This window comes from Colius striatus, chromosome Z (assembly GCF_028858725.1).
Source record: "Colius striatus isolate bColStr4 chromosome Z, bColStr4.1.hap1, whole genome shotgun sequence".
Taxonomy (NCBI): domain Eukaryota; kingdom Metazoa; phylum Chordata; class Aves; order Coliiformes; family Coliidae; genus Colius; species Colius striatus.
Window position 1 is genome coordinate 40,751,985 of NC_084790.1, and position 288,358 is coordinate 41,040,342.

The 288,358-nt window shown below is 38.5% G+C and overlaps 1 protein-coding gene across 3 annotated transcripts; it reads left to right on the forward strand.

The window, feature by feature from the left end:
* The first annotated feature begins 24,814 nt into the window (after window positions 1-24,814).
* Window positions 24,815-142,886, forward strand: PARP8 (poly(ADP-ribose) polymerase family member 8). Of its 3 annotated transcripts, XM_062017820.1 has the most exons (26): window positions 24,815-24,935; window positions 25,725-25,779; window positions 78,215-78,252; window positions 83,504-83,593; window positions 84,780-84,850; window positions 87,835-87,912; window positions 91,717-91,811; window positions 98,545-98,605; window positions 99,662-99,752; window positions 103,844-103,910; window positions 105,951-106,076; window positions 107,926-108,490; window positions 110,683-110,736; window positions 110,838-110,933; window positions 124,664-124,756; window positions 130,139-130,264; window positions 131,262-131,327; window positions 132,667-132,734; window positions 133,086-133,134; window positions 133,923-134,035; window positions 134,200-134,272; window positions 136,190-136,259; window positions 138,101-138,177; window positions 139,123-139,192; window positions 141,827-141,911; window positions 142,536-142,886. In XM_062017820.1, exons 1-26 carry the CDS (start codon window positions 24,845-24,847, stop codon window positions 142,636-142,638), a joined length of 2,571 nt encoding a protein of 856 aa, XP_061873804.1. In that variant the 5' UTR covers window positions 24,815-24,844; the 3' UTR covers window positions 142,639-142,886. The 3 variants fall into 3 exon arrangements, with proteins under 3 accessions (XP_061873804.1, XP_061873806.1, XP_061873807.1); XM_062017822.1 differs by lacking the exon at window positions 124,664-124,756; XM_062017823.1 differs by lacking the exons at window positions 139,123-139,192; window positions 141,827-141,911; window positions 142,536-142,886 and adding an exon at window positions 137,110-137,165 and having other exon boundaries at window positions 138,101-138,173.
* Window positions 142,887-288,358: the final 145,472 nt, after the last annotated feature.

The following is a 288,358-nucleotide window of genomic DNA, read 5'->3' on the forward strand; positions in this document are numbered from 1 at the left end:
TTTCAGCTCTGTGGTGGGAAGCAGAAAAAGGCCTGACAGAAGGGGAAAGGGCCAGGCTCAAGCCCTGAGATGTTCAGTGCACTCCCAGTAACTCCAACACCTCTGAGTTCAAATGTCAAAATAAGCATTTCCTCACAGGTCACAAAGCAAAGGACAAATGCTGTTCAAAAGGCAAGTGGTGCCCTCCCCACATGAAGCCTGTCATATCCTGCCTGGTACCTTTGTGAACTGGGTCTGGAGGGCACCAGCAGGTCTTGCCTGGCCCTCCATCAGCCTGCCTATGCCCCTATTTCCACTCAGACCAGGGGACTAGTCCCTGCCTGAGTTATGTTTTCAGTGTGCCCATCTCAGTTCCTTCCTGCAGGATAGAAGTTAGGCCTCCATTGCAAGCTGTCTGCATGCAGTCTGGGCTCCTCTCACTGACAGGGTTGCTCAGAGGCCCTCCAGGCTGCTGATGGCTACTGTGACCTAATATCTGCCTTTATCAGGTACATCTTTATTTCTCATTTTGAGAAGGCCTGGGCAGATGGGTATTTCTGTGGCTTAGCCCATGAAGAGGCAGAAGTGTGAGACTGGCCAAGGCACTCAAAGCAGGCAACAATGCCATTTGTGTGCTAGACCTCACTCTCATTGCCACATAAGCATTTCTTCTACTGACAGTTTTAACTAATGACAGACCTTAGAGCAAAGACCAAGAAAAGGTCCTTCTGAAGTTATATCCCTTTAATGTTTCAGTCAGCCCCTGAAACTCAGTGAACAGGGATTCTCAGTAGTGGCAGGATGGCCTCACTAGTGAGGTGCTGCAGGCTGCTCAGGACATTCCTCTGGGCAAGGGGACACCTCACCAAGGGGACTGCAGACAGCAGACAGCTGATTAACTCACAGGACTCACTGCAGGGCTCTTCCTTGGCTGTCCTGTACAGAACTAGTGTTAGGAGACTGGCTGTTTCTTTGCAGTGCTAAAATAAACACCCTGAAACATAGAGGTACATGCACAGATTGCATGCAGTCTGTCTGGGGAAGCTGAGTATCTCAGTCCCATCAAAATGAGCATGTGATGTACAGAGCTAGCCATTTTGGGAGATGCCTGTGGCACCTCATGGCATTTGGGTCTCTCCAAGGTAAAGTGCCAGCTAAATGCTGTTTTCAGGCTGAGTAGATAATTCCTCTCTAAACGCCTGCATGAAAGACGTCTCATTCCTATATCTACCCCAGGTTCATACTAACTGTCATTTGATTGCTACATACCTCCTAAGGGTTACATTTTCTCTAAAGGACTCACATAATAATCTATTCAAAAAAAGTAATCTTTCATGCCTCAAGACAGGCAAACTCTTTTGTTACTGTCATTGTGAATCTCCTCAAAACCAAAGTGCTTTTACATAGTTCAGTCTTTAAGTGTCCTCTTTTAGTCTCAGTCAAGAAAGTGTAGATAACAGTCCAGAATTTTAGTATTTCATTTAGTGTTTTATCTAAAGAAAAAAGGCCAAGGAGGAATATGGTAGCTTTTATTTCTTTTATTTTTATGTTGTTTTCTGAAGTAGAGCAGTGAATTCTTGCTAACCACATGTAACCAAATGAAGTAAAATCGTCTTACCTGTAATTTTAATGTTTTCGCAATTCTTGAAGCAAAAATACATCTATATGTTCATTCTTTCTCATCCACTACTCTTAAGCCTCAGTAAGAACTGCTCATGTTGGACAATAATCAGCATTTGACTGAATTTTTATGCATGCAATTTGTTGTCAGTTTGTGTCTCTTTAGGGCCTGGCAATTATTTTTTAAAGTAGTCTCTTCTAGTTGCAGTGTGCCTTTCAAAACTTACTCTTCCTTCCTGAGGCTTCTTGGTAAAACGCAGAAGAAGGTATAGTGGCGGAAGTATTATAAACTAAAGCAGATGGCATTTCAGTTTTGGAGAATATAATGAAGCTTGCACATTATGGTAATTGCTCCATAACTCAAGGCATTTCTTGCACTATGTTGAAAATCAACTAGACTTTTCTAGGAGGAAGGATTTTTACAGAATTTAAGAAGGTATCAATAAAATTGCATACAAATAAAAAGAATTATTCCAAACTGGGAAAACCCAGAGAGGTCAATAAATTCTCTAATGTAAGAGCTTTGGCTGACTTATGCTTTTGAAGACATCTAGTCCTTTCTGATGACCATTTTTAAAATTCTGATGTAACACAGAGAGAGTAAGTAATTCCAAGTACTGAAACATCAAGGTACAGAGAAGAACTCTGAACTCACTCATCTACATCCCCATAATCACTTTCTTTGGGAACTGGCAAGAACATGATTAAATCAGTTTTGGCCAGTTCAACATGGCCATTTGAGAATAGATTTCTCCACCATTGAAAGTTAAATAAACATTATTATGGCAAAAATTTAATTGTCTTTTCAAATAAAAGAGTAAGAATAATTTGAGTTATTTTTTTAATAGTTTCAAGACCATTCTGTATCACCAGAGAAAAGTGCTTATAGTTCATTTTGGAGAAGGAGTAATGCATGTGCTACTGTGACAGAGTACATAATGCTAGTAAACTAATTACCATAATCAGATGTATTTTTAGGGTTGAACAGAATGATATTAGATCTGAGATTCCAATTTCTGGAACAAGCATCAGAGAACATTCATATAATTAGAAACTAAATTAGTGTCTTCAGTGTAAAACAATAGACAGACAAGATGTCCCTTGCTTGTTTTTCAAGTCTTTTTATGCTTTTACTAGTCTTTGAACTGTCTTATCCCTTCCTCTCACATTTCTTCTGTCAAAACATTCTTGGATTATAACTCTGCCATGATATATATTTAAAACCTATTCATTTTTTTTAATTTATTCTTTAAGATTGTGTTACAAAACTGTATGCAACATATAGTATCAGCCATATATAAAATACATGAACAGTTGCCAGTAATAAATCTTTCACGTGCTTCAAAATTGGATAAAGTGTTTGTATCCAATTTAGCCTGTCCTAAAGCAGTATTATGCAGAAGAAGTTATTACTACCCAGTACAGCACAGTCTGTATATATGGATGGCTGTTTTTTAAAAACAAGATGATAGTTTAAAACAAACTCTTTTCTACTTGGTTTTGCTTAAGCTACAAATGGTCACGTTTCTTCAAATGCCCAGGAGTGATTTTTTGCTTCCTCAAAACAGAAAGTAGCACCATGTAGTAATGATCTAATTCAGAAATAAGAAATCTTTCACCCATATAAGAAATAAAACTGGTATTAAGAGGGTATGTACATGATGGGAGGAGGAGTTGGATACTTACCACAAGTACTTATATACACTGAGATATTTAACCATATTATTTTTTTAAAGTGAATATACCAATGAAATAATCAAATAACTTGCAAGGTTAAACTAGAACATCAAAGTTAAACTATGACGACAAAAGCAAGTCAGACCCCATCTGGTCCTCCATATAGTGTCTCTAGGAGCTTTCTTAACCCCAAAGCACTGACTTTGTAGAAAAAAAGTGTATTTATCAATTCTTTCTGCAACCATTCCTCCAGTGTGTTTTGTAGCAGCTCGGAAATCATGCAATCACATTGTCAGTGCCTTTTGTTTTGCTGCATATTTCAGCTGTATGAATGTCATGCCTTTTGAAGAAAATCTGTCTTTGCTTTTTGTTTTCCCCACTTCTCTGATACTGAAGGAAATCTCTTTGCACATGACATTTAAACCTTCTGTACAACTGCGTGTAGAACTCACAGCCTAGCAGACAAGAGGAACAGTGAAGGGTGTAAGAAACTGAAGGCAGTCGCAGGCAGAAACAGTTTTTGTTCAGTCTGGGGACACCTCCTGGCCACATCAGAGGTAAAATTTCTGGTTACCTCATGACACTTGCAAGCAGTTGGATGATGAAAATGAGTTTTAGAACACATGCATGCACTTTAGTAGGACAGGCAGCTTTTGTTCAGCTATTGAGAGTGCAGCTGAGGCTGTGTAGCAGTGATCAGCACAGTGATGAGAAAACAAGGGGAATGTTTCTTGGAATAAATCATCTAGAACACAGTTGCTGCTGTGAAAACACTGGTGGTTTATCCAAAAAAAAAAAAAAAAGGAGCCAACTTTTAAATTGAACCATCCACCTTTGCTGTCCACGTGGCTGATGTACCTAGCTCATTTCCTTTCTTGTTCACCTATTGTGTTTAACCCCCTCATATTTCCCAAAACCCTCAATGCTACCCATCTCCCAGAAGACCCCAAAACAAACAAAATAACACCAGTTAACTTGACAAATAGTCCCAGAACCCAAAGCATCTGCACAGCCAAAAGGCAACTTTTAGCTTTCAAAAATACTGACAGTACAGGACCTCAGATGTCTAGCTGAATAAGACATATTGCACACTTCTGTTCTCACTTAGATGTCTATTATTCACTGTGATCTCAGAAACAGATAACAAGGTGGGATAGCAAATCCTATCACTTAAATTCTCTTTACATTTTGTGGTATTAAGTTATAAAGCATAGAACTGCTTTCCTCACAATTATTTCTGGATGTAAATCAAAAAGTCCATGCACATAATATTTAAAGAAAGCCATAAAAGGCCACATAAAATACTCTATTCTTTGGACTCAGTCAGAGAATGCCCTGTTTTTAACCAGTACAAAACATTTCATGATAACCTGGATAAATTGACTAAAAACTAAAGCTGAATACAAAGAATGAAAACAAGTATATAGGGCTCCATACTCATTCTTCTTGGAGAATTATAAATGCTACATTACCTTCTTAAAATGTAATACAGCCATAAGACAATACATAATTTAAAATGTGAAAGAATTTAATGGATCATATGCTACAAAAGGAAATGAGTTTCTGAACTTCTGATCAGATGCTTGTATGGAGAGAAGCTATGCCTTTTTTTTCTTGCAATATTTTTTATGAATTATATTCCTCACAAGTGGTGTTTAAAATAATTTATTGGGTAGTATAACCACTCCTCCATGGATAGGGGGAAGAAGTGATGGATGATGTCAACAAGGATAGTTTCTATTGTTCACATAGTAAGGAAGCTTACCTCATCAAAAATGCTGGTGCCTGTTTAAGTAGAACAACCATATTTGTTACTCGAGGCTGCAGAAGGGCAGTTGCTTCACTTGGGGCTCCATGCCCTTGTAAACTAGGATTCACAGATCTGTCCCCCGATTATCTGGAAAACAGTTTTGAGATTGTGGTTTACATTATCACAGTGAGCATTCCTTCCTTGTTCGTGTTCTTATACAATTGGCAACCTCTCCCTTTCCAAATCCAAGCTACCCTTGTCACCTCTGCAGTAAAGAAGTAACTGAGGTAATCTAAAACTCCACTTTGTGATGAGTTACTGTATCCTTCTCACATCAAATGTTTCATGCTGAAACTGGCATTTTTAGGACCCCCGATGTGAAGTGACATATCCTATACTTAGAGTCATAGAATAGTAGGGGTTGGAAAGGACCTCTAGAGATCATCCAGTCCAACTCCTCTGCTAAAGTACATTTACCTAGATCAGGTCACACAGGATCACATGCAGGTATGTTTTGAAAACCTCCAGAGAAGGAGACTCCACTACCTCCATGGGCAGCCTGTGCCAGGACTCACTCACTCTCACACTAAGGAATGTTTTTCCTTATGTTTAAGTGGAACTTTCTGTGTTCCAGCTTGTGTAAATTACCCCTTGTCCTATCACTAAAGACAAAAGGAAAAAAATGCCACCCCATCCTCTTGACATATACATTTGAAATACTTGTGTTAATTCCCCCCTTAGTCTTCTCTTTTCTAGGCTGAACAGTCCCAGGTCCCATAGCCTTTCCTCATAAGGAAGATGCTCCAGTCCCTTGATCATCTTGATGTCCCTGCACTGGACTCTCTCCAGAAGTTCTCTGTCCCTCTTGAGCTGGGGAGCCCAGAACTGGACACAGGACTCTAGATGAGGCCTCACCAGGGCAGAGTAGAGGGGGAGAAGAACCTCCCTTGACCTGCTGGCCACACTCTTTTTAATACACCCCGGGATGCCATTGGCCTTCTTGGCCACAAGGGCACATTGCTGGCTCATGGTTACTTTATTATTCACCAGAAGACTCAGGTCTCTCTCTGCAGAGCTGCTCTCAAGTAAATCAATCCCCAGCCTGTGCTGTTGCATGGGGTTGTTCCTCCCAGGTGCAGACTCTGCACTTGTCCTTGGTGAACCTCATGAGGTTCCTCTCTGCCTAACTCTCAAGCTGGTTGAGATCCTGCTGAATGGCAGCACAGCCTTCTGGGGAATCAGCCAGTCCTCCCAGCTTGCTGTCATTGGACAACTTGCTGAGAGAACACTCCATCCCTTCATCCAGGTCATTGATGAAGATGTTGAACAAGACTGGCCCCAGAACTGATCCCTGTGGATCTCCATTGGCCACAGGCCTCCAACTCGACTCTGTGCCATTGATCACCACCCTCTGGTCTCTGTCATCCAGCCAGCTCTCGTTCCACTTCACTGTCCACTCATCCAAGCCACACTGCCTGATCTTTCTGATGAGGATGTTGTGGAAGACAGTGTCAAAAGCCTTGCTTAAGTCAAGGTAGATGACATCCGCTGCTCTCCTCTCATCTAGCCAGCCGGTTATGCACTCATAGAAGGATACCAGGTTGGTGAAATAGGATTTCCCCTTGGTTAATCCATGTTGACTCTCCCATTAACCATCAGGTGTTTAGAGATGACATCCAAGGTGAGCTGTTCCACCACCTTTCCAGGAATGGAGGTGAGGCTGACCAGCTTGTAGTTTCCCAAGTCCTCTTTCTTGATCTTTTGGAAGACTGGAGTAACATTGTCCTTCCTCCAGCCCTCAGGCACCTCACCTGTGCTGCACAATCATTCAAAAATGATGGAGAGTGGCTTACCAATAACATCAGCCAGCTCTCTCAGCACTCATGGGTGCATCCTGTCAGGACTCACAGATTTATAGGTGTCCAGCTTGCCCAACAGGTCTCTAACCCTATCCTCATCCACCAAGGTCTTCCATCCTCCAGACTGTCTCACTATCCTCGAGGTGCTGGGCTTCATGAGGGCTGGCTTTGCCTGTAAAGATGGAAGTAAGGAAGACATTCAGTTGTTCCACCTTCTTTGTCTCCTCCATCACCAGGGCACCCTCCTCATTCAGCAGTGGGCTCACATTCTCCCTAATCTTCCTTTTACTATTGGTGTACTTGAAGAAGCCCTTTATTTTCCTTTACTTCCTTTGCAGGTCTAATTCCAAAAGGGCTTTAGCCTTCCTGATTTCATCCCTACATTCTCTGGCAACATTGTTATACTCTTCCCCAGCAACCAGGCCTCTTTTCCATCCTCCATAGACTTTTGAGTCACTCCAGGAGATCCTTGTTCATCCACACAGGCTGTCTTCTCTCTACCTTTACACTGACTCCTGGATGGTGGCTAATGCTCTATGGGGATGGCTACAGCAATGGAAGAAGACCAACTGGCAGCGCAAGGGTAAACCCATCTGGGCTGCTGCATTATGGCAAGACATTGCTGCTCGGGTGGAAAATATGACTCTGAAGGTACGTCATGTAGATGCTCATGTGCCAAAAAGCCGTGCCAATGAAGAACAATGGAATAACCAACAGGTAGATAAAGCTGCTAAAATTGAACTAGCTCAGGTAGATCTAGACTGGGAGCGTAAAGGTGAGCTATTTATAGCTCGATGGGCCCATGAAACATCAGGACATCTGGGAAGAGATGCAACATATAGATGGGCTCGTGATCGAGGGGTGGACTTGACCATGGAAGCCATCACACAGGTCACCCATGAATGTGAAACATGTGCCGCAATCAAGCGAGCCACACGAATCAAGTCTCCCTGGAACAGAGGCCGATGGCTGGGTTTTCAGTATGGTGAGGCCTGGCAAATTGACTATGTTGGACCACTACCACAAACACACCAAGGCAAGCGGTATATACTCACCATGGTGGAAGCAACTACTGGTTGGTTGGAAACATACTCTGTAAACCACGCCACTGCCCAAAATACTGTCTTGGGTCTTGAAAGGCAAGTTTTGTGGCGACACGGCACTCCAGAAAGAATTGAATCAGATAATGGAACTCATTTTCGAAATAATCTCATAAACTCCTGGGCAAAGAAACATGGCATTGAGTGGATATACCACATCCCCTATCACCCACAAGCCTCTGGAAAGATTGAGAGATATAATGGGTTACTAAAGACCATGTTGAGAGCACTGGGCAATGGGGCATGGAAGCAGTGGGATAAAAATTTAGCAGAAGCCACTTGGCTGGTTAACAGTAGAGGTTCAACTAACCGTCCTGGTCCTGCCCAAACAAAACCACTACATACTGTGGGAGGAGATAAGGTCCCCGTAGTGCACCCAGGGAAATGGCTGGGGAAGGCAGTATGGGTTGCACCTCCCATGGGAAAAGGCAAACCCATTCGTGGGATTGTCTTTGCTCAAGGGCCTGGGTGTACTTGGTGGGTGATGAGAAAGGATGGGGAAACTCGATGTGTACCTCAAGGAGACTTAACCTTGGGGGAAAAATAACCTGTTATGTGAGTTATCTGTTGTAGATGAACTTTGCAAGAAAAACCGGACAAGTGGACAAACCAAGCCGGTGCTGGTGCCCAACACTGAACATACTGTTTCCCCTGGCCTGGATATTCATCTTGATGGATGAGACAGAAGTTATGACCTGCTCCAGTGAACATCTACAGAGGATGAAAGATATAAGAATGTTGTTTGTTTGTTTGATGCAAGATGCAAGAGGGAATACAAGAATGATGTTTGTCTGTTGAAGAGTGGGGGTACTGGTTAATGAGAGTATATAAGAATGTATATGGGTTGTTAAGATGGTTTGTCTGAGCATGACATAAATGGTATGGAATAAGGGGTGGAGACTGTAGTGGGTCTGGGACGGTAGTGATTTTCCACAGCAGCTCCTGCAGTGCTGTGCTTACTGTTGATATCAATATTATGACTACCGCTTGCACAACATCGGGGCTGTCCCTCCAGCATTCCTTCCCCCACCTTCACCAATAGCTGTGGGTGGGCATGATCTTGGGAGGGACTATGGCCAGGACAGCTGACCCAGGCTGACCAAGGAGATATTCCATACCATATGACGTCAGCTCAGTAATATAAACTGGGGGAAAGGAGCAGGAAGGGGAGGCGAGATTCATTTCTGGCCTTCCCAAAGCAACCGCTACGCGTACTGAAGCCCTGCTTCTCGGGAGGTGGCCGGACATCGCTGCTGATGGGAAGTACAGAGTAACAGCTTTATCTGCTTCTGCTTTGCTTCCCGCGCGCGCGGCTTTGCTGCTTATTTATTAAACTGCTTTTATCTCAACCCACGAGATTCTCATCTTATTTTCTCCCCTTCCCTGGCTTGCTGAGGAGGTGGGGGATAAAGCGGTGTGGTGGGCACCTGGCATCCAGCCAGGCTCAAACTACCACAACAGTTCTCCTGAAGTCCAGGGTTGCAATCGTGTTTGGTATCCTGCTTCTTTTACACAGGATCTTGGAACTCCACTGTCTCATGGTCACTGCAGCCAAGGCTGCCTCTAGCCTTCACATGCCCAGCCAGGTCTTATTTATTTGTTAGCACAAGGTCCAGCAGCACATCCCTCCTTGTTTGCTCCTCAACCACTTGTGACAAGAAGTTGTCATCAACATTCCCCAGGAACCTCCTGGACTGCATGTGCTTGCCTGGGTGGCTCTGCCAGCAAATACCAAGATAGTTGAAGTCCCCCATGAGCACCTTCCACTTGAAGATTTATGTTTTAGACTGAAAGATTTATGTTCTTGCCAGTGCAAGGAGTAAGTAGACTACTTGAGTGTAATCCATGTATACAACATCAGGTTTGAACTTGGGAAACTTCTCAGAATAGCTACAACCTATTTGTTGCTGCCCTACCCCCTCTCTTGAATCAGCCTGTTGCTTAACTTATAGTTTTGTAATAAGCCACTTCAAGAGCTGATATTGTTGAAAATTGCCTTTTATATGTTCCTGATTTTTTGTTTCATTTTTGCTCCTCATGAGCTCCCTGTGGGTTTGCACATGCTCCAATGCTGGTCTAGAAAAGAGACTTAAAACACACAGGCAAAGGTAGAAGGTAATTGGACTGTGGAACTTGAACTTAATCTGTTAAATCTGACCATCATTTTGGGGGAGGAGTACGGGAGAGCAAGGAAGAAACTACCTTGGACAGTATGTTGCAGTGACTGCTGTTTACATTCACATATACATTAATATTCAAAGTTTAGTCTGTTGCTTGTTGTTGGGGTTTTTTTCCCTAATATCTTTCTATCCTCTTTTCTGTTTGTTTCCCTGCTTGCGTATATGTCTAATTCATTGAGCATAGTTTGACCCTTTGAGAAACATGTCCATAGAGAACACTAATGTCTATGTCAATCAAATATTTTTCTGAGAGTTAAGGATTTCCAAACTCCAGAAATGCTCAGACTATACCACATTTTCCTGAACATTCCTCTTACTCATTCCTTTTTCCTTCCTAGGAGGGAATCAGAATGATATATGAAAAATGAATTATTTATTATGGTTAATTGTATGGATAGATATTTTTATTTCCCATCAGAACATATTCTTTTCCTTCATTGAGTTACATGGCTTGTTAATTCACTCCAGATTTGAGAAAGCTGAATAGAGTTCCCTCCTTTTCAGGAGATAGATCTTATTCTTCTAAACAGTGTGCCATAAATTACCAGCTCTCAGGTGAGTGCTGTTGCACTGTGCTTGTAAAGCTGTTTCTTTTTGTATAAACTAGAAGTACATTGAGCAAGGGCCTGGAATCCTCCCGAGTGTCTGTTCAAACAACAGAGTTGAAGGTTCATTACTTCTCTGTTCCAATAAAGGCAGGACAAAACCAAACCTGGCTTCTGCCAAGTATTCTAGCTAGGAGCTGGAGGAATTTTCTAGAGTTGGATGATCTACTGTGGTAAGCTGCTTCACCTTCTATAAAATACTTCAATAATTGTTGAGAGGCCAAGATGTGAAACATTGACATGAGGTCTCCTCAGGCCTTGTAAACTGCAGAATAAAAGGATGTTCCTTCATAGTTCAGTTTTATGACTTCTTGTTTTTCCTTAAATGACTGTCCCAAAATGAAACTTTTTGTTTCAGGCTGAAAAGATCAATTTTGTGTTAAATTGACCAGAATTTCTCTCTTTAATCTCAATCAAACAAACAAACGAACCAACAAACAAGAATAAGATCAGCTTTATATAAACTAGATTTTTCATTTTCATTGATTTAAAGTCCGAGGTGAAAGGACCTCAACATGCTGAACACCTCTGCCTCACCATTTCTATGAACATATCACTTTTTCATTATTTAAACATCTTTATTTGATTAGCTATCAAGTACTGCATTGCTTGAAAACTTTCCACTCTAATAGTTTTATTCATTTTAATACTTTATGATATGTGTTGGAATTATGATACATACTATTGTGTCCTTCTTGACCATGTAAACAGATGAAAATAATTTTCATGCTCTAAAGTGAATACTACTATTGATACAGAATTATCATGGCCACATGCCAACATATCATCCTAACAATAAGAAATCCTGTCGAATATTTTTTAAAACAAGCATGTATAAGGGGTGGGACTATATCCAAATTGTAAGAGATTTGCCTCCATGAATAATTTTTTATACTATTTACCCAGCTCTGCTCTTGTAATTGAGTTTACTCAAATGTGTAAATCAGTGCTGAGTATTTTAAGAGTCTATCCAACTGTATTTCTCTTTTAGCATTCTCTTGTCAATATGAAATATTGTGCCAAGAGCTATATCTCTGTACTGTACAGAATTTGGATAATTATCATAGAATCACAGAATCATAGAATGGTAGGGGTTGGAAAGGACCTTAAGAGGTCATCTAGTACAACTCCCCTGCAGACGCAGGTTCACCTACACCAGGTCACATAGGAACATGTCCAAGTACGTCTTGAAGACCTCCAAGGAAGGAGACTCCTCTGGGCAGCCTGTGCCACTGCTCCGTCACCCTCACAGTGAAATAGTTTTTTCTTATGTTTAAGTGGAACTTTTTGTGTTTCAGCTTCATCCCATTACCGTTTGTCCTTTTGCTAGCTACAATAGACAAAAGGGATCTCCCAACCTCCTCACACCCACACTTTAGATATTTGTAAATAAGATCTCCCTTCAGTCTCCTCTTTTCTAAACGGCCCCAGTGTGGAGAAAAAATGAGGGAGTATGGACATGGATCCCGGGGTATAATGTTAGGTCCGATGGGGCAAGGCAATCTGAGTTCTAGTTATATGAATTTAATGCACAATCAAGACCAGAGTCAGAGCCATGGTTAAAGCAGTTGCTGTCGCATAGTCAGCGCAGACAGCAGGCCGCTTTCTGCTCCTTCAAGGTCGGGCTGTTTTCAGCTAACGAGCTAACAGCTCAAGGTGGAAAACAACTACGGGGGAAAAACAAGATGGGAAAATGGAGGGAGCTTGCTTATCGCAGAAACCGCAAGTAGGATGAACACAAGAATGTAATCTATTAGCTGCTGTTGCTGAGCTAGCTTTGAAGCTGCTGTGTATATAAGTTAGAGCCTGCTCTCAGTAAAGAAGAAGATTTCTGCTACCACTCACATTGAGTAGGACTGATTTCTTCCCACCCAGCTGAGAATCGGACCCTGGGTTGATCGCCGCATGAAGTAGGCTTGGAGCTGGTTTTTCAGGCTTCGAGTCTGGGTTTTTCAGGCTTTGAGTCTGGGTGTTTCAGGCTTCGAGCCTGGGTTTTTCAGACTTAGAGTCTGGTTAATTTTTCAGGCTTTGAGCCTGGTTTCAGGCTTCGAGCCTGGTTTGCAGACTTCGAGTCTGGTTTTTTCAGGCCAAGAGCCGAAAACTTCGCGGCACTCCAGTTCCCGCAGTCTTTCCTTGTATGAAATATGCCTCAGTCCCCTGATCATCTTAATGGCCCTGTGCTGAACTCTCTCCAGAAGTTCTCTGTCCCTCTTGAGCTGAGGAGCCCAGAACTGGACACAGGACTCCAGATGAGGCCTCATCAGGGCAGAGTAGAGCAGGAGAAGAACCTCCCTTGACCTGCTGGCCACACTCTTCTTGATGCATCCCAGGATGCCATTGGCCTTCTTGGCCACAAGGGCACATTGCTGGCTCGTGTTCAATTTATTATCAACCAGGACTCCCAGCTCTCTCTCTGCAGAGCTGCTCTTCAGCAGTTCGACCCCCAGCCTGTACTGGTGCATGGGGTTGTTCCTTCCCAGATGCAGGACTCTGCACTTGTCCTTGTTGAACCTCATGAAGTTCCTCTCTGCTCAACTGTCAAGATGGTCGAGATCCCACTGAATGGCAGCACAGCCTTCGGGGGAATCAGCCAGTCCTCCCAGTTTGCTGTCATCAGACAACTTGCTGAGAGTTCATTCTGGCCCCTCATCCAGGTCATTGATGAAGATGTTGAACAAGACTGGCCCCAGAACTGATCCCTGTGGATCTCCATTGGCCACAGGCCTCCAACTTGATTCTGAGCCATTGATCACCACCCTCTGGGCTCTGTCATTCAGCCAGCTCTCGATCTACTTCATCATCCACTCATCCCAGCCACACTGCCTCAACTTTCTGATGAGGAAGTTGTGGGAGACAGTGTCAAAAGCCTTGCTGAAGTCAGGGTAGATGACATCCACTGTTCTCCCCTCATTCAGCAAGCTGGTTATGCCCTCATAGAAGGCTATCAGGTTGGTCAAACAGGATTCCCCCTTGGTGAATCCATATTGACTCCCTTTGATTACCATCTTTTCCTTCATATGTTCAGTGGTAACATTCAGGATGAGTTGTTCCATCACCTTTCCAGGGATGGAGGTGAGGCTGACCAGCCTGTAGTTTCCTGGGTCGTCCTTCCTGCCCCTTTGGAAGACTGGAGTGACATTGGCCTTTCTCCAGTCCTCAGGCACCTCACCTGTCCTCCATGATTGTTCAAAAATGATGGAGAGAGGCTTAGCAATCACAACAGCCAGCTCCCTCAGCACTCTTGGATGCATCCCATCAGGAGCCATTGACTTATGAGCCTTAAGCTTGGCTAACAAATCTTTAACCTCTTCCTCTTCCACCCAGAGCAAGTCCTCTTCCGTCCTGGCCATCCTGTTATCCTTGCTGGACTGGGCTTCCCAAGGGCCGGCGTTGGCCATAAAGACTGAAGCAAAGAAGGCATTCAGTACTTTGGCCTTCTCTGCATCCTCAGACACCAGAGCACCCTCAGTGTTTAGCAGCGGGCCCACATTCCCCTCACCATCCTTCTGCTGCTGATGTACTTGAAAAATGCCTTATTGCTGACCTTATCATCCCTGGCTAAATTTAATTCTAGAAGGGCTCTAGCCTTCCTGGTTGCACCCCTGCATGCCCTGGCAATGTTCCTATACTCTTCCCAAGAAGCCAGCCCCTGTTTCCTCCTCTCATAGGTGGCTGCTTTGTGCCTGAGTTGTCCCAGCAGATCCTTGCTCACTCATGGAGACCTCCTACCCCCTTTTCCTCCTTCCTTGAGCATTGGGACACGCTGATCCTGGGCTTGCAGGAAGTGGTGCTTGAAGATTGATCAGCTCTCATTGGCACTTCTGTCTTCTAGAATCATATCCCATGAGATCTGTCCAAGTAGATCTTTGAAGAGGCCAAAATCAGTTTGCCTGAAATCCAGGGTCACAGTCCTGCTTTGTGTCCTGCCTCTTCCACACACGATCTTGAACTCTACCATCTCATGGTTGCTGCAGCCAATGTTGCCTCCAAGCATCACATCCCTAACCAGACTCTCCTTATTCGTTAGTACCAGGTCCAGCAGCACACCCCTCCTCGTCGGTTCCTTGATCATCTGCTACAGGAAGTTGTCATCAACAATCTGTAGGAACCTCCTGGACTGCGTGTGCTTGGCTGAGTGGCTTTCACAGCAAATATCGGGGTGGTTGAAGTCCCCCATGAGGACCAGGGACTGTGATCGTGAGGCAGCTCTCAGCTATTCATAGAAGGCCTCATCCACATCCTCCTCCTGATCAGGTGGCCTGTAGCAAACTCCTACAACAATATCACCTGCCTTGCCCTGGCCATTAATTTTTACCCATAAGCACTCTACTCTCTCCTCATCCCCACCCAGGCACACTTCGGTACACATTAATTGCTCTCTCACATAGAGAGCAACTCCACCTCCTTGCCTTCTCATTCTGTCTGTCCTGAACAATCCATAGCCCTCCATGGCTGTGCTCCAGTCATGGCAGCTGTCCCACCACGTCTCTGTGACCGCAATGAGGTCGTAGCCCTGCATCCGCACCCACATCTCCAGTTCCTCCTGCTTATTCCCCAGGCTGTGTGCATTGGTGTAGAGGCAGCGCAGGGGCTTACTCAGACACACAGGTTTCCCTGGATGAGTGTAGGTTTCCCTAGATGAGTGTAAGAGGTTCCTCTCCAGTTTGGCTCTTTCTCAGGGTGGTCGGCCTTCTGCATCTTAGCCCAGTGTGCAGATGTAGGACACTTATCATTGCCCACTTATCATAGCATCCCCTGTCCTGCCCTGTTTCCCAGATAGAGGGGACAGCTTGTTCTATTTTGCTTCTCCCCCCACCCCTCAATTATGTAAGAAGATAAAAAAATTATCTAGGAGGGTAAAAAAAAAAATAATAAAAAAATAAAAATAGCATTTATAGTATACAACTGGCTATAGCTGCATATGAAAGAATCACCAAGACACAAGAACTAAGGTAAATCTCCTTATGTAACTTCTTATCACTGCTTTGCACACCAAAACCTCATACAGCACCTCTATAAAACTGTCATTATGCCACAATGATGGACATATTAATAATTGATCTCAGGGAATGGCAGATGTATAAAGAAAAGTTTGCTGAAATATTATCAAGAGATTATTTTATGGGAAATTTCTTTTCAACTGTGAAATATTTTGAAAGATTTATGTGTTCACCTCATGGTTTTCACAATTTCAAAAGAAAAAAAAAAGAAAGCATCAAATGCAATAAAATGCAATATAAAAACATAAAATAACTGAAGTTTATATCTAGGAAGCAGTAATAATGACATAGTTTCAATTGTGGCTGCTTTTCACCGACCAAGGATAGTTTTATAACTGAGTTATTCTACTTACACAAGTATATACTTTATGCTGTGAATGTTAGAAGAAATGGGTCTCATACTATGGAAGCTTAATAAAAACACACTGTAACCCTTGTGAAACAACCTTATTAGTCATAAGACAACTCATCTACATTTTATAGTATATTTAATTAGTGTTTATGTGTGTTAGATGGAACAAGATAAATACAAAGTTCAACAAAAACAGATGAGGCTCTAACAGGAATTGTAAAATGGACTTCACTGCTGGCAGCCTAGATCGCATTTCAGAGGAATATAAAAGCAGAGTTGAGGAAGAAGAGGAAAAAGGTCACATAAACCGTGACACTTTTTTTTTTTATTTGCTGCATACAAACTTAGGGGTTTTAAAAGTCAAAGTATGGATGTGACACAACTAAGAACTGTGTTAAAAAAAATAATTGATCATTTAATTTTAATTCATAACATGTCTTGCTTGTATCAGTGGGACTACTCATGCTGAATGCTTAGATGTAATTTGCAAAAGCAAGGTCTTAATTATTGATTATTCCTACCCATAGACTTTTTTTTTAATAAGAAGCAAGAATACTGACATGACCTCCTTTAAAAAAAAAAAAGTGAAATACTCAAATTTCTTCTCTTCCAAGTAAAAGCAATCTTACTGCTCTTCTCATTATTTCTGAACTTTTTTCATTAACTCCTCTACGTTTTTTTCCCCTTTCCTCCATTCCGTTGCCACCATCCCATTGTAAATTTACCTTAGACAGATCTTTTTGTTGTAAATACTGCATGCTTTCTTTTGCATTTGGTATATATGTCCTTGAGGGTTGTCAGGTTTTGTTTCATTTCTTCTGTTTCACCATTTTCTATCTTGTAGACAGCAGTCTCATCACTGGATATCTGAAGCTAGTCATCTACTGAAAAGACTTCTGAAGGTAGCACATGGTTTTAAAAGGAAAGACATCTACTTGATATGTGGTAAGCATGATTTTACACAAAGCGCGGCAAATACACACACAAAAAAAGACTGGATCTGGTTCTCCAAATACTTTGGTTGTTTCGATTTATAACTTTACACTCTTTTTGACAAAGTATGTTTGGGATATAGCACAGACTACAGACTTTTATGAGTTCAGATTATGGTATTAGCTGAAGAGTGACTTCTGCATTCTGGATACTCACAATGTACTTAAGAATTAAGGTAAAAGGGAAACCAGGAAACAGGCTGACTTTGTGGTAATCATGAACATGGCTTGCAAACAAGTTATCCAGATAACTACCAAAAGATATATTCCACTGGATGAATACTATACACATTTGACTGTGTTTCATAACATCTAAAGAAATAAGCAAAAAGCCACTCAATGTACACCCTTGTGTAAGTTTAATGTTAAACACATTGTTTATAAATAATGTTAAATACATTACTTATAAATTCCTATAAGGTTACATATCTGTTTTACCAGATGAGAAACAACTGTAAATGACGGCCTATAAACAGTTAAAAAAGCCAAAATCTTTTTTCTTAACCAATAAGGGCACTGGAGAGGAGACTGGGAAAATGACAAAGGGACACCCATATGGAGTCTGAAATTTAGGCTGTTGTATCCAAAAGCTTGGGATGCCTTTGGTAAGAGCCAGATGAGACACTTGCATACGTTCATTAATTATTTTAAATGTCACTTTCTTTTATGTTTAGTTCCTTAAGATTAAAGAGTGCCCTGGTTTAAGAAGGCTGACTGAACATTGTAGTAACCGCCAGTTCCAATCTTCTAAAGGGAACAAATGCAGCCACCTAAATCTAATTACATCTGTGAGATTAAATATATTTGCCTGTGCGACAATAGCTAAGCAAACACTAGATAAGTTTACCTGGATACAGGAAGAGTTGTAGTTCCAGCAGCATGAAACTCTGCATGTGCTAATTTTCCTTCTTTTTCAGATTCTCATCTGCAAGTTTGGTCTGAGACCAAAACACTACCATACAACTTTCAGTATAAATGAGACATAGTCCACTGACAGAATTAGTCTTCAGTTCATAAGAATGAATCTTGCAAAGCTCTGAGTCCTCCCCATCCTATCAATTTCAACTAAACTGAAAGTATTTGACAAATCTTTTTAATTTGGGTTTTCAAATTCTTTGTTAGGTTCAGGCACTGGTTGGCTGCAGTGTAGGTTGTTACAGCAGAAAACACCAATACCTGATAACAGATGGTGACACAATGAATTCTATCTGCTGTTGCAGAAAATAGAATAAACAAAGTATTTTTAGCAAAGTAAATATTTTACAGTTTGGATACTTTCTGGCATGGCTATTTGCAATTAAGAAATTGCAATCTAGACATAGACAATGGAAGAGTTTTGTTTAAAGATTTTTGAACTGTGTATTTGCTCAGCAATTGAGAAATTTGCCAGGTGGCAAGTTTAAGCTGTGGTAAATAACACTAGTAATACTATGGATTTCAGAAATAGCCTGGGTACCCTTGAGCCCCTTGCTAAATATTATTGTCTGGGACTAAATGTGAATTGAGAAAAGCCGTGCTTACCTGCTTTCCGCAAGCTATAAGTGTGGCTGTCACGAGCATGGCTAAGCCAACTAGGTCCCCTGAGCAGTGAATGGGACCAGCAAAGCTCTTCAGAAGGGGATTTAGAATAGCTGTAATGGAAGCATAGACAAGTAATGAATGGAGACGAAATTCTCCCCCACCTGCGCTTAGGTGCTTATCCGCACCCCTGAGATAAGTGCCTCAGACTGATTGGGAAGCCATTTGTTATGCTCAGGAAGGACCTTCAGCATTGGTCACTGTTTGACCTTAGGGTTTAATTCTGAGAAGAGACAGTAAGCATTAACTTCATGTCAGCCTATGAGTATACACTCAAAACTCTCAACTTCTTGAGAAATATTCTAGCTCCTAGGCTGAAGAGTAATTGAGATGGAGGTCTCAATACTTCCCTTACACAGTTGCCACTGTGCTGTCCCAAATGTCCACAAATTCATGGAAATAATAGGGATGCTGGGAAGGGGCAACTCACTTCAGAAGCTGTCGGGAAAAAAGGGTTCTCCTGAATTTGTTTGTGACTGACATCAGAAAGTCATGGATAAAAGGTTTAGAAATATTCCTGCTTACCTCTTAGAAAACTAATTTCTTCCTTGATCCACTCATGAAGTGAGCTGCTGAAAGTGAGGTGGAACAGAATGGAATGGATGGGATAGAACAGAAAAAGAAATTGAAAGGAGGGAATAATGAGATTCACTAGGAGAAGAAAATAAGATTTTAATAGTATAAGAGTTAGTAAGAAAGGAAACAGGAATAGGGAAAAGGAGGCTAATGGCCAGACTGAAAGATAAAATTAGTGAAGGAGGAAAAACAAGAACAAATTAAAACCATCATTAGAAAGTGTAATGCTAATAAATTTTGGTGACATTTGGGACTCTGATTGCAGGATTTATTGAACAGTGCTTGGAGGATTTATCATGCCAGCAAACACATATTAAGCTATTGCAGGCCTCAGTAACATCTGGAAGGCTGAGTACTTGGCCTTTAATGGAAAGTTAAAAGTCACTGTCACAGAAGTTCATACATCTGTGTGTAGCACATGTAGCACATCATTAGATTTGTTTGAGAAGACTATTGTTGCTGTTTAATGCAGAAAAATATCTTTGGAAATTTCAACACTAAATTGTAAAACAAAAGCCTTGGCCCTCTGGTACATCACTTCCTCTTTTTTCCTCCATTGCTAATCTGGAAAAAAGGCAAATGAAGTATGTATTGTTAAAATATGTTAGATGAAGGTGTTTCCACCTCCTAGGCTACATGAGATGGCTTAAAATAATTTTGAAAGACTGACAGAGGACTGGAGAGCTAATAGCTTAAGCTATTGTTACATACTGTAACCTAAGTCATTACTTCAGTTACTACACAAAAATATTTAATCTTTTATTATGAATTATGCAGTATTTTAAGCCATGTATTTAATTCAACTTGTTATTTAAAAAAAACCCAAAAAACAAAAAACAAAGGCTTTTTATCAATGGACTAGTGCTAACTCATGATAGAGTTTAGTGTTTTTTTCACTTCAAGTCATCACAGACTTTCACTGATAACCCAAAGAAGGCAATGTATTTATAACCCGACCATGATTTGAGTGACTTTCTATTCTCTTTTGGACTGTTTTAGATAAGGATTACGGCTAAAGTAGAAATTATCACTTGGATGGATGACTGAGAGCAATGGTATAGAAGATGACATGGTATCCACCTAAAACTGGAATGGGCTTAAAGAAAATGAACAATAAACTCAAGAGTATTTACTTGAACGTTACATCAGAATATTAGATTGTAACTGCTAATAATAAAAGTTCTACTGAAAATAATACTAAAGCTAATAATATTTTTATGCTTTATGATGGAAACAACTGTTGTTCCTACATCTCTCACAATTTAGTGCCTCTGTTTTCAGACTCTAATGCCAGAGTGTCATTTAGAAATGACTGTCATTTTGAGGAAGCTTACTGGAACATATCTTTGTGTTTTATGCTGTTAAGAGTGAAACGGTATGGTATTGATCCTTTGAACATGCCACCTCTCAGGGCTCACTCTCTACAGCCATCAATGAGATGTGCTGTATTGGTGATTGGCAAATAGTCCTTGAAATTGGAGAAAAGGCAGGGGTCTAGTTTTGTTTTGTACTAGCGTTTCGTCTGGAGCATACAGAAGTGGAGACAGGTTTTAGTTATTGTATGGGAGGGTTGACAGCAATACTGTGTTTTGGAGAGTTTTGATTCTCTTCCTTATCTCTGCCCTTTTGCATATTCTCCCTTATTAGAAATATTGGACAGATGCCATATTGCATTGTCTGAAGTTCTGTACATTCTCTACAGTGGCATGTCTGCATAATTTTATTTAAAAAAACCCAAAAACTTCTGATAATGATATGTAATAGGAACATGTTTAGAAAAATATGTAAAGAAGATACTTTGGGACAGAACAGGGTGTCCTAGTGCTTACTGAAACATTTCCAGCAGCCTTACTGATAGGTGGAAAGGCTTTTTTTTCTAGCATAGAATGAAAAATATTCTGCTTAGTCTAAAGGAGGCAGAACCCATCTATGAACAGAAATTGACTGACCTGTACATTTCCTCAATAACTTTCTCAGTCACTGCTCACACATTACTGAAACACATTTACTGTGTTATTTCTCTGTCATTAGACAATTTTCTCCATTACGTTTTTAGCCAATTTTATCACATAAATTTCATAATCATGTGGCTCCACAGATTTCAAGTTCTCAGGAATACAAACATAGAAGTTAGTCACGTTTCTTTTTTATTTAATTGGGTAGTCAGTTCAGTACAATCTGAGTTGAGCTGAACTTGAGACAAAACTGGGAAAGATATGAGTCAATTTTCAAGACTGAAGAAGCAATTGGAAAGTGATACATTGAATTCCATTCATCCGAGACCATTACATCCAAGACCAACTGTCCTAGCATTCATGAAACCTCTTGTAGAGCTCCTCAGAAGGTTCCTTCAAGCGGGTGGTTGTAGTGAGTCTGGGGTGACGGTGATTTTCCACAGCAGCTCTTGCAGTGCTGTGCTTACTGTTGATATCAATATTATGACTACCGCTCGCACAGCATCAGGGCTGTCCCTCCAGCATTCCTTCCCCCACCTTCACCAATAGCTGTGGGTGGGCACGATCCTGTGAGTGACCATGGCCAGGACAGCTGACCCAGGCTGACCAAGGGTTATGGTATGGAGATATTCCATACTAAATGACATCAGCTCGGCAATATAAACTGGGGAAGAGGAGCAGGAAGGGGGGGCAAGGTTCATTTTTGGCCTTCCAAAAGCAACCGTTGTGCCTACTGAAGCCCTGCTTCTCGGGAGGTGGCCGGACATCGCTGCTGATGGGAAGTACAGAGTAACAGCTTTATCCGCTTTTGCTTTGCTGCTCGCATGTGGCTTTGCTGTTTCTTTATTAAACTGCTTTTATCTCAATGCACGAGACTCTAATCTCATTTTCTCCCCTCCCTGGCTTGCTGAGGATGAGGGGTGACAGAGCAGTGTGGTGGGCACCTGGCATCCAGCCAGTGTCAAATCACGACAGTGGTATAGCATTATAGGGATTACAGCACACATACTGTTGCAGTAACACTTGCGGTACCTGGATGTCAGCAGCTTGTCGGTCTTTACAAATTTAGGGTTCAGCTCTAAAGATTCACCTTGATTTTCCAATATTTCTATCTCATTTTTTGTAATCTGGCTTTTCCTCACTGAAATCAGCCATTCCTGCTGTTAACAGTACAAGAGCCATCAGGTCAATCAAGGGCCAAAATGGCTACAAATCTAGAAATGTAAGAGCCACTTACAATAAGGAACAGTGAATGGAATAAATGATCAATCATATTTCCAGACTTTGTGTTCTATTCAGTTGATGCTGTGAAACCTGACAACAACCATATTAGCTTTCTGGAAGACAGTAATATTTCTTTGTGGATGACTTTTCAGTTCCCTGTTACCAAGCCTACGAAAACAGTCTGAGACTTATGAAGTGTATTGGGTCTGAGGTGAGAAGAAGCCTGTGGTCAGAGCAACGTGAGAGCTAAATTGACACCATAAATATCCTGTAGCTACGTAAACAACACCCTTCCCTTCCCCATTCATGTGGTGGGTAAAACAGAAACCTTTTTCTATAAGGATCAAAACCCTACCAGAATAAATCAACTTCTGATTACATATTCTAACTATGAGGAAGGGTAAGGCAGGAAAACATGGCTGCTGATGTCCTGGCTTGAATAGCTAGAAGAAAACTAGAAAACCATTGTTCATTGACCAAGCTGCCAAAACTTGACAGAATAATGGTACCTTACTACATAATATTGTATATTTGACTATTTCTTGGGAAAGTCTTGCTGCAGTAGATGTGAATTTAGTGAGCAGCACCAGAAAATCGTCTGGAAATATCCCTTCAAAGAGAAATTACTTTCTTAGAGGCAGAGTTTTACCACGATAGACTTCTTGTTCTCTTTAAACACTACCTGCTTTTCTTCAATTTTTTTCTTCTGTTCTCTCCTTCAGTCACAAAATCTTATCAAGATAAAAATAACTACAGAACCTTTTTATCCTTATCAATTTCCCCTAAAGAACAGATATGAAAAGGATTTTGATTGTCCAGTGTTTGAAATCAACAGTCCACGATTATACAGATCTGCTGAATGAAAATCCAATAAAATGTATGAGGTCAATACTAAGTAATCCATGGGAGCTATTTAGAGTTGGGTGAATACCTAAAATATAAATTTTGTTACTATCCTTTCGGTTTGGGGGTTTTTGGGCGTTTAATGAAATGTTTCCAGTACATTCACACACGTTTTGATTATTTACTTTGTACATTGATGAAAAAATTGCTTTTGCAGACTTGACCATTCTTTCCGAGTTTTTTCACGCATACTACTTGCATTGCGTTAGTGCCCAAAGCCTCTGGTCTGGCTTAGTGCCCATTGCAAGAAGCTGCGCCGAGATCGTGGGTACTCTCCCAAAAACTTTATTTTGCGAGACGGCTATGTTGGACTCTGAGTGAAGCGCAGCGTAAGTGAAAACCAGAGACCGGCTATAAACCCGATAACTCTCCCTTTATATCGTTTCCATAAGCAGACACCCCCGCGGAAACGCCAGAGGCAGAGGCAGGCCGGAACTGACACTCCGCGTCAGCTGGGCTAACAACTTCTCCTGCCCGCGGCCGGGCCAAGCGGAGCTCCGCTCGTGCTATTGGGCCGGGATCAGGGCCAAGGAGAGCAGCGGGTGACGCGGCTGCGGGTTGCAGCGGCGGTGCGAGCGGCGCGGCACCGCGGGGCCCGGGAAGGTTGCCGGGAGACGGCGTCCCCCTCACACAACGGGCGAGCGGGCCGCGCTCCTGCGCCGCGGGCCGCGCTCCTGCGCCTCTGCCCGGCGAAGCGCACGTCTGCCTCGAGGCCCGTCGCCATCCCTGCGCACGCCTCCTGCCCGGAGCCGGCCCGGGAGCCAGCCCGGGAGCCGCCCCGCCCCTCGCATCACTTGCTATTTGCATTTCTCCGCGGCCGGGGGGAGGAGGCGAGGGTTGGCGCCTTCTGGGCCGCCCGCACGGCTCTGTGCATCCGCCTCTTCCTTCCCCCGCGCCGCCTCCGCCGGGGGAACCGGCAGGGGCCGTACGTGCCTGACCGGGAGCGAGGGGAGGGTCTGCGGCTCGGCGTCGCTGCAGCAGCGCCGGCCCCGCCAGGGACCGGGTGCGGGCGCGGCCGCCGCCGGCTCTCGGCGCTGCTGCTGGCGCGAGGGGCAGGGATGTGAGCGGCTGCGGCGGCTTAGCTTCCCTCTCCAATTCCTCTCCAACCCCCCCCCCCCCAAAAAAAAAAAAAAAAAGAAAAAAAGACAAACCAGACAACTAAACCCAAAAAACCCAGAGGGCGTGGGGGGTGAGGGGGGATCCCGTGTCGCCGCCGCCACCCTCTGCTGGATCCATTGTGAGGAAATTCGCTGCCATTCGCCGGCAGCGGCGGCACATCTGGGCGGGCACATCTGGGCATGCAACATCGGCTCCCGCCGCAAGCCTTCTCCGTCCTCCAGCCGGGCGAGCAGATAGCTCCGGACCGCCGGAGAGACTCCTGCTCGCCAGCCCCAGGGTCCATCTTCTGGACTGAATATTAAAAACTGGCAGCGCGGGGGGGGTGGGGTGGGGTGGAAATAAAGGCTGCTCTTTTTTTCCCCTGGGATTTATTTCATGGGGATGTGTTCAAGACAAGAGAGGATTCAGAAGGATATTGACGTTGTGATCCAAAAGTGCAAGGCGGAGAAGGACTGCCTGTTTGCAGGTGAGTTTTTCCCGGGCGTCAGGTTGGCTGCCGCTGCCGCCCGCCGCCTGCCCCAGGCTCCGCTCCTGCCGCGTCGCTCTGCCCGCGCTATGTCTGTGCCCTTCGCCGCTGTTCCGGGGAGCGGGGGACATCGACGAGCCGCCGTGTGCTTGCCCTCAGCCCCCTCTTCCTCTCCTTCCGAGGGCATGTGAGGGCAGATTAGACCAGGTGCCGGCTGGGAAAGCAGGCGCAGCGGGGGCGGGAGAGTGGGGATCCCGAGTCAGGAAGTGTGCAGTGGCCGCCGGCAAAACCGGCGGGGGTAGGCGAGTGTATGTGCCTGTGTGTGCCTGTGTGTGCCCTGCGCTGCCCGGCGCAGCCCACAGCAGCTCCGGCGGGCGGTCGTGCTCTTGCCGTGCTCCTGCCATCCTCGGTGCCTGATGTTGTCACCGGCCGCCCGCAGGACCGGGGCACAACCGTCGGTAGTGCCCCTTTGCGTGCGAAAAACTGGCCCCCCCCGGGACTTATCGGCCTCCTTGGCAGTTGCCGGTGCGGTGCCGGCCGCGGTGAGCCGCAGGATCACGGCTGGTGGCTGCCTGTTGCCGTTTCTGACAATGGAAATCCCTGCCGTTGCCATAGCACCGTGCACTTGTTGCGAGGGGCTGAGGGGTGAGATGCTGCATTTCCTCTGATTCACCCCGACCCCCCTCTCCACCCACCACCGTGCCGGCAGCCGAATGCTAATCTGTAAAACCTCGGCTTTTTCAGCCAAGGTAAAGACAAGTTGTAATAACGCAGCTCTTTGTCTTTCAGATTTCAAGTACTCAGACTCCACCTTTACCTTCACCTATACTGGAGGCTCCAAAAGGTACTTCATTTTTCACAGTAATGACCCCCTTAATTTCCTGCTGGTTCACTGTTTCTTGTAGTAGGTCAATACCTTGGCAGGCTTTTTTTTTTTTTTTGTTTCCTTTCCTTTCCTTTTGTGAGGGTGATCGATAAATCACCTGCCTTCGTGCAAAGGTAAACTGAGGAGGAAGTGGTGAGGAAGGTGATCAGGAAGGTAATACTAGTTGTTGGAGGCTCCCTTCCTCTGAGTGCTGCTTTGTGAAGCTTCACTGTTTCTCCTTTTTTAAAATTTATGAGGATATGTAGAATTTTGGTTGTACATAAACTGAAGAGGAGCAAAGGGAAGGCAACAACATATGATACAAAGTTAATTCATGTTAAAAAACTGGGAAAAGTTAAAATTTCTAAAATTAAATAGGCCAAATTTCACATCAACATCTTACTCTCTTGCATGATAGCCATATTTAGTCCATGATAGCTGCAAGACTGTCTGCAATTGACCAAATCAGATTCTTGAGACATTAAGTGAAACGTCAGTAGAGCTTATTAGGCAAAAAAAAATGTTTTTTATTGAAAGCTAGTTTAAATATAATTTCAAAGTGCTTTTGTTGACAGACTGGATTCTGCACGTACACATTTTTTAATTTATATTTCAGCATTTGTTGTGTTTATCTGTTTTCAAAAGGAAATATATGTAAAAGCTTGAACATACATCCTTTTCGTTTCCCTCATAGCTACCTTTTACTTACTAAGGCGTTAATAGTATATACTATGCCATCCATGTAGCTGAATTTTATTAGAATGGGAAAGAAGTCTTGGGTTTTTTTGTTTTGTGGGGTTGTGTTTTTTTGTTTTCCTTAGTTCATCTGGCTATCTTTGGCAATCGTTGTTCTTTCCTGGGACACATCAGGTTAAAGTACTATCTTATTTCAGTGTAGGCAGCACTCCCACAGCAGTGGGTTCTGCTCTGTGCATGCTTTGGGGCCTGGCTTCAGGACCGGGCTTCCAGATGGTCACCAGGCTGTGAGACTGCTCAGAAAAATGCTTTCCCACCTCACTACCTTGCCTTATCCTACTAAAGGAAAAGACAACTTATGGAATTTTCTGTGGAATAGTTCACTCAGTTGTTTTGGTCTTGTTTTAAAAGGCCTTTAATTTTTAAAGGCTTGACACAGTAAAAAATACTTAACAGAAATGTTGTTTATCGTGTTGTTTATCGTAAAACAGTTGATTCTGAAAGTTACTTTGCACTATTTTCTGTCCCAAACACTGTAGCAATAAACCAGGAAGTAAAACCTATTGTTTCTATTTTCCAAACTGAATAAAGCAAAAGCCTAAGAGTGTAACTAATGGCAAACAAATGGGTTTATAAACGTTGAAACAAAATGCTGTCACTTAATTTGTTCTGGAAACTGTTGACTGGAAGCTAATCTCTAAACCTTGATGAGTCAAACTGAGATGAGAAACAAACGTTTTGCTTACCAAAAGTGGTTGAAGTGCTTTGTTACTTAGAGCGTACTCAAATTTCACTTTCCTTTTGATATTTTAAAGACATATTAAAAGTGTCTTTTGAGATAAAGGTTTCATGTTCTCTGCTTGTTTGTACCGTGATTTAGAAAGATGTTTCACAGTAGTGTACAATGGTGCAATCAGTGGCAGGTTTGTGGTAGTAAGCTTTCTGGTAAAGTACATGAAATGAAACCCGAAAGCTTTGACTATTAAGGGACAAACTTCAGTCAGAGAAGGTCAGAGAAGGTGCTGGCTGAGCAGCAGCTGTTCTGCACTGTGTGCAGTATTCAGCCAAGTGCCCAGTACGGGATCATCTGCAGTGACTTGTATGTGGTAACAGTTTAAGGGAAGATAAGACTATTTAATTATCTTTATTTTGCATTTGGTGATGATTTTTTTCTTACTGCCATTTTTGCGGCTGTGGACTTCCTGGGTGGTGACCCCATTTTTTTTTACTATTGCATTCAGAATTGTCCCTAAATAACAAAACCTTTATTCACTTGTTATTGTAGACTTGAGTGTCAGCCAACAAGCCTTATCCATTTACTTCAGATATTCAGCTGTATGACTTTGTTTTGTGAACTGACAGGAGCATAGGCTTGAGTAATGGGCAAAGGGGTAGATGTTCACTGGGTAGATGTCCTAATCGAGAAACAGATTGTAGGAGAATGATGAGTAAGAGAAGAAATGGTGTGTAAGGTCTGTTACAGTACTTCAGCACTCATTAGCCAAGCTTGGAAATTAATCATTTTCGTGCTTTATTTCCTTGAGATGTTCCTTTAGGTCAATGTGTAGTAGTTTCTTTTAACCATAGTGGTTAGTTACAACAGCAGAAACCCTTGAAAGATGGCAATATGTTTTCTGTTTGAGAAGGAGGATTCTTTGTCTTGAATTAAGGCAGGTGACTTAATAATAACAAACACTAGGACTTTTCCTCTGTGTACTGTATAGTTGTCTCTAGTGCCCATTAAGTCATATCAGTGACCTTAGTTCATAAGCTCAGAGCCAAATTCTCAGTAAATCACTGCACCAGTACTATGAAGACCTAAGATTTACTTGTGTTTACTCATTAAACAGTAAAGATTACTTGTGTGAGATTTTTCTTCTTGACACCAGCTTCTCTGACTTTATCTGATTTTTCTCTGTTGCCTGGATTGATTTCTCAGCCTTTTACTTACATTGGTACTATTTAAAATATTGAGGTGATACATAACCATGCTGCAGATCAATCCAAATAGGTAAGCCTGATCTGGAGCACCTTTATTATGGCTTCAGTGGAGTTAACTTGTATTCTCATGGTAAAGTGATGAAGTAAACCCTGAGGCCATTACTTACCTTTCAGTCAAGTACACAGGTTCCATAAAAAACAACTGAGAACTACTATTTTTTTTTTACATTTTATATAGAACTGTTCCAACACTTGACCTTTAAGTAATATTAAGCTATTATATTGTGTAAATAATCCATGTGTAAATGATAACTGGATGGCCATAAACAAGCTTCATGAGAATGTGCATGTGCATCGTTTTTCTTGAAAGGTTAGAAGGGAAAATCTCTAAGTACAAGCATACTTGTATTGTGCAAATTATCATAAATAATCCTTTACCTATGTAATCTAGTTAAGATTCCCTGTACCTTTTTTTTTTTTTCTTCTTCTTTTTAAATGCACTATGTTCACACTTCAGTATTGTTAAGAGTTGTTTGACACTGCAGAGATGCTTCCTGGTTTGAGAATGTTTTAAATAGGAATTTAGTAGTGAAGCACATCTTTGGGCATTATGTGGACACCAAATATGGGGCAGATAGTTTATCAGTGTAATAATTTTAATTTTATTTTTGTTAGAAAGCAGTATGTAGGGTGACAGATTTCTTGTAAAGAGAGGTGTTCATCTGGGTGCTGTGACTGTGCAAGATTTACTCATTGTTTAACCACATCTAGCAGAATATCAGAAATGAATGGATTTTTTTATGCTTTTTACTTCATGATCTAAAGAAATGATATTCAGGTGTGAACATGTCAGGTTCTCTCTCTTTTTTTTTTTTTTTTTAAAAAGAATCTTTTATTTCCTTTTTCCTGTTTTCTGCCTCTGTGTGAAGCATTGCTTCTACAGAAACAGAGCAAACTGAACAGAACTGCTGATCTACCATCTTTCAAATAAAAATGCATGATGCCCTGAAGTTGTTTTCACTTTGTCAGTTGACATGGTTTACATAGAAGCAGTGCTTGATTGTCCTGAAAAAAAGATGTTTCCTTTTTTAGTGTTCTTCTCATCCCCCATTTTTTTTTCTGCTGAAGCTAAACAAGGACATCATATCAATTCTGAAATACCTCTTTATTCAAATATGTACTTCACTCTCATTGGCAGTGAGCTACAATGATAATAAGACTGTGCATGAGAACAGATCTAATACTGCAGCATATTGTAAAGAATCTAGGTAAGACCCGAAGGAATTGAACATACAGATTAATTTTGTCAGCAAAATTGACATCTCCAGTTTGCACAGTGGACTTGTGTCCTGCTTCCCCTTCTTTGGCACAATGATTGTAACAATGGCAGTTAAGAAGAAGCAAGGAGAGTTGAATTTTGGTCTGAAGTAATTGTTTATTTTTGCTTAAAATAATATCAGATTTTTAGCTTAGGCTCTTTTGTTTTTGAACATTTGACTTTTTGTTCTATACAAGAGGCTATACATAGTACTTAATGGTATTAGAAACTCCCCTGTAAACTGATGAATTAATCGCTACCTCACTGTAGCTGTGTAATGTTTCACATGTGGGGAGATATGCCACTGAAGCAGCAACTAAATTGCTTGTGATTTTGCATCAGTAGAGCCTGAAATCACTATATGAAGTCTTAGCACATTATGTACACCAAGTATTTCAATCATTTGATAAACAGACAAAGATAACTTTTTTGTGGTGTGCCCCCTTGCTACTTAATGTGAATTTAATAAAATTGCCTACATGAGAGATTCTGTTTGGTGAATAATTTTGAAATTTTGGTAACTGGAAACTCCAATAATGCTGAAAGTCTTGAGTCCAAAAAGGAAAAGAAGCTCTGAAGAAAAGTGGGTTTGGGCTAAGTACTTTGTGTTTTTATTTTCAAATTTATGCTCAATCTATATGTACTCTAGAAAAAAAAGATGAGAGAGAATCTGCGCAGAAGCTACGTGCAGTTTAGTTTCTGAAGTGAATTGACTTGCACTGAAAGGGTTGTCAAGCATTGGAACAAGCTGCCTGGGGAAGTGGTTGAGTCACCATCCCTGGAGAGATTCAAAAGATCTGTAGATATGGTACTCAGAGACATGGTTTAGTGGTGGATGCGGCAGTGCTGGATTGACAGTTGGACTCAGTGATCTTAAAGGTCAATTAATTCTTTGATTATGTGAAAAACATTTTTTTTAATTGAAACATAAAATTGTATCCATCAGAAAATATGAAAATGGAACACTTTTCTGAATATATTTTTTTTTCTTTCCCTTCCAAAATTATCTAGCTTAAGACCAGCATTTTTTGGATAGATTAGATTTAACCTAGTTTATCTGTCTCATGTCATTGTATAGCAGTGTGTTTAAAGGCTAGGCAAGGTTTGGGCAGAGAAGGTTGTTCTTTTCCGAAGCATGGTAGCTTACACAAGATGAAAGTATCCATGAAAGTATGACTTAAGAAGTTGATTTTTGAGGAACTAGTTCCTCTCAGTAGTTTTAATTTATCTTGAATCAGATTTATACAGAGCTTAGGAAAGGCTGATGCCAGTACAGTTCATCTTCAGTTACTGATCACTGTGCTTAACTTTGTGTTCCAGTTATTAAATACATAATCACATTCCTAAAATAGTAAGAAAAGAGTAAAAAGTAGTACACAGCTTGTACTTAACTATCTATTTATTACTGTTTCAAAATACCTGGAAGATTGTAGGTTGTCTTTCAGTTTTTGCTAGGATGGCACTATTTGCTGGGAGAGAGATCTGTGGTATGAGACAGGAATATAGTTCAGGTACAGCATGGCAGACATTTCTTCATTAAAGATTCTATAGAAAAAGTAAAGTTGAAAAGAGCCTTGGGTATTTTTTAAAAAAAAGTTTTGTGTCAGTTATTAATTAAGTTTCAGTTTTAAAATCTCACTTGAAGACAAGCATTTTCCATTCTATAAATTCCTTTGAGTGTACCTATTCTGACTTTATACTACCTTCTAATACTGGCAGCGTGTAGTACATACATGAAATGAGCCCATACCTTCCTACAGATAGTTTTTTGATAGATACTACAAGAAATTCGGTAGGTCTGATTTAACAAACAATCTTAAAAGAGATCTAGTAGAACGCTACAGTAAAAAAGTCATTAAGCGCAATGTTGAGGGTTTATGATAATCAAAATCAACACTATTCTACTCACAGTCTTATTGAGATTGCCTTTTTTGATGTTTTCGTGTCCTTCTTGCCTTACTGTTAGAAAATCAATGCTGTCCAAAATGAACACAATTCTCATAATTGTGTTTTGTAAAATCCACATACTTCAAGTAGAGTATGGTCTTGTCAAGATCTCTTATGGGTCTGGTGAAGTGAGTGGCTATCCTCTTTCAACTGCATACTGTACTTAGAACAATACTTCCAAATTGTGAACCTTTCAGTGTGAAAAATGTGTGCTTAGACGCTTAAATGAATGGCCCAATTCTCAGAAGTGCTGAATTCCTACACAATGTAGTGGTCTCAATATTACTGTGCATTGCTTAGCACTTGTAAAAAATGTCTTTACACAGGTGTTTTTGTGGTACAAATATACACACTGTTGTTTGAATGCTTCACCAGCACCAAATTGTGAGGAGTACTTGAATGACTTTACAGAAAATGTTTTCAGTAACTTGTTTTTCTACTTTCGTCATATATTTTAACATGTTAAGTACCTAAAAATAGATCTGTAGGCTGTCATTGTTGAAGTATTAATGTGATAAGACAAATAAATTTGAAAGCAGAGTTTACTCTGACAAAATTACTTTAGATCGCTTTTTTCTGTATTGGGACTAATACCATTTCTGGCCTTACCTGTTAGTCTCTAATAATTTCCCATATCTTTCGTCGCTCATAAATAAAGAGCCAAGGATACCTGTTGGCATATTTTTTTTTCCATGGATTACTTACTGTGCAGAGTGTGAATTCTCACTTGAGTCAGACTGTAATCACTCAGAGCCAAAATACTTATTTTAATAAGATCCAGTACCTAGAGGGACAGTAAATTTCAAACTGCTGGGTTTTATAATTGTAACTTTAGTTACAATTAAAACTAAGAAAGGGATGAGATGCGAGTAAATCTAGAAAAACTCCAATGTATAATTCTATCTTGGCATTAAATAAATCCTACTTTAGAAGACAGCTCTTAAGAATTAATATCCCCTTTGCTACAGGAAGGGGAAGATTTTTGTAGATGTCTCATTGAGCTGGTCTCATCTGAGAAGAGACTCCTTTTAACAGGGTAGAATTGACTCATCAAGATAAGCTTACTATCCTGTACAGAGCACTTGCTAGAATAGCTCACTGAAAGAAGAGGGACTAAACAAGCTGCAGAAATAACATGTCCCTCCCCTGATAGCTTTCTGCATGCTCACACAAGATTGCATCCAGACTATTTCTGTGGGAGAAGGAGCTTTGCCTAAGGACTGGGAACAACAGATGCTTTTATGAGTCAGACTTCTCCTGGGAGGACCCATTATCTCCAGGAAGCTTTATGTCCCACACTGTGCTATCCTAGTGCAAGGGCTCAACAGCATCATACATGCTGTCAGCATGATATAATCCCATGAGAGTAAGTCATGGTCCTGCACATGGTCGTATAAAGTAACAGGCAGAAAACAGTTGTGGGTAAAGGTCAGAGAGCAAGCATCTTTTCATAGTCTGCTTGAAAGGCAGAGGACCTGTGTGAGCCTTGTAGAAGGCTTTGATTTCTCTTGGCTGGTGTAGAAGATAATGTTGTGTCTTGGCAATTTGGATTTAGCTAAATAACTTCTTCTGACTTCTGTGGTGCTCAACAGGAGCTTGTTGGGAGCAAAGAATCTGAAGGTAAAGAGAAAGCTCAAAGAAACTAGCAAACCCTCCAGACATCTCTTTCCAGCCCTGAGGCATTGATCAGAAATAAAAGGGAAAACAGCACGTCTCCTTTGTAATGAAATGTACTGTTTGCTAAATGAGAGTGCAAAAATGGTGATATACCATTTGTAGAAAGCAGTATCTAATTAAAAGAATTGGTTCCTTTCCAACTGCACAACGTTCTGCATTCCATCTTATACAGGTTGCCATCTTGAAATTTTGTTACTTTAAATGAATTTTCCATTTTATGTTTATAGATGATAACTTTTCATATTTTAAGAGCAAAGCCAGAAGGCAAGAGTACTTTGCACTGTTCGACTGTCATGTTTCTACCTAGTAAGGTGTTTGTGACAAACACCTTGTTTTGCTCTGAAGTAGAAAAAATAGCCTATGTGTTGGACGTGGTATTCCAGGTCATTAGCTTTTCTGCAAATGTTAGAATATTTTATTATAGGCTTTTGGGTTTTGGTTGAGTTTTTGGTTTGGTTTTTTTTTTGGGGGGGGGTTGTTTTGTGGTATCATTTTTATGGTATCTTTTTGTGGTATCATTCTTGTTATTCTTCTTCCTTCATGTTGACAAATTTTTCTTTGATTGGGAATTCTCACACTGTTAATATTGATGCATTCAGGAAAATACAAAAATAATTAAAAATCTCTTCTGTCACATTGAGATCTGGGGTTGATAAAGGTGTTAAAACCAGGAAACGCTGCACTGTCGTAAAAGTATGTGCTAATAGTCAACTGCTCGAAATCAACTATAGCTGTATAAAAATCTGGAGTAATTCTACTGATGTGATGAGGCTTACTGGAGTTCACAGTGATGCTGCTGAATTTTTTATTTGGCTCTGACTATTCCTAATGAATGGCAATCCAAATGATATTTTTCACTGGGTGGAGCTGTGTTTATGAAGACTAAAAGTTCTATTTTCTACCTTTTTTTGCAAGGTATTTTCATTTTCGAATACTTTACTGCTAGTGGAAGAACTGCCTTTTATCCAAGGCAAAAAACTTTCTTTCATGCATTCTTACCAAGTCACTGGTGTTGCAGAGGGCACAGACAGAAAACCAGTTGTCAAAAACAGGCTTTTCTTCCTCTGTCTTTTCAGACTTAGTATCTGAAATCCTCATTGTCACAGAGTCTTGTTGTAAGAACTTAATTTGCCGGGCCGTATGAAACACCTTTTATCTGTCACACATTCAGAAACACTATGAAATCTTAAGCTGAGTCCCAAAATGGTTTCAGAACTTTTTGTAGAAATAAACATTAGTGGAAACAGAAATAGTGATTTCTTTATGAGGACTATTCTGTGAACACACCTAAAAGGATCATATTGACTTTGGTCAGATGAAAAGTGTGTGTAATCTGTTCATTTCAGTATACATTTCTGCAAAATAGTAAAAACATTTTAAAAAAAAGTGTTTCAGACTGAAAAATGTAACCTACAAGTATTAAAACATATTTGGTTAGTGCCTCACTGTGGCAGTTATGGACACTATCAACAGCCTTCTGTTAGAGATATGGAATTACATAAAGTAGTCTACTGATTTAATACAGCTCTATGAATAGGACATGAAATCTTTAACACATAGTTGTGCCCCTAATGGAGTTAGAGCTGAAAACTGAGCTTATTAATTCTTTTATTTTAAGAAGGGATAATGTTAGAGAATTATTTTGGTCTAGATATTTTCATACTATAGAACAGGATTTGTTAGACGTGACATAAAATTTCAGGTTGATTTGTTGAAGAAGGACTCACGTTTTAGCAGTAGATGACAGGAACAGTGAAATTGGAGATGTTTAAGTGTCAGGAGGAACTGTTCCCTGCACGAATCTCTTTGGGCACATACCAGTTTTGTTAAGTCAGGCCCACAGAAGTTTTAAATCAGTTTAGTATTGGTCCCTAGAGTACGAAAGAAGGAGTTACAGTGATACTGGGATTGGGGTGGTGGAGTTTTGTTCCTTGGAGGTGTTCAAGACCTGCCTGGACACATTCCTATGCGACTTGATCTAGGTTGACCTGCTTCTGCAAGGGAATTGGACTAGATGATCTCTAAAGGTGCCTTCCAACCCCTACCATTCTAAGATTCTATTATAACCCCACCAAAGATGCAAGCTCTCTTGCCTTTAGCAGACCTATGTGCATGTAGTTTTTTTGGGTTGGTTTTTTTTTTTTTTTTGCAAATATCTGCATAACACAAGAACAGCATTGTCTACAGTCTTGCTTTATACATGTTCTCTTGGCTAGTTTTAGCTGTTGATAGAATTTTTTACAGCAAACTTCATCACTGAAGTAAAATTGCACAGGATTAGCAGCCACTAGTTTCTTTCTTCTTGCTGGGTAATCGTAGGGCATTTACAGTTCCATGTTTTGTCTGTTACATTTTATTTGTTCATTTTGGTATTCTTAGTTAAAAAGACAAATTGTGAGAAACTCTAGTATTTATTTGATTTTAGCTATATATAGTAAATTAAAAGAAATGCATTTTTCTTGTGAACCACACTATAGGGAATAGATCATGCAATGTAACATTATTATCATATTCCCAATGAATTTAAATTGACAAATTGACAAAGAATTAAGTAGTCATGCCAATGTGTAGCACTGAGGACCTATCTGTAATTATATTCACCTTGTTAAGCAAGTTGAAATAGAGGAAAGCTAAATATAAATGCAATATGTTATCTTCATTGACTTGTAATAGAATAGTGTAATATATGCATTATTTGTTACATACAAAAGTGAAATTACACATTATTTTGCATTTTAGGTGACAGATAAGGACAAGTTTCATGGAAGGTAGTAAAATAAGGTTAATTATGTTCTTTGGGAGTCTAGTATTGAAGAAGTGCAGAGGTGACAACCAAAACAAGGCAGAGCTGCCTGAAGTGATAGAGACTTGAGAAGTTTTCCCATGTAGCAAAGAGGGTTTCTCAGCAGTGTGCTGCTCATGTCTCAGGTTTGCTTGTGGTGGAGCCCCATGAACAAACGCACTAGCCAACGTACCCCTGTGGTCTCTTTTCATTTTGAGTGCTAGAGTGAGCTTGAGTCTGGAGCCTCTCTGTGTGCAATGTAGATGTTCCTACAAGATCCCTTTGGCACAAGAAAGGTTCTGTCCCACATAAAATCTGACCTCTGTAATCTGCAGAAGTTAAGAGAAGGTTTCATACCAACCCTGGCTGTGCTATTTCCATTTCAGCTGTGCCACTGGAGAGTTTAGTCTCCTTACAATTGTTTCTAACATTCCTTCCCAACTTTTTATTTTCCACACTTCTTCTGGCCTTTTGTTTTCCAGAGGTGCTCTGCGTACTGATGGATTAAAAACTGGTATCTGGTGTGTTTATGTTGTTGAAGCAGACAGACCTGAAATAGTTAGTATTAAGCAACTGTACCACACAGGTTAACAACACAGTGCAGATACAGATCATGTATCTCTGAGTTCTCTTTAGGTTATGTATTTATATCCTGAAATGCTGCTTTTGGGTCTCCGGAAGTTTCAGCAGAATAACAACGGGTGCTCAGGCTGTTAATCTGAGCAATCAAATGTTCATTGCTGTTTGTTATTCTGGTTTTGATATTTTAATATGTGGGTGGCTAGAAAACAAACACTGCTGAAATAATGGCAGCCGTAGCCAGAGCTGTTTGCTGATTTAGATTTTAAAATATTTTTTAGCTGGAATGGTTCTGAAATTTCTGTTGTATCTAAGCAGGACTGAACAGAGATGTTTAGAAATAGCATGAGTGTCAGATCTTTCACTGTAGATGATGCACAGGTGTAAGAGTGCATTTTAGCTTGAATAAAAGTTGTATGCTCTGATGCATTACAGAAAGTAGTTTTAAACAGAACTTCAAAGCAATTTTAAGAAAAAAAAGTTGCTTTATATGGTTTCACATTCTTCCTTTTACAGGCTACTTATTTTTTTAAAAAAACACTCTATTGGCCTTTGGGAGCCTCGTTGCAGTAACTACCTTTTAATTCTGATCCTTTAAATATAGGAAGCTCTCTGTTGTTTCAGTCACTAACTGCACGTTTCATTAGGTGCACAGTGCTTGCTTTTAATTGTCATGCTGAACTTCCAGGGTGTTCAGTACTTGCTGTGGAGATGATGACAATGTTCTCCTTGTGTATTTGCCCAATATTATAACTGAGAGCAACTGTTCCCCCTCTATGATGCTGTTTGAAGTTTTCCTGGTTGGCTTCCACTTTGATTTGTAACAATGTTAAGTCCAAATAACTCATCTTGTTGCAAACCTGTTGGGGAAGTTTCTATAGTGCAAGCGGGACCCCTGGGGTATGTCTGTTTTTTAAGGGTCAGGCTTGAAAACTAGGTTTGCCTGTTGTGCAGATCATGAGCCGCACAAGCACAGGATGGATGTGTGGAAGGATGCCCTCAGCACACAAGACATGTACAGCTTAGAAAATCTGTTGGGATGGGTGCCAGTAGGTATGGCTGGAGCAGGCCGTGGGCTGCACCCTCCACAACTGTGTCAATAAATAGAGGGTGAAATTCCTGTGCATACACTTTCCTTGAAGGCTGCTTTTCCATACCTAAGTTGATTAGCACTGGGATCTATACCTGAGGGGACTATCTTTGATGAAAGACTATCTATGGCTGCTTTGATGAGAGGGGTTTCGGAGCAGAACAGAGAGCTGTTGCAGGTGGAGAGGCCCCATGACCTGGTGTGCTTTTGTGGGCTTTTGCTGACAGGTTACCACACTCCTCTCATGTCACAAGGGTGACTCATGTGGAGTGAGGTGGTGGAGACCTTGTGTTGCTAGCAAAAAGCTCATTGGGCAAATGCAAGCTCAATTATCTGTTGAATTTGGGGAAAAAAAAGATGGATTGAGGGTCTTTCTCACTGCCCAGAGGGCTTGGAGTCCTTCAAGTTAAGCATAAAAAAAAATCCTCCTGGAGAGGAGCTAAGCAGAGACTATCACTTTTCCATTGCTAATTTTAGATACTGTTCTAGCATGCTCAAAGCTGTGGCATATGCAGCCTCTCCAGACCATATCCAAGGCAAGTATGCACATTGATTTTAGACAAGAAATGTTAGCTTTTTCTTTAGCATTGTGTTCTTTCTTCTTCCTCAGAGGTTTTATAGCTCTGAACACATCTGAGCTCTCCATAATCAGAACTTTTTTCCCCCTCCCTTTCCATTTTTCTGTGATTCAAATCTATGTGCATTGTTTTAAATGTGCACGCAAATGACCTTTGCCGCTTGGTTTCCTGGTAAGTTGCCACAACAGACTGGAGTGTGGCAGGTTCTGCCCCATTGCTCAGGGGAGTGTTAAGCTGTGACAGAACGCAGCAGAACCTTGTCACAGGAAGTGGTTCACTGTTTCTTTTTTGTTGCTGCTGCTGCTGTTGCATGAAGGGCTACAGAAGAGAGAAATCTGGAGGGAGTAGTGAAAAGAAAGAGCACGCTTTGGCATTCAGCTCTGAGTTACATCAGTGCAAAGGGAAGTCTGGCCGTATAGTAAGGAGGTGTGTGTTAAACAGTGAAGACTGAACAAGATGTTTTTTGTTTTCATCTACTTTCACCTACAGTTTAAAAGACAGTAAGCACAATGTAAATATCAGTTTTCTCATTATTTGTTTACCTCTGTATTTTTTCTCAGAGTGTTAATAATTTATTTTTAATGATAATGAATAATTCTGGCAGGATGCTAAACCCAGGTGTGTTACATACCACTGTAGTGGTAGTTCCTTCAGAGATACAATGTCATGCTTTGTTTTATTTTAAAGGGCTGAGGATGACCAATATCACACTTTATTCTAATATTTTGTAATAAAATTATTTTTTTAAAAAAATATCTGACTGACATGCATTCAAGGCTCAAGGTAGGTAAAACAGTTGAGCTATTCCACTCCTTCTACTTTTAATTTCTTTGTTGGAAGCTGCCCATAGCTCTGCAGTGGCAGTGTGTTGTTTGGGACATTAGCAGCTGCTGAGTGAGAATCCTTTGCAGCTCTCAGACTTCCCTGATTCTATTGTCTGATGATTAACTGTATAATCTCTGCTGAGAAATCCTTGAATTGTGAGCTGCAGTGGTGTTGGGACTTTCCTAGTAGATTACTTTTATTTTAAAGTCAATTAGTCAGAACTGCTGAAGTTTTTATTGTACTAGGTAGGTTTCAGGAGATGATCACATAAACATTTTCATTTTGCTGCTGATAGGTTTCATTTGACTGAAATTAAACACATAAAAGGTTTCTAGACTTAGCCTTTTCCTCTCTATAAACTGATGAGATGACATAAGCCTAACTAAAGAAAAAGTGAAGTTTAATTTCCTGTATAGGTTCATATTTTACCTTTATAATTCCATTTATTTTACTTAGGGATTATTGGAGTAATTGAGGCAAATAGGTAATGTTTGGCTAAATTTCATTTTTTAAAAATTCTATTTATAGTTTGAATTGCTTTGATATGTTTTGCTATCTTAATTGTAGCTGCAGTCATCTGCATAAAATTGAAGCAACGATACTAGTTTTATTTATGTTTGAAGAACTTAACCCTATGTATTTGCCTAGCCATCTCTCCAGCTAAAAACCTTCCTTGTTTTTTTATATAATGTATATTTGTTTACAGAGGCTTCAAGTAGTCCTCGATTCTTTTGGTAGTACTGTTTTTATTAATGCTGAGTATCTCACATGGTCAATTGCATGGTCAGCCACATTTTGAGAGAAAATAACTGATCAGGGGACTACCCATTAATTAAACTTGTGAGGAATTCTACTTTATCTGAGTTTTCCATCAGGACCTTGCAATATGTGACATGCTGTGTTTATGTTCCTGATACAAGCACATATTTGTGTGGATAATGGGAAGTTAGGTCACTGAACTTTCAGCTTTCATTATTTCTTAATCAGCTACTTCACAGTTACACTAGTAAAATGGCAAATGGCCCTGCACAGGTCTTGAGAAACAGAGCAGTAAAAACATTCCTCTTTTAGAATAAAGTCTAAGAGGACTTTATTTTCTGTTGCAAGTAAAGATGGATCACCATGTCAAGAAAGTGCTAGTTACCAGTAGAAAAGGAAGTAGAGTGTGTCAGAAAAACACTTGTTGGCATTTTGAACCATTCCCCAAGTATCTGTTGAATGAAATTTATTTATGTCTTACAGCACCTGTCTCGCAAGGACATTCTGGCCTGTGTCAGGTTTGCTGTTCATTGAAGCTTCTGGAGCAGGGATGCAGCTCACAGTGGCACTGGCAGGCTGCCAAGCAGAGCCTGTGCAAAGGGAGTATCCTGGTGTAGCTGGTAGGAACAGCTCCGGGGCTTGTGTCAGGACATGCACTCTCAGGGAATTTAGGTACTTGCCTTCTATCTGCAGTCATGAGGTATTTACACTAGCCCTTCCTGTTCCAGAATATTGCTAAATGTTTTATGGCAGTGGCGCCCTTTCCTTTTGTAGCAGAGAATCCTGTTCTAGTTCCAGGGATTGAGAGATTGAGACACTCAACTGCGGGACTCCAGAGCACATCCAGCCCCTACAATTAAGCTACTCTGGCCTGAAAAAAGTTCTTAAAAGTTTGTTTAAAATTTGCATAGTCCTGTGTCATTTGTCTGTGGTGGTTTCTAAAAGTTGATCTTGGGATCCCTAAATCCTTTTGTATGCCTGTGACTAATTGTGCAAGACTGCTTGGACACCAGCAGTTTGGATGCAGGCTCCGGAGCGGAAATCTAGGTGCTTAGCGGACATGGCTAGTTAGGAACAAAGATGTCAAAAGACTTTTTAATGAGCACTCAGTCGTGTGTCTCCTGGGTCAGTTAATGAGTTCCTTTTGTGAAGTGAAACTCAGCTGATGTTGGTTGACATAGCTTCATGTATTTTTCAAGGGAATTTTGCTCTAAATCCATCTTTTAATACAAAGCAGTACTGAGAGAATTGCCTCGTAGTTTTTTGAGTAAAATGACAGTTGCAGCTCCAATGTACCATCTATGTGAGATCTGGGTGCCACTGAATTGTGAAGGATACATAAAGACTAGAATATATTATATATAGAATATATAGAATATATCTAGAATATATTTTATTAGAAAAAATAAAACAGCTTATATTTTTTGCTAGTAAATTCTGTGTATTCTGGTTCCCAAATAAATATATCTTATTCTGACAACAGCTCAAGCTGCCTTGATACAACATGATTTATAACTAGTTTCTGCTCTTGTGTGTTCTCAGATGGTATTTTCTAAAAAGATTAGAGATAATGGAAGAGAAGGTCTAGATTAGATAAATCTTTCACAGATGGGTATTGCTTAGATGAAACAATGTAATCTAATAATGAGTTTATGAACCCAAGCATCTGTGCTGTATGAAGGCAAAAACTTGCACTCAGATACTTGAAATCATGTTTGTTATTCAATAGCATAGGGGAAGATGATACAGAGTTGCATCAGTATGGACATCTGTGGATCTCAATGATGAGAAATGTCATGTCACTTGCTTTGGTGCATGTCTAACAACACAGGGAATGCTGTTGTTGTGTCATTATGTAATCTACAAATGCAAAGGTTTAGTGACATCAAGATGTGTCACTGGCTTCGTTGGAGTGCTTTAGGGCATTGCAGGGAAGATACTCTTTCACTGCCCTGTGCCCAGCTTCACGTCTTCCAGTAACTTTGAGGGTTGAAAATCCAACTTGAGACCACAGCTCAGCCTAGATGAACAAAACCAGTCCTCAGTCAGGTGTGCTGGGTTTGCCTTATCCCATCAGAGCCAGAAATGCTGTGAAGAAAAGGGTGTGGAGACAGTGGTGGAAAAACTGGAGGAGAATGGAGAGCTGAAGTTGGCTGGTTACTGACAGAAAAGGCAAAGGGAGTGATACACATGTACTTCAGAAGGGGTAATGGAAAGACAGGCGACAGAGCTTGAGTTGGAGAGAAGACCACCAATAACGGTATGTGAGAAAAGATCGTGACTAGAGGAAAAAAAAAACCCTCTTGAGAAAAAAGAGGACAAAAAAGACTACAAAAAAAAAGGTAAAAATCTTAGTGTGTAGTTGTGTATGAATTCAGAGCAGCTGCGCAGAGTAAGGCAGGTTTCATCAGTATGTGTTATCCATATTGACAGATAACTGAAACATTGCCTCTTGTCTTGCCAATCATCAAATTCTTAATGTAGAGCAAGAGTCCTCCACGTCTTGCAACAATCTATATGTATTTGTCATACGGGTTTATAAACATTGTCTTTATTAGTCTCATTCTCAGAAATGACCCATTTTAGATTTTACTTTTTTTAAAAAAGAAGACTCAGGGTATATAATCTGCTAAGGAAACTGCCTGCAAAACACTACTGTCTGATAAAATCATAGGACATTTTAAATAGTGGCCATACTGTGTACCATGATGACATTTCAAATTTAGCTTTAAATTAATTTGTGTTCCTATAAGTACAACTGCAAACTGATATTCCAATCATTAGATCTAACTCCTGGCTGAACTAGCATTTTTGGTTCAGGCAAAGAAATTAATTGCAGAATGGCTTTAGGATATATATACCCTAGGTTTCTTATTAAAATACTTCTTGGCTGCAGCCTGAAAATTAAATACTTGCATGTAAATGCATATAAATACATGCATAATGATGAGGGAGTTTGTAATATCTATCTAATTGTCAATAGGATTTAAAATATGGATTGCAATCCTAATTCACAGAAATTTAGTTGTGGAAAGAGGTTACAGTGAAGGCTGCTTAGGTAACGATTCAGAGAGAAGTATGCAAAAGTATGTGGTTAGGTAGAGTTACCAAAAGGAGCTGCAATGAGGTATGGGTCTGTTGCAGGTATTGTTATGTATATTATGAAAGCTGCTGTTTTGGCATTCCAAGAGTAAAAACCTGAAACAAGACTAAACATCATTGAAAAAGCAATGAATGTCCCTGATGCTTTTCAAAGTTCCTTTGAAACTGGAGACATAACAGTCTTGAGGGGACCTGCATGAGTTAAAATGGAGAAGAGATATAAAAGAAATAGATCCATATATATTTGAATATTTATGGAAATAATTGAATTTGGAAGCATTCATACTGCTACAAGAAATCCATGTTCACAGCACATACTGTCCTGAGCTGCCTCCTAACACTATAGGTGTTGCACAGGAAGCAGTGAGGCAGCTTAGCCTGCTCACTCTTCTCAATGGTAGTCATTCAGGGCAGCTGACCCAGCTCTATTCCCTCTCAAATTCTTGCCCACCCCCAGGCTGCTCACTGGGAATGTAGCATGAAGAGCAGAAAAGGCCTTCATGCTATACAAGCATTGCTTAGCAATAACTGAAATACCCCAGTGTTATTAACACTGTTGTGTTCACAGCACCACACAAGCTACTATGACAAAAACTGACTCTATCGTAGACAAATTCAGTACAGTACTGTACATGCAAGAAATACCTAACACATAAACTAAGAGGATGTGAGTCAGTCTGCAGACACTAACATTTATGGGAGTTCTTTCCTTTACAGGAACAAGGAGATAAGTTGTTAATTATTTCACAGGTCAGCAAGCCCCTTTCTCCCCTTACTAATGACATTTATGTTGTGAACAAGTTCCTTTGAAATCCATAAAGTTGGATTGAGTTACAACCAGTAAAAAAAGAGGAGAAACTCATTCTCTTTCAATCTTCTTGTAATTTTCCTTTCCCGTAACTTAGACTGTAGATCACTTTGATTCTAAATTGTAACAGTTCTTACCTCCCTGGATTTGCATGAAATCCATAAAATGTTTTAAAGTGTAATTAAAGTGTGTTAAACAAATACTTGATCTGTTCCTAAGATTGCTTTAATTTATGTACCTCATGTTTCATATAGGTGTGGCTACTAAATCTGCATGAAAGAAAAGGCTTTCATGAAATGAGACACCAGAAACACTTTTCTGGTTTCTGGGAAATTGTCAGGTCAGGACAGCATTCTGTATTTTACTCTTGAGAGGATTTATTTACCTGTACAAAACCTATTTTCCTCCACTGATTTATTTTAAAATAAACTTTTGAGCACTTCTATTCAACAGACATGGGAAAAAATATGTCCGAGGGATAATCTGATTTTAATTCAGCTCTTCCCTTTTAATTTAGTAGCAATGAGAACTCAAGAGATACTTGGTGGATCGGAAAGAAAGATGAATGACATTTTTATGCTGTCATGTATTTAGTCCATCCGTAGTGAAAGACTAAAATGAAAATATATGGTTCCATTAATTCTTTTTTACTATTCACTTTTCTTAAAGACAAGAAGAGTGTCTGATATGCATCCTTAGAACAGCACAGGGCTGCAGGTTAGAGCCAGTCATTGGTGTATTCTCTAGAGGAAGTGGTGGGAATGTTAGCCTCCTGGCTCCTATTATTTGAAGAGTTTCCCATCTTCTGAAAGAGTAAGATTTATGTAAACGGCTGCAGCCAATGCTATTTCTTAATGACATCCCTTCCAAGTGTTTCATTAAGATCAGCTGCTGAAACTGTTATTGCTCAAGTCTGAAGGTACTCATACTTGCTGCCAGAGCAGGAGCTCTATGTTTCTGCCATGCAAATCTGCAGTGTCTGGAAGGTGGGATATACTTGTCGCACTCCTAGTCTACTCTTTTCTGGCTTGCATAGGAAGCACAGATATCTGACCAAATACTTTCTGTACTGAAGTTTAAAGTCTCCTAATCTTGCTCCCATTTAAATATGGGCTCTGATCCTGCTGTAAATGTGGCCTCTGTCTGCCTGTAGCTATATATACATTGCAATGTCTGTGGATATGTAACGTCTATAGATACCTGACTTCTTTTTCTACGGAACCAGAGGCTCTTCTGTACATCTCACTTTGTGTGAATTGTTTCTTGTGCTGTGCTGCCTTCTTAAAAGGCATTTTGTATTGTGAATGTTGTTTTCATGTGTTAGAAACTTTTTCTGAGGCAAAGATTCTCACTTATCCTAAAGATGTTTAGAGTGTGAATTCTGCTGATCTCCGCTAGCAAAGTGAGGTCTTCTCAGGTGATCATATTGTCCGTGGTTTTCATACACAGGTCTGCCTGGTCACCCATGGTGTTTTTGAAATGCACCACTGTCTGAACAGCGTCTAGTACATCTCCCTAGCTAGATCCTAGTCTTTCAGAGAACTGAAGCAGTGTTTTGGGCAATGCACCTTATATCAATAGAGGCATTTTAGAAACAAGTCAGGCTTATTTGACTCTTGACTTGTGTGTGTCCTTCTCCTAGAGTGAAGTAGGGGGCACAGCAATGAGAGAAGGGTAAACCAGGACAGGGAATTGGATGCAAGGACGCAACAAGCAAAGCTGTTGAACTGCTTTTATCTCTACCCTCTCCTGCACAGTGGGACATGGAATTTGGAATTTGAATTGTGTCACTCTAGCCTCCACATTTCTTTGGGTTTTGTAGGGGCTATTACTTTTGTGTTTTTTTTTTTTTTAATCCACATGTTTGCTGAGCATGGGCACTCTGTTGTAACCCCTCCAGGCTTGGGACTGAGTAGCTTACAGGTCCCAGTGCTGCTGCTGCTGCCTGAGGCTCTGCACTGCTCTTTAACATTTGTTTCCAGAGCTTCACCTCTGGAGTGGCTTTACAAGTACATGTCAATTGAGAAATAAAGGAAACAAATAGAAGGGTAGGTTCAACGTGGGTTTATTGCCTCAATTTTGCATAAATTAGCCCATTGTATACAGAGCTGACTGGCTTATTTCTTTGCTGCTCTGAGACATTGTATGGTTTTGGGTCTGGCTCTCCTTTGTTGGCTCTGATCTGTGTAAACCACCTTCCTGGAGCCCAGGCTGACTTCCAAACTTGAGGCTTGTCTGCCTGCCAGGAAAGCCCTACCTCTCAACCTGCCTTTGGCTTCACACTTACTAGCTTGTAATTACTGTGGTGTGGTTTTTTTCCCCTGACAAATTGGTAGTTGTTATTACTCTTCTTTTACCAGAAGGAGCATAGTTCAATATGCTGTGAGGATGAAAGCAGTTCTTAGGCATAAAAATAGAGGCAAAACAGAATGGTAAAACAGAATTGATATGGCTTATATCTGTAGATTCACTCACAACACTACAGTGTTTCAAATTTTGCTTGTGCCATCTCTTTCTGTACATACATTTTTTTTTATCTCTAAAAATATGGCCTTAAGATGCCCAATGCAGCCACTGTGGGATTTTCTCCTTTTTTCCTTTTCCCTTTTTCTTTTTTTTTTCCCTTCTGCTTCTTCGTCTGCTTCTTCCTCTTCTGCTTCTTCTGCTTCTTTTTTCCCCTTGAATCTTTCTCTCCTGCATGTTGCCTTCTCTTTGCTGTCTTGAGTTTCTTTGTGGAGGCTTGAAACTTGGGGAGTGGTGGTGGGTGGTTGCACCTGGTATTATGTGCCGTTTATGTCCTCTAGCTGCAGCTGATGATGTCCTACACAGCAAACCTTGCACAGAGTTGTTTTTTACCTTGCCCCCCCCGAACGGTTCGGGGGGCAGGCAGTGGGGGTTTCAGTTAGTCTGTTCCCGATAGCTTCTGCCGTTTGTCCCTCCTCAGGACAGGAGGGGTCCGCACCCATCCTTCCTGCAAGTCCTTGGGGTAACACACACACACGGCAGCCCTGCACGGGCTGCTCCAACACACATTTATTCCACAGGCTGCAGCTCCTCTCTGCCTCTCGTGTGGGGCTGCTCTGCGGCCTGCAGGCTCTCCAACACGGCCTGGGCCATGGCCGTCTCCCCACACAGTCCCTCGCCCGTCCGGGCTCACTCACATGGAGCTGCTGGTAACTCTCAGTCCTGCCATGGATCTCCATAGGTTGCAGGGGCACAGCTTGCATTCTCGCCACGGCTTGCAGAGGAGTCTCTGGTCTATCGCTTCTCCTTCCTTCCTCCTTCTCTGTCTGAAGGGCCCGCGTGGTCGCCTCCATCTTGTATCACTCTTACACCTCCTGCCAGCACTCCCTAAATAAGTGATCACAGAGGTGCCAGATTGGCCCAGCCGGGCCAGAGGTGGGTCTGAACCCAGGAGCCGGGGGAGAGTCCACAAACTCTTTACTGGGTCTTCACTGCAACCCGCTCCCCATGTTACTAAGCCAAAGGCTGCTCCTTGCTAAACCAGAACATTCCACCCCTCGCCTCTGCGAATCACTTATTCAAGAAAACATAAGGGAATCTGAACCACCTTCACAAATCAACACACAGTAACTAAGATCAAACAGAATCAAACACTTCCCCGTGAAAATAAATGATATACACATAACACAATAAATACACATAAATCAAAATCTACCCCTAGACACAAGGTAGCCTCACCTAGTCGTCTGTTTTGTCCTTTACCACTCCCAATTCACCATCCTTATCACAGATCCCAATATCCAGCAGCTCGAGCCCCACGTTGGGCGCCAAAAATGTCGTGGTTTTGCCCAGCCGGGAACAAAGAGCCACGAGGGTGCTCGCTCACTCCTCCCCTCCCGGTGGAGTGGGAAGGGGAACCAGAGAAAAAGGGGGAACACCCGCGTAGGTTGAAATAAGAGCGGTTTAATAGAACAACAATAAGAAGAAACAAGTTCAGAGGGGAAAAAGAACAGTTTTAACAGTAAATGAGGGTATATACAAATGGAATGGCGCGTGCCGAGGCTGCTCACCACCCGGGACCCGGCGCGACCCCCCCTCCGACCGGCAGCCCCGCCTGTGCTCCCGAAGCCCCGCCCCCGACTAGCTCCCTGCCTCTAGGTACTGGGCATGATGTCAGTATGGTATCGAATACCTGTTGGCCAGCCCAGGTCAGCTGCCCATGCTGTGCCCCTTCCTACTTCCTCATCAAAGTTAACTCTATCCTAGCCCAAACCAGGACAACATTTTAGCCCTTGGCTCTTCAATGATTTACAAGAATTTACAAGGGTTTACACTGACACATATGCTTGTGATCACAGTAGTTATTTTCTCAGCAGCTTTCACATTCCTTGGTACACCTGAAAGCTTTTCATTTAAGTGTTGGAATTAGATAGTGAAAATGTGTTCAAAACCAAAGTGGTCGCTCAACTGTACAGCTTTCCAGATTGGAGAATTTAAGGCAGATGATACAAATTCAAGATGGAAATGAGTGAAATATTTAGGAGAATATGAGTGCAGAGGCTGTGCAGTTCCATGGTTCAGATCCTTGTAAGTAATCCAGCCTAGCTGCAGACTGCTGCCCAAAGATGGATTTTTTATTGCTTCCTGGTAAAATGGGATCTGTGGCTGTGTTAATATCCCGTCCTTTACACCAGTGAGTTTATTTGTTAGAGATTATGGCTGCACAGTCATTAGATGCAGGAGAAGGGCGTGATGAAATGGGTTGCTGGGTCTTAAGAGTGCTGAAAGCTGTCAGAGGAGGAGAGAGAATGGGATGTTTCTTCTTGGTGGCAGCCCAATGTTTAGGTTGAATTAAACACGTACAAAGCTGCTGTCTCTGGGATCTAATATTTAGTTAACTCTCGGGTCTTTCAGTACCACTGTAACTCACTGTCCTTTTTTGCCCTTATCTTCCCTGTCAGTCAGAACATTTCACTCTCCCTTAGTTTAAGATCATTTTGCGTCATCCCTTGTATTTATACATTTGTTGTTTCAGACATAGTTGTATGCCATACACATTCTGATAGAGAAAGACATAAGCATCTTGCCTTGTTCCCCTGTGGTCTGGTTTAGCTGAAATCTTTTCCAGCTAAGCAGAATAAATGAAATACTACCATGAACAAGAAGCTGTGGTCTTCAGTTGCAAAGCTCTAATTTAGAATTCTCTTTCTTTGAACCGTATATACTTGTCGAAAGTGCAGTTAATAAATATTTATTACTACTACATCTACTAACACAATAAGGTAGAGCCCACAACAAGAAAGCATGCACCTTCTGTTGTTCAGGTCTTCTGATGCCAAGAAGAGGTGATGCATGCTGTAACATTTACTCCTTTAGGCGCACGTTTTTATGCAGAGAGTACGTTGAGACAATCTCTCACTGTCTTGCTGCGGCGTCAGGAGCGCACATATCTTTGCTGCACACAGACCAGTTAAGGATTCAGGAACAGTTATGCTCCCACTGGGCTCTGCTTATATGTGACAGGATGAGAACTATCTATCAGAAAATTTCTTAGCCCTAATATTAGTCACTGTAGGGCAGCAATGATGGTATTATAACTTCCAATTATCTATCTCCTGCAGCAGGTAATTGTGATAACAAGGCAGCCATGTCCTTTCACTTGAAGATAAAAGAACTGGGAATGGAGTGGGCATGTCTTTGACATGCTTTAGCATTTGCCTACCTAATAATATCACTGAGAAGGAGATGGACTTTCTGAAGATTATGTATTCTGATGAAAGGCCTGGTGGAAGCTTTGAATATAAATTTGAATAGATTCTGTAGCACTGAATCCAAACCATTTATCTCATGATAATCCACTTCATAGATGTATAAATTTCCATTTAAGTAAATTAATATTGTTGAGAGATGGTTTCAAACACCTTTCTTTTTGCTATTACAAACTTTTCCCATTTCCAACCTAACTGTAGGCAGTGAATCAGCAGTCATCCACTTGTTCTTACACAAACGTTTTCCTTTACATTAAATTGTTACTCCTTCAGAATCAAACCACACTGAGCTTTGGAGGTTTTTTGGCCTACCAGTTTGTATCCTTCTGCCTTATCATTCCATTTGGGAAAGAGCTGTGAATAACCTGGGACCATGATTCAGGTTTCTGATTTCAGGCTGTAAAATAAACTCTCATCTTTGTCTTTGAGCTTCAGCTTATTCTTTTAGGTGGAGTGTGTTCAAACAGTAGTAAATGTTTGTTAACCAAACCTTTAAAAAATATATATGATTAAAAGAAGGAGATTTTTAAATTACAGGTTTGTAACTGAAGGCCATAGCTTCTCGTTCGTGACTGCATTTCATATATTCTACTCATCTGGAAAAGATTTAATCCATTTCAAAAGTGGTAGCCATTAACCTGGTGTCTCATAAGGAAATGCTTGCATTTTCTCTTGAACCATCTGTTCTTAGTATAATAATGTAAATGAAGGAACTCTGTGTTCCCAAGTATTGTCTAACAGTCTTATTTGTTGGACTTGGCTGATCTATTGTAACAATTTATTTACAATACAGTTTGATAAGTTGTAGGTTCACATATAATAGAGGTGGAAGGAAAAGCCTGTGAAGAAGTTTCTCAGTATTTTAACTTAACTGTACCTTAAAATGTTTATTAGCAGAACCCAGTGCATCTGGAAAATCTAACTTAGTGATTAAGGAGATGACTGTCCTATATATATAAAAATTGGAAATACTAGGATAAAACAAAAACAAGTGAAAATATAGATGAATATTTTGTAATTCAGTTAGTTGGTTTTCTGACCTTGGTGTAAAGTCTTAATATGTGGCATATAGACATAGATTAAAAATGGCTGTAGCAGTACTTTCATTTCCACTGAGGTTAAAAAAGTAAAAAGCTACATCTCCATTTTTGTTTATTTTTCATTGGTGTGTATTTTCTACTTACACTTGATAAAGCTATACTTGGATCCTTATTTTTACAGGTTACCAACTTCTACTTTGCGTATGAAAGAACTGGTATAAGCTGGTTCTGTGTGCTTCACAAGGCTGTATGAGCTGCAGACCAGGCCCTCAGCCTGGAACCATTTTACATCTGTATGTCTTTGTGAAGGAACATGCCTTCATTGATCAGTGCATGTCTTCAGATTTTGTGGGGATTATTGACCTGGACACAGAGGTAGTCCACCTAGCTTTAGGTAGTCACCTGGAATTGATGCTTCTGTTCCAATTGGTTTAATTTATATGGAGAGTATGTTATTCAATATAACCCTCTAACTTTTTTGAATTAGTACAGCATTTTATTATTTCTTGCATTTACTGTCTCATATTTTTGACTTCTTGCTTTGGTCATTTTTTCTGAGACTATGTGAAAGGTGTAATCATAAAATCATAGAATGGTAACCAGGTTGGAAGGGACTTTTAGAGATCATCAAGTCCAACTCCCCTGCAGACCTAGATCAGGTCTCATAGGAATGTGTCCAGGTGGGTCTTGAAGATCTCCAAGGAAGGAGACTCCAAATCCTCCCTGGGCAGCCTGTTCCACTGCTCCGTCACCCTCACAGTAAAATAGATTTTTCTTATATTTAAAGGGAACTTTTTGTGTTCCAGCTTCATCCCATTACCCCTTGACCTGTTGGAAGATACAATAGAAAAAAGGGATACCCCAACCTCCTGACACCCACCATTTAGATATTTGTAAATATTAACAAGATCCCCCTCAGTCTCCTCTTTTTTAGTCTATGAATGATAAACTGTTTTTCTCCATGCATTCTGTCTTCAGCTGCTGTTTTTCCTCTGGAGAAAAAAAATACATTTCCCATTCTCTCTGCATTTTAGAGAAAGCAAAGAGTTACAAATCTCTCTTTTTGTGTAAGCCTTTCAGATTCCTGTATTATATTGATAGGTGCCCATCTCTTTGATATCTGTGACTATTCATTGAAGTGGGACCATTTAGCCCAGTATGCCATATTAAGCAATGCAATGTTGTAGCTTTTGTTTCAGTTTCATGTTGTTGAACATGAATTTAGCATTCTTGACACAGTATATTCTTTTGTTTGGGTTGTGTCAATAATATATTTCCGTATGTAGAAAGATTTATCAGGAAAAGAATTTTAATAATGCATGGAAAAGTTGGGGGTTCTGACAATAAATGGACTTCAAAGTAACCGAAACAATAATTTAGCTAGGATTCATTTTAATGTATTTGTAAGAAGGCAAAATGTGAAACAGTTTTATGGAACTCTGGGAGGATCATATCAAATGGCCTTAATAGCTTTGCACTAATATTATAACTTAGTTATTATGGCAACAGTGGAATTTTGGGTTTATGTTTTATTTCCTTACTTGAGCAATGTAGCCTATGTGGCAAGCTTCAGGGGAATAATATACCTTCTACACCCTCAGGTTATGGAGAGTTTCCTGTGCTTGCACTAGCATTATTATTTTTTTAGTATTATTTATTGCCACTGACACTTAGATAAGAATTGCTAATTCTGTGTCCTAATATGAATGGAGTAAAGAGGGAGAATATTAATTTAATACAGAAGTCTGTGTATTCTCTCATGAGGCTTATGCATCTCATCTCCTTTAGTGCTTTTGAGTAAGTACTCTGTAATACTTGGAAGTATAGCCCAGGGAGGATTTTAATTGTGAAGTGCAGTTTTCAGCAGAAGTTTGTTTTTCTCTCCCACTGAGAGGCAGAAAAGTCCCTGGTGGAAGTGGTGCTGAGATAAGTTTTAGAAGGACTGAATAAACTCAGGATATGGAGCTGCGCTAGGCCTCCCTGACAGCTTATGTCAAAGTTGCTTTGCCATACACCTTGTTTCTCAGTCATCAATTTCAACTAAAGACTTAGTAAGAACTGATCCTTGTTGCATTAGTTTTTATTGTACAGAAATATTCAGTGAAAGCGATTACACTTCTTTGACTGTTTAGTCTTCCCTGTTATTAGTTACCCTGGTAAGGATTTGTCAGTGGTTATCTACAGGAGTCTGAAAATGTAACCTTAGTGCCTCCTACCAGAGCATACAATCTCACTGCTAAGTTTTATATGTGTGTCACCATCAGGTCACTCATCCTAGAAGGATGGAAGATAGCTGGAAGGTCTTGGTTAGTCATCTGTTTAACAAATAAATGTCTACATGAAAGTCAGGAAAGCTGCAGGGTCTTATGTATTTGCAAAGTCCTGCTATGGACGTTCCCTCCCTGTTTACATGCTAGATCTCATATCTAAATACAGTTTTGCTGCCTATTTTTGTGTTTCTGTAGTATGAAACCTTCTTCGAATAAGATTGCAGCTTTCCTTGGATAGGTACTCTTGTAATATATACCTGTACTAAGCACAGGGAGTCCCAACCTTACCTGAGTTAATGTTGTACAAGTAATTGAGCTGTTCCTAATTAAACTCAATTGAAATGATTTTCAGTACTAAATTGTGTAATTATGAAAGTTCTCAGCTTAGATACTGGTCTAATATTATTTCTTGCCTTCCTTACTGTGTTATTGGCGGGGAAATTGCAAAGCAAATGAATATTGCTGTTCCTGGTGACCCCATGGGAGTTGTTCGTGCACCTTTTGTCCAGGATGCACTAAGGCAATATATTATTTCAGTTAGAATTTACCGTTTTGATTGAAAACTAATATGTAAGAACTATGTGCTTCTCATAGAATATTTTGGTTTAGTAGAGACATGGTTTTCAGTGGTTAAGTAAATAAAGAGGAATTTTTAAACCCTTTACATTTAGCATAATGAAATATAGCCCTTTCAGAGCTCTATGCAGACCAAAAGAGAAGTGGATATGAAGAGACGGTGAGAAAATAGAATGCATAGTAAAATTGGGGAGGAGAGAATCTGGTAAAGAAATCAGGAAGAAAGACCTCTTAAGGGAGAGAGGGAATGGAGGTTTTGACCATCTCATTATGTTAGAATGAAATTAAGCTTCTCAGTGTATCAGTAAGTGATGAAAAGAGAAACCAAAAGTTCTTCCTTCAGTAATTTTAAAGCAATGAAATTTGAAGTGCAGGGATCCTTAGCCAAAAGTCATTTAAATAATTGTAAACATATTGTAAACATAAACTATTTTAAAAATCCCTTGGAATTCTTAGCTTTCTACAAAATCTGTTGGATTCTCTTTTCAGAGGTAGCAATGCTTTCCTAGCCTTACTCAGTATTTGAAATGTAGAGTTTATAAACTGTCAAATTAATGCCACCAGCTTTTATTGTATGCTGAAAACATAGTAACATATGTATTTTAAAATTAAAAATAGTCTTGAATTTATTGTCGCTTGGAAGTTTTTTACAGGGTAGTGAGGCAAGTTGACATGGCATATGAAGAGCACTTTGTCAGGCTTCTCGGTACCGAGAATTAAATTAGTTTGGCATTTGGAAAATAAGTGCTGTTCTGTCTGCTGACTGAGGGTGGCAGAGGCCTTGGGCTGCCTGGGCAGAGCTCAGCTGGAATTCTTCTCACTGAACTATGTGTTGCACTTCCTCTAAACAAACTGCTTTATACTGAAGGAGAGGGGAAAGTTGGATTTTTTTCTTATAATCTTAAAAATAATCTACAAGGACTGTGTACTATGTTTGCCATTTACTTTCTTGTATTTTTATTCCAATGCCTTTTCTTTCCTTTCCGTTTCTCTTATTGATCACTGAGAAATACGTATCAGCAAAGATATTTCTGCCAGGGTTGTGGCCTCATAATATCCAAATGAAGTGCCAAGGGTGAAAAGTTTATCTCTCAACAAAAGGAGGTAACAAGTTATCACTGCAAGTACAAGATTGTCATCTAGATTGGTTTGAAATTTAGGGAAAGGGAAATAAACCTTTCTCTATTCTTGTGTTAGGGTATAGAACATGGATTAATTAAAAACCAAACCTCTGAGACAAGAATTTGCAGACCTTTCATATTTTGTCTGAGGGTTCTGTTCTCACCTGCACTTAAAGACGGTGAAGTATAATACAATACCTTGAAAGACTGATCAATCTTTAAGCCCCATGAGGACAAATCTTGTGTTCTTCAGTGATACATTGCTATGGAGGTTCTCAACACAGGAGAGATTTTGTAAGCCTGCAAATGTGTTAGATGACTTATGACTACTCATGACTAACATGAAATCTGAATCCTGAGTGAAGATGTTGTCCTTGGAGAGTGGTCCAGTGAAAACTTGAGCTCTCTGAAGTTCTACTGATCTTCCAAAAACAGTTCTCTCTTCTTTGGCAGATCTTCTGCATTCTATACCCTAGACTCAGAAAGATATGTATGAGCCACATTTATAAATGTAGACTTATGTAATTACTGTACTCTATTGTGCCTACATCCCTAATCCTGGGAAGATACATCAAGGGTAGTTTCTTCACTGAGGTCAATGTAGAATGGTAACTCATACTAGATTTTTGTGGCTTAACACCTGCATTTGTCAAGATTTCAGAAGTGAAGAGGTTCACCAAGAGAAATAACCATCCATATATATGTCAGCTGTCAGCACTTTGGCTGTGTCAGCAGTTTCAAGAAAATCATGCTTGAGTTGGAAATTCAGTGAACAGAAAACCTTTGGGCCTCTTCTGACACACAGTTTTGCAGTTTGGGAGCACTCATGCTTTTGATATTTCTCTCTTTGTTTATTGATCATATCCTTAAAATCTTAGTGAATGTATTTGGTGTTACCCATCTTTGGGTTTATGGTCAATAAAAAGTGCCTGGGTTATTCTCATGTTGGGAAATCTGGGAAATAAATCTGTAGATATGTATTTGGTACTGACTTGATAGATGAGTATGAGAAGGCATCTTCAGCTCTGCTGTCACATTAGCAGCTGCTAGGTTAAGGAGTTCATACACACAGGAGACAGATGATTCTGCCTGTATCTTTAGGGTTGCTCATGCAAATGATCTCTGAAACCACAACTCTTTTGGGTATACCTGTGATTGCTTATGAATGTTTTTGTCTCTGCCTGAAAATACCTGTTCTCTCCCTTTGTGTGAGAAAAACCTTGATTCTTTCCACTTATAATTGTAAAGTCAAAGACAATTTTCAAGACTGCACTATATCAATGGAGATCTCTGAACCATGTCAAATATTTGTTATTGAACAGGTTTAACCAGACACCAACATTCTCAATGTTTTTAAGGGAGTATGGACCTGGAGCTGTGTAATGTTTAAACCTGAATAAATAAATAAGCTTATCTAGCAAATAAGAAAAGAGCACGGGAAGGAATTCCTGAGTTGTTACGGATGACTCTAAACTAATCACATTTACAACACAGCAAAGCATTAGAGAAAATTGTCTCAAAGTAACAGAGGCATGTCTGAACATAAATGAGTATATTCATATTTCACTGAAAATGACCATAAATGGCTTCCTCCTTAAGAACAAAGCAATTCTTGATTTATGTTTGTGGGCAAAGTGTAGGACCTGTTGGAGTAATCTGCATTTGTTTGACTTCATGTATAGACGATTCCTCTGCAACCTTCCTCACTCAGAAAAAATTCTTTTTAATGCTTGCTTCTTCTGTAGTGGCAAGCAACAAAGTGTACTGGGCCTTCCATTTATCTGGCCTTGTCCTTTCCCCTCTGTGGCAGGCAAGGAAGCACACGTGAGTGAGGGTACAATGGATGCTCAGTGTGGATCGCAGCGTGGCTTTCCAGGTTCTGCTGGAAGTCTTGTCTGCTGGAGAGATGCTGGATAGTGAAGGTACATGGAAACAGGGTGGGATAGTAGAGGTCAAGAGGTGCCCAGTCTTTCTTAACACCTGGTGAGGGCTTTCTGATCCCTCTTGAAACTAGCTCCTACTAGCCCCCTACTTTTAAAAAAACCCACCTTTTTCTGTCCAGCTCACTGGAATTTTGTGGCAGCTGCTCCAGAATGGGTGCTTTGCCATTGCTGGGAAAGACTGTGTGCCTATGCTCCTCAGAAACCATGAGTCAGCTTGCTCAAGGGAAGCAGGAGGAGGGGAAATCTCCTTTTATGATGAGTCTTCCCACACTTCCTGCTGTTTCTGTTTTGGGCACACTGGTTCAGAAGCTGTGGGCTGTGTTCTGCCCAGCCTCTGAGTGTATGAAAGTTATTCCTTCTCTGGGTGGATGCTGGGATCACCTACATGTCCTGATACTAGGTGTCAGTATCCCACGCCTTTCCCCATCTAGAACAAAAGCAATGATGTGTCATGTTGGCTTGAAGCATAATGTAGTAAGGGAGCACTGGAATGGGAGAAAGCCCTTGCTGAGCTCCATAGTTGCACAGAGTCCAGCAGTGAGGCAGAAGTTTTCTGAGGCACTCCTTATTTTGAGACACTGTTGTTTAGTCTAATCGTGTGGGATAAGTATATTCTCATTAAATTCATTGAGATGCTGGTCCTAACTTAACAAAAGTGTGACTGGACTCACAACACTAACAGTGAAGAAGTTCTTGCAAATAACACACCATCCATTTGAGTAATTTATGCAATAAAACCCCTTAATTCTGCCTCTGTGTTTAGAAGATCAGATTCTAAGGGTGAGTATAACAATGCTGAAATGATTTTAATATTATATGCATCTGGATAAAAATGATGACAGATAAGAAAGCAGTGCTCTTCAATTCACTTGCTGGAAACATTTTGCAAGTACTTCTTTTCTATTTTTTGCCAGTGTTTAGAGCTGCTACAACAGTGACAAGGAGTAAAAAAAAAATAGAATTGCTTCAGCTCTGTACTCCCACCCACGGACGTTCTTTAGTGTGGAAAATGAGTCATCAAGAAAATATATTTTTGCTTTGCAACGGACATTAGAGAATCGTTGGTCTTAAGACAAACTGTGTGTCAACTGATTTACCAGTGAAGGGGTCTGATCCTACTTGCATCCAATTACACCAGTCTCTTTCTTTAGAACCCCCTTGGGAAGTCACAGCAAGAAGTGACCGATGTGAGCTGCCCATAGTTCACAAGTATCTCCGATGTGGCTCCCACTTCAGTGGATGTATGTCATGTCTCACTTGAAGGCTATGACAAGCGACTGTGTCTCTTTGGAAGACACTGGGGCAGATCATCAGCACAGATTGATTGACTCGGGCCCTTTTGCAAGTGCTGCCCCAGCTGCCTGGCAATGGCATGGTGAGTCTGCCAGAACAGGGTTTGCTTACCACATTGGCTTCAACTCTGTGAGATGTGGCCAGGTGACATATCACAGCTTTTCAAGCAGTTTCTGAGAAGTCTTCTATCACAGGTGAAAAGTAAGTGAGAACTGATTCGTGAGCTGGCCTCTTGGTTTAAGAAAATAATCATCTTGGATGGGGTAGAGGCTGCTGTTTACTATCTGAGAATTTGGCCAATAATTTATTTTTACTTTATGTCTTATTTTGATGTGTAAGGCTTCAATATAATGTATAACAATTATAGGCTTTTAATCTATAATTTACAAAGCATATTGTAGAAGGAGAAGAGGAAGCATGAAGCTCACAGACACATAAAGGACAAAGCACAAACCTTATCCTCATTTGTTTTCATCAGACCATGCTTTTATCAGATGTTCAAAGGCACTGAAAGCTCAGCTGTATGTAAAGATAAAAATCTAAAACACCAAACCAGTGTTTTTCCCCCAAAATTTGTTTCCTTGGAAGCCAATGTGACTTTTGAGTTAATTTTTTTTCCCTTGTAGAAGTGTAGATTCTTACAGTTTTTACATCAATATGACACCTTTTATTAGATTTATTGGTATTTACTCTCAGATACCAACAGTGCACAGGTAGAATATCTAGAAAGCTTTTGGCTCATAGGTAGATAAATTTAGGTTATGGAAGCATGCTTATTAAAACTTACAATATTAGTTAGAAAATTGCACATGTAGCTTTATAAAATTCATAGGAATTCATAGAATTACTAGTCTTGTAAGCTCACAAGCAAAGCTATTAGAAAGATACAACTAGATCTTGTAACATATCTATTGCTTAGCACTGGTTGTTTCAAGACTGGTATGTACCTAAACAGAATGATTATGGTGAAGCTATTATGTTAGCTCTACACTTGAACATTTTGACATTGTATACCTGTCATGGTTTAGGCCCATCAGGGGACAAAAAACCACTATTAGCCTCAAGTACCAAAGACCTGAGAATTGTCAAAGGGCAGAGAGAGCTTGCTGCTGGTAACTCTCAGTCCTGCCATTGCCCTCCATGGGTTGCAGGGTCACAACCTGCATTCCTACCATGGGTTGCAGAGGGATCTCTGGTCTGGTGCTCCTCCTTCCTTCCTCCTTCTCTGAGTGCAGAGTCCTTGTGATCACCTCCATCTTGTACCACTCTTACACCTCCTGCCAAGCACTTAAAATTCCCATCCTTAAATAGTGATGGCAGAGGTGCCAGACTGGCCCAGCCAGGCCGGAGGTGAGTCTGAACCCAAGAGCCAGGGGAGAGTCTGAGAATACGTGCTTAATAGTCTCGTTGGCTACTGAGTCCTGGCTAGCTTCTTCATGGCATCAGTTTCTGTATAGTTTCATGATAACTGATCTTTGTAATTTTGTGAGTGGTGAGGATTACAGTTAGGTTATCCTTAACTGCACTTCGGTGGGTACACAGTTCTTCCCATTTGGTTATCAAGTGAGCATTCAACAGTTACTTGTGTAAATTGGGCACAAGGATGGGATCTACCAGGAGTTTCCAACCCTGGTAGCTTGCTAGAAGTGAGGCTGCCACAGCTTCATGTCCCAAATCCAGCTGGTAGTGAGGCTGAGCATGTATTCCCAGCAGGCACAATATGCATATAGCATAGAAACAGAACTGATTAGTTTGGAAAAGACTGTTAACATCAAGTCCTGCCATTAACCCAGCGTTGCCACATCCACCTCTAATCCATATTCCTCAGTGCCACATATACATGTCTTTTGAATGCCTCCAGGGATGGTGACTTAGCCAGTTTTCCAGGCAGCCTGTTCCAATGCTTGCCAACCCTTTCAGTGAAGAAATTGTTCCTAATGTGCAACTTCAACATAATGTGCAACTTGAGTCCACTTTCCCTTGTCCTCCCTTAGCCAATGCAGAGCATGGCCAGATGTGCATTCTGACTTGTGTGACATAGGACTCATTTGTCCCTCTGACCCTCTGTTTTACCTTGCATGTTCTCTCCCAGACCTTCTTTGCCCACCTTTGGCCCTTCTCATCATGAGTCTTGGGCAGTTCCTGAGCATCAAATAAAGTGTCCCAAGCCTGCTGGGCCCCTCAGTCTGCAGGGAAGCTCTCCCATTGATGTTCTGTGTTGTATGTCAGCTCTAGCCCATAGAGATGATAACTCCCTGTGACAACCCATGCTCCCCTGGGGCTCCCTTGCAGCTCCCTTGCTTGGTCCAGGCTGTTGGGGTTTGTTTACAGGCTGATGTAGCTGTATGTGGAGGTGATCACTGAGCCTGCCACCAACCCCAGCAAAAGGCTGCGAGCCCCCATTTCCATTACAGCCGTTCAGTGCTCCCCACTGTCAGCTCCAGAGAGCTGTGTGTGTGTGGCCACCAGTGGCTTCAGCTGTAGGCCATGTTGTCACAGACACCCATTGTGTGTGAAAGCTCTGGAGATCTCCCTCAGCTGCTGAGTTGTACTGACTCATCAAGCTACTTCTGGATGGTTTTATCTGTCTGTTAATAAGCCGACTAGCAGTACTTTCATTTGTGCCCAGGCTGAGCTGAACTCCTTGAACCCTTGTGTTTATTTAAATTCAGTATGATTTGAGTGCAAACTGATTTGGGCAAACTATCATTTTTTTCTCTTTTTTTTTCCTATATGGCTAGTTCCTTTAATGGGTCATAAAACAGACAGTTCACTTGCATCTCTCATACTGGATGTTCACTTACTGAAACCTTTCCTGATCCTCCATGAAGCTTAGTAATTGTGGGAATGGCTGTCGGGGCTACATTTAGAAATGTAGTTATTAAGCATTCACAGTTCACAGCAGTTTCCACATTTTTTCAGTTCCACACATTCTTTGGGTTAAAGAATATACTCTCCTTACCTTTCTCTTCCCCTGCCCAGCTCCTGTAGAAAAACAGCTGTCATGTTGTTTTCAGTTCTTGGTTGAGGAAAGGAGATTCATTTGTGTTTGTGGATTTGAAAGAAGAGACTCTAAAAGGAGAAGTAAACATAAACAACCTTTGACTGAGAATTCTGTTTTTCTGAGAGTGTAAGATCCACTGAGCTCACTGGAGGATTACATGACTCTGAAAAAAATAGGCTCTTAAATTAAATAATTTACATGCCTAGACTTCCAGTTGTCTGAACAAGCTATGCCCTTTTTGTTTTTTCTTTTCATATTTACATTTAGATTTTAGTTTCCGCTTACACAAGTCCTTTGATGAAAACAAATATAGCTCATTGGAAATACATTTTGTAAGTTGTTGATGCCTGTATTTGCCTACTTCATTAGGAACATCACAGTATACTGCTGCATTTACATTTCTCTCCTGATCTAATAAAGTAAATATAGTACATAAAATAAAATTAGCTTAATTTCACACTTACTCAGTAGTGTATCCAGTGTCCTGCAGGATCTGCTTTTTATTTTTAAAACAAATCAAACAAACAAAATGTAGTTATTTCTCTGTAATTTCATTTCTGTCTTATTACCATTTTGAGAAGCAAGTGGTTTTGATATTAGGAAGTATGCATTACCCTGATGTTTATTAGGTTAGAATGACATCCTGAATTCACAGAAGGTGAGGGACAACAAATTAAGAAATTGAATTTGAATTGTAGTAATTTCTTATTAAAACTAGGATTCATTGATTAAGTCTATCATACAAGAGCAGTTTTACGTATTTCAGTGTGATCTGTGTTGCAAAGAATGTTTTAAAAAAAACCCAAACAGAACCATAGGTCAGGAAAAGACCTTTAGAATCATGGAGTCTAATCACTAACCTCACACTAAACTACGGCCCTCAGCACCTCAGCTACGAGTCTTTGGAATATCTCCATGGATGGTGACTCCACCACTTTCCTGGGTAGCCTGTTCAAGTGTTTAGCCCTCTCGGTGAATAAGTTCTTCCTAGTATCCAATCTAAACCTCCACTGGCGTAATGTGAGCTCATTTTCTCTTGATCTATCACTCCTTATTTGAGAGGCGAGACTGACCTCCATTCACTATGACCTCCTTTCAGGTAGTTGCAGAGATCGATAAGGTCTCATCTCAGCCTCCCTTTGAAAAATCTATAAGCAAAGGCTTTTTTTGTCTGTAAATTAAAGTCACTTAACTGTTTCTGTATGTTTTTTCTACCAATGCTGCTTACTTGTTTTCCATAGTGCTGCTGTATCTGCCAACTCTGTTTTGGCTTTGCCACTGGTGTAAATCTCATGGTGATAGGATTGGTCCTTTTGGTAGGACTGTGCAAGAGTGCCTATAGTCAGTAAAGTCTTGTATAAATGCATTGTCCTAAAGATAAGAGGTATACCTCTTATTACCAGTGGAATTACCTCTTGTTCCCGTTATCTCTTACACTACTTAGAGGACATGATGTAAGTAACATTTTCAAGCTTTTAAAAACTCAAACTGATCATTACTCCTCTAATTCTATTTGTAGACAGGTTTAGCAAATGTGAGGTCGGTAAAATCTGCTCTGGGAAACAGTGGCAGTTGAATGATCAACTGCTGTGGCTATGTTTGGTGGAAATTTGCTAAAAAATGTAAAGTGAGTGTTCCAAAAGTAAATATTAGAATATTTTATAGAAAACGCATAACAGTTACCTTCATGTAAGCCTTTGTATTTTGTTATTTCAAAAAGGTAAGTGGCAGGGTTTAGAAGTTTGAAGAGGAGCAAAGCTGTGTTTTCCACTAGTTGGAACTTTATTGTATAACATACTCATGGTTAGATATATCTAGCTAAGTTAGGCAGGTAGTAGATGTGATATTTTGATGACTTTAAAAAATTTACCAAAACTCAGTCAGCTCTGAACTTCCCATTGGAGTTACAAATACCTGGATTTGGCAGGAGAAGGTCAATGTGAAACACTTTCATACTGTGGATAACAATAGATTTGCCAGCATTTAAGACTTTTATATGAGAAAGGATAGCCTTCTAGCTGGTGCGTATGATAGAAAAGATGTCTTGTATGTACCAGTCACTGTGTGAGCTGAAACTGTTCAGTGTCATTCCTGGGTGTTTTTTCCTTCCCTGCAAAACATGGAGGCTACCAGTGGCTGTCCCATCAAGGCATTGTCTCAGCACTTTTGATGGTGTTTCCACAAGTGCTGAGGCCCAGAGAGAATGCAGTCAAGAACAAGAACAATAGGTATATCCTATAGTGATCTACCAACTAGAGAAACTGGGAGATGGGCAGGAGAGACTTACTTCTGTTTCCTTCAACTCAACCCAAGTTTTACTGCAGAGTAAAATGGGAGGTGAAATACTCAATGCTAAATTATATAGTGTTGAGTTTGGGTTTAGTGGGGTTTTTTATTTTGTTTTGGTTTATTTTAAAAAAAAAAAATTTCTTTGCTTATGCCACTAACTATGTTCTTGTTAAATGTTTTTAATTAAAGCTGCTTGATCTGATTGAGTCATTTAGGTTACATTTAGGTTAGATTTTTCCTTTGAGCACTGAGAGCCCTATCCTGCTAGGTGCTGAGCATGCTCTGCTCCCACAGCTTTCTCAATAGGAGCTGAGACTACTGCAGGCCCCTGCAGGTGACTAGGTCCTCATGGGGCTATATCACACACAATCTAGCATAATTTAAAACATAATGAAGCTTTTCAAATGTGTTTTGATTAATATGTCATGGACTCCCTCAGTAAAATTTCTGTGCCTTAGTATATCACTGTAAGTATTTCATTAAGCAGTAAAATCTTGCTGTATTTTTCAGGTCTTCACTATGTGTTCTGGTGTGAGACTGCTATTTTTCCTTTTAATTTCTCAGGTGCAAATAAGTGATGTGGTTTTACTGTTCCATTTCACCTCAGGCAATAATTTCAAACAGTTATACCACTTCTCCTGGGCTTAGTGACGCTATCAGATGATGGAAAGTGAGTGACCTTTCAAAACTGAGTGAACTATAATCACTCTGCCACCAAGCTCCTGGTTTTCTGTTCTGGAAGAGAGCCTCTGCAGTAGCCCCCTAGCACCTGATGGGGATGTTTATTGATGAGGTATTCGCATGACTCACACAACTGGTGCCTGTGATGATGAACAATTGTGTAAGCAGGTGAGCAGTTTGATCCATATCTGCTTCTAAAGTTTTCAGGGTATTTTTTGAGGAGATAAAAATACAGCTTAGCCAGCCATTTGGGGAAGCATTACCTGAGGGTTTTTCTTTGTGAACTCTCTCCTCCCTCAAAGAAGAAACCCAGCCCTCAAACTAAAAAAATTATCTTCCCAAGTGTTTGTACTTAGGTTACTTTGACTCTGCCTACTTGAAATATTGGCAGTTCAGTTACCCAGCGCTCTGTTGTTTTGTGGATCCTGACATGCCTGAGAAGACAGTTTGGATCTTGGTAAAATTGAGACAGATGTTAAGATGTAGATTTCTGATTCAGATTTTTTGAGCTCTATATTTAGATTTCTCAGTACAATGGCCTCAGTAAACAGGGTGACAAGCACTTGCAGCTGCATTTCTTCTTCCATTGATCGTTTCCATACAGCCTGGGGCACTGCTGGCTGAACAGTTCTTCAAGTCACTCCAAGTGCTGCATATGGTGTCAGTGAGACATCAAGAAGGGAGAAAATATTCCGCGGTCTTTGATCCTTTTTTCTTTCACTCTATTGGTTAATTGCTTTTGTTCTCTTTATATCACCTCATTTTTCTTTACATTGGTCTTTATAGCTCTGTCTTTATTCAATGCTCTGAGATTAAGAGCTCTCTGTTAGTGATATACAGGTTGTAGTCTCACATTAGCAGAAGACTGAAATTTTCTTGCCATGTTTACTTTCATTCGCTAGACCTATTGGAAATACTTAGTAATAGAGTGACTGATTAAAAAACTTACTCCTTACAGGTTTTTTCTCATCTTCAGGATGCTTTCCAAATTTTGGTGATCATTTTGGTGGCTGTATGCGCTAGAGCAGACAGAGCAAGGAGTAAGGAAAGAATGAAGGGGGTGCATAATCTCTCACATTTATGTGTTGCAAATTTGCTGATGAAGAAGCTGAGGCAAGGTTATGCCGTCACTTTTTTTAAAGTCAGTGGGAGTTTTGGCTATTGAATTTCATAGCAGCAGAATTTAAATATGTATTTTGAAAAGTATGTACCAGTTTTGAGTACCTTACCAGTTTCTCAAAGGTATTTATTTACATGTTGGCCTCATAAAAGGTCTTAATTCATTTTAAGATACCTAAATTTCTATGGAAATCTATGATGAAGTGAGCATTTTTGTACCTTTGTGAGTACCTTAGCTACAATGATGGATAGACACGGATGTTATTTTCAAGGGAATATAATCAGATTTGGTCTTTTACAGCCATTTCTGCACAATTATCGTTTCCTATTTTTTTTCTTTTTAATTCTGCACTGTAAGGCATTATGTTTCAAAACTGCTAAAGATTCCCACCGATTTCTGCTGGAGATGTAGCAATTTAGCACACATGAAAGGTAAATCAGCGTCTGGAAAACTTTGTAGTTACGGATAGCCTTTTGAAAATGTGTGCATTTTTTTCTTGCTGGGAAGCATATAGCAAGTCACTGTCACAGCTGGGAATAGAACTAAGTCCGCCATTGCAAGAATATAAGGGCTTCCTAAGCCAGTGCTTCCTCTGACACGTAATTAGTATTTTGAGAAGATGGGGATCTAATTAAGACTAGTGGAGGGTTTTTTTTAAATTGTATCCTCAAAAATTAAAATTATATGCAAAATATAACTACATATTGGTGTAGAGTACTAAAACTATCTTTTGTTATTCATTCTATAGTTTATTTAGCATATTCTGTAGGAATGTCTACCAGAATATATTCAGATACGATTGTTTGGGAATGGTATGAAATTGATATTCTGTGAGCACTCATGCATCTAGAAGTGTTCTTTGGCCCAAGAACAGCCCATGTATTTTGAAATTGTACCTTATTAGATGAACTGTTACTAAATATGTCTAAATGCAAAAAAAAAAAAAAAAAAAAAAAAAAAAAAAGTTGCAACATGTTTTCTATTGCATTCTGTCACAAAGAGGAATTCACAGTTTGCTACTGAGGAACAGCTAAAATCCATGAGAAGTTGGTGGAAGGATTGTTTCAGATCTTGGCCAATTCTACTACTTCAAATGCATAAAAACTACTTGAAATGAAATTCCCTGCTGCTATTATTCTGCACACTATTAAAATATAGTACAAGGGATATACTTAGAATTTTTTTCCATGAGTCACATTGAGAAGTCATCAATGTCATAGTCAACCTACAACTTTGTTCTCTGAGAAACAAAGTGAGAAAGGCAAGTAACATTTTACTCTTTAATAACTCATTAAAAGTATCCTTGGGAAACATATTTATTAGTAACTTTGCAAATGCAAATTTTTTCCGTTAATTTTACTTAAGGTCTTTCTCTTTCCTGGCTTTAAACTACTATGTGATTAGCCCTTCAAGCCCTTCCTGTGGGAGACTAATTTACTGTTTAATGGGGTTCTCCATTTATGAGTTTCAGCCAAGTTAGACTTTTTCCTCTTAATTTCATGTGAGTATGGTTTGCTGTCTCTCCTTGGGCCATCCTGTAAATATGATATTTATATTCAGGTTTTCACTCTGGAAAACACATCTCAACAGACATCACATTTCCTGCTACACTTGCTCATTGATTTGCCATAGTATCTACACCTTGCTATCTGAACTCATTTATGTATTTGCTTGCTGACGTTATCTGCCAGATTGATGATTGCTTCTTGATATTTCCTGTACTCCCTCCAATTTACTGACATCTTTGTAATGCTAAAGATATCCAGGACTGAATGCTGTATTTCAAGAGTACCCATGCCCTCAGACCAAAACTGTCATATCTGAAAAGAAAGGAAACAAAACAATCCTTTATTATTGTCATCTCTGACTGAATCTTTTATTTTATTTGCTGTTGCAGTGTGTATACTGTTCATGACCATGATTCAGTGGCAGAGATGTTACAGGTATCCCAGTGAGGCTCCAGAGGTGAGAGTTTGGACATGCTCTGTGTTTCATGTTGTCCCTTGCACAACTGAAATTCTTGGGTCTTTTGAGGGGAAGCAAACACTGCTAATCAGGTAGCACCTCCTTTTGTGTCTCAAACCATAGCAAACACTAGACAGTAGAATGAGCCAGCCCCTTAGACTTGCAAGCAACCCTTGCAGCCCTGTGGTGTAGGAGTCAGGAACAGTGATTGTTGCCTTGGATTAAAATGTCTGCAGGATATGGATGCATCATAACCTAGCAATTTTCAGAGCTCATGGGCTCTTTATTGACTTGACCTGGAGGCTGTTTTTACCTATAAGTGACAGCTAAAATAACTGGCTGTAGATATAGCACTGGTCCTGAATTACGTGAATGATTATATTGGCATAAATAAACTGAGTTGAGCTATTTTCTTAAGTAACATCTATTGAAACTCTTACTCTGGAATTTTGTTATTTGAAAGTGTGCAAGAAAATGCACTCTTAGTTTGACTATTCCTAAAAGCTTGATCTTCAAATTCTATATTTGGAAGTTATTTATTTAGTTTATATTTATTTTAGTGGAAACTATACGTGTGGAACTTAAAGAAAAAAACTAATTTTAGTCCATAAATTACAGTACTTCAGCTTTAGAAGTATTGAGAGTTTTACTGGGCTGGGGGGGATGCAGGTTTTCTTTTCCTTTGTGCAGGGGTTCTTCTTCTTTGTTGTGCGAAACGGGAGTGACCAGACACTAATATGATGTGCATCAGCTCCAATTTATTGTCACATAATCATCACTTATATACCTTTTTCAAATGCTGTGTACGTGCTACAATTCATGGCAGAAAGTTAATACTAAGCATCACACGCTACGCATAAGGCCTCAAAGTTTCATTTTTGTAACAACTTAAACACCAACCTCATTGTGTAAAAACACCATCCTTATTGTGCTTAAAACATCAGTCTTATTGTGTTTAAAATATCACCCCATCTGTTCGGCCTTCAGTTAGTTTTCTCTCACACTATGGTTATGCTTACCTTACATTTAGTTAACTTTATATTATTGTTAGTTACATATGTTACAACTTTTTAGTCAAGTACAATCAATCATATAATGCTAAACTGAATGCTCTATTCAGTCTTCTAACAATGCTTAGTTTAATGTCCTGTCCTATCTTCTTGCTTTGACCTTGTTTCTGTTACAATCTGCTGTTTCGGTTTTCCCCTTGCTCAAGCTTGCTATCACATAGGCATTCCTTTCTTTCCTTTTTTGCTGTAGAAGGCAATTCAAAGACAAACTGCAGACTTTCTTCGTTTCTGACTGACTCCATAACATTCATTATAGCCCAGGCCCCAACAGGGGGAGGGAAAAGTTTTAATTCTGTGAGGTATATCCAAGAACCGAAGAAAGAGTATTTGAATTGTACATTTTTCCCCCTGCACAGTAGTGGCTGTTGTACATGTCGTTAGATAAGTAAGCAAAATGCCAACTAATTAATGAAGGTGTAGAGTGGTCTAAGAAGGACGTCAAGGACTTTTCTCATTTTTTGAACACTGCATGTAAAGGAAAAGACTCATTCCACTTGTTAGGGACATGATGAAGCTAAACACTGAATATCTCCAAGGATTTATATTGGCCTTATTTTTATTTTTATTGATTGGTAACATTCTGGAATTATCTGCTAAAATGATCAATAAACCTTCCTATGACAAGACGATTTCTTCTGTTGCTTGGAACTCTGTAACTATTCAGTTTGCAGTTTGCCTTGGAATCATATTTTTTTCTTGTTGCATCCTTTTATTTTTGTTTTGAAAGATCATAACACAAGGACTTCATATAGGAGTTGGATGGGGGTCTGAATTGAAAGCTGAGTAACTAGAATCACAGCCACAAGAGCCTCAGAACAGCAATCCAATAGGTCTAGTTAGACCAAAACCTCTTGGCTTTAAGATCATTCTTAACTGGCTCCAAAAAAAAGATACCATGGTTGCTTCTGACAGCAGTGCTCCAAAACAAACAGAAAGAAGCTGAAGAGAGGAAAAAAACTTTATTCCTTAAAAAAAAAAAAAAACCAAAAAAAAACCCCAACAACCAAAACCCAAAACCAAAAAAACCCAGAAACTGTAGAAAAAACATAGTCAGATAAGATGAGCCCAATCCTGGAAATAAGGTGCCAGTAGGCTATGATCGTATATGCTACTATGTTACAGCTGAGCTGGGGCAAACCAATTACTGTCTTGACTTTGTTTTGCACACTGTGTCCTGGGGAAGACTGAAATGGATGAAGAGCTAATGGTAAGAATAGAGGGAGAATTCAAAACAGCAGAGAACAGTGCAGAGAACACAGAAGAGAGCTTTAAAGCGTACCTGTGTTGAGGGGAGGGAGCTGGACCTGGCCAATAAAAGGTAGCTTTTGAAGTTTCTGGGTGAAATGGCCTAATTGTGATATAGTGGGGTTGTGGACAGCATGGCTTTGCACACATACCCATATTTTGATATAACTCCTAGAATGACATGCAGCACGCACTTTTTTTTTTTCCTCCCCGAGTGTCCTTGATTTGCTTATTTCATAAGTGCTATTTTTTAGGAGTGCCCTTATGTTTGTTGCAGTGATGATTAATCCTGTAGACTTCAATGCATTTACTAGAAGTTGCCATGCCTTGTTCATTGGATGCATTACAAAAGGGAACTGGTTGAGCTGCAGTCTTCCATATCCCCTTTACTTGAATAACATGCTAAATCAAGCAGGGCTTTATGAATAATGTTCACTATTTGATTCAGATACACTTTGGTTACATGAAAGGACCAGTTGCACAATTATTCTTAGTGACAAATGCAAACATGTAATAGCTTTGATGCAGTACCTCTGTTCTTCCAGGTTATGTCAAGAAATGAAAGCAGTGCCATTTTTGATTCATTGGTACTGCTCATCTCTCTTTGGAATAGTTTTAATTTGCTATTAGTAGATGTGCCTGGAACTTTTCTATGTCATCAAAAACGTGCATTCTCCAACATCTAGAGGAAAAGGTTATTCAGAATCAGTTTTTAATTCTTCTCTGAGTAATTGCTGGTGCACCATGGGGAGTTTTAATGAATAATGAAAGGAGTGTGGGCACAAATTTATCTTCTTTGCAAGCACCTGGCTGTATCTAGCTGTGAAAAATAACTGTGACTGATGCTAGGTCATCAGTTATTGGATCACAAGGGATATGGAAACTTGTTGAACTAATGTGTTTCAGAAGGAGATTTAAGGTGGTCTGTATATCTGAAACCAAATTAGTACGTTACAGACACTCACATTCAAAACATTTTAAAGGGTAGTTCAAAAGCTGTTTAAAAAACCATGAAACTTATTTTAATCAGGAATCCAGAAAATAACATAGATGTGAAATGATTGTCAGTCAGTTGTATCGGAAGTATTTAAAGTATTTTTAAAATGTATTTTTAAAAAAGTATTTAAAAGAAAGAGAGAGAGAGAAAGAAAGAAAGACAGAAATAAAGACATACTCAGGAAAATTTGCATACTTTGGAATATATTTTGAAATTTTGAGCAAAATGATTTCTTGTTTCTGGAAATACTGGGAGTGTGGTACGGGACAGAAGTCATGTATTTTCTATGCAGGTTGGCTGCAATGTTTTCTGTCAAGCACTAAAGTCTCATTTGGCCTTGAGTGAGATTGAATTCTCGTTCTAAATTCCATAAGAGAAAAGGAAAATATTTTTTATATAATGAGGTTACTCTTGCTGCCCTTGATTAGCAACCACTTTTTCCACAGCTGTGCTAATATGTGCATGAGAACTTAGATCTATCCTCTTTTTTGTCTCATTTGTTGAGACTTCTCTTTTCTAGAAGAGAATAAAGTGCATTTTTAATAACTGACATTATATTTTATTTCACTGCTTAAAAAAAAAGGCACAGGTCTTTCCTGTGTTTCAGTAATTATTTCACTATGTGAAAGAGCAAAAAACTTGTATATTTTTTTGTCTTTTTAAAAGCCTTCTGCAAATTTTTCTTCTCAGCTGTATCACATGATGTGCTGTCTTCCACTTTTCTAGCTCATGATATTCTAACCAGTGTTCACTTGCCTGTGTATTTGGAGAGGCACATTGGTTTGTGGTTAGTGTTTTATGCAACTGGAACTTCTTTCACTTCCATTTATGTTTTTGGTCACATTACTGAGACTGTATTATGAACTTACCACAAATAATGGAATGCAGTGCTTGCTAATTTGTATTGACTAATATTTACTTCATTCATTAATGTGACTGCAATACAAAAAGTGTATGTTACATTAAGTCTTCATTTACGGATACATATTAAAAGTCTACATATTTTTTAATGAAAGACATTGTGAGTCCTTGCAATAACTGATCACAAAACTTATGTGCTGAGAAAATTCAGAATGCTGAATTTTGTGTATGTTACTGAATATGGGCTTCTGTGAAGCACTTCTTCAACTGGTGTGTGCTCAGGGAGATGGACACTTTCAACAAGTCCAGAGAGGAAGGTCAAGATAATTTTTCCAGGGGTGTAATTGCATAGTTTTTTAAGAGTTCCATTGAAAGGTATTGAGTGTTTCATAGCACAGCAGTCATACATATCAAATGATGAAGTATTTTCCTAATGCACTTGTTCATAAATTGTCAAAAACCCTAACATTTATCATTCACACATGATTGTGTCAGTTGAACAGCGAAGGAGAGTTTATATTAACTTTGTCCTAACTGTAAGTAACACAGCAGTAATTCTTATGCTTTTTTTTTTTTTTTTTTTTTTTTTGCAATTGCTTTTATAGTTACTTTGTTCTGGTTTCAAAATAGGAAATGCTGCCCAGGGAGGGGGTGTGGAGTCTCCTTCCTTGAAGGTCTTCAAGGTCTCCTTCCTTGAAGGTCTTCAAGACTTGCCAGGACATGTTCCTATGTGACCTGATCTAGGTTCACCTGCTTCTGCAGGGGGGTTGGACTAGATGATCTCTAAAGGTTCCTTTCAACCCCTACCATTCTGTGATTCTGTGGTTGAATCCAGGTTGTGACTTTAGAAGGCCTGTCTTTTGGTGTTGTCCATTAAGTAGAAGAGGTCTTTTTTTTCATAGAAAATTGCTGCTTATGGCTGTTGTATTTCTTCTGCTGTTATTTGCATGCATGCCATCTTTGTACAAATTTGAAAAAAGATGACAATGAAGCCTTTTGCAGTATGTTTAACTGTCATTTTTTAATTGTAATTCTCTTCCTAAGGTCAACTTCAAAAAAGGAGGAGGATATTAATGGACTTTTTTTCTTCTTAAGCATTCCGGTTTTTTTTGTGTAATAACTTACCCAGTTTTTCAGATGGCCAATACCTATGTGCCTTCATCTCCTACCAGTTCTCAAGAGATTTATTCAAAGCTCAGGTATTACAGGAGTGCAATTTGAAAACTTTGTTTCACTGGAATCCCACAGTATGTCTTTTGAAGATCATAATTTTCACCTTGTATTTGTGATATGTTTTATTGCCAAGCTATTAGATTTCAAACTGAATGTCAGACCAGTTACTAGAAAAGGAAATGACCAGTGCTCATGGTGGAATACTTTTGGAAAGAGTTTTGTTTCATTTAAGGAAAAAGGTTAGTCAGAAGTAAAACAGTGGGAAGGGTCTGGCTTCAAATGGCTATCTTGTTGAAGAGGAAGCTAAAGACTGTGAAAATAGTACGAATGCACTAAGGAATTTGGGAGCATTTTCAAAGATAAGGAAGATAAGGAAAGAGTGAAGATAGGAGTGGGAATATTTTCCATATAATTAGTGAAATGTGGTTCTGCTGTAGCATGTTATGTGTAGATAACTGAAAGTGAGTAGCAATTTGGGGAGTTGATGGGTAGAAATTGATAAAAGAATAGAATTTCAGTTGCATCTGTTCAGATGGACTTTATTCTTAATCCTTCTCACTGCCCCACCTAGAAGAAAGTAGAAACATGAGGTTTGTATCATACCACACTTTCAGAAATATTATACAGACCATCAAAGAGGCCCTTTGACCCAAAATTTTCACCAGTATAATTTTGTTTTTCTTATAAAGGTCTCACTACTGTTCATTCACCAGTGTGTTCAGAAGTTGACCATATCATATAATCAATAGCACAGTAGCATTTAATCTTACATATTTGTCCATAGGTTACTTTGTCAAGTCTTAGTATTTTTTCTTTGTATGTAAAGTTTTGTGCATTGCATTGTTTCATTAATCGTCTAGATTTGTGTCCTGGTTTTGCCTCAGACGGGATTAATATTCATCATAGTAGCTGATGTAGTGTTCTGGTTTGGACTTAGTGTGAGAATAATGTAGGTAGAACATTAGTTACATTAGCAACAACTAAGTTGCTCCTAAGTAAATAGGTAAAGGATTTGTCAGCTTCTTCTGCTGTGCCAGCAAGAAGTCTGATGAGGCAAAATAAGTTGGGAGGGAATACAGCCAGGACAGCTGACTGACCAAAGGGATATTCCATGCCATAGGACATCATACCCAGTATATAAACTCAGGGAAGCTGATTGGGAAGGGTATATTGCTGCTCAGAGACTTGGCTAAACATCAGCCAGAGCATGGTGAGCAATTGCATTGTGTATCCCTTATTGTTCTAGGGTTCTCCCACAGGGTAGGGAAAAACGGAGAGGGAGTTGAGGAGGAGTGAGCAAGCCCTTGTGTGATGCTTAATTGCTAGCTGGGGGTAAACCACAACAATCTGGTATTTTGGATACAGTAAACAAAAAATAACCTCATCTGAATTCTGTACCTCCAGATGCGTTAAGAATCAGAAAGTCTACTTACTCTTATATCGCGTTATAGTTTGGCATGAGACTACCATAAGATTTGATACGACAAAAAAAAAACACCCTTCTTTCCATTTTTCAGCAAGTTTGCAAACTAGAACATTAGCACATGCAGCTCTGTCTCTAGTAGACATTACTAAAACAGGAATAGAAAGTAGATCACAATTTCCATGCTTAATAAAGCAGTAAGTCAGCAGTTGCCATGGCACAGAGCTGGTTGAATTGTCATAACCGTTTCATAGACATAAATCTTAGACTTGCACCAGATGCTTCATGCTGTTCCTGCTGTCCAAAACTGCTGGAAATTCAGCTTAAAGGATTTCTTTCCTAGAGAGAAACTACAGGTGACATGGAGTTGACATAACGTGAATTTGATGGGAAGATGCGCTCCAGTTACACACTCCAGCTCCAGCACCATTGTTAGGCTTTAGAATGCAGGACTGATCCTGAAGTTTACACAATGATAGGTAAAAGCTGTAGTGCAAGGCACAGGAAGCAGTCTTAAAAATTGATGTAAGGAGGTGAAGCTGATTCTTTTTGTGAATGTGCTTTGACATCATAACTTTTGCTTTGGTGCATTTTTCAGTTGCCATGGATTTTTTTCTTAGCCCCAGAGATTCCATTGGGGATAATATTTTGCTCAGTAGAATAATCAGTTTGAGCTTTGGACTCTGTTTTAAATAGCTTTGAGAAATTACTGTAATGTCAAAGGCAGGTGAATCTACTTGTTTTGTATCAAATTAGGGCAGATTAATGTCAGAAAAATAGCAGTTACGTGATGAATCTCCATCTAGTTGATGAACTAGTTCTGCAATGTAGGTGGACCTTTGCAAGATAATCTTTCTGAAGAAGAAACATATGGTTAAAACAAATTGGAAAATGTTTGCAAGGTGTCCCCTTTGAGTAGAATTGTTATGAAGCTCAGGCTGTGGATCTACATATTAATGCTATTTCAAGCAATAAGAAGTTTACGTTAAAAACTCATAAGCAGTGAAATATGACAGCTGTCTCTAATTTCTCATATGTTGCTTTACTGTTTGTATAACAAATAACAAAAATGATACTAGACTTCTTCTAGTGTGAAGTTTTTCCTGGTGTTTTTACCTCCTTTCCCCTCCCCCCCCTACCCGCCCCCTCCAGCACGGCCTGCGCCATGGCTGCCTCCCCACACAGTCCTTCACCCATCTGGGCACATTCACCCGGAGCTGCTGGTGGCTCCTGCCATGGCCCTGCATGGGTTGCAAGGGTACACAGCCTGCATTCTCACCACGGCATGCAGAGGGGTCTCTGGTCTAGTGCTCCCCCTTCCTTCTTCCTTCTCTGACTGTGGGTCCGTGTGGTCGCCTCCATCTTGTCTCACTCTTAACACCTCCTCCCAGCACCTCAAATTCCCATCCCTAAATAGTGATGGCAGAGGCACCAGATTGGCCCAGCCGAGCCGGAGGTGGGTCTGAACCCAGGAGCTGGGGGAGAGTCCAAAAACTCTTTACCAGGTCTTCTGCAACCTGCTCCCCCTGTTACCAAGTAAAAACTGCTCCCTGCTAAACTATGACAGAGACAAATGTGCTATCTAAAAGGGTGTCCCGACAACAGCTTTCTCTGACATACTGCTTCACTGATGCTTCTCAAGAGTACACTGATTGGGTGACACCAAAAAAAGGGCAGCACAGACATCCCAACATATGCTCAAGATTTCGATTTACATGGAACAAGGACAATTACAATTTCCCATTTTTGTGAGTTGGAGCTAGTAATATGAGCTTGTCAGTTGTAAGAAACACTGCTTCAATTTGTGTCACCAGTTGCATCTGGTGACATCTTTGCCTTTCAGTCGAACAATACATAAAATTAATTGTTCTGGAATAGACGACATGCAAAAAGAGATGACAGAGCTGTGCTGTAATAGATTGACTTATGGAAGAAGGGACCTTTTTTTTTTTTTGTATTTGTTGCCTTCTACAGTCATTGGAAAAGGCAGCTCATTTAGCAGAAGTCTTTGAGAGAAAAAAAAAACCAAAACCAAACCATGGTTTTCTTTTGTAGTCTAAATGGAAGCTGTAGTCGTGTAGTGTAGTAAGATCCATTGAATCAATTTTCATCGACATGCAGTATATACCAAAATATATAAAGAAGACGGTGCTGTCGTGCCTTTCTCTGTCTGCTTAGCTCTCTACAGACATGAACACAAGCCATGTATTATTTAAGTATGTAAGTTGATGCTTACAATTTATAGGATTTTGAAGTGGAAAGAATATGAATTATAAAACAGAAAGCTTTCAGCATGCTGCAAAGTTGAACATTTTTAATGCAAAATGAAGCCGCATATTAACCTTAAAAAACCCCAAAAGGACTTGCTGAATACTTAGATGACTGAGCAGACCATCATGCCCATTTGTCCAATTTTGTGAATTTATCAAGGTAGTAGGGAAAACACGTATGGGCTGAGCTGGAGGACAAGGATGATGTGTTTGTATGACTGCTGAAGCAGATTCAGGTGATCTGGGTAATGAAGCTATCCTTTAGTGTGGCCATGGGTCTTTCAAATTTTATTTGAACTCAGCTTGACAGAGGTACAGGTTTCAAATAAAATTGCAACAATTGTAATAAATATGGAGAAAGACCAGTATCATTCCAGTCCTCACAAAGGGCAAGAAGGACAACTACAAGCCGGTCAGCCTCATCTCCATCTCTGGAAAGGTGATGGAACAACTCATCTTGAGTGTTGTTACTAGACATATGAAGGGAAAGGTGGTTATCAAGGGGAGTCAAGATGGCTTCACCAAGGGGAAATCTTGTTTGACAAACCTGATATCCTTCTATGAGTGCATAACCAGCTGGCTGAATGAGGGGAGAACAGCAGATGGCATCTACCTTGACTTCAGAAAGGCTTTTAACACAGTCTCCCATAACATCCTCATCAGAAAGCTCAGGCAGTGTAGCTTGGATGAGTGGATGATGAAGTGGATCAAGAGCTGGCTGAATGACAGAGCCCAGAGGGTGGTGATCAATGGCACAGAATCGAGTTGGAGGTCTGTGGCCAGTGGAGTTCCACAGGGATCAGTTCTGGGGCCAGTCTTGTTCAATATCTTTATCAACAACCTGGATGGGGGGACTGAGGGTACTCTCAGCAAGTTCACTGATGACACCAAACTGGGAGGACTGGCTGATTCCCCAGAAGGCTGTGCTGCCATTCAGTGGGATCTCGATTGGCTTGAGAGTTGGGCAGAGAGGAACCTCATGAGGCTCAACAAGGACAAGTGCAGCATCCTGCATCTGAGAAGGAACAATTCCATGCACCAGTACAGGCTGGGGGTTGACCTACTGGAAAGCAGCTCTGCAGAGAAAGACCTGGGAGTCCCGGTTGACAATAAACTGAACCTGAGCCAGCAATGTGCCCTCATGGCCAAGAATGCCAATGGCAGGTTGGGATGCATCAAGAAGAGTGTGGCCAGCAGGTTGAGGGAAGTTCTTCTCCGGCTCTCCTGTGCCCTGATTTGGCCTCATCTGGAGTCCTGTGTCCAGTTCTGGGCTCCCCAGCTCAAGAGGGACAGGGAAGTACTGGAGAGAGTCCAGTGCACGGCCACCAAGATGATCAGGGGATTGGAGCATCTTATGAAGCTCCAGGAACTGGGGCTGTTCAGTCTAAAGAAGAGGAGACTGAGGGGGAATCTCATGAATATTTATTAGTATATAAATGATGGACATCAGGAGGTTGGGACATTGCTTTTTTCTATTGTATTTAGCAACAGGACAAAGGGGTAATGGGATGAAGCTGGAACACAAAAAGTTCCACTTAAACATAAGAAAAAACTATTTTACTGTGAAGGTGATGGAGCCCTTGCACAGGCTGCCCAGGGGGATTGTGGAGTCTCCTTCCTTGGATCGTCGCCTGGACATGTTCCTATGCGACCTGATCTAGGTGGACCTGTTTCTGTGGGTGGTTGGACTAGATGATCTCTAGAGGTCCCATCCAACCCCCACCATTCTATGATTCTATGAAATACGGGGTTTTGGTGAGAGGTAAGGGCCCAAACCATAACAAATCTTTGCTGAGACTAACAGAGAACTGCTTCAGGCAGCTAGAAAGCCGTCTTACTGAGTCAACCCCAGAAAAAAATATGCAGGGGAAAGCTGACTTTTCTAGTCTTCCTGTTCAAAGGACAACTTTTTCTTTTTGTAGACATAAATTCAGACGTTTTGAAATTCACTCTAAAGTGAATATGAGTCTTGATAATGCTTTTTAGGAAGTCTGAATTTGGGATATGCCATTTAGCAAAGTAAGCTTTCAAAATGGGCATGGTGTACTTTCGTTGTTTTTTTGTTGTTTTTTTTTTTATCGGAGCACTTCAAAAGCCATCAAAATACCTTTACTTTCTGTCCTGTAAACTGTCAGGAACCTACAAATCAGAAAATACAGAAGCAGGAAAAAATGTTATGTCAGCAGTTACTGCTACTGTTATTAATTCTTTTGTTTGTTGTGTTTTTGTTTTCTTACAGTGTATCGTATTCAGTGCATGTCTCTGAGGATTACCCAGGTAAAGTGCAACATTCTTGTCCATGACACACATTATGCATGTTACTGCAATTTGCTATATTCAGATGATCTGAAAGTGTGTTGAAGTCTTCCAGATGCATCCTCATGCTAATAGTTTTCCATTAGTTAGATTATTTTCACAGTCGTTTCTTCTTTCCAGACATCATTTATCAGCTGGGTTAGGGTGAGAAAACGTGATTCATTTACTTAGAGCACAGCTTGTGAGCTTTCTGTGTCTGGAAGCAGCAGTGACATGATCGAGAAAGCACCCAACTCCTCTTTGGCATGGCAGAGAAAGATTGATCTTTCAAGAGGCTGAGCCAGTCTGGCGCATGGTCACTTCTGTGTTAGAAATTATTGAGACCACTCACGTTCTTCACATGAAGCCTATGGACTGTGCGTTGATGCTTCTCAGGGTCAGTTGGAGCCAAGGATTTGTGAAAGAATATGTCTTGGGTAACATAAGCTTTCAAAGCTGTTCCCAGCTGCTCAATCTGACCTTCCTTTCACACTGTGAGCTGGGCTGGCAAAAGCATTTGTGTTTCCATGTAGCCAATCTAGTGAAGAGGAATTATTCATATGAAGGACAACCAGGCAAGAGAAAAACCTAGTTTTCAGTTAGCTCATTTCCCCAATTTCCTTCACAAAGGGACTGCACAGGTCAACAAGAGCAACAGAGGGAAGCAGGAATGACCCAGACAGACACTGTGCAAGGGTACATGGCAGTACTATTTGATTGCACCACACTGCCACACTGTATTTTTGGCATCTGAGAGTATTTAGTTGTTTAAGTACCATAAATGGTGTGCACCCTCTGGCCTTTTTTGCTTTTCATCATAACATCTCTGTAGTATTTCTAAAGGAAATATTTCTTGTGTCTTTTAGAATCTCTGAAGAAGGGAGGCTTTGACCTTCTTCAGTGATAAGCAGTAACTGTCTGTTCAAAACACCATTGCTTGAAGAATATATAGAGAGAAATCAACATCATCAGTGATGCTAAATACAGTGGATTATATGAAAGAATGCTATCAAATTTTATGAGAGATTATTTTTTTTCTTCATCAGTAGAAACTGGAGGGAAAAATGCTACTAGTAATAGTCTATTCAATGTGTAGTAAAAGGAGAAACTGAAATTCATAAAATGCAGTCATACCAACGATAACTTCGATTTACTGATTTCAGCATTTTCCTGACAATGAGTGGATGGACAAGTAGTTGAAAAATATCTCAATCATGTATTATTAATGGTTTGTTCTATTAAACCAGACAGTAGTGGATTTATTAATTTCAGGAATTAAGCTATTATGAAGGCATAAATCTTCATCTCTGGGAACTCCAAGCTAAATTGCAAGCTGAAGCAGCAGTTTCTCCCACAGCACATGAGATCTCATTTTCTAGCAAAATTCTGATGGACCTCAAAATTCCCTTATGGATGCTATTTGCAGCATGCCCTGATATTCTACAAGCCAGAGTGACTTTACTGGCTCTAAAACCTAATGAGTATCCTCTGCCATCACCCCCTATATTTTAAAGCCAGGCAGAATTTGAACATTTTATACTGTAGCTGACTTGCGACAGCAAGGAGGGATAAGACAGTTGTACCTGTGGACTGATCAAGGATTTGGAAGACCTGGTTTCATTTGTATCTCAAGTTTTTGCAGTATCTGTTTTTGCTTTGTGATGAAGAGATATTCAGTGTCTTAGGAATGCTCATGACTCTGCTGGTTTACATCTTTGATCCTAAAAATGCTGGGTTTAACTTGGTGAGCCAGATTCTTTATCTCGTGTCTTTGTCCTAAATCTTAAAGTTAACATTACTGTTGATTCTGGCTCTCTTCTATGGCATCTACCTTAAGGGGCATTTCACGTACTTGTCAGGATGCAGTGGTGTCAAGTCTGGGAAGCTCTGTGCTGATGTGCTTTTCAAGTACTGCTGCTCTAGTTGATAGAGTTCAGAGCAACATGTGTTCATCCAATTAAATTTCTCACAGGGTAAATCTTTACAGATCAAGGTCCAAGTCCATTAGTGTGAACCTATCCTGTCCTGTCATCTGGGGATTAAGAGTATGTAATAAACAGTGGATCAAATTTGAAAATCTGAGAGAAGATTTTCAAAGTTGATCATCAGATAAATTGCTAACATTTGCAATAAATACATAAAACCAGAAGAGATGAAGTTTCTGTATAAATGGTGTTCATCCAGCTAAAAGTGATAGCACCACAAGTAAATTTTAGATGCTATGACAAGAGTTTTGAGTACTGCATATGCTCTAGCTCCTTGTATTGCTGTTATGCATGCAGTGGCGCCAGTTTGGCACTGATAACTGTGTATCTATGGCTCAATTGCTTCATAAAGCATCAAAAGATTACAAACAGCTGAGCATTAAATCATACCTATGGGAACCATAATATGACATGCAACTTTCATTAATGGAAGGTGTTTGAAAGTTTCATAATTATGAGTGAAAGCTGAAAATATGCTCACAAAGGCACGCTTGAGAACTTAAGAATAGCATTGAGACAATAATGTCTCAAAGTTATATATACATCGCTGAAATTGTGAAAATATCACTGAAAATTTTAGAGGCAAGTAATAACACTTCCTTCAAAATATCTTTGTAACCATTTTCATATAACATTGACACAACCAGGGAAAATAATGCTCCTAAGGAGCAGTTAGAGAATATAACATCTATGAGTAGACTAAAGCCCCATTAATATAAGTGGATCATGACTCCTGTGAGAACTGTTATGGCAGAAGGCATTTTCCTAATGAATATATGTTTGGAGTGATATATATTGGTTGCCATAAACTTGGAGAACTGCCACAGTCTTTTATCCCTGTGATCGGTGGGTTACACTCGTGTTAATGGAAACATCCTTTTCTTAGACCTCGTTAGACTGCAGCAGATAGAGAGAACAAGTTTGGCAGCAAGTGGTTTTCTTCATCCCTCCACTAGACCCAGGCAACTTGGTCCTACTGTTTAAGTGGGAAGATGTTCCTGGGCATAGTGTATTAGACACTGGATGTTGAGGAAAGCAAATCCAAGCCAGTATCTTCTGATACTTCTGATACTTCTTTCCTTGACTGCTGGAAAGAAAGAACAAAACCCTAATGTCTGCCAAATAGAAAAGGCAAACAAAAGCTTGGCAATGAAAATAATATTATCCAGCTGCTAAGAATGATAAAAGATATAGAAATATAATTAAAACCTATCAAACCTGCAATTAAGCAGTCTTTTTTTCCCCCCATATCTATCTATCTATCTATCTATCTATCTATCTATCTATCTATCTATATCTTGATAATTGTTTATTCTGTGCAGCACATATTGTTGTTTTTCCTACTTTTTGTACAACAGTAAGTTCTACCACACGGATTTCCTTTCTCCTATCAATATATATGGTGTTATATTTAGAGCCAAACAGTGGCCTCTGTTATCCCAGATCATTAGACTCTACAACAGTAATTTACACTTCCAAACCTAGGAGAGGAGTGGACCTGTGTTGTATATGTCCAGAGCCATCTAACATGGTGAGGCTGACACTGAAATGATGACAGCAAGGTGGAGCATGTAGATAGAGGAAAGACAGGGGTATGGTAGAGAGGGCGAGGTGCGGCTATCGTGTAGAAGTAGTGCTGCACAGCCTGTTCTGCCAACTAACGGGAGTGGGAGAAGGAGTGAATGAATGCTGGCAGATGGCCAAAGGGACCCCATTTTATCCGTACACTTCTGTGGCACTGTGCCAAGTGTGTAGCTGAGCAGACACAGACTAAGTTGATGGTACAGGTTGCTGTGCCCACTGGGATACAGTGCTCAGGGAAATGTGGTGTCAACATCTTGGAGCAACTGTCTGCATGCACTGTTTGCGTGTTCGGCTGGGTGCAAATCACTCAGATTACCTCCTGGTACAGTGCGGGAGCAGAAGTAAGCGAAGGTGTGGGATAGTGTCAGACTGAGTACCTGTGTGTGAAGGTAGCAGAAATTCTGTGTGAGTAGTGGTGAGCTGGGAAAACAGGCACCCATTGGTGTGTAGTTTGCAAAGGCAGCATGGCATACCTCTGCGAGCAAAGTGTGTCCTAAGGTAGGCTGCTGAGAACCTCTGTAATACAGAGGATACTATTACTAAATTTACTGCTTAATTAACGTTAATATCTGTACATTTCTCTGGAAGCATGATGGTCAAAGGCTTTACAATTGCATCAGTATGCTTAAAATTACATGTGAGCTCACCTGCTTTGCTGATGTGGAACTGTCAGAATTATGATACATCAAATCCGTTTTTCAATTCACTTATTTATCTCTTTATCTGTGATTATCTTAATTGACAGCCTTTCTACTCTAGAGTGTAAGTTTCAATTCATCCCAGATCAGTAGAAAACAAATTACTATTACTTCCATAGGCTGTTCAGAAATTCATGCAAAATGAGCTTCTGCAGATACTACAGAAAACTTTTCTGCTTCTTATTTTGTTGTTCCTAAACATTTGCTTGGAAAGTGAAAAGAGAAACCAGTCCAAAAAAATGATAGCCTCTACCCCCCACCCAGGCCTAATCCCTACATATTGTAAGAAATTTGGATTAGGCTTTCCATGTTCATATCCATACCTCACACTTTTGTTGTGGCAAGAATTTTTTACCTTTTTTTCCTGAATCAAGCACAAGAAAGGTTTTCCACTGATTAAAAGATACTTCAAACAACCTTTATGTGACTAGGCAAATGAGGCACAGTTATTTTGCATAATAGGCTCTTAACACCCAGCTCTGAACACAGCCTTCACTCTGCATAGCAGATCTAGCTTGAGTTTTAATGTGAAGCATAGCAAAAAGCATAGAACAAGTCTTCATTTTGGAAAAATTTCGCTCAAATCCCGATAGGCCTTGTGAGATAGTTTAGAGCAATGATTAATGGAAGCCATGACATAGGACTGCAGTGGTTTACTTCTTTATAATTTGAATCCAAATTTTCCATCCTTTTCACAGAATCACAGAATCTTAAGGTTTGGAAGGGATCTCAAAAGATATCTAGTCCAATCCCCCTGCCAGAGCCAGACCACCTAGAGTTTTAGTATTTTCCTTTACAGTAGCAATTGCAAGAGGAGAAAAACCACACCGGGAAGGTGAAAGTTTTCGGCTTTCTTAACTGTCTGGAGAGTGGTTTCTAATTGCACAAGAGTGGGATTGGGCAATGTGGGAAGAAGCTAGCAGACCACAACTGAACCTCACGATGCAAGGTGTTTTTCTTTTGTAGATAACACTTATGTTTCCAGTTCTGATAATGATGAAGATGTGTTAGTTACAACAGAGCCAATTCCAGTAATCTTCCACCAAATTGCTACAGGTAATCTTATCTCCCACATGTTTTATCAAGTTTGTGTTTAGTAAGGAAAGACAAGATGTTGCCTGCACTTCAAGGGAGATGTGTTAATATGTACAGCTATGCTGTTTGCTATAAGGCTGTAGTAAATTGTCTTATATTTCAGAATAGAAGAAATTAAAATATTTATTTTAGGGATCAACACAATTTTATATGAGAATATTTTATTATTTTAATGTCTTTCAGTCTGTGATAAAGCAATTCTGGAATACAATTAGAGGTCCTTAATATTGTAGGTTTTCATGCTCACTTGCTTAAAACTTCAATATTGGGGATGAAACAGTCTATAACTACTGTTGCCTCTGGTGAATTATTTGAGGAAATTTCAAACAAAATGGCTCAGATGTTTCACGAAATTAGACTATGGACAAAAAATTTACCATTGATTTTGGGAACCTCTCATTTGGAATTATTTTCATACTTTTGAAAAGTGTATACTTTTCAGACATAAAGGCACATTTATTGAATATATAATTAGGATTTGTGCCTACTCCATAGAGACTTTTTAGATTTTAGCAGCCAAATTCCCTGATGATGGTAGACTGCAGGAGAAACTGCATAGAGCAGTCTTAATTCTGGCAGTTCTTCAGATAGGAACACTTGACTTTGCAGTCTTTTTATTATTATTACAATGCTTTAGGGGTTTTTTTTGCGTAAGACAGAATGGCTTTGAATTCCACTTGAAAACCAGTATGATCTTTGCTCTCTGATGTAATTTATATTGATGTATATCAAGAATAATTTTACTCAAGTCAGCACAGTGGCATCAAAACAAAATCTGGCCATTATAATAAGAAGCTTAAGATATATTTTACTTGCAAATATTTATGTAATTTGAAAGAAGTAAAATAGATTAAAACCTTATGTATACAAAATTAAGGTATGGCAGTAAACTGTAAACCACAGATTCAGAAAACACAAATCTGTTGGATGGACCAGCTGAGTTTCATTTCACAATTGGAAAATGATTCTTCCGAGATGTAGGGGCTTATTAATTTTAGACCATTGTATTGTAAACTCTTTGGTGCTTTTTGTATCTTTAACTCTTTGTTCCTTATCTGTTCTACTGCTGCAAGTAAATATTTCAAGTCTGCAAATGCAAAATTATTTCACATTTTTCACACATTCCCTATTTCCCTTTTCTTTTAAGAATTAAGAAAAACCAGTGATGTCAACTATTGCTTATCCATAAAATCGAAATTGCAAAGAGAGAATGGAGAGGTATGTGGTTTGTGTGCATATTTTGACAGAAGATATTTTAAGAAACAACAGAAAATAAGAAATTATTAATGTTTACTGTAGATTTCCTGTCAAATGCATGATAGTCCTCTGCATGACTGTGTTCGCCATTGGTAATGTTTGGAGTATTAAGGCCTTCCAGTGACAGCTGTACTTGCGCTGTACCTCTGGCATGGATCCCTGACCCATCTCACTGAGACATGAACTGAAGAAAAAATTGCATTAATGGGAAGCCTACAGAGCTTAATGGTGTTATTGGCTCAAAGAAAGTTCCCCATAGTCAAAAAATGGAGCAGGGTGTCAAGAATTCAAATTCTTGACTTCCTTTGGTAAGGGTGGTTACTGAGTTTCTTGGCAATTGCTTTTTAGGCCCTCATCCTAAAGAGGAAATAAAAAATGCCCAGACATGCTAATGTTTAGGGCTAGGATTTTTAGTAGAGGGAAACTGATTTGATGTGAAAAGCTACACTGGAAATGTCTTGCGCCTGTTGCCCCGTTCTTGGATTCAGGTCTTGGTAAACATTAGGAATTCAAGTGCAGGAAGAGTATACCCACATGATTAAAAGCCTGAGATACCGTTAGCTTCTGTGGGCCACAGTATGAGCACTTTTTTTTTTGTTTAGTTGAACAAGGTACTTAAAGACAAAAGTACTGAAAAAAAAAACCCTTTAAAAAAAGAGGCCTCTAATGCTGACCATTTCCATTGACTAGAAAGTTACAGATTTGGCTAGGATAGGATGACTTTCATAGACTCATAGAATGGTAGGGGTTGGAAGGGACCTTTAGAGATCATCTAGTCCAACCCTCCTGCAGAAGCAGGTTCACCTAGATCAGGTTGCATAGGAACACGTCCAGGCAGGTCTTGAAGACCTCCAAGGAAGGAGACTCCACAACCCCCCTGGGCAGCCTGTGCCAGGGCTCCCTCACCTTCACAGTAAAATAGTTTTTTCTTATGTTTAAGTGGAACTTTTTGTGTTCCAGCTTCATCCCATTACCTCTTTGTCCTGTTGCTAAATACAATAGAAAAAAGCAATGTCCCAACCTCCTGATGTCCATCATTTATATACTAATAAATATTCATGAGATTCCCCCCTCAGTCTCCTCTTCTTTAGACTGAACAGCCCCAGTTCCTGGAGCCTCATAAGATGCTTCAATCCCCTGATCATCTTGGTGGCCGTGCACTGGACTCTCTCTCCAGCACTTCCCTGTCCCTCTTGAGCTGGGGAGCCCAGAACTGGACACAGGACTCCAGATGAGGCCAAATCAGGGCACAGGAGAGCCGGAGAAGAACTTCCCTCAACCTGCTGGCCACACTCTTCTTGATGCATCCCAACCTGCCATTGGCATTCTTGGCCATGAGGGCACATTGCTGGCTCAGGTTCAGTTTATTGTCAACCGGGACTCCCAGGTCTTTCTCTGCAGAGCTGCTTTCCAGTAGGTCAACCCCCAGCCTGTACTGGTGCATGGAATTGTTCCTTCTCAGATGCAGGATGCTGCACTTGTCCTTGTTGAGCCTCATGAGGTTCCTCTCTGCCCAACTCTCAAGCCAATCGAGATCCCACTGAATGGCAGCACAGCCTTCTGGGGAATCAGCCAGTCCTCCCAGTTTGGTGTCATCAGTGAACTTGCTGAGAGTACCCTCAGTCCCCCCATCCAGGTTGTTGATAAAGATATTGAACAAGACTGGCCCCAGAACTGATCCCTGTGGAACTCCACTGGCCACAGACCTCCAACTCGATTCTGTGCCATTGATCACCACCCTCTGGGCTCTGTCATTCAGCCAGCTCTTGATCCACTTCATCATCCACTCATCCAAGCCACACTGCCTGAGCTTTCTGATGAGGATGTTATGGGAGACTGTGTTAAAAGCCTTTCTGAAGTCAAGGTAGATGCCATCTGCTGTTCTCCCCTCATTCAGCCAGCTGGTTATGCACTCATAGAAGGATATCAGGTTTGTCAAACAGGATTTCCCCTTGGTGAAGCCATGTTGACTCCCCCGATAACCCTTTTCTAAGATAAAAGTTTCCTTTCTCTATGGTATATGTTGAATTTTTTTGTCAGTTGAATTCTGTTTTGACATGGACTTCTGCTGGAGTTAAGGTTATTAAATCACTTTGTTTATTTTTGGTGAAATAGAATAAGAAAATATTTTTATGCCTGGTTGTAGGTAGGAAAATAGGACTGGAAGGCCTGAAATTGGTTAAAAGGGTGTATTTTACAATTATGAATACATGGGATTTAGGAATAACTTCTGTCCTGATTCATATGTCTGATTTCTATTCCATTATGGCAGTTTTGTGCAAGCCGTAAGTACAAAATGAGGAGCAAGTACATTGTGTTCAGCTTGAAGTGAATTACGATTTTAACAGATGTTCTTTAGGGGATCCATGGCAGCATAGGACCACGAAATAGCACATGGATTGTGGGAAGCCAGAAATAATATCTTCAAGGAATTACATAATTACAAGTAAAGGTTCCATTGGTGGGAAGCAGAATATAACACTTCAGCTCATGCTGAGTTGCAGTCTGTACCAGGATCGATTCTATTTACTTGAATGCAATTATTCACAGAGCAGCCTATTTAGAGCAGGTTTTACTTGGGTAATTAAGTCCAGAACCTGTTTTGATGGGTAAATTATGCTTTGTTTAGCAAAAGCACTGAGTGAAGTATCGCCACATAAACCACTGAATTACCAGGTCCTTAAAATACTACACTCTGTCTATGGCTGGATAAAGTATTATTTTCTCCAGCCTATATTCAGGGTGTTCTTATATATGCAGTTGTAAGTGTTTGTTTTTAAAACAGGCTGTTAGTACTTTTCTGGAAAAATGATACTAAAAGACCTCTTAATAAAGGGTGTTACGAACTTATTTATCAAAGCGTAGTTCCTGTAGTTAAAATTTTAACTATAAATGGAAGATAAGCATATTGCTTGTACTATTGTTAATGTTCCTTTTCCATTAAGGAGTCATGGCACAACAGTACAGTTGAAGAAGACTCTGAAGGAGATAACGATTCAGAGGAATTTTATTATGGAGGACAGGTAATGGAGGACATTTCCCCATGTTTCAAGAAATTAATATTTTAAAGCTTCTGTTGTTCATTATGTTACAGAGTTGATTATAATAATGAATTTTGTCTGTTTATTCAACATCAAATAGAATGACATGTCTATATATGCTTAGTATTCTATAGCAGAAGTCTTGAATATGTTATACTGTATAATTATATAAAATTTAAAATAGCTATAAGAATACAAAACCAAATACTCTTCAAAGTATTTGAAAGTAGAAGCCAGATGCTTTTTTCCAGGAAATACATGTTCACTCTTTTTAAAGCTTATCTCATTATTGATACAAATGGGAAGTCAAGCTGGATCCAAATATGGTTTCTTCTGGAGGATTGCCGTTTTGTACAGTCAAGAGCACTGCAATTTAATGGTAAAAATGGTTATTACAAAACAATTTTGATCTAGGACAGTAGTCCTTTCGTTTTCTGAGCTCTGCAGTTGAATTCACCTTGAGACATCCTGCATGTTTGTAGGTGAATGTGCTGTGCTGTGTCTTTCCTTCTCACTCCCTCAGCAGAATTAGTTATTATTACATTCTCTTATACATTGAAAAATAAAATCTCTTCATCTCTTTTCATTTTGTAATATCAGTTGAGCATTTCACACTGCTCATCTCTTGATTCAAATTTTTCTTATATTTTTAGACTTAATGATTGCCCCAAAGGCATAATTCCTGTCTTATGTTTATTTTTATGACCATTTTAATGAATTGCAGTGGCTGTTTGTGAAAGTTGTGCCCCGGGTATCAAGCCAAGGCTGCGGGAGCAAGGCAGCAGTGCCAGACAGTTGGGTCATTGCAGAGATGACTGTGGGATGCTGATGAGCAGGACATCCCTGAGCCTCTTAACTTGCAGAGCCAACAGCGTGTTGGGGTTTGAGCACAAAAGTTCTGTTGAGGTACTGCACTCTGGAAAAAAAAAAAAAACAAAACATGCCCCTAAATAGCTATTAAAAGTGATACTGAAACTGGATCTGAAAGAACATATTTCAGTGTGAGAAATAACTGACATGGGGCACTGACTCATGGTCGCTTTAGAAATGACCGCAGGAATTACCTGCCTTCATCTGCCAACTCATGGGGCCGTAGAGTGCTGGGGAGAACCATGTACACATTCTTCAGTTCAAAGAGCCATGTCTTATTTTAATCTGCCTGAGAGGAAAAATCTCGTGATTTTGCCCTGTAGTGATGAGTTGTATGTACTGGCTCCATTTTTCAACTCTGCAGAAAGGATGGTAACCTCAAGGTGAAGGAAAAGGCAGCTAACAGCTGGTAGTGCTTATTTCATGAACAAGCATGAATACATTCGGTAAAGGATACCTGCCAGTGCCCAAATGGACGAATAAATATTAGCATTGCCTATGGGATATGAACACGGAGAGCAGTACATCATTTGAGAGGTGTAAAATACCTGTGTAATAGGCAGTACTGGTTAGAATTTAATTGCCTTACATTTGAAGTGGAGACTGTGTTATATTGCATTGTCATTTTTTAAGGTGATATATTTACTTAAAGGAATAATAACTGGCAAAAAACCTCAATTATATTAGCCGTAAAAATGAAATGTCAGATGACTGTGAATGTCTTAAGTATAAACTAGTGAAAAAGGAAAAGAAGGAAAACAAACAAAAAAAAAGACATAGAAGGTGTATTTACTAGGAGAGAAACAATGAAATTTTGAATTTAAAATTTCATGGTAAAAAAAAAAGATGCAATTCTAAAGAAGACTTGTAGAATTGAAGGAGATATTCAGCACTCAGAAAATAAATAGGAAATTGAGTAATGAGCAAAATCCTTTGAGAGATAAAAAGAACAGCCCTTTTTTCAGATATAGTTATTGTAAGAGTTACTAAGTGATCACCAGGTGCATTGGGAAGAAAAAATAGTTTATATGTGGCAAACAAATAAGATAAGCTGCTTCTTTTGAGACAAGTGTGTGCTGTGCCCACAGAGAAAGTGAACAAAATACTGACTTAGGCCAATAGAAGGACTGGATGGCAGTGTAATTGTGTGCCATATGACTAGGGAAGGTGCAGGTCAGGGATAATTCTTAACATTGCTAAGTGGTTACAGCTGGAAAGGCAACAGAGGAACTGATGATGAAACAAGGACCATGGAAACTGGGAAATAGCATTTGATGGTCAATGAAAACAACATATGACCTTAGGTTATAAATTAAATGTTAGTATCCACTTCCTAAGCACCTGCTTGTAATCCTCCCTAAGGATTTAATGGATAAATACTTTAAAGTAGCTAAGTGATTCAATATCCTAAGTCCTATTGATTTTCAATGGGATTTAGGTTTGTAAATCACTTAATCTCCTTTAAAAATGCAACCTTTTGTCATCATATGGGACAAAATAATCTGAATCGAGTCTCAGATTAAACACTGAGACTTTCTGAACACAAACCTTTCAGATACAGCAAAGTTATTGGATTTTTTAGCTTTTATATTCACTTTCTCTGAGACTCTGTTAATTCTTGCTTTGAATCTGTATTTTCTACATTTGAAAATGAGGAGATTGAAACAGTAATACTACTGCCTTTGGCATTCTCTCTCCCTCTTTCTTGTTCCATTACAGGACATAATTGCAAATGCAGATAGACAAAACTCTGGCAATCTTCTCTGTGCACATCAGCAAGTCTGTGGCAACAGTTCAGGGGTGGAAAATATCATACTGTGGTCTTATAATTTGCCAGAACACCGGTTTGTTTCATTTTTAAGCTCATAACCTCTTACCATCAGAAAACAGATTGGAGAAAGCACTATGTTGAGGAGTTCAGTGTTCTGCATGACAGAAATCCTTGCGGATTTTACTGTTATTGATACATAAGACTGGTTAAAAAAATGTGGTTTAGGGCCAAAAAAGGTGGTGGATGCACCACAGCCATGATTTGTGAAGGTATTGCTGTGCTCTCTTTGGAAGTGGGACAGTAATTATTTATGCATCCTTAAAGAATTCATCTTAGAGTAATGGATTAGTTTTCTCCTACCTAAAGTGAAATGAGAAAGTATTAATAGACTGTGAAGAGGTTCTTACAAGTCTAAAGAAATGTTTTGGTCCTTGCAGAAGATAGGAGGATATTAATTATTTTTACTTCATACAGTCCAAGTGTTTTATCATGTAAGTATTAATATAACTGTTTCCATTTTTCAGGATGTCTAAATACATGTTTCTTTACACCTTCTCTGGTTAAATATTTAGAATGGGAAAGTAGGTTTGGCTTGCTTTTTTTTTGTCTGATACTGTTGCACTGGTGGCTAGAATACAGCCAGTGGATATCTTGAAAAAGTAATTTACGTAACTGAGACACTTTGCATATAGGATAGTTCGTGCTACTCTTGTTGAGCCCAAGCCATTCTGCGTCTCATATACATGAGATTGTAATAATGTGCAAAAGAGAGTAAACCTTTGTCCTGGAGTGGTTGGATTGGGGTGATATGACTGGGTAGATCTAGTTCTTCTACTCAACAGTTTTTAAATGTACAGATGTGCCAGAAAAAACACCCAAACAAGACAGGGCAGAGAGATGGCTCCTTTGCAGCTTCTCTTCCCGCAAACAGGCGTGGGACCTTCAAAAAATTTCAATGTTGAGGTGCTTGCTTTGCAAATCTCATTGCACCTCAGTGCTTCAGCTTATCAACACAGCATTGTTTCTAAGTGTAGCATTAAGGACCCTTTGTGCAGCATATTTTACAGGAGGAACTTTCAAAAGCCTAGGCCAGATGCCAGTAATGAAATAAATATGAACTCCTAGGATATTTTTTTTTCTGGTAGGTTAGCTATGATGGAGAACTTCACAAGCATCCACAACTGGAGGCTGATTTGACAGCAGTGAGAGAGATCTATGGACCTAATGCAGTATCTCTCAGGTATGTAGTTGACTTTTCCATATTGTGGAACCTTTAACCTTTTGGAGACCTGAGTTCCATGTGTACCTTCCCTCACCTGCCAAAGCACAAGTCTCTTCTGGATTGATTTTTGCATATTGTGTGGCAAAAGAAAGGAGCACTGCTAGCTAGCGATGAGGCTACGTTTGTTTTTTTCTTTTTTTGTGGTTGGGTATGGTACAACTGGCAGTACTGAGAACACGCCCTGAAAGCTTGTTCTAAAACATCATTGTCCTTTGCAGTTCAGCCAGTACTTTATCAGTTTCTGTTGCATTTTGCTGAAAATTACTATTCAACATTACTCTAAACCCTTGTTAAACTTGTTTTCAGTCATATTCTGTCTTTTACCCTGAAGGTGAACAAGAGGAATGATAAGAGATACAGTCAATGTTTTCACTAGGGAAAGATTGAAGGAATTAGTTTTATCTAATCTGGAAAAAAGAGAAGACATAACAGTTCTTCAAAAAAGCTGTTTGTAGATAGGAGGAGGGATCAAATGTTCTCTACCATCATCATGAGAGAGATAATAAAAAACTAGCTGTATTAGCCACGAACAGGAACTTGATTAAATTTTAGGAAAACTTTTTAATTGTGGGAATCTGAAGTATCCTTCAGAGGAAAGTGATGGAACCTTGGTAAAAGTTGGATTGCAAGGTGTAATTACACAAAAGTTCTGTTGGGCATACAGGAGCATGCAGGATTCTGCCATAGGGCATAACTGTGTGATATTTAATGTGCATCAGGTCTTTTATAACTTCATTTTCCATCTATGCAGTCTTAATAATTTCCTAAAAATAACAGGTGAACAAGGTGTAACAGAACTGTCAGATGCATTACAAAAAAAACCCCAAAATTGTCATACAAACTAAGTAATAAAATACAGAGAAGACAATAACCTCAGCCATACATGCATACATTGCAAGTAACAATCCCCTTTAAGCCCTGAACAATAAGATTAGTAGTTTTTGTCTAAAAAGAGGGAGCATGTCTACAATTATGTTGTACTATACCTTTTCAAATTAAGTGGAAATTTCATTACATTTTGAGGACCTTGGGAATTGCACTCAGAATAGTTGTATATGGGTTTAGGAAATTAATGAGATAAATGTTTAGTTGCAAAACTAAACAGATAACTGTGGAATTGAGAATACTTTAATAATAGTCTCTCTCAAGCTCCTGAAATTGAAACATTACATGTAACCTTTCAAAAACTTTATTGAATTTATATTGATTATTGAATCAACTCTTTCTTTGCAAGCTTTATGATCTCCTTGAGCTCACTGTAATAGAAATGGGTATCTGTGTCTGTTCTTGGCATCTGGAAAACTTTAATACTTCTTCGACTCTGTTCAAGTTGAACATAGTCATAAGTTCTTCAAATTACAAACACAACATTAAGCATTGAGTTTCATCCCTGTCTTGCAGCCCCACTTTTCTGTGGAGAGAGTAGTCTATCTGACAGTGACACCCAGTGAGATGCACATTTCCTACACAGTTGACCCTCTTTTAATAGTCTCTTTCTATCATGGTCAACTGTACATATAAAATTCCTACATCTGCATTAAGAGAGATTTTAGGACCTTGGAGCAGCTGATCTGGAGCACAGGTTCTCCTCTATCCCTCCACTGGCCAGGATGAATGAAGGAAAGTGCCATCAGATGAATTCATGGCTCCAGGTCTGGTGTTATCATCAGGGATTTGGGTTTTTTGATCATGAGTGGATATACAAGACACCCGACTTTCTGTCAGCAAATGGAATGCACCTATCTCAGAGAGGAAAAAGGATTCTGGGGCAGGAGTTAGCAGGACTCATTGTTGAATAAACTCAAGGGAATCATGCCAGGGCTCATAGGATGTTGTGCTAGTGAAGGCTCTGCCTTCTCAGTGGATACAAGGGATAGACATATGATATTAAATGAAGAGGCAAGGGCTGTTGATGATTTACAAGTCAGAGAAACACCTGAGAAGCATCTGGTAGGTAATGGCCTCCATGCTTACAAAAAGGTATTGGGATCATTACCCAGGTGCATCTATACCCAATGCACAGAGTATGAGCAACAAATGCAGAGCTTGAAGCCGTGATCCAACAGGAAAACTATGACATAGTGGCTATCAGATAAATGTTGTGTGATACCTCACGTGACTGGAGTGCCATAATCAATGGCTACAAGCTCCTCAGGAGCGATAGATGGGGAAGGAGAGGCAGTGAGGTGGCCATGTATATTAGGGACTGTTATGAATGTTCAGAACTTAAGTATAGTGATGATGGGGTTGAAAGTGCTTCGATTAGGCTAAGAGGCAAGGCCAATGAAGCTGATATTGCTGTGGGAGTCTGCTATAGACCTCCCAACTGGAGCAGTGAGGTAGACAAAACATTCTATAAGCACTTGGGAGAAATTTCACGGTCACTTGCCATTGTTCTTGTTGGGGACTTAGACTTTCCAGGTATCTGCTGGAAATACAACACAGCAGAAAGGGAACAAACCAGGAGGTTCCTGGAATGTGTGGAGGATAACTTTCTCACACAGCTGGTAAATGAACCGACCAGGGAAGGTGCTCTGCTGGACACCTTGTTTGTGAACAGAGAAGGTTGTGTGGAGGATGAGGCAGTTGGAGGTCATCTGGGGAACAGTGACCATGACATTATTAAGTTCTCTATTCACAGAGAGCAGGGCAGTAAAACTGACACTTTGGACTTTCGAAGGACAGACTTTGACTTGTTTAGGAGGTTACTGGATAGAATCCCTTGGGAGTCAGTTTTGAAGAGCACAGGAGTCCAGGAAGGCTGAACACTTTTAAAGCAGGAAATATTAAAGGCCCAGGAACAGACCATTCCCACCTGCTGTAAGATGAGACAGAGGCAAAGGAGACCAGACTGGCTGAATAGGGAGATTTGGCTTAAAATCAGAGGGAAAAAAATGAGTTTACAGCCTCTGGAAGAAGAGGCAGACCACTCACAATGAATACAGGAACGTTGTTAGGTTATGTAGGGAGTTAATCAGAAGGTCAAAAGCCCAGCTAGAATTCAAACTGGCTTTAGAGATAAAGAGTAATAAGAAAAGTTTCTATAAATACATTAACAATAAAACAAAGACCAGGGAGAGATTTCATCCCCTATTAGATCCAGAAGGAAATTTGGCAATAAAAGACAGATAAGACTGAGATGCTTAACGCCTTCTTTGCCTCAGTCTTGAGTAATAGGAGCATTTCCACTGGGGAAAGTCAGCCCCTCAAGCCAAGAGAAAGGGATGATGAGCATAAATGTCCCTCCTATAATTCAGGAGGAGATGTTTAGTGACCTGCTGGTCTACATTAATGTGCACAAATCTAGAGGGCTGGATGGGGTACGTCCTAGAGTGCTGAGAGAACTGGCAGGGGTGCTCACCAAACCACTATCCATCATTTATCAGCAGTCCTGGCTGACTGGGGAGGTCCCATCTCATTGGAAGTTAGCCAATATATAACGAGGGACAGGAGGATGATCCAGGAAATTACAGGCCTTTCAGTTTGACTTCAGTGCCCAGAAGGCTGATGGACCAGATCATCCTAAGCTCTATTATGCAGCACATGCAGGACAACCAGGTGATCAGGCCCAGGCAGCATGGGTTTATGAAGAGCAGATCCTGTTCAACAAACCTGATGTCCTTCTATGACAATGTGACCTGCTTGTTGGATGAAGAAAAGGCTGTGGATGTTGTCTACCTTGACTTTAGTGAGGCATTTGACACTGTTTCCCACAGCAATCTCTTAGAGAAATTGACTGTTCTGTGCTTGGATGGGCATATGCTTTCCTGGGTGAAAAACTGGTTGGATCCAAAGAGTCGTTGTCAATGAAGTCAAATCCTATTGGCAGCTGGTTATGAATGGTGTCCCCCAGGGCTCAGTACTGGGGCTACTCCTGTTTAACACCTTTATTAATGATCTGGCTAAGGGGATAGAGTGCACCCTTAGTAAGTCTGCAGACGACACCAAACTGGATGGAAGTGGCGATCTGCTTGAAGGTAAGGAAACTTTAAAGAAAGATCTAGATAGGCTGGATGGCAGGGCCAAGGTTGATGCCATGAGTTTCAGTAAGGCCAAGTGCTGGGTTCTGTGCTTGGGCCACAGCAACCCCCAGCAGCACTACAGGCTTGGGGAAGAGTGGCTGGAAAGCTGCCAAGCAGAAAGGCACCTGGCAGTGTTGGTTGACAGTGGCTAAACACGAGCCAGCAGTGTGCCCAGGTGGCCAAGAAGGCCAATGGCATCCTGGCCTGAATCAGGAACAGTGTTGGCAGCAGGAGGAGGGAGTTAATCATTCCCCTGTGCTCAGCTTTGGTGAGGCCACATCTCTAATATTGTATCCAGTTTTGGGCCCCTCTCTACAAGAATGTGCTGGAAAGGATCCAGAGGTGGGCTACCAAGCCACTAAAGGATTTGGAGCACGTTTCATATGAGGAATTGGTTGAGGTATCTGGGGCTGGTTAGGCTGGGGTAAAGAAGGCTCAGGGGAGACCTTGTCGCTCTCCACAACTACCTGAAAGGAAGTTGTAGCAAGGAGGGAGTTGGTCTGTTCTCCCTAGTAACAAGCAATAGAACAAGAGGAAACGGCCTCAAGTTGTGCCAGGGGAAGTTCAGGCTGGATATGAGTAGGAATTTCTTTACTGAGAGGGTTGTTGGGCATTGAAACACTCTGCCCAGGGAGGTGGTAGAGTCACTGTCCCTGGAGGTGTTTCAGAGATAGTTGCATGTTGCACATAGGGAAATGGTCTAATGATTGATAGGGCTGGGAGAAAGGCTGGACTCGATGATCTTAAAGCTCTCTTCTAGCTGAAGTGACTCTATGATTCTGATGTCACCACTGCCCATTGAAAATTCTGGCCACCAAAGCCATGAGAAAGACCTCTGGACTAACTTACCCAAAACCTTCAATATCTATTTGTATTGTTTATGCATTGATGGACAGAGAACCTCTGGGAGCTTCAAAATCAAGATATGTTCATGGAGCCATTGTAAGCAGCAGATCATAAGCTGCAGATACTGGAAGAAAATCTGATTTCTCTCTGCCCCCATTTCAGTTTGGGGAGGTAAAATGAGAGTCAACATCATGTGTGTAAAATCTGTTCTCAGTGGAGTGAGGGCAAAGGAATTTCAGTGAGTACAGAAATCCCAATTATAATTTTTTTTAAAATCTTATAATTCCTTGCATTAATGTTTCTGAGTTTTACTAATTCAAATGTGTTTCTGTTTAATTTCTCAAGTTATGCTTGTTCACAGCCTTTTGAATCTCAGTCATATGAGTAATAGCAGCCTGCATTCATAAATATTAGTTGAGTTAATAAAAATTTGCTCTTTGGATCTTCTGGAAAATAAAACAAAAAGTCTGAGGCTACTGCTACATAGGATAGTGACTAAGCCAGTCAGTAGGTGGAGAATTTCCATTTCAAAGATGAGTCTTCAGTGAGCTGTAGGTCAGCAAGCTCCTCTCCTGTACATGTATGTACCTCTGGGTGAGCGAAATCTGTATGTTGTCTGGGTGGCTGGGAAGTCTCCAGGTAGCACAGCCCTTCAACCATTCCTCTGCTCTGTGTTTGCCATGTGTGGATGTCTCCGATCTAGACTTTGGGTTTGCCCAGAGAACTGCTGGGATGATGAGGTTTGGTGGAAAGGGTTCCCTCCACCAACTTCACAAAAAGTTGAGGCATTTCTGGTGTGAGCCAGGTCCTATCATGGGCTGAGAAGCTGCTTTGGGAGGAGGTAGTCACATTCACAAAAATATTTTTGTCTTTCAGAATTACCTTGTCAGCTTGTTTATGCACAACTGCTACTGTGCACTGTCTTTAATAGAAAAGCATGAAAGTCACTGTGAGAATGAGCATACAGTGTGAAGAAAAGAAAGTGGTGACAAGAAGCTAATCTGTGAAAAACTGAAAGCGATTGCAGTTTTACAGTGTTGTCCACTGAAGTAATTTAAATGAAAAGGAAAGCATTTTTTTTATTTAGGTGTATGAGTGAATGTTTTCTAGCCCTGTTTTTCAGAAGTCTTAAAGTATGTTGGATGGAGGGCAATCAGAATGAGTCAGAAAATAAGAGGTAGAAAAGTTACACTTCAAATATAAGATTTAAAATGGCAATGAAATATCTTCAAGCATAAATTAAATATAAACCTTGAGGATTCCAGCAATACTATGTATAACAGATAACTTTGAGTGTATAGCCAGGCAATCTTTATGTTTTGACAAACAAATGCTCAAATGTACAAAGCACCACAGGTATAGTATACCACTCTCTAGGCTATGTTGTATTTATCTTCAAATGATTTATCTCAAGCCTCTCTAGGTTACTATCTGTTAACCTGAAATACTTTGAAAAATTAACTAGAGTTTTCTTCTGTCATAAATAGGAGCAGCATGTGACCATTATTGCATGGACCACAGCATAGACCAAAATATGACCATTTGTGCAATATAGGAAACAAGAAGTGCATAGCAGCAATGGAGAAAAAATTTGGGGGAATTAGTAGAAAAAAAGATTTAGCTGTTTAATGAGGATCCACTGAAAGGAAGTTTCAGTTCAGCAGATGGGAATATTGATCCAATCTATGTAAATGTGTATTTTTATAACCATTCTGATTTTACAGACAAGAAAAAATCCTTTATAAAATCTTCCCTGTTGTAAGTAGTCCTGGTCTGAGGAGTATCTTACAGAGCTCAAATGTAATGTAATTCTTTTCTTTCAGGGAATATGGAGCCATTGATGATGTTGATATTGATCTACATATTGATGTTAGCTTTCTTGATGTAAGTAATCTAATCACAGTTTTACATAATGAACATTAATACCCATTTAATTCTGATACACATCAGACTCTCTAGACAATCACTGAGACTTTCCTTTTTCAGACTTGATCTTCACAAGTGACTGTCACGTTATTGATTAGTAGTCAGTGGAGAAGGTTTCCCTTTCCTTTCATGATCAAACTGTTGAAATGCTTTGTAGGCTTTTGTCAATTGCATGTGTATTTCCTTTCAAAAGTGTTTTATACATGGTGTTTTAACTGGTATAAATGAAAAACATTTCCTTTTTTGCTGTCCTAGACATTAGTTAGGTGAAAGCACTTCATAGAGCCCTGGAGGGAAGAAGACGTTGTCTGGAGCTCTCCCGTACGCTCTCAACATCTGCAGCTGAACAGGGAGAGGCTTAAGTGGCAAAGGCGACACAGGACAGTGGTGCTGTTGACTGTCAGCATGGCTTCTGTAACAGTTATGCAGTCATTAACTCCATGCTTCCTCACTTCATCTGTGCAGTAACTTCCTGTCCTCTGGGTAGAGAATGAAAATTAGTGCTTTTAGGGGGTTTCGATAGCTTCTGCACAGATATATCATATCCTCAGGTCAGCACAGCACATAAAATAGTTATTCTTGAGCTTTTCTAAATTTTAAGAAATTCCAATTGTAGCTTGAGTTATTTTAATCAGACTTAAGGTGCAAAGTTTCATTTGCCCTGTGTTAGGATGTTTCCTTTCCATCTTTATTTGCTCCTTTGCTTCTCAGCTTTGAAGCTGGATCTCTTGGTAGATGGGAGTCAATGCGTCTGCCTGCACCATGGATGTAGTGTTGTGTATAAACCTGTGCGTAGTTTAAATGAGCATACTCAGAAGCAGTCTAGCACTGCTTTTATGGGCATCAGCAGGCAGTAGTTTGTCCTAAGATTCAAGTTTAAAGTTGAAGTAGATATTCCATAACTGGATAAATGGATGGTTGGTGTTTATAACAACTCTAAAGTAGACTGGCAAAATGTAACAGTGCCTTGTGATGTCTAATGGTGTCTGTTGTTTTCTTTTTATCTTGAACTAGGAAGAGATTGCTGTGGCTTGGGATGTAATTCGCACAGAGCCTATAGTAGTGCGATTGCACTGTTCACTTACACAGTACTTAAATGGTCCAGGTTAGTCACCCATGTATTCTTTGTGTGCCTTGTGTGGTGTTTCAGTCAGAGCCATGTTCTAGGTGATAGTTATTCATTCACTGCCAAATCTTTAACTGTATATGTGCTTAGATCTACTGCTGAGAGCAGTCCTACAGGTTAGAAATCATTTGCATGGCTAGGCCGTCCATAATGACTTAGACATCTAACTTACATAGGTTAATTTTTGGAACTTGTTTTCCTTTTGAAATGCAACTGCTTCCCCTAGGAACCTGAGTTAAAGAGTAAAGATCTACAGTTTCTAATATGTGGTTTCCAGATTTTGGAAATTGGGCATCATCTGCACAGATAAATGAACTGCTGATTTCTATATGACTATGTCAACTTTGGGAATACTCAGATTTGAATGAGTTGTTAAGAGAGTAAAGTTTCCTCATAAGAGTAAAAATAGGCAAACTCCTAAAGAATCCAATGATCTTGAAGATTTGGAGACATTCATATGCAACAGGAAACTTATATATTTTTACAATGGAAAGTCAGAGCTAAGTTGCAACTTGATCATAACTTGACTGAATTTGGAGGTTTCCAGTGAAAGCTGTCAGTTCAGGCTTGTATCTGTGGGGGAATTCTGCCTCTGGAAAGTGAATAGATACTTCCAGTCATAATATATTTAGCAAAATCTGTCTCAGTGGTCTATTTTTATTGGACATCTTGCCTACTGATGCTAACTATAAGCTATATTCTGTTCATTGAAATAAGCATTTCATCTTTTTTTTTCCTTAACTTTGGTCCTTTGCCTGTATTTTATTGTTTCAATATTGTGGTGGTTTAGCCAGATGTCCACCAAGTCATAAAATCAATCCATCTCCTAAACTGTACAGGAGAGAGAGAAATATAATGAGCAGCTTGTGAGCTGAGATAAGGACAAAAAGATGACTCAGCAATTAGCGTCACAGCCACAACAGACTCAGCTTAGGGAGAAAAAAAAGGTTTGATTTATTAAAGGAACAATAAGACCAGGGAAGTGAGAAATAAAACCATCTTAAAAACACTTCTCCCCACCCCTCCCTCTTCCTGGGACTCCCCTTCTTTCCCTCACAGCAGCACAGGGGATGGGAGATGGGGGTTGCGGTCAGTTCATTCCAGATGGACTTTGCCGCTGCTTCTTCTCAGGGAGAGGCCTCCTCACACTTCCTACTGCTACAGTGTGGGATCCATCCCATGGGACACAGTCCCTCAGGAACTTCTCCAGTGTGGGTCCTTCCCATGGGCTGCAGCTCATCACAAACTGCTCCAGCATGGGGCCTCCCACGGGGGCAGGTCCTCACACCCTGCCCAACGTGGGTCATCCACCGGGAGAACAGTCTTTTAGGTACTGACTGCTACAGCCTGAGTCCCCCACTGGATCACAAGTCCTGACAGCAAACCTGCTCTGGCGTGGGCTCCTCTGTCCCCATGGGCTCCCAGATCCTGCCAGGAACTTGCTCCAGGGTGAGCTTCCCCCAGAGTCACAGCCTCCTTCAGGCATCCACCCGCTCCAGCATAGACTCCTACATAGGCTGCGAGTAGGTCTCTGTTTCCCGGTGGCTTCCATGGACTGCAGGGACACAGCTGCCTCACCATGGGCTGCAACACAGGTCACAAGGGAGTCTTTCTTTCAGGGCCTAAGCACCCTCCTCCCTCTCCTTCTCCACTGACCTTGGTATTTGTGGAGGTGTTTTCACATTCTCACTCCCTGTTGTTGCTGAAGTTTAGTAACTGCGCAACAACTTCTTCTTCTCAAATACGATATTCACAGAGGTGTTACCTCAGTCACTAATTGGCCAGGCCTGGGTCAGGTGCAGGGTCCATCTTAGAACTGACTAGCCTCAACCCTGTGAGCTACAGGGGAAGCTTCTGGCAATTCTTTGTTTACAGAAGCCACCCCTGTAGCCTTGCTGCTACCAAAAAAACCTGGCCCAGGCAAAACCACTACAAATATGGTTTTTGTAAATACACACATCTTACAATATGTTTTTACCATAGCAAGTAGCAGAGTTACTATTTAGAGTAATTTTAAATGTAATTTTGAATTTAAAAAGTGCAGCAAATAAGATAAGGTGAAGCATGAAGTGCAACATGCGGTAAGAAATGATCTAGTGAAATGAGAAGTAACAAGTACCTTTTGCACTGTTGACAGGGTTAAAATGGGAAGCTTAGTTCCCAGTCCTGCAGCTGATTGATTGTGGGAGTGCCTGAGTACCAAGAAAGGCAAAATCAGGGCTAGAGACAATTGCTTTGCTGGTACTGGTTTTATGAGCTCAGCTGCTATTGCAGCTGTCTCTCTTTAGTTACCATAAAAGGACAATGAGATCAACCATCTTTTTTCTTAATGAGACCATTTCTCTGTGACTTCCTCTTCTCCCTTAAATATGGGGTTTTTTTGAGACTACAGGGCAATAACTTTATGCTACATCATTTTCTCCTGTAGTACTTTCTGTGGATTGATAAAAGAAACAGAAATGCAGTATGCTCTAAAGCACAGTGAGTTACCACTGTGTAGGTGTGTCATATCCTAATTTTAGATAGCCATTCTCCCAACTAATAGCTTCTCACATTATTCTGCTTGTGGGTGGTTTCTCCCACGTGCCCTAGAAACCTGTTAGTTGAGGATGAATGAGCTTTGGAGGTACTGGGGCTGTCTTCTTTGTAAAACTTAGGCAACAATTGTAGTCCAGATGTCAGATTTTAAGATTGCTAGTATAGGTAGGATGATTCTCAATGAAAATATTGCCTCCCAAACATGTGTCCTAAATTTGTCCTGAAGACATTGCTATACCAAACCAAGTCGTTCATCCCTTTTGAAAAATCATCATAGAGAAAGGGTATCTACAGGGCTTTGAACCAAGTGAAATTGAATGGCCACGTTACAGATATTGTATTTTATTTTAAAATTTAATTTATTAAAGTGAAACTAAAGTACAAACTTTGACATTCAGAATAAAATCTGGCTTTCTGAGTGATTAGAATAATATACATTTTAATGTACTGATCTACTTTTTCTAATAAAATTTGAACCACCCCAGATTTTTGGTTTTCATTCTTTTTTTTTTTTTAATGTAGTTTTTATCATGTTATGTAATGTGAAATATAAAGTTTATTGATGCTTGTAATATATATTGGCTGTTGTCCTGCCTTAAGCACCTGAGACTCTTAAAAAGTGCTGGGTTCCATCTGCCATTTCTATCTAGTAAATGTTATTAAACAGTTTTAGTAATAACAGGAGCTAATTTCCAGCCTTCGCCTGGTACTCTTTCAATTTTCTGACAGATGGATATGGATACACTAATGTTAGGGCAAGTTTTGATGAAGATTCAGATTAATCCTTGGCCACTGGAATTCATATATTGGGCATGATGGTGATTATGGATCTTGTATTAAAACACCCTCCAAAAGAAAACCTACATAGTAATCAATTCAATTTATTCCACTCTTGGTTTTCTTCATAGTCATGGGAACGGTAGTGTGTAAAAGACTACTTAATTGGAAAAAAAATTTAAGATATTAGGTGAGGTAGATTACCAGTCCAGATATGTTTAATCTGATTCTGCTCTCCAGTACTTGCATAATACATAAATATAATATAATATAATATATAAACCATATAAGTGACAGAGCACTGGCACAGGCTGCCCAGATGGGTTGTGGAGTCTCCTTCTTTGGAGTCATTCAAAACCTGCCTGTACGAGTTCCTGTGTGACCCACTCTAGGTGGTCCTGCTCTGACAAGGGGATTGGACTAGATGATCTTTCAAGATCCCTTCCAACCCTTGAGATTCTGTGATTCTATGACACATTTTACTAATTAAAATTAGTGGGAAGAGATAAACTTGGGAGAATTCAGTTTAAAAAATGTTAACTTTTGAAATTGCAAGTTATATTGGCTGATGTTCCAAAAAGGACCATATGTATCTTAATAGGCTTAGATCACATGTCCACTTTCACTAACACTGCAATGGCATTGTCTATAGTAAAAGTCCAAGTAGAACAGGGTCCTTAAATATAACTTACGTTGTTATGAGGGCTTAATTCTTGCTGTAGGCTCCTATATCAACATTATTTTTTTTTCTGTAGTGCCAACTGTGGATGTATTTCAGATCTCAACTAAGGAAAGATTTGGTCTGGGACATCAGCTGAAAAAGTAAGTCTAGAAAAAATGTAAATACTTGGTTTGTGGCAAATATTGCACTCTTTTCAGTTCCCAGACCATGCCAAGTAGAATAAAATTCACAGGTTGTCAGATTGGGTTAATCAAACTGTTTTGAACTTGTTTTTCTTTAAATAAGTTAAAAAAACCCAGAATTTGTTTTTTCAGTTCAGTTTTGACAACTGATTTGTGATGCCTGCCAGGGTTTTTTGTTGCTTCAGAGATACAGAATTTCAAAAGACTATAGCTAGCAGTTTTCAATTTCATGCTTCTACTTAGATGATAAAGGCAGTGGAGCAGCAATCTTATTGAACATCATGTCTACCCTAAGGGGGCTATTTTTTATGACCTCTAGAATGTTCCACAGTAATTAGGCCATTCACATTTTAAGGACAAAAGAGAAGAATAGTAAAAAAATATAGCAGTTTCACGTGTACATGGTACAATTCAATTTAACTAAATTTTACTGAGTCATCTTTCCACGTATGTTTGTGTGTGTGTAATAAATTATAAAAATATAGGCTTTAATATCTGACCATTGCAACTTTAAGAACTCCATAAGAAGAGAAATCTTTTGGTATTTAAAGAATTTCGTTGTAGCTTTTTTTGTAAATTTACAAGTGGACCATTGTTATTAAAATTTCTGTGGTACACAACTTTGAAGAAAAAAATATAAACCCTTGCAGTCTCTTAAAATGTTTCTGTACTTTACAGTGTCTCTTGCTTTATGCACTGATTCCCATATGACATTTTCAAGGGCATGGTCAGAACACCCATGAACCTCATGGCCCTTCATGGCTATGGTAACAGGATATTAATCTTTGGAGGTTCACCAAATTTTTGTTAAAGTCCATACAGGTTCTGCTTTCACCTTACCACTCAAAAGCCCTCACTGCTATATTACCAAGTCACGGAGTAATTCGATTTCAAAGGAAGCACTGGAGGTCACCTAGTGCAATCTTGTGCTCCAAGTAAGACGGACTTCAAAGTTAGATGATCAAGATGATCAGGGGACTCTAACATCTTTCTTATTGGTAAAGGCTGCAGGACCTGGGACTGTTTAGCCTACAAAAGAAAAGACTGGGCAGGACCTCAGCAGCTTCTTATAAATACCTAAAGAACGTATGTCAAGAGGATGAAGGTTACACTTTTTACTGTATTTTCCAGTGACAGGACTAGGGATAATGGACATAAGCTAGAACACAAAAAGTTCCACTTAAACATGAAGAAAAGTTTCTTTCTGTGAGGGTAAGAGAGCCCTGGCACAGACTCTGGAGGTTTTCAGAACCCACCTGGATGTGTTCCTGTGTGACCTGCTTTAGGTCAGCCTGCTTTAGCATGAGGTTGGACTGGATGATCTCGAGAGGTCTCTCCAACCCCTACCTTTTTACAATTCTTTGAAAGTTAAGATTAGTTCAGTCAGAGTCTTAGGCAGCTGAGCTATGACCTCTCCAGCCTTTGTGAGTGACTAGCTATTCTTAACCAGTTTTCTAGTGGATGTCTTCATATTATAACCCTTCCATTTTTTAGTATTCCTTGCTACAACTTATGACCATTGCCTTTTCTGTCCATGTCTGGGAGGTGTCTGGCTGCATCTTCTCTGTAAACCCTCTTTGAGTAGTGTAATATTCGACATCCTTACCATCATGTTTGTGCCTTAGGGGAATATGCTCCTACTTGAGTGGTGTAGATGCTGTAGCCTACCTCTGCAGTTACTGGAGAGACAGTTGAATGGGATGTCCTTGAATCAGTTTGTCTTTAGATCTCCATGGGAGATATACCCAAATAAATCTTGCAGTGCTTGTTTAGACAGTCTGCATTCTCAATAAAAGTTCCCTGAAAATTAGTTTTATGTAGAAAAAAAAGCATTTTGAGGAGCTGAGGTACCCAATCATGAGTCTGCATTTGAGGCAGAAAAGCTCTGCCATTACATTGTATCATCATCTTATCATGTAGTGAGCAGTGAAACCCTGGTGTTTAAGTGAGTATGTCTTGGCTAGGGTAAGAAAGTGTTTTTTCTTTCTTAATTTGCAGAATCATGCAGACATTTGTTACACAACAGTGGAAGAACAGCAAAGAGAAGTCTAATTGTACGCACAATAAGAAGGTGTCTGACAAAAAGGTGAAATCCCCTCTGCACATCTTTTCTACATTGCGCAGGTAATAGCAAGGAAAATGAGCTGTTAACACTATATCATGTTCAAAATCCACAGCAGACATCACAAGGTGAAATGTAGATTTTTCTCCATGGAGAAGTGCTCTATTTATATCTTACCTCATGCATTTCAGCCCTTGCCTTACACGACATCAAAAGTGAACTAGGTACTACTGCAGCTTCTAAGACTATTTTAAAGGAAGAGCAATTCAGTGCCCTGCTATATCATATATGTTTCATCTAGAACTGGAAATAATTAATTTTATATTCTTTTACTGTTGTATTTATATCTTTATTAGCTTGGTAGCATTTGCCTGTTACTGGAATAGCAAGAATATGGATATAAGAAATAAATACAAGTACCATGTAATGTATATATATTTTTAAATGGTGGTTGTCTAACTGTTTTCATATTTGTATGTATTTTTAATTTTTTAAAACTAGAATGATTGTTCAGGAAAAATTAGTTTTTAGAGACACTGAGCACCTAGCCCTCTCTACTATTTAAGTACATTCAAGTTCACATGAGTTTGTTATGACTTCTGCCAGTTACTCATTCTCCTAAATGTACATAAAATCAAGTGCTGATTTTACTTCATTCATGAATGAGACTATTTGTTCTGGCATATTTTCCTGCTTATGAAGAGTTGACGGATCACTCCTTCTGTGAATTTGAATTGAATGCTTCTTTAAACATTCCTTCTTTTTATTGAATTTTACTACTCTAAATTCCACATAAGAAAGAGAGGTAACACAGCAATCACTCATTTTGAAGGGACGAATGCTAAAGATGACAAAAAGATCAAAGATCAAAAAGGAAGGTAGAATTTAAGTAGAAAGCTTGCCCATTCCGTACCATGCCATTCATCCTTGCCTAGCACAAGCTCTATCTTGGGATTTGGTTTTACTTAGAAAAGGCATACAAACACTGGTCCAGTCTTTGTCCTCTTGATTTGACTGCTGCTGTGGTGCCTGCCCAAAGATGGCTCAGCCCAAATGCAGGCATCCCCTCTATCCTTAGCACTCCATTCCTACCTCCTGTCTGCATGAGGGTAGTAGTCAGCCAACTGCAACAGTAAGCCAGCAACCTCCATGTGCATCTTCCACTGTCACCACTTGCTAAGAGGGTGGAGAAACCTGCCAGCCTCTCCCTTTGGGCTTTCACCTTCTTTCTGTTCAATCCAAGCCCCAAAAATACTCCAGAGTCATGTTGCTTATAAAGCATAGGGAAATGAATCAGCATACCTGTTAACATGTTCTTGCTTTGCAAAGAGAGATGAATGTGAACCTTATAGAAGTGTGACAGTTCATGTGAATGTCGTTGCATAAAAAGAACTTCTTTACTTCCTGCATTCATAATTTAAGTCCCTCACATACTCATTTCTAATGCTGTAGAGCTAGAGTTTGTCTAGAAAAGGAAAGAAAGTCATTGAATTGTCTTCCATGAAGCACCCAGATTATCAAGAAGGTTTTTTAAAATAATGTTAATTCCATCTGAGTTAAATTTGATTTAGTGACTGTCAGTTTCACTGCTCATTATGTTTTCCATTGGATCTGGACATAGAATCTGTTATACTGCATCCAGAAGATAGTAACTTTAGTGGGATCCTGCCATTATGATTATATGGGAAGGATAGATTTTATAAGAAAAATGCTTCTCATGCGAAGCATGTGGTTTTTATTTCAAGGATATTTTCCTAAATAAAATTACATGCAATTGCTGATTTTTTTTAATCTTGGGCTGTTTCTGTCACTAGTGAAATACATAGAAGCAGGTGAAATATATTTTTACGTGTATGTGGTCTTTGCACAAGATTTTGATTATTCTTCAACATTGTCTTCTTTATTTTTAAGGTCGCCAAGTTATCCTCCACCTGGCTGCGGTAAAAATAAATCAAAACTGAAGTCAGAACAGGATGGCATCTCCAAAACTCACAAGCTACTGAGAAGGACTTGCTCTAGCACAGTGAAAGCAGAGGATATGTGTGCCACAAAATCTCACAGAACCTTTGGCCGCTCATTGTCGAGTGACCCTAGGGCTGAACAGACAACAGCTGTTAAATCGCACAAACTGTTGAACCGTTCTTGCTCTGCAGCTGTCAAGCAAGAGGAGTGCATCACTTTAAAGCCCCATAAGCTGTTAAGTAGGTCGTGTTCTGGGGATCCTCGATGTGAGCACAACAGCACCTTGAAGCCCCACAAACTTTTAAGCAGGTCCTACTCCAGTAATCTTAGAATGGAAGAATTGGATGGATTGAAGAATCACAAGTTACTCAGCAAGACGTACTCAAATACCCCTAAATCATCCAAAATGGAGCCTTTCAAGGAGTCCACCATAGCAGAGAGCAGGAGGCTCTCTCTTACCTCAGGGCTTATTGGTATCTTAACACCATCATCATCATCACCTTCACAAGCTGCTGTGCGTAATAATGTTTTTCTTCTACTTGTTTGCCTCCTGTCCAAGCCTGCTGTTACGCTTATTTTGCAAAGACAATAATACTCAGGACGTATGTTAGTGACTATATTGGATATACTGAATATACTGGAAAACAAGAGCAATTGAGGTGGATTTAAACACCTTTGCATACACATTTATTTAGGTTATAAAATCAGAATTTGCCTAGGTCAGGACAGAGATTTTATGTGTTATTTTGAATCCTGCTTGATGTACAGCTGCTGACCATAGAAGAAGTTCAATTATCCACTTCCTTTCCTGCCTCTGTTCTTACTGCAGGAAGAATGGAGAGTATGAGCTTCTGTGCTGCAAGATTGTTTTGGTCACACAGGTCCCATTTCTTTATTTGCTTAATGAGAGAAGCTACTATCCATTGGCTCATTTGAGTGCCAAGTCACCTCTCCTTATCATCTTTAAATGTGTGATCTTCATGGTACTGGAAGGAATGCAGTCATGATTCAGTTCACCTCTCGCAAACCTGTGCTTTGTGAAAGGTTTAACTTTCAAATGTGCTGGTGCCAGCTGAAGGTCAGGGAAGGAATTAGGCCCATGTTTCCCCCCTTTCTTTCCCCAGACAGGTGATCAATTGGGAAAACAAAGGGTAACACAGAGAGACAGGAGTTCTCAAAAATGGATTCTTCTTCTGCCCCTTAAAAGAGGCTTTTATATTTTAGAGAAAATAGTAGTCTGTTTGCACTCTTTCAAGGCACTAGTGTATTTTCTGTGTTAGATCTAGGGAGAGACACTTAGGAGATTGTCCTCTCCACCCCCTTAGACTGGCAGTACCTTGAATGATCTCAGCAACAGAAGGCTGATTTGTGCTTAAACTGCATATATTTAAAATAGTGCATTTTGAATAATGAAATTACACTAAGTGTGCTATGTTTCATGGCAACGTAGTGGGCTATACTCATCAGATCTAAAAGCAGTGATAGACTGTCATAAAGTCATTTATATACATCCTGTGTCATTAGTTCCTGTAATGTGCAAAGCAAAATTAAATTTAAGGTGAGACAACAGACTTTTTACTTGTTACAGTTCAGAGACACATTTTTTTCTAAGTTGGCAGAGGATGTCTTAACACAGCTAGATTCTTCTTTCCTAAAGCTAATAGGAAAAGTCCCTTTGGTTTTGATAAGATACTGAAAAGTTGACTAAGAGAGTTTCATTACTGATGTTTTCAGCTGATATGAAAGAAAAGCAAGACCTGCTTAATTTGTTGCTAGAATGCATTTACTTTGAGGGAATATCATCACATACATGGTCATTTGCAGTATGACTGGTGTTAGTGGAAGGGCATCAAGAGTCTATTTCCCATTCTACATACAGTCATGGGTTAGCCAGGGTGCCTAACTGATTTGAAGTTAGTGGAATGTGGAAATGATTAATTGGATTGCTAACTTCAGTTCTCAGCTGAAGTATTTAAATATATGAAAGCAATAAGGATTGTTTCTAAGAAGAAAAAAGAGGAGAGAAAAATAACAATTAAGCAGTTAGAGCAATGAAATACCTCTATAAACAAAGCTAAGAAAAAATGGAGATGGTCTCTTGTGCAAATCAAGGGTTGATTGTGATAGGCTGTATGCCTAGAGGGAATTTTGAACCTTACTGACTCCTATAACAGAAGTTCTTTCTAATATATGCTTCTGCATGTTGAAAGAAAAGGGCAAAAAAGAAATTGCGTAGGATCTGAGAATAGAGATCTGTTGGCATAATGCTTACAGAAGTGAGATCTTAGTAAATATAAAAGAAAAATATTTTCAGCCTTTTGGAAGGTTACATTCGTCATTCAAGCCTAAGTTCACAGCCCATATTTGGGTAGATAGTATGCAGTTAAAGTTTATTCAAAGTTACCAAAGGCAAATTTACTGGAATGGAGTAAAGGCACTGATGTTTCCATTTGAGATTAAAGTTCTTGGGATGCTGAGATACAAAACCTGATCAGATTTAAGAACTAAAAGGAAATGCTAAAAGTCTACTTTAAACTCAGCAAAAAGGATAGAATGTTTGTAATGGCTGGTTTATACAAATGAGAGATGTATTTAGATGCAAATATTGTTTAAATAACATATTTGCATGCAGAAAACACTGGTGTTTTACCGTTTCCTTATAATTAGTCTACCAACACTGAAGTTGCTTCAACCTTTTCCTTGCAGCAAAATTATGGTGCAAAATGCATTCCAGTACGAGATCGTGGCTTTCTTGTGCAGGTAGGATGTCATATCTTACCCCTTTATGAAACACTAGAGCATGATCTGACTGTTAATTATTTTTAAGCAGATGTTGTTATTCCCATTTTCATTGTTCTCAGACTATTGAATTTGCTGAGCAGCGGATACCAGTACTGAATGAATACTGTGTAGTTTGTGATGAACCTCATGTGTTCCAGAATGGCCCTATGCTGAGGGTAAGTGATGCACTTGCTCAGGTAAACAATGCATTTTCTAATGCCTTAAAATACAATGGACCATACTAACCTGTTAAAAAACTATTGAATTAGGTCAGATCCTTTTCATCCTAATATCCTTTTAAGATGTAAAAATGTAGTACATATTAACTAGATTTTACTGTACATTTGAAAAAAAAAATATTGCAAGCAAGAGAGATGGAAATCAGGCTTGTATAAAATCATAGAAACGTAAAGGAGGGGTGTTTTTCCCAGCATGTTATTGTGCTGGAGTAGTCATAACTGAGTAAGATGGAGGAATTGCATTAGCGTGCTTTCCTGGTCCTCTAACACCCTTTTAAAAGCTGAGGGTCACATTAGTCCTTGAGCTCTTGCCAAGCCATTAGATACACCAATGTTTGTGCCACAAGGCTGCGAAATTTTTCTGACCCTCTTTTGCTCATGGACCACTGGAATGTGCCATCCTCCACAACGTGATTAAAAGGGCAGTATCAAGAGATGCCCAGTGGAGTGTCTGATCTAGCAGTGACCTAGTCCAGATACACTGTTGCATTTCAGTGTGTCAAAGTGTAGCCAGTTAGACAGTTCTTCCTTCCTTTCGTGCCTATGTAAGCGATTTCCTGTGTAAGGAATTTCGGATGCTGAACATTTTACCCTCTCATGCTGGTGGTGAATGCATACAGTGAAAAAGTAGGATTGGTCATGAGAGACACACTGCCTGGAGCTACTGGCTCAGTGGAGGTTTGTGAAAGACTGTATCAGGAGAATTAAAATTCTTACCTTTCAGACTGTTCTTGCAGTTGAGAGTCCTCCTTGCTTCATTTGTCTTGAATCCTATGGAAACCTGAGAAAATTTAAAGATTAGGGCCATGGAAAACTGCTTCATGTCGATGTTTAAATGGTCTGACACCTTGTCTGTCAATTTTTGCATAGGGTGGCAATCAGCTACACGTAATTTGAAGATGATAGTTCCATGGAACTAAATTCAGGAAGATTATTGCTTACATAGTAGAAGTCACCTCAGTGTCATTCACTGTGACACTCAGTGGCACTACAGTCATGCCTTCTGTCTGTGGGCAGGGCATGCAAATAGGCTGCTAATAGGATTTGCAAAAGCATCTACATATTCAGTTAACACCATTTTAAGTCATGATTAAATCTCTATATTTTTAAAAATCCTATCAGAGTAAGGCAAAATGATTAACATTTGGATAGTGAGTAAAGTTTGGGAGATATAATTATTGAAGTTATGGGGTTTTATCTGTTGTCCACAGGGCTTTTATGGTTTAACCCCAGCCAGCAGCTGAGCACCACACAGCCGCTCCCTTACTGCCCTGGTGGGATGGGAAGAGGAATCAGAATCAGTCCCTCTAGCCAACTCTTCACAGTTTATATACTGAACATGATGTCCTATGGTATGGAATAGCCCTTGGTCTGCTTTCAGTCAGCTATCCTGGCCATGCTCCCTCACAGGTTCTTGTGCACCTCCTTGATAGCAGAGCATGGGAACTGAAAAATGCATTACTTAGGATATGTACTACTTAGAAACAACTCAAACATCAGTGTGTTACCAATATTATTCTCACACTAAATCCAAAACACAGCCCTGTATCAGCTGCTAGGAAGAAAATTAACTCTATCCCAGCCAAAACCAGGACAAAGCAAACAGTAGGATTTGTGTTCATATGATGAACTAGTAAAAGAAAATAGAATGGAAAGTGATCCGCTCTGAATAAAAAAAATCATAATTCGTCTTGTTTTCCCACTGTAGAGATTAGAATCCCTCACAATTACTTTTCTCTGTCTTCAGCTTAAAGAGGTGTCATTTTAGCTATCTGCTTAAGAGTTTTCAGTCATTCAAAACAAAGTTATATTCATCACTGCCTTTGCTAACAGCATAACCTAGCAAGCTTTGCAAAAATGAAAGAGTGTCCTTACATAACACAGGGAGAAGGCAGCAGCAGGGAGAAATCTAGCATGCTGTATGTGTGCTTGAATGACTCGATAGGCAATATAGAGCCATTAAAGAGTCTGCAGTTCTTTAGAAGGTGAGAAAGGATCTCTGTTTGAGTCAGCATGAGCTTGCCAAAGGGTCTTAAGGAAATTTATGCTTCACTCTACTGAGAGCTCTGTCAGAGACAGCCTAAAATAATCAATTGTAGGGTTCATTTACATGCTTCAGGTGCAAGCACACCCTCATATACATACATACATATATAATGTATATAAAGAGAATAAACAATGCCCCAGCTGAAGGAGCAATTTATGTTTAATACTGCTGCAGCAGCAGATCTCAGAAATACAGTACTTTATTAGGCAGACATCAGGGGACTTTCATTTAAGGCAAGGCTACATGCAGTCTTTCCTTATGTCACTTAACAGATCCCACAGGTAGTATCCCGGCCTTCTTAAAGACCTTTGATGTGCTCATATTTTTGTTAGCCGCAGTAACTTCATTGGATTTTGTAATGATCATAGCCCTGCTACATTTTGCTTATACTTTGTGTCTAGACCACATTTTCTACAGATACCCATGTTTCAAAGGTGTTACTTAGATAAGCTCTATCTGTAGTTGGTTGTATCATAAGGGATGCCACAAAATAAATAGTTTTGGATGTTTCACCGGTCTCTGCCTTTAGAGAATAGTTCCGCCACATAGCTGGACACAGGGTCACGTCTAGGTGTGTGTATCCTTGAGGATGAGTTTGTCTTCTACCTTTTTGACCTTTTTTCCAACAGCAGAGATGGCATATGAGTTTATGAAAGCATGGAAAAGTTATCACTTGAGAAGTTACTTTAAAATATATTTAGGCTTGATTTTCTGGTATTTAATGGAGTTTTACACAATTGCAAAGAAACCTGTAGGGAATTTGATTATGTACTAGTTGAGTAGGTCAGCCTGACACATTTTCTGAACAATAGTTAGTCAATGGTCTTGAAATGTGGTTTAAAAAATAAACATTTGCCATCATGCAATATCTATATTCTTTTAATATTGTAAGCTGTCATACTTGGGTGTAATATTTTGTGCTGGTTATTAATGACGTGCACAGTTCAGAGATCTCATCCTCAGGACAGCTAAAAATACCTGGTGAAAGTGAGAGATAAAAGATTTGCCTTACTGCAGATTTGCTCTACAGGCTATGCATCTATCTTAGTTATAAAGTGCCTCTTAGCACGAACTTTCTTAGTATTCTGTTTCTTTTTTTTGTAAATAGCTTTTTTTTCACAGCAGTGTTCTGTTTTTACTATCTGTTTCAATTTATTTTGCTTTCTTAGAATCTTGACATCATCTTTCCCGTAAGAGCCGCTTAATGACAACAAAATGTGTCCTTTTGTATAGCTTAATTCAGACATGAATCAATGTGGCAGACATACCATCGTATGGAAAATGTGTGGTACAAAACAGCTGCGTAACACAATTGCGTATGCTTGGCTTTAAGCTCCTACAAATGGACACTTGACTTGTTCCAGAGCCTGTGGTACTAATCTAATCATGGAAGTGTTCACAACTGGTTCATAGACCCTGTTGTACACAGGAAACTTTGAATGTTGTTAGGCTACCTTAGTCACTGAGGACAAAGAAAGAGGCTCCCTCAGTGACTTCCTGAAGATGAATATAGACAAAGTTCACTTATCTCTTTTGGGAATTTCTTTAAAGAGAATATCACAACCACTTTTCTTTTGCACTCCAAAAGTTCTCAGAAATATAAGAGACCAGAACTGCGGATACAGTTCTGTGTATTCCACAAATGCTTGTGTAGATAAAAACACATTAGGTAGATGGAGTGGCTTTCTGATACACAAAGAACTTTGCTCTCACAAAGAACTACAACTCTTCTATGGTGAAAAGGATAGACAAATGTTCTCTGGAGTGGAAGAGAGAATCTTGGAAAAATACTGTAACACATCACGAAACTGTAACACTCTTTCTTATAAAGCTCCATGATCTGTTGCTTTGTTTAATTCCTTTTTCAAAAAAGCCAGTAAAGAAGGCAATTATTTCCTGTAGGTATTCATACCATTATTATGTGAAATGAAGATAAATGCAATTTCTCATCATTGCAAGTTTCTTTACTATTTATTTCAAGAGCACAGCAAGATCTAGTGATTATTTACAGTGCATCCAAAATAATAAAAGGTCAGTTGGATGTTTAAAGATACACATTGATATGGAATGCCACTGAAAACAGCAGATTCCCTGAAATCATGATCTACAGTCTTTTTGCAAAGCACGGGGGGGGGGGGGGGGAATCAACAAATATATGACACCTAAGAAGCTAAGGAGAAAAAGTAGTATTTAACCTTTTGCATAACATAAACCATACTACTTCATATGGTTATTCTTCACAGTGATCTGAATCCTATATATTTCACACTTCATAGAAGGATTAGGAAACTTCTTTGAAACCATTAGCTAGGGTTGGGACTGCAGCCTTTACATCCAAACAGCTCCCTTATCTCACATAAACAATCACAGTGCATCCTTCTGCAAGGAGGATGTGCTGCATATCTCTCAGGAGATCTATCACCTGTCTTTTCTGAAGTAGCTTTTTGTTCAGCTTTGAAAAACAGTGGGAAGTACAAGGTCAGACACAGGTTCTGTGCTGGGGAAGAATGTAGACCTGGTAAACCTTCTGAAAACAGAAAGAATCTGCTCATTTGAGTCATTAGCCTTGAAACAGAGAAGTTGGTTAAATTATAAGGTATGGTCTACCATTTGTTTGTAACTAATGGCTAAATTTGAGTTGTTTAAAAAACACATTTTGAAATGCTTTTTTTCACCTTTTGACATTTTCAAACTGTTGGTATACCATTCATATGTGTGTTGTCAAAGTAGTATTATAAATTATCCTGATTTCTGTCAAACTACCCTGTTAGACTAAATATTGGAAGCAAACTTAGGAAATTTTAATGACTTCCACAAAGCTCATTCTGAAGTACTGAGGTGTTCTCTGAGGGACCATGTGGCCCTGGGAGAAAAGTTCCTGAAGCTGGAGCTTGTTTAATCTACTGTCTGTTACTGGCTTTTGAAAATCTCCAAGGATGCTGTCCTGATTTGAGCTAGGGTAGAGTTAATTCCCGTGAGGAACCAGGAAAGGGCACAGCCTGAACAGCTGGCCAGCAGGTATTCGATACCATCCTAACGTCATGCCCAGTATATCGGTGGGGGCTGGCCGGGAGAAGCTCTCTTCCGGGGGCGGGGTTTCTCGGTCGCCGGTCCGGAGCGGTCGCTCAGGTCGGGTCCCGGGTGGTGAGCAACTGCATCGCTCACCAGTTTTCATTGTAGTATCCCCTTGTCTTTGTTGTAATTGTTCCTCTTCAATTTTCCCTAGTAAATTGTTCTTATTTCAACTTACGCGGGCTCTTTTACCTTTTTTTTTTTTTTCCCCCGGTCCCCTCCGCGTTCCTCCAGGAGGGGAAGGAGTTGCGGGTTTTTTTTTTCCCCTTTGCTCCAGCAGGGCAAAACCACGACAGATGCAGACTTCATAACCTCCCTGAGTAACCTGTTTCAGAGCCTGATAAAGCATTAGAAAAAGCTGATTTTAGCTTTGTCTCAAACTTTAGGTAAAGATTAGATAAAGCTAGTCCTAGATGAGATAATAAAAGCACCAACTGACCTATGAAGGTAATTTTCAGCCCTATAATTTTGTTCATCTAATGAAAAAGTGTATTTTCCAAAGCAAATATAATAACGTACTAAAGAAACTTCAGCTTTATTTCAAAGTTAATAGGCTATTCACTTTTTTTTTAATGCCATATGAAATTCTTCCTGTCACTCCAGAGCTGATATTAATATTCCAGTGAAGGGGTAAGTTGTATTTTAATAATGCAACAGTTTAACTGTTGTAATAGTAGAGAGATACCTTGTTTTAGGAATTCAGCATGTACCTTATTACAAACATTTAAATATAATGAGATCATGAGTCGTTAACAAAAGTGGGGTTTACATTTAAGGATCTGATTAAAAGAGGTATAATAAAAGTACATTACCATGTATCATCATATTTGATGCCTGGAGGAAAGCAAATGCCACTCATCTCTTCAAGAAAGGCAAGAAGGGGAGGACCCAAAGAACTACAGGCTGATCACTCTTACCTTGATCTGTGGGAATGTAGTGGAGCATTTAAGCCTGGAAACTATTTCCAGACACATTAAAGACAAGAAAATCATCAGGAGTATCCAGCATGGCCTCACCAATGGGAAATCATGCTAGACCAACTTGATAAACTTCTATGATGAAGGGACTGGTCTGGTAGATGAGGGGAAAGCAGTGAATATTGGCTATTCAGTGGGCTTTGACGCTATCTCTCGTAAGATGCTCATAGACAAGCTGTTGATGTGTGGGCTGGATGAGGAGATAGTGAAGTGGACTAAAAACTGGCTGAATGTCTGGGCCAACAGGGTGATGAGCAGTGGCACAAAGTCTAGTTGGAGGCCAGTAACCAGAGGTATAACACAGAGGTATAACATATTGAGTCCAGTCTTGTTTAATGTCTTCATTAATCATCTGAATAGTGGAGCAGAGCATACCCTCAGCAAGTTTGCAGATGGTACAAGACTGGGAGAAGTAGACAATGCTCCAGAAGGATGGAGTGCCATTCAGAGAGACCTTGACAGGCTTGATAAATGGGCTGACAGAAGTCTCATGCAATTCAGCAAGAAGGGCAGTGTGCTGCATCAAGAGAGGAACAAGCCCAGATACCAATATGTGCTGGAGGCCACCCAGCCAGAAAGCAGCTGGGCAGAAAAGGATCTAGGGGTCATGGTGGACACCAAACTGAATATGAGGCAGCAATGTACCCTTGCTGTAAGGAAGGATAATAGTATCTTTTTAAACAGTAGGCTTGGTAGCAGGTAGAAGGGAGTGATCCTTCTGTCCAGCATTGATGTTGTGACTACACCTATAGTACTGTGTCTAGTTCTGGGCTTCCCAGCACCAGAGAGAAATGGAGAAAGTCCAGTGAAGGGCTTTCACTGGACTTTCACTGGAAAGTCCAGTGAAGGGCTACTAAGATGATTAAGGGACTGGAGCATCTCACATAGGAGGAAAGACTGAAACTTGGAACTACTCAGACTGGCAAAGGGAAGGCTCAGGCAGGATCTTAATGTCTATAACTATCTGAAGAGAGGCTGCAAAGAGGACAGAGACCAGCTCTTTTGAGTGGTGCGCAGTGACAGGACAAGAAGCAATGGACACAAACTGAAACACAGGAAGTTGCATCTGAATATCAGAATAGATTTTTCTACCTTTTTCACGTTTTCTGAGGGTGACTGAGCACAAGAATATGTTGCCAGAAGTCTACATTGATAGAGGCACTCAGAAGCCATCTGGACACAGTCCTGAGGAACTGGCTCTAGGAGAGCCTGCTTGAGCAGGAATTTTGCACCAGATGACCTCTGGAGCTCTCTTCAAACCTTAATCATTCTGTAATTCAATGATAATATTCAGCTTTTACATAGCATAATTTGTGTGGCTAATGTCAGTCATACTGTCTAAGCCTTCCTGAATTCATCATGTACAAATACTAGAGCCATTGGTAAAATGGCATGATTGATTGAATTTTAAAAACCCATGAGACAACTATACAGGGGAAAAAAAAATCTCGGAATACATTCAGTAAGTAATAAAAAATCCTTCTCTGTATCAGTAATTTTCTTTCAGACAAGAAATCACTTTATACTGCCATCTTGTGTTGAAACCTCAGACTGAGGCCTCCTTACTACAAAGCAGGAAATAATAATAAAAAAAAAAATCAGCAAAACTAAATATTGAAGCTAGTTTCTTTGCCCTTACACTCTTGGAAGCATAAAAGTCTTGAACTCATGAACATGCTTTGCTTATGAAATTTTACATACAGCATTTAAGCAGCAGTGATAGAAAGTATACAAGTGGCTCATAAGCACCTGCCTTCCCGATACCACTTTTACCTCGTGTGTGAGATTTGCAGACAGAGCTGATGCACTGCCACTGACGGCATGGCTTACAGATGTAAGCTATGAGAAAGCCAGAACAGAACCTTTCCTATGGCTCTGGATTCTGTTTCACAATTAGTAATGTTACTCATACTCCTCCAAATATATCTGATCCTTAGATAATATGGACTAATATGGACTCAGTGGTAGAGAATTAGAAACCAATCTTGTTTTACCTTTCCTTACAAATGTAACTAAGATATATCTACAAATCTGAAACTGACACAAACTGTGAAATAAACCTGAAAAAACTGAAAGCTCAGTTACAAAAGAGACCTTTACCTACTAGGCTTCCTTCCTTGCTCCCTTCTCTCTGACTTGCCTTTTCCCATTCTCTTTGTTCTTTCCTTCTTTTCTTGCTTGCTTGTGTACTTTTCCACTTTCTCACATTCCCATATCCCTCCCTTCCTCCCTTCCTCCCTCCCTCCCTTCCTTCCTTCCTTCCTTCCTTCCTTCCTTCCTTCCTTCCTTCCTTCCTTCCTTTCTTTCTTTTTCTTTCTTTCTTTCTTTTTCTTTCCTTTTCTTTCTTTCTTTGTTCTTTCTTGTTCCCCCTCACCCACCCTCTTTCAATGCTGTTACTGCTGTTGTATCCTCATCATTCTGGTGAGCATAATGAGAACAAGGAAAGTTCCTCCAATGAAAAACTGACAATTACCATGGTTGGCAGTAAGAATCAGAACAGAGATTGGAAGTTAGTTTTCATCTCTATGGGCATTGCTTTCATTATGAGAAGTGAGATAGTGGCTAATGATTTCACCTTTACCATTTGTTACATTTGCTGTAAGTCAGACTATGAACCTTCCCTAAGCTACTCCTTTTATATCAAGGTTTTAGGTGTGTCAGTCACATTGCAATCTCATTATTGTCTGTGTGACATCCCTTAGGATACAGGCAAGGTTGGCACATTGGTCCTCTGAGCACATTAGAAAGCAGAAAGATAGAACAGTATCAGCTATGAAAGGCTTAGCTTTTTTTTCAAGTTGAAAGAATGTCTGGAAAATATTTAAGTAGTGTATGAATCTAGGAACTATAATATGTCACAGTACCTATGTGGTTTTCCTGTCTGCCATTCACAGACACTACTGTAAGAAGTGATACTTGAATTGCAACAGGTGGAAACTCTGACTGGACCTTTTTCCATTACAGCAGCAGTTGTGTGGGTGCTAATGAGCATGCAAAAAATGGGAGTGGGTAGTCTGAAAACCTCAAGAGCTCAAAAAATGCTTTCTGCTTCTGACAGTGCCTTCTGCTTCTAAGCATTTGCAGTCTCAGGTTAACTTCCCACCTCTTATTTTCTTCTGGCTTTTTCCCAGTGGAGTATTTATCCTTCTAAATAGTCTTGCAGCACCAGTGATCTTCACTTAGCTAATAGTTTTGTGGAAGTCAATGGGTTTATGTTAATTTTCTCCTTTCAAGTGAAAAATAAAGTGAGACCACTAGCAGCTGCTGTTGTTGAAGAGGAGTTGCAGCTGCCCTCTTCATATAGAAGAGAACAAAGTTGTTCTGAATGCCTTCAAGACAAGGGTTGTAGCCTGTAAAATTCTGCATGCATGTAAAATAAGGAAACATACAATGAAGTGTGTAAGCCTTAATTTGTTATATATTTTCCATTTGAAAGCAATAGAAACTAGTAATATAATAGAAGATGGATATCCTGAACCTTTGTGGGTATTGATCCATATCAATAAGAACATGTCTATACTTTCATGTACATACGCAGAAGTTCTCAGAAAGTTCAGCTTACTGAATAGTAAATGTACTTGAACCAAACAAGAGTATCCAAAAATGATATCAGAACAACATAGCTTTTATAAAGGTGTTGCTGGTAGTGTTCTTGTTTGTTTACTGTGGCTAGGGACATTTCTCATATCTATGATACAATGTCAGAACAAGACTGCTCCTGTCCCAAGGGCACACATCCCATTAGAAGAAACAAGTGGATGCCATGAAGAGAAACATGCTGGCAGTATGCAAAACACTAGCAGCAGTGTAAGAGCAGCCTTGAATCCCAGTTCTCCCATGAAGCTTGTGGTTTTCTTTAACTTCTGTCTTCTAGAATTGTTTTATTAACTTAGTTTTTGTGTGTTTTCATTGGTTCTGGAATTCACAATTGCAGATGAAACCAAAACATGGAAATGTGGCACTGAATAAGTAAGTCTTAATTATAAGCCCATCATTATATTTTAGAGGAAAAGAAAGGAATCTAAGAGGTCGAACCTAACTAATAACTGGGATAGAGGACTGTGAAACACTCCCACTAAGACCCATGGGAAATTGAAGTTAAAACTATGTGGTTTAGTTAAATTGGGACAAATTTCAGAAACAGGATCTAAAAGTATTCTTAAAGTGGCTGAAGTTTGAGTTAGAAAGCATCCAGGGAGGATATGTGAAGGCAGGTTGTTAAAGTGTATATAAAACTGTAGGGTTTGGATTATTTTCCCCATTAGACTGCAGAGCCAAAATGGTCAGTGGGCATAAAGGGTCATCAAATACATAGAATCATAGAATGGTAGGGGTTGGAAGAGACCTTTAGAGATCATCTAGTCCAGCCCCCTTGCAGAGGCAGGTTCACTTAAATCAGGTCACATAGGAACACGTCCAGGCGGGTCTTGAAGACCTCCAAGGAAGGAGACTCCACAACCCCTCTGGGCAGCCTGTGCCAGGGCTCCCTCACCCGCACAGTGAAATAGTTTTTTCTTACATTTAAGTAGAACTTTTTGTGTTCCAGCTTCATCCCATTACCCCTTGTCCTGTTGCTAGTTACTATAGAAAAGAGGGATGCCCCAACCTCCTGAAACCCACCTTTAGATGTTTATAAATGTTAATAAGATCTCCCTTCAATCTCCTCTTCTCCAGACTAAACAGCCTCAGTGCCCGCAGGCTTTCGTCGTATGAAAGATGTTCCAGTCCCCTGATCATCTTGGTGTCCCTGCACTGGACTCTCTCCAGAAGTTCTCTGTCCTTCTTGAGCTGGGGAGCCCAGAACTGGGCACAGGACTCCAGATGAGGCCTCACCAGGGCAGAGTAAAGCGGGAGAAGAACCTCCCTTGACCTGCTGGCCACACTCTTTTTGATGCATCCCAGGATGCCATTGGCCTTCTTGGCCATGAGAGCACATTGCTGGCTCATATTTAGTTTATTATCAATCAGGACTCTCAAGTCTTTCTCTGCAGAGCTGCTCTTCAGCAGGTCGACCCCCAGCCTGTACTGGTGCAGGGGGTTGTTCCTTCCCAGGTGCAGGACTCTGCACTTGTCCTTGTTGAACCTCATGAGGTTCCTCTCTGCCCAACTCTCAAGCCGGTTGAGATCCCGCTGAATGGCAGCACAGCCTTCTGGGGAATCAGCCAGTCCTCCCAGTTTGGTGTCATCAGGTAACTTGCTGAGTGTACCCTCAGTCCCCTCATCCAGATCATTGATGAAGATTTTGAATAAGACTGGCAGCCGAGGTTGCCTCCAACCTTCACATCCCCAACCAGGCCCTCCTTATTCGTCAGTACCAGGTCCAGCAGCACACCCCTCCTTGTTGGTTGCTCAATCATCTGTGACAGGAAGTTGTCGTCAAGAATCTGTAGGAACCTCCTGGACTGCGTGTGCTTGGCTATGTGGCTATCTCAGCAAAATAATTGTTTAGACCGTACAGTAACATCTATTCCTCTTTAGAGCCCAAATTTTGCCATCTTGCTTCTTACAGCTACAGTTCTTCAGCCTTAACGTCTTAGCCACAGTGTCTCAGCCACACTGAGAGAAGAAAGGCCTTTCAAACGTCAAACACATAGGTACAATAGCCATTTTCATAACTTCCCTCGTCGAGATGCTCAGACATTTTTGGGATCATAACATGGGTGCTATGGATTGGAGGGGGAGGGTGAGAAAGGGCACAGTGTGAACACTGCGATGACAAATTCTGTGTTCATTTTGCCATCTTTAAATCTCAGGATAACTTACTTTGTTGAGACTGTAAACAAAATGACAAAAATAAATATTTTTTAAATGTTTTTGTTCATGGTAAACATGGCTAAACTTAGACTGCTCGGCTATTACAGAGCAATTCCTTGCTCTGCAATAAAAGAGAGTTTGTGCATACTGTTGATTGTGATTGTCAAGGCAGTAGTGCTACCATGCTTCCCCAATTAAGCAAGTGATTAACCACCTTCTAAATGTGAAAAACCTAAAATAATTAAGTACTTTTTGTCTATCGTGCAGTGGCAGAACAAATTGCATCATGGTAAGTTTCATCTGCTGCCTAATGCAATGTAGCGTAGCAGATAAAATAAATCAAATGGATTACACTGTTAGATTTGATGAAAGATGATAGCTCTTTGTAAAGCAAGTGATGAGAAAATACGTCAGTGATGTAGATGTCAGATGTTTATTGAAGTCCTGAATCTTTGAAACTCAACAAATGCATATTTTAAGGACTAAGAAACAAGTGACTACAAATACAGCAGTATGCTTGTTACTGAGAAAGCTGTTGCCCAAAACAGAATTCAACTAAATTTTATTTCCTTTTTGTGCTTGATTCAATTTTTCAATTCTGCAAGAGCTTGCTAGAGACATTGGCTTGAACTTCAAAGTGTACCATTACAAATGCTTTGGTGATTATCTTGGTAGCTAGACTCAAAATTTTCAGTTACGAAATTTCTATAGTGCCTACAAAAGATCATTAAAAGTTTCAGTGAGTTAGGATTTAATAATATGGGTTCAAAGAAATAGCATCCCAAAAATAGTTTTTGCTTGTTTTCAACATCATAGTAAAAAGTTAGGTTTATTTGGGTTAATTTTAAGGCAGGTTTTTGTTTGTGTTTCTTTCTTATATTTCTTTCAACTGTTTGTTCATTTTGCAGAATTATAACAATTCACTGATTCATTACTTGAGCCTTTAAGAAGTTGATCTGCTGATTGTCTTTCAATAAATAAGCATACAGTTGCTGTAAGGGTTGTAACCAATTAGGAAGCCTATGAAGACATGCCTCTTTGCTTAAAGCTGTGCTCCTTTTCCTTTCTCCTTTGTCTGCCTTATGATGCAGAATGCTCAATTCTCAGTCAATATGCAGTTTAAATGGGATTTTTTAATTTGATCATTGTGATGACAGTACAACTGAAGTTTTTCAAAAGTTTAACCAAAAAAATTGGTTTAACAGTGATGCTTTTGAAATGTTTCCTTTTTTTATTATTTGGAAAAAGAGTGGAAGCATCTTTATTTATTAAAATAACACTTGGCCTGTCCAAATACAGTGTTTATTCTATGAAAATACAATGCATTTTCTTAAAGTTTACAAATAAATTATTTAAATTACCTTCTTCAAGAAATATGTCTCTTAGATCAGATTTTTTAACATGTTCTCCAAAGAATAACAAGCTATGAAGAGTAAACCTGCGTTTATCAAAGAGGTGTGCCCCCATTAGTTTCTGGATTTGCTCTCCATTCGTTTTAATTAGGATGTTGTCCAAGTCTGATAGGGTAGTGTTAAGGACATCTGGGTACAATGCCCATAAGTCTGGTTTTTAGCCTCTGTGAGTATTCATGACTTTTGGAGTTTCTCACACTTGCTCTTCAGATTATGAAAATGCTTCTGTACTGTATCTTCCTTAATAATTGACTTGTATTCATAAGCTGAAATTAATGTTGCAATTAATAACTGAAGAAAAAAAAAGGAGCATTAAGTGCGTTTGGATTTTTTGTAGGCATTACATGATCAAACGAATAATCCAAAACTAGAACAAAAATATAATTCACTTTCTTCTCTCTGTAGCCCACTGTTTGTGAACGGGAGCTGTGTGTATTTGCTTTCCAAACATTAGGAGTGATGAACGAAGCAGCTGATGAAATTGCAACTGGGGCTCAGGTAGAATTATCTAATGTTTATTACATGTCCAATTTTTTGTAGCATACTCAGTCTTCTCAGCCTCTTCTGGTGTTTATATTGACTTGTATTTCCCCTGTGAATACTCTTTGCTAAGTATTATTTATTTACCCACTCTTACAGCCGTAAATACACTGTTTTATGAGTGTTGTTTTCAAATGGTACTAATGAGGTGCTTCCATTGTTTTGCTTGCATGTAATTAAAGTAACCCTGTTTTTTAGTTCTGTTGTACTCAATTGGGTCACCTGGGTTGTTAATAAAGGCCATTGTCATTTGGAGATAATTCACATTTGTTTTCACCTAATGAGCCATTACTACTATCATGCAATTAATAAGCTACTTCCTGTTGATGGTGTTGGGATGCAGCTATCCACTGAGCATATGGTGTTTTGATCATTAAATAACAGTGGGAAAGTCCTTATTGATGTCCTTATGTAGGGGTTTTTTTCTCTCTTCTCAAGGATCAAGAATTGAGTATAAGCTTGCTCCCTGACTAAGCTCAGTTACTAATGTAGTTATATTGTTTTGTTTCATACTTTTGTATGTGCCTTAAAACAAAGGATTTTAATTACATTTACAAATCACCATTTAACCTTTGATTACAGTAATCTTATATTCAAGATCCTTTTGAAATCTTAAGTTAAAAGTTTACACATCTTACAGAGAAGTACATTCCTATCTGATTTCCTAGACGTATATCAATCACTGTGCATTTATGTAGTAAGAAACATGGGTTTTTTGGAAGAGCAAACATTCCGTTCAGTTAATATTAACTAGCACCAGTGAGTCTAGCAACTGGAAATAAACCTTTCGTCAAAGTGCCTGAATACTGCCTGTGGGCATGTCCTCAAAGGAAGAAACTTGCAGCAGTGTACACCAGCTTCTTCATTTGAGAATATGACTGCAGGATCTGAACATGAGCTCTTCATCTGATGTCTGAAGACCATTAGGTGGCTAGATTTGCAATATCTAGCATACCAAACATTGGGATACCTGTGTAAGGGTTGTAAGAAATGGAGAGAGGTGTGCTGATGAAGCCCCATCTTTTTCTCATTCTAAAGTTGCCTCTGAAAACTTGAGCTCTGTGTTTCTGGGCAGCTTGAGTTGTATCGTTTTTTATTTCAGGCATTTACATGGTGCATTACGTGACACATTGTACATTAGGTACAAACAAGTAGCTCTTACTTCCCTTTTCAAATACAGCTTACAGGAGAGGTGTTCTGGTTAGCTGTGTACTTTTGTGTTTTATGTGGGTGTCACTGTTGCAGGCATATGCAGAGCTTGCTTCAGATCTCTAAAGTGCTTCTACATCTACAGAGCTTTGCTGCAGAGTATTGAAGGGATTACAACCTTAATGATGCTTAAAAGAGGTGAGAGATTTTGTCTATTGTCTCATTGGACCTAGGTGACTAAATTTTTCAAAGTCTTCCTCTATTGATAGCATTGCACCCAGCTCACTGCATCTAATCTGGATGAACTCCTATTCTTGTTTGTAGAAGGACTTCATCACTTCTGGGGTTTGCTTCATCTGAGTTATTTTTGACATTATTTTAGGATGATGTGAATCACAGCATAGACTATGAGCACAGTGGTTATTTTCTCCATTGATTATAAAGAGAGCTTGTGCTGACTATTAAGAGGTGGGTGTTTACATTGTGAATCTCTACTTCTTGTCGGATGAATCTTCCTTCCAATTATCTGTGTAGTCAAGCAGCCTAAATATAGGTTCCCATTATTAGAAATCACATCCTCTATCTTTTTTTCTGCTGTACTTTCAGCTAGTTTTCTAAGATATACACTGCTACTTTGTCACTCCCAGTATTCCAATGGCTCCTCCTTGATAGTGTAATTCTAAAACTTTCAAGCCCAAACTCACCTTGCTTTATTTTACTTGCATAGTCAAAATGCCTGAATATTAAATGCTTGATCTGTTAGTAGTTCAGTCTCGCCGTAGAGAATCTCTGGAGAGGGAGAGGCACATTGTGAGAGATGGATGCTAAAAGAGGGAACTGATATCTGCAAGTTTCGTCATGTCCACCTTGAAAATATTTTAATCCTGGCTTGTATACTTCAATACCTACTGTTGAGGAGGAGTTCATTCACAGCTATAAGCAGATTTATTAGATCCACAGCACTTCCTGTTACCAAGGAATGTGGTGATTTAACTCTGGCTGTGTGCCAGGTACCCACCAAAGCTTTCTATCACTTCTCCTTCTTAACTGGACAGAGGGGAGAAAATTCAACAAAAGGCACATGGATGGAGATCAGGGACATTGTTCAGCAGTTATCATCATGGGCAGAACAGACTTAATTTGGGAAGAATTGGTATTATTACCAATCAAATCAGAGTGTGATAATGTGAAATAAACCGAAATTTTAAGAGCATCTTCCCCCCACCCCTTCCTTCTTCCTGGACTTAACTTTACTCCCAAGTTCTCTACCTCCTCCCTCCCAGCAGCACAGGAGCACAAGGAACGGGGGCAGGGGGGTTGTGGAGTCTCCTTCCTTGGAGGTCTTCAAGGTCCACCTGGACATGTTCCTATGTGACCTGATCTAGGTGAACCTGCAGGGGGGTAGGACTAGATGATCTCTAAAGATCCCTTCCAACCCTACCATTCTATGATTCTATGATTCATTACATGTTATTTTTGCTACTCTTTCTCAGGGGGAGGGCTCCTCACTTTCCCTGGTCCAGTGTGGGCTCTTCTCTCCATAAGGCCACAGGTCCTGCCAAGAACTTTGTCCAGTGTGGGCTTCCCATAGGTTCACAGCCTCCTTTGGGCATCCACTCACTCTGGTATGAGGTCCTCCTGTGCTGCAGATGAATCTCTGCTCCTCCGTGGCCTCCATGGCTGCAGGGGCAGGGCATGTCTCACCATGGCTTGCATCACGGACTGCAGGGGAACCTCTGCTCTGGGCCTGGAGCAACATCTTTCTTCACTAACCCGAGTGTCTGCAGAGATGTCTCGCATATGTCTCTCATATTCTCACTCCTTTCTCTGCTGCAGTTGCAGTTGTCTTCCCCCTCTTAACTACAATCAGAAGTACTCTGACTATTATTGCTGGGCTTGGCCTTGGCTGGCAGTAGGTCTGTCTTGCACTGAGCTGGCATTAGCTTTGTTGGACATGGAGGAAACTTCTAGCAGCTTCTCACAGAGGGCGTCCCTATAGCCCTTCCCACTACCAAAACCTTGCCACGGAAATCCGATACAGCACACTTGCGTTAAAATGTTTATATTATTAGGCTTACCTCCCAGTTCAAGTTACTCTGCATTCTGTCAGCTCAAAACCGATCTCATGAGAAATCAGAGTTTTAACTAAGACTAATCTCTATGCATGTTTTCCCACAGGTTAGAGCAACATGCTTTAGGAGTTTATTTAGGAGTCAACAGTTGGTTTAAAAGAGGGTCTTGGAATGGTGTTCTAAGAACTGTGCCAATTTTAAGACAAAATCATGTCTTGCAAATGGCAACTATGAGTCATTATATTAAGAGATTTGAGGACTCGAACAACTCTTCCCTAGTAGTATTTTGTGACTGGGGACAAAGTGTTTCTGAAAAGCGGGGTATGTGAACTCAGAATCAGCTTTGTGGTAATACATTTTACATAGTTGCAAACCTCTTTCCTCAACCGACTCTGTATGTAGACTCCTGGTATTCTCTAAAAAATGCTAATGCAGATGCCCTATTTTGAAACATTTATTTACAGGTATTATAAACTGGAAAGAAATCAGAGTACCTTGGAGGAAGGAATCATTATTTAACTAATGTAATTTTTCAATACATGTGAAATATTTTGTAACTGGAACTAACAATGTTTTTTAAATGGCTGGGGAAAACTGTCCATTCATGCTAAAGGAGCAGAGGAGGAGAATGGCAACAGTATGACTCACCACAGAACAGTTCCACTTCCCTTTCATCGTGATTCTCATTTTCATTCTGCTTTTCTAAAAGGCTGATCAGTTACAATGCCAGATAGAAAATAACTTCTAGAACAGTTGGAGCTGTGAGATGAAATCTGATCCATGCGGAGTTGTGGGAGGAACCAGGGATGCCTACTAACTATCTCAGCTTTTCCTTTCTTTCATGGAGAAGTCTGGTTTTGCATGGGAATGATTTCAGAAGGCAGAGAAAAAACGAGGAGAAATGAGTTGATTTCAGTTGTATTTTTATGTAGCAACTTTGTATTTCATTAGAAGCTGGATTTAGGTTTCACAGCTTCCAGGAAGCTTTGTTCTTTCTGGCTTGTGATTGCTGTATTCTGTTTTTAACATCTCTATTACAAATTTTGAAACAACTGTGCAGAAATCTGTTCCTAAGTTGTATATGTGCCTATGTGCACTTACATTGTTGTGGTTTAAGCCCAGATAGCTACTTCCTCCTCCCACCCCTGGTGGGATAGAGAGGAGAATTGGAAGAAAAAGGCAGAAACTCATGGATTGAGATTAAGACAGTTTAATAAGATAAAACAGAGAGAGAAAAAATAACAAGAAAAATAGTATTGTACTAGAATATACAAAGCATGTGATGCCCAGTGCAGCCTTTCACATCCCAGAAATGATGCCCATGACGGATGTTCCTTCCTCCCCAGCCAATTCCCCCAGTTATATACTGAGCAAGACATCATATGATATTGAATATCACCTTGGCAAGTTCAGGTCAGCTCTCTAGCTGTGCCTCCTCCTTACTTCTCCTGAAAATTAACCGTGTCCCAGCTGAACCCAGGACATATGTGAATACATGCCTATGCATACATTACCTTGCATGATCTTAACGTGAAATCTTGGAAGTCATAGATATTCAAAGCCATATTGTAGTTTTGTACAACAAGATGGAAGGAAGAGAATCTGTCAATGTGAACTGTGCAAAAGACTGTTAAATCACTGCACTGTTCTGGCTTTAGCAGAAGCAATGTTTCCAGATGTTTCTGTGATTACAGTCTTCAGGAGAACAGTAGGCAGTGGTACAGATTCACAAAGCCTTACTCATTCTTCAACAACATTTTTCATTGGCATCTGCTGTACAGAAATACACAGATACAGCATGACTTCATTTCCGTACACAATAAATTTAATCCAGAGAGGCAAGCAACGTATTTGACATGATAATACATTTAGGAGCAGATAGTGATCCTGTATATGCACCTGGAAAAATGTAGCAGAGTTGAACCTGAAGCCTGTTGAGGGCAATAGAAAAAGTCAGTCCTAAACTATGTCCTGTGAATAACATGGTTTGTGTAATATAGATAACAATGAAATACAACATTACTATCTTCTGTGGGGAAAAAACCCCAAAACATCAGATTGGAAGATGCAGTATGAAAGTACTTATCTTGAATAATTTATTTTCTTTATCCCTCCCTAGGTGGTTGATCTGTTAGTATCCATGTGTCGGTCTGCATTAGAGTCACCTAGGAAAGTTGTCATTTTTGAGCCATATCCTTCTGTAGTTGATCCTAATGATCCTCAGATGCTGGCCTTTAACCCAAGGGTAAGTAGTTACCTGTCATTTTCTAGCTTGGTTTTAGACATGTCTGAGATTGAGACATCCTCAAGGGCATAAAGGAGAACTTTGGATGACTTACACTGGGATGCATTGCATTTTTTCTGAACAAAAAGCTGGTTAGCAGTGTTTTTTCCTCGGGAAGAAGCAAGAGTGTTATGTAGCATGTAGATGTAGCATGTAGAAGAACTTGCCAGGAGGTTCTTGAAGGGGAACTGATGAGAATGCAGCTAATTGGGTGACTGTGCAAGCCTGGATTCTGAAGCAGATGAGGGAATGTGAAACAGGATCACACTGGCAGAGGAATGGAGACAATCCCTGGACTGGCAGGGCCTACAGTACCTCCTCCCAGCTTCTTGATGTCATGGATGAGTTGAAAGCCTATGGGCAGAAGTTGGCAAAACCCAAAGACTGAGAAGAGTCAAACTCCTGAAGGTGACATGACATGTGGAGCTGGTTAAGCTCATGGACTGTTAAGCTCATCCACTCAGAAAAGATGTAAGTGTCTGGAAGCACCTCCCAAGGAGGTAGGCAAGGATCAGGGTAAGACAGAGGGATAACTGAAGGACCTCTGAAGTCTTATAGAGTTGTTAGCAAAGTAAACACGTGTGTTTATTTAGCTTATTATTTAAAATTGATTGTGTCACTACATTATTTAACAGCATGTTGTCCAAATAACTGTCAGAAACTGAGTTTAGTTTCAAGTATTTGTTTAAAAAGTGAGCTAACTTCTTGAGTGTGTAGGGTTTTCCAATGAAATTCAGAGAAATAATGATAATATTTTATGTGAGATTTTCCTGGACTATGAATGAGAAAATCTATTTATGTGAGTTAGAAGGAAACTAGGAAGCTATTGGATAGGAATGTTCGAAAGGATGGGTTTGCTGTACATTTGACCTACCTTTGGTTTTATAAACACTAAAAGAATTATTTTCCTTCTTAGAGCCAAAGACTAATATTCTTTTAATTTGTTTACTTACATCAGAAGAAGAATTACGACCGAGTCATGAAAGCACTGGATAGTATCACTTCTATTAGGGAGATGACACAAGTGAGTATAAAATCTTCACCTAACTTAATAGAACTAGGAAGATGTTTATATCGCTTGGCGAAGATGGGTAGGGAAGTCAATAGTGTGCTTTCTATCCTGTTGAGCTGTAATAATATTGAGATGAGTATTAAAAATAACAAATCTGGAGTATTCATAATGACAGTCAAATAAAAATAATGAAGTAGAACTCAGATCTTTTGAAGTTCAAATAAATGATAATAACACCAGAATGAGACATTGTAATGAGGTAATCTTCAGTGGCTACATTTCTGAAAATATCAAAGGCAAACTGGGTCTTTTAATTCCAAAGCAAAAGAAATTGATTTTGTGACAGTGTTCTGAATGACAGCTTTATTTCTGTTATGGCAAAACACTTGATCAGCTAAGTGTGACTGGGGACTTGGGACATCGTGTCTCCTGGGATTACTATGTGGTTTCTCAGTATTCACAATGGGGCAGATTCTGATAGCTGTACTTATGCTAATTGTTACACTTCCTTTCACAAACAAACCAGGTGATTGTAACTGATTATTGAAATCTCCCATGTACCTTACCTTCCTGACTGTTATATAAATGCAACCTCACAACAGTTTAGAAATCTTACTCTATATGTATTCTCAAAGTACAGTGGGATTCTGGAATGAAAAATAAGGTGTATAGAGAGTAGAATATACTGAATAGAGTAGAGAATATACTGAATAGAGAGAGTAGAATATACTGTTGCTTGATGTAATTTCTAAAAATTACAAAAATCAGGCATTTGTGTTACCTAATATGATACCTTTTAAAACAAAAAATAACCACCATTTTGCTTTTGTTAATGTTAAAATAATTCTTGGACTGAAGAGTTTTAAAGGAATGCTTTGCACTGTGATTGAGATCAAGAAAGGGGTTCAAAGGGATTAAAAGATAGTACAGTATTTTACTTTACCAGTTTACACCATGAAACAGTTTTTTAAAAAATGTGATGGATTATCTTGAGGTATTTTGAGAGACTTAATTTTGTGAAGTTCCAGTCCAGTTTCTTAATCCAAGAGCTGAACATAAATAGATGTCTTCTGTTGCTCTCCCTGAGATCACCAATTTTTAATATACTCATTTTGATGCTAATTGTATGCTTATTATTTTACTCTAAGGAAAATAATTGTTGCATTAGTTTTTCTTGTTGTCAAAACACATTTATAACTGTACAATGCCAAATGTCAGTGAAACTGTGATTTAAGCCTGATAAAAAGTCCCATGTATTCATTTTAATAGATGAAATCATGGACAATGTAACACTCGACGTTTAACCTTATGATTTCAACTAGAAGTAAAAAACGTAATTACTCTTTTCTAGGCACCTTACTTGGAAATAAAGAAGCAGATGGATAAACAAGACCCGCTTGCACATCCTCTTCTACAATGGTATAAAACTGATTCACATGAGTTGATAATTATTTAAGTACCAAGTTTAATAGTCACTTCTCCAGTGTAATTTGGTATAAGCTCACATTTAGAATTAACATCAGGGTTGACATTTGCAGCTGTAGGTGTTTCTGGACTGCTTGTGGACCTCATCTGGGTCTTCTGAAAACACTGGAATGACTAACTTATTTGTACAGCCTCTAGTCGCATTCTCATAGTCAAGATTTGATCTGGTTCCATCTGATAGATTCAAAGGCCTGCAGCTGAGTTCTTTCTGGTGACATTTTTAAGCAAAGTTCTGTATGGTTACAGAACTGTATGTCTAATATATCTAACTCTTTCTTATTTTAGGGTTATTTCTAGTAATAGATCACACATTGTGAAGCTACCAGTGAATAGGGTAAGTTCTGTATTATTTTCTTGTTTGTCATGACTCGTATCAGCATTTTAGGTGCGAGTCTCCTAGCGAAGTGTAGGTGTCTGTGTTCAAAGTAATCACATGGACTCCATTAATAGATGGGAAAAATAGGCAGTTTCAGGTCATGACTCATAGAATCACGTTGTGGGTGTCTAAAATAGATCAAAGGAATAATGCTCATGAAAAACATGAGTGTAAGTGAAATACAAGTGTCTGCCTTACCCTGTAGAGATTAGATGAGAGTAACTTCACTATTTGTTTTTTTACCATATAAAATATCAGATGCAGAATTGCACAGAAAGCAATGCATGCAAACATGACGTGCCAAGAGATCCATGTAAAAGTAAAACTAAAAAGAGCATAGCTCTGGAATTTTAGAATGATGGTGTTGAGATTCATTTCTAAGTATATGTGCCTCTGATCTTCTGATTAAGGGTATAGTAGTCTGCAACCTTTCAAGCCTGAACCTTTATTCAAAGCCAGCTCTGATCAGAATATCATGATGTAATTGTTCAGTGTAACTACTTTACTAGGCATATATGTCTGAAATCTGGTTCATAAACTTCTGTACATTTCACAGACTCAAAGATATTTTCACTGCTTGATTTCAGGTAAAAAGTAAGCAAATGAGTCCAACTTCACCTTAGTTTATGTAGTTACTTGGATGCAGTCAAGTATTGTGTGAAACAGCATGGTATCTTAAAAACCATCATTATGGAAATATAATGGTTTTGTGTTAATCAACTTCTTTGCACTCTCACATTTTACAGCAACTAAAGTTTATGCACACTCCCCACCAGTTCCTACTTCTTAGCAGTCCACCAGCCAAAGAATCCAATTTCCGAGCTGCTAAAAATCTCTATGGAAGTACCTTTGCATTCCAGTGAGTACATGTATTTGTATTAATCAAAGTTATCAAAATGCCATCCTAGCTTTTTCTTGTTGCCATTTGAGGTTTACAGTTGCAAATTTGTTGTTTTAAAGGATTACTGATTTCACTTTGCATTTTTTAATGCAGATTTTAATGCTTTCTTTTCATTTTTTCAGTGGTTCACACATTGAAAATTGGCATTCCATCCTGAGGAACGGCTTAGTTGTTGCTTCTAACACAAGACTACAGGTAAATAGTAGATAGACCAAATAGCCTTCATCGAACCTGTGCATCTTGATTACTTGCTAGTGTAGGCAGGATGTGGCTCTGGTTAGTCATATAAGTGGAAAAAAAGGATTACTTCAAATAGCCTCTTGCTTCTGGGAAAAGGCACGTTTCTGATGCAATTTAAATAAAATAATCTATCTGGTAAAATGGCTAGAAAATCCCCTTGCTGGAATCAGGGTTTCAATTTTACATTGCAGAGCAGCACCTCCAGGAGGCTTAAATCGGTACTGCTTAAAACAAGCATGAGTTTAAAATTTAGAGCTACGTAAACTGTCTCCATGTTATAGGATCCAAGGGCACACTAGATTTACAGAAACTGGGTTTGCAGCATCTTTTCTTCTCTGGTTTCCTTGGGAGTGTACTGGCCAGGAGGGAACTATTGCAAACTTCGTTTTCTCAAAATCATCAGGAGACTGCTATTGCAGAGTGAAATAGGCAGTACCAGAGGGACTGGGGAGCTGTAACTCAGAGTATTTTAGCATCATGGCTTTGACAGCTCTTCCCCAGAGCCAAGTCCATGATACCTTGGAGGAGTATCCCAGGTTGTTGAATAAGATTGGAAAAGAAAGAAAGGAAAAAAAAATAAAGGAAACACAAATCTCTACTGGTCCTCTTTGTCATTTAGGTGGTTTTATTGATATCTTTGGAAGACGATTTCCCAAGAATGCAGGATTTACATACCAACATTCACCAAAGTAAACTTTTTTGTTATTTTTTTTGAGAGTTGAGAGAATAAGAGGAAGCAGTAAAGCTACATATCATCAAGTTTAGATCTGTCACACACTTAAGGCATATCCTGAGTCTAGTTTGTTCTGTTTACCCCTGCACCAACCAATCAGGAAAAATATCTACTCACCAAGGATCTCACACAACATTGTAGGGTCTGGAGGAGTGAAAGCTTCTTTGTACATTCTTATGAGTGCTCTGGCATATTGCAGAGACAACGTAAATATCTTTGGGTCAAAGGAAAAAAATAAGGGTTATCATGATTCTGAAGCCCAGTGGTCATAAAATCTACCTAAACAGGAGATACTGTGGATTCTCATTACAGTGAGACTACTTGATTACAACAGCTACTTGATGTGTTTTCTTAAAGGCTTTTCCAAATAAAGCAATCAGTCCCAGGTGGAGAAGGGAAACCCGTGCAACCTCCTTTCCAGACAAGAAAATGACTACATGGCAAATAAAAAATGGTTACTTTTGTGGCTTAGCCCAAACTTTATGATACGGAACAGAGATTTAGTGAGGAAGAGTTTTCCTTTTCTCTATTCTTTTCAGAGAGCTGGTAGCTTCTTGGCTAAAACATAGTCCTGCAGTGATGGGATATGCATGTCTGAATTGTCTTAGGGAAAACTTTAACTCGTTCCTCCAGCACTCAAGCTGAGCTAGTGACTAAATTTTGCTATAGCGTATGACAAGTATCATAACTATGTCTTCATTTCTAACCCTAAAGAAAACAAAAGCAGCGGTTGCTGTTGTTGATTCACAGAAGTTGTCTTAGATTGTTCTTCCTGACAAGGTTTTGATGTTTGAGATACATGCTGAGCTTGCGCAGCCTTGTTAAGAGTGAGGTGTGTTTGGCTATGTACTGCAGCACCTTCTGTAGGCATTCTCTGTGGTAATATTAGATTTAGAAATATAAAATGCAATTTTATATCTAAATCCGATATAAAATTATGTTTTGGTATTTGGACATAGTTACCAGAATATACAGTATTTGTAGTTGTGTGTTTGCAGCATGATTTTTTTTTCACATTTCTTTGAGCAACATTTATTACCAGGCAATAAATCAGTGCAGTAGGCAGATGGTTCCTACCTGGTTACTGTTTTATCCAGATTACTAGATTAATGTTAAACAATCACTCTACTCTTTTTCAGCTCCATGGTGCAATGTTTGGAAGTGGAATCTACCTTAGTCCATTGTCCAGCATATCATTTGGTTACTCAGGTGATATTTATGAATCACTCTAAAGTTGGAGAAATATAGAGGGATATCTTAGTCTACTGATTTTCTTACCAGCTTCACTGTAAACAACACTGTATTAAATTTTAGCTTTGTTGACCAAGATTTAATTTATTCACAAAAGAGAAAATTTTAAGTCCCTTATTATCTACTTGCTCTCATTTTGTAAGGCACTGAGTATCTTGTAACTGCTTGAAGTAATTAGTAGCAGCAATAACAGTGGAGCAGGTCTTGATTATGCAGTGGAAATCCAGCTTTGTGATTTTTTGGCACTATCTGCCTAAGTCCATCTAACTCTATGTATGGATTCATGGGTTTTATGACCTAATCTGACAAAAGAAGTATTCGTGAACAGACATGTTCAACTTGTCTATTTAGAAGTATTAGCACATCAAGATTGCATAGAAAGTCGCGTCAAGATTGCATAGAAAGTGCAGGACAATGTGTTTCTTTCAACATGGGAAGGGGAGTGAGCATAATTTGTCCCAGTAGTAAATCCACACGTGAGATGTGCATAGTTTTCCATGTGAGAATTAAATCATAAATAGAAGTAGAATAAAAACAAGATAAAACAATGTGTATATTAAGAAACTTCAGAGATTTTAAGATATGGTGACTTTTTCCTGTAGGTATATGGTATTTGCCATTTACTTTTATACAAAAGTGCAGATATAGTTTATGTATTTGTGTGCATGTAGATAATACTGAGATTTTTCATTATGCTTTCAGATTTTTAGGATTCTTTTAGGTTATGTCACAGTTCATTTTAGGAGCTTAGGTTTTTTTTGCTGCTACTATGAATTGCAGTATCAGTAATGTCTAAATACACTTTTAGCTTTTCAGAGACTACACGAATATGGAAAAGTTTTTTAGGATGCACCAAAAGAGCAGGTTGTAGTATCATTATATAACAAAATACCCTTCTTTTTCGACAACATTGCTTTGTCAGCTACAATGTGTTTTTTCTTATCTCTCTGCCTTTCTTTATCCCTTCCTTCCAATCTCCTCCAGAAAGGAGGCCTGTGTTACTGTGAAGTACGTGATATTTGATGCCAATAAAAACTACGGAGGAGGAGTTGTACACTCTCTTTTCCTTCAAAGGGTTAAAGTTCCCCATAATTCAGTCTATGTTTGCAAACTGCCAAGAAGTATGGGATACTGAAAAGACAAGGAAGCCTTTGTAGTAGCATTCACTACAGGAATTTTATATAAACCAATATGAAGAATGAAAAAGAGATCTAAGGCTCAAACTTAGGTGTTTAGATTTTGGAGATGGAAATTGGATCCAATATATCTGACAAAGCTTAATATATTTACATGTGGATAAATAATTTACACCAAGGTAGACTTAAAAATTAAATAAATTCATTAGTCCTAAAAGTTTATTAGACATTTAGTAACTCTAAACAAGGTATTAAAGATTACTATCTAAAGTTATTTCTTTTGTGATTTCAGTGTCCCATCCACAATATATCAGATTGTGTTACTTCAGACTAAATAGGGTCAGTTAGACTCAAGACATGCTGTCATGCGTTTGTGTTAAACAAATACCTCAGAGCATTCCTGAGCTGAATTCAGTGTCATTTAAGCTCGCATTTATCAATTTTTGTCACTGCTTAATGCTAACTTGACTTTCCTGATGCCTTTGCAATACATACAGATGTACTTTGCAGGATTAAATTGAGTTACTCTGTGATAAAGTTAACAAGTTTTTTGTGTCGTGAAAAGAACTATGGTTCCCACTATGCTGGCTGTTTCATTCTCTATACTTTGTTTATGATAGTATTTATATGCCAGAGTATCTTACATGATTTTAATATTCTTAGGGATGAACAAGAAGCAGCAGAAGGTGGCAGCAAAAGATGAACCAGCTTCAGGCAGTAAGGGCGGTAATACATCACAGGTACAGTACACACGCCATCTCTGCAGGATCTATGGGTTTATGCTTGAGAACTTGATAGCTTCTGCCTGATAGCTGAAAAAGAGCTGATATTCTCTTTGTGAAAGATAAGAGTTTTATTTTATTGAATGAAAACAACACCTTAAGAGGTTCAAAAGATAAAATGCAGCCAACTGCTTTTAGTTACAATTTATGTAGTATATTGTAGGTCTGGGTCCTTCTTTTCCAAGCAGAAAGTTTAGGAAGAGAACAGAAATGAAATACACATTGCATTATGACCTTTAACAAACCTTCACTTTCTGAGTTCTAGGCTTGCAAAAGAATGATGTGAAAGGAATTGAGAGTGGTTACTGCTGGAAAATGACTAACATTTTGTTTATACCAAGTTGGTTTTTCTTTTTCATAGTTTTTGTATATTAAACCATTACAATTCTGCATTATCTAAAGCAAACTCATAGCATTTACGTGTAGAGCTAAGTTTTCTAAAAGAAATTTTACACTTGTCTACATAGCTAGCAGGTAAAAACTGCTGTAATCTGACTTTGGAGAGAAATTGGTGTGTAATAGCAGAAACCTTCAAAAATGGGGCAGCCTGAAAAATGCCAGCATAGTGGCCAAAGAAAGGGTGGTCAAATTCCCCTTTTTCACCTGCTGTCATTTTGCCCATCAGTACACACTAATATTTCTAATATTATTTGTTCTGTATTAGTTATGAACTTTTTTCCTGCATAAAGGAGGTCAAGTCCCTCTTATAATCCAAACAAATAATATGTTTTTAGAAATTCTGTTACATTTAGAAATACAATTGGTTTAGAAAGTGTGCCTCTACCTTTGTTCATTAATAAACAGCAGCCCTCTCCTTTGAAAGTAGCAGCCCTTTCCTTGTTATTTTTTAATTCCATTTGACTTACTGCACTAACTAACTTTTCTCATGTTTTTACATCTCAGTCACAGAAGAAAGGACAACAGTCACAGTTTTTGCAAAGCCGTAACTTAAAATGCATAGCCTTATGTGAAGGTAAGCTGAAAGCCCTTGAAAATCTGTTATAGTCATGGACAGAGTGTTACCGGATACAAATCAGTGAGACCTTTAGTTCTAGTGCTGGTGGGTTTTAGGTAAGGGACAACTGGTATATGTTCGAGTACGTGCCTAACAGCTAATCTTTGTATTTCAATTCAGAACGTTTCCTTCTTCTACCAAAACCTGTAGCGCATGCTGAATTTTCCTGAAATAATCATAAGCATGTAGCGACTGATCATCCAGTCTGTCGTTCAAATATGATCATATTCCTAAGCCATCAAGATAACCCAGTCACGGCCTTTGTTTGACACACTGACTTCTTGTGAGCTCTTGACAAATGTTGTAAACAGCTACAAGTCAGAAAAAACAGCTTTCCTATTGAGTTTCCAAATAATTTTTCATTCTTCAGGAAATATACTGTTCAGTTTGTAATCAGTCTGTTCTCTCCAATTGCTTCAGAAGTTTTGTGACGTTAAAATCCATTGCATATGCATTGCATATGATCTTTGCTGAGACTTAACTGTTCTTTTAAGAACTAATGAAACCTCAGCAGATTTTGAGAAAAAAAAACAGTTAAGAAATTTCAATAAGAAAGTAGATGGTACTTAGTCTTATCAGCCAAACAAAAATAAATTACATTAAACTCAGTTTGCCCTTCATTTGGAACATTTGTTTATTTTTGAAAGTAAAGATTAAGACAGATAGTGGAAAAGGTATCATCTCAAAATGGAAGCTTTAAGTTCTATCTGCTGCTTTTTAATATGTATTTTTGAGAATGTTCAAGCAAAATATTTATAATGATTCAAGGAGATTAAGAAGATGTCAGCCAACATGAAAATGCAATTGATCTGTACATAAAAATACAGAAGTTTCATTCTAAAGCTTTCAGAAGAAGTTATTAAATGAATCTAGGATCTACTAGAATTAGCTTGGCTGTTAATAAATAAAGTCTCTAAATAAAAATTAAATCTTTCAGAAGGACTTATATCAATAAGAAGAACCACATGGTTATTTTCTTACACTTACTAATGGATTATAGATTTTACAAGGATTAATTATAAATATTCAGTAAAATATATTTTAGATCATTTGTATTCATTTCCTTTTTCTATGAAGAAAAAATATTTGGGGGAAGTGGTTAAATCAGATTTTAAATAAAAGTAATTACAAAAGATAAAAGTTTGTTAAAAATTACAATTCTTAAACCTCTCTAGCAAGTCTCTTCTGGAGTTTGACTACCCTGTCAGTAAAGTAATGCTTCCCAATGTCCGGTCTGAACTTCCCCTGGTGCTGCCTTGAACCATTCCTATATGTCCTTTTGCTGGGTCCCATGGAGAAGAAACCAGCACCTCTCTATCTGCTTCCACTCCTCAGGAAACTATAGGGAGCAATGAAGTCACCTCAGCCTGCAAGTCTCCAAACTCAACCAGTCCAAAGTTTTCAGGCACTCCTCACAGGACATGCCTTCCAGTTCTGTCACCAGCACCCCAGGATGCAGGCTGCCCTCTTGGCTGCCAGGACACACTGACAATCAGCACCCTCAGATCCCTTTCTGCAGGGCTGCTGCCCAGACACTCCTCTCCCAGTTTATACTTCAGCTTGGAATGACTCTGTTCTAGGTGCAGAATCCAGCATTTGTGCTTGTTAAATTTCATCCCACTAACAATTGCTCAGTGTTCCAATCTATCTAGATCCTTCTGCAAGGCATCTTGTCCCTCAAGGGAGCCAACAGAACCTCCTAGTCTGGGATCATCATCAAACTCACTAATGGTACTTTCAACTTCTGCCTGCAGCTGGTTGATAAATACACTGAACAGAGCTGGCCCTAGAATTGAACTCTGAGGAACACTGCCTCAGAATTGACAGCTAGATGTAGCCTTATTTGCTGCAGCCCTTTGAGCTCTGCTTTTAAGCCCATTCTTCACTCAGCTCACCATGAATCTGCTCATCCCACAGCTGGACAACTTTTCCAGGAGGAGGCTGTTTAAAGGATACATTTATAGAAATCTTTTCAAATGCAGATTGATGGTGAAGCTTTTACCTAGCAATACAAAGGTTTACTTCTTATGTTGTCCTCATTCTGATGGTAAACAGTCTATACATTGCTGTTTTCTAAACATTGATCAAGTTTTGGCACACTTCTTGATCCCTATGCTGTTTTTTGGTTTTTGTTTTTTTTAAATATTTGGTAGTGTTGCAAATCCCAAATTTGTTGCATCTTATGTTTCAGGCTTTGTCCTTAACATCTTAGTTTTGGCTCAGCCATTATCAAACACAAATGTCTTTTTTCCAAACATTGATTAATTGACAAATCCTCCTAGCAGCCCTATGACCATTTAAAATCAGGTTTTAATAAATTTACTTCTTCATTTTTCATTCCACTTAACAACTGGTTTCCATACATCAAGCATCTATGTTTTCTGGAAAAGGTAACATATTTTGGACAAGAATCAGGTTCATCTCCTTGTTTGTACTAGCAGCTAACTCAAAGTCTATGCCACACCACAGGCACACAGGGGAAAACTATACATTCCCAGGAGACTATTTAAAGAGCACAAAAAGACAAGTCCTTTAAAGCAATATTTTCCAGACATGTTTTCATCACTGTGAAATTTTTTGTTTCCCTGATAGTGATAACCTCATCTGATCTGCACAAACATGGAGAGATATGGGTAGTTCCCAATACGGATCATGTGTGTACAAGGTTTTTCTTTGTGTGAGTACTAAAGGTTCCTTTAACGTTCAACTTCTATTAATCCTGGACCTTCTTACCCCCATGTTCCCCACAATAGTTGTAACTGATGTAGATAAAAGATGTTTCTTTAGTAGTTCTTTTCAGTATCACTTCATTTGTTATCTTTCTCTGTACTTACTTTTTTTAGGAAATGTATGGATAGGTTAGTGACACAGGTTTAGTAGATATTTTGTTATAGAATAAATGAATAGAAAGTTACTGATTTTTACCACTCCATAGCTTTACCTCACATTATGGTAAGTTTATCTATGTATTATAAAATATCATTTCTATTTGGCTGTGTGTTTTGAAGCTGAGGCTTCCTGTCTATGATATGAGCATTTGCCGTCCCATCTGTGACATGTCCTCTTTGTGTCCTAGTGGCCCGTTCAGCCTCAGGGTTTCAGTGATGGGCAGCCTTACCACTCTTCACTCTCTAGAGTTCAGGATCTGCATGTGATGGTGAAATGCAGCAGAGCATTTTAATAGAAACTTATTAACATATAGAAGAAGCCCTCTTCATTATTGAATGAAACAGAGTTTTGGATGTTTTTAGGTAGATTAATAAAACACTAATTTTATTTTATTTTCTGTACTTTTTTTTAGTTATGAAGATGGTCAAGTGGGTGATACAAGTATAAATACACAAGAACCAAGCATTCATAAAGAGATTCTTCGAGTCATTGGCAATCAAACTGCTACTGGTTAAAAGGACCATTCTTATTTAATTAATGTGATTTGGAAGCCTTCCTCAGTCTCAAAGCTGGATTTTGAACTGAAGAAGATGCAGAAAACTAATTTATTATTATTACTACTATTATTATAAGCAAATTAACCCTTTGAATACTTACTGTTTTCTTACTTAATATTTCTTATCTCATAAAAATACCTGAGATGGTATGAATTAACAACTGTAGGGGTGCAAAGTCTATTAATATACTAAAACTCATAATAATTAAACAGGCATTTGGGTTGCTCACAATAAACAGACTTTAAAAAGGAGTTTTGTGGTGATATTTTTATATTAAACTTCCATTGGAGGTTTTAGTACTGTATACTGGTATTTTAAATTTAGAATGATTGAATTGTAAGTGAGAGAGAAGATTTCATAGCGGAGCACCTGTATTATGCAGGATACTTTGCAATAAGTAAAACGTTTTCATATTTAAACACAATAAAAGGTTGTCTGGAAGATGTCAAGTTAAAGAGATTGGTTACCTGCAGCTATCTTTGATTAATTTTATTTTACACGAATGCAGCTAAGATTTAGAGTCAAAAGTTAAAACAGTACATTTTTTATTTAATGAGTGAAAGAAAGCAAAAATAAATGAATGTGATAGTGTATGTTTAGTTTTCTTTATCTTCTCTGGAAACAATATCTTATCCATTAAGCAGCTTAGTTACATTTTTTAATTATGCAAACCTAGCAAGCGTCTGTAAATCCTGAAGCTGTTAACTTCCTTTTTACAAATTTGGTTTTATATACTAGGCTACATTTTCATCTTAATTTCAGTGAAACTGCTCTTTGGTTAAATTTAGCCACATATTTTAAAGTATGTGCTGAATTAAGGCTTTTATATGATGAAGTTGACTATTGGTACATCACAAAATACAAACAGATGCAAACTTTTACTGATTTTCTCTTTGTGAAATGTTTTTATTAATTTACTCCTAACAGAAAAACAAAAGTAAACACCTCCACCCCCCAAACAAAACAACACAAAACCAATTCGAATCTCACCGTCCTTCAAATTAACAACTGTTTTTACTAAGTGAGCAAGGTGAAAAAAGTAAGCATAAAATGTCTTCTGTGCCCTGCCGAGTGCCTTTGGTGACCCTCATGGTAGCTGTCCTGAAGTATCAATCACACACTTGAACATGGAGAGCAGTTCAGCTTACCCATCTGTGCAGCTATTACAGGCCACCTCAGGAAGCAAAAATAAACTGAATCCTCTGTTATTTTCATAATAAAGATACCAAAGCACCAAGTAACAACACAACAGAGGACAGGTGTGTTTGTTTCTCTTAAACAGAACTGCATTAGGTGTGCTCTAATTGGTAATTCCTTCTTTCTAGTTGAAGCTATGCTTCATTATGACTTGTTGCAATTTAAGTGCCCTATGAGTAAAACAGTGTTATTGAGCCTAGAAGCACATACTTTGAGATGTTTTGTAGCATTCCAGACTTACTTGCTGAAGATTTCCGTTTTTTCAGGTTCACATCCAGACTTGTAAAGACAATCCTGTTTGCAAATCTCTGTTTTGTTATTGAATTTCCATTTACTTTCACCCCCATTTGTTGCACCTTTAACTCCAGAATCACTACTCTAATTGTAATCTTTTGTGTTGGGACACAGGTTAACTTCTTGAAACAAAGAGGATTCCTGAAATTTGTCTGTCTTCATAAAGATTGCCTTAGGTTGTGTAACTGCACAAAATCATCATTATTCAGAAGTGGAGCTGAAACCTTGGAAATACCACCTCTCAATAATTTGTCCTGCCATATATGTCTGAGTCACAATGTTTTGCATAATGAAAAGAAGCTAGGAAGCAAGTCCACAAAGATATCCTATGTTGACTTTCTGGGCTGGTACTCCACCACTCTGGGATGTCTTTTCAAAAAAATCAGGAGAAGAGAAAGATGACCATGAATGAACTGGAGAAGCCAAGTGAGCAGTCATCTTCCCTGTCCCCTCAAGCTGCAGCAGGGTCACAAGTGAACTCCTTGAAGGAAGAAGTCTAGAATGTAGCTATGGCAACAAGTTAGCCTTGGATTGCATGGTGGGGTCATGGTACTGGGCATGCATGATGCCATCATAAGTACAGCCACTGGATACCTCTTTGACAAATTTTAAGACTTCTCAGAGGTTTGGGATTTTTTTTAATGGATGAGCAGGAAGAGGGGACAGCATGGAGGAAAGCAGGGCTCTGATGTATATGGAAGCCTCACTGTTGTAAGGCACCCACTTCAGGGAGTAGTGAGGTAACTCGCTTAGGCAAGAGGAAGGAGCGTGGCCAAGAGTAAAAGTCATATGTGACAAGCATAGGTGTTACAAAGCAATGGGAGAGGGCCAAACTCTACAGGGAGAAAGGTAGTTCTGAAGGGATGAGAAGTTAGCTGATAGGAAAGAAAAGAAAAATTTTTGTTGAAAGAGTAATCAGAGTCATTAGCAGCTCAGGTCCCAGATGGTGCATGGCAGGAAAAGGGACAGGGAGAGCAAAGCTGCAGTGTGAGGAAACAGATCCCACAGAGGTATGGGGCAGCACCATGGCTCAGGACAGCTGAGCCACCTGGAAGTTGTCATGCCGTAGGGGACAGTGCAAGGACAGTAGCCCAGTGTCACACACAGACAGCATTTGAATTAAAATAAAATGCACTTGCTACACAGTAACTTTTTTCTTTAGCAAATATGTAAACAAGAAACTTCTAAGGTGTTACATTATGTGTGAGTGAAAATGAATCTTAAGATCATTTAACAAAGTGTTCTCATAATTTTTAACAGACGAGAGGAAGGAGAGGTTTTTTGGGGGTCTGTTGCTGAAAAGTAGATAGGCCTTCTGGAGCAAACTTCAAAGCTGAAACAAGGACTTTATCACCAATAAGTGGAATGAAAAAGCCTGAGATTTTCTTTGAAGGATTTTTATCTCATGGTTTTATCCAAGGGTGGAAGTTGTGTATTGCCAAAATCTTCAAAAAACTTATGTTCACGTGGATACCAGGGGATGAAAAATAAAAAGCCAGGGTCATCTGATCAGGGACCCTGTGTTAACCACAAAGCCCTTACATTTCTCTTCCTCTGTTACCATGCACACATACTGGTGATAGAATAATCTTTTTTAACTACTGCTGTAAAGATGTAGGCCTTTCACAGCGTTTAATCAAAGACAGTAGAGCCACAGGATCTGCTATCTTTCTTGATAGAAGTCTTCATGAAGCCATAGCTGTCTAGCTGTGAACATGTCCAGCATGGAGCAACGAAACGAGTTCTTGGCAAAAAACTTTCAAACTTCATTCTACATCCCACAACGTATTACAAGCCCTCAAATGAGGACGGTTTGATGGAAAACTTGTGTTAATACCTTAGTATTGCACCCTAATTATGAATTGCTGTATTTATAGTTCTGAATATTTTAAATATTGAGAAAGGAATCAAAAGAGATGCTTTTAAACCTTTCTTGAGATTCAGGCTGATAATTAGCATTCAAGGGGTTAAGCAATTTGAGTTACCTTCTCCTGTGATATGAATTAGCATAGCTTTGTTTTCTTCAGCAGTATTACACTGTTTTGATAACCTGAGTCTTTGGCTCCATATTACTTGTCATAAAACAGACAGTTTGTGTAATATTCTGCTTAATATTTTACAGGAACTAGTCAATGACACTGGAATTGTTTATGCTTGTATTTTTCCTATAAAGCCCTTGAAAAACTGTTATTGATGTTGTATAATTTTAATGTTATAGCTGTTAGTACTAAAAATGTGTCTGATGAGTAATGCTAAGATTATGCTTTTGTTCATACAAATGTGTGATCACTTCAAATGAACACTTTGTGCTTAGATCAATTATACTTTGCTTATAAACCACTTACTACTGTGAAAGCAATTAGCATGCTTCTGGTATAAATGAGTACAAAGTGCAGGTGGGAAAAAAAAAAAAGGACAACTGAATTAAGAGATTAATGATTAAAAAAGAAAACAAACTAACAAATGTGAACCCAATATCTAGTTACTCAAGATTTACATTAATTTGAGTGGATTTGTTCTTGACTCTAGGAAATGTAGGTCAGATACAAAGAGTATGAGCCATGCCTGACAGGGAGGCAATGCTATAGGAGCAAAAGCACTCTGTAATCTTAGCATTTTCACAACAGATAGGTTAGAGACCTGATCCCATGTTGTGCTGAGCACCCATCAGAAGTGGGTCAGGCCCTTGAACAGACGTAGGTGATTTTTGTACTAGTCACTCCTCACTCTCATAGTAAGTTGTTTAGGAGCCACTAGGGCAGGGGCCCGTTGCAGTGGGGTCAGCCTCTGGATGCCTATGTGTCTTCTGGCATATAAGCCTAGGTGGGAGTTAGTAGGACACAGCTTCTCCTCAGCTACATGATTACAGGATGGCAGCTGTGGTGGCAAGGTGTGGGGACAAAGGGCAGAGGGAAAGTGTCAGGAGTCTTGCCATTGTGTGGCCCCTCCACCATCTGCAGCCCTGCGGCAGCCCGGCTAGCACTGGCCACACAACCAGTTGCCCTCCTGGGGCATGTAAGGTCCTGCAGCCCCTTATTTGCAAAACCGAGGCATTAATCTGGTGTCCTGTGCAATTTCTTTGTTATAAACGCTACCTCAAGGTGCAAGACAAGCCTATTGACTAAACTGAGCAAGGTTTGTTGTTTGGAGAGCAGATAAGATTATGTGTAGCACTGAAAGTTGTACAGAAAGGATCTGGAGTCTAGTCAAACAGAGCTGTGGTAATCAAACTTATTCCTTAAAGTGCTCAGGAGTGGAGGGACATTTGTGCTTCCGAAGGGGATAAATAAAAATGAGATCTACTCAAAGCAGAGCGGCGTTCTGCGTGCACGGTGTTGTATAAAAGGATGCACAAGGATGTCGCCAGTAGTTTGATTTTCTGGATTTGGTTTTGGAATCATCAAGTCTGAAAGTGCTGAGCTCCTTGGTCTTTCCTGGGGTGGCAGTTTCGTAAACATGCACCGACGGGAGCAGCAGCTATTGAGAAGAGCACAGGGAATAAAACACCTTGAGCTTCTGTTTCGTAGAATTTTGAATGCAACTCCTGCTAAATTGCAGTCCGCCGCAGAATGGCTACGATGTAAATTACTGTCCATTTGCATTAGAATTTTTTGTATGCATACTAAGTATAAGGCTTTCGTAAGGAAAAAACAAAAAAGGAATTCAAGTAGCTTTTAGATTAACATATCTAGTGTGTGAAAAAACTGTTAAAGAGTAGATTACATTAAACAGTTACCAGCAAGTCAGTAAAACCGTCCTTATACACAGCCATTCAATATAATTTAATGTTCTAATTTTTTAATTTACCCAATATGTATTGTATCTATGAATTTTAAGAAGTAGCCACTCCTTTATGTAAACATAAAATATGCCTATGTTTCTTTGAACTCTACAGCCTCTTTTTCTCCAAATAAATTAAATTCTGTGCACAAAATAGTACTGCAGCCTGCTATTTAGCCTACGGTGCCTTAGAGTTACTACAAATATTTAACAAAATGTACATAGTGTAAATACTCCCAGAAGATCACTAAGGCCAAATATTTTCTCTATTCACTTTTTACTGCACTTGCTTTCTATTGCTATTTAAGCCTCTTTTATCCAGCTTTGTAACAGTTATAACATTGTAGCCAATGTAAATGTTTACTTTCAATAAATCAGAATTTGTTCAACAAGTACTGTGCATTTGGACACTATTTTGAGAACTCTGTCCGAAGTTAAAACAGTCATCCTAGAATTAAACTATGTCTGAGGCAGTTTCTTGACTTTTGCTAATCTCAACGACATCTAAAGGTTATACAATGCTTTTCCATATATTCTTGAAGCAAAATTTTTCTGCAGTGGTCTTTTTAAAAACACTTAGATAATCAGTAAAACCAGCTTTCCATGCAGTGTTTATCTACATTGGTTACACAACTGTTTCAAAATACAGATACTGGAACTAAAGCAGTATTTTGCATGTACATTATCATGTACAGAAAGATGTCTCAAGGTGCATTTTACATATGCCTTTAAACAAGTAGTACTCTGTTTCCCTGTAGAGCTGTTTTTGTCATGAAAATGCTACAAATATAGGAAAAATCATGTAATACTTTACTGTGGTTATATTTAAAGTACAAATGCACATCTGCAGCTCATAAAATATGCAGGCATTTTTGGGACTGGTTATTAATTGAGTATACCTTTTTTCACTGCTTATGAGCTTATTTTAATTATATGGGGTGGATATTAACTTGCATCTTTTGAAAGATTTAGCTTTTGCTTTGTTAAATTATTATTTTGTTGTGGATTTTGTATTGGAAAAGTCAAACTGGTATTATTTCTAATGCTCAAGTATTTTACACAGATACAACTATGGGAAAGAGAAAAAAGATACATTGTTGCTACCCTAAATGACTGATAATTTGCCTTTGGTTGGAGTTTACAGGATGGAGCTTGAGTTTTGTAATGGAAGAGATATTTCATATTTTGGAGACTTTGAAGCTGGAAGAAGCATTGACTTCCAGAATCACAAAATAATAGCTGAATCAGTGATGAAATCTCAGACTTCACTAAAATCTACCCACAGCAGGAGAGATGGGCTTTAAAACCAGTTTTGGCTTAACTGCTACTTCATTTCCAAGTCACTGCATTGGAAGCTCTCTCAATATGCTTCAACAGTCATCTTTCCACTGAGAAATTTTATGGCAGATTATATTCCTCTGCTAAACAGTTGAATGTGGAGCCAAAGAGATTAATAATCTAGACATTAGTTGACAGCAATACAAAATTACTGCGGTGGATAGAGTTGCTGTCAAATGCACATGTTGCTATTTTGACAGGAGGAAGGGCAGAAAGTCTTCTATGACCGTTGGAAAAAGTATGAGCTGTATTCATTAACTCTGTTTGCATGCTTGACCAACTTCTTTTTTGTGAATTACTGTGAAGTGCAGATTGCAGCAATTAATTTTGCACAGGTGACACAGTCTAGGCCTTCTCCAAGAGGGATTTGCCCACCTGAAACACTGAGAGGCTGCTTCCATGAAACTGCAGCAAATGAATGAAGCCAACAGTAGCTGAAGGCCATAACTTTGCCATGCCCCGGCTCTCAGGACACAGTGCAAGCTCTGTACTTACTAAAAAGCAGAAGTCTTAAGATATATATCAAAAGTTTACTTTAGGGTTCAGTGCCTTGCAAAAGCCTAGTGTCAAAACAGGTGAAAAAGAGGAACAGCATGTGAAAAAAAAACCCCAAACATGTAGATTTTAAAAAATTGGCATTTTTTTATTAGCCCACATAATAGCTCCCTCAGGATTATTTTCTTAAATGTGGCAAATATTTTCCATTCACATTTAGGAGAGAGAGGTGTAATTCAGCACAGGGAAAATGAAGCCCTTGAACAGGGCATAAGACCCTTTTAGCAGAAGCACTGAATGTAACAGACCCCTGTGCAAGGTGTCAGCTATTGGATTTCAGCCAGTTCCAGAGAACTGGCATTTTGCAAAATGTCTAAGTGGTGGGAATAGCACTGTCAGCAGGAACAGTGACGGCTACAGAAGCAAGAGCAGTACAAGTCTCCAGAGATCATGTCTGGAAAAAACAGGAACTCCTGGCTTAAGGTTTGCTCAACAAAAGCCAGAGCTTATCATCAGCAAAGCAATTCTAATTTGTAACTTTTAAAGAGAAAGTTTTCCATTGTTTGGAAGAAATGATGGGGGGAGGAGGGGGCAGGGAGCGGGGAAGAAGGTTGGTTTTATTCAGCCTGCTGTCCTATAGCTGTATATCTCAGTCTAATGACATTGCTAATGGCTGTGTCTCACTGTTCTTGTGTTTAGCAGGCTTGCTTACAGCAGTAGCAACTTTCTTCTAAATCTCAGGCAGAATGAAGAATGTCTCAGTTTAGCTAATGGTTCCTTGGAGCCTGTGTCATGCTTTATATACATATTCTGATGGAGTCTGTGCAGGTAAAACAGTCCGAGAAGCATTTTCAACAGTGATCAATTTATTTTTCCCATGCGAGTGGTTGAATAATTTTGCTGACTGTTTATGAAAATATCTTTCTCCCTAACGTCTCTCCTAGGCAAATAGCTTGTGGTTTGGAGATATTTCTGCTCACAATCATCTACCAAGGTTAATTCTGTATGAAGAAGGCTGAGGATGAGAGGAGTTAGAGGCTAAGCAACTTTGACTATATATATATATGTAAGTTTATATTTAAATGTAGATATATTTGTGTCTATATATAGGAATGTAAATTAAAACAGTACTGTTGACTCAAACCCAAGGATCCGAGCATCACCGTTTACAGTGCTCTTTTGACAAATTCAGTGTGTTACAAATATAGTTTTTTACTATCGTAATGTGGTAGCTTTTGGTAGGTCTGACTTGATGTGTTTTCAGGAATATGGTTTGCTACAGGCTCTTCAGTTCTTGCACATGGGGAATTTGAAGGGGCCAGTCATGCCTCCTCTGTATGTATTACCGCATATCTGGCATGTTGCTCTTCATGCAATATTCCATCTGTGTGAAATTGTATTATTCCACTCTTTAGCTCTTTATTATCTTATGCAAACTTAGATTTCATGCTTGCCGTTCTAAACAGCAGGACATAGCTATCAAAAAGCTCAAGTCTGTTCTGTGGCTACTGAGCTGTTCCTACTTGTAACGTTTTTTCTTCTTGAAAAGAGTCTTGATTGATAGCTTTGGCTTGTGAAGGAAACACCTTCTCGTGTCTTGTGTACTACCTTATTTTTTAGGATAAAGCTTTCTTCAGATTCCTTCAGATATTGTATGCTTTAGACCTTTGCATCTTTTTTTCAGCTGTCTCAGTACCAGTAGTATTTGGTCCATTTCATGCCCTGGGTACAACTGCCTTTGAGTGGCTGCTAAACACATTGCTAAACCTGAGCTGTGGCACTTGTCTCTCTCTGAGCAGTTTGCTTATCTTTTTTGTTCAGATCTTTTTTTTTTTTTCCATTTTTTTTTTTAACATCTCCAGTAGTCTTTTCCACTACCAAAAATTTATATAAAAAAGAGAGGTCTTGCTGGGAAGATAATAATTTTGCTGTTCATCCTGTTATTCGATGACTTCATATTCCATATAGCCATGCTAATGTGACTTGAATTTCTGATCCATTGCATTTCCCTGCCCTGTCACTCTTCTTTGCTCACACAGCTTGCCTTCAGAAAAGCATCAAATATTAGCATTAAAATACAATTATGAAGATATTCCAGTAAAAATGCAAAAATATGCAGCCACAAATAATACAAAATAATAGAAATTACAGTCTTGCAATATGAAAAGCATGTGTACAAACTTTTAAGTTCTACATGAGAACAAGAATGGCTGAACGAATGTGCCAAGAAGGATGCTGCTAAAAATTAAGGACTTTTATGTACATAATTTTCTCCCATAGTTTCCTTTCATCTTAGAAAAAATTGGCCATGTAAGTTTAAAATACTCCCTACCTGTAGTTCTGGCCATGTCTTTGAATAGGATTCGGGTTGTCTTTCCTTCCTAGATTCTTCTTTTCCTCTGTTGTTATTATTAGGAAAGCTTATTAGACTCTTATTTACTTTAAGGAATGCTATTGATCTCCTAGGTCAGTCTGCTTGAATGATTTCCATAAATTGATTTGAAATGGTCTTTTTCATCAATAAGCTACCATATGCATTTGCTTTCATTCCACAGATATTTTTAATGTTTGTAAACCCCAAGTCTATTTACATGAATCAGACTTTTCCCTAGAGGATTGAAAGATGTGATGGCATGTATATATGAGATTTATCATGAAATTTTTACTTATTTCTTTGTAAATGGAATTTCTATGGCTCAGGGAGCAGATGCTTTGGTGCACTGCAGCAATTTACAAATTAATCCAAATGAGAACAGATTTTGCCTCAAGGTTGGCTTTTAGGTTGTCATTGATACATTGGATAAAGCTAAAAAATCTGGCTATTCTGATCTATTATCTGTAAATGGTGTTATTCTGTGTGAATTCTTCCTTTACACTTTTTTGTGCATCTTTATTTACATATATTCTTCCCAACTCTAGCGTGCATGAAAGCAAAGAAAGAAACAAAGACATAGTTCGTGGTCTGGGATGACTAGAAATTATATAGGTGCTTATATAGGGTGAAATTGTGCAAGGGATTTCTCCAGCAGTTCTACAGACGATGCGGTTGCATTTCTTGCCCAGCAGTGTTCTCAAGCTTCTTCAGTTCGCTTGTATGGGCACAGCCATCCTGGTCAAACTCAGAAGTTTTGTTTGTCTAGACTGAGATCTTTGCTCTGTAGCAATAAAGCTGCACCTTGGTGGAAGATTATGTTTCTTAAGGCACTGCTGTGCTTGCTTTTCACTTTGTACAGTCTCCTGTGGGGAAAGCAAATACAAAATTATGGATGCTATTAGTTTGATTTATAGCATTATTCCTACATTCTGAGTAAGTACAGGTGATTCTACAGCATTTAAGTCGATCATGATTCAGGCCTCTATATAGACTTCAATAATAATTACCTTTGTTTACTTTAATTGTACATACATACATACACATGCATATACCCTTCTTAATTTTGATTGGTGAGTTGGTGCTTGAATACAGAAAAGTGGGGACTGCTTTTGTGCATACACAGAAATTGTATGAATTTGCGAAGACCGATGTGCCAGAAGAGCTCAGTCATGAGCAACTATTCTAGTGCTCTGCTGAACAGAGACTACTGGCTCAGGTGGGTGGTTTTATTAAAAAATGTGAGCTAGCATCAACTGGAAAGTTAAGTCTTTGTAATCAGAACAGATTCCAAACCAAGATTCTTGAGGTGCAAGACTTGTGATTTAACATATTCTGTCTCACCAGTCCCAAAACAAGGATTTGAATAAGTACTTGTACTTGCATTTTTCCTATTTTTCTCTTTTTTTTCACCAGAAACTTTCTATGGGTAAATAACCATATCCAAAAACTTTTCTAACTGTAAAAGCCATTGCCAGTTAATCACTGTTTTGTCAGTTTAAAGATGTGATTTCCACAAGTTAGTCCTTTAGATTTATAGTGCTCTCTATGATTTTTATTTTCCCCCCACATTATGAATGCCTCATTTCTCTTGGGGGCCATAAAAGCTTGAAAGGTATAGTAGCAATATGCAACACAGACTTCCTTGAACCCTCTTGCTGGTCTGCATAAAACCTGAATTGAGGTACTCATTTCCTGCAGTGATGAATCAACACAATGTGATCACTTGATGAAGATCATGCTATAGCAGTTAAATATTTTGAAGGGGGTTGGAGGGGCAGGGAGGAAGTTTGTTTCACTGAGCCGTTTCAGCAGTAAGTAAATTTATACTTTCTTTATTGCTTTGAGCTCATCTCTGTATCTTCACTTCTGATTTGATTTCTTTAGATCAGGGTGTTGGGCCAAACTCCTATAGGCTACATAGCAGAGGAAGCAGTTTTACTTACATGATTGTTCCTCAGTTCCTACATACTGGACCAGACTGCTGGTATAAGAACACCTGGACAAGAACTGCTTTTCCAAGGTTTTTTTTTTTTTCTGGGCAGCTTCCTTCATGTGTGGTGTGTAGAATATGTCTGAAACTTTGACCTTTCCTATAAGTTCTTCCTGAACCAAGGGCTATCTTCAGCCACACCCGAGCCACAGGATCTTTCACCTTCTATTTGCCCAGCTGCATTTAACTTTGTATTCTGGGAGGTTCAAATTGAAATGCTTTTTTAAGTCATCCCTAGCAGCTCCAAGGACTGAATTAGGGTAAAGCATGCATTCTTACTCAAGAAAACACTTAGTTCTGTGCTCACATTTTAAACATTTGCCTAAAAGAGGGTATTTTTTCAATGCTGTCTTGGAGGTATATTCTGTCCTGGCCACAAAAATGATCAGACAAGCAGAGCACGTCTCTGATGAAATCTGAGATGATTGTTCAGCCTGGAAAAGGGAAGACTCTAGAGCGACCTTACAGCAGCCTTTCAACACTTAAAGAAAAAGATGGAGACAATTTTTTTAGTAAGATCTGTTGTGGTAGAACATGGAATAATGGTTCTAAACTAAAGGAGGGTAGATTCAGACTAGATATAAGGAAGAGGTTTTTTTACCATAAGGATGGTGAGCCTTGTGCAGGGAGGTAGTAGATGCTTCATCCCTGGAAACATTCAAGTAATGTTGAATGTTTCTGTCCAACTCTGTCCAACCTGACCTAGTTGAAGACATCCCTGAAGATTGCAGGGGGGTTGGACTAAATGACCTTTAACTGTCCCTTCCAACCTAAGCCATTTATGATTCAATGGAGAATACCTACAAGTTAACATCACCTTGCCATGTCTGTATTACCTCTCCTCAGCAATTTCTCTGGGCTGGAAGCCCATCTCCTCACCTTTCTCTGTCTCTGTGTACACCCTGAACAGCATTGCCTCTGCCTCTTCTTATACTCATGGGAGTTCCACATGCAGAGTAGCCATGCCACTGTAGCGCAGGCCCTGGCCTAGTGTCAGAAGAACTGGCCTTTCTACCAGGCAGGTTTGCTGTAGAGAAGTCATCAATCACACATTTTGTTCAAACGATCCTTCTCCTGTCTAAAAATGTAAATCTGTCAGAAAAGTAAACAAAATGTGTAAACCCTCTGCTGGACTTGGGGAGTGATACTTTCAGATCTAACACCAGTGTTACAGTAGTAAAAATATAACAGCCTGAACTTTCAAACACGTGTCAAATTCTCTGTTCACCTCAGCATAATCAGTCATCAGTGTATGTGAGATGAAGGCACTATACTTTTTCCTCCACAGGCCCTTCAGACACGTGTGTGCATACTAAAGTCAGAGCATGCCTTCTGCACACATGTGCAGCAATCCTGAAAGAGATCAGCCTCAAAAACTCAGGCTCTCCTAAAGTCGTGCATACAGTATGTGGGGATAATATCACTAAAGAGCTGTACCTGTGAGAGTAGAAGCTTCTTTCTAAACATGATGCAGCTTTATGTCAAAGGTGCAGGAACTGAGTGTAAATATTTATCCTGTGTAAGTGAGACTTGGGTTCTTCCCTCTGTTCCATGAATTCCTTTTCCATTACCCTTCTCATGATGCAGGGTAGTGATTCTCAACTCATAGCTCATGCAAAACTGTGGCATGCCAGCACAGAACTCTGAAGGGAGATGAGAAGACAGTGGCATACAACCACACATGTATCATCCACCAAAAATAACTAAAAGCATAGAGAATGCATACTTTACAATATGCAAAGCCTTCTTTAGCTTGCAAAAGTAACCTAGCTCAATAAAAGCAAATATTTTCTGAGTTTTGTCATTGGTTTTGTGGGCAGAGAGAAGAATGCTCTTAACCGTACCAACAGTGCAAAACAGTCCCCGAGGAAAGCTGGCTCAAGCACAGTGCTGATGACACATTCCTTCAGCTCCTTACTGGAGATTCAGGCTTGAGGGTCCTGGCTAGTATCAGGTGTCAGTAGAAAGGTCCAGAAGAGAGGGAAGCTAATCTGTGAAAGATAAAACCATGATTTTATGGAAAAAGAGCTGCAGAAACATATGAGGGGAATGTGTTTTGTACCAGTGGTACCAGTGAACAAGAGGGTTCTAGGTAGTGTTCATGTGATGAAAAGGTGTGCATGCAATGTTACACATAATTACAGAATCTTAAGAGTTGGAGAAGACCTAGAAAGATCATCTAGTGCAACCACCCTGCCAGAGTAGGACCTCCTAGAGTAGGTTGCACAGGAACCTGTCCAGGTGGGTTTTGAATGTCTCCAGAGAAAGATACTCAACAACCCATCTGGGCAGCCTGTTCCAGTGGTCTGTCATCTTCACAGTGAAGAAATTCTTCCTTGTATTTCTTTGGAACCTCTTATGTTCCAGTTTGTAACTGTTGCCCCTTGTCCTGTCATTGGACATCACTGAGAACAGCCTGGCTCCATCCTCCTGACACTCACCCTTTATGTATTTGTAAACATTAATGAGGTATGCTCAGTTGTTTTCCATATAAATGATAACACTATGGTTGTCGTTCTCTCATAAAACTCACTCAAATTAATCATTCTTGTAGGATTTTCTTTAACCCTCCTGAGCTTTGTAAGTATCCCAAACTGAATAAACCTGGCCACTGGCATTCCTGTAGGAGACTGGACTATCAGGGCCTTTCCTAAAACCAGAATAAAAGTCATGCCAAGGAAAGGAAGATACATCCCATACAGCCTTGTCTGTTCTTCCCAGTGGAGCAGATACAAGTTTAATTATCTCAGACTAAGAAAGAAAACCATGGATCCAAGTCTCCTAGTGATGAACTGGAGTGCTCTCTGATAAAAGCCAATGCCATCTTTGACAATCACTAAAGAAGAAAATGGAATGTGCTTAGTTTTACTAAGAGAATAAATATAACCTATCTACCTTCAATGCCTGCAACTGCCCAGCTGTACCTAATGTCTGAAAAAGTACAATAAATCTCACGTTTTCTGAATTTTAAGTGAATACTGGCTTGTATATACATTTATAGTGTCTCTTTACTAGATGCAGCTGCCTCCACACACTGAACCAGAGCATAGCTGCTGTCATTTTGCTATTAAGGTCAAGTTACCATTGTCATTGTCCTGATTTCTGCTGTGTAGTCCCAACTTTTCCATACAGACCTTGTTAGAACCAGAGTTTTAGCCAGCAGGAAAGAGACTAATAGTGGACGATAAAGTTGAAACTCCAGTCCTGGAGCCATTTATTTTCTTCTCTCAGAACAGATTTCTTTATAATTTTTAAAGCAACTCAGCAAATTATTTACTCCTGTCACCAAAGTCCAGTGTTGTGTTTTGCTTGTTTCTTTAAGGAATGATGGATTAAAAACTTTTTAACTTTGATCTCTTGCATGGTACTGATTTTTGTTAACCCTTCAGGTAGTGGCAAAAAAAATTAAAGGCAGCAAAATTAACTTCCTTAGGTTTTATTAGATACTTATAATAAAAAAATTAGATATTTTAAGTATTTTCTTAGGTTTTATTAGATATTTATTAGATATTGAGATATGCAACTATAGTAGTTCCCTTCCAAATTTGCTGAGCTGCAGGACTAGGTTTGATACTGTTTCCTTTTCCTACTAGTGTAGATTTTGGTCATTTGCCTCCATTTTTATTACTGTAATGAATTATGTAAACTGATAATTACCATTATCAGCTTAGTTGTATTGAAAAGCACTATAAGCAATGGCATGTGGCCACAAGTTATATGGCCAAGATCCATTTAATGTTTAAGTAGTTGAATATAGGGGGTTTTCAGGATGTGTGAGCCCTCTGGTTTGGATTTTGAGTTTATAAGTCTTTGATAGTGGTCATCAAGCACAAATGTTTAAGACATCTTCTTGGCCAGTGAGAGATAAAATAAATTATCTGCATGAAAAAACGAATATTTACTTTTATATCTGTGAAATGGACAGTTAAAAAACCTGTAATGTTACTTCATCTTCCTTCAGCATTAGACTTGGAAATTCTCTTAGAATATGATCTGATTCTTTGTCCATCTTCATTCAGTATGAGAATAAGGGTTGTCCTTTCTTTGAAATGTCATCTAGAATGGGACTGCAAGAGGATACTAGTTAAAGTGCATGACATATAACGTGAACTTTTGTATTTTATATAGTTCTCACTTTAAAAGAATGCTTATTTCACAAGATTTTTATTTTAATTTACTTGGAACGGCCACTAGCAATGGTGTTTAAAAAAATAAAGAATATAAGCTAGTTGTATATTCGCATGCCAGCAACTGTCAAATGACTACACATTTGTGTATATTAAACCCTGGCAAATAAGAAAAAGGTTATCTCTTTGGAAAGACTGGCACTGAGATCAGCATCAGAAGCACATATGAGATGCATTTAGCAAATCTGACTTGACAAAATGTGCTACAATCTCACAGGTAGCTAAAAATTGGTGATATACAAGACAGCCACTCCCAAGCACTCTCTGGATGTTCTTTGTCCGTGTTTCGCCTGATTTATCATCGTTTCTCTCTTTAGAGGTTCAAAGACAAAACAATATATATTCAAAAGAAGAGGAAAGCAAGACAGATAGTAAAAGTAGCTAAAACTAAAAATAATCATAGAATCATAGAATGGTAGGGGTTGAAAGAGACCTCCAGAGATCATCTAGTCCAACCCCCCTGCAGAAGCAGATTCACCTAGATCAGGTCACATAGGAACACATCCAGCCGTGTCTTGAAGACCTCCAAGGAAGGAGACTCCACAACCCCTCTGGGCAGCCTGTGCTACTGCTCCCTCACCCTCACAGTGAAATAGTTTTTTCTTACATTTAAGTGGAACTTTTTGTGTTCCAGCTTCATCCCATTACTCCTTGTCCTGTTGCTAGATACCATCAAAAAAAGGGATGCCCCAACCTCCTGACACCCACCACTTATACACTTATAAATATTAATAAGATCTCCCCTCAGCCTCATCAGTCTCCAGACTAAACAACCCCAGTTCCTGCAGCCTTTCCTCGTATGAGAGATATTCGAGTCCGCTGATCATCTTGGTGGCCCTGTGCTGTGTTCTCCAGAAGTTCCCTGTCCCTCTTGAGCTCAAGAGCCCAGAACTGGACACAGGACTCCAGATAAGGCCTCACCAGGGCAGAGTAGAGCGGGAGAAGAACCTCCCTTGACCTGCTGGCCACACTCTTCTTGATGCATCCCAGGATGGCATTGGCCTTCTTGCCCACGAGGGCACATTGCTGGCTCATGTTTAGTTTATTCTCAATCAGAACTCCCAGGTCTCTCTCTGCAGAGCTGCTCTCCAGCAGTTCAACCCCCAGCCTGTACTTGTGCATGGGGTTGTTCCTTCCCAGATGCAGGACTCTGCACTTGTCCTTGTTAAACCTCATGAGGTTCCTCTCTGCCCAGCTCTCAAGAGATCAAGATCCCACTGAATGGCAGCACAGCCTTCTGGGGAATCAGCCAGTCCTCCCAGTTTGGTGTCATCAGGGAACTTGCTGAGGGTACACTCTGTCCCCTCATCCAGGTTGTTGATGAAGATGTTGAACAAGACTGGCCCCAGAACCAATCCCTGTGGAACTCCATTGGCCACAGGCCTCCAACTCCGGTTTTTTTACATGACAGCCTTTTCTGGTAAGGGGGAAGGGACTGTAAAGATGGCTTCTGTAAGTAGTTGCTTGAAACTCTCCCCAGCTCTGAGCCAGACCCACTTCTGGGGCTGAGCCAATTAGACGCCTCCACAATCACTTTTTAAGAAGAAGCTGGAAGAGAGGTTTCTTCCTCCTTCTTTCCTTCTTCTGCCCCTTCTTCTTCTGGCTGGTGTTGGTGCAAGGAGTAGGAACAGTGAGAGAAACAACCATGCAGACTCCAAGGTCAGTGATGAAAGGAGGAGGTGTGCTGGAGCAGAGACTCCGCTGCATTCTACGGAGAGAACTGATGAAGCTGAGATTTATTTTCATTTCTTTAAAGACTATCACTATGGCCGGAGCAGGCCATGTCCTGAGGAAGGGATTCAATATCCACAGCTGTAACTGTGGGAAGGAATCCATGACAAAGCAGCTCATCAAACTTATGCCCAGAAGAGGCCTTGTCCTGAGAGAGGGACCCTATAACTGCAGAAACTGCAACCATGGCAAAGAATCCACATGAGAGATATTCACCAAGGACTGTGTCCCGTGTGAGGGACCCTGTACCGGCAGAAGCCGCAGCTGCTGGGAACAACCCACACCAGAGAAGTTTGTTAAGGACTATGTCCCGGGGGAGGAACTCTGTGCTGGATCACGGGAAGAATGCCAGGAGTCATCCTCATCTGAGCAGAGAGAAATGGCAGAGCCCATCTGGGAGAGACTGACCACATCCCCCACTGCTCCCACCCGTTGAGGTGGGAGCAGTGAGCTGGGCCTGGGAAGAAAGGAGGGATGGGGGAGGGAGATCTTAAAGTGCTGGTTGTAATTTTCTCATCATCCTACTCCCTTTTTGCTTTTATTCCGTTCTGTTTCTTGTAGAATAAACTTTCCTACTTTCCTCTGTATGTCGAATACTGGAGTCTGTTTTGCCTGGAACCATAACTGGCAGTGAGCCTTCCTGTTTCAACCTCTCATAGATGACTGCTTTTTGCCTGAGATGTCCCAGCAGATCCTTGCTCATCTATGGAGGCCTCCTACCTCCTTTTCCTCCTCTCTTCATGTGTAGGGACACACTGATCCTGGGCTTGCAGGAAGTGATGCTTGAAGATTGACCAGCTCTCTTGGGCACTGCTTAGAGCCATCTTTAACTGCTTGGAGCCATTATCCAAGGTGTAATAAGAACAAGTATGCCAATTCATTTTAAACATATGCTTATGTGGAGCTATTGCAGAGATCACATACGTACTTTTCTGAGGACACGGGTTTAGCCATGTGCTCTAGATGGCTTGGTGGCAATAAAATCAATGTAATCCAAAACACAATGTTTTAAATACTTTGTACAAATAGGTGGGAAAATATCCTCTACATATCCTATTTGTCTTCTTTCTGCCTTGATTAGAAATGCTTCCATCCTCTTAGGATTTCTTCATTCTGGCAATGGTTTGATAGTTTGTAACCTTTTAATTTGTTTAGTAGATATTTCTTTTACTTACATCTTCACCATCAGTAGCCAACTCACAGCTATGAATGTATCAACTGCATTAAGATTTACTTAAAGTATTTCTAAGGGATATGTTATTGTTGCTTTCCATTTTAAAGAAAGGGAAACCAAGGCACGATGCAATTAAATTTCTTCTGGCATGTGCTGTTCTGTAGAAAGCCAGGACATCTGTGCAACAAGTGTAATTTATTAATGCAAAGATAGAGGCAGCAGTAGGCTGGTAGAAGGGACGTAGAAGGAGCATGAGACAGCAAACTCTTGATTCTGGGCATCTAGATGTCTGGCACAATGAGGTTTCATTTGCACCTAAGATTGCTGGATGATGGCACTGTGCAATTAAATAATATAATTCAGTAGCCAAATAAAAACTCCAGTCTGTTGTAGTGACTCTAGACTGAGCAACAGGGGAACTTCAGGCATCTCTGCTGGGGCATAGGCTTTAAGGCTGAAGTTGTATTCAGCATCTTGCACTTTGCAAAGAAAAGTCAGTATTACACTGCAGAACAGACATTTCTGGCACGCATAGCAGATGAATGCCCTTCACTAAGCTATATACTTAAATGATCTTTGAAATGACAGTAATGACAGTTCTCATTAATCACTTTGGGCCTAAATAATTGAGATATTGGATTTAAAGAAAGTGAAAGAAACAGGAAAAGCAACAGACTTGTGATCCTTTCCTTCCCCTCTTTCTTGCTGATAATGACTGAAAGAAACTATTTCATCAGAAAAACAGAGTCAAAATGTCAAGGTCTGCCAGGCACAGTGAATAAGCCCTGTCGTCCTGCAAGCTAGCTTAGATGCCTGACAGCTTTCTGGGTGGGAGGACGTATTAGTGGCAATATAGCACGTTAAGTAGAAGTCATCGCACAACACCTTTTCTGGTTATACAAATAGCCAGAAAAGGAGGTGACAAGATTTAGTCTTGAAAAATATACTGAGAAGCAGCAGGACACCTTAATGGAAGCCTTGAAAACACAGTAAGAGGCCATTTCTTAGACTTGTTTTGCATCTTAGCTTGTAAATCAAAAAGGCATTCTCTTGTCACCTGTGCAGCAAGCTCCACACAGTACCTGAGTTGAGCATCATATTCAGGGTTAGACTGCCTCTGACTACATTGAGAAAAAATTCCACAGTCTGGCCAAAGATCAAGAGTTAAGTTTTCAGAAGCATTTGATGTCTAAGAACTTTAAATGCCATTTTAAATTGTGTTGGATTTTCCAATCTCACAGCAATTTTGTAAAGCTTGTATTTACCTCTAAGAAAGAAAACTTTTCCTCTGAGGGGAAGTGCTGAGTGAAAATTCTGGCTTTGAACCAGAAACTCCTCTTGAATTTAGTATTTGTCCATAAAAAATTTGTAAATTTGGGCCCTACAATGCACCTCAGAGCTTTGGGAGAAGGACGTCCAAGTGCTGTGATATCTCTGTTACTGCCACTCAATATGTATATAATGTAAACTTGTGCCTCTGGTAATTAGTACCTGATGGACATCACGCTCAGAGTGTTTATTTTCCCTCACTGCACTGGCCAGGTCACCCAAGGATCAGCAATACTATAGCCTTTGTAAAATAGTTCACATATCTTCTTTTTGTACTCCCAAAAGCCACCTTTTTTCACATTTTTTTCCCCAAAGAGTAGTGTAAATTGATTTAATGTACCACCAAAAAACTCTGAAGATGGCAGTAATCCTAGTTTGTGTTGCATTCATTTGTGAGCCGTTTTCTAACCTGTACAGAATACATTTCTTTTCCTACTACCAACTTCTGTTTTATAGATATTTTGGGAGTTTTTTTCTGAAAAGAAGAACTTTTGCGTTTACAGAATTTTTGTCAATACATTTGAAGGAAAAGGTGTCTGAACAGAGTGTCTTGGGATGTTAGTCTCTCTTAGGGCCTCTCTCTTAGCCGTTCACACGTTTTATATTCCATCTCCTGTTCTGTACCTGGTCTGTTTGTGAGAGCATAAAAAACATATTACATTGATGATAACTTTTTTAAAAAAATTATTTCAGTGTCACTACTGTTGGAAAAAAAAAGTGCAGGTGTAAAGCAGAGAGGTCTACTGATATTTACAGAATTGCCCAAATGAGTTAGGGCACTGCACTGAGATACAGTTGCTTTTGAAAATTCTACTAGGAAGAAAACTTACTACTTTTGTAATAACTTTTAAAGCCTGGTCCCTTTTCTTCCTCTAGACATGCTTACTACTATTACCTGCATGGCTCCATTTTGAAATCTGTGCTGACTTCTGAAGGCTTTTGTAATATATAGGTGCTAACTCCACATGGTCCCATTGTATCAGCTGCAACATGTTTGAAAGTAGTAATTGGAAAAGTAATCTTTCCAGGGAAAAACAAATCATGTCTGGTACTAATCATCTGAATAGCTCTTATTTCCTATTCTATGCAGTGTTTGAGATACTTTGGTGGAGAAAGGGAAGTAAATTTGCTGAAAGGCAACTCATGAATCTGACAGAAAAAGGCCAAAACTGTTTTGCCCCTAGGATGCAACATCACATTCAATTATTCAGCAGGTGTAACCACTGGGAATGGGGTGAAGTTATCTTTAGATTTCATCCAAAGAATATGCATCTTTCTGAAAGATATCCATGGGGCTTATTACAGGATTCACAGGGTGAAACACAGTGAGTTGTGCTATGCAGGAATTCAGATTAGATGAAAATGTCTGTTTGTCATAGTACTAATCTATAAAACTGTGTTAGTGTTTCACTGTTCTTTTCAACTACTTAGATAGTGGTAAAAATTTGATCTCACAGATTTGCTGCTACAGACATCTGCCTGCAAGTGGTTGGTAGCTAATTGAATGTGCAAGAATTTGCCCACTAGAGACATTCCAAGGCCACCAAATATGAAGCAGAGTCTTTAAAAGGACTGCAAGTAGGGGAATACCAAAATGAATGAAAATATTCCCACAGAGAATAATTTGTATAGGAGTGACTGCATTTGTTTTTCACAAAGGAAAATTTGTTCTTAATGAGACAACCCTTTGGGGTGAGAAAATATACCATTATTTGCAAATTATTTCCAACAAGAAAGAAACTGTAATTCTGGACAATCCTTTGAGAATATCAACTCTGTACTCAGCTGTAGTATAAAAGACAAGTTAAATTAAGGGAATCACCAGGAAGGAATTTCAGAGAAAAACATGGATCAGTGTGCTAGAGTCTCCTGTGGTCTGTATACTGTTCAGACACTGAGTTTTAGACATTTTATAATAGAGCTACAAATAATGCAGGGCTGTGAATATATGGCTAGAGGCACCATATTATAAACAGCATTTTACTCTTCAGCTGTGGAAAAGACATTCTTAAGGAAAAAGGTATGTAATGTCATCAGCACCACAGAGAAGATTAATGGAAATAATGTATCATTATTTATCATAACACGAACACCACAAAGCATATAACCAAATACAAAAAACCAAACATAAAAAATGAAGTGCTTTCCACATGACTCACAATGGTATTGTGAAATGCATTGCCACAGGAAGTTGTGGAAGCTAAAAAATAAATAGGACTACATCAATTAAGAGAAAGTAAATCCATCGGATTACATGATGATCCTGCTTCAATCTGTAGCTCAAAAAGTCCCTGTCATTATAGCCAGAAGCCAAGGAGGTAAATCAGGAATTACCCCAAACCTCTGCATTTGCCTTGTTTTATTACTCTTCTCTGTAAAGTTGATACCAGGCGTTGCTGTAGACAGGCTTTTGAAGAAGTTTTGTCTGGTCACATTTTTGCTTGCCAAGCTACACATCTGCTTTGAAATTCCCCTACTACTTTCTGATTATATCAGCCTTTAAAATCTTCCTTTCATATTTGAGTGATGGTGAGAAGAAATATTTTTGCTACATATTTAGCATTTTCTGTTGAGTCTAAGAAAGGAAGTATTTCATAATTATGCAGATGTATGGATTTATACATCTCTGTTTTTACTATTTTGTAGTTTGGGGATGAACTGTAGAGAGGGAAACCTGACAGAGAAATGAAGGAAGCAGGTAGTAGCTGCCTCAATAAATTGGTCTGGCTTCAGTAGAAATGCAGGGTTAGATTGCTTTCTTTTGAAATCGTGTGTGTACACACCTTCAAAACAATTACTTTGTCTGACGGGGCAGGAAAGACTGATTTGTTTTCAGATTATAATGAAAAAAGAAAATAGATAGTGTATTTCAGAAAGAATGAATTCCTAAAATATGATGTGGACACATCAGGTGTGCATCCATTAGGAGCGAGCTTCTTGGCACATGTACAAATGCAATTCCTTTATTCATGGGGTTTATTTTGCAAAATCTTTTTTCAAGAAAATCATCACTCAGTTTACAGTTCCAGCCTGTTAATTCACTTTGCAGGTCTAGTGCTGCCAACAGGAAGTAAGATCCTGACTGATTCCCAGCAGACTTTGATGTCTTCTTGCATCCTTTAATTGACTGCAATTTACTTCTTTCCTTTTATTTCTCTTTCTCTCTCTTATTTTTCCCCTCCACTCTCTCCAAACTCAAACCAGAACACAACTCAATGAGCTAAAGATGCCATGGCAGGAAGGAAGTTGCAACTAAAGTAGTGTAAAATAGTCTACTGTCTGCATGGCTGACAAAGTCACAGTCCTTCTGCTCAGACACACACATCCTGATACTTGTTTTAAACATTCTGTAAAAGAAAGCAATCCTTAAAATCCTTCATAAAATACTTGCTTTAAAAGCTCAAGTTTACATGTCTTCTAATGACACTAATCCCACATTCACATTAAATAGTGAGGTCAGAGCAGGAAATACAAAGGTTGTAAGTTAGTATTAATTATACAGAGTATGACACAGCTGCACTTGAGGACCGGAGTATATGTGGAGGAAGAATTTGAAAATGAGCAGGAAAGCTCTAGAAGGAGAAAATTCCTCTTTTTTTGAAAATGACAACATGAAACATAAATAATTGTAAGTTGAAAACACTTGTGATTCTAAATCCCAGGATGACTCCACACAAAACGGATCACACTAGATCAAAACAGAAAATGTAAATCAGCAACATGCTCCTTGATTTTCATAATGGATACTCTGAGAGAATATGAAAGAGTGGGGTGATTTCACAGCTCTGTCGATTCAAAACAATTGAAAATATTGTGAGTGCTCCTAAGCAGCTGTTGCTCGGCTACTGCAAAACACCTGACACACATTACAAAATGTACTAGAAATTCTCTTTTAGAACATGGACAAGATTATCAATTAAGATGGCAGAGTACATTTGATCTCTGTAAGTCTCTGTCAAAGTGCCCTAAGCATTGCCCAGGTTTTTTTGTGTCAGGAAGAACTGCAGTGCACTGGTGGCTACCAACATCTGCCTTTGTAGGAGAAGTTTGGTGATGACTGCTGAAGTGTTTGTACAGTGCCTAACACAATGAGATAGTTGTGGAAGGCTGCAACAGCAGGATTAATAATAATAGGAGTAAAGATAATAAAATAATGATAATGTGCTTATGTTTCAGAAGTAGATCTTAGAGACAGGATCTTACAGTTAGTACTACAAATATTGTCACTTCTTTTGGACTCTTCTCAGAACCCACTTATCCCCTGAGTTTTTTTTTTAAATGCCAAAACATGTAGTGACAAAATAACAAATAGCTCTGAAAGCACTGAAAAGAAATAGTGACCATTATTGAGCATGTGTCTTACTTTGCTTTTGTAAGGGACAACCACTCATAGGTTTGGTGAAAAGACAGCTACTGACTTGAGCTCACATAAGACAGATCCTGTGTAGTTTCCAATAAACAATCAAGTATTACAGCAGCAATTTCTTACGAGGTCAGTGGAATTTAAACCAAAAGAACTTTCAAGTTGATGGTGACTTTAGCAGTGGCACTGGAATTACTCAAGAAGCCCTGAGCACTTGCCTTGGGTACTACTGTGGCTGTTAACATTGTAATTATTAAATATCTGCACAGTCTAGAAGCCTGGGAATTTACTCTATCAGGCTCATCTCTATGTCTGTTCAAAGCATTTGAATTTTCATCAGAGAAATGTAGATAATCCTGATTATAACGCCAAAAAAATCTTCATACTTCAGAAACAGACTTTTCAATTGTTATTTTTTTCCACATCAGTACTTGTTAGCTACCTGGACAACATCAGTACTTCAAATAAATTGCATGTATGTTTTTAAAATTTCAATTCAGCAGAGACTCTTCAGGTTCCTATGGGAAGTGGTAATGCAACTTTTCTGCAGTAAAGTTGACTGTATGAGGGAAATGCTGCCAATAATGTCTCAGCATTGACTGTATTCTGTAAAACTATTTCCTCACTGTGCAAGGACTACACAATTTTTCCTCCTCATAGACCACCAAATCCATACACATTTTATAGATATTGAATTTAGTCCTCAAGGTGAGAAGTCTCTTCATAAAACTGAACTGCCTAACTCTGTAGGTTCTTTTGCCTCCTCTATTATTCCTACCTCACAGTTTACATCTGTATTTTTAACATAAATATAAGGCAAGCAAGAATAATTCTACCAACCTGAACATCTGCTAGTACATTGTGATTAATTTTTATTATTTTTATATATATATATATGTATGTATATATATAACACTCATTTTTATTATATGAGTTATTGTAAAAGAATTTATCTCTGTAGACATAATCAGATTTTACCATCAAATACTATATGGTCTATTTTGGTATTCCTATATATGCTCTGCTTAACATTTACACAACATCTTATCTATGGCAGTGCTAACTTACCTTTGTAGAGCAATCTGTACTCTATAAATCCATTGACTCATTATGACATTCTGTCAGTACCACTGATTTACACAACAAATCTGGACATGTCTGTAATGACTTCCAGATTCTTATTGGCATTTTAGCTGCTTTGGTTCCATGGGCCAGTAATGGGTGAATACCAGATGCCAATAAAAGTTACCTAGCACATACATTTTATAATGGGCTATTCCGAAGTCTGTAGTGCCAGAAAAGATTTTTTTGAAAAATGCTTTCAGTCACAGTGATTTTTTTGTTAACACATGCTGTATTATGTCTACAGACATGTCTGCAACCAGCACACCTTGATCCTAGCTGTTTTGATATGCCTGATGTTTCAATACAGTTTATTCTCTGCTTAATACTTTTACTAGTATCAACTCTGCAAAGCAGATTATTATGTTTGTTCTGCTTTTTCCCCTCTCTTTAATGAGATTTAGCAATGTTTTGCACTACCAATGTCTTGTCATTAAGTTTGGGCTAGAGGTAAGTTCTGTCTTGCTCAGGAAGCAACTTGTATCTAATGCTGTTCTTTTGCATTTTAGATTTTCCTACTAGTGGAGACCTGCAGCTTTCTGGCGCTTCTTTCAGGGAAAAAAAAAAAAAAAAAAAAAGTATTACAAGATAATATTCCAGTTAACACGTCTGGAAAACATTATTCTACCAAAGAAGGCTTATACTGCATGTAGGAGTCAAAGACTTCTTAACTTCTCAGAAACTAAAAGCTGCATGCATTGCCTTCATTGTACTTTCAAGCATGTTATTTTGAAAATATTAACTAGCATATTGGTTATATGCTAATACATATATATGGGCTACTATGCTAATATAATTGGCTGCACTTTTAGGCCTAAATGACTAATTATGCCATTGGTTGTCTTATTTAAAGGTTTCTGAATGTGTACTTAAAAGTACACATTTCTATCCCTCTTAAATACTAACTTATCCATAGGATGAAAGATGATGTTTAATAATTAAACAAAGCATTCATTTTGAAACATTTGCAACAGGTAAATTATTTGAACCCTTTTAAGCAGATTGTTAAAAAAGCAGACTCCTGGAAAGATAAATTCTGTTATCTTTGTCAATAAGAGCTAAATCAACACTTATCAAACATATACCTACTGGTATGACAGAGGGGAAACCAATTTAACTTTCCTGCAATGTGACATGTTTCTTCTATTTTCTTCTATAGTATAACTTTTTGGAAGCTTACACTTTGAGTGGTCACATGAGATCGTTAAAGCAATTTGGCCAAACTATCACTGCCCCACTACATGGGGACATAAGCAGGTTTCTGTATCACTGACAGCGGGACATGCAAATAGAAACTCCACTGTCTTTGGAGAGTCGAGACCTGTTGGGTATAATCAAGTTCATAGCCTGTCCTCTTTGGTGTATCCATGTTGGCATATCTTCAAGTAATAATATATCACTTCCTTCTACTGGAAAGAGGCAAAATCTAACTTTGTGGGGTACACCACGTCAACCACATTCATGACATTTATTTTAGACCTCCCATGCAACAAGCATTGAAAATCTCCAACTAGCAGAGATGGCTTCTAAAAAAACAGCACCACAACAAGGATGTGACAGCAAAAACCTGAAGTTCCTCTGTGATCTTTCAGCTACTTAAGCTGAAAGCAGTCCAAGACATATCTGTAATCCTCTCAAGCTGTGTTTTCTACAATGCAAATTCACTGTCTGAAGTTATTCTCATGTCATGACATTGCTTCATTGCTCACAGTCAGAGGCAGAAGTTTCCATAGATTGATCTCTGTTCTTGTTGAGAAAATCAGTTTCCATGATTATGCAATGTAGTTTACAACAATCAGAGAGACTTCAGTGAAGTTATTTATAATCCTGGTGTGCCAGTAGATAAATATAATCAATTTATTAACTGAAAATTGCCTTAACCTCTTCCTCTTTCACTGTTAATTTTCCTTCCCAAATGTTGTGAAGTCATTGTTTTTGGCTGGTCAATCCAGAAAAAGATGTTCATCTGTATTGCTGATATTTCTGAGTGTTAAATGTCAGTAATCAAAACTCTTCAGCAATTTGGAGTGAAGGAAGAGAAAAAAAGTTTAGGCTCTTTGCAAATTGCTACACCACTGCAAATGCATGTGTCTTCCGTTCTTACCATTGACAGTGTAGGAGACATTACATTTATAGCAGTTTTGAAGATGGCATCCACCAGTCCTAAAGATCCCTCACTTCACAGTGGTGCTATCAATTTTTCAAGTGCAATTCCCAAGGCTGCCAATGACAAAAATATTAACTGGGAGTCTCAGAAAGGATATAAGAATATCTTAAAAAAAAACACTGGAACAAGTCAGTCAGGACTTAAGATGCTCTTCCATGTACTAATAAGGTTGTGCTTGGTCAGACAGTTTTCATTTTGGTGTATGAAGAAAATGTTGATTTGTTCCCAATGGCATAGAGAATCTGAATTACAATTAGTGCCATCAAAACCAGAAGATTCTGAGAGATAGGACTGGAAACTTTTTACTATAAATTGAGCATTCCTTTTAAGAGGCAGTAGACTCAGACAGTGTGGTGCCATTTGATGCCTCTAGAGGCTGCATTTAAATCTTTTATTTCAGTTTTAATTGCATTATTTCATGCATAATTTGCCTCTAAGAGACTAAGACAATTCCAGAATAAATACTAAAATTTAGATTGCTTTGTGATAGGAAAGAAAAAAAAAGTTCCTATAACTGGTTATTTATTTCTTTGTTTAGTATTTCACTTAATACACCATTTTCCATTTGCAACTGCAGTATATTAGAAAGTAAAAGCCTTTTTTATTTTTTTGAGAAAATGCCCTCAGTAGATGGTCTCATATCATAAGAGACCTCCTTAAATAACAAAGATGTTGTCATCTGTCAGGTACTTTGACTGGTCACAACATTATTGATCAAGATAAAAGTGTAGGATGGTTAACAGAAAGTGGAAAACTGAATCAGAAAATGAGAAAAAGTGAGAATTCATTTAAAATTATTAAAGTGAATCATTAGGCCTGTGCCATAAAGTATCAGTCTAGGGAACTGTGACCTATTCAAAGTTATTCCCAGTGTCAGCTATGAAAACAGCAGGAGCGATTAATGGCACCAGGTGCTGTACTATAGTCTGGATGGAGTCTAAGAAACAGGATTTTCAGATGACTTAAAAAAAAAAAATACATTCATGGTTATGTTTAGATGTACATCTACTATGTTCTGCTAAAATTTTAAACAAATTGGGCCAAATGCTCTGTATTCCTTTACCTTTCTTTGTCCTAGCAGGCAGAACAAAAATCCTGCCTGCCACTGTTGCGGGTTGTCCTCAAGTGGGAGACAGGCCTGAAGGCCATCCAACCTACACTGCTTCAGAGTTCCAGCTCAGCAGCTCTCACACAATTTTCAGATTTTTATGGCAATAAAATCTAAGTCAGTTTATAGTATTGTCTCTTCCTGAGATCTGTTCTGGTTGTTTTCAGAGGAATATCTTCCTGAAGGAAGTATTTTCCGTGACAGCCATGCTGTCAATACCACTTGTGGATATCCAGGAAATCAGTTGATATAAGACTTGCTATTTGAGTAGAGAATGATCAAATGAATTCTTATGTTAGTATGATTCTTGAGGCAAATTTAGGAGAGGGCAGGAGCATTTTATAAGGTCCTTTATAATGTGAGTGGTGTATAGGAGACACAGTAATTTTCCCTGCTGTCAATGGAAAAAGATAAGAATGTCTATAGAATAATTTTACCTACCCTAAACTACATATATTTCAGGGCATGAGACATAAACATCCAGGTTCCTCTGACCATTTTGGACTGGACTCCTGTTAGGCTTAGAAATGTGCTGCCTTTCTTGGGCGCAGAACCAGAGCATGCCACTTCCTACCTGTCTCCCCCAACCCTAGGCACCAAGGCACAAGGAGTCACAGCAATTTCAGTACTAATGCCTGGGTTTTGCAAACACTTCTTAGCACGCTTGGGTGTAGACAGATGTGAAATCCCATCACACTTAATAGGCTACAAAAGGTAGGGGAGGTTCTTAGGTTGAGATTTAAGCACAGGAATATTTGGAGGCTGAAGACAGCTATTGTATTTTTTTCTTCCTCAAAGACGAATATAATGATTCCTATTTGAAGCACTTTTGCTTCATATTAAATATTGCTCTTTTTGACTCCTGCCCCTGGGAAGAACTATGTAAAAGTTGGGGTGAGTCACCAAGCCAAGAAGAGGGCTTATGCATTCCAATTCCTGCTGCTGAATGAGAACATGTGGTCACTCCACAGAGTCTCTGTCACCAGGTTTCATAAACACAAAATGAACAGCTTACATTTGTGAGGCCTCTGAAGCAAATCTCAAATGAGAGCCCTGTGACAAAAATACTACTCAATGCCAAGACATTTCAATAAATTATATTTTTGAATTAAGTAAACGAAAAAGTGAACTAGAAAGGTGTCTCTCAGAGGAACCTCTGTCTGTGAAGAGCTTCAGTACTTGTCTGGGTAAGGCCTTAAGAAAACTCAGCAGACTTTTAATTTATCCTCAAACAGAACATGGACTATTACCTCCAGACACTCCTTTCAAGACAGACTTTTATTATGATTCTGTGAATGAGACACAATATTTTATGTTTTGTAACAGGGATAGACCTGACTATGTCATGCTCAGTTTTTTCCATTTTCTTCACCAAGGTTGTTTTCTTCCTTTTCTCACATTTTCCAGTTAAATCTTGGATGTAAATCCACATTCTTCCCTTCACAGAGGATGTACTTTCATTTTTTAATTTGCTTTTATTCCTTTAAAATGAAGAATTTTCCTTACTCAGATATTGTCCTGTGAGACGGTAGTCTATGAACACTAATTTTGTCTTGGGAAGACTCATCCTCAGAGTGGTAAGACAGCTCACTCAGGACTGGGACGCCTACTATGGAAAGGAATTTTCTCAGAATCAAGCAAAATCTTTGGAATTTGATCAACTGTATTTCCTGTCAAATGTGGCTGAGATGTAGAGGTCAGTGAGAAATAACTGATCTACTGACAGCAATCCACTAGTGATGAAGATACTCCTGTTACTGGGTACCTTCAACAATCAATATGAAGTCTGAAAAGACAAAACAAAGTTTTGGCACTCAGGGAAAGGAAAGCCTCTCCATTCAACATGCACGTGGTTCTCCTCTGCACAACTAGGAAACCAAGGTTAACTAGAAAATAATGATCCTTTGTGGGAGGTTGTAGCTGTGGACAAATCTATTGGAACACAGTCTCTCTATTCTTACTTCTCATAAACGCTTTATATATCATAAAGGGTAGGCATCAGGAGGATGAAGCCAGACTGTTCTCAATGATGTCCCACAAGACGACAAGGGGCAATGAGTACAAACTGTAGTATAAGAGGTTCCAAAGAAACACAGGAAAAACTTCTTCACTGTGAGGGTGATGGAGCACTGGAACAGGCTGTCCAGATGGGTTGTAGAGTCTCCTTCTCTGGAGACATTCAAAACCCACCTGGATGAGTTCCCATGTGACCTACTCTAGGTGGCCTGCTCTGGCAGGGAGGTTGAACTAGATGATCTTTCAAGGTCACTTCCAGCCTCTAAGATTGTGTGATTCTGTGATGATTTTGTGATACATATTTATGGTTATATATATTCTTACCTGATATAAAATTATTCATAAAGTATACTTTTTCTTTCTTGTCAAAAATAGCTGAGACTTCCATAAAAGAATATGAGAGCCATGTTTTTTTCAGAATCTTAATGGTTTTCTCCAACATATTTATTAAAATATTTTTCAAGATACAAACGGAATACATGTTCTTTGACTAAGGTAGTAACTTAGAGTAATGCTACTGGTTCTTAATCACATTAACAAGCAGTGGTAAGTGCTAAATTTCTGCATCCAAAATCCACTTTTGTATAGGATGTCAATGCATAACAAACGTACCTTTTCCATCTGTGAATGTCTTTGAGGACAGAAAAGCATTCCTCTAATAAGTAGAGACTTTTCTTTAAAAACAAAATTTCTATTTGAGAAAATTAGATTCCTTCATCTATTCATAGCATATATTTATTCATAGTCCACATTGGAATTTTTGGCAGGTCTTTTTAACATGGGTTATTTTCAGCATTTATTAAATTCATATTATGTTGAATACTTTTCACTGGAGAGATGAATTTTGCTGATTTTTTTTTCTCTTTTCCATTCTCTTTTGTAAAACTCAGTGGCCATGATGGAAACAAGTCCATAAGAATAGCGAGATGATGAATAGAGCTGCTCAGTGATTGACCAAGGCAGTGGTCAAAATCCAGAGTACCAAATCAGCTCACTGCAGAGATGATTAGCACACTATAAAAATGTTGACTGATGAGCACCTTCTATTCTTAGACTCCAACACAACATGACATTTCCTTAAACCAGGGCAATTGAAATATGAGACTGTAGAGTGAACCTGACATGTGAGGGAAGGTGCATGCTGAAGAGAAAGGAAAAGAAAGAACTAACAAGGATCATTCTGATTAGGTTCATGAGAGCTATACAGGTAGTGTAAGTTATTATTTTTGGGTGCCCAGAACTAAAGTTAACTAGATGCAATCTTGACCTTAGCAGCTACTAAAACTTCCAGTTGCATACATAAGATAAGATCTATATTAACTACCAATATCTATAGTCTCTACTACAAATAACATTTTTAATCCCCCCAAATATCAAACTAACAAAAGACATTATTTCACAACTGATTTTCCAAAGTGTTATGAAGCCCCACATTACCAAGCAGTTCAGCTGTGCTTTAGCCTTTACTTGCACTTTAGCAGTCCCAAGAGTACAAGCCTGGCAGTTGGTTCCCTTTTGGAAAATAAACTCTGGACCACCAGCAAACTCTGTGCTTTGTCACCATTTCACTTCACCTACTAAGTTTTTATGGTCTCAAAAATCCTCTCAAATAATAGAACTGCTAGGGAAAGAGGAAAAAAAAAAAAACAAAAAAACCAAAGGTGAACTGCATTATGTACTTAGCTGTATGCAGGGTAAATAAAATTTTTCATAAGTGGACAGAGTTACAGGAGTACCTGTATCAGCAATACAGAAAAGACCTAAGAGAAATCCTATTTGTAACCTAAATATAAGCCTGTGAGGAACCAGATCTTTCCAGTGCTACCCATCTAGCAATTTCATTCATGTCTGTAAATAAGTATGACGCTGTAAGTTCAGTTGAGACTAAATAATACCTCACATGCAACGGGCTGCGGATCTCTCTGCCAAGATATGGTTGAGGTAGTAAGTAATCAATAGTAAATGAGCTACCACTTGAATGTTTAATGGAATCTCACCATCACTCTGGTCCTTCCTCTTCTTTTTGGCATATAAATCCAGCCTAAACATTAAACATTTTTGCTCAAACAGCAGTAGTATTTGCTTTTTTTACTGTTTTGCCAAAGAAGTGGTGCATGAGAGGAAACACAAAAACTTACACAAAAGCTGTTGCAGAAAGGAAGATATGTATTTTGTAACTTTTGAGCAGACAGCAGGTGCTAACTAGCTCTGAGTGCAATACGAAAGATTCAGATTGAACCTTCCAGAAACTTTCTAACTATGTCAATAGTGAAGCAATGGTGTCTGTGAATTTCCATCCTCAGAGGCTGTAAAAAAGTTAGCCAAATGTCTATAAAAAATAATGTGGGTGTAATTGATTTTACTGTCACACAGGTAACTAGATGACCTTTCAAGGCCTTTTGATCTCTATGACTCTTTAATTCTAGGAAACTGCTATTTTTAAAACAGATCTCATTATTCCATTGTATCTTAGCAAGGGAAGCAATCATTTTTTACAAATACTTTATCCAATATCAAATTAGAGATAAGAAATACACGGATGAAAACTGATTTTTTGGTGGAACTTACAACAGTAAGTTAACCGCAAAAAAGAAAAAAAGTTACCGATGCCACAGAAATAAGACAGTTTTAAATGAATTACCAAAGAAGCTTTAGGACCTGTGCAGTATTTATGTGTCACCACTTCCAAACGCCAGGTGGGTGTAGAATACTCTTTGTTGTCTGAGCTCAAACCCTTTGGCGTAAAGCCATGAAGAAATAAGCTAAAATGTTGGAGCTCATGCAGAAATGACCAGCTAGATTACTGTTGCACCAACATGGTCCACCTGTCGTTTTGGGTAAATGACACCACTTCTCCTGCAGTTCAACAGTGTTTTCTGATTGCTACCTATCCTGTAATCCTTAATTATTTATATGAAATGAATATTCCTAAATCTAATATTCCTAAAATACCCCATCTAATATTCTCAAAAGATGGAGTGGAAGTGTTTGACATACACCTTGTGCCCAAGGAACACAAAGAACATTTGTTTAACTCCAAAAGTGTGAGATCAATGCTGAAGGCATAACCCATTTTAGATTGCCTAATTGCACTCTGGACACACAGTTGGAGCTATTAAACTTAAAAGGCCAAAATACACATGCAAGTTGAGCATTACAAAACCAAGTATATCTCCTTTAAATCTGTAATCCAGAAGGACTTGGTTTCCAGGCCTTTGCTAGGAAAAATTTGCCCTGCATACTTTGATTTACGTTTTAACAGTCAACAGAAAGCATTTGAAATTATGATATAGAGAATGTAAGATTAGAAATGTTCCAGAAAACCTTTAACATTTGGAGAGAAAAGGTTTTTTTGAGCCAAGATGGCTCTCAAGAAGAAACAAATTATGGCTCTGCACTTGACTTGCTTTCTGTGAAGTATCGTCCAGGCACACATACTTAGGTATAATAATCTGCAATATAATGTACTATTTTATGTAGCAGCAAAAAAAAAGTGACCTCTTCATTTTAATGAAGAGAGATCTGGAAAACTTCCCATAAATGCTTTTTTTCTTGTAGACAAATGTGAGGAGAATACAGTACCTAGCTAGTCAAGTACCTTAAACAATAACTCGAAGCTCCTGGTTTTTAAATCATTCCTAATGCTCTTCTAGTGGCATCACAAGAAAGTGCTGCCAACATCTCTCTTTAGCAGTTAATAAAAAATTAACCATGGAAAATTTTGGATACAGTGAATGCAACCATCATGTCCTAAGGCAGGTGGTTTCTGAAATCAGGCACTTGTCTCATTTACAGAAATCGTTTTTTTTCAGGAGGTTAGGAGATGCTGGTTTTGATGGCCTCAAGAAAGTCACTCTGCAGGAGGCTGTTGGGTTGGTCAAGAAGAAATGAAAGGCTGTCGTGCAGAGAAAGTCTAAATAAGGCAACCACACCAAGTATTTTGTGCAGCCATCTTCAGATTGATTTTAAAAGAGTAATTTTGGGAAAGTAACTGATAAAGAGAGTTAAGTAATAGGGAAAACTTTACTTTAGATCAATATTAGGGTGTGAACACTTTTTATAAATTTTACAGAAAATCTAAGAGTTGTGTCATGATACCATTGGATTTTGTACAATTATTTTAATCCAGACCATCACACAGTAAGGAATAGCCTTTCATGGAGCTAGAAGAGTACCACCCACAGCATTTCAGATAGTCATTGAAAAGTGCCGATGCTTGTTCATTTGTATGTGAGACTTACCAACCCATTCTCTATCACCCTGATAGATTAGTTAGAGAAGTACTCCATTCCTTCTTTCTCTCTGAAATCTTGCAGAAGCAAGACTCTTGTCTCCAGGCAGAGCTTTGGGTTCAAACTGCTTTTGGAAGAAAATACACTAGTAAAAACAGACGAAAATAAACTCAACCTGCTCTGCAGTCAAACTCTCAAATCAAAATGTCTTTCCATGTTAAAAAAAAAAAAAAAATCTGAATCTTAAATGTGATGGCAAACTTCTTACTTCTGTAACTAGATGACCTAAAGCCTAGAGCCAGATATTCTGACTAAGGTTCGTCATGATACAAATCTGGATAAGAATCTTGGATTGAGATTTATAGCTTGGTCTTCTCTCATTAAAAATAATTTTAAAAAAAATAACTGAAGTGTTCTGAGTTTTCTGCATTGTTTTAGGGGAAGGAAAGTTTGGATCAATTTCTGACTCTATGCAAATAACTTTTTTACCTCCTTCACATTTATTAAAATCCCAATAGAATGTGACAAATTGCATCAACTACTTGACAGGCAATCATCTCATTGCAGGTCGCTCACTGGTGCTTCAAAATCATCCGGCTGAAACCCAGCCATCTCTTTTATCATCTCTAGCACACAAGAATGTTATGAGAGGGATGAAACTAATGCCAAAAAGGTGGAAGATGCCAGAGTTTTTTATGAGAAATATATAAAGTGGTAGTTCCTAATGAAAAAGCCTGCAGCTTTTAACAGATAATAACTTTTAGATAGCTGTTTTATTCTGACAAATGTATGTTTCAGACAAGTTGGTGATTTCTGTGAATTATACAGTCTAGTGTTTACAAACTATTCTGAGGATGATACACTTTATCCAACCCTGTAGGATTTCAAATTAATATAATTGTTATTCTATTAGCAGGATTCTCTTTTCTTCCTTTTCACAAGAAGATGGAGAAGAAATTAAGACAGGAATCCACTGGCTGGATCAGGTCTGACAAGCCCATATGCAGGCAGGTTGCGTGTCACTCAGAATTAAGACTCTGCTAGGGCACAGGCAGAAAAAGGAATTTCAACTGGTCCTAGTGCCTAGACAAGAGAGTGGGTGGCTCAAAGGTAAAGTGACAGGATGGAGCCAAGCAGTAGGGGAAGGAGACACCCACTTCTGCTTCCAGACGAAACCTGGCACTCCTCCTGCCTGTTACTGACTCATATCCAGAACCCCAGGTACTCCACCGTCAGTAGAGAGGCAGGTTTAACTGTCTCCCCATAATCTCTGCAGGCTGCTTCTTTCTGTACTTACCCCTTAGTTCACCAGGGCTGTGCTACCAGGGCTCTGTTCCCTGTTTCCTCACCTGCCCTTGGGAAAGTCATAAAGGAAAGCTACCTGATCCTCAGATTTAGGAGGCAAATTCTCACACTTCCTGTTCTTTTCCATGCCCTGAAGTCTGTCAGCCTTGTCATTACAGATTGCCCTGGTCTCATGCCTAAGCCAGGAACACTCGGTGCTTTGTCACCAGACTCACACATGCCAAGGCAGTGGGTGGAGGATCAATGGGAAACAATGATGTCAAGGGTGTTCTATGTCTAACTCAAAGACTTCAGCATTCAACTCAGGGATGATCAAAAGATAAAATACTAACCCACACATTACTCTCTCTGCAGTTTCTCAGAACATCCCTTTGCATGAGAACGTTGCTTTTGTACTTCAGAAAGGACAAAAGAATTATAATTGTCATTAAAGAAAATGTCCTCAACATTCTCTGCAGTGAGATACATTCTTAAAGTGAGGTAACTGGAATTTTATTACTTTTCAATGTTGACTGTTTGTATGGAGAAGACAATCTTGATGGCATCTATGTTATCTCAAAGTGGAAAGGAGACAGAGTTAGCTAACAGAGTATAGATTTCTAGGAAAGCAGGAATAAAGCACTACAATTGTTCACATTTCTGTATAATGGTAGAAATTATGACGAAGGTCTATTTTCTTCCAGATACTCTGGAGGTTGTCCAGGGTATACCACTTCCAAAAGTATTTATCAGCTGTCTGCCACTCACAGCTAAATTTGGGTTAATCTTGTGGATAAATTTTAGCAACAATCTTTTGTTTGTGTTCCTAAAAAGTTCTTCTCTGGCACATATATGGTACTCCATAGTCTCTGAATATTTTAACGTGCTGATGTTAAATATGTTTCTTAGCATCAGTGTTTCCCTTAGCCCAGACTATGGTTTTTTTCTCTTGGGTCTTTCCTGTGTAAGTTACTGTAAAATATTTCAAAATATTTCTTAGCACAGTGTACAACATTAGTATGAGTTCTTTTCTCTTTTAGAGCAATGGTCTCCAAAGTGGTGTGCATGCACTTCAGGAGAGTGATCCATTGTGATGCAGAAAGAAAATATTAGAACTTCAGTAGTACACATACATAACTTTGAAACAGATAAGCATACATATATCAGGGATTTGCACTAAAAAAAGTTTGGAGACCACTGTTTCAGAGCACTGCCTTCCTATGTTGGTGCTGTTTTATTTCCTATATAGACTTTGACTTGAAATGGCACTATACAAAGCAGTTTACTGGAGAATTTTACACTCAGGCACATCATGTTCCAGCTCTTCTAGTTATCCTCAGTAATTTAACATAATTCAACACATCACAATATATCTTTAGCAATATGACCCAAAGGAACAGCTCTTTTCCATGCTTCCAGGAAAATGGGCTTGCAAATAAAACCTAATCGAATTAATTTGCACTAGTTAGTGTAGCTACTAAGAAGAAACTGAGGGATTTTTTTTTACACCATGACCACTCTTTAGTACAAAGATTTTTAACAGGCACATTTAATAACTACCTCATGTTTAAAGCTGTTGAATGCAGAACTGTATTTAACAATAATTTATTACATGTTATGGGAACTTCACTAGGTCTGCAGTTTTTACATAATTATTCTTATGAGGGAGGGACTTACCTGGCCTTAAATTAGCTACCTACAAGATGTTATAGCACTGTGGAAATCAGCATAGGATGAAAAACCTCTTGTGGACAACAATGGGACAGTCAGTGATTCCTATGCAAGTTTAGCTACCAGCCTGTCTGCAACTGGGACTGGAGCACAGACATTACCTACTGACTCAGCAGGGATGCTGGTAGCTGTTTTTCTGTCTTCCTTAAGACAAATTTGCAGCAATTTCATTATCTCTTGGGCTTCACAAGCTCCTGCTCACATACACCCAGGAGACATCAAGCCTTACATCCCAAGTCTCTGATGTTAAAACTGCCTGAGAATTTGATGCAGTCTGTGAGGGTACTATGGGCTTCCTTCTTTGTACAGTCACTGTTTTTATACAGCAGCAATCTCCATCATATGTATTTGCAATTATTTTGGGTTTAGGTTATATGCGATTTTAGAGATACACCAATGATTCTGTTTTGTGTGGAAACATCTAAGCAACTTTCCAATATTTTTGTCTTGTTTTATTCTACCTGCATCTCACTTGTCCTGATGGTTGAGAAGTATGTCACTGGGCACACAATGATAGAGCCAGAATATTTAGATTCCTCTAGAAGACTGTAATTTTCTGATGTGTTGTTTTTTGGTTTGTTATTGGTTCATATGAGCAATGTGTTCATTTGGGTTAGGCCTACCTAAATTCCACAGGGAATCTAAAAGTAGAGTTCTTCTCATGTAAACAGTGTGTCTGTAGAAATATTCTTCCTGATCAAATGCCAAATAACAGGCAATCTTGTTACCTTCTGATCTCTCCACTTCACAGTCCTCCTCAACTATTGTCTCTGGATTTGGAACCGCAAAAAACTCCCCAGCTTTGTCTGAAAGAGAAAGCACAAAAAAAAGTTCAAAGATCACAATTTCCACAAGAAGCAAGAGACTCCGTATTTCAATTAAAATAATCAACTACAGTGGTTCTCATTGAAGCTATTATTTGTTTCATCATGATGCTCTGCACAAGGCCTAAGACTTTCACAGATTTGTTGTATATCATCTCTTATGTCCTGAATTGCACTAAGAGAGGTGCCTGGCTTGCCTGTTGTGATAACTCTCACAGTTCCCAGTCAGACTCTATAAGCAAATACAGATGCAAATACAGATGATATTTGCCCCAGAAAGTTTATGAGATAAAAAAATCTTATGTTCATAGTACTGTCCATAGATAAAAATATTGGCACAGCCATGTATTAAGCTTAGGTTTGTTGCACTATTCTGAGTAGATTTGCTTCTTGTTAAAGGAAATATTTTTTCTTTTTTTCTCATCTTTGTACTTTTTCATGGAGTGCAGATGCTCTGGGATTCAGCTCATGCTGCTTCTTTCTAACTGGCCTGATCCCAAGCACTCTTGATTTTTACAAAATCACATCCTTCTCAGTCTCTCCATCATGAGAGTGCTCTTGTCACTTCTTCCCTGTTCAGTAGTGGCTAGCCTGCTGCACTTAGCTACTGCCCTCACCTGTGGAAAGGCTGCCTCTTCATGAACTGCTCTCTCTGAGTTTTGCCCAAGAACTTGTCTCAGGAGCAGAACTGATGAGACAGCAATGGAAGGAGGGTATGAACCAATGAGAATCCTCCCACAGCTCTCTCTCCCAGGAAAAAAATAGCATGGATAAAAGTAAATGATGTAATAGCCTTTTCTGCTACAGAGCAGAAGGTGCAACTAACCCTTGAGGACACAGATGTAATGTTGAAAAGGCAAACACCTTAGTGGATCTTTAAGATATCTTGGTAAAACTTAGTGGCTGAAAGACACATGTTGCAGAGTGGAAACGTTAGTGATACAGGGCAATCAAATTGTAAAGAGAGAGTGTGAAGCCCCAGCTTGGACTTGTGTGATGGCCAAATTAATTTCTGGTATAACCATACAAAGAATATCTGCCCACAAGCTACTGAATTTGTTTGGTATTTTGGATTGCCACAGATACAAAGGACAAAGAAGGACATACTAATTGTTATTAGTGATATGTCAGCATGCATTTGGGAGAGATTTTTAAAAGATTCTTATCCATATTTAATTTGAGAAATAATGAATAAAGCAAAGGTAAATAATGAATAAAGCAAAGGTATATAATGTAAAGCATGAAGAAAAGCAGTTGTTCTCTTGTAGTTGTGGCAGATGTGGTACTAAAAGCCTTTATTGCTGATATTATTGTGCATGTATCTATTTTCATTACTGATAGTTAATAATCTGCTCACCTGTGATACAAGTCTTACCCATAGCCTAAACAGATTATAATATACTATATAACTTTTATACTGTTACACACAAGACTGGTGAGGAAGACCTTTGTCACAGCAAGAAAAAGAATTTATATATATATAAGTGCATACATGTGTGTATAGGCATATATATAGTTTTTCTCCTAGTGAGGTGATTAAATGCTCACACAAATAGTTTCATAATTTAAATTTATTTCTAGGAACTTCAATAAAAGGAAACAGAGATTATAGGGGAAGAAGATTCTATTTCTCATTTTGATTACTGGAAAATAACATGGGAATTTTTTTTAACTAATTTATTTTGTTACAGATGTTTCCAGTTGCTACAGCCATATCCTAAGCGGAGGAAATCACCACAGTGTCATTGACTTTCAAGTTGCTATCCCTTGATGAATCTAATGAATGACTCCTAGTCAAATGAATGATCCACGTGGTGATACACTCTAAGAATCAAGGCACATGCTTGGGAATTTTTAGACTTTTACTATAATAATGAAAAAAACCAAATTGCCTCATTGTTTGGGCATCTGGGATTCTTTGTCTTGCCTGGGTAAAGAATCTGTTGTGGATTTCTTAGAGGTCAATCAAGTTCTTAATTTAAATGGCATGATAGGAGATGCAACAGAAGGGATACAAGAACTATCAGTCTTCAAAGCACAGAATGTTATTTGCTCTTGGCTTGATAACATATTGACAGGCAGTATGGCTCTTTGTGCAATTTACACACAAATCAGCCATAAATGTTGAAGTACTTTAACGTGAGAATATTTGATCCATAAGTGCCCATGACCTGTGGGTTTCTAGTAGTATCTGTAAACTAATACAAAAATTCTAAGCATGTTCTATCCCTACCTATGCATGAATCCAACTCGTAAGAATTTAGGAAAGAGTTAATGATAAAATACAAATATACGCAATTAGCAAAGGATGGGTACAGCTGAAACTTAAAGTCCCCTGGATATGTGTAATGGGATTTGTGGCTAATGAGTACTTTGAAGTGCATAATGTACCATTAGTTAGGGCTGGTTGTGCCATTTGTCTACACAGTAATGGAAGCAAGAAGTGCAGTTTTTTTGTTCTGCCATAGAACAAAGCTAATCTGATTATGCCAAGCTAACAGTAACAAACCATATCAAACTGATAATTAGGTGATACTATCATTAGCTTGTGCTGCAAGTGTACTTAGAAATCCTTGTGTAATCTGGGACTCACTGAGATCTGACCGGCATCAGGAACTGCACAGCCACACAGTAACATACAGCAGGTAGGTCCCAGTTTAACTGCAGTGATCTATTAGTTACCCACCCGACTCTGCTAGAAATCACCACTGCTCCCTTAAGAGGTTAAACGGGTCATAAAATGGGCTTGTGTTTGGATTCTGGATTGTTCATTGCTGAGGCATCCTATTCAAGCACTGTTTTGGGAGACCTCTCCTGTGCTCAGCTAGATCCTTGGTTTGGCTACATTCTGCAAATGACTCTAGCAAAGCAGCCAGCTCAGGGAGATAAGGAGGAAAATCAATTACTCTCAGAGTGATCCAAATACTGAATGTACAAAGAACCTCATTACTTTAAAAGAAAAAAATGGTGTTTTGTTCATTCTAGGTATTGGCAAGATTGAACAGCATCTCAACTTGCAAGACTTCAGCAGAGTTTCTGAGGAAAGGACTCTCCTACTGAAAATTCAGGTCTTGTTAGCCTGTTAGTCCTCTTGCCCTGCAAGTATCCTCCAGAAAGAACCACATGGGATGCAGAAGAAGTGAAGGTGCTGCTTCCCCTACACTTGTCCCTCCCGTATCCCTGCCCCTCATCATGACTCTATTTCATCATGACACACTGAGCTTTCCAACAGCACCACAAAGGACAGAATGTGCTCTTAGATCAAGGTGCCACTTAACAGCAGGCACGACAGGTTCAACCTGGTCACCAAAAGGGGAACAGATGAAAACAGCCGGTGCCGCACTGCCTAGAGGTGAAGGCAGGAAGGACGCGTTAACCCGGCCGCTCGGTGCTCCCCGGCCGCTGGCCCTCTCTCGCCCTGTCGCCGAGGGCAGGCTGGCAGGCCCGCCTCCCGCAGCCCGCTGGGCTGCCCGACCATGCAGCAGCCTGTAGACACCGTGTCCTCGGCTGGGAGCCCGGCGGGGACGGCGGCGGAAGCTCCTGTCAGACGCCCGCACCAGTCTCGCGCCTCGTTGCCGGGTTCGACGACGCCCGTTCACGGGTGGGGGCGCGGCGCAGCGCCGCGGCAGCCCGCCAGGGGGCAGCAGGACCCCGCAGGACGGGCCGGGCCCGGCTGGTTGGGCCCCGCCCACCGCCGCCGCGGGGCCGCGCTGCTGCTCCGTCGGCCGCCGGCCGCCCAAAGGTTGGTCGGGCCACGGCACTCCCCACGCAGACGACCTGACCCCGGGAGCCGCTGGCCCGTTGTTGGGTGAGCAGCTTCGGCTTTAAACCGGGCTCAGGAGCGCGGTGGGGACGAATCTACTCTTTAGTCTGGTGCAATTAGCGTAAAACCCGAGCCAGCTCAGCCCCCAGTAAAGACAAAGCTTTATGCAAATCACCCTCCCCTTCCCCATCCCCCGCTCCCGGGGTCTGACGCTGTTTCCCAGCCTGTTTTTAATGATGCGGTACGTGGAGTAACTTAAAATTAATTATAAGGTTCTTGACTAAAAGGGAAGGGGGAGGCGGTGTCATTAGTCGGGTTCGGCATTCAAGGCCTTGGCCACCTGCTCGTGATAGCGGTGCCCGGAGAAGAAGATCCGGCTGTGGAGGCTACTGCAGCTCCACTTTTTGTGGCTGCGCGGGTAGGAGAGCCCGGGTGCCGCGGGCAGCTGCGGCGGATCCGGGCGGAGGTACGATCCCCGGGCGGGCGGGCGAGGGAGAGGGGACAGGGGCGTGACTGGCTGCGGGATACGGAGCCCCGGACGGGGGTGCGCGTTGCCTCCTTCCAGGTAGAGGAGTGCTTTTAGGGACAGAGTGCGTGTCTGTGGGTGGGCTGTAGGTCTTCTGACTGGGTCTCCGAATTTTCTGGAGCCTTTTTTAAAAAAACCAAAAAACCGTACATGACTTCTGTCCCCACAAACTGGCTTGTTGCTTTCTGGTATATACTTATCTAACCCTCACCCCCGAAGGTAAATGTTTCAAAATACGGACGTGACTAGAAAATGCTCTATGCTATGGGGAGGACTGCCGGAAGGATGTGAGAACTAGCGAAATCCTTAAAAATACAGCATCTAACATGAATACTGCTGTACTGAGTCCCGTGTAATCTAATCGCAGGAAAAAAATACTATAATGGGTCTTTCTAACGGGACTTTTATCTCCATCTCTCTCTTACACCTTTCTGTTTGTCTCTTCCATATCTTGCTTTTATTACAAGAAGTTTGTTAATTGCACGTTTCAGCGCTGTCGGCTTCAGGCTGCACCACTATAGGAACTCTTTTTTACAAAACTAGACTGAAAAAAAAATCTCCCAACACTCCACTTAACGGCACAACCGGTATGTATAAATAAAATCTTCATTTTTTAAAGTGTCGCGGATGTGGTTTACTCTGTAGCCTCAGTAATTTAAACAGCACCTATCTGCTGCAGATAGAGTTGCTATGCACGTCTCTACTAGCGAGTTTGAAAATTTGAAACCGGCTTTGATTTATTTCCTTTCTATCAGTGATTAATGCGCCGTAATTAGCTAATCTCAAAGCCATTATTTACAACTAGGGCAGACAAAGGGAAAAACTGATGATCCAGCACTTAAGTCGGTTTGAAATTATGAAATAGAAAGAAATGTTTAGGTCTCGGCTAGGAACCGGACAGCCCAGATCAGGGGTTAATAATAATAATAATTTATTCCATTAAGTATAGCTGTTTTGTGGGTTTTTTTTTTTTTCCCGAAAATGTGCTCGCATCACCTGTGAGTTAAAAAAGGTGAGCATCTGCCGCGAGTCTTCTCTCTCCCTGCTTTGTTGCAGTGTTGAGGAGAGGAAATCTATGTGCGCTGCCCCAGTGCGCAGGCAGTAGGGACGGGTGCGGAGGGGAAAACGCACGGCCTCACGCGCAGTGAAGCGCAACCCACACGTGCCCGCGGAGGTCTCTGCGCCCTCTCACCACTCCCGCGCTCATCCCCGCCCGAGCAGACCTAGGCACTGTGTGACCTCGAGTGGGACGGGACTGAGGGCTGGGAGAGGGAGGATTCGACGGGATCCCCCGATCCGTGGCCGCCTTTGGTCCCATGTGCTGGGCCGAGGCAGCAGTCCGCTGCCCCCGGGGTCTGCCGGCTGCCGCAATGCCTTGCGCAAGAGCTACGACTCCGTTAAATCCTGACATAATTTTTTCCCCTCTTTCTCTTCATTTTGACTGTGGGAATCTTGCTTTCTAATCGTATCCTAATCCCGCTCCACCAGTACCACCCCTGGAGGATATGGAAGCTTTTGTTTGATCTGGAAATGAGAGGTGGGAAATAAAACATCAATGAAAGCAGCAGAGAGAGAAAAAAGCAATTAAAATAGGAAATTTAAATATTAAAAAAAAAAAAAAAAACAGAAGAAGAAAAAAAAATAGGGGCGCTGGGAGAGGGGTAGTGCAAAAGTGACTGTTGTGAACAAGTGATGATTGTCCAAGAGAAGAGGTGCAAATGTTCTTTGTTCGGAGGTGCCTTGCCAGAGGTGCATGAAAATCATCGTTACTATTAAAAATTTTAGCACTTAGAGAAAGGGGAAAAAAAAAAAAAGAGGGGGGAGAGAGAGAGAAACAACACAACCTAGCAGTGCAGAAATATTGGGAGCTGTATATCACAAGCTAAACAGCCTCCCCTCTTGTTTATCCGGGGGGGGGGGGGGGGGGGAGGAGAAGGGCGAGGGGAAAGGGAAAAAACCCAACTTTGCAGCCTTTCTACTAGTTGCTACTCACTCTCCCACCTCCCTCCCTCCAAAACAAACAATGAATTACAGATGATCGCCCCGTGCACACTGTAACGAGGCATCTTGGAACAAACCGGGAGGGAGCGGGCACAGAAGGCAAGCGGAGCGCTGTGGGAACATCCCAAGCAGCGCGGAACCGACCCCCTCCGCCGAGGCTGAAGTCTCCTCCTCGTGTTTTCATCGTCTTCTGCTTCCTTCTCTTCTTATCTAACGAAAGATTGATTGAGACATATGAGTTATACCTGATGCTACTTAGCCCTTGAAAAAACGAATCCAGCCTTTAAACTCCAAAGAATTTTGCACGGGATTTTGGTTCTGAGAAATACTCCCGTTTGTCCTAAATCCAACCACAAGAGAGGGGGCTGGGTGGGGGGGCCATCTGTTTAATTTGAAGCAATAAATACGCCGAATCTGTGGCTGTTTGGGGGTTTCCATTTTTAAAGATGATTAATCCCACCTCCACAGCCCCCCTTTCCAATTCGACTGTAAAGAAATGGATTAGGAATGGTATCAGGAAGGATTATTCATTTATATCAGACAGATGGAGCTGTACAGTAGGGTTTCAAACAAACAAAGAAAATGGTTCCTAAATGGTTGTTTGGCATGAATTATTTCGTGGATTTGCAAACAAGCAAGGTGAAGCACTGTACGGCAACATGTAGGGGAAACCCATCTGGCACCTTCCCCATCCCTGTCTGAGGCCGGAGGGGTTTCCAGGCAGGTAATGGCAGAGACACTGGGCAGACCCATCCCGGTGGGAGCGGACTCGCAGCAGCTTGTTCCTCCCTCTGTCAGCCGAGCCGAGACCACCCTCGCCTGCCCGAACTGCCGGAGCTGGGCTAGAGACCGCACCTGCGGGGTAGTGGAGAGGTAGCCTCTGCACAGACGGATCTCTGCAGGCTCCGAGGGACACGTCTCAGAGGGCACGGACCCGATGGGCACCTGCCTGCCCTCTCCTGCCCTCTGCCCTGCTCTCGTCCTCCCCGCCTCGCCCGCTCGACTCAGCTGCTTCCAAAGTTCAGAACTTAGTGAAGGAGGAAGAATAAAGAAGTGCCAAACTTTCGGAAGTGTTTTCGTCCGGATCCATCCCATGGCGCGTTCCTGTTTCTCCGGCGTTTCTCCAGCCAGCCCACGCTGGAGTCTCTGGCCATTTCAAGCAGTTTCAAACGTGATTGACACATATGTTAATGGTTTGGTTTCGTGCAAAGTGGCTCTGCAAATTTCCAATACAAACACATTGTGTAGATCAGATGTTAGGTAAAAAAATGGTTTATTGATTGAAATAATAGAAGCATTATTTTGATTTGCCCTGACATGATGGCTGATTTATAGATTCCTACTGTATTGATTTCTTCTTGTCCAGGCAGAGGGAAATGATCAAATCTCACGAACATACCCTTTTGTGCTAATTAAGAACCCGAGATGCACATTATATATTAATAATTTCTTTCTCTATCTCGGTTTTTCTCTCTTCATCTTTCCCCCCTCTTTCTATTTCTCTTTTTTTTCCTCTTTCCCACTCTCTTTATATGCCACTCCCTCTCTTCCTTCCTTCCTTCCTTCCTTCCTTCCTTCCTTCCTTCCTTCCTTCCTTCCTTCCTTCCTTCCTCCCTTCCTTCTCTCTCTCCTCCCCTTCACCCCTTTCTTTTTTCCTCTCTCTCCTTTTTTTTCTCTGATGAGATTTACCAGATTTATTCTCTGTGCCATGGACTTGGTGTGTGGATGTGTATATTTTTTATCTTTTATACATCTGTTTTCACTTTGCACTTTCAATGAGCTGTATCAGACAATAGTGAGAGAAACATTTGAAAATGCAAGGAGACAGAGTTGCATATGTGTTTCATTTCTGCGGGTTAGTCGGAGAAAACAACAAAAGGACCGGGGGGGGGGAAGGGATAAAACATACACTTACAAAGGGGATTGTAACCCTGTAAGAGAGAAAGGTGAGTACAACGAAAAAAGATTGGGAAAAGTAAGGAAGAACAGTAGAAGTGCAGCTGGAAAGAGTGTCAGGGAAAGCTGATCGAGAACCAGAAAAGTAACTTAAAAGCCGGTCAGGATGGATGTTCTCTAACCTTCTTTAAAAGAAGAACTGGCAGAAAAAAAGAGCTCTGTCCGGATAAACAAACTGTGAACATGCACCTGCCAAATATGTGTATTTAATCTATCTACACAGTTGTGTGTGTGTGTTTATCCACCTATACATTTATATAGGGGGATCTGGAGCATCCCAACACTCTAATTGCAATCATATGTTGAAGAAGTAGATCTCATAATTTTCTCTTATATGAACGGCGAACCACATCCATTGAAGCGCCAGCAACAGTGACATCCCAGGCAGTATTACTTTGACTGGACTTTGTATATGTGTGTTTGTTTGTTTATTTATGTTTGTTACTTTTTTGGTTGTGGGGGAGACAGCATTCAGTGGGAGACAACCAGATGGAGAGGGAGGGCAATTCCCATTGTTCACCAGAAGATCTCGTTTTGCCCTGGAAAAGGCGATCAAACGCAGCCAGGGTCCACTCAGGAAAGTAAAAGGGATGGCGGGGGAGGGGGAGTTGGGCGCGGGGGGGGGGGGGGGGAGTGGAGTGGAGAAGAGTGGGTGCGTGTGGATTTAATAGCAGTGAAAGTATTACAGGGGGATCAGATTTAGCGAGCGAGAGAGAGGAAGCTTTTGAACATCTGTCTAATGCAGCCAATAGAAGTGACATTAGTGATATTGGAGAGAGAGAGACATCGCCGCCGGCCAGAGTGGGATTACGAGAGCCTTCTCAATCCGATTAGCAGCTGCCCCTCTCCTGCCAGCGCCGGAGCCCGAGCCCCGGCCTCCACTGCCTCCATGTCGGGAGTGGCACCGCTCCGCTCCTTGCTGCGCGGCCTCGCTGCGTCGACCCTCTGGCGCTGCTCTTCCCCTCCCCCGACCCTCCGGCAGCCGCGGCTCGGACCTTCCGCAAAATGCCTGTGAGATTGGCGGAGGAGACAGAGCCGCAAGCCCGGTGGTGCAGATCCAGCCGCTGGGGTTTAATATTCATCGATAGACGGCGATGAAATTCCACCCCGCTCTCAGGGAAACCTTTATTCTCCGGCTAATTGTAATTTACAATTACACTTTACACTTCATCACGTAGGAGGTTAGGAAACAAGATTCTTCCAGGTAATTATTTGCCTCCTTAATCCCATTGCACCACATATCTCCATGCATCACAAAGTCGTATTTTGCCAGTCATTTAAACTAGGGTGTGGTTTTTTGGTGGGTTTTTGTTTGGTTTTTTCCTTTTTTTTTTTTTTTAAGAAAAGAAAAGGGTAAAAATCCCAGTCTGTGTAATTTTAGACATCACACCAACGCCTCTGAGCGTGGATCAAAACTCATCAATAGATTTCAAGTGCGGTCGGTGGAGGGGCGGACGGCTGCGCGGCGCGGCGCCGGCCAGGGCGAGTACAGCTCGGAGTTTCTCCTCTCCGGCTCGGCCGGTAGCTGCCGCGGACACCGCCGTGCCGGTTTGCCCTCTGGTTTTGAACGCTCGGCAGATATTTTTCCTGCACTTTGCTTACCAGGTCGATTAATTTAAAAGCTTTTCTTGATTAATGGCAGACGAGTTACACAGAAACACATATTTATGAGCTCCTTGCACCTAAGCAAATACCTCCTGCCTACACGCACCATATGCCTTACAGTTCTTGCTTAACTGCGATTGTAGCCTTTAAAGGAAAGCACATCCCTCTAGCCCTGTAAGTGCAGGGAAGATACCCGCAGTTTGTACCTCCAGGCGTTACAACATGCCTCAGCCCAGCTGGAAGCCACGCCACAGTTTGAGCGCGGCCAGCCGCCTACGAGTGTTACTGCCTTCGGCTCTGCCAGGGACTCTGCCAGGGGCTGCTGAGGGGCTCTCAAGCACTATTAGGTTCGGCCTTGTGTCTTGCCTCTTCACAAGCTGTTTTACCACCTGACAGCAGCTACTCGAAGTATGACTCCAAGGCTGACTAGCATCCAGCTCAGAGAAATTACAGAGAAATTGATGTCCTGTTTAAAATTCACAGCAATGAATTTGTGACGTTCACATTTTTCATTACAGTCATTTTACATAATGATAATGTCTAGCTCCCAAGTTTTCCCCTTGTAACAGTGTGGGAATAACATGGCAAAGGCTAGGAAGTTTGTCTATCTCTCATTCACACACAAAGAGCACACTCCACCGTGTTGTGCTACAGTTTCACGATTTGTAGCTCATCAGTATAGAACTTGTCTCTGAAAAGCTACACTAGTGAGGTTTCATTGGTTTGATTGATCGGATTTTATTTTTAGCAGACATTAAAACCGTTCTTCTTATATTACTAATTTTACTGTCCTTCACCTCTGTGTATCAGGAACCAAAGTTGTTACTACAGCAAAAAATTCCTGATTTTGCGAGAAACAACCTAGTCTGTATCAGCCTTTTATTAGATCTAGTTGGGGTGAAATGTTCAGGCTAGAATTAAGGGGTATGACTTTTGAAAAAAATACCTCAGAAGACCCGTATAAAGTCACCTTGGTTTGCCACTCTATTACCTTTGAAAATATGTCATTCAAACAGACGGGCAAACAAGCAATTTAGCCAAAATCTTCACCCAGTTACCAAGAACTCTTCTTTTCCCCAGTCTTCAGAGGTTATTCTCAGATCAAAAGTTCATCAACTTGACCTGGGAATCCAAATGGTCTTAGAAGAACATCAAGACTTGTGTTCAGTTGCTTCTTGTATTTCAGCTTATTACAGTTGTGTTTATTTTAATCCACTTTAGAATTATTTTCACATTAACTCTCTCATATGCTTACTAAAAGAAATCACTTGCATTATTCTGGTGACTCTTAGTTTTGAAACAGAGCATCTTATACCAGCTGTATGCCAAATACATTCACGGGCTGGACATCAGGAGACAGTCACAGTTTTGGGGTTGTAGCATTTCTCTGCTATGTGGGTGTGCAGTTCAAAACACTATAGAGTTCCAGCACTAATTTGTGCTTCTGGAGTGAGGAAGATCATTTATATATTGAATCCTATTTTCTGGATCTCCTAATTTCTCACAAAATATGTTTAAAGATTAATGTGGAGTACCCTAAATTGATTTCCTCCATTTTAAAGTTGCTTAATTTTTTATTAGAGCTTTTTGCCATAGGTGTTTCTACTAACTTTTTAACACCTATTTAAAGCAATAAAACTGAAACTGAATTAAAATGATATCAAATTCAGTTTATAGGAATGAAAAGGTAAAAATATAAATCTCTACTCCTTAATACAATCTTGAATCTTACCTGCTGTGAACAGTGATCTTTTTTCCTAGTATTTTCCTTTATTTTTCATTCTTTATTTATATATTGAAATCTTTGAAAAATGTTATTCAAGACACTCCAGCCAGGCATGTAGGGGATTCCAGAATGCATCCACTCTGGTGTGGACTAATACCCATTTTAATGCTTTTTTTGTGCCATCAGTGAAGTGCTTGAATTCCTGCTTACATTCATGACAGTTCAGAGTCACATATGCCTTGTACTGCAGACTCTGGAGCTGAGAAAATTAATATGATATTGCGTATCAAAATATAAAGAGCAGAACTTGCTGCTCTATAAGGCTAATTTTAAATTATCAACATGTAGAATTTCTGGGTGCTTTTGCCTGTAGCTGAGACAAAGTCAGACTGCAAAGTCCTCTACTGATATGAATTTGGCATTGTGAAAGAGGAGCTGGTTTTCCTCACACTAGACTGAAGACCAGCCCCATACAGTGTATGGATTCCAGAGTGGTCATGGGCAAGTGAAGTGGCTTTTAGAGAATAATTAACCGTCAGATTGTGTTTTGAATATTATTGCAGCTGTTCCTGCTGATTCTGTCAGAGGCCAAACCCTGTTGTGCCAGACACTATTCAAACCCAGAACCAGAAAGCTGGTCCCTGCTTGGCATTTCTTCCATAAGCAAGAAATCCTGCCTCCCGTGTTGGTTTCTTTGATTAGGACTCCACTGCACCTGAGATTTAAGTGCAGCATAATTGCCTAAAACTTCACAGATTATATAAGACACCTGAGATAAAGCCTGGACAATAAACAGAGAAATGAGAGAAAAGAAAGAAGAAAACAAGTGTTAAAGAAAAAAAAAAGGGTATGATGAAAAGTGCTGATCAGGAAGAAGGCAGGTGATCTTGACATAATGCATTTGTCTTTTACCAAGCAATATTATCCAGTAGTTCTTTGGAAAATGTCATCTCTTGTTCCACCTTCTCCTTTTGTCTCTTAAATCGTTATGGGTTTCCCAGGCTGCTGTGGCCAGCTATGCTAAGGAAGAAAGGGACAGCAAGAATTAAGAAAGTCTCAGTACACAGAAGGAAGAATACAGTTTCAAGTAAAACAGAACTGGTCCATATTCTTACCTCTGTAAAATCATCTTTCTCTCAGACTACTTATGTATATACATGGATACATCCACTTATCTTCTCCTCCTGCCCCCTCCCCCCTCCCCTCCCTGTTGAACTGCGGCTCAGCAAATCTTAACTAAATAGCCTGTTGTGCCAATATATCGTATTTGTAGCTCTGCTAGTGGTAGGAGAGAAGAGTGAAGGACTGAGACAGAGGGGGATCATCGATGTCTACATGTGATTGCCTCTAAATCATCCAAGTAAACCATAATGATGTTGTCTTTATGCTCCACACTGTCAGTTTGTGATCATGACTGGTAAGCACTAGAAAGGGACTGATCAGCTTGCAGGGTTGGATTCTGAATAGTACTGTTCTGTATCCTTTTTAAAAGATGATTTGGAGATTCATGAGGAATACTAAACAGATAATACAGATTTAGCATTGCTGTGGACAGGACACCCTGGGTAAGTGATGCACCCTTATTCATATTGCTCTGCCAGGGCAATCCACTAACTTGGAAGGCAACTGAGAAAAACTACTGTCTGATTACACCAGGGTAAATCAGATTGAGCTCAGTGACAGTGCGTGCAGCTGCAGTGGTGCAAGCTTTGTGAAGGTGAAGTGAGAATCAAGCCCTGTTGCACCAGCCATTGCAAAAGGCTAATTTGTCATTTAGGCTGTTCAGTTTCAACGATGCTTGTGCCTGGACAAATTACACTTGGGAGCTATCGCATCTTGTGCCAAATACAAAGGCAAGAAGAGGGCTGGAGCGGTCATCTCTTGCAAATCCCATCACAGTGCAGATGGAGAGAAGCTTTGAGTCTGCGACCCTCAGAGGCAATCTTCCTCTACTACTTGCTAAACTGGCCATGTAAAACACTACAATGCCAAGATTTCTGGCATTTACCAAGTGAAAAGATATATCAGTGTTTTGTAATGGTCAGATTAGCTGAAAACATGATTTTTTTTTGTCTTGCCTGAACCTCCTTTTTCCTGCTTACTATCACTTTTCACCAGGGGCACCTTTTCAGTTCTGTTTCCTGGGAGAGATTATTGTTTGGAATTTGTTTTGCTTTGTTTTGTTTTTAATTGCATGTAGGAGAGTATGTTTTCATTGACTAAAAAGACAAATAAATGAGTGAAAGGCTTGCTTTGTGAAGCATGTAAACTTAATTTTGCAATGTGATTCCAGAAATAGGTCTGTTTTTATGTCTAGATGCAATTTTAATTTCACCATGTGATTAAATGGGAAAAAGATGACTACAGATGTGACATCATACCTAGCAGTAGGACACAGCCATTCACTTGGAACAGCATGAGCTGTGCAAAAAGGAAGAATCTGTTGGTAAACAAATTATGTTTTAGATATTCCTCAGTTTTGGCAACCAACTGAGGTGCAGCCACGTGAGATCATTGCAGGTTGTTTTTTTCCCCTGGCTTGTAATTCACTCATCAACAAATAGAAACTAAGTCCCCATTGTTGCAGCACAGCAGATAAATAATTGCACAACATCGTATCCTACACTTTCTATTGGTTTTATCCCCATAAATTTTGACCCACAGAATTAAAGAGAATTCTCTACTTCTAACAAAAGCCCGAGCATTTGGCAAAACAAAAAGTCTTTTTTAATCAGGTATATTTTTAATCTTGCTACCTTTTTGTTTTGTAAGATTGTTCTCTATTCAGTACCAGTATTATTATTTGACTGTAGAAATGGCAGAGCTTTCTTTGTTATTTCCTGTGAACATTTGTATCCTGAGTGCTTGTGTTTTGGATGTATTCAGGGGTCGACTTTGCCTGTTGTGCTTTCAGAATTCAGGAGATTAGCATTCAGCTTTGTCTATTTATGCTGCTACGGAAGATCCTTGGACAAATGTGAAATGTAAAAAACCCAGCCTAATACTAATGACATTTCTGGGCCAAATTTACCTGTGACAAAAATGGCAACATGAGATATGTGTGGGATATACATTGATCAGAGACCAAATGATGAAACATACATGGTTACAAAAGGATAGCTTGTATAAGGCTGGCTTTCAGTGAGTAAAATGAGGATAACTTGAGCTGGTGGAACAACCATGTGTACCACATACATGGTGTGTGAGTGTGCCTGTATCAGGAAAGTAAAGCTTTATCCCATATTGGCAGTAGGAACAAGCCTTAATCTGGATTTATTTGTATTTCATTCACAGAGTGATGTAAAAGAGTCTTAGTGCCAATCTGCACAGGGAGGCAGCTGCAGAGGTCTCTGAGCTGAGAACCAGAGCACTCATTAAGCAAGTCTGTCCTACAGAGGAGTGGCACAGGGCTGAGGAAGTTACTTGGCTCCATCACTGCTGAGTTTGCTGCTTGGTGTACACTGCAGAGGTACTCCAGTACCACACACATGCCAATCCTTCCACCATCTGCTTGCAGTCATCCCTTTTTCCTTTTGCTGTCAGTGTTCCACTGTTTAGACCCCTAGATCAGTGTCTTTCTTCTACTTTCAAGCTCTGATATAGCCTTCAAATGCTAATTTCCTATTTTGCCTTCCTGGATTGTTATAACCTCCTAACCCACCACCATTCCAAGCCTGATCTTGTGGTCTACCCCAGCTTCCCAATGTGCCCATCACTTCCCTCTTCTTGCCTATGCAGTTCTTGCAGGGAGTGTGCACAAGGCAGTTCCCGTTAGGTGTCTCTGATCCATGACTTATGTGGCAGAAGTGATATGTATGTGTTCTGGACACGTTAGGTGTTGTCTCCTGATACAGAACCTCAGAATTACTTGAGACAATGAAATGTGTACTTAATTAAAAAAAACCTCTCTATTCACTGTAGAGCTTTTGTCTTGCTGCCCTACCAGTGGTTAAGACAGCCACCATGTGAATCCTGAGGGCAAACCACAGAAGAAGCTAAGACCAGGAGACATGTTAAATCTCCTTCCTTCAGGTGAAATGAAAGGCACAATTCAGTGTCTAGTTGTTAAATAGCTGGAAACAGTACAAGCTGCAGCTGAGCAAAGTGCTGTGCAAGGGAGATTGAGTGAAGCTGTAATGGGACATGAACTGAAACTGCTGCTGAAAAAAGTTTCTACATCTCCATTTTTCTAGACTCTTCTTCCTATCTTTACACCTCTTCTCTGCTCTGTGCTGTCATACATGTTTGTGCAATGGTACTGGTAGCTACAGCAAGGAACAGCCTGGCTAAATATCTCTCAGTAAAAGCATACCATAAATTCACAGTGATATATCCACTGCATAAAGTCACCAAACAGCTAGTACTGCTAAGCCACAGCTAGCAAGATCCCCTGGAACTAGTCTAAAACCCTACGGAATAGGTAGCTGTTTGATATGTTGTGTGCAGGAGTCAAAGCAAGAGGTAAGAGAGTAATACGGCTCTGAATAAAAGCAAGGGAGGGAGTTTTCAGATTCAGGACTGACTAAGAAAACATAAGGTTGAGGAAATGGAACAGTTTTGTGCTCCTAAAGCACATGATGCACTGACACCTCACACTCATGTATGAACATGAGTGCCATAATGAAACGTGTTTTGAGGAATAACTTTCCTCGACAACTGGAAAATATTCTGTAAGAACCTGATACTGTGTATATACTCATGTCCTAGCTACGTGTTTTTAAAGGCCACAATCTTCCAATACAGTTGTTCCCACAGAAGGTCTCCTTAAAGCTAGTATCAGAGAAGAAACTTTTATATGACCCTGATAACATCTGCCTTTATATGTCTTGAAGAGTGAGCCCCAGAGTAGAAGTGTCTTCAAGGTTCTGTTTCCCTGTACATACAATACTTAATATGAGATTATATTTATTTTGTTTCAATATAAATTGAAATATTATCAATTTCTTAATATTGATAAATAAAAAAAGTAGAAAAGTAAATATGCATGGTTCAACAAGTAGCAATTATATATACACATACCAGGACACTTCTTAGTCTTTCCAGAGGCTATAAAATCATAGTATGCCTTACAGATTGCAGGATGAGATAAAGGAGGGTTATTATTAAATGATCATGGGGTAATGTTGTTTCCTAAGGACCTATAGACTGATTACTGAATGGCAAGATCATCTGCCTATTCTTATTTTTTTTATTATATCCTACTGTGGATTCATTTCCATGAGCTTTCTGGAAGACATTTTCCCCTTAATAAAAGGAATTCCTATTCTTTGCTATAACGAAATTCAAAGTAACTTGCAGTTTAGAGTTTTAGCTTCTGATAACAATTTTTTATGTAAAGCAGATGCTATTTTAAGTCCCTTTCTCACTGAAAAAAGAGTGTAATAGGCTATCTATAACAACCCTAGAATATCTGACTTTTATTCTAGCACACTGCAATGAAAATAGTTTATTCAATTATAATATTTAGAATGTTAGCAACAAAGTCCATTTGATAAAATGAATTTTATGTGTTATTTATGAGGAAGACACTTAAAGATTTCAATTATTCTTAAAAATATTTACAGTTTTTTCTTCTGACTTTTTGTTTTATGCTCTGTTTTATAGGTCTTCATTTCTATTTGATGTAGGTTTTGAACTTCAGATTTATAGCTCAACACCTCGCAACAAATTTTGTAAATATTCTGTGGGGGCTTGGTCCTGAAACATAAACATTTCTTCCTATTGAGGCACTGAGTAAAACCAGACCCCCTCATTTATTATGTGATATCCAGAAGGCTAAGGAGATTTTGATCTCCTTTTCCAGGAACATCTTCTTCAGTAAGAAAAATGAAATGTCATCATGCTAAGGTGAATCATAATAAATGTTATGTCTTGGCTGACACTGAAAAATAAATCAAAGAAAGTTGTGAGAAATATTAGTGACTTTTTTTTTCCACAGAGATTTGGACCGGCTTTATAAATTAAACAGTGCACGATGACAGCTTTCGGGAGATAAGTAAACCATTCAGTAGATAATCTCCATAGCAACAAAAAAAAGTTTAGCCATCTCAAACCAAAATAGCACATCTGGACTTGACTGTGTCATATGGCAATAGGGAACATTTTATTGTTGTCAAAAGTCACCGTACACAAGAAAGCTGTGCACAGTTTAATCCTTGTCAGTGAAATGCAAGCAATGTGTTCAGGAGGATTTTGATCCTGTAAATCATTATCTATTTGCTCACTTTTGTGCTCCATAAGAGTCCTGTTGTGATCCATCTGCTGTTTGCAACTTAGCAAAAAAAGCAGTTTTCTTAATGAATATGGAGTTCAGTCCTGAAAATTCTTACCCGTGTGAGTAGTCCTAAGTCGTGAGGACAGAATTCATTTGAGTAGTAGCTGAGGCACAATGTTCCTAATTAGTACTATTTAGTATTAATTGCAGTAAACTTCAAAGTTGAAGATCTACTTTACAAGATATATGCTTTTGTGTGCTAAATCAAAAACTGAATTAATTGGTGTGGGTGCTGTAACTCAGAGATAAAGAGCAAACTGCTGAAGGGAATGCAAAATTTTATTCAGTAAGGACAAAGATCTGTGTGACACTCTATATCTCTGCCTACGATTAAAAGAGAGTAGGGGTTCTGCTTTACATCTTGTTCAAGGTGCATAAATTTTGCATCCAGCCTTGCTACACAGAGTGTGTAGCTGATGGCAGGAGGCATAACAATGAGATTGCAGTAGCTGCGTGGGGTCCAGATGCACTCTTACCACAAAATTCACTTTTGTCTTCACTATAGGATGTGAATTTGAGCCTAAGGCAAAAAATATTCAGGGAAGGAAACAGATATAATCATCATTCTGTCTTTATGGTGAGCTTGTTGTTTCAGCCAAGGCATTTACATAGAGACATGCAGTAATTTGTAGGTGCAGATTATGGCTCAAATTGTGCCTCTGAGATAAACTACATCAGAGTTTATGCTTCCCAAGGCTTTTCCTGCAGTGGTGTGTCTATATACCTCTTCCCCCCCGAGCCCCACCAGGGCTGAGCTTGAAGGTACATTCTCCATAGCTATGAAATCCTACATCACTAGCCAACTCTCAGGGACTGTGTGAGAGCTCTACATCCAGTCTAGATCTTCTGAAGGTGGCCAGCTCTGTCAGACTTCTCTAGAGTGCTTTCAGTTCCTCTTCATTCCTGCTTTAACACAGCTAAAGCTATAACATCTAAGAGGTAACTCAGTCTCCTTGGTTGATTTAATCCTTGAAAAAACAGCTAAAAAGGGCCAAAATGGATTACAGAACTGAGGCTAGAGAAGTCTCTAAATTTATGTCAATAATAGTTGCAGGCAGCAACATTTGCACAACTTCACTCATTTCAAGCATCACCTCCTTCCTGATGGGGCCACAGGGTGGTCTATGTTTCTGTCTTTCTGTCCTAAGCCCTTCTTTTTAAGCTCAACCATCTCCCTCTTAGCTGCAGGATGGATTCCTGTAGATAGCCAGAACCACAAAGTCCTGTGGTCTGGGGATATTCCTGTGTGAATGGATGCTTCTTCCCCCTCATACACTTTTAAGGGATGGAGTCTGCACATAGCAAAACCTCACTGTGCAAAAAACTGTGGTTCAAGCTTTTCTAAAGGAGCATTCTAGTATGAATAAAGAATCCTGCCTTTTTGCTTTGGGTGCTCCAGAAATATTCCTTAATTCTGACCTAAAATGATATCTGCAGTTGCAGGCCAGAATTTGCAAAGTCTTGGCACAACAATGTATGTGATAACAAATGGTTTGACGTAAATCCTACCCAGACAAAAAAAGCTTGCACGACAAAGACAGGTTTATAAAGCTGGATGATGAAACAAGGTCAGTACTTCTAATCTAAATGCAGCAATCATAGCATTGCATCACAAGAATCCTCCCAAGCAACCTTTCCACGGCCCACTGAAATCATATGCTTCACAATCTTCACATTCATGCTTCCTTTGTTAAATAATCTAGTGGGGATATTTTGGATGAAATTCCCATCAGCACGTGTTTATCTCTAACACAAATGGTTTCCACATCTCCTCCCAATCCTTTTGGCTATGTGAGCCTGCTGGGCATTGTGTGTGGTTGGAGTGGAGGGCATTCAGGTAATTACTTTTCATTATTACATTGCAAAACAACATCCTTTTCAATTTAAGGCTGCCAGTGCTTCGGCAGCTCTGAGATCCCAACTCAGACTTTAATAATGTGTTGTTAAAAAGGAGGGTTAAATGTTGTTTATACATTACATTTCTGGATGCGGCAAATTTCACTTGCACCTGCCAATGGCTTACTGATAAATATACACTGCTACAAGTTCAGCAGCAGTGGGCTAGTGAGTTAGATAAATACCACATGACACCATAAGCATTGAGGGTTAGTGTTTTCCCAGCACTCACACTCTGGTAGGCATAAACTCTTTTCTTAAAACAGATTAAAAATAAATAAATCCTCCTTGCAAGATAAAAAGAAATAATTTAAAATACATATTCAAAACACAAAATAAATTTCTCTTAAAGCCCATTGTAGTCATCTGCTAGAGTTCTTGACTGTTGGATGTTAATTATGATTTACTCGAGATTTGTGGTCAATTTTTAAGTATAAAAGCATCTCATATGACCAGTTGCCTATTTTGAAGTCTAAAGACCTTGCTTTATATTGCTGTAGTAGAATAGAAAATATAATCAAAGTTTGACCTTCAACTTTAATCCTATAAACAGAGAATTTGCTTACTTTACCTTGGAAACGGATGTGATTCATCACAGTAGCCCATAAATAACATGTCAAACTGTTAGACCAATCAATGAAAATAAGTTATTGAAAAATAATGTGATTGTAAAGTTTTTGTGTAAACTGGCTTGGTGTTATTTTAAAACTAGAGGAGTTTTCAGCTTGGAGTAGATCTGTTTTTTTTGTTTCTAAGGATGATAGTTACTATACATTAAATGCCATAAACATTAAAGATATTTGACCTATACAAACTATTCTTTTGGAAGGAAAGCACTTTAAGGTAGATAAGCATCATACCACTGGAGGAAGAATTGGGCTCCACTTAGATGAATACTGCAAAGGCAAGTTACCTAAAATACTTGTTGCTTATCACTGAGCCTGAAAGAAAAACAGAAGGTGAACTCTCATCCACATAGGAGTCCACAGGAATAGTTCAGTCATCATGGAAACCTGAATTACAGATTTCAGAGCAACAAGCAGAATTCTAGGATGCAAATTGGATTAATTAAGTCTCTACTATTTTATTGTCAGTATGAACTCTTGAAGTCTGACTATAGAAATTTAAATAGTAAGCTGCTGTTTCATGTTTTATTTTTTCAACAGGAATAAACAGAAAATGGAGCATTTTAAAAAAGCCTTTCAGGTGTCTTGACTCCAAAAGGTCTGATTTAAAATTCTTTGATGTAGTAGCACAGAAGTCATTCAAACAATACAACTTACACTGGAAAAAAAACTACATGGACACCTTACTGTCAGTAATAGTGGACATATTTCTCATTTATAAATATTAAACCAAATGCTTTGAAGATAAATATATATAACATTTTTCAGTCTATTTTATTCAAGAGTTCTTGTTTGTACATGATGGAGACTTTCAATATAATTAACATGTGAATAGACTATTACTGTTGAATGAGACTGGGAGGCAATGGAATAATATCCGATGACAGCTATTGACTTCCAATTTTTTTCCTTTCATTGATGTCATAAAAATAATTTTAAAATAAATTCTTTACCTCATACAGGAAATATTCTACTGAGACTATATTGCAAAATATCTAGAGAAAGAATATAATATAAACAACGATGGTTATAAGATCTCTGTCCTCAGTGAAACATCACCTTCCTCATCTTTTGCAAAGCCTTGCTACACATACAATGTCTGTATACCTCGGTGCCAGTGATGGTTCTCCCAGTGGGATGAGACAAGGGCCCAGTGCTGGAATGGGCTGCCAGTGGGTAGAGTGCTGGTTTTGGAGAAATCATATTTTGCGACTGATGCACCTACCTTTCCATTCAAGACATGCGCTCTGCCCTCTCTCCAGAGATTGAGAAGCTACTGTGGGATCCCACCTGTCCCACATGCAGAAGGAAGGTGCATGTCTCCATGCCTTGCATCGCCCTGGCCAGTGGCCAGGGCAGCCCAGTGGAACATAAATTTTATTTCCATCACCCCTATGGAGACATTGTAGCAAAAGACTACTTTATAGAGAGGTCTGAGGAATGATAATGTAACAATTTCAGAACTGTATATGCACATCTTCCTGCAAATTTGCAAGACAGGAAGCACAAAGCATAGAAAACACAAAGGTGCCAGCTTGATGATTTAACAAGTGGCACTGCCATTCTCTGCTGCCTGGGATCAACATTTCTAGCTCTCACGTGTTGGCTGTAAAATGAACTTATTACTGTAGTCAGCATTTACAGACATGCTTCAATATATTGTAGTTGAAAGAACCTTTTAAAGAGTGATTTCCATAGACAAGAAAGCTTACTTTCTATTTCTTTTTTTATGGAATATTATTTTAGACATCTACATGTTAAGAATCATCTGTATACTTGCAAAAAATTTTAATGGCATCCTTACTGTAACACCACTTACAGCATCCACCATATAATTTTCTGTATTGTGAGTTAATATTGTTTCTGGGTTTACAGCCTTTTATTTTGTATTTGAAGATTTATTTATGGAAAGAGAGACTTCTAACATTAATACAGTAGTATTTGAGTCTTCAATCAGTGCCGCGGAGATTTAAACAGCTAAATTCCACTCAAGGTAAGGGAAGTGAAAATTTAAATTGCTGAGTCTGAGAACAGAGAAGAGACTCCTCCCTTTAAATGTTTCTACTTCTCTAAGAAACAAACTTTTTTTGTTGTTTTAAGAAAAGAATACCGAATGCTAACCAATTTTTTTGTTGTTATTACTGTTCTTGTTTTATGAAAAGAAACATCTGTTTTAAGACAGAATAGTAGTATTATGTAATTGCTACTTTCTTTTGCATCTCTCTTTTCTCACCCAAACATATGTTATGGGTCAGAAAACTTTTTTGTCATTTATAGTGATAAGGTAACTAATGTTGTACTGGTCTCATAACACATGCCAGTTTATCTCTCATATTACTCAACATGTTGTGGATAAAAAAGCCTGAAATATCAGAAGGAAAGATTGAAGAACATGTGACTGTGGCTGAGCCAAATGAAGTGGTGCTGGGGTTTATAGATATAGTTAATACTGCTGTAAGCAGTGTTATCACTGGTGATCCTGCCTGTTTAAAAAATATATATACATATTGCGGAGTTCCTTTTGTAAGGTTGAGCAACTCACTAAAATGAAATCATCTGTTCCTTTCTACTACTGTGAAATAGAGGAGAAACATAAGCATTGTAGTTAACAGCAAGGCTGACCTTAGAGATTCTGTTATTTCAGAGCTGACGAGATCAGAAGGAAGGCTTTATAGCAGAAATGTAGAAACAAATGCTTTAGGATAACATTCCATATTTGGAGGGAAAAAAACCCCACACAGAAAAACAGTCAGTCCTTTGGGACATCTTCCATGACCTGCATGTCTTCTCCTATCAAGATTCAGACCTCATAACATCTCATACTGTGTTTGTATTGCATTGTTGCCAGCTCTTGCTCTTTTACTGCAAAACTTCAGGTAACTGATACTGGAATAAAGTTGTTACCTGAGTATCTAGTTTTTCACAAAGAGGCAGCAAAAAAAATAGGTGTCCAGCCCACAGGGAAATAGGCAGGATCACTGATTGTGCTGACTCCAAAAGACAAATAAGTAATTCAGTATTGTTTTTAAACTCTAATGATTATTATCTTTGTGAGATTTTTCATGCAGATTGTGAACATGAGTCAGAAAAGTACAAAAGAGATATCTTTCCTCTTTCATCAGAAGGACTACATTTGAAAACTAGGCGTAATACTTAAATGGATACGTTAGCAAAGTTTCATGTATTTCCACTCTCTAAGTACATTTGTACCATCTTTCAATGTACAGCCCAGCTGTAAGCACAATTTGCTATTTTTGGTTGTACCGAGTCAGTTATATATGTTTAAGCTTTTGCTTTCAGAGATAACTAGTGAAATTATTTGCATGTTGAATTAAAATTAAGCTTATTTGGAAATTCACAGCCAAATGGATGTTTGTCAGGTCTCTCTAACCTGTCTTAGCATGACGGCAAAAAGAAAATACTTATTTTCTTGGTACAACTCAGTCAGTACTATAGATAACATACCTTGTAAGTTTTAAGAAACTGAAAATCGCAGCATGAGAGGGCATCATAACATATTCATAACGGTGGAGGTAAGATCAAACACTCCATGGAATGTAAGAATACATTATACTGCTCTTAAAATTTCTCAATCTTCATCCAGATTTTTGTCGTGTTTCAAGCCAGCCTTTGCTGATATTACTGTTTTCTTGAAAGTCTGTATTCTTTTAGATGAAGAGGCAGATTTGGCCTTCAGCAATTTGTTTGCAAATGTATATGTGAGGTAATAAATAAAAGTGAAATTTCATTCCCTTTTTTCAACTTTGCTGTGGTTTATTTTTGGAAAAGAATTACATTTATGACTAAGGATACTGCCATCAACAATTTATGCTTCAGCCAAATGCATTATGTTATAAATTTAATCACACACAGTAAATATCAGTAAGGTCAGAGTAGTCTGATTTTAAGACTGTATTGTAGAATCCCTTTATACCGAGAGAAATACAATATTCATCTGTGAGAAGTATCTTTGCACTTATTCTTAAATAATGATTTCTACAGGCCAATATGCAGCTAAAACACTAAGATATCTTTTAATATGTTGGAAAACATGTTAAAGTTTTTTTCCTTCTGGTTTCTAGTAACTGAGAGCTGTAGTGGTTAATAACTTTTGTAGGCTATACTTCAGAATTCTCCTGCATTTAAGGTTGACATAGTGACATACATTACTAGACTCTCAAAGTCTCTTGACAGACGTAAAAATCCAATTGAAATTAAAATAACTGAAATGTTTGAAATGGAAATAGCTACAAATTGAACAATGAGCAGGAAGTCATTCTCATTTTCCATTAGTTTGTAAAGAGAGTACTGTCTCCTGAAGTTGATATAATTTACAAATAACTATATAAAATGAAAACTTTTAAACTGTTGTATACATATGATATTTGCAAATATTTTTAATGTAGCTTCATGTGTTTCAAATAATGAAGCAGAAATGGATTATTACTCTTTTGACTCTTTAATAATAAAAGACTTTTAAAAACAATTATTTCTATGGTTTCAAGCATCAGTGATGACGGGAAACAAATATGTATTGTTCAATCAACTCTTTGTTTCCTCAGTTACAGGAAGATTGAATTCACTGACAGCAATACAGAAAACTTTAATATTATGTGTCATTTTAGCTACAAGTGAAACTTGGTGAGCAACAGTTGGATTTGATATTGTAGTTAATGAGATAACATAATCACAGTTCTGCAGAAGCCATCTCCCCAATTTCTGAACTCTATAGCAAGTAAAACAGTCAACAAAGCAATTAGACTTCTAAAATTCAGTACTTTTTTTTAGATGCTATGCTAGGATTGTCTTTATGATGAATTCCATTTTCATATTGCCTTTTTTGGTGAAGCAATAGGAATTTTTGACCAATTTATTTTTTATAAACTGCAGTCTTACTGTAATTATACATATTGAAATCTTTATTCACTTGTTTTAGAAAAGATAAGACCACTTCTTCTACAGGAGACAACTTGTCTTGTTTATACAATGTTATCAGGAGAATTTTTCTCTCTATCATGATTTATATAGGATTGCATCGTAATCATGCATATGTCATGATCACTACTTGGCACTTTGTATGCTGGGTATGCTTCCGAGATCTACTTCCTATATAATCCATTATCAGACTCAAGAGAAACATGGAATAAACCAGCCTTTAAATACCAGACAGCTGTGTATGAAGAGAAATCCTCACTGCAATCCTTTTAGGTAAACTAGAAGAATGACAAAAATATATTTCAGGATCATACTTTTCATTCCCTTGGTAGTCTAAGAAAAATATGTGGAAAGATTAAACTTTCAAGTTCCTGTGTTTTATGAGCTCTGTGTAAATAACAATTATTATTTGAGATGACAACCAATCAGATATCTCTCAGAAAATTCCTTCAGCAAAATAAACTTATATTTACTTCCCAGAAGTCTCTCTGTGGGTGTTAATATTTACCATATCTCATTCAATTGTTCTGACATCTACTAAGTTTTAATGCCTATAACCACACTTAAGGCATTTTTGAAGTAAGATATACATCTGCCCATTTGTTCAGTACTTGTTGTGAACATGGACAGTAATTTTGCTGACATTGTATTCCCCTCTTAATATTGGGCTTTTCTTCATCTGGGTAATAAGTTAAATAGCAAGCTTTTGGGTCAACATGATATTTTAATAAGTGAATCTCAAAAAATGTAATGCATTTCCATCTGCAATGTAAAAATGCAATGCATTTTCATGTTGATACAACATGAAAAAAATTTTTTTTCACCAAAGCTAGTTAACTAGTTTGTCCTACAGTTAATAAATATAGATTGAGAGAAAGAGATGCCTAACAAGATTTATCGCATTTGTCCTAAGGATAGATAGAATTCTTCTGTAAAGGTTTCTTTTTCCCACTAGCTTCAAAGGTTGTTAGCTAGTTTAGAGAGGTGTCTCATGTGTAGACAGATACACTTAGATATGAGGACTACCAACTTTAGTTTTATCAACTTCGAATCTAGGGTGTGAACATGGCATAATCAAGGATTATATTACTTATTGTAATACAATTTTAGAAGTTTCACTGATTGATTCCGATTTGTTCTTACATATACTGTAAAATAAGTGAAGGATATTTCAAAGAAAATGCATTCTGTTATCAGTGTTTGTAATGTGTCCAAACCAGTAGTATGCCAGTCTCCCTGAGAATGTTTGGTGCTACTGTAATGTAAATAAAATTTTAGATTAATGCATGCTCTGTTGCTCACACAGATTTACCCTGAAGCAGTTATTACATCTGATCAGCTCCTATCACTGCTGTCATGTACTGCCAATGAAATGCTAATTGCATTCCATTACAAAGTTTTCTGACATTGTAATCCTAAATATCTTATCACTTACTTTTTTTATTCTTTGTAACCACATAGGACTCCTGCCCTAGAATACAAATCCACAAAAAAGAGAGGGGACATGATGCATCAATAGAAAGACTGAGAAGGTATCTGAGTTTGGAAGTGAATGAGAAAACTTCTGAGGCTTTATGAGATATAGACTGTATTTTGGGGGAAAGACTGCCAAGTTCAAACAGTCTATCCTCTTTTCTGCCTTCCTTCCAAAAAACCATGAATCCAAACAAAACTTCTCCCCATTTTGTTTCTGACGTTCACCTAATTGACCAATATGAAAGATCACTGATCTGGAACAATAGATATGACTCAATCTAAAAGAAGTGTCCTAATTACTTCTTTTGCATACAATTCATGCCTCTATGTGGTCATGTGTCTGGGGAAAGTAGCCTCTCTCCCTTTTTTTCTTTTTTTTTTTAAGCTAACTGTCTTTTCTCTAAAATAAAGAATTGTGGAGAAGAACGATGAGAATTCTTTTATCGCAGTATATTGGTACACAACACCTATCTCATTACCTATGGAGGGCAGCATAATCTCTTGGCAAAGAAATCGAATTGCATAAATGTCCAAAGGTCTTATATATCATCATTTACATGGTGGTGATTTTGGACATATTGCAAGATTGTGTGTCTTGGCAAGCACTGTGGTAAGGATTGCATTTATTATTATTATTATTATTATTATTATTGTTTTTAACGGAGATACTGAAGACTAAATAATGATAGATGCTACAGAAATACATTTTTCAAACTGTCTCATTTCTCATTTCTGATTTCTGTGCTTTGCATGTAGTCACTAACTTTATCCTAAAATGTGTACTTCTGTATGGGATATAAAAAATATGAGATCTTGAAAAGTTGACTACAGCATTTTCCATTTTTCCATGATATTTAGGAAGTACTAAAGGCAGTATTCAGCTTTTGTTCTTCTGTTTTGTTGGATGTCTTCTCACTCTGTTCAATATCTATTGAACATTGATGTTCAAACTATTCAAATCTCAGTTCTCTGATTTGTAGTACTCCACGAGCTTTAATTGCAGAAATTGCATAGTTTAGGACAAATTAGATTTCAGTCTTACAGCAAAGCTGCATGGCTTCATGAAGATTTCTGAACTGTGGGAGCAGCCTATGCATCATGCATAAGCTGTTGAGGGGCTACAGGTCCTCTAGTATCTCCTAGGAAATCATTTGCCAGTTAGGATTTGAAATAGTTTATAATCATCTCCTAATCTTACATTAGAGTTGTAAACTGTAGCGGGTCATTGATTGGTTGTAGCTGTCTTGCAGAGCAACTCCTGAGGAGAAGATGACACAGCTTCTGGCAGTTTCCTACATTGAAATTAAAAATTATGTTTTCATCATTGAGCTTCCACTTTTATTCAAGACATTACTTCCATTTTATTTTTTCTATACATTTCTTTCTGACTTTGAGAAAAACACATAAAAAAATTTAATGACTTCTCTTCTTGCCCAGAAGTGGAAAAGCAATAATCATACATCATACATTTGAAAAACATTTCATTAAAGATAACATCAGAATATACTACTATTTATAGATCATTTAATTGTTATGTATTAAAAAAAATTCTAACATTCTTTTTGAGCTCTCATATTTTTTAAATTTATTATGTCAATTGTCATCTGCTATGACATCACAAGATGAATTCAATGCAAAGACTACTTTAGTAGTTAAAATGCTTGGAGTGTACCAATTATTCAGGCTGCTAAGTGAAAGTAAAAATGTCAGTTTAGCTCTCCATAATCCCAAAATGTTTAAAGATTCATGAATTACACATGGACTGGACAGAAGGAAACTAGTTTGACTAAAAGATATTTTCTCGCAAAATGTGCTGAAAGTGAATCTTTTAATATGTTCTAGTGGTTAATCAAAGTAATTTAAAACATTTGATTATAAAAGGCTCTGTATTTGATTTTACTTTCAGTGTGAAGCTTTCCTGTATTTATTACAATATAAAAGTAAATAGCATGTGTTTAATGCTTTATGAAAACTTGTCTGTAAAATGTAAAGATCGTAGAATCACAGAATCATAGAATGGTAGGGGCTGGAAGGGACCTTTAGAGATCATCTAGCCCAAGCATACTCAAGCATGTCCACCTAGATCAGGTCACACAGGAATGTGTCCAGGCAGGTTTGGAAAACCTCCAGAGAAGGAGACTCCACACCCTCCCTGGGCAGCCTGTGTCAAGGCTCCATCACCGTCACAGGAAAGTTGTTTTTCCTTGAGTTTAAATGGAACTTTTTGTGTTTCAGCTTATGTCTATTACCTTTAGTCCTTCACTGGACACTACAGAAAAAAGTGTTGCCCTATCCTCTTTACATGCACCTTTCAAATGCTTGTAAGTATTAAGGAGATTCCTCCTCAATGTCCACTTGTCCAGGCTGAACAGCCCCAGATTCCACAATCTTTCCTCATAAGGAAGATGTTCCAGTACCCTGATCATCTTGGTGGCCCTGTGCTGGACTCTGTCTGGACGTTCTCTGTCCCTCTTGAGCTGGGGAGTCCAGAACTGGACTCCAAATGAGGCCTCACCAGGGCAGAGAAGAGGGGGAGAAGAACCTCCCTTGACCTGCTGGCCATGCTCTTCTTGATGTATCCCAGGATGCCATTGGCCTTCTTGGCCATGAGGGCACATTGCTGTCTCATGGTTAGTTTATTATTAATCAGGACTCCCAAGTCTGTCTCTGCAGAGCTGCTTGCCAGCAGATCAACCGCCAGCCTGTCCTGGTGCATGGGGTTGTTCCTTCCCAGGTGCAGGACTCTGCACTTGTCCTTGCTGAACCTCATGAGGTTCCGCTCTGCCCACCTCTCAAGCCAGTCGAGATCCTGCTGAGTGGCAGCACAGCCTTCTGGGGAATCAGCCAGTCCTCCCAGTTTGGTGTCATCAGGGAACTTTCTGAGAATACAATCTGTCCCCTCATCCAGAGTGTTGACAATGTTGAATAAGATTGGCACCAGAACTGTCCACTGTTGAACTCCTCTGGCCACAGGCCTCCAACTTGGCTTGTCTCTGTTGACCACCAGCCTCTGAGTTCTGTCATTCAGTCAATTCTCAGTCCACCTCACCGTTCACTCATCCAGCCCACTCTGTCTGAGATTTTAAACGAGGATGTTACTGGAGACAGTGTCAAAAACCTTGTTGAAGTCAAGGAAGATGACATCCACTGGTCTTCCATCACCTAGCCAGTCAGTTACACTCTCTTAGAAGGCTACCAGGTTGGTCAAGTAGGATTGTGCCTTCTTGAATCCATGTTGAGTCTCCCTGATAACCATCTTGTCTTTCATGTGTTTTGAGATGGCATCCAGTTTGAATTTTTCCATCACCTTTCCAGGGAGAGAAGTGAGGCTGACCAGCCTGTAATTTCCAAGGTCATGCTTCTTGCCTTTTTTGAAGATTGGAGTGACACTGGCCTTCCTCACATCCTCTGGCAACTCACCAGTGGTCCATGATTGTTGAAAAATGATGGAGACTGGCTTAGTAATAACACCAGGCAGTTTCCTCAGCACTTATGGGTGCATCTCTTCAGGTCCCATAGATTTGTAGGTGTACACTTTGCCCAACAGATCTCTAACCTCATCCTCATTCACCAAGGGAAAGATCCAATTATTTCTTTCGAACCAAGGTGAGAAATAGGGGAACCAAGAATATGTGACTGAGCCCCAAAATGTTATTATTTTGTTTGTAAATCCTATGTCATGGTATTCTGTCTGAAGCGCTTAGTTGAAAGCTAAAGCACTTCAGAAGTAAGGCTTTGTTTCCTTTTCTGGTTCCAGATAACAGAGATAGAAGAAAACAACCTTGGAAGGAGACCAGTAAACCTCAGCAGAACACTACTGCTACAGGCTAATGAAGAACTAAAGAGCCAAAAGGTACATTCTATTTCTTGTTCCAAATTTCTTTATAAAAAACCAAGACGATGGACTGGTTTGTTGTTCTTTTGTACCCTCCACGTTACCAGTGCCAATTACAACTTTAATTAGGCTTGTACTTGACAAGAACAAGAACCATTTAATATTTACCCATCTTTTTCAGAAAATGTTCAGTACCATTTTTCTTATTAACTTATAGCTCATACACATCTTAAAAAATAAAGATGTTTCCCTGCATGGCTTTGAAAATCCTTTCCCTTGCCTTACTAATGTTTCTTGCTGGAAGTCATAGGTTAGCTGTGTTATTTGGTACTGAGCATTTCACAGAGGACATTGTCAACCTAAAAGTGTGAAGAAACACGTGAGAACTTTGCATCTTTGCAACACCTGAAAAGAAACTGAAGCAAGACAACTCAAAATGGATGAAATAATCTCTCTCTGGATATAAGCAATAGGGTCTAGCTAAAATACAGACAAAACAAGCCATGAACAAATGTATCAGATATGCAAACTTTAACCTGTGAAGGTTTGTTTTAGTTTCTACTTGGAGATACAGATAGTATGGTGTCAGATCTTATTGAGCCTATTAATCTTTACTGAGTGTAATGCATTTGTGGACTGTTTATATTTACATTTCAATGGTTCAGAATAGAAGCTCCATTACAAAAGGATCAGACTGTCTTTGATTATGAAGGATTATTAACTTGCCTTAGAGACCTTATCTGATTATAGTAAGTTGTGTTTGGTCTCAAAATGAATTTCTTATTTTTCTTCCAAAACACTGGTGAAATGCTACAGAGACAAGTCACTTATTCTTAAAGGCTTTGGTTTGAGAAACTGTGAGATAGAAACAACTGCAATCACATCTGTTCACCAATGATGCATAAAATATTGTGACACACTTGGTTTTCAAATCTTTCAGGACCAGAGGAAAATAGAAAACTGTGGTGGAAATCACATTTCAAATGTGAGCAGAGGCTAGGAAATACCATTGTACTACTCAGTATGGGCTTCCAGTTGTCTTTAACAGAAGATTGATGTGGTGTTTAGGCTTACAATGTAAATAATAAAGAATATATCCAGTGTTTCCTGGAGCAACTTTTTTATGAGGAAAGGCTGCTGGAACTGGGGCTGTTTAGTCAAGAGAAGAGAAGACTGATGTGGGATCTTATTAATATTTACAAGTATTTGACAGGTGCTTGTAAAGAGGATAGGACATCCCTTTTTCTGTAGTGTCCAGTGACAGGACAAGGGGTAATGGAAAAAAGCTGGAACACAAAAAAATTCCATTTAAACATAAGGGAAAACTCTTTTAATGTGAAGATGAGGGAGCCCTGGCACAGATTGCCCAGGGAGGGTGTGGAATCTCCTTCTCTGGAGGTCTTCCAAATCTGCCTGGACACATTCCTGTGTGACCTGATCTAGGTGGACATGCTTGAGCAGGGGGATTGGACTAGATGATCTCTAAAGGTCCCTTCCAACCCCTACCATTCTGTGATTCTATGATTCTATGAATATTCGCAGCTTTCAAGTGAAAGGGAATCACTGTTCAGGACACTTCATTGACCAGTAAGGTAACATCCTCCTTTAGTGCATACTATCAAGGCTATCATTGATGATTTCAGAATATTCTTGGTGATTTCCAAGTCCAACTCTGTTTCTTCAGGCACATTCTGAATCTTCATTGGAGATAGAGCAGGAGAAGAGACATTTATCAGGTTATCAGTCATACTTAGTTCAGTATCTTCTCTGGTTCAAGGTCAGAAATCGGTGTAACTTTTGGTAAGTTAAAATCTTATTGTAAAGAATGGACTACATAAAATAATGCACTTTTGCTCTTAGGATCTCTCTCTTGGTGACAATCATAATTAAAAATGTGATTCATGTATTCAGAATGATTATGGTTAATGATTTGCTTGAAATAATTTTCAAAGTTCTTATGGAAAACTGAAATCTCAATTAAATTGTAAAGTACATTGGTTCTGGCTTACAGTAATTTATACAATATTAATCTAATATGAAAGTATGTTATTCAAACTCTGAGCCAGAGTCTCCATTGAGTATTACTTTATAAAATTAATGTTTAAGGACTGGCATCTCAGACACAGACATTATTTTCAGTAACAGAATTAGCTTTAGGTGATGCTGTTATGGCAAAATACTTAACTATGATGCCGGTATAACTATGCTGTATACTAGGAAGACAGATGTAGTTATTAAAACCTTAGAAAGTATAGAAACATACAAGTAAATTGAAATGCACAGGTTAAAATCTGACCACATTTGAAGGAGTAGATATATGTAAACATGCAAATATCAAGGACAATACAGAACACATCTGATGTTCATTAATTAGAATATCAATTGGAAATTTTATGATTAAACTTAGAGGTAATGTTACAAACACTTCTGAATAAAGGAGCCCTAAGAAGAAACATTCAAATGTATCATTATACAAGGATATTACGTAATTTTAAGTTTGCAATGCAATATGACAAGAAGTACTAGAAAATAGAACAAATTTCTATTTCTTGATATAGAACTGTATCCAAACTTTTTCAGAAGATGCCTGAGGTTTCTTTCCCCCATATATTGTTAGTGCAGTGCTATTCTATAAATACCAGGGGAGGAGTTAATAGAACTAGGCAATTCTGATCCAAAAGTCCATGTAGGCTGAAGGAAGTGTCTTGCAGTGGATTGCACTTTTACTGCAGATATTACAATCTGATCAGATTACAGTGGCCTAATACAAATCATCGGAATCATAAAATTTTTTAAAAGTTTTCCCTCAGTCAACTCGACAACTGACTTCCATCACCATTGCATGATGTGTTAATGGGAAATATTGAAAAAAGTAGCAAATTTAGAAAAAGATTTAAAACATAATAGTGAAGAAGTCTTCTGAGATTAGGTAATAGTTAATGTTATAAATATTGACTAACAAAAAGCGTAAGGATGACCTTACAGCACACATATGAAAACTTCATGACAAGAGTTGGAATGCATTATTTAATGAATAAATAAAAGCAAAACAGATGTGTGTATAGTGAGTAAAGAAAGCAATTAAACTTAATTTCAGGAATATAAATGAAAAGAAAACCTATGACTATGGTTTTGCAAGCATATTGGTAAGAAACATTAATTACATTTTTTAAAAAGAAATTGGAAACAAATGCATATATGCTATCTCTCCCCGGAGGGAGGTAAATGTAATAAGTGTTTGCTACCTTCAGTTTGGCAAAAATCCATGCCGTAGGCAGAAATAATCCCCACACTTTATTGTATTGTTTAGGATTTAGTATTTTTTTAACCTAATTCTATATGATCATACAGCCCACGATACTTTTTTTCTTTTTTTTTCCCCCCAACTAAAATGAAAAAGAAAGACAAGCTTCTAAGAGCAAGCAAGATAGAAATAACAATGACACCAAGGACTGAAAGGTATCAAAACACGAGCTAATAGAGGGGTACGTTTCTGCATTCAAGCAGAGCTGTAGAAAGTGAAATATAATCTGTGTGATATTCCTGTGCAAATCATAATCAATAGCTGTAATTTTCAAATGTACATTTGGGGTTTGGGGTCATTACTAATAGTGTGATATTTTATCTATTTTAGTAAAAGTTCATAAAAGGACTGTGTTCTGCTGCAATGCTTACTCAAGTTAATGGAAACAATTTTACTATACTGTATTGCTAGGAAGTTCAGTAGTTGCAGTAATTATGCACCTATTTAAAGCACACTGATGCACAGTTAAAAAGATTTGATACTTCTTTTGCTTACAACAGGCTTGAAACATTGTGTAGTATGGTGATGTATTTCTTATTCTGTGGTGATTATTACTATCTTAAGGTATTATGGTAAAATAATGAATTTTATTTTTTAAAAGATAAGGGAAAAAACCAGACCAAAGTATTTCTGTCTGGAATAATGCTCCTGCTAGGCATAGGAAACCTTATACTTAGTACCACTACAGAAGTTGAATTTAAGTCTTTATTTAAATGGAAAAGAAAAGCACATCCAATTATTTTCAGATTCTTTTCAGTGTTAGAAGTAACTTCAAGCCCCAGAGTACTTATAGGGATGCATAGGACACCAATTTAGAGGATTCTTTTAAATATTTTGTTTTGGTTTAAATTGAGGAATTTAAATCAGGTATTTCCCATGGCAGCTGTGTGAATCTCACTAGTATTTATATTGACCTCTTAATTGTTATAAAAACATATATTTTGGTACAATTATCATTAACCGGAAAGAAATAACCTTTTACACGTTTAAAGTGGTTGCAGTGTTTGTTATTACAGACCACTTTCAATGATGTTCATTTAGTATGCTGTGTTTTTAACATAAATGAAATCCACTCTTCATCTGCCATTTAAAATGCATAAGGCAAAGTGCATCATAACAGGATGTAACTATGTATTAATCAAATTAGCACAACACTTCAAAGGCCCTGGCTTTTTACTAGGCTACCGTTAGATCACAATTCATGATGGAAAGAAGTAGTGTAATGAAAGGCTTGGCAAGAGAGCTGTTTATTTTCTTTCCAGAAAGATATATTGTGGGTTAATTTTCATGATGGGAAAAAATGCAGAGGAAAAGTAACAGTAAACATTAAGCTAAAGCACAATAAATGGAACTTAAAATATTACTGTGGCTTAGCTATTGACAAACATAAATGTAGTAATTAGTTGATGACACAACAGAGCTCAAATGAGCTATTGTTTAATTATTCAGACTTCAAAGAAGAGTCAGATTATTCAATATTCACGTTGTGAAACAACAAAAGCTGGAGAGATTCTTCCTCTATCATATGTTTCATTTATTATGTACACATAAGACCCTTCAGCAAATTTCACTACTTTTTCTCAACATTTTCAAGTATATATTACCCATTTTCTGTTTATGGTTGTTAAAAACTCTTTTTTAAAATACTAAGTGAGGCATTACACACATGGACTTCTATGTGGAACAGTCATGATTTAAGATACCCAGTCTAAGATGTTATCAAAGGAGCACAGTGAAGCATCACAAATGGTTTCTGCATTGCTCTCTTGGCATAAAATGTGAGAACGGGTTTCCTGCTTGGATGTGTACTCCAATATCATTAGTTTCAGTTGAAATTAAAATGATTTATGCTAAATTTTGTAACTACTTTTTAAATTTATTGATTTGTATTTGTGTCATTTATCCATTTCACTTTCTTCATTTTTATTTTTAATCTACATGGCAACATTGAAGTAAATCTGAAAGTCAGTGGTGAAACACCCACTGGCTTTAGTTGCAGGAGGACTAAATTAATGTATTTGTCCAAGTCCTCCATAAAACAGCAATAACTTCCCTGTCTTACAGAGTCTGCTATGTACTCTTTTGGTACTTATTTGTTTATTTATGCAAACTTTAATGCATGCAAGCTATTAATGTTGTTTTCTAAATCAGTATGCACCCACTACTCTTTTCTGTTTATTCCCAGTAGAGGAAGGAAATAGTACCCGATCCTCTATTTTATGCTTTGTGAAACATACAAAAAGATCTTTATGGCCATATCTCTGTTTTCATTATTGAAGTGCATTAGTAAAAGCAATGTCTATGTGAGTATGTTTTTTGAAAAGCTGAAAACAACTGAAATGTATTGTATGGAAAACTACATTGACACACTTGATTTGACATGCACATAGGCTCTTGCTAAAGAAACCACTGAGGAAATGTTATCTTAAATTATGATGATAATGCTTCCAAAAAGAAGATTGGAGACGACAGGCTAGATCTTTAGGAACCATTCAATTATGAAAGAATGCTGTCAGTGAAAATCTCCAGAAACTGTTTAGAGATTAAAAATCTTAATAAGATAATCACATACATCCTTTTATGTGGTACCCATGTTATAGACATACACAGAAAATAATTTTATACAAATAATAATGTAACATCTGAATTAATTATTCTTCTGTAGGGTATCTGGGCATTAGATAACTCGGATTTCAAACGGTACTGGAACCATCTGTTGCTTTAAAACTCAATTCAGGAAATATTTTAAGAAAGAAGCTTAGCAGCTAAAAATGTTTTCTGACAGTTTTTTTAAAAAAACCCATAAAGCAACTAGATTAACTTTCCTTATGGTTCAATGTTTTGAAGTGATATTTTTAACTTTCATGGGTTCATGATTTTTTAGTTAGTTTATTTCTGTTTCCTGTTTGGGAGAAGATGACTGACAAAAATCCCATACATATTGACAAAGGTAAATACAGTCCCATTGAAAATGTCTGTTATCACTGATAACAATATAAGCACTGCACTTGGACATATGGAAAAAAAAAAAAGATTTTCTTATAAAAAATCTCAACAACTTAATTCAAATTGTATGATCAGAATTCATTGTCCTGAAAATGTGGCATATAATAATGTCTACAGTATAACAATTTCTACAGTATTCACATTTGGTTTTGACTCTGTCATGTGCTGGATCAGAAATATCTTCTGAAAATTTCCAGATAACTCAGTTTAAGTATTAAACTAATCTTACAGCTTGATACCTTTATTGTATCATGTGCTTCACAATGGGTTCATAGAAAATGTATATTTAACATTTGATGGTATCATGCTGCAATTGAGAATGATCGGGATGAAAGATGAAGCTAAATTTTGTCCTTAATCATTCAAAACTCTTACAGAAATGGCTGAATAAGAATTAGTCAATTAAGCAAAGAGAAATTTGAGATATGAAGACCTATAATGTAATTTAACTATCTCTTTGTATTGTTCACCGTGGTATAAACTTCCTGTGTTCCCTCAAGTTTTTTAGTTGATTCAAATAATTCCATCAGAGCACTAGAGAAAATCTTTTTCCTATCTGACAGACCTTGCATTTCGAGAATATCTCTTTATATTAATTCCATGTTTTCTCAGTTTTCTCCTTTTACTTCCAGACTGAGTTTAAACTTAATACATCTTGTATCAAAACAAAAAGAGGGTATTATTTATCTCTTGCAAACTGTGCATACTTTTCAAACAAAGGAAATTAAGCAAGATGTATATAGCATATCTCAGTATGGCAGCCCTGTACCAGGAATTCAGTGAACTTTCAGAGAAATAAGATATTTATGGTAAGGTAAATGCAGTATTCTGAAATTTGTCCTAGAGGAGAATCCAGTGACAGTATCTGCAATGTGAACAGAGTAATCATACTTCTGTACCTTTCTCAAGTACAAGTGGAATTTCCAGTCACTGCTTTGAGAAAAGGAAAAATAATGGTGCACTACTATAAAACTAAAACTTTGATGGATGACACATGCCCCATGCTTTGCCTAGGGGATCAAATTGCCCAAAGGGCTCCTTTGCAGCATTGAAGTTCCTCCTATACTACCAAAACAAGAACACGAAGTTACTGAACTAATCTAGATGTGAGGGTGCACAAGGATCCCAGAGATAACTCCTGTTCTGGTAGGAAAGTAATACGAGTTTTAAAGCTCTGTATCTATCATATCACCACTTAGCATAGGTCAGACGACTAAGTACAACATGTCAGGGAGAATTATATCATTTTAATGGAGGGTAGAAACTTTAAAAAAAAAAAAAGAATTTAGAAAGGGGGACAATTGTACAGATAATGAGCAGAGAGCTTTTTGGAAGAAAACTCATTGATGGTGAGAAGAATGGTGTTGTATTTTCTTATGTAACTTCTTTGGCAACATGACTACAGGAACTCTCCTAAAGAAAAAGAGGAAACAGATGATGTGGTGAGAGCTCAGGTATGTCTGAGAAATGGTCTCACATCTAGGAAGAATTCTCTTTAGATACTTCAGATAAAACAATTATTTCAAACTCTTGAAATTAAGTAATTTTGAATCAAATACTCAATTTTGACAAAGATTTAATAGGCATTTTTAATAATATTTAAGAACAGTCACAATTTTGGGGTTTTGTCTCTTTTTTCAGTCCCTCTTAATTAATTTCATTCCTCTCTGAAATAACGTAATCTTGAGTGAAATTCTTAATCTTTTGTTTATGCATAAAAGAAATCATCTCATGTTTCATAAAGATTTTTGTTTATTATTCATTTCCTCGTAGGCTAAAAGCAAGCAAATTAATCCCAAACTAGAGGTGACATTCAAGGCATGAAAAGCTATCTCTATAACTTTTGTTGGTCTTAGGTATACCTGGTTTCGGTTTACATATTCTGTTCAGTGTTCTAATTAAAAATAAGTCAAAAAATAGTTATTTCATGACAAAGAGTAGAACTTTCAGGATTTTTTTCTTAGCCATTACTTACGGTATGGGGGACATATGCTGGAAATGGATCTATTTATTTTTACACTACAATCCACTCAGGTTCAAGTGTTAGAGATAAGAATAAATAAATTAAATTAAAATAAAATCCTATGTGTCACTGAAAAGTTTTTACTATCCTAGGCTTGGAGTATTCTTGTTCAATTCTTCTTCAAACTTAAGGTCTGCAAATCTCCATAAAATCCAGCAAAATCTAACATTATATTTCTAAACAAATGAAAGGGATTGTCATCCAATTACTCTTTAAAATATATACCCTTTTTAAGAATGTTTTCTTGAGGTATAAGCTGAAAAGGATCCAGTCAAGATTCAGTTCTAAACATTAATGTACATTTCTGTGTCAATATTTAAATGCTTCAATCAATCAAAAATTTAAGAAATTTAATCTAAAGCTGTAAATTTATCACATTCTGTTGTTAACACACTTATTTGTTACTTCTTCTTTAATTAACTATCCATAACATGTAATTTTCAATATGTGCTTGTGTGGAAGTGTGCTAACATCTCCTGATCCTAAAAATGTCAAAATGCTACTTGCTTTACTAAATGTAAAACTTTTCTCAAGGAAGTAATCTATCCTTTTGAAATGTCCTTCTGTTTCTCTGTACAATATGAAGGTACTACAAGGATCCATTAAAACAGAGCATACAGGTTTTTTTACTTTGGTGTAGGCAGAGATGGAAAACTTCCTATTATACCCAATTTGACAGTTTAAGATTCACTGAGTAGAAAATTTTCTCATCTATTTTGTGATAGGTGAAAAAAAATTGTGATTTACTTTGAACTTGAACTTTTAGTTATAAAATAAGTGGAAGATAAAATGTAGTCATGTAGAGAAGCTTTTGTTCATCGAAGCCAATATTTCCCAAATATCCTTTATTAAAACAAAATGGACATTCAGTGAAGAAATTTTTACTTTTCAAACTTATCCCTACTTTTTGCAGCAAAAGTAATTATTTTTAAAATGTTATTAACCAAAATGTCACATTAAGTCAAATGATGCTTGGGCATCCAACCATCCAACCATCCAACCAAAATTTTATTTTTAACCCTACCTGTGTCTAACGTTTATCTTTTGGTATCTCTCTGTTAGCTTTTTGTCTTCCAGCCAACACATGCTGCCATCTACATGTAATAACCAGTTGGCAGCATGAAGATTTACTAAATGTAGTTACTGTTTTCTTGGTCAGCCTCTCCTGGACTGTGGTATGTCAAATACCTGAGACCCATCTAAACAATTTGCTACTCATGGTTGGGAAGGAGCTTAGAAGAAAAATTCCCTGCAATCTTTCCCTCTTTTTCCACAGTGTATAATGGGATGTTAGCTTTTACTTTCATTCAGTCTTGATGGAGCAGGACAGTACTGGTAATACAATTAGAAATTTTGTCAGATTTCAAACCCAATTCCCAGAGCAGAAGGCTTAGATAATGTCTGGTGTCCATCCAAAATTAGAAGAATCTCTTACAATTTTGAATTTGTTTTTTCATTGTGAATATAAATGTACTGTAGTCAACAAGTTAATATCCTACTTAAACAAAGTTTACTTAATGAAAAAAGACTTTAATTATACACATCTGTTTACCATTAGTATTCTTGGACAGAGCTTTCTGCATACAGGAAGATATAAAGTAAATGAACAAGACACGACCTAAGATGATACATGACTGTTTCCTTAGTTCCAAAAATGCATTTATTGATTTTGTTTGCACCATGTTCAGAATAATACAAATGTTTGTCAGCTGCATCCTTTAGCACTCAGTCCAGGCAGAACTATTAAAAGTTACCCTTATAGATTCCATCACAAATAAAATATTGTTGCAGTATTTACCATTACGTCTTTTCTTCAGATAGACAAATAAATAAATTGTCACAGAGTAGTGTTAGCAGTGTTAGGATACTTCAGTTGCTATTGGTAACAATAGGGATGATAACACTTTCAGGATGAATTATGTATTAATTGTTTTGTTGAAAAAAATGAAGATTAACTTTATTTATGGCTGGATTTCTCTAAAAGGGTTACAGGGGTTGCTCTTTTACTGTGCATGCCAGGTTTTCAAATCAATATTTATACATTTTCCCCAATGCTAATGCAACTCTATCCATTTGTTAAAATAAACAATAAAACCTGACCTATTTACAATGTTCTATGTATGTTATACCAGCTACTCTATAAACATCACAGTAGAGAATTAACATTATAGATTTGGTGCCATAATTTATCAAGTACGCTATCTGAAAATTAAAGGCCCTATTCTATGATCCTTTCATGTATGTAACTCTCTGAAGCAGTGTGGAGATTTACATGAGACTGGATTACACGACTGTAGAGGATAATCACAGTTCATAGAAACTGGAAGCTTTTTGGGGACTTGAAAATCCAGAGTTAGGCTTGAGGATCATGTCAGATTCTCTGTTAACGTCCAGAAAAAGTAGCCCTTTTTTGAAACCAAATTTATACCCTCTGAAGATATAATTAATGTCTATGAGGATATATCTCCATTCCAAATTGCTAAATTTCTTAATACGCTTCCCATCACTCCTCAACTTTGACCCTACAGAATCACCGTCTACTGAAAGGCAGGGATATTTTAGCCTACATGGCTCATTCATCTTTAAATCTTTTCTTCGATCTTTTGTTTTTAAAACCAAGACTGCTGACAACTGCACTGAGTGTTAGCTGAGTGAGTAAACTTAATTTATCTTATTAGAATATGAGCCCCGACCATCAACCTCATTTCACCTCAGACCTTTTCCCCACATTTATTAAAAGTGACTTATATCCCTCTCAGACAATTTACATAGAAAAGATGTTGTGTATGTGCTGCTTGTTCTGTATTCAATACACCCAAAAACGAATTTTCACTATCTTGTAATATTAGAAACTAATTTCATAAATATATAATGAGAAAAGTAAAATCATGAAATAAAAGTAAAATTCCATTTCACATGATGTGAGAATATGCAAGTACGTAACAACAAGATTAACTGACTCTTCTGTCTTGGTGCAAAATAAGAGCAATTGCACTCACTGAAATTAAATCTAGAGCAGCTTTTCACTGATATATTTGAAATGATAGACTCAAGACTTGAAATTTAATTTACAGAACCAGATATAGCTCTGGAAATGGGTACACAGGTATCTACTCATAGGCATCACAGTATCTCCTCATCTTCAAAGAAGTTCAATTTTTTTTTTTCTTTTTAAACCAACTGTCAGTTATTTCACCGGTAAAACATATATAGACATATTCTCTATTGGAGTAAATGAGAGTCTCACTTCAACATTGAGTGTTGATCTCTAGTTCTGCAGGGATTTTCTCTAAGGAAGGTAAAACTGGAAAAGGAAACAGATTGATAAGAATCTACAAGTAGAGGTTTAAGATCAAATGACATTTCTGTGAAAGGCAAGACTGAGCTTCAACCCACCTAACTTTTGTTGCTCCAAGTTGGTCTAAGGTAATTCTCCAGCTTTCTTATACCTTCAGCCTAGGAATCAGTAAGCCTGGACCAGGGTTCTTCTTTCATAACTTCAGTGGCAAAGATGCATGGATAGATTGCTCTTTGGATGTTTGAGTATCCCCAGTAGCTATCAAGAAGCACAAACAGACGTTTTATAATAGTTATATTTCAGTTTGCTGAAATTAAGTGATGAATCCAGCCCTGACCTTGACCTCTTGTGTATTGCAAGCTCTGGAGCTTTACACACTTACTATTCCAATAGAGTGAATTATTCCATTGCTGAGGGAACACTATCAACATATGTCTGAACTAAAGAGGACTTATCAAACATACAATAAGGAAAGACTTGACTGATCTCACCTAAAGACCAGGTTTAGCTCTTAGATGGGCATGCATAGCTCCCAGTAGGTCCAGCAGAAGCTGAGTTCTCTGGCAGAGGAATGACACAAGCAGCCCCTGCAGTGAAGCATCATTTATGGACTAAACTAGTAGTGGACTTGCATGGTCAGGTGCAAGCTAGGACAGGTTTTGAAGGAGTAAATATTTAAAAATATTGAATGTCCTCATTTCTTTGATAAACAACAGCCACTGAAAAGAATTTAATGAAGACCAGACAGTTTTGATATGTACACAGGCATAGTTTCTAATTGAATAAAAATTATTTATTTGCTTTTCTTCTTGAAGAGCAAGTATGTCCTAAAAAAAAAGAGACCACTATCTTCACCCACAGCACTAGCTTTTATTGCTAATATTTAGGAAATATGAGGAGAATAGCTAGCAAAAGAACTATTAAGACTCCCTGTAATTCTCATTGCTCTCATATTTACTTTATTTTTGGGGGAAAAAAAAAAAAAGAGATTGTGTCCAACCTTCTGGCTAAAGTTCCATTTAAAGATGCATTTCAGATTACTTTTTAAGAAAGTAAAGTGCTTAACTTATTTGAACTGATTGCTGATAAAAATCCCTTCAGTATCATTTAGTATGCACTTTAAACACTTGACAGGCAGCAGAAGATACAAGTACTCCCTCACTATACCAAGAAGAGGCTATATGGATGCACTCTGAGGTTGCTGTCCCACGTGCTACAGTTGACAAGATCACTGTATTATCTATTCGGTAAGTGGAGCACTCACACTTATCATTACAGGAGCTGTCGTTGTTACTTTTCCCCACACAATATTTAAGAAAACTGCTTAAGATAGCCTCTTCTTCCTGCAATTTAAATGTGGCATTAAACATGGTTATTTGTATTCGGAGTTGATGTAAATAAAATTAAGAAAGATTATATGATTTGTAATGTTTGTTATTGTAACGGTTTTGTAACTTACTGTGCAGCAACAACATCATTGGGTTTTCTATACTTATATATGAAACATATATTTATGTGCTACTGGCCAAATTTGGAGCACCCAATTTCTTTCTGTAACAATAATAATAAAAAAATCTGCCTCCCCCAAAATGTACATGAAAACTGGAAGAAAAGAATCACAAGAGTACTCAGCAACCTTTACACTTTTTATGTTGTGAATTCTCTAGCTATAAAAAAAGGGATTATACTTAGTTAGTTAAGAAATATTTAATAATATAATTCTCAGAAATATTGCTGACAACTAAAAAGGGTGTATGAAAGGGTAGAGCTGTCTGTATTATTCAGCACTTTCTATTATGCTCACAGTCCTTGCTGGTCTATTCCAATCATTTGAATTAACAGAGAAATACCGATGTGTCTAGGCAAATGAAATTGTGTGTAAAACAATCTCAAAAATGAAATACTCTGTCTCTTACATTTCCTTTAAAGGCTGATAGAAAGCGCACTTGTCTGAAATGTTATTTAGCTATCTGAAATTCTTCTGTGTCAATGTGCTCAAAAATAAGAAGGCTGGCAAATCAATTCTCTGTAAGTCTGATGAGCTCATTTTTTTTTTAATCTGGTAATGTTTGTGAACACTTTGATTATATGAATAGTTTCAATTTAGTAATTATTTAGCATTCCACCCTTTAAAATTATATTATCACCTTTTATTTTCAATCTTTCTCTTCCCCTCTTCCACTTCTTGTATTTTTAATTCTATAATAATGTTTTAATATTTTGTCATCAGGAAGATTTGAAGTCTTTGTTTCTTGAAAATCTAGAAGATACGAATATAAAATTTAAAAAAGAACATTCAGTTTCTTGAAAGATAAAAAATCTGAATAACGTAAAACTAAAAGTATAAAAGTATAAAAGACCATCCAATTTGTCTAAAAAACTGGGAAAATCTCAGAAACTTACAATGTTGGGCCAAAATTCTATTTTTCAATATTTATTCATCTTTCTCTTCAAGTTTGTGACCTGATTTTTTAGAGATGACATTTTTTCTTTTTTATTAGTAAGAATTTTGGCATTAATAGATAGAAGAATTAAGACAAAAATCTCCCATGTCAATTATTTTAAATACGTGAACTGTAATCACATTGTTCACACACATGAATGTAATGTATGACAACTGAACACAAGAAAAAATTTAATGTAGATTAACTTAACATCAATGTTGACTTTGTTTTAGAAACAGGCGGTTCCAGGAATTTATTCAGTTTCCCTCCACAGATGTGAAGGGCAGTGCAATCTGCCTTATGTACAGATGAGAAACCACATGAAGCTAAGCACAGGTGGATTTTATGCTGGGGAGAATCAGTGGGAACCCAGTACATGGCTCCATATGCTGCCCCTCTGAAATGCTTGGGCTGCTTGCACTGTGCAACCTCTGCCTTGGGTAGCAATGTGCCCAGTGGGCCTGTGGCTACAGATGTGCCCATGGCAAATCCACTGCGGTTCAAGGGATTTGAATTTAATGTTGACTTGGCATTAACTGTACAGCTATGCAAAATCACACAGCTTTGGGAAAGGGACTCATCATCTAGGACGGCTGGCTCTATTTCCCACTTGCCTCTCCATCCTCTTCTGCAGCGGATTGCTAACCATTGTGATGGTAGAAAGGAGCAGGTGGCAGCTATCTAATGCCTTGCTATGAAGCCACATGGATGCATCTCTCTTGCATGCAGACACCCCAGGGTCCTCTGCCTTTAACACAGACCCATCTGCTGCTCTCCACTGCACATGTGGAGAGTCTGAAACAAATGGGGAGTAAAACTATGACACTCGCACACTTGGTACCAGAATGGCTAATGTAAACCTTTTGAAGCTGAGGGAACAGTGTCACTTCTCAAAATTTTTAGGGTCTGTACCAGATTCCAAGCATGATTTTAAACTATGTTAGAAATTGAAGATTTTTAAAAAAATATTTAATTGATGTTTTAGTTGTTTTCTTGGAGATGCTTTGTATGTGTACACACTATGCCATACCACTAGACTCATTATACCATCTCTGAGGCTTCAATTTCTTGATCACATTCAAGTATATACTCTGTATTTCTCTACTGTACACGACTCCATCAAAACAGACTAATGAAATGGAGGAGAAATCTACCAGGTGTGCTTCAAATGTGTGCTATAAATATAAAAAGACTGCACTTCAGGAAATATATTACAGTGCTGTTTTACTATAGATCATTTTAGGCTTAAATAATTCAAGACAGAAAACAAAGGCCAGTATTTAAGTTAGCTCCTCTAATCTTCCAGCTCACGATCCTGCACTTATGAAGTGGAATACAGGTTCTATCTGGCCATGGAACTGGCCTCCAGATAAAAAAAGATCATTGTGAAGACTTCATCTCCTTAACTATCTCCATGATGTTCAAAGAATGGATCTTTTGGAAGAATCACACACTCTGCCACTTCTCAAAAGAAAAAAGACAATATGTGTGCTTGGTTGTACATGACTGTGAAAGTACTAAATACAACACAATTTTAGCAAATAGAAATTAGATCTGTCTCCTTTCCTGGCTTTTTAAAATAACACTAAGCTGAGCTGATGACACTCCTTCCAGAAGTTTTGAAGGTCAGAAACTCACCATTGGTATCATCTGTCCTTTAGAAGAAAATCAAAAGAAACAAATATAAATAGTATATTGACTATCAGGTATCCCATAATAGGAACCTTCTTGAGATGATATGTTTTTGATCAATGTTTTTTTTCCTTTCCTTTCCTTTCCTTTCCTTTCCTTTCCTTTCCTTTCCTTTCCTTTCCTTTCCTTTCCTTTCCTTTCCTTTCCTTTCCTTTCCTTTCCTTTCCTTTCCTTTCCTTTCCTTTCCTTTCCTTTCCTTTCCTTTCCTTTCCTTTCCTTTCCTTTCCTTTCCTTTCCTTTCCTTTCCTTTCCTTTCCTTTCCTTTCCTTTCCTTTCCTTCCTTTCCTTTCCTTTCCTTTCCTTTCCTTCTTTCCTTTCCTTTCCTTTCCTTTCCTTTCCTTTCCTTTCCTTTCCTTTCCTTTCCTTTCCTTTCCTTTCCTTTCCTTTCCTTTCCTTTCCTTCTTTTTCCATTGGAGGAATAATTGCAGTTCTTTTCAAATCTCCTAGGAAAATTTTCAGCTATGTAAAGTTATAACAAGATGTGACATCCAGTCCTAGCTAATCAGTGTTCAACACAGACCTGCTACTGCAGTGCAGGGGGTGGCACTTTCAATTTGCCCATGACACTGACCAGATTTTTAAGGAATAGTGAGTGAAGGGAGAAAATAGCATAAAAAAGCTTAATTTTTTATAGAAAAGGTATAACTTTGTAAGAAAGCACTATCATAAATTCCAAAAAAGTATATCTTAATGATACACTTAGAGTAAATCATTTGCCTTGAGAGACAGGAGGTCTCTGGTGACCTGTATGGCAGCCACAAGAGACTACCAGACTAGCTACTTTCAGCTAAATGTACTCTCATATTAATATTTTAAAATGCCATAATGCCTCTCTGAAAACCTCAGAGGACAGATACATCAATTTGCGAGGTCTTCACTCCAGGAAATAGAAACAGGGATAATCTGCCATTAAAAGAAATAGTTCATTATGTCTGCTTCTTGGGAGCACATAAACTATGTCCCTCACATACTTATGTTGCAAATCCTCACTTTAATGTGAAGGGAAACACCATGCCCCAGAGCTTTATTGTCGCACTGTTTATTAGTACAAAAAGGTTTGTTGTGGTATGAAATCTTTAGCTTGTTGCAGTAATCAATCAGCTTCAAAGAGTCTCTTCCCTAAGCCAGAATCATTACAAATAAATCAATTAAACATAAAGTTTCTATTTTCGGGAGGATCACAATACAGAAAATCGGTAGTGCATCATAGTTAGAGAAAGAGATTTTACTAGGCTGGGGCTTCTAATGCAAGAAATTCCTTTTTTTTTTAAAAAAAAAAGCATGAAAGATTTATTTTGATTCCTGTTAAATACATAGCATTCCTCTTTTAAATGCCTATTTCAACATGAGAATTTTATAAATTTATGAGAAAAATGAAGATTACTTAACATTTTTCCAGCTGTAGAAAGGAATAAGGAATGAATTTACAATTTTTTTGGCCAATAAGGACACAAAATCAGAGCAGAATGATGCAAAATAGAATATGTGTATAAAGCCAATTTTTATTTTATTGGTTTGTTTGCTGAGGGAGGTACCAGATATAAGACACATACAGATTTTTTTTTTCCTCAAGAATGTCTGTCTTATTGTTGTTTAAATACATTCCTGAGATTTCCCATAGCATGAAAGAAATATAAACGATGACACCAATAGAACATATTGTGCTCTACTTCATTCTATACTATTTACCTGTTTAATAATATTGTCAACTGTCTTCAGTGGGTAATCGGGCTACTCACCATAATTTTTTGTTTAGCCATATTTTAATTTATTACTGGGAAAAGAATAGATGTGTGGCTTTTTAAAAACACATTCATACTGCTTATGCTTATTTTTGTCAATGAGTTGTCAAAGAAGGAGCCTTTTTGTCTTGATATGGGAAGTGATGTTCTGCTGCCAAAAGGTATGATGATCTTAAGTTTTAAATTTATATGATGATATAACGAGTGCTTATTGCAAAAGACTTCTAACATAGATTCTACATGTCAGTGTTGCAGGAAAACAAAAGAGTTTTAAGTGAAATACAGCTGCTGCCCTTAAGCTTCTGTTTCCACTGTACAGATTAGGAGCTATTTTGTAAAGGAGGCAGAGAAATAAAGTAGGGAAAGGATGGTCTTTGATGGAAACACTCCCCTAGATAACTACAGTCGGTTGCTATTTCTGGCATGTAGCAGTACTGTGGATGAAGCAGGCACAGTCATATATGGTTGCTGGGCACAGCCTTATTTTTCTATGTACTCAACTCGAGATTTTCTAGGTAGAGTCTCAGGTCTGATTTGTAACAATGATGAGGGATTACAATAGAACTAAAAACAGCAGTGCTCTAAGAACCAGGCTGTAGTCTTGCTGAATCAGGTGTCTAAATAAATTGAGAATTTTTGTTTGATTACTCCTGCAGATTAAACTAAATTTTGACAATTTTCTGTATGAACAAATTCAAAACAAAATTTTTTTTTAGATCAGCTCAAACAAATTAAACCAGACAGATGTAGGTTATACATAGTACTGAGGAAAATTTAGCCTGATCTTATAGACTGTATTTCTTGAAATATTGTATCTTCATTGCAAAAAGCAGCTTTCTCCTGAATAATGTGTTATCATTGCTGGTGCATCATACAAGACAACTTTTGACTCAACAGCAAAAGGGATAAAGTGATTCAAGTGCAGCATTCATTTATTGCACTTATCAAGGGTCCTTAGTTTTGAACAATAATGACTCCTACTTTTCAAAGGTCATTTTTAAGCCTACATGTATGTGAATAATTTTCCAGAGATGTTCATATCTTTACATTGGCTACAGTTGGAGATCAGGATGTACAAGTTTATCAGTCAGAATGCTCAGTTAATTCCTAGTGCTATGTAGAATCAATCAGGATTGGAGAAATAGATCCTGTTGTTCTTCATGTTTTAATTTGTAATTAAGGTAATCTCTGTTTGAGTTGCATTCTTCCAGCAACAAAATCAAAACTCAGGTTACTAATATTGTCTGGATGGTCAGGCATGGATAATATCCATTAAAATTCAGTCTGTGGGATTGTTGCCTTCTTATCCTACAAACATATATTTCAGAGAGACAGAGAAGAGCTGGTCCACTCTGAGTAAATTCTTAGGCTGTATATTCATGCAAAGAAGAACAAAAACTGTTTGGATTGTGTGAATAGGATCTCTCAAATATATACTATCATCTGTATGGAAAAAAAAGTACTATATGATAAGCAAAAAACATATTTCTCTTCTTCTTTAGTTCTGTTGGGAAATTATTAGAGGAAATCAGTATATTTCTAGTGATGGTGCTCATCATTCCCATAGAATTTAGTATGAAGAACCATAGCAGTTAGTCTGCTGGAAAGGAGGATTTCCTAGAGCCAGTAAATTATGTCTGAGTGGATAAATTTGTATTTCCAGTGGAATTTCTCTATGGAAGATCACATTCATGCCTTGACATTTTGTAAGATCTCCAGAACTGCTCAGGAACCTCCAACCTTCAAGTTTCTAAGACTGGACTAGATAAAACTGTAGACAACCTGATTTGAGTTCAGTATTGACACTCTTTCAGGCAGGAAGTGAAGCCAGATGTCCTCCCAAGGTCTTTGGATGTTTGAGTCTCCCCAGTAGCTATCAAGAAGCACAAACAGACATTGTATAATGGTTATATTTCAGTTTACTGAAATTAAGTGATGAATCCAGCCCTGACCTTGACCTCTTGTGTATTGCAAGCTCTGGAGCTTTACACACTTACTATTCCAATAGAGTGAATTATTCCATTACTGAGAGAACACTATCAACACTTCCAGCCAGAAAGCTTTGGTGATTTTACAGTTGCAGTGCCTGTCTCGCAAAGACATACAGAGGTATTCCAGGAACCCTATGTGAAGTACCTGCTTGAATATATTCTCTTTAGAGTGCTGTTTTGCTGTTCCTGACAAGACAGTGCGGTGTACTGTGAAGGAAAAGATAGCTATGAATTAGCAGAATCAATCAATCAATTAATCAATTAATCAATCAGTTCTGCAATGATGAAGAGTAGAAATAAAGAAAGATAAGGTAATATTTGCACAAAACACATGCACCATATATAGGCCAAAAAATAGTTAATCTTCTTACAGCTACCACCATTTATCAGTTTACCTAGTCATATATCCATGATTGTAAAATGGCAATGCTGTAAATAGCTGGCCCCAGAGGGCTTTCTAGGCTAGTGACACCAAAGAATTATTTTGCACTAAGATATGAAATCAACATTTTGTTCCAAGGTAAAAGGAGAGTAAAAGGACACACTGGTAAATCTGTTGGAAAGAAGCCAGCATCAGCAAAACTATCTTGCCTTCTGAAAAAAAAAAAAAAAAAACCAGCTAAAACCCTGTAGCAATATCCATTGGTTTCTTGATACATAATACACTGTGCATATGGTGAAATGTCAAAGTGCTCTTCCAGACTCACAAAAGAAACAAAAGTACAGAAAAAAATGCTGAATATAACACTAATATTTCCAGAGGTGTGGCACTAATTCTATAACTCTATTCAGGGAAAAGTCTGAAGCATTACCTACATATTCTTTTGAGTTACCAGATGATCCTTCTAAGAGAGAAAAGAATATCCTCTATGAATTGATAGAGTACTTGCTCCATTTCCTTACCTTCCTGAGATAAGGTTGCATCAGAACCACTAGTTGTTATATTGTTATAAAACACCTGCTCTGATAATAAACAAAACAAGTTAGAGATAGAGAGAAAACAGTCTTGCGAACATGTTAGAAGGCTTGTTGAACACACTCTTTCTGAAAGCTTGAAAGGCTTCCACAGATGTATCACCCTTGGAATGTCAGATCTTCTGACCCCACCACAACAAAAAAATCATCTCTGTGCAACTGAGTGATAATAGAGCATTTTATTAATGAATACAAGATACCATTTACTTTTCAGGGCCAGGTATTGTATTTATTAATGGGGAACATTTTATTTGCACTCATAGACTGTACTTCAGTGCCATTTTGCTAAGCTAAGTGTAGAAAGCTGGGAACTTCTGTTTCCAGAGGTCTGAGGTATATACCTTGTGCATGTGTCTATGAGCTAAGATCCATAGTTCCAAAACAAATGCATATTTCTTGACATTGCTGATAAAGAATTGCTGATCTTCTCAGAACACTCTGAGAAGTGTCCAGTATGTGAATGTTAATTTAGATAAATTTGGACTAAAAACTTTTGCTTTCACTAATTGTTAGGGCAAAATCTGTATCTTTGATGTTTTCAGATCCAGAAGACATGGCTTTCTGATAGGTACACTTCCATCAAATACAATTAACTCTGGATGATTAAATGGCAGAACATTAGGTTCAACAGCATTTCTACTCCTTCAAATCTTTCCTGAGGAAACAGTATCTCTCTAACTTTTTCTGCATCTACTTTTCCACTTTTGATGGTATGGATTTTAAGTGCACTACAGCCAAAGCAAAACCCTCCATTGATTTCTGAAGCTTTGAAGTCAACCTCAGTCAGGGGTGGGGAAAAAATGTCATAAGGATTGTAACTATGACATTCTTCCTGTGACTTTGAAGTTCAGTCATGTATCCCAATATCTTACTGCATTGCCATGGAGCCTTTAATATCATCTGTAGTCATTTCAAGACATTTCTACCCTTTATCTTTTAACTCTGGTATTGCTTTCCCTGCTTTTGTTCCCATGCACCTCAAAGAGGCACCCACTCTCTTGGAGTGGATGAGACAGAGGAGCTAGGGTCCTTGTTCTGATGTTTCAGGTGTCCCAGAATATGAATTTGCTGCCCTTAAGTCAAGGAATGCATGCTGGTAACTGTTACCTTGAATTCCAGTCAACTTAAAAGCTTGTCACTTAAAATTATTCATTTGTCATATTTGGAATAAGAAAATTATATATACTTTTTTAATAAAAGACAGAAGTGAAGTTAAAGGGGAAATGGAACATAAATTACACAAAGATTAGATCAGAAGATCACTTTTTCCATCAGCCTGTTAATAACCTTTTCATGGCTGCGCCTGAGCAAAGGCTCATAGAAGAGGATCTGAGCCAAAGATGCTCATAAAACTCAACCCTTTATTGAGGTTTTCTGGGAGATCTAAGAACAGTTAAATGTTTCTTTCCAAATCTCTAAACTTACTATTTTGTTAGGAGACTGGTTTTTAATTAGCATATTTTTTTCCTTTCCATATATTTATTTATGTCTCTGTTCCCAGTGCCTCCCCCAATCAGTATCTGACCAATTAGTAAACAAATCTCTGTTTGAACAAAGTGTAATATTCTCTCCTATCTGTGGTGTCAATCTGAGATTCTTCAGTTTAGCACGTCTGAAACTATACATATATATATACACCTGTTACAATAATCTCTACATTAAAATGATGCATAATTCTAAGTGGTATATAGGCTGATTTTTATTTGCTGCTGACTGAGACCATGCTTGTTGGCAGACAGACACTTTGGGGTGACAATTGAATTGGTATGGTTGATCTCCAAGCTGTTTTCAGATAACTACTTTTACTCTACTGCAATGTAAAGAAAATATTAAGGAGAAATTTGGCTAGACAATGTTTTTTTGAACACATTAATCAACTTAGGTTTTTTGCGAATATGTTCCTAATGCGCTTCAGTTGCATCCACTAAAATGCAGCCATTTGTTATCTGAGAAGTTAATTAGCAAGTTTAATTCTTTAGACATTATCTGGAGTAAATAGATGCACAACAGGAAGGATCACTAAGGGCTGCATTGCTGTGAAACTATATCCTTATGGAATAAAGGGTACTTAGTATCAGTAAAAGTATCAACATCTGGTGCACAGCATGAAGTAGAAAAGGTGGATCATTTAGCACTGTATTGTAGACTGTCCTGACAGCCTTTGGAGAAACAATAGCGATATTTCTAAAATGACTTGTGGCAAGGGGCCAAATGCTGAAATTTTTCACACAGCTGGACCTACCACTTAACCCAATGAAGTTCTGTATGAATTTCAGTATAGGACACAAATCTATCTCTTTATTGTATATTCATTTTAATAATCTGGTTGACCTTGTACTTTCTAAGCTTTAAATAAAATCTATTTGATACTCTGAAAGCTAAGCTTGCTACAGACACATTATGAAGTTTGATAGTATTCAATGCTGTCTTCATTTTGCTGTATATAATGCTCCTATTCTTCCCCGTTCATGAATTATGTAGGTCAGCACATACTCATACCAGGAAAACGTTTCTAGCACTGCACATAATCATGTATTTTGTATATGTATTGATGTATGTTATTGTGATCCTCAGAAATATTTTAAGGAAATACTAGGACGTTAAAATGACTGTTTTTGTTTGTCTCCATTTGTATTGTCATGTGAATTGGTTGTCATGAATGTAACTGTGCAAAGATAGAGAAGGAGAAAAATAAAAAAGTGGAGAAAGGTTTAAACATAGGTACTTGGTCAAAAATAGCTTTGCTATATATAAAACATACCGCTATGTTACAGCTTGATTTTGCAGGACTGTAGGGTTATGTACTTGAGGACAAGAATATTATTCGTTGGGAAGATATAAATGTAAAGCTTATGGGAAATTTTCCTGTGAAATATTTAATTAAATAAAGTAAATTCACTGACATTCTGCCTTCATCATGGATTCATAGATTTTTCTCCAAATCTCAAGCATGATTCTCAGGCAATGTTACTGGCAGTTGAGTTTAGACAAAGAATCTAGTATTGCTGGGATCTGAGATGTTGAAGAATTGTTGCACTGAGATCCAAAACTGCATCAATTACTCTGAGTTCTTGGAAAACAATTGCTTTTTGATTATGTTTCCAAATTAAAAATTTTGTGGAATTTTGATCATTTCACTTCATATCATAACTCTTAAGCCCTGAAAATTTACCTTGTTACTGGTCTTTTTTATTTTCTCTGAAATGATAGTCTCCTGAGTGAGTCAATGGAAGACATAGTTTATTATTTCTTTCTTTTTTTTTTTTTTTTGTTAATTAGGAAATAAAAGAGATAATTTCATGGTTAAAGAGAGGGATAGATATTTCAAGTTGGTTCAAAGAAATCAAGAATCAACTGAAGCTACTCAGGACATGTGGAATTTTAAAGACAGGTCTTGAAGCAATGTACCATAACAATGAGATCTTTTATTGTTTCAAGACACATGTAGTATAGCTGATGCATTCTTACCTGAGACAGATTTAAAACAGTCTTTAGTACATATGCTAATATACTTTTTTAAAGGTTTGATTTGGTATGTCATTTTAGCATTTATGAGAAGAATTTTTCAAAGTTTTGAAAACCTACAAATCAGTAGTTCAGAAACAGATCTTTGAAACATACCTGTGATACATTTACACACAAGAAAAAACATGTGTGGAGATGCTGGGGGATTGTTTGATTGTTTAGTCTAACACCATTAAACATGGAAAACATATGTATTCAAGTCTATCCTCATTAACATGATTCCTGCAATAAAGATTTCCTGGCTGATTGTGACCAACAGAACACACTTTCTGATGTTATTATCAGCTATTAGTCATTATTAGCTTTCAAGCCATTATGCACAGTTAGAGACACAACCTATCATCTACATCTAAATCCATGGTCCAGAGATGTTTGGAAATTGCATTTGTCAATCATTGTAACAAAAAAAGAAATAGATCAGTTTGTTGCCTTAAATTGACTCAACACCAATTAAAAATGTGCTAAACTATTTACTTGCAACCTGAAACAGATGACCCACTTTCCATCTTGAGACAAACACAGGTGGTAGAAGAAGAAAAGCACATTTCATTTACTTATGCAAAACCTAGAAGGCTCATCTGCCTTCTCTACTTACTTGTGTAAAAGAAGTGGATTTTAGACATAAACCCACCTATACAATGTGAAATAAATCTTGTAGTTCATTCAGATATGTGGATTGTCAATCATTTCATACCTCAGTGAATGGAGTGAGTACTTGCATTTCTTTACTGATTTTATTTTGAGTGAAAATAGTGTTCAAATATTTATGGTCTCATTCAGTCCTCCAGTCCAGTCTTCAAGGGATCCTATGAAGCACATTCATTTGTTTGATCACTAAGTAGTTTTTCTTCAGTTCAAAATACTTTGAAAGTTCACCATGTCTTTCAATGTCTGTAACTATTGTTTTCTAAAACAAAGTGATTTGTTTCCAGTATGTAATTTCATTAACAGGGCACAACACTCAACCAGGGATCCAGCACTGGTCATTAGTTACCATCACATGTAGCTGCACAGTCACAGGGTACAACATCCAGCCTCTGTGCACATTGCGTCATAGAGCTCTTTCTCTTTTAAGCTTTAAAATTTCAGAAAATCACTATTGGAATCTTTTCCTTTATGCTTTCATACCTGTCATGTTATATCAAGATCACTTTTTAAAGACAGCTGTGAACCAGTGAAAATCAAAGTAGTACCAGGGCTGGTTGTGAGGACTGCCAGTCTTTTACAAACACCAGACTCATCAGTCTCTGCATGAAAAAGATAAGTCAATAAGTTCATGTAGTTATTTTCTGATTTCACACCTAAAGTTGCATTTATCTGTAAATAAACAGACAGGTACATGCTCTCGCAAATATGCTTCTACTTAGACCATAGAAAGAAGGAGTATTTTAAGAACAAAATACAATCATTCTAACAAAACTGAAATCTATTAAAAGATCATGAATTTGACCTTTTAGTGTAGTTTGTTGTTTGCAAAATGTGCTGACAATAAGTGCATATTAGATATTCCTTACTGCTCCTAGATTTGATCTTGAACTAATAATATCACAAAACAGGTATAGGTTGCTATGCACCCCATACCTAAAATAATGAAAAAACCTGTTTGTCTTAAATGTAGTTATCTAGGAAAATGATGAAAATTTATTTCACAAAATTGCTTTGAAAAAGTATATCTCTGATATTTGTTTTGTCACTTCTGTTGGTCCATCTTATATGTTTTTCCATCAAGTATTATATCAGTTTAGAGGAATGTAATTTGTAATCTGAGTACATATTTTATTATAAATTTACCTGAGTCCAGTTTAAATGAGTCTATCAGTCTCTACGCTTCTACAATTAGCCTTCTCCCAAGGGCATTCTGCCACAGTATCATGATGAAAGGTACCTATTTCTGGACACAAAATAAGACTGTTCTAGTAAAAATGAGGAAAACACTGCGGTTTCCAGACAGCTGTTTCCAGCTTTTTCCAGATCTCTTTTTTCTTCTCTGTAGAACTTCACCATGATTTTTTACCTAATTTTCTTCATGTTTTTAATTGAAACAAGACACAATTCTGTAATTTCTTTTCTACTTGCATAAGCAATTGTTCATTACAATTAGAATTTATGCTTCAGCTAAATAAAAATTTCTAGGTTCATACCTAGTATCACAGTAAACAGGGATAATTACTCCTTTTTGATTCTCCAGCAATCAGATGAGCATCACACTCACATTTTCCAGTTTTCAGCTTTCTGACCTTGTATGTGTCTCTTTATGTTCTCTCTGAGGTAGACTGAAATCTCTTTCCTCAAAGGAAGAGCCAGAAAAGGACAAAGTCTCCAAATTCTCCTCAGCAGTGGTTTTTCCTGTTCACTTGCAAGGCTTCTGTAAATTTCTTGAGTGATGAACACTGCTTTTCCTCTTTTTATTTGTTTTCTTTTTCTTTTCTCTTCTTGAATGTGTGGCTTCTTTTTATGACTCATCAACCAATTGCAAGACATCAACCCCGTTAACAAGGAGACTTCTTTGATAGGGGCCAGAGTATATCACTGAGTGAGAATTATTAACCTCTGACATACAGGAGGTCAGTTCAAGTGATCTATTAGTCCCCTTAGACTTAACTTTTATAAGTCTATTATTTTCACACAAATTATAAATAAACCTCAATCTTTATCTTTCATACTTTTCCTAGATGGAGCTTCAACTAATTCGTTTAAAGTAGGCCTACAATATGGATTTAAGAGAAATTGTTAGATATTTTTTTTGGACTCCCATCCACAACTCCAACAGGAAAAGAAGGATTTCTATGGCAATGATTGACAAATTGCATGGATAAGGAAAACTATAGATTGGATTGTATCGGGAGGAGTGTAGCTCACAGATTGAACATAGGTGTTGTTCTTTGCTCAGCACTGATGTGACCACACATTGAATGCTGTGTACACTTTTGGGGCTCCCAGTTCAAGAACTGTTATGGAAAATTGTGGGAATCTAGTGTAGGGCTCCCAAAATTGCTAAAGGCATGTGAGGTGAGGATTTTACACATCTTGGCTTGCTTAAACTGGTGAAGAGAAGGTTTAGGAAAAAAATAGCTAATAGCTTTTTTTTGCTACTCAAAGGTTTTCAAATGACAGAAAAAAGATTTTTCTGTAGTGGCAAATAGCAAGGACAAAGGGCAATCGTGATCTTTCCACTGAGAAGTTTACCTAGAGAAATAACAGAGTCTATCTGGAAGTTTTATGGGATTCAATTAGAGAAAAATATGACTGGCCTGAATTGCCAAAAACCATAGTCCTACTTCACATGGGACTTCAGTTCTCTAAAGGATTTTTCCAGGCAAAGTTTATGTAATGCCAAGGTACTTGCTTTGAAAATATTTGGAAATTCATGATGCTACATATACCATTCCACTCCACCAGGAATAGGAGAGTGAAATATCAGGGACTAATGAAGTAGTGCACTACTCAGGAGATGCGTATCCATATATGTATCAGGCTTTTTGGGAATATGAATGAATGATCATGGGAACTACAGCCCAATTACCTCCCTGGTAAATCTGCTCCCAAAATTTTAGTATTTCAAGGAAATTCAATACCCAGACTTTGCCAAATTATAATTATTTCTTCAGCAATTCATAAGTGTTATATTGTTACATATAATATTTATGAAAGAGAATTAATTTCTCATGTAAAAATGTTTTCAGATACAAAGCTAATTTAGATGACAAATCAAATACAAGCTTCAAATATTTCAAGCTAACTTTTTTCATTAATACAAGCTCAGGTTTCAATCCCCAGTCACTTAAATTTACAGATGTGAGACATTCTCTGTAACATAGAGTTTTTCTTATTTGTAAGTGTCTGTAGGATCAGGCCCTAATGGATATGGATAGATAGGAGCAAGAGGAGATGTAAAATTTTAGTTTTTATGTGTCAACCTTTTACCATGATTTGGCACACAAAGAACACTACACAAAGCAACTGCAAATAGAAAAATGTGTCAATGTGTAGCAAGATTTCTATGTCAAAACAACATCAAAACATTCAAAGGAACCGTTTATGATGTCACTGAAAGAACTACAATGCTACTAATTCACATTGCTTCTCTTTTCCCTACTTAATTGTTTACGTGCTTTAAAGGAACAGAGCTTTCTCAAGTATATGGTACTGTCTTGGAACAATTCAATTTCAACTACTGCCACCTAAAAGGCCAAGTACATTTCATATACATCCACATATTTTTAAAATGCACTTTAAGCCTGTGAAATTCTAGATGTGACAACTCATGTTATCTTCTGAAAAGAATCACAAGGAGGTAGGTTCTTTAAAAATGTGTTCTACAGGAAGCTTGATTTTATTCTGAATCACACGAGTCACACCCTCCAAGAAGAAATTCAACAGACAACCAGAGTCAAATTACAAGCCATAAAAATGCTATGGTAATTTAAGACAATAAAATATTTCTCCTTCAAACTTTTGATCAGATTGAATATTGTCTCACAACACATTGGAATATGCTCAAGTAAATTTTATATAATTTACATAATTATAAATATTTTACTTTTAATTCTCTTTTCATAGCAGATATAAAACTAGAAATTTTTGAAACCCATATTTCACAGAATTGAACACAATATAGAAGATAATGGCCCTTTCAAACAGCAATAGTCATCAAGGCAAAGGCCTGTCAGAAATTTGGTGCTTGACTTTATACCATATGTCTCCAGTATTCTGGAAATAATTTTACATTATTAATCTACTATTTTAAAGATAAATAAAATTCAGGATTGTAATTATGAGGAAGCTCTGTATATTATATAAAGAATATTCTCTAGTGGTTTCAGAGAAGATGACTTAAACCAAGAAATCATAATTGATATTAATACTGGATGGTTCAGTCATGCTGCTGTGTCTAACTATATTAGCAAGGTATTGGGTTAATCAATTTGTATATATTTTTCCAAACAAGCATTTCACTTAATGAGCAGCAATTGAAACCAACTACAGAAAATGAAAACTTTAAATCCCAATTGCAATCAGAGGTGCAAATTTGTTTCTTCCTTCAAAATATAGACAGTATTTTTATTGTGTACTTACTAGAAAGCAATATAAAACAGAAAAAAATTAGTCCATTTTATGGTAGTCTTGCTGATAACCTCTGACAGATTATATTCTGCCTATCTGTCTTTCTCCAGCAGTTTCCACTGAATGTTTTTTGTCCATGTTATCTGTCTTAAACATCAGTGACTTCCCTAGATGATCCTTCCTCTTTCCTCACCTCGTTCAGACACAAAAGCAAAAAGCTGAGAGAATAAATGGTCTTGTACCATGTTCTGAAGGTCAATAGATACAGGATTTGTAAGCCCAGTTGAGAAAAAATTCTGAAGTCAAGAGCTTTGGTAAAGTGTGCAACAGCACTTTAAATTGAACTTTGGCTCTATTTTAGTGTATATAGAATGGGTTCTGTTAAACTACAGTTTTCTGGAAGAGAATGCTTTTTTCCCACAAGCAGTGGTATTAAGAGCCTTGAACTCACATCCTTTCTTTTAGCATTCCTATCAGAACCTCTTCAAACTGGAACCAGAATCTTTTGAAAAGGCTGTGACTTACAGGGGCTACCGTTTGGACATTTCAAAAAACAGTTCAAAAACCCATGGATTTTTAAAACATGTTCATTTCAACTCCATTTTTTTTTTCTTTTGCTTTCTGTCTTCAGCTCTTAGTGCTTTTTCTCTTTGTGGCAATAAAAACATATGCTGTGTATCATTACATTTTGGCACTGAGGAGTTAAAATTTCACTGTGATCTGTAAGCATGCTTTCTGAAAATGGCTTTTCAATGGTTTTGTTAGAAGAAGTTACTAAACTCGTTGGATTCATAACAATGGAGCTAATTAAGTTACACAATTGTAAATGTTAAAATCAGGAGAGAAGGAAAGAAAAGTTAAAGCTTATCCCATGGGTATTCTCAGTAAATGGAAATAAATTTCAGATTTCATAAGGGTAAAATAAAATTTCCTTTTTAATTGAAAAACATATTTTATTTCCATTTTCATGCTTTGAATTTAATCAAAAAGCCTGACTTTGTTTTTCTTTTTTAGTTAACCATGGAAATGGTATTAATACAATGTAAATAATTCTAGTAATACAAGTTTTGAAAAGTATACTTTGATTCTGTGAATCATATTTGAAAATACATGCTTAAGAAATATGCAATAAACCTGCACAAGGACAAGAAGTTAGATACATGTTATAGTTACATTGAAACAGAAACAATCAACTGAGATGTTTATAATATTCTATCTGAATAACTGTCACATTTTGTATATCTTTCAATTGATTCAGGTATGTAAGCTCAGTAATCACCAGGACACACTACATTTATAATACAGCTATTAAGATAATACCAGAAGTCCTCAATAGAAAAATTACCTTTATTAATTTAATCATGAAACTTATTGTATATTTCTTCCAATGGTTTTCCTGACCACTTGGCTTATCCTGGTGAGATAAATTCTGCATATGTGTGTAGAATAGAGAGATTAGAAATACTAAAGAACTTAAGTGTTTTTCCACACAGGAACATGTCCAGGTGGGTCTTGAAGACCTCCAAGGAAGGAGACTCCACAACCCCTCTGGGCAGCCTGTGCCAGGGCTCCCTCACCCTCACAGTGAAATAGTTTTTTCTTATATTTAAGTGGAACTTCTTGTGTTCCAGCTTCAACCCATTACACCTTGTCCTATTGCTAGCTACAATAGAAAAAAGGGATGCCCCAACCTCCTGACACTCACTATTTAGATATTTGTAAATGTTAAAAATATCTCCCCTCAGACTAAATAGCCCCATTTCCCACAGCTTTTCCTCCTATGAACGATGTTCCAGTCCCCTGATCATCTTGGTGGCCCTGCGCTGGACTCTGTCTAGAAGTTCCCTGTCCCTCTTGAGCTGAGGAGCCCAGAACTGGACACACGACTCCTTCTGTTCTCTTTGAATATCCCTCTTGCTTTTCACAGTCATCTTTTTCTTTAAATAGCTCACTGAACTATAACTGTGTAGGAATTGATTGGAAGTACTTCAGTGGCTCAGTACTCCACAGGAAACTACTGAGGGCCAAGTTATCACTATGCTCCAACACAGCTGGTTTCTGTTAAGCTGAATCTTAGATGCTGTATAGGTAACATTAGGATAGGTAAGCAATAAACAGTGCTATTAGACCTTTGCATCTTACAGCTTTTCCTAGTGTAAGCACAATAGTAGATAGACAGATAGATAGGTACAAAAATAAACCAAAACTTATCTGTCTGTGAGGACTGTCTGAATCACTGTATTACTGAGTATGCCACTTTAAATACTGAGGTCCTGAAGATACCAGACAGACCACACTGCATGCTGTAACTTGGCTGTAGTAGCAGTTTAAGTCTGCCTGTGTTGAAGTACCCCTGTGTTTGGCAAATTAGTGTGTGATGAAGTACTCACACATACCTTGTAAATACAGATGTTATTGTCACTCTTTTGTGTAGAAATTCACACCAGCATATAGTTCTGACAAAAAGCACTTAGAAGTCACTATAGGATTAGTGAGGAAAAATCAAGTATTTTATAGATTATAGTATTTTACATTTTTACAGAAAGTTTGTATAGTATAGTATAGTATAGTATAGTGTGGAATTACAGATTGTGCAATGAAATGGAGACGAATAGTGCTAAACCCATCTCTCCATGGTCTTAATTTTCCAACCAAAAATAGATCATGACAAGATCTAGCTTATCAGACATGACATTTCAGTTAAAGTAACCAAATCAAATAAAATTTGGTTTCAACCCCCTCCATAGATGTCGTTAGCACCACATACAGAAATGAACGAGTCAAAAAAAGAGGGGATAATGTCAAATTAAACTTGTTAAGTAAGCAGAACAAGCTCTTTTGTTCTATGGCAGTTGTTACACTACGGGAGATGGGAAGAGAGCCATGAATGGAGGATAATGTCTAGAGATTTCATATGGTTTCTGGTGACAGTAAACACGTATACTATCTTTAAAATTCCACTCTCGAAATGGAAGAAAAGATTACCTTATAATATGATAAACATTATTTTCAAAAACTCCTTTCATTACTCCTATGATGGACTATTTAAATAAAATGCTGAGCTAGAGGCAAGAATGAAAGAAAGGGAAGTACTTGGCAGAAATCTAGCTACAATGAATGGAGGTTTATCACCATTTGCAAATTGTGCATGGAGGATGAATACTCTTCAGAAGAAATCACAGGTATACAAGATTATTCTACACTTACAGTACACATGCTACTCATTTGCTTAATTCTGGATAATTTTGATGGCTTGTTCTAAGACTATTTTTAATTTGCTCTATTTTTTCCTGTTTCGTTCCTGCTGAAGATGCAGGCATGTATTCAAGTGTTGCTCAGTAGGCACACTTGATGCAGATGCTATTTGAGCTGCCAAGAGACTCGACAAGACAGCAGAGCAGGAAATTACAGTTCAGATAGAGATCAAGTGAACCACATCATGCTTAAGACAGATGAAACCTAGAAGCCTTCCACACATTTTTGCAATGACTTTAAGAATAAATTAGGCTAGTTTTATTTACAGAACTAACTCTTGTTAGTCAAGACTAAGAAGCTGTAAAGATGGTCTTCTCACATTCACCTGTTATCTGTGCTTATGCTTATTTTGGTCTTCGTCATTCAGTCTGCACTGTAGCAGTCTTTCATTAATACCTATGCCCAATTGTCATCGTTTAATGCCAGCCAACAACTCAGCCCCCTACATGAATACTTACTCACTCCCCTGCACTGATGTGGGGCAGGCAATTGGAATGGTAAAAAGTGAGAAAATTCGTAGTCTAAGATACAGTCAGTTTATAGGTAAAGCAAAACCTGTGCACAAAAGCAAAGCAAAACATGGAATTCATTCATCTCTTCTCATTGTTAGACAGGTGTTCATACATCTCCAGGAAAGCAGGGCTTCTGCATAGGTGATGGTTATTTGGGAAGCAAATGCTGTAACTCTGCACATATCCCCATTCTTCTTCCCTCAGCTTTTATTGCTGAGCATGATGCCAAATGGTCTGGGATATCCCTGGGGTGAGTTGGGATCAGCTGTCCAGCTCTTTGCCCTCTTAACTCCTTGTGCATACTCAGCCCACTTGCTGGTGAGATACTGAGAGAAGCAGAAAAAGCCTCCTATCTGTGCAGACACTGCTCAGCAGTAACAAAACCAGCCATATATTATCAACACTCTTTTCAATACAAACCCAAATCACAGCCCCATACTACCTGCTATGAAGAAAATTAATTCCATCCCAGTCAAATCCAGCACCCCAGTATACAGACTCATGTCTCTCCAAAACCCATTAAACTGTATTTCCTGCGTTTTGTGTCAGAGAAAATAAATTAGATGAGACATTTTTTCTCATTCTGTCATTTACAATTGTCTGTTATCATAGAATCATAGAATGGTAGAGTTATCTGAATATACTGAAGGGGAAAAAGATAGAGATTATCAGAAATTTAATACTAAAAAATAAATGATAGAATATAAATTTATCATGAGAAACTCAAAAGGAAAAAGAGATTTTGGAGAACAATTTCTGAATTTTGTATTCACATGAAACAAGAAAAAAAACCCAACTAAAAATGAGTTGAAAGAAGAATGAGGAATTCTATGAATCATTATGATTTTTCTTTAAAAATAATGTTGCACATTTACATTTTATTGCTTTGTAAAATGTAATTGCCCATGTAAACCAATTTGTTATGAACATATGGCAGTAAAAGGACAGAAAACTCACTAGAATAATTTTCTGTGTCACCAGGGGGATTGTTTGAAATGACATAATGGTTAACACTTAAAAAGACAGGAAAAAATGAAATAATTCTGACAGACCTGGAAAATTCATCAAACAGCTTGTGCAGAATCATTGATTTGCTAACTTATAAAAAAAGTCTGTAGATTTTAATTGAGGTAAAAACTGTATTTATCTCAGATTGTGACACCATCTTGCATGATCAAATGACTTAGAAGACAGCTTTTAAGCTCTATTCAGCCGCATAACTCCCTTGATCTATGAGATGAAATTCATTAGCTTAAAATTCAAGTCAACAAAGAAACCCACAACTAACACATTGTACTCCACCACTGGGAATTATTTTGTAAAACAGAGTGTGTAGACACTTCAGACTGGTAGACATTGCACTGAAGTGCTCAGGTTCAATTTTGTCAGCTATGATGTGGAGTAATTCTTGGAGGCTGATAACAAATAAATGGGAGAAAGTAGCATCCTAAACTACCAAAGTTCACACAGAATCACATAGAATCTTAAGGGTTGGAAGGGACCTCAAAAGATCATCTAGTCCGACCTCCTGCCAGAGCACGATCTCCTAGAGTATGTCACACAGGAACTCATCCAGGTAGGTTTTGAATGTCCCCAGAGAAGGAGACTCCACAACCCACCTGGGCAGTCTATTTCCGTCCTCCGTCACCCTTAAGTGAAGAAATTCTTCTTTGTGTTTCTTTGGAACCTCTTACGTTCTAGGTTATACCCATTGCCCCTTATCATATCATTGGACATCACTGAGAACAGCCTGGTTCCATCCTCCTGACACTCACCCTTTACATATTTGTAAACATTAATGAGATCACCTCTCAGTCTTCTCTTCTCCAAGCTGAAGAGCCCCAGCTCCCTCAGCCTTTCATCATAAGGGAGATGCTCCACTCCATCATCTTTGTGGTCTTGCACTGAATTCTCTCCAGCAGCTCCCTGTCCTTCTGGAACTGAGGGGCCCAGAACTGGACACAATATTCCAGATGCGGTCTCAAGAGGGCAGAGTAGAGGGAGAGGAGAACGTCTCTTAACCCACTCACCACAGCCCTTCTAATACACCCCAGGATGCCATTGGCCTTTGTGGCCTTGAGTGCACATTGTTGGCTCATGCTCATCCTGCTGTCCACCAAGACCCCCAGGTCCCTTTCCCCTACACTACTCTCTAACATTTCATTCCCCAACCTCTACTGGTACATGGGGTTATTCTTTCCCAGATGCAAGACTCTACACTTGCCCTAGCTGAATTTCATTAGAGTTCTCCCTGTGCAACTCTTCAGCCTTTCCAAGTCTCACTGAATGGCAGCACAGCCTTCTGGGGTGTCAGACACTCCCCCTAGTTTAGTATCATCAGTAAACTTGCTGACAGTGCCCTCTGTACCCTCATGAAGGTCATTAATGAATATACTCAACAGTACAGGACCAGCACTGACCCCTGAGGGACTCCCCTAGGTACAGGCTTCCAACCAGACCCTGGCCCATTGATCAGAACTCTCTGACTCCTTCCCTTCAACTAGTTAACAATCTACCTCACTACCTGATCATCCAGCCCACACTTTCTCAGTTTTGCTGCGAGGATGCTATGGGAGACGATTTCAAACATTTTACTGAAATCGAGAAAAAACACGTTGACTGTACTACCACCATCTATCCACCTGGTTACATCTTCAAAAAAGACTATCAGGTTGGTCAAGACTGTCTTCCCTTTGGTAATGCTATGTTGACTGGTCCTAATGACCCTCTTGTCCTTTAAATGCCTGGAGACAGCATTCAGGATAAGTCGTTCCATCACCTTTCCAGGGATGGAGGTAAGACTGATGGGTCTATAGTTGCCTGGGTCCTCCTTCTTACCCTTTTAGAAGGGAGTAACATTTGCTTTCCCCCAATCCTCAGGCACCTCTCCTGTTCTCCACGACTTACTGAAGATGACAAAGAGTGGTTTAATAATGACTTCCACCAGCAACCTCAGCAGCCGTGGGTCCATCCCATTGGGGTCCATGGATTTATGTACATCCACATTGCTCAATCGAACTTTAATCCAGTCCACACCAATCAAACACAACTCCTCCTTTAACCTGACATCCTCTAAAGTTTGGGACTTCTGAGGACAGTCTCCAGCAGTGTAGACAGAGACATTCAGTAGGCATTCAGTAACTCTGCCTTCTCTGCATCCTCTGTCACCAGGGCACTCGCCTCATTCAACAGTGGGCCTACGTTGCTTCTAGCATTAGTTTTATCTGCAGTGTATTTGAAAAACCCCTTCTTGTTGTCCTTAACCTCCTTTGCAAGTTACAACTCCAACAAGGCTTTAGCTTTCCTAGTTTCCTCCCTACATCCTCTGACAACAGCCTTATATTCATCCGAGTGACCGTCCCTTCTGTCCTCTTCTTCCACTTGAGTTTGCTCAACAGGTCGCTCTTTAACCGTGCTGGTCTCCTGGCTCCCTTGCTTGGTTTCTTACCCACTGGGATACTCTGATCCTGAGCCTGGAAAAAAGTGATCTTTGAATGGAGACCAAGTATCTTAGGCCCCTTTATCCTCTAATACTCTGTCCCATGAGATGTCCTCTAGCAATTGCTTGACAAGGCCAAAGTTGGCCCTGTTAAGGTCCAGGTTTATGATCCTGTTTGGTATTCTATTCCTACCACATAAGGTCCTGAACTCCACCAGTTGTTTGGTAAGTGTTTAAATGTCAAAGTTCTAACATAATTCACAAGGATCTTTATGTCAACTGAATCACAACAGCTCCGCTGGTGGGTAATACCTTATGTGACTGTCGTATTGCATTTTGATTTGGTCACCTACCAATATACTTAATATTAAGGATTATGAGATGCACTTAAATAATCATAGGCAAGTCTCATACAGAACATTTTTGTTATTCTTGCCCAAGAGAATTTTTATTTCCTTTCCACATGGAGATAGCTGCCCTGATTTAGTGCGTGCTATAAAGAACTAGACTTAATTGCATTGAGCAATTCTTATTTATATTGCCAGTATTCAGAAGGTACATAAGACACTGGTAAGATCTGAACAAGCTTTCTTGTCATTGGCTTCAGTGAGAAATGGAGGTACTGAACACCTGTAGAAAGGAGCACAACAATTCAATAACTAAGGGTGTTGTGTCATGGGACTTTATAAATTCTGAATCCATCTTTGGCTAATAAATATTTAGGCCAATGAGGCATACAACTCTTTTAACTCAGTGTTGCTGCATTTAGGTTCTGTCTCATAGTATCTGAATTAATATTAATGGATTTTTAGTTTGAAATATTGCGGTAGGCCTTCACTGCAGTTTAAACTCATATATTGGAAAAAAAAAAATATTATTTGAAGACCATGGTAAAGATGGGTTACAGAACTTTTGTGGAGGCAAAGGGAGATCCAGGCTCCTAGGAGTGTGCTGAGCCCTTGGCCAGTGGACAAGTGCTTGGAAAGGGCAAGTGGACTTGGTCCCTGAAGAGGAGTGAACGCCCAGCTTTCAGCTTATTTCAGTTTCAAATACAGTAAAAATATTTAACTGACAGCAGAATCAAATCTGTATTTCAACATGTTTTACAATGGCTAAAATGCTGGATAGAATATTTTACATTTTACTGAGGTTTGTAAGTTACATTAATAAGTTGGTCTTTTTTTCCTTATAGTAACTGGGAAAGTTGACTTTGAATGCTAATAAAAAATGGCTATAATCTAAGATCCATAATAATAAAGAAATGACTATCCTTTGAGATTTTTTGAAATATTGAAAATATTGAAATTTTTAAATATTGAATTATCTGCCTAGAGACTTCATAGAAACTCTAGTAGCATTTTTCATTCTCTATTCCAGCTATTTTTTCTACTGAGTCAAATGCTGAAGTTTCAGTGAGCTTATAGAGATGACTATGCTATGTGTTCACTTACAATTGCATACAGCATACTGCAGTTTCCTACCATGAAGTCATCTACGATACGAATTTTCTCTGAAATGAAAAGTGTTAGTCTCTAGGGATTACAATTCTTGTAACTGTCGAGAAGTTTAAATGTTTCTTAGATGAAAGCAGATGTTCACTTACACTTGAGGATGGTTGAATTTTGATGAATTAAAATATGTGTTTTTACCATTTTCTGAAAAAAAAGCTCAGCAGTGGATTAGTTTTTACAAAAGCTTTCAAACATTTAAACAAAAAACTTTGAACAATGAAGCACTGTGAACTTTATTTTTTAAAATAGTATTCATAATATAGTATGATTAATTGGATCGGTAACTCCTTTTAATCATGTGAATAAATTTGAACAAGTGAATCCTTCAATTTACTGCTACTTCAGTGGAAGAAGTCATATACAACATGATATTCCTAATAACAGAGGCCTTCTAGACTCTTCTTTCTTGTGATTAATTAAGTGAAATGCTTTGCTTTTACTTTAGACTGGACTAGATCCTGTACTTAATTGCAAAACTTATATGGTTTCATGAGCTTGTACACCATTGCTAAACACAGATTGTACTTGCAGGTCTTAGGTTAGCTACTCAGGATGTATTTGTGCTATGCTGTTCTAAATGTCAATTTTCTAAAATATTAAGCTATGTCCAAATTTTCTGGGCTATGTTTTTTCTGTCTTTAACAGGCTCTATCAAGGGGCACATTGTTCATTATGTTTCCTGATGCTACAGCTTTGCAAGTATCATGCAAAGGTTTCACTATTCTTTGTTATTGTATACATACAATTATTTTTTACTTTTTTTTTTGTTTTTTTAATAAAGAGGCGTGGAAAAAATGGTCTTATCTTTTATTATTTGTAACATTACGTGCATTGGTTATGTTTTTATATCTTCAGCAAATACTACCCCTTTCAATCATGCATATTTTGTTACCAAGCATAAACTTTTAATTCTTTTTAAATGCAACTGATCTTATTAAACTGAACTGAAAATCTAAGAACTTAAATCCTAAAACTGTGCAAGGATTCAACTTGCTTAATTCTGGTCTCTAAATTCAGGTTATGGATGATTCAGACTTTCTGAGGTAGACAACGTATACAAAAAAAGAAAAATATTTCTTGATGCTACTGCTGAATCCTCTTTTAACAGTCACCGAATCTTAAAAAACATCATCTCAACATACTGCTTCAGTCATAATGGCACATTAATCTGAAACTTTTCTTGTTTTCTAATGTTAAAATCCTCTTTTACCCCTTCACTCTCCTCTATCTTTTAATATAAACCTGTTAATAAATCCAACTGTTCTATTCCAGAGAAAAATTAAATGTTACTACCTAACAATTATTTGTGCCAAAATCCTGAACTTAGTGGATCTGAAATTTCAGGAGAGATCAATAATAAAAATAGGACATAACTTTTTAATGAGTTTAAATCTAAATATTTTTCAATATAAAGAAAAAATCCTGTTTCTGGAGTGTAACAACTGTTTCTGGCTTTGATTGATATTTATTTTTTCCATGCAACGTAGCATTTGTTTGGCTGAAGGTTAAATCATCCTAAAAGAAAGAGAAAATGAGAGCTTGTCTATCTAGTAAAGACTAAATTTGGATCTATAAATGAAGGCTCTATTATAAGAGTTGTCCTGATATTTTCAGTATTTTAGTAGGAATACTTGTCTCTGGACAGAAGGAAAGGTCTCAGTTTATATTCTCTCCATTTGTCTTGTTTTGCTGTAGTTCATCTCAAAGTTGTTATTGTACATGACAATGATTGCACCTAAGAAGAAAGTGAATAAACCTTCCCCAGTTGTCGGAGTCCAGAAGTGTGAGGATTACTTCTATGGCGCAGTTATTATGGTCATCCAAGCAGGTGAAGTGAGAGATTGGATACAGAAGTAATGTAATTTGACAGCTCTTTTCTTCTTATAAGCTTCAGTGAGATGCAAAAGGTCTAGGGTGTAATGGTGGAGCCATTCCAGTTATACTGAAAATACTGGGAAAGGGGAAATTCAAGGTGACAGACTTAAAAATTGTGCCAATTAACTAGTAGCCTTGACATAAAAATCATACAGATGGAAAGATATCTGAAACGCTATCATTTTAGGGAGAAGTCATTTTGATGTTTCAAGCAGATACAAATAATGTCAGTGCAAAAGATTACTATGTTAATTAAGGATAGTGTTTCAAGGCAGAGTTAAAAGGAAGAGTAGAAGGAGAAAAGTTCCCATCAGATGATACAACTAGTTGGAATGATCTCTGACGTTCATTAAAATTATTGTTTAAAGAATTAATTCACTTGCAGTCAGAAATAGAAATGGAAATGACCAGTATTAGAATATTTGAAAACAGAAACCAGAATATTCCTGGATTCTATGTCTGCAGGGAAAATCCTTCCAAGTTCTTTATTTAGGGAAGGGAAGAGATATTCATTTAGGATGCCTGTGGATATGATATCATACACCAATAGTCATGGTGAGCCTGAAGAGTTCTCAGCTGAATCATAGAAGCATTATGTTTGGAAATGACCTTTAAGATTGTCAAGTCCAAACACCAACCTAACACTGCCATGCCCATCACTAAACTACTACAGGGCGACAATAACTTCCTTTATCCTGCTGGTCACATTATTTCTGATTCAAGCTAGGATGCCATTGGCCTTGGCCACCTGAGCACACTGCTGGCCCATGTGCAGCCACCTGTCAACTAACACTCTCCAGGCAGCTTACCAGCCACTCTACCCCAAGCCTGTAGCATTGGTTGCTGTGGTTGAAGTTCAGGACCCAGCAACTGGCCTTGTTGAGCTTCATGTGATTGGCCTCAGCTCATCCATCCAGCCTGTCCAGGTTCCTCTGAAGAGCCTTCCTGCCCTCAAGCAGATCTACACATCTGCCCAGCTTGGTGTCATCAGCAAATTTACTGAGGGTGTGCTCAATCCCTTCATCCACCTCATTGATAAATATGTTAAACAAAACAGGCTTCAGTGCTAAGCCCTGGGAAACACCACTGGTAACTTGATGCCGATTGGATTTAACTCCATTCTCTGGAAGACTCTCATGACTCTCTGGGCCTGGCCTTCCAGACAGTTTTCCATCCATCACAGAGTAGGTCCATCCAAATCATGAGCAGCCATTTTCTCCAGGAAGATGCTGTGGAAGACTGTATAAAAGGCCTTGCTTAAGTCTAGGAAGACCACACCCACAGCCTTTCCCTCATCCACTAAGTGAGTCATTGTGTCATAAAGGGAGATCAGATTGATCAAACAGGACCTGACTTTCATAAAGCCATGTTGACTGGGTCTGAACCCCTGGTTATCTTATATGTGCCTCAGGATGGTACTCAGCAATGATCTGTTCCATAACCTTTCCTGGCACTGAGGTCAGGCTGACAGGCCTATCGTTCCCAGGAGCCTCCTTCCAGCCCTTCTTGTAGATGGGTATTACATTTGCCAGCCAGGACTGCTGGCAGATGATGGAGATGATGGATTGGCAAGCACTTCTGCCAGCCCCCTCAGCACTCTCAGGTGGATTCCATCCAGCTCCATCAACTTGTGTGGTTCAAGCTGGAGCAGCAGGTCACGCACTGTTTCCCCTTGGAGTAAGGGGACCTCATTCTGTATGCCATCCTTGTCTTCTGACTCAGGTGGACAGGTGCCCAGAGAAGAGCTGATTTTACTATAGAAGACTGAGGCAAAGAAGACATTAAGTTCTTCAGCCTTTTCCTTATCCTTGTTCAGTAAGTTTTCCCCTTCATCCACTAAGTTTCCCTCTTCATCCATTAAAGGGTGAAGATTCCCTCTAGTCTTCCATTTGTTGCTAATATATTTGTAGAAACTTTTCTTATTGTCTTTTACAACAGTGGTCAGCTTAAGTTCAAGTTCAGCCTTGGCCCTTCTAATTTTCTCCCTGCTTGACCTCATGACATTCTTGTAGTTAGGTAGGAAATAAAAGACCACAAGGCCCACAAAAGGATTCTGAGAAAAATTTTATCACCAGTTTGAGAAAAAACGTACTGTATTAACGGATTAAACTTCCTTCTACAATAGATTTCCTTTAAGTTTTAGACAAGACAATTTGCTGCTTCTTCAGTTACTTATGCGACTTCTATGGCACTGCAAGATATTCTCAATATCAGCAAGAGAAATCTGCTGGACTGTATAGTCCTTGAGTACTAGAGTAAAGCCACCTGTATCAAAGCCAGATGGATAGATGGATGGATGGATGGATGCATGCAAGGATAAACAGAGTAGATGGGTAAGCGTTTTACATAGAAATAGAAAATATTGTGGTAGGCAAGTGTTTGTAATTGCAGGTGTCATATGGATGCTGTCAAATAAATATGAACTGAGGAAGGAATAATTCAGCACCATCAAAGGACTGGCATCTCTGAAGGCCACAAAGAGTGATCTTGATTACTGATAGCTATTAGCAAAGGGTAACAGGGAAGTAGTATTTTTAGGGTAGTTCTGCATCACCAACAGGTCTTCACCACATCACTTGGAGAGTATTTTTCTTTGCCAAAGAATTTTATAAGGGCAAGCTAACTCTTTCAGTGCCCTCAGTCCAGGAAGTGGATGATGCGATTTTTTTTTCCCCTTGCAAAATAGGTGTAGGCTCTAATCTCTACAAGGAATTGTCCTCAGCACTCCTGTGGCAGGATGGTGAAATGGATAACAAAATTTACTTGAATCTAATAGTCTGGGGGCTTAAGTCCTGGAGGAAAGCAGGATTTAAGATACAATCTCATTCACATAGGGTTTTTTCTGGCTGCTTCTAAAAAATTACTTTTTATTCACTCTCACAGATTCCTCTCTGAGACTAGTATCGCTCTGCAACTTCTTCCCAACTGTCAGTTGTAGAGTCCTATTTGCTCCAGAGGAAATTCAGCATCATGACTCCCAAGGAACTAACTTCTTTTTCAACTAACTTCAAATCAAAATTTCAGTCTTAGAGGTAGATTAGTGGTCTAGGTTATGACTTCCTCCCTATTTTCACTCCTAGAGTGTGAGAAGGCCAAGACATAATTTATGTTCTGTGATTGCACAATTCCTATATGTTCTGATTCACTTATACAATATGTTGTACTAGCACACGGTTCCTAATAATACTAGTACCATTTTCACAGATACAGATACTACTACTACCACTGAGAATCTAGTCATGAATATAAATACGTTAGTCATAAATATAAACACATAACTACACTTCCCTCCATATCTTAAATAAAACTCTGTCAGAAGGGAGTCAAAGACTGAAGTATCAGGAAATGGATCATGTGTGTTTCAAAGGTAAGAGATAGTTACATGAGAGTATATTAATGAGCAGCAAGTCTGTGTTACCACAGTCGTTTTGCATTACCTCTTACACACTTACCAATGTATTTGCTTTATTGAGTCTTTTTGCTCTATGGAAGCAACAATGTCATACAGTACTGGATTGCTTAACAGTGTACCAGTCCATCCCTGTTCTGAAGTGAAGGTCTTCTATTTTATTTAGGCTGCTGTGTGCCCCTATAAGACAGAAAGTTCCGGTGATAACTACATATTCCACCTGCTGGTCTATGAATCATAACAGCTCACTCAGGTCTAATGCTCTGAGTGCTGTCAAAAATTGGTTTTTTTGTCATACTTCCATGCAGGAAGGATATGGATACGTATATTTAAAGCACTAAGGCCCTCTTGTTCTCTGATACTGTGTTCTTGGGACTAATATGGAAGAGAAGCTATGATGGTGCCCCATGCCAACTAAGCCAAGGTCCCTACTGGAAGACATCTTTTCTAGCCAAAGTCATAACCAGATCACTGTTCTATGACTTTGTGCTGCACACATATTTCGGAACCCCAATTTCCAGAACAGTTAAAGGGAATTGATAGCTCTGTGAAAATACAGTCTTTTATTTATCTAGTGATATATTTTACTTACAGTACTTAAATATACTTCAATGCTTTACTTTAAGTGTCTACTTTAAAAAAATATTTTTTCAGCATTTTGTTACAAGTCAAGGCCTGTGAAAATCAGTCAGAATGCACTGATCTGTTACAAGTTAAAATCTTCTGAGATACCAAATTATAGTAGATACACAGCTCTCAATTATGACATCTAAGTACTTCTCTATCCTCAGCAGCTCTCTGTTGCTGTTCCTGAGGCAGCAACTGTCAAAAAATATTTCCAACAGTGGGACACTTCACATTTCCATAAAAGATTGCTGAGAGTATGTGCAAATAAATTGATATAGCACTAGAAAACTGTGTAAACATGCTATTACCACTTTACAATTTAAAATTAAGGACTAATCTGTACTTCTTTATTTTTAGAAAGAAATCCTTGTCACAAGAGTAATTTTTATTGTTTCAGATATTGCTCTAAAATGTGCAGTGTTACCTTCTTGCTATCCTTATGCATTATTCAGAAATCAGGTGGTGGGGAACCTCACATCTAGTGTTCTTCCACTTTTTCAGTTTTCAGGAAATACTTATGCAAAACAATGGACAGAGTACAAGAAGAATTATCAAATATCACAGAATCACAGTATCACAGATGGTACGGGCTGGAAGAGACCTCTAGAGAACAGCTAGTCCAACGTCTTGCTAAATCAGGTGCACCTAGACCAGATCACACACAAATTTATCTAGATGGTTTTGAAAGCCTTCAGAGAAGGAGACTCCACACCCTCTCTGGGCAGCCTGTGCCATGGCTCCCTCACTCTCACAGGAAAGAAGTTTTTCCTTATGTTTAAGTGAAGTTTTTTGTGTTTCAGCTTATGTCCATTATATCTTGTACTGCCACTTGAGACAACAGATAAAAATGCTGCCCCATCTTCTTTATATACACCTTTTAAATACTTATGTTAATGAGATCCCTCCTCAGTCTTCTCTAGGCTGAGTAGCCCCAGTTCCCGCAGCCTTTCCTCATAAGAAAGATGCTCCAGTCCCCTGATCATCTTGGTAGCCTTGTGCTGGAGTCTCTCCAGAAGTTCCCTGTCCCTCTTGAGCTGGAGAGCACTGAAATGGACACAGGACTCCAGATGAGGCCTCACCAGAGTAGAGTAGAGGGGGAACAGAGCCTCCCTTGATTTGCTGGCCACACGCTTCTTGATGCATCCCAGGATGCCCTTGGCCTTCTTGACCATGAGGGCACATTGCTGGCTCCTGTTTAGTTTGCCGCCCACCAGAACTCCCGGGTCTCTCTTTGCAGCTGCTCTCCAGCAGGTCAACTCCCAGCCTGTACTGGTGCATGGGGTCATTCCTCCCCAGGTGCAGGATTCTGCACTTGCCCTTATTAAACCTCGCGAGGTTCCTCTCTGCCCAACTCTCAAGACAGTTGGGATCTTGCTGAATGGCAGCTCAGCCTTCTGGTGAATCAGCCTGCCATAGAATCGCACAATCACAGTATCACAGAATCTTAAGGGCTGGAAGGGGCATCAGGGAGCTTGCTGAGCGTACACTCCATCCCTTCATCTAGGTCATTGATGACGATGTTGAATAAGACTGTCCTCAGAACCAAGCCCCACTGGTCACAGGCCTATAACTTGATTTTGTTGATCACCACCCTCTGGGTTCTGTCATTCAGCCAGTTCTCCATCCATCTCAAAGTACACTCATCCAAGCCACACTAGCTGAGTTTTCCCACGAGAATATTATGGGAGACACTGTCAAAGGCCTTGCTGAAGTCAAGGTACACGACATACACTACTCTCACCCATCTTTTCCTTCATATGTTTAGAGATGGCATCCAGGATGAGTTGTTCCATCAGCTTTCCAGGGATGGAGGTGAACCTGGCTGGCCTGCAGTTTCCCAGGTCATCCTTCTTGCCTGTTTTGAAGACTTAAGTGACATTGGCCTTCCTCCCATCCTCAGACATCTTGCCTGTGATCCATGATCACTCAAAAACAACAGAGTGTGGCTTTGCAATAACATCAGACATCTCCCTAACAACTCCCGAGTGCATCCAATAAGGACTCATGGATTTATAGGTGTCCAGCTTGCCCAGCGGATCTCTAACCCCATCTTCATTCACCAAAGGAAAGTCTTCCGGTCTCTAGACTATCTTACTATCCTCCAGACACTGGCCTTCCCAAGAGCCATTCAGTAGCTCCACTTTCTATGCATTCTCCATCACCAGGACACCCTTCTTGTTCCCCAAAGGGCCCACATTCTCCCTAATTTTCCTTTTGATATGGATATCCTTCAAGAAGTCCTTCTCATTTTCCTCCACTTCTCTTACCAGTTTTAATTACAAAAGGGCTTTAGACTTCCTGGTTCCATCCCTATATGCTCTGGCAACATTCCTATACTCTTCCCAAGCAACCAAGCTTCTTTTCAATCTTCCATAGACTTCTTTCTTCTTCTTGAGTCACTCCAGTAGCTCCCTATGCATTCATGCAGGCCTCTTGCCTCCTTTTCCTGATTTTTTCACTGATCTTGGGCTTGGAGGAAGTGGCACTTTAAGACTGGCCAGCTTTCTTGGGCACCTCTACCATCTAGAATACAAGCCCATGAGATTCCTCTAAGCAGATCTTTGAAGAGGCCAAAGTCAGCTCTCCATAACTCTAGAGTCACAATCCTGTTTGATGTTCTGCTTCTTCCATGCAGGATGTTGAACTCCACCAAATATCATCAAAACAGTTTGAATCTTGAACAGTAATGACTGAAAAATATACAATACCTATAAGAAAACACTTTACAGACGCTTATCAGAACCTAAGTCGTTCGGGAAATAAGAAAAGAATAAAAATATTATTAAAATATAAATATGTGTGTAGAGATATATATGTGAATATATATGGACGTAAAGAAACTTTAGAACTGAGTAAAATGTTTGACAACTTACAGCTTTATATAGCAATAGGAAATTGTTGCATAGCGTATATATGTAAAAGTATTGGGAACTTCTGAGTAGAGAGAACATAATTATTTGCTTTGGAATTCAACCAGTAAATAAGTCCTCTACTTTTCTCTCAGGCCTAACTAAGGATGTGTAGGTAAGTGGGAAGTGGTAAAAGAGAAAGATATACTGCAGGCTCAATACTGAGGCATACCATTTACAGCTGCTGTGGATCAGAGAGACGGGTCATATTTAGCATCATGAACTCCATTTAGGTGTAGTTTTTCCTTGTTGACAGCATTTTGTTACACTGCACACACACAAAGGAAAAAAATCCTGACAATTAGTGAAAAGGACTATTTCTCAATGGATATTTTGTAATTGTCTTTGGTGATGAGCAACAGACTCTAATCCAGGTCTTCAGTCGGGTGGACAGAGGCTTAAAGACAAAATATAACTGTAACATTTCACACCAACATTATGTTATTTGCAAGGTGAGACTGATTCTTAGGGGACTGGGAAAAGATGGAGGGAAAAAGTTTTGTCAAGTATTAATTAAATGTCTTAAAGAAAATATTTTTTCTTGAGCACAACCATCTACTGTGTTTTCTCATTTTGTGAAACATCTTTCATACACTTTTAGGTTACATTTAAAATTTAACTGGGTGAGATAAGAGGTAATATTGAGCATGCAATTGCATCAGGTCACATTCTGACTTTCACTTTACACATCCTTGGCAGTCAGTGATGTGTCGTGATCCTTTCCCACCCTGATATCTGCTTTAACTTCAGAAGAAGGCTTCTAAGAATTGCTCTGCTTCCCCCAGGCAAACACTGTAGTATATACTAGTAGTATTTTCTATTTCCATATATACCACCATTTCCATAGAAAGACAAGTTAGTTACACCATTATGGTCAGAAATCCTACTGATTTGCAGTCTGTGGTCTGCTTTTCATATGATACATACCTCTGTTTAGAGCCCTCACATTGATGCAAGAAATTACTGTGCAATATCTCCTCCTGCACAGCTGTTTTGTATATCATAATTACACTGCCAATTCTCATGATGTCCAAGAAATAAACATCTTACATGTTTTCTATATCACTGCTCTTCTCAAATAATTAGTATCTCTTTCAATACTTAGTCTCTACTGGTTGCTGTTCATTGGGGCAGTTTAGGATCGTGAGTTTTGCTCCTTGATATGAGGATCGGAGGCTTAAAAAAACATATAGCAGAAATGCATTTCTTCATGTCTGGTCTATGAATGATCTAAAACTTAAATGTCCTAGAAAACAGTCAAGGATTGTTTACAGCGGCAAAGCTTGGATGCATGGCATGTCTTAAAAGAAGTGTCAGGCTTTCCCACCAGAGCAGTTTCTAGGGCTCACCTCTTGCTTTCACATATTCATGCTTCACGACAAGTTCTACCCTTGAAGCTCCTAACAGATGATAACTATAACTAGCAGTTGCTTCAACCTGAGATATGCACAGAAAAGTTGTTTTCTAACAAATATAATTTCATTCTGCCATGAGCTTCCATTGCAATGAACATTGCACACCACCAATGTTGTTGAACAAAGACACTGGAAACAAATAAAAACTAATCTGATATGGGCTTCTGAGGTTCTCTTTCCTCTATGTGCAGTGTCTAACCACTGAACATTAGTGCTCAATCCCAGTTAGCAGTACGAAATCAAAATCATTGTTTCTAGGTATATCCACACACAGAACCTTTTTGTGAGACATTGTTTGTTACTTAACTTCAGTCGGGGCTGTTTTTGGCTGCCTCTGACAAAGATTTTTGTCTCTGAAATGAATATCTGTTCTACAGCACTCAGATAATTAGTCCACTTTTGACAGAGATAACAGTGGTTACATGAAAAACAAAGTGTAATTTTTTTTGTATTACACACAACAAGATCATTGCTTTCGTCTTCAAAAGATAGAAAGTGCTATCAATGCATCAACAGAATATATTCTGTGTAAACAATTACAAACTTTTCACTCTAGTTTAAAAAGGGAAAGGAAAAGGAAAGAGAAAAGGGGGAAAAAAAAAGAGGGATCCTCAATGGAGCCAATTTCTGTCATGGGCTCTTTACTGTACCTTAGTCATGCCTGGTAGCAAATAAAAAAGGAATAAGAAACAGATTCAGATGTTTCCAACTTTCAATTTTTCATTTCAGAACAACTGAACTTTTTATAGGCTGACATAACTACTGCCGGACTAAAGAATCTGAAGTCTGGTGCAAAACCCCTTGGACCCTACTCAGATTCCTCCACTATTCTGTAAGGTTAGCATCAGGCTCTCAGATGCTGTGCATGTAAAAGCCATTATTTTGACATCGTATGTTGTTTTTCTATTTAGCAATGAATTTTCAGAAATAAAGGATTAAAGATTAGCAACAATGTCAAGGAAAAACAGATTGTACAGATGACAAGGATTGTAATTCATATCAGTGTGTGCTGGAAAGCTCCTCACAGCTCTCACATAAACTACAGAGATGCAGCATGTACCTCCAGAAAGCAGACGTTCCCTGCCACAATTTTTAAAAGAGGCACTTGTCAAGCTACATATTGTTCAATCACACAAATACTTTTCTTTTTTTTCTCAGTTTCCAGAAAGATATTTTGTTCATGTCATATTAGAATGACAATGGCACCTAAGTCAAGGCTAAGGCCACAGCGGAGTGATGAGCATCCTATCTGAATGTGGTGTACAAGTATAAGCATAGCACAAAGCACCATTTTGTCTTTGCATATCCCCTCAATGTTTGCTGTAATCACCCAGCAATACTATTTTCAAAGGTAAAAAGAGTAGAAGAAACATCTGTAGATTGGAACACCCCATAAACAGGAAGAATGAGAATTAAAACCTTTCTTGTATGTTATACATTTTCTACACATGCATACATGGATGCGGGCACAGACATACACACCAGGTATTGAACAGGCTGTTTGATATTTAATCTGAATGCAGCTGTTCAGATATTTGTTTAGTCTTTCTCTGGATTTTTTATTAAAAATATGTGGTTAACAGCAGCCAACCTGATTTGCATGTGTGTGTGTCTGATTTGTTCACCGCCATGCCTCCTGTGTCCTACATCTTAATCACATCCAGGCACCCGCCCCATTACATTACCAGAAGGGAAGTGATGGACATCCCTTGACTCTCTTCATGACCCCCTGATAATCCTGTTTCACACACAGGCTCCCTGCTGTATGAAACACAAAAGCTGCCACTGTAGTTCTTTACTTCCAGTCGATATTCTGACAGACTTGATCTAGCAAATTAGTATGCTGTGGTAGGGGCACGACAAAAGACCCTTTTGACACACTCTGAATCGATACAAAGGCCAACAGAGAGCCATTTCACCGTAGTTCTGTTATTTTTCCCCTTTTGATGACCCTTCTTCTTCTTCTTTTTTTTAGCTTGTATGACCTTGTCAGATTTAAAAACATAATGTTAGAAAAGTCATCCTTGCACAGGGGGAGAAAAATCTAAACATGCAGAAATGCAAGAATACCAATGTAAAAGGAAAATATAGCTGGATTAGAGGAGTAGAGATTTTTTTCTGTGAATTTGTTTATCCTTTACACTGCTGAAATCCCTATGTGCTTCAGATGTCAGACTGTAGAATTAAACATTGTTCTGGCAATGAATGTTGTGTTACATCTGAATATTATTATTCTTTCTTTTAAAAAAGAGTTTAACTTAGAACATTAAAAATGTATGTCTTATATTTCTTAGTATGAAGGATCTTATAATAGCATCATGTATTTTATAATTCCAAAAATTGTGGTCACATTTATTTAGTTTCTAAGTAACTATGCTCTAAAATGTACCTGAATTTGTGATTATACTGATACTCTGCAACAGAAAATACTTTTAAACATGTGTTATATATATTTAAAGAAACTATCAAACAACTTTATTTGTATCTGAAACTTTAGTCCATAATAATGACATTCACAGAGAAGATATGGACTTAATTGGCTAGCATCTTAAAGCAATATCGTATGTATTTACCTCTGCAAGAATTACTCATTTGTTCAGAGCCACTGTTATTTTAACAAGGTTCACATCTTTACCAATTTCATTAGTTTTATGTTGGCCAAATCTATGTAACAGATTTACATTTTCATATTTAGGAAACATAAATAAATGAAGATGACAACTATTTATCTCATAATAAATACATCTTGCTACATATAGGTATACATTACATCTTTGCCTTATCATCATTTTAAAGGTGTAATTATGCCATAATAAGGCCAAACTCTCATAATTTACGTTCTTCATGTTGTTCTTAAAGAATAATCCACTCTCTTAAATGAAAAACAGACACTCAATCTGTATTTTCTTCTCAACAACAAAAAAATATGTACTCAAAGTCACTCTCTAAACTGAATCTTTGAATTTTAAGTTTTCAAACTGAAAAAAACATTAAGTCAACAACAAAAAAAGAGACATTTCGAGTTTCAGAAACCACTTTAACTCACAAAGAAATGTTTTCCAAAAATATGGGTGCACAAATTACTCCTAGTATTTGCCATAGAGTATGTACATTTGACCTCTCCTGCACTTTGGCATTTTTCAACACATAAACCTTGTTCTCTCAAATAGAACTACTATATAGACACAAGGGATAAAGCATATTGTGTAAGAAATTCAGGCCACTTCAGACAACTCAACTTCAGAAGAGAGGCAAAATTGCAGTAGCTGTTCCAATACTTCTAGCAGTTTTATCTGTCCCAAGATTACAAGACTTAACTCCCTCCCCCAGAGCCTCCAAAGCACAAGGTGGCATGTTCAGCTACCAAAAACCAATGATTTACAAAAGAACTTTTAATATTTACACCAACTCTGATCCACACTGAGAGAACATTTTATTGGAAAATATATTTCACTGAAACAGAGCACTCTGTCCTGGGATAAATATAACACAAATTTATATGAAGCAAGAACTACCCTTTATCTTATCATAGTATCCATATACACATAATCTTTATGAAGTTCTTGTTTGCAGAGCAATAGCTTGCATTGTAACTCCAAGCCATTAAGTCAGAATATTGTTAATATATATAGCATTTTCCTGACATATTAATATTCTCCCTTCTAGGGAAAAAAAAGCTCATAGTATATGACAATCATTTTAAAAGTGGTTAGGGTCATAGCTACAGCATGACTTCATTTCAGGAGCAACAATGGATGTATCTTGCCAATGGAATCCTCTTTTATGTAAGTTCAGTGTACGTTCCTTTCCCCCAGTAGACAACCCCCCAAAACTAATCCTCAGGTAAGATATGTCATGGTAAGTATATGTCTCAATAAAACCCCACTTCTGCTGGTAAAAATGAATAATTACTTCTAAGAACCTTGTTTTACAACTGCATCTGCTTTTTTTCAACCCAAGTAAAACCTGGGTTTATGCAGAGCTCCTCTCCAGCACTCACAGCATAAAAGGTGCAAGACTGGAGGCTGCCAGGATCTGTAAGGAGGAAAGGAACAAAAGCAAAAGGCGGAGCAATTTGCGTGTCACCACTTCTTCCCAGTCATGTATGTTAGTGCACACTTCATTTCATACAGCTAATCAGGAGACTGTTTGCACTTTGCTCACTACTAAATCTTCTTCCTCAAAATTTTCCTCTAGTGGAGTATTCTCTCAGAGGAAATTATGTTAACCTGATTTCCAGATTTACTATTCCAAACTCTTGCTTCAGCTATCCTTACTTCTCACTGTGTCACTAGTGTCAGCCTGAACTGCTAATGTGTTAAAACTATATAGCTGCCAGGACATTGCCCGATATCTGCCCTATGCTTGTGCATGCTCATGTTCTCATTCTCTCCCAGAATCCTACAGCTCGGACTGGTTTTTTTAGCTGTGATTCAGTACCACAAAAAAATCCCAAAAAACCTCAAGCCCCACAAAAAGCATTTTGTTCCACCTTTTACAACTTCTAGAACCCCAGATTCTGCCTTGTCCTTCAGACAGGACAGTGTCTTGTTTTCTGCCTGTAAGGTGGGAACCAGCACCACACCATTCAGACGACTAAGCCAAAAATCCCTGGTACTCCCACTCATATCTCTCTTACTGATATACAGAGGGATGACCTCTTCTTCAGCAAATCAGATGGGCTGGGCACAGTGGAAGCAGTAGTTTTGCATTTTCTGGCCAGAAATTCTGGCCAGATTTTAGGAGAAAAAGCAATAACGTGAAAAGACTACATCAGGCCCTGGAGGAAGCATTAAGATCTTGACTATTGAGTAAATCTCACTGTTTTAAAGGTTATGTTAACAGTTTCAGTTTGCACTATGTGTGCAAATACATTAATGTCTATTTCTTTTTTATAAATGCCTATTTTTTTCATATATGCATAAAATACAATGGCTAGATCCGTAAGGGAAGATACATTAATACTCATGACTTAAATATGTCCAGAACATGTAGTGAATATGGAACAGCAACCTTCTAGAATGTTCAATGCTCCTATTAACGAGAATAGGAAGGTAATGTCCAGTCTGTCTTCCAGGAAAGGTGTCTGGCCATTGTTTCTGTGTTAGGGAATTGTTGGAAGCTATTTTGTTGCTATGACCCAGAAGTATAGGAGGCACTGTTGTAACATGATGCTGTCGTGGGTGCTGGTAAGTTCCTCTGTCTACAAGTATACCTAGGCACTGTTCAGTGGTGTAGATATCATCTGCTCCTCCCATAATTCAACAGATTCTAGTCTATTCTGCTTCAAATAATATTTCCCAGGTGGCCCTCAGTGACTATTCTTCCATGTTTCAGAGCAAAAAACACGAAATATACCTGGTTAAAAATGCATCCCTGAGTCTCACTATGATTTAATAGGAGTTTCACATCTCAGTAGCTCCACTCACTTCAGGACAGTCAGTTCTGATTTGTGTTCGCTTGAAATCAGAATCACTCACTATGCATTGACTAATACCTACCACATGAACATCAATTTTTAACTTCCACAAAGCAAACAGTAGACTCTATTTTGGAATTTGTTTTCTCTTAGACTGGTCACTGACCTCAGAGTGAGTACCATCATAATAAAGATAGAAGGATTTAACCAGGGCAAGTGAAACATTTTGTTTCATGTACTGGATAAAGGCAATGTACTTTGCTACTCAGTATACATGTATTTTCAAATTAGAGTTATTTATTTGTCTCATCTACTATCCTCTTACTACAATTGTCTATATGTATATTTATACTGCACTCCTCTCTATTTCTCCTAAGCACATTATAGTTCACCTTTAGCATGGTGCCTACAAAATAGGAAGAGTAACCATTCCAGTTTAAATCTTTTGTTTCTTGTAAGTCTTCTTTTTTCTACAGCTTCAGTAAATGAATCATGGTGTTTACTTTCTTCTTATCCAAGAATCTCAAGCAATTTACACAGTATGTTGTCAGCTAAATGTCAACCTCTATTAATAGAAACAAGTAAACATAATCCAATATTTAAAAAACAAACACTCAAGAACTAGTGTCTTGCTATACCTCTAGAATCGGCTATTTGACTGGTAGGAATCCATATGAGAGAAGTGCTAAACAATGGCACATAATACGTGCATCTATGAGAAACTTAGAATTCCGTTTTCTAATTGATAGCGGACATAGTGTTCTTAGAGCATGCAGATGAAAACCTCAGACTGGCCAGATGAAAACAGGAAGATGAACAGTCAAAACATCTTACAAAAGGTAAAGTGTTTACTCCCTCTGCCTATCAGCTGGTGTGAAATTTAGACAGGATGAATGGATGAAATAGAATAACATTAAGGAAGGACAATGCTGATGATTTCTTCACTCTCTTCTCAAGAGAGCTGTTTTTTTGTAGCTCATGCTCCAGTTACATCCTTGCCATCGTCTGTGTCAGACCACAGTTTGAATGTCAGTAGCATGTAAGACTATGCTTCTGATATGATTGCTTTAATAAAAGGAGAAAAACTCTCCTGTTCACTCTAGAAAAACTGTTGAGTTCTACTGGGAAATATCAGGAGCCAACATTTATTTTTTGTTTTTTAACCCTGAATTGAATAAAAACCCTACCCATGGGCTGGCTGAATTTGCACTGATCTGTACTGGCCCAGTGCCAAGCTGCAGACAAGCAGGAGGGGTAATTTCAGTAGCTCACTTCCCACCACCACTGACAGAGGTGACAATGTCTGAGGGAGTCATCAAAAATAAAGCTTTGCAAGGACAAAGCTGAGGAAGAAAGCTCCAAAATCAAAGATTAAGGAAAAAAAAAAAGAGTGAGTTTTCATGAAAACTGCATTTGTCTGGTCAAATGATACATTTTTTTAAAGGATGTCATTAAACACTTAACATCCTCTTTCACAATAACTTCCTCTCAATTGCTGACAAATCCTGTCATCTGCCTCTCCATCTCACAAAACAAAAATGAATATGCAACAGGATTCAGATTCATTAATATTTTCAAAAGTAATAAGAGATAGAAAGCAAAGATCTTTTTTCATATTCTCGAAAACAGAAGGAGAAAATAAATAGATAACCCCAAGACTCCTTTCAGGGGAAATAAATCAACTTTCCTTGCAGATCACCTTTAAAACTTTTGATTTCTTTTCTACTGAATTGTACATATATTTACTTAGTAATCTCCTCACATATTACAGATTTCACAAGTGACTTGTGATGCTGAATTGCTATAGCTGTTTGTACAATTCTTATGTTATTCATTGTCCGTTTGCTTTTCCTAAATTGGAGAGAACACACTTTTAAAACAGCTGTCAAAGTGTGACTCATCTGGCAACTCAGTAATTACTTTTCATAAAGTAATATGCCAGAATACACAGAATTCATAAAAATTATAGAAGGTACTGGCACATATGAACATAGATTCCTACCTACCACTTTTCACAGTTCAAATAATCATAAAAAACCCTTTAAAGTATAGAACCCAATGCATGTATTCACCCCTTAAGTGAAAAGGCAAAAACATAGTTTTTAGAATATATAATGCTTCCAAGGAAATACTATAGAAAAAGTCTACACTTTTAAGGATGTTTTGAAGTATATAATATTAAGAAAATTTCTCAAACATTGTTTTTCTTCAGTTCTATACATCCTTCTATATTAGAAGCATAAGTGTCTGTTGCTGTTATTGACACAAATAGTCACAAATAGGAATAATTTGGACAGTCCTTATCTTTTAGCTAAAGTGTTTGTAATTTCCAGTTGTAATAGCTTCTTAGCTCTATAGCTCAAGTCATAGAGCACAAAGAACTAGAGTATGTCTTGCTAGGGAGCTACACAGTCTTGCTTCCTAAAAGGAATTACAAATATATGAGTATTTTCTTCACATCCATGTTTTTAAATGTAACCTTGAGATAGAGCTGGTAATTCTTTTCAGTGATTGGTTTTAGAAAGAAATAGAAAATAAAACATATATGTTATCATTCAAGTAAAAATGTACTGTTTTGTATCTTGTACTAAAACCCAAACAAATTGCATTTGTCTTCAGTGGACTGGCTATGACAGCATGGACCTGCTCCATTACAGGCTTTTTGTGACACATAATATGAATCACAAGGGGAAGTGACAATGGGTATTTAAGAGGACATGACTACCCCATTAGTTTCCTTGATAAATCTACCCCTAAGTAAATGACAATCCTTGCCATGGAGTTTTAACTTCAAAAAAGCCAAAGAGTAAGAGAAAGAGAAAGTTGTGAATAGGATCAGTATCAGTGAAGGTTAAACTAAATTAGAGATTCTAGTTGTAAAGAGGTATTAAGTCCACTGAAAATTATCAGCTTTGAATTATTTTGCTCACTGTTAAAACTAATCAAACTTAGACAATGCAATGGTTCAAAACTTTTCATCAGTTACTTGGGCATGATTTTTCTCTTTGAAATTTTTCTAATTCAGAATCACTTGAGGTACTGAGTATTCTCAAGCATGCAGCAGTGAAATCCTGCAGTGAAACCCTGCAGAATATAACCAAAGGCCAAGTACTTTCCAAAAATAGTATGAGGTTTTTTTCAGTCATCTGCACTATGTTACATCTCTTTAAACATGGTCGTATTTGTTTGTATAATTATACAACTTTTATTTCCCAGAAGAAGATCTTTAGTGCCTTCAGGCAGTGTGTCTGTTCTTGTATCTACATGAATGCTTCTGATCTTTAAACCTCTGTCTATCACTTGCTTATATTGTTTCTTTTCTTCTTCTTCTCTGTCTTTGAGCAATCAGGTCAATAGCTACAGCCAAACTTGGCAGCTGTTAGAGCAAGATGTCAAATGTTGAAATATATATTCTTCCTACAGTGGCATCATGGCCTGTGGCTAGTCCTTTGTACAAGTTCACTGCCAGCAATGTGGCTGTGTTCAGTGCTGACTGATTGCGAGTGCAGAACTGTAGGTTTATATCAAAGTCATACTGTTATGTAGCTGACTATATTGCTTTAACTCCTTAGATAACACCGTTTTCTGGCACTGATTTAGCTGCATGATATTTTCTCACATCCATTTCTCTGTGCCAACATCTCACAACTGCCATCTCATAACCCCCATCTCATAACCCCCATCAATGTATCTATTTGAATTAGTCTTGTGTTATTCCATTCCCTACTTCTAGAGAAAATGTTATTAGATCTGAAATGATATAAATAAAACTGTGAGAACAAAGAAAGGCTTTTAATGTTAGTTTTTCAAAAGGAATATGTGTACTTCTGATTTTAGCCATTATCTTCACACAGACCCACATTTCTTTTGTTCTAATATTTTCTACTTTGACATATAACTAAACAGCAAATCTTTCTTGCTTTAGTCATACAAAAATGATATATCTATCTAGATTGAAGAACTAAGGTGTGCAAGGTCTAATCCTCATTTTCTAAGCTTCTTAGAGTAAAAGTATTTTTACCATGAATACCCCCAGGAGTATATTATTAATTGACAATAGTCTTCACAGAAGCTAGTAGATGGTGCTGAAACTTTAACTAAAATCCAGTTCATTTCTCATAGAACTTAAATTATGTTATTTTCCCTCAAAAATATTTCAGAAAGGATATAAGTACTTATAGGGGCAGAGTTTGTCTGAATTCTATTTTAAAAGAAATTTGCTTTGGAATGTCTTTGTGCCTGGAATACATTTGCTGCCTGGAGACTTCAAAGAGTTCAGTCAAAGATGCAGAAGTAGAGCAGCCATGTGGTGCAGACTCCTATACCTAGAGAACTTGAGGAACGGTGGAGATGAAAGATAACACTCCTAAAGAAACAAAACAACAGACAAAAATATTAAATCAGTTATTTTGTCTAAAGATTTTTTTCATTATGCCATACTCATGTGACATACATGCACATAAACAGGGTAGTCTTATGAGTAGGCCCTAAAATCCATTTTTACAGGCCTATGTTGCTCTTATATGTTAATGCAAGTTTGTTCTCTGCCCATACAAAGATTTTTGGGGATAAGAGTAGTAAAACTCTCTTCCCTATTAAAACAAAAAAAACCAAACCAAAACAAAAGAACAGTAGGAAATCCAGCTAATCTCATAGACCATGCACAGATATGAAATGTAGATGAGGGTCCTGCAAAAGATAAGAAAATTATGTAAACCTTTGATACAGATAGTTACGTTATATTCTAGGACACTACAATAAATTCAGGCATGCATTGTGTGAAAGTTAGTATACGAAATCCACAATATAATATAAAATTAATACTTGCTGGTTTTAATTCATGGCTTATACATACATTTGGTTCTATGTGAACTATTAGCATTCACTCTATGGGCAATTTCAGTCAGTCAAATTTTGACCATTTGTTTCTATGCTTTTTCTGTGCTCTGTGCTTGTGTATTCCTATATTGAGCTTGTGCATCTCATTAATAGAAGCAACAGAGAGAAATGCCCAATAAAAAAATTATGATTACATATTCATTTAATATGTATGTGAATATGCTGAAATCAAATAATCTACAAAATAAAATGTAAAATGTGGCAGTGAAGTACTTTATTCTCTCTAGAAGAAAAAAAGCATAAGCATTTTTATATTTCGTCTCAAAATGCCACCATAGAGATCTGACCTAGATTTAAACTCTTATCTCCAGAGATGAAAGATCTCCACATTAATCTACTACTGTTCAAACATGTGGCTTTATATACATCAAGAGAGGGAACATTCATGAAGTTGAACTTCCGTTGCTTATCTTTTGTTCTTCACTACAGCAGGGCAGTGACATGATCCCTCTCCTTTCTCCTTCCCATCTCCAAAATAGGACAAGAAAATAAAGAAGCTTTAATCCTCTCTGGTACAAATTTCCCTAATATTCAATAATCACTCCCTATCTCCTTCCCTGTGGGAGATGTCTGGTAGCATCTGTGCCAGCATATGTTAGACATCTCTGAGTGGGTCACTACCTCATTTTGTCACCAACTCCTCTATCACCTAGAGAGACGGCAACATCCCTCCGCAACACAGTGCTCCGCAAGACACAGCACTGTCACGTCTCTCTCAATAAACTTGGTTCAGTACACTTTAACCTTGTCTCTGTACACTTTAACCCATTAACTGTGATTAACCCACTCTTAACTGAATCTTTTTTACAGTGGAATTAATATAAGCAAAAGAAGCATTACCATGTGTGTTGCTTTAAAACAAGCAAGTCCTCTAATGCTAATTTCAGACCTATATCTGAACAGAAAGGAAAGAAAATCAGGTCTGTATAGGTCACTTAATATGCTTGAATTACTGTGTAAAACACATAGGTAATTTGAAAATATGTGATATTTGAAATCTCACTTGTGATTCATTTCTATGGCAATAGATTTATTTAATGACTATGATAAAGTCTGCTTTTTCTTTCCTTAATTCAACAAAATTAGACTGAAACATCTGGCTGCATTAGCTCTTAGAAGTTAATTGAGAGTTGCTTTTCTTTGTCAGTTAGTGGTGCAATGATGTATTGTAGGACTCTTTTCAGCAGAGGTGCCATTTCTGAAGTGTACACCCAAGTTTTTCCAAGCTAATGAGTCTTACATCTGCTCTTTATTTCAGGCCTGCCTCTAGTTTTTCTGTAATCGTGGCTGAACATCAGAAAGTTCCCAAGATAATTTTCCAGAAACTGATGTAAAAAAAATTACACAAGTCTATTTTTTACAGCTTTGAAATAGTCAAGATGTTTATTAGGATGGGTCTCTCATTATTTCTAGCATTTAACTGAGGCAGGAGAGAAAAACTGGAAATATAGTGTCTGATGATATGGCATGATAGAGTGTTCTTATTTTTTGCCACTACTTGTGCTTTCAAAGGACTAAAAATTGCTAAGTGATGAACCTGTTAAAATCTCACCAAAGTCAGTTTATTTTTGTGTTAACTTAGACCATAGTTAGAAAGGAGTTATTTACTACCAAATTAATGAGAATAAATTAAATCACTCTTAAAATGCTATCCTCCAGGTTGAGATCTTGATTAGAAGTGAACTGAAATAAGTAGCTGTACCTTGATCCTTCATTGTAAACGTAGAGTAAGGATAATGTACAGTTTTATTTTTTCTTTTGACATTGGTGAGAAAAAAATCAAATAACTGAATATGGGATTCAACACTCAGTTTGGATTTAACACCTTAAGTATTGAAAATACTTTCTCTGGGCTGGCTGGCCTAGAATTATAACATTATCTAAAATAAAAGTTCCTAATTAGAAAAATGAAACCAAATATACCTCCTCCCATCCCTCTGAAACCATACCATATGTTGCTAAAGCTCCATCCACTCCATACATCATCCATGTCTCTTCATTAGAGGTAACTCCTCATTGTCATTTGAACAAATTATCTGGCAGATAAAGAAATTCTGATCTAGAAAAATCAGTTTTTTTCTATATGATGATGCAGTATGAAATGCCTAGCAATTTTTTAAGAGTCATAAAAACTCCTCTGATACATTTGTAGACATGATCAAAAAGTTTTTCAGTCGCAGTATGTTCACCCTATCAAGTTTAAACATAATCTAATCATTAATATATTAAGGGGCACTGCAATATTTCCTTCAACTCTGAAATCTCCATACTACTAAATCTACACTGGGAGAATAGAAATGTTGATTTTATGAATTATTTTTTAACAGAAATATTCCTAGAAGAAGGCAAAAAGTGGATCGGAAAGATTGTGCTTGGGTACTATGGAACGGAAAGATTGTGCTTGGGTACTATGATATGAGTCCTGATTTATAGCAGGATAATTAAGAACAGAATACGGCCCAAAGTATCTTACAATACATAATCCTTGTTAGCACTCAGACGAAAAACAGCTGAGCTTGTGAGTGCCAGACTACTCCTGAGTTTAGAAACTTGTGACAACAGGGGTTAACACTGGAAAACCTGGTAGACTTGTAAGTATGGTAGCATGAACTGCAATTGCAGTTTTCTTTTTTTGCTGTTAGAAATGACTCAATATTCAAGCAGAATCAGAATAAGAAATTCTCAATAATTTTTACTGCTCTTCTACAACAATATGACTTTTTTTGACTCTTAAGTCAATTGTCTGATTCAAAATTATTACTTAACTGTTTCCTAAAGTGTGCATTAAAATTTGTCTGAGAAGGTATTGTCAAGCAAAGGATATCTCATAGTGTTTTGAGGAGTATGTTTGAATAATCATACAGAATTTCTTTTTGCTACTGAGTACCTTAATAAAGAATCAATACTGCATCAGGTCTCAAAGGAGTAAATCTCCACACCATCCTTTGCTTGGTTCAACTGACACTGAGAATATCATGTAAAGACGTGCACAAGCATTTCAACTGCCTTGTCCTCTTACTGATTAGATTTATGAGGTATTTGATTACCAAATAGATGGGAAACATGCTTTGCCATCCATTCTCAATTTAATTTCCAATTTTTCTACACTGTAAGATGTGACTGACAAGTTATTAGAGTTTTGCACTTGGAGGAAAAATTACAAAGTGAAATAAAAGAAAAAATTATAAAAGAGGAATGAAATGCCAGAGAATAATATCCTGTTATCTTCGCAATTGTAGAGTACTGTAGTGGCAATCATATCTGAAGAGAAGAAGCTTTGAGTGAAGACATGTTCTGGCTGTTATAATAAATGAATTGGAATTGCCATTTATCTACAAGATTTTATGTCTATGCTCTGCACTTGCATAAGTCCATACAAACTCTTTAGTGTGAATACTTGAGGATAAATTACTGAAAATTAATTCACCTAGTTTCAGCTGTACCTCACCTGCTCTACTTTGCAAACTCTAAATTGAACGTTTGTCCACACATATTGGAGTTGAAAGTCTTTTAAGACCCAGACATACATGCTACAAAGGGCTAATCAGAGAGTAGATGGTGAGAAGTCAGACTATTCAAATTTCTAGAAGGAGTTATCATTCCACTACTCGCCAACCATCATTCTTTTTTCCAACATTAGACATACAGGAAAACATAGGTAACAAAGGGAAAATGTGGAGAGATTACGGAGTAAAGGAGGTATGTTTTGATGTAGTCGCTTTAGTTTGATAGAAAGATGGGCTGCAGTTTGTTCCTGTGACACCATGGGATATCTACAGCAAACATAGTGATGAGTTAAGGCTAATGCTGATCTGGCTGAACACTGATTCTACCCAAAAATAACTAAATGCAGGTATTAATCTGAAGAACTTGGTTGTGAACAATACTCTCTCAACATGTGTGTGAAATGGGCAATCTGATAGAACTTTTCTATGCTGAATTGTAGAATTTTGCAGATAGAATTTTGTATTTTATAAGTAAGCCCCGTGTGCGCCTAAAAGTTTAGTCAGACTGTTTATTGAATTTTCTATTAACAGCAGATCACACAATTTACCTAACAGAGAATTTTCTTCTTCCTTCTCTTTAGAAAACTAGGTGTACTGATCAATTAATTTTTGTCAAATATTTCAGTGCTCCCTTAAACACAAGTTTCTGTGTAATTCTTAAACACAATTTTCTTTCAATAAGAAAATTTTAGTGATGTCCATATTAACTTTCTGTTAAAAATAGTGATATTGCTTGTGTTACTCATAAGCATATTTTCACATACCTCAGGATGAGTTTCTGTCTGGCCCTTGCAAACTATAACCTCTTCAATTTAAGAAAAATTAGCTCATAAAAATTATTTTTCAGTTTTGATGTCAAAGAAAAGTATTACTTTGATGAGTGCTTCTTTTCAGGCTACTCTGGTTGTAGATTTCTACAGAATGTCTATGTAATGTACTCTATTTTCAAGATGTTGCTTTAAAAGCATATTGTGCAGTAATTGCAAATAGCAGATAAGTAGAAATTGAAAGTATTCTTGTTCCTCACAGGTTATTTATGAAGGATTCCACTATCTGAAGAAATATATTAAAAGTATGTTGAGTACTCATTATATCTGTAAACAAATGAGATTTTTCTTTCAATCCCTAAAGAAGATTTTCTTTGAAATTTTCCATAATTTTATTTCTACTCCAGAACATTATTACTCCTCCCATCTTGCAGAAGGGTTTTGTCTCTTGTGATTTTTACTCATTAAGAGTCAGGAGTTATTACTGACTGTGTGATGGTATTACAGTAAACACAGCCCTTACAAAATCTCACTTTAGAATACGAGGCAGGGAGGAAAAAATTCTATTAAAAAAAGTAGGGATTTGTTAATTAAGTTAACTTTAAAAAAGAAGCTGATATTTGAACTAAAATCTAAGACTTTATACCACACTAGTCATAATATCATAACATGTCATTATATGGCATTTTTACCACTATAAAGACTGCATAATTCAAATTATCCTTATGGTGCATTGTAGACTCTTTGGGAAAAAACAAACAAACAAATAAACAGATTTAAAAAAATTAAAACACCACATCCACTCCTATTTTATTTAACTCTGTAGAAGTAGTAATCTTACTGTATCAGTTTGTGATAATGACATTTACACGAGCCAAGAATCTGTCTGTATATAAACACTTTTAAAGTTCAATGATTTTTTTTTCAGAACATTTCTGTTTTGCATTGATTACATAGAACAGAATAAAGCACCACAGCTGTAAATAGTCTTGCATTAATGACACTATTCCCATAATTAAGATCTTGGAAACAGACTTACTTTCTTAGTGTATTATTTATATCACCTATTTGCACAAAAGAATTGCCCCTTCTAGAATTGGATACCTGCATACAGGATGTTTTTGCCCACCAAGTGTTAGTCCTTGAAATAGTTATACAATAATTACAGAGGAAAAGGAAAACGTAACGAGAATATGTGGGTAATAGTATTTAAACATTTGGTACTAAACATTGTCAGGGTGATATCTTCTCACTGAAATCAGCAGGAAGGCTCCCCAGGATTTAGAGAGAGTTAGATTGTGTCTTAAACGCATAGTGCAAAACTATGAGCCAAATGGTTGATGAGAGCTGAAGGTAGTTCAACATGGCTGAGTAGAAATGGCTGATGAAGATGATTGTCAGCACTTGCCAACTCTCTATGCCACATTCCACCACCCACTCCTGCTCACATCCTTATACCCCAGTCTCAGTTCAGCTCCCATATTCACCACTGCAGCCAAGGGCTGGCTATTACTAATTTTTATTTCTAGTCTACAAGTACAGAATTGTTGAGAACATCGCTATACCACATCTCTATGGCCTCTTTCAAAGCACCATAAAGTTGGCAATGCAGAACACCACTGTTTTCAAGGAAAGGCTCAGCAGAGCTTTACACCACTTGCACATTCCCTGCTGTGACTTGTACTCTGTTTATGGTGGCTATACTGCACTGCAAGGCTCCATCTCATGAAACTCTATAAATCACCATAAAGTCAAGTGATCCAGGTTAGTAATAATTTAAAAGATATGTCTATGTGTAGAAGAGGGTTCATGGCTTTTTAGAGTATGGTTTCAGATCTGGCTTGACTTTAAGACTGTTTGAAAGCTTATTGAGTGAAATTTGAGTGGAAGATCCCCAACAGTAGAATGTAGTCATTTTTGATTACCTGTAAATTCCAACTATGAAACAATAAGGCTTTCAGCTTAGCAAATACTGCAAATTTATGCTCAACTTACCAGCCTGAAAAGGCATCATATTTTTCTCATTAAGGCTACGCTGTTTTGTCAAAGGAGCTTTTCCATTTCTGCTGTCGCTTTTAAAACTACATCATGCCTCAAGATGATCAGTCTGAGAACTAAGAGTATACCTTGTTACACAAATTTATTTCCAGTAAGGACATTGATTTACCCTAACACTCACAAAATAAAGGAGAGAAAGATGTTTCTCAGAAGCCAAATAACCTGAGAAAGTTGGGATGACTTCTTCCACACTATGTCAGTGAATTCAGAGATTATAGATATTGTTTTCCAGATAAATTCATGACATTGCATTTTTATGTCAGCTGTGCTGGATAAACTATGACAGAATTCTAAGCTATGTGTATGTGTTTGGTTTTTTTCTATAAGTTATGTTAAGCTTATTATTTTGTGTAGTTCCTGCACAGATATATGCAGAACTTCCATGTAAAGTGAATATACAACACTAAACCTGTCCTAACTCTAAATATGCATCCTGTAATGGAACATCTTAAACCAGGATCATAACCTGGTTGACAGAAATAGACATAAGATTATACATACTCAATAAAAATTGCCATTGTTGACTATAGAACATTTCTTAGAATTGATATTCTTTTCAAATATGAAACTCTGCGAAACAAAACAAGTCTAATTTTGCAAGCTCACCACACAAGATCTTCTTGACAAAATCATTCAACATGGCACTGCTTCACTTCTGTCTTATTGACAAAACAGTGCATTCATCAACACATATGTGCTCTCTGATTCTGTTTTGCCTGTAAACATTCAGTCTTCAGGATGAACATACTTACTGAGGGACTGCATTTATGTTCTACATTCAGAAGGTAAGTCCACACTGCAGTTTTAAGACTAATACTGAAGTGAAGTTTAAAAGTTGCATTAACTGATGTCATCAATTCATGCATATTAAAATTATATTACTATTATTTCTTTGTTTTCTTTAATTCATATTTATGTCCCAAAATTCTAGCTGTATTTCATAAAGAGATGAACCCAGTCCTTCTATCAGGTCTTCCCAGTCTGAAAAAAACCTCAAATGTGGACAATGTAGAGAGGCAATATACTTGTAAAGTAATGATGCACTGGGTGTATTTTTTGTTCCACTGAATACAGGTTCTGCAGCAGGAAATTTAGCATCTGTTATCCATTAAATTTCTTTGTCACCAGGTTTGGAGGAAGAAGCTAAATAATGAGAGATTTGCAGTCTGATGAAGGCTTGTCAAAGGTACTGTTTTTATAGGAGGCACATGGAATATGGAACGGGCATTGCTGAAAACAAAGATCTAGAATTAAGTCCAAATTGGACCCAGTAGTCTATATGTAAACTTCAGATAAGTCTCATTTTTGATTGAGTCTTAACAATGTCAGAATGAAGGATTTGGGAACTTCATTTTTCCAATTAGTGGCTCCAGTTGTTATAACTCACACTGAAAGCCAGAACTGATGTTTTCTTCATTTCTGTGTGGCTAACCTATATTCATGCATTGTAAATCATGTATGTAGAGAAGTTATGGGCTAAAATTAATTTTCCCAAGTATGTCTGACTCTTACATAGACCATTTTCATATGTTAAGCATATGTATCTCTCATATAAAAAGAAACCCTGGCTTCACATAAAAAACTACATAAACTATAATGTTGATAATTTTAATAGGATAGATATTATAATTATAGATATCGAATATCTTAGATTTTGTCCCTGAGTTATCATAGAATCATAGAATGGTAGGGGTTGGAAGGGACTTTTAGAGATCATCTAGTCCAACCTCCCTACAGAAGCAGGTTCACCTAGATCAGGTTGCATAGGAACATGTCCAGGCAGGTCTTGAAGACCTCCAAGGAAGGAGACTCCACAACCCCTCTGGGCAGCCTGTGCCACTGCTCCATCATCCTCACAGTGAAATAGTTTTTTCTTATGTTTAAGTGGAACTTTTTGTGTTACAGCTTCATCCCATTACATCTTGTCCTATTGCTAGATACTATAGAAAAAAGGGATGTCCCAACCTCCTGACATCCAACCTTTAGATATTTGTAAATGTCAGTCTCCTCTTCTCTAGACTAAACAGCCCCAGTTCCTGCAGCCTTTCCTCATATGAAAGATGTTCCAGTCCCCTGATCATCTTGGTGGTCCTATGCTGGACTCTCTCCAGCACTTCCCTGTCCCTCTTGAGCTGAGGAGCCCGGAACTGGATGCAGGACTCCAGATGAAGCCTCATCAGGGCAGAGCAGAGGGAAAAGAACCTCCCTTGACCTGCTGACCACACTCTACTTGATGTATCCCAGGATGCCATTGGCCTTCTTGGCCATAAGGGCAAGTTGCTGGCTCATGGTTAGTTTATTATCAATCAGGACTCCCAGGTCTCTCTCTGCACAGAGCTGCTTTCCAGCAAGTCAATCCCCACCTGTACTGGTGCATGGGATTGTTCCTTCCCAGATGCAGGACTCTGCACTTGTCCTTGTTGAACCTCATGAGGTTCCTCTCTGTGCAACTCTCAGGTCGGTTGAGATCCCGCTGAGTGGCAGCACAGCCTTCTGGGGAATCAGCCAGTCCTCCCAGTTTGGTGTCATCAGCCAACTTGCTGAGGGTACTCTCTGTCCCCTCATCCAGGTCGTTGATGACAATGTTGAACAAGACTGGCCCCAGAACCATCCCTGTGGAACTCCACTGGCCACAGGCCTCCAACTTGATTCTGTATCATTGATGACCACCCTCTGGGCTCTGTCATTCAGCCAGCTCTTGATCCACCTCACCATCCACTCACCCAAGCCACACTGCTTGAGGTTTCTGCTGAGGATGTTATGGGAGATAGTGTCAAAAGCCTTTCTGAAGTCAAGGTAGATCCCCTCATCTAGCCAGCTGGTTATGCACTCATAGAAGGCTATCAGGTTGGTCAAACAGGTGTTTCCCTTGGTGAAGCCACGTTGACTCCCCCTGATAACCATCTTTTCCTCCACATGTTCAGTGACAACACTCAGGATAAGCCTTTCCAGGGATGGAGGTGAGACTGACCCATCTGTAGTTTCTTGGGTCGTCCTTCCTGCCCTTTTTGAAGACTGGAGTGACATTGGTCTTTCTCCAGTCCTCAGGCACCTCGCCTGTCCTCCATGATTGTTCAAAAATGATGGAGAGAGTCTTAACAATCACATCAACCAGCTCCCTTGATGCTCTAGGATGCATTGCATTAGGACCCATTGACCTATAAGCCTTAAGCTTGGACAACAAATCTTTAACCTCTTCCTCTTCCACCCAGGGCAAGTCCTCTGCTGTCCCAGCCATCCTGTTATCCTTGCTGGATTGGACTTCCCAAGCACCAGGCTTGGCTGTAAAGACTGAAGCAAAGAAGGCATTCAGTACTTCCACCTTCTTTGCATCCTTGGTCACCAGGGCACCCTCTATGTTTAGCAGCGGGGACACATCCCTCCTTGTCTTCCTTCTGTTGCTGATGTACTTGTCAAATGCCTTATTACTGTCCTTAACTTCCCTGGCTAAATTTAATTCTACAAGGGCTCTAGCCTTCCTAGTTGCACCCCTGTATGCCCTGGCAATGTTCCTATACTCTTTCCAAGAAGTCAGCCCCTCCTTTCCACCACTCCTAGATGGCTGCTTTCTACCTTAGTTGTCCATCAGATCATTGCTCATCCATGGAGGCTTCCTACCTCCTTTTCCTGCTTTCCTACATATGAGGACACATTCATGGTGGGCTTGGAGGAAGTGGTGCTTGAAGATTGACCAGCTCTCTTGGGCATTTCTGACTTCTGGGATCATATCCCATGAGATCCATACTAGTAGATTTTCAAAGAGGCCAAAATCAGCTCGTCTGAAATCCAGGATCACAGTCCTGCTTTTTGTCCTTCATCTTCTACACAGGATCTTGAGTTCTACTATCTCGTGGTCACTGCAGCCAAGGTTGCCTCCAGCCTTCACATCCCCAACCAGACCCTCCTCATTTGTCAGCACCAAGTCCAGCAGCACACCCTTCCTCGCTGGTTCCTCGATCAGCTGCAACATCACCTGTTGTCATCAACAATCTGTAGGAACCTCCTGGACTGTGTGTGCTTGGCTGTGTGGCTTTGCCAGCAAATATCAGGGTGGTTGAAGCCCCCCATGAGGACGAGGGATTGTGATCATGAGGCAGCTCTCAGCTGTTCATAGAAGGCCTCATCCACATCCTCCTGATCAGGTGGCCTGTAGCAAATTCCTACAACAATGTGACAAACACGTACTAGGAAGGAAGTGAGAAGGGGAGAAAGGACACAGAAAGAGAGAAAAAAAATCTTACTTTCTTGGTCAACATGTAGAAACTGGCTAATGCATGGTACTAAGCATAGTGTGACCTTGTCTCTAATGTCAAAATTTGTTATTTTTCATAAAAAAGGATCTGACTGACTAATGTACTTGTCTGCCAAGTTTCTGGGACAACACTTACGTTTCCTTTGAGAGCATTTGTAATAGTGATGGAAAATGACACTGAGGCTTTATGGATGAATTTGACGTTTCTGGAAAGGGTAGGAGTTGGTCAGAGATATCCCATAAAATTATGTTGCCCAAGTCACAGAGAGTGGGTGAAAAATGAATTTTACTTTGCACAAAAGTTCTGCTTTTGATATAAATGATTTGAAGTCAAAATAACTAGTAATCAGTAAAATAAAGCATTCCTTGTAAAAAAAGTGAAGATTGAATTATGAAAATGGGAGACTGTAATTATCTGCCAATAATTCCCAAGTTAAAATATATAACTGGTGGTTTAAGGTAAAGGTAATCATATTTTGATTAGGGACAAAAAAAAGGCCCCAAAACAAACCACACTGTCATTACTTTTTGGAAGTTTGAGTTTTCTGTGTTGTAAAACTACTTTTCTGTTCCAGCAAATAATCCAGTCTTAAAACTTGCATTGTCAGGACAGAATAAAAGAGCCTTAGAACAAAAGGAAACTAGGCTATTCTGTCTGCAGAACATTACTAACTAGATTATAGTAATCAAGGGGGCTAGGATCTTAGCTGTGAGTCTACTTATACATTTTCATAGGAATATAAGATATAATGAGAAATGATAACTAATATCAGTTGACCATGTTAGTAACTCACAGTAGAAGATCAGCCGCCACACAGTTACATGTTCTCTTGCTGTATAATATGGTGGAAAGTAGGCAAAGGCTGGGAAGGGCAGTCTTGGCATGGGCAAGACTAAACCGAGCTGCAAGAAGCTGTCAATCAGCATTTCATTCCCTTTCAGACCTCAGGAAAGACATAGATGCTGATGCTGCCATTGTGGTGAATAGGCATTGCAGTGACCAGGCATTGCTGGGATAGCCATTTCTGTTGGATCCCTCTGGTAGCTTAGCTGGGGACTAAGGGTACTGTACATGAGCTACACAAAGCATGCTTGAAAACCTGTATATATATTTGATGGCTTGCCCACTGCAAGCTCCTACTGCTAGCAATCCCCAGTTTAGTTTATAGTTAACTCAGAAATACCAGAATAAATTGTGATGCTGAAAAATACCAAGGGAGAAGTCCAGCTCAGCACCATGGAGCTGAAAGCATTACAGAAGTTGGCTTAGAAGATAGCATTGTGTTCATGTAAATCTATTTGAAGAAAACCCTAGACTCCTGAGTGGGATGGGGTAGTTGCATGGCAGAGCAGGGGCGCAGTTGAGGTCAGAAGAGGTATATTCTACACAGCATTTCTCCCCTTACACATCTGTGTAATTTCAGTGAGGGAAGAAGTGCTGGTCCCCCTTGCTTTTGAAAACACAGTGAATTGCCACAGAGCAAGTCAGGATTTTTAATTCCATGTTTCTGTTTTTACTCAAAGATTTCTTTTTTCTTTTGTGGCAAAAGGTTTAGTTTGAAATAGTAAAAATGATTGTCTTATACTAGTTCAACAACTGCTTTTGGAAGAGGATATGGAAATGTAAGACTGATATAATTTTGGCAGCAAAATTAACAGGTACTACATAAAATAAATGCAGCAATATCAATATGAGAAGTTGTAGCAAAATTTGCATCTAAGTAGAAGCATATGTCTGAGGTTGGGGCTGAGGAGGGAGAATTTTATGAGCCAATGTCTTCCAGGATCGGGCCCAAATTTAGCCTACAGCAAATCTTGTTGCAAAACTGACTTTGTAACAGGCTTTTGTTACTCTACTATTTCCAGCAATTGCCTTAAAGCAATTTGAACATTTCAGCTCCTTAAAAAACAGCTAACATGCTATAATATATATTTATTAACAGACAAATACTGTAAATTGTTGATATTTCCACCTTTCAAGACTTTTGTTGAAAGTGAAATAACAAGGCAGTCTTATCTTAGGTGTGACAGCTTCAGCTCCTGGCACACTAAGCTCTTGTTTGGTAAGCTATGTTCATTTCATATTTGCGTAATACCATAGAAGAAATTAGGTTGCAATAAAGTCCATTTTTGTCACTGCATGTAGTAATGAATATCACACCCAGCAGGGTACAGTGGCACCTGGCTGTCCAGACCCAGTGTAGCACAAAGCCATCTGGGGGTAATTACAACAAGGTATTCTTTAAAGACCAGATGGGACCAAGGAACAGAAGCCTCTACCCCTCCCAGTCATTTACAACATAATTCCTTTCAATGATATACTTAATCCTCCCACCAGCTACGCTTTTCAGCTTGCTGTTGTCACTGTTCCTTTATGTTAATTCAGTTGAGAGACAGAGAGAGAGAGAGAAAGAGAGAGCGAGAGAGCCGAGCAAGCCACCGGTGCCTCAAGGGACTAAAAGAAATTATTCATCCTTAAATTGTTTTCACTACACCAAGTACAGTAACAATTTTTTCTTTTTTTAAAGATGGCTGAAATTACCCTAAAGAAGGTCAATGCTACAGCCCTGTGCAACACCAGCTGAGTTTTATTCAGCCACCTGTTAGCTAGTTCTGCACACACTCATGATGCATTTAACCAGTTTTAAGAGTCTTTTTATTGACTGGCAGCCTCCCTACATTCAGAGTGCTCAAGACATGGCCCTGCTTTGTGATCATATGTGGCACACAAGACTTAATTCAATTATGTTGTAAGCCTATCCAGTTTGTATCAGTGCCCTTTCACTTTTGTGTCATTTGTCTTGTATCTTGTAAAGAGTTGTATTTCTTTTTTTTTTTTTTTTTTTTTTTTTTTTAGGAAAAGGCATGCACTAGAAGAAAATTGCCTTTATTTAATCATTCAGATTTGCACTGCAGATGTACAGGCTACACTTAAAAAACCCACAAAAAGTATTTTTATTACTACAAAAGTGGCAAAACAAAAGCAGAAGTCTTCTATAATTTTAAAATCAAAGATACAACCATGCATTTAATTTTGAAACAAGGACAGGCAAACACTCCAGACATATTTCAAATAAGAAAAAAATAGAGAGAGAATTAAAGAGAGAATAAGCAAATGTATTCAATAGTTTGAAAATTACAACCATGAAGGTCTGGATATGCTTTCTTGTCTTTAGAAGTAGTTTAGTGGTTTTAAAGAAATGGTATAGAAAGCTACTTCTCTGTGAGAGTAAGCTTGAAAATATTAGAGTTTTCATTCCTTATTAAAGGGTAAATAAATTGCATATTTTCAAATAAAGTGGTTTTCTGATTTGGTTTGGTTTAGTTTTGGTTACTTTTGTTGTTTGTTTGTTTTGGTTTTGTTTTTTTAAAATACAGGAAGATGTTATTGCTATTTAGTAAATCTGTATGAATACTATACTTGAGAAAGCCTTTTGACCTTAGGTTACCCAAGTGAGACAGTCCTAACATTCAAAGTCATGATATCATCTATTTTACTTTCAGTCATTGTTACAAGATTCTGACCAAAGATTTACAGAAGTATGAACACAGACATTTCAGTAAGCCACTAGCCATATCCTCACGTTCATTTAAAATAACTTCAAATGCATAAAAATTTGTCTCTCAGAAAAAGCTGTAAAGGAGGAAGCTTGCTCCACACAGAGACCACAAACTCAAATTGAGATCACACTAGGCATGCAGTTCCAATAAGTGTGAAACAGGCAGAAGGGAGATAAGTTGTTTTTTAAACTTAATTTATAAAGACTAAATTAGTTTACTCTGGAAGCTGAAATCAATAAAAATAAGATGTGTTATGGCAAAATGGATCTTTTACCTTTCATACTGCCTTTTACACCAAAAATTGCTAGTGTGAAATCATAGTTATACTCATATCTGTGTTCAAAATGTGTGTGTGTGTATTCCATCATGCTAGTGAGTAAGCACATCTTTGTTTGACTGGGATAAATATTCACCAATATATCTTCCCTCTCTTTTTTCCAGAATAAAAGTCAGAGAAAGGGCAATAGTGCCAAGTTACTTACCAGTCTGCATGGCAAGTAGGTATCAGTTGCTGATGTATCAGCCTCAGCACTGAAATACCCTGACCATGAAAGTCCTTTCATGCTATGCTTTCATAATATCTTCTCTCAGAGTGGTTAAAAGAGCTTGTCAAACTGTAAAGAGTTTATATCTTGTATGTGATACTTTTCTGACTAACATTTTCCACAAATGAATTGTTGTTTTGGTTATTTCCCCCCAATAGTCTAAAGGATTTGAGAAAGATTTTGAAAGGATTCTCAAAAATTTTAACTGAGGAGGGATGAATACTCTGGAGAATACCACCTATTCAGTTGTATTTGGGATCTGTTAGTAACACATGAATCTCACAGACATAGAAAACGTAACAGTATTTCTAGTTCCTCATCAAACAATTTAACCTTTATGATGGAAAAGAGCTACTGAAGAAAGAACTAGAGTATTTAGTTTTTCACAAAGAGTGAAACCATTACCATGAAAGAGCCACAGGATAGCATTTAAAATCGAATTTTACTCATATGAAGACACACATCATCATTAGAAGGATGCTGATCCTTTCTCTCCTTCAAAAGTCAGATTCTGATTTACAAATCCTCTCCTCTCTATCAAGTAATTATATGAGTATATTTAATTTAAATATATGTATAAAGTACAGAGAACCTGAGTACATGAAATTGAACATATATTAACATGTAAGTACCAATACTTTAACCCAGGTCCTTAGGGAAGTCAATGAAAAATGACTGTGCTGATAACATCCCACCTTGTTACCATTCCACTTCTCTAATTATGGACTACTGATTAGGGCACATTTATACTTATAGTTCCCAGCAACACCTCTGAACCATATAGTTCATGCATATGAATAAATTTTTTTTGCAGATAAAACCATGGTTTTGATCACAATTATATCTGACAAATACTGACTTTTAAACATATTGCAAAGAAGAACAACACACTTTCTGTAAAAAAATCACAGATAGATGTAAAAGATGAAGTAAAAATCTTCCTTATTATCTTCTTGATCCCCACATTTTCATGGCAAATACCTGCTTTTTTATTTAGATGTAAGGATGTGCCACCTGATCTAATTCAAATAAGACTTATACTAGAATCTTATCTAGTCTCACAACACAACTCAGTCCACTTTAAAATGCAAATAATTCTAGTGCAACCTCTTACTTCTACATATACCCTGACATTTGCTTCCTTCTTTTTAACTATTTTATAACAACAGTTTAGTTTCATACAACCTTGCCTTGAAGTACTTTCCTAAAGCACAGTCTTGGTGAAATCCTCTAAATCATATGGCATCTGGGACCTCCACTGTTGTGGTACTGCAAAATTGTATGCTGAGATATGCTACCTGTGCACCACAGCGGACTAGTGTTAGAAAATCTCATTTTCATGCATCATAGGAAAACTCAGTAGGAAAACGGTCATCAAACAATGATATAAAAAAAAAAAAGGGAGTCAAGAAATACTGAGAAAGGAAGATCATGCTCAGTCCCTTGCAAGAAACCAACCCTTTATCTTTTGCATTTAGAGGGAACTTGTACTTAAATAAAATCCCAGAAAGTGGCTTTAGAAAGGGATTTTCTCTTGGTATAAATAGGAAGCATTTCTTTTCTCTCTGTTGGAAAGGTATGCAGTAGAAAGAGGTTGTGAATCCTTTTTTCTCCATCTTCTCTTCCGTCTTCTTTTGTAAAGAACTGATGTTTCTTAAGGTACAAAGTTTTACACAGAAAACTCATTGTAGTTGTTGCAAACCTACAAAGAAATAAAACTGGCTTTTATTGAAAATAAAAATGCAAGATGAATGATAAGACATGTCTTTAGGTGGGGTAAATACAGCCATGGAAAAAAACTTCCTTATATGAATTCACTTTTAATCCCCCACACCTTATTTACTCTTTTGAAGCCTTTATGTCACCTTCATTGAGCCAAGGAGCTATCATGCTAGGATGAAAGACAGTAAAAGCTAAGGCATGAAGCTATTGGACAAATTTCTAAAAAAATTAATCAATAATAATTTTAATTACAGAGACACTACCAGTGATTCAGGAAGTCCATGAGACAAGTCTTTGGAAGAGCTTTCTACATAAACACCAAGATGTACACTTGATAGTATTTTCTTATTGGAGGTTTTTATAACTTTTGTTGACTGCTTCTTACTTGTTACTACTTCTTACTGATAAGGAAAGCAGCAGAAGTAATTTCTATAAGCCGTTGCTGTGCAGGTATGTGATTAGGACTAAGGAAAGAAAAGGAAGAAGAAGAGGCCAAAGGATTAAACAAAAGAGAACACTGAATAGAGCAACCCTGAGAGTATTCATCGCTCCCTGCAATCAGACCATCGTCATACTGTGCAGTTTGAAGTCATCACAGAACATGAAGACCGAAATAGGCCCTCCCATTAACTGGTTCACTGTCATCAGGCTTCTTTCTCCTAGTGTTATGGACTACAATAAGGAGATCCCTGACCTTCTGAGGCTTCAAATGGGGTGAGTGAAGTGCATCCTGAACTTCAGTTGGAATTTGAGTTCCTCCAGCAGTCCAACAAGTTGTTTGTACAGAGTAGGGCATTTCCTTCTTGCTGCAGCACAACCACATAGTAGGTTTTTCTTTCTACAGTGTTTGCAGAGAGCATTCACCTTGATTTCTGTTTTTACAACCATCTTTGACATAATTATGTGACCTTTTATAAGAAACGTATAGCTTGTGAATGAACCTGATGACAATGCCAGGGTTGTTCAAAATGGATATCAGTTTGGTGGCTGTTCCAAGGGCATTTGGAGTGATTCTGACCTTTACTCTTATGACTCTATTTACATTTACAAGGAGGTAAAGAGGAAGGTTGCTGATAGCTTTTTTCCACATGGTTCGGTGCCTGAATGTTTTGTCTGTCTCCTTTTTTAGACTTGGGGATGTCTCCTTAGTTTAATATAGAGAAAAATGGTTTTTATTTTCAATGACTAGTCTTGTCAGTTTAAGAATTGTCAGAACAACTCAATTTCTTCAGCTTATTGTGGTTTTTAAGATCCTATTTGGGAGTAGAAATGTTTAGATTTGAAGATGTAAGCCCTGTGTAAAGAAATGCTTTTAGTCTGAGATATATTGAGATGTTAGGATGTCATGGAGAAAAACTGAGAAGTCATAAAGACAGCAGTTTGTTACAGGGTTAGATTTACCCATTAAAGTAAGACAATAGTTTATTTGCTGACTTGAGTGGGATCTTTTTGACATTACCTAGTACTCAATTGAATGTGAGTGCAGCTTGCTTTGATGGGTCCTTGTCTTGGTGAATGCTTTGACATTTTTAGCTCATTTAGTAGTTAAGCTAGAGTAGAACTTGAAGAAAAAGACAG

Excerpts from the sequence above, each read along its gene's own strand:
- PARP8 (XM_062017820.1), top strand. The coding sequence starts at position 24,845 with ATGGGGATGTGTTCAAGACAAGAGAGGATTCAGAAGGATATTGACGTT. Across the intron at positions 84,851-87,834 it reads TGCAAAGAGAGAATGGAGAG|GAGTCATGGCACAACAGTAC; the intron begins GTATGTGGTTTG and ends TTTTCCATTAAG. Across the intron at positions 103,911-105,950 it reads CTGGGACATCAGCTGAAAAA|AATCATGCAGACATTTGTTA; the intron begins GTAAGTCTAGAA and ends CTTAATTTGCAG.